This window comes from Salvia hispanica, chromosome 3 (genome assembly GCF_029641045.1).
Source record: "Salvia hispanica isolate PSC_SH4W2 chromosome 3, Shi_PSC_v1, whole genome shotgun sequence".
Classification (NCBI taxonomy): Eukaryota; Viridiplantae; Streptophyta; class Magnoliopsida; order Lamiales; family Lamiaceae; genus Salvia; species Salvia hispanica.
Window position 1 is genome coordinate 32,450,328 of NC_142694.1, and position 281,850 is coordinate 32,732,177.

At 38.1% G+C, this 281,850-nt stretch overlaps 30 protein-coding genes, 2 long non-coding RNA genes, 1 other non-coding gene and 1 pseudogene across 55 annotated transcripts in view; 20 read left to right on the forward strand and 14 right to left on the reverse strand.

Annotated features, from left to right (window-relative positions):
* The first annotated feature begins 7,919 nt into the window (after positions 1-7,919).
* LOC125214556 (kinesin-like protein KIN-7D, mitochondrial) lies at positions 7,920-17,385 on the forward strand. The gene is made up of 25 exons (XM_089068227.1): positions 7,920-8,665; positions 8,808-8,905; positions 9,237-9,326; positions 9,507-9,559; positions 10,048-10,113; positions 10,246-10,299; positions 10,534-10,593; positions 10,924-11,002; positions 11,176-11,243; positions 11,925-11,981; positions 12,146-12,250; positions 12,503-12,607; positions 12,850-12,957; positions 13,046-13,177; positions 13,320-13,502; positions 13,905-14,129; positions 14,335-14,472; positions 14,928-15,047; positions 15,160-15,210; positions 15,375-15,422; positions 15,537-15,683; positions 15,775-16,506; positions 16,599-16,728; positions 16,801-16,884; positions 17,061-17,385. Exons 1-24 carry the CDS (start codon positions 8,328-8,330, stop codon positions 16,881-16,883), a joined length of 3,270 nt encoding a protein of 1,089 aa, XP_088924353.1. The 5' UTR covers positions 7,920-8,327; the 3' UTR covers position 16,884; positions 17,061-17,385.
* A 1,384-nt stretch (positions 17,386-18,769) lies between these two features.
* On the forward strand, positions 18,770-22,397 carry LOC125208936 (protein IQ-DOMAIN 2-like). 2 transcript variants are annotated; one of them, XM_048108470.2, is made up of 6 exons: positions 18,770-18,996; positions 19,370-19,456; positions 19,569-19,874; positions 20,701-20,922; positions 21,131-21,250; positions 21,374-22,397. In XM_048108470.2, exons 2-6 carry the CDS (start codon positions 19,400-19,402, stop codon positions 22,052-22,054), a joined length of 1,386 nt encoding a protein of 461 aa, XP_047964427.1. In that variant the 5' UTR covers positions 18,770-18,996; positions 19,370-19,399; the 3' UTR covers positions 22,055-22,397. The 2 variants fall into 2 exon arrangements, with proteins under 2 accessions (XP_047964427.1, XP_047964426.1); XM_048108469.2 differs by having other exon boundaries at positions 18,770-18,969.
* Positions 22,398-22,768: 371 nt separating this feature from the next.
* Positions 22,769-25,816, forward strand: LOC125212433 (uncharacterized). Its single transcript, XM_048112605.2, has 6 exons — positions 22,769-23,027; positions 23,398-23,458; positions 24,298-24,411; positions 24,518-24,616; positions 25,128-25,253; positions 25,506-25,816. The coding sequence occupies exons 1-6, from the start codon at positions 22,911-22,913 to the stop codon at positions 25,649-25,651; spliced, it is 663 nt and encodes a 220-aa protein (XP_047968562.1). The 5' UTR covers positions 22,769-22,910; the 3' UTR covers positions 25,652-25,816.
* A 782-nt stretch (positions 25,817-26,598) lies between these two features.
* LOC125212477 (mitochondrial import inner membrane translocase subunit TIM14-1-like) lies at positions 26,599-28,859 on the forward strand. Of its 2 annotated transcripts, XM_048112660.2 has the most exons (3): positions 26,599-26,732; positions 27,419-27,597; positions 28,414-28,859. In XM_048112660.2, the coding sequence occupies exons 1-3, from the start codon at positions 26,730-26,732 to the stop codon at positions 28,571-28,573; spliced, it is 342 nt and encodes a 113-aa protein (XP_047968617.1). In that variant the 5' UTR covers positions 26,599-26,729; the 3' UTR covers positions 28,574-28,859. The 2 variants fall into 2 exon arrangements, with proteins under 2 accessions (XP_047968617.1, XP_088923611.1); XM_089067485.1 differs by lacking the exon at positions 26,599-26,732 and having other exon boundaries at positions 27,413-27,597.
* Positions 28,860-29,833: 974 nt separating this feature from the next.
* Positions 29,834-35,184, forward strand: LOC125209783 (DNA replication licensing factor MCM4-like). Its single transcript, XM_089068205.1, has 18 exons — positions 29,834-29,980; positions 30,221-30,853; positions 30,950-31,078; positions 31,180-31,261; positions 31,436-31,568; positions 31,655-31,726; positions 31,823-31,948; positions 32,030-32,143; positions 32,230-32,442; positions 32,526-32,624; positions 32,880-33,040; positions 33,291-33,387; positions 33,472-33,633; positions 33,754-33,834; positions 33,911-33,989; positions 34,234-34,370; positions 34,469-34,528; positions 34,857-35,184. Exons 1-18 carry the CDS (start codon positions 29,944-29,946, stop codon positions 34,929-34,931), a joined length of 2,490 nt encoding a protein of 829 aa, XP_088924331.1. The 5' UTR covers positions 29,834-29,943; the 3' UTR covers positions 34,932-35,184.
* A 593-nt stretch (positions 35,185-35,777) lies between these two features.
* On the reverse strand, positions 35,778-37,869 carry LOC125214555 (E3 ubiquitin-protein ligase RSL1-like). Its single transcript, XM_048115629.2, has 2 exons — positions 37,043-37,869; positions 35,778-36,112 (listed from the first exon to the last, which is right to left on the reverse strand). Exons 1-2 carry the CDS (start codon positions 37,678-37,680, stop codon positions 35,929-35,931), a joined length of 822 nt encoding a protein of 273 aa, XP_047971586.1. The 5' UTR covers positions 37,681-37,869; the 3' UTR covers positions 35,778-35,928.
* Positions 37,870-43,102: 5,233 nt separating this feature from the next.
* TRNAE-CUC (transfer RNA glutamic acid (anticodon CUC)) lies at positions 43,103-43,175 on the forward strand. Its single transcript has one exon. It is a non-coding gene; the product is annotated as a tRNA-Glu (tRNA).
* Positions 43,176-43,571: 396 nt separating this feature from the next.
* LOC125215713 (neutral ceramidase 2-like) lies at positions 43,572-48,678 on the forward strand. 5 transcript variants are annotated; one of them, XM_048117232.2, is made up of 10 exons: positions 43,572-43,819; positions 44,170-44,567; positions 44,784-44,992; positions 45,416-45,760; positions 46,009-46,273; positions 46,346-46,616; positions 46,693-46,818; positions 46,999-47,062; positions 47,323-47,492; positions 47,821-48,678. In XM_048117232.2, the coding sequence occupies exons 2-10, from the start codon at positions 44,266-44,268 to the stop codon at positions 48,367-48,369; spliced, it is 2,301 nt and encodes a 766-aa protein (XP_047973189.1). In that variant the 5' UTR covers positions 43,572-43,819; positions 44,170-44,265; the 3' UTR covers positions 48,370-48,678. The 5 variants fall into 5 exon arrangements, with proteins under 5 accessions (XP_047973189.1, XP_047973186.1, XP_047973188.1 ...); XM_048117229.2 differs by having other exon boundaries at positions 44,209-44,567; XM_048117231.2 differs by having other exon boundaries at positions 44,221-44,567.
* Positions 48,679-50,038: 1,360 nt separating this feature from the next.
* Positions 50,039-53,552, forward strand: LOC125214945 (mitochondrial uncoupling protein 2-like). 2 transcript variants are annotated; one of them, XM_048116182.2, is made up of 9 exons: positions 50,039-50,191; positions 51,279-51,497; positions 51,588-51,663; positions 51,751-51,884; positions 51,955-52,053; positions 52,150-52,254; positions 52,810-52,884; positions 52,988-53,074; positions 53,187-53,552. In XM_048116182.2, the coding sequence occupies exons 1-9, from the start codon at positions 50,120-50,122 to the stop codon at positions 53,208-53,210; spliced, it is 891 nt and encodes a 296-aa protein (XP_047972139.1). In that variant the 5' UTR covers positions 50,039-50,119; the 3' UTR covers positions 53,211-53,552. The 2 variants fall into 2 exon arrangements, with proteins under 2 accessions (XP_047972139.1, XP_047972140.1); XM_048116183.2 differs by lacking the exons at positions 52,810-52,884; positions 52,988-53,074; positions 53,187-53,552 and adding an exon at positions 52,584-52,799.
* An 11-nt stretch (positions 53,553-53,563) lies between these two features.
* On the reverse strand, positions 53,564-56,180 carry LOC125214943 (protein GRAVITROPIC IN THE LIGHT 1-like). Its single transcript, XM_048116181.1, has 4 exons — positions 56,055-56,180; positions 55,712-55,843; positions 54,712-55,376; positions 53,564-54,467 (listed from the first exon to the last, which is right to left on the reverse strand). Exons 1-4 carry the CDS (start codon positions 56,096-56,098, stop codon positions 53,665-53,667), a joined length of 1,644 nt encoding a protein of 547 aa, XP_047972138.1. The 5' UTR covers positions 56,099-56,180; the 3' UTR covers positions 53,564-53,664.
* A 2,990-nt stretch (positions 56,181-59,170) lies between these two features.
* Positions 59,171-61,017, forward strand: RPL4 (ribosomal protein L4). The gene is made up of 2 exons (XM_048117667.2): positions 59,171-60,037; positions 60,721-61,017. The coding sequence occupies exons 1-2, from the start codon at positions 59,227-59,229 to the stop codon at positions 60,762-60,764; spliced, it is 855 nt and encodes a 284-aa protein (XP_047973624.1). The 5' UTR covers positions 59,171-59,226; the 3' UTR covers positions 60,765-61,017.
* A 138-nt stretch (positions 61,018-61,155) lies between these two features.
* LOC125217130 (uncharacterized) lies at positions 61,156-65,360 on the forward strand. Its single transcript, XM_089068153.1, has 5 exons — positions 61,156-63,151; positions 63,234-64,330; positions 64,427-64,615; positions 64,839-64,998; positions 65,091-65,360. Exons 1-4 carry the CDS (start codon positions 61,960-61,962, stop codon positions 64,956-64,958), a joined length of 2,598 nt encoding a protein of 865 aa, XP_088924279.1. The 5' UTR covers positions 61,156-61,959; the 3' UTR covers positions 64,959-64,998; positions 65,091-65,360.
* Positions 65,361-65,872: 512 nt separating this feature from the next.
* Positions 65,873-70,597, forward strand: LOC125215772 (uncharacterized). Of its 2 annotated transcripts, none has more exons than XM_048117311.2 (9): positions 65,873-66,186; positions 66,817-67,021; positions 67,098-67,188; positions 67,909-68,054; positions 68,169-68,412; positions 68,481-68,585; positions 68,654-68,836; positions 68,930-69,131; positions 69,626-69,945. In XM_048117311.2, the coding sequence occupies exons 1-9, from the start codon at positions 66,036-66,038 to the stop codon at positions 69,646-69,648; spliced, it is 1,350 nt and encodes a 449-aa protein (XP_047973268.1). In that variant the 5' UTR covers positions 65,873-66,035; the 3' UTR covers positions 69,649-69,945. The 2 variants fall into 2 exon arrangements, with proteins under 2 accessions (XP_047973268.1, XP_047973267.1); XM_048117310.2 differs by lacking the exon at positions 69,626-69,945 and adding an exon at positions 69,968-70,597 and having other exon boundaries at positions 65,874-66,186.
* Positions 70,598-72,225: 1,628 nt separating this feature from the next.
* Positions 72,226-74,381, reverse strand: LOC125215397 (transcription factor DIVARICATA-like). Its single transcript, XM_048116802.2, has 2 exons — positions 73,268-74,381; positions 72,226-72,770 (listed from the first exon to the last, which is right to left on the reverse strand). Exons 1-2 carry the CDS (start codon positions 73,699-73,701, stop codon positions 72,293-72,295), a joined length of 912 nt encoding a protein of 303 aa, XP_047972759.1. The 5' UTR covers positions 73,702-74,381; the 3' UTR covers positions 72,226-72,292.
* An 18,135-nt stretch (positions 74,382-92,516) lies between these two features.
* Positions 92,517-94,865, reverse strand: LOC125211090 (uncharacterized). Its single transcript, XM_048110779.2, has 2 exons — positions 94,622-94,865; positions 92,517-93,754 (listed from the first exon to the last, which is right to left on the reverse strand). Exon 2 carries the CDS (start codon positions 93,679-93,681, stop codon positions 92,719-92,721), a length of 963 nt encoding a protein of 320 aa, XP_047966736.1. The 5' UTR covers positions 93,682-93,754; positions 94,622-94,865; the 3' UTR covers positions 92,517-92,718.
* Positions 94,866-101,339: 6,474 nt separating this feature from the next.
* Positions 101,340-104,005, forward strand: LOC125215751 (protein NRT1/ PTR FAMILY 8.1-like). The gene is made up of 4 exons (XM_048117284.2): positions 101,340-101,467; positions 102,084-102,301; positions 102,383-102,936; positions 103,202-104,005. The coding sequence occupies exons 1-4, from the start codon at positions 101,359-101,361 to the stop codon at positions 103,992-103,994; spliced, it is 1,674 nt and encodes a 557-aa protein (XP_047973241.1). The 5' UTR covers positions 101,340-101,358; the 3' UTR covers positions 103,995-104,005.
* A 202-nt stretch (positions 104,006-104,207) lies between these two features.
* On the reverse strand, positions 104,208-116,234 carry LOC125209784 (protein NRT1/ PTR FAMILY 8.2-like; annotated as a pseudogene).
* A 1,708-nt stretch (positions 116,235-117,942) lies between these two features.
* On the forward strand, positions 117,943-118,309 carry LOC125209785 (uncharacterized). Its single transcript, XM_089066538.1, has 2 exons — positions 117,943-117,946; positions 117,993-118,309. The coding sequence occupies exons 1-2, from the start codon at positions 117,943-117,945 to the stop codon at positions 118,307-118,309; spliced, it is 321 nt and encodes a 106-aa protein (XP_088922664.1).
* A 668-nt stretch (positions 118,310-118,977) lies between these two features.
* Positions 118,978-126,305, forward strand: LOC125216093 (inactive DNA gyrase subunit B3-like). Of its 4 annotated transcripts, none has more exons than XM_089067627.1 (4): positions 118,978-119,080; positions 120,601-120,659; positions 123,610-124,361; positions 125,969-126,305. In XM_089067627.1, the coding sequence occupies exons 3-4, from the start codon at positions 123,637-123,639 to the stop codon at positions 126,150-126,152; spliced, it is 909 nt and encodes a 302-aa protein (XP_088923753.1). In that variant the 5' UTR covers positions 118,978-119,080; positions 120,601-120,659; positions 123,610-123,636; the 3' UTR covers positions 126,153-126,305. The 4 variants fall into 4 exon arrangements, with proteins under 4 accessions (XP_088923753.1, XP_088923752.1, XP_047973673.2 ...); XM_089067626.1 differs by having other exon boundaries at positions 120,601-120,654; XM_048117716.2 differs by lacking the exon at positions 118,978-119,080 and having other exon boundaries at positions 120,506-120,659.
* A 783-nt stretch (positions 126,306-127,088) lies between these two features.
* LOC125210032 (protein OCTOPUS-like) lies at positions 127,089-129,171 on the reverse strand. Its single transcript, XM_048109610.2, has one exon. It carries the CDS (start codon positions 128,927-128,929, stop codon positions 127,232-127,234), a length of 1,698 nt encoding a protein of 565 aa, XP_047965567.1. The 5' UTR covers positions 128,930-129,171; the 3' UTR covers positions 127,089-127,231.
* Positions 129,172-135,329: 6,158 nt separating this feature from the next.
* LOC148930587 (uncharacterized) lies at positions 135,330-137,100 on the forward strand. The gene is made up of 2 exons (XR_016137431.1): positions 135,330-135,767; positions 135,869-137,100. It is a non-coding gene; the product is annotated as an uncharacterized LOC148930587 (long non-coding RNA).
* Positions 137,101-147,017: 9,917 nt separating this feature from the next.
* Positions 147,018-150,834, forward strand: PHT4;3 (phosphate transporter 4;3). 2 transcript variants are annotated; one of them, XM_048109131.2, is made up of 8 exons: positions 147,018-147,530; positions 148,075-148,301; positions 148,407-148,773; positions 148,996-149,040; positions 149,127-149,273; positions 149,563-149,700; positions 149,773-149,806; positions 150,361-150,834. In XM_048109131.2, the coding sequence occupies exons 1-8, from the start codon at positions 147,099-147,101 to the stop codon at positions 150,549-150,551; spliced, it is 1,581 nt and encodes a 526-aa protein (XP_047965088.1). In that variant the 5' UTR covers positions 147,018-147,098; the 3' UTR covers positions 150,552-150,834. The 2 variants fall into 2 exon arrangements, with proteins under 2 accessions (XP_047965088.1, XP_047965089.1); XM_048109132.2 differs by having other exon boundaries at positions 147,394-147,530; positions 148,059-148,301.
* A 1,738-nt stretch (positions 150,835-152,572) lies between these two features.
* Positions 152,573-161,897, forward strand: LOC125211538 (alpha-glucan phosphorylase, H isozyme-like). The gene is made up of 16 exons (XM_048111377.2): positions 152,573-152,834; positions 153,574-153,814; positions 154,135-154,314; positions 154,596-154,772; positions 154,867-154,952; positions 155,070-155,259; positions 155,340-155,432; positions 155,752-155,936; positions 156,046-156,163; positions 156,246-156,374; positions 157,056-157,274; positions 157,367-157,570; positions 157,687-157,845; positions 158,212-158,475; positions 158,874-159,064; positions 161,479-161,897. The coding sequence occupies exons 2-16, from the start codon at positions 153,596-153,598 to the stop codon at positions 161,603-161,605; spliced, it is 2,541 nt and encodes an 846-aa protein (XP_047967334.1). The 5' UTR covers positions 152,573-152,834; positions 153,574-153,595; the 3' UTR covers positions 161,606-161,897.
* LOC125211539 (uncharacterized) lies at positions 158,657-165,821 on the reverse strand. 9 transcript variants are annotated; one of them, XR_016136235.1, is made up of 7 exons: positions 165,616-165,820; positions 164,309-164,331; positions 164,137-164,217; positions 163,991-164,047; positions 163,522-163,858; positions 163,381-163,444; positions 158,657-159,104 (listed from the first exon to the last, which is right to left on the reverse strand). It is a non-coding gene; the product is annotated as an uncharacterized LOC125211539 (long non-coding RNA). The 9 variants fall into 9 exon arrangements; XR_016136236.1 differs by having other exon boundaries at positions 163,709-163,858; positions 165,616-165,819; XR_016136237.1 differs by lacking the exon at positions 158,657-159,104 and adding an exon at positions 162,654-163,187 and having other exon boundaries at positions 163,709-163,858; positions 165,616-165,819.
* Positions 165,822-166,896: 1,075 nt separating this feature from the next.
* Positions 166,897-168,923, reverse strand: MEE59 (maternal effect embryo arrest 59). The gene is made up of 4 exons (XM_048112700.2): positions 168,619-168,923; positions 168,195-168,287; positions 167,308-167,445; positions 166,897-167,204 (listed from the first exon to the last, which is right to left on the reverse strand). The coding sequence occupies exons 1-4, from the start codon at positions 168,838-168,840 to the stop codon at positions 167,163-167,165; spliced, it is 495 nt and encodes a 164-aa protein (XP_047968657.1). The 5' UTR covers positions 168,841-168,923; the 3' UTR covers positions 166,897-167,162.
* Positions 168,924-175,689: 6,766 nt separating this feature from the next.
* On the forward strand, positions 175,690-178,794 carry LOC125214736 (uncharacterized). Of its 2 annotated transcripts, XM_048115870.2 has the most exons (3): positions 175,690-175,839; positions 176,018-177,420; positions 178,199-178,794. In XM_048115870.2, the coding sequence occupies exons 2-3, from the start codon at positions 176,177-176,179 to the stop codon at positions 178,449-178,451; spliced, it is 1,497 nt and encodes a 498-aa protein (XP_047971827.1). In that variant the 5' UTR covers positions 175,690-175,839; positions 176,018-176,176; the 3' UTR covers positions 178,452-178,794. The 2 variants fall into 2 exon arrangements, with proteins under 2 accessions (XP_047971827.1, XP_088924675.1); XM_089068549.1 differs by lacking the exon at positions 175,690-175,839 and having other exon boundaries at positions 175,846-177,420.
* Positions 178,795-180,588: 1,794 nt separating this feature from the next.
* LOC125215844 (uncharacterized) lies at positions 180,589-182,827 on the reverse strand. Its single transcript, XM_048117411.2, has one exon. It carries the CDS (start codon positions 182,299-182,301, stop codon positions 180,694-180,696), a length of 1,608 nt encoding a protein of 535 aa, XP_047973368.1. The 5' UTR covers positions 182,302-182,827; the 3' UTR covers positions 180,589-180,693.
* Positions 182,828-184,134: 1,307 nt separating this feature from the next.
* Positions 184,135-185,514, reverse strand: LOC125211949 (large ribosomal subunit protein eL32z-like). The gene is made up of 4 exons (XM_048111922.2): positions 185,421-185,514; positions 185,032-185,126; positions 184,519-184,700; positions 184,135-184,407 (listed from the first exon to the last, which is right to left on the reverse strand). Exons 2-4 carry the CDS (start codon positions 185,119-185,121, stop codon positions 184,278-184,280), a joined length of 402 nt encoding a protein of 133 aa, XP_047967879.1. The 5' UTR covers positions 185,122-185,126; positions 185,421-185,514; the 3' UTR covers positions 184,135-184,277.
* Positions 185,515-187,501: 1,987 nt separating this feature from the next.
* LOC125211767 (peptidyl-prolyl cis-trans isomerase CYP20-1-like) lies at positions 187,502-191,116 on the reverse strand. The gene is made up of 7 exons (XM_048111687.2): positions 190,957-191,116; positions 190,505-190,583; positions 189,574-189,621; positions 189,466-189,489; positions 189,058-189,240; positions 188,890-188,965; positions 187,502-187,830 (listed from the first exon to the last, which is right to left on the reverse strand). Exons 1-7 carry the CDS (start codon positions 191,023-191,025, stop codon positions 187,692-187,694), a joined length of 618 nt encoding a protein of 205 aa, XP_047967644.1. The 5' UTR covers positions 191,026-191,116; the 3' UTR covers positions 187,502-187,691.
* A 521-nt stretch (positions 191,117-191,637) lies between these two features.
* Positions 191,638-196,708, reverse strand: LOC125211766 (phosphoinositide phospholipase C 4-like). Its single transcript, XM_048111686.2, has 9 exons — positions 196,090-196,708; positions 194,467-194,663; positions 193,700-193,835; positions 193,374-193,616; positions 193,043-193,272; positions 192,846-192,963; positions 192,566-192,709; positions 192,413-192,499; positions 191,638-192,266 (listed from the first exon to the last, which is right to left on the reverse strand). The coding sequence occupies exons 1-9, from the start codon at positions 196,411-196,413 to the stop codon at positions 191,967-191,969; spliced, it is 1,779 nt and encodes a 592-aa protein (XP_047967643.1). The 5' UTR covers positions 196,414-196,708; the 3' UTR covers positions 191,638-191,966.
* Positions 196,709-200,264: 3,556 nt separating this feature from the next.
* LOC125215245 (6-phosphofructo-2-kinase/fructose-2,6-bisphosphatase-like) lies at positions 200,265-209,248 on the forward strand. Its single transcript, XM_048116608.2, has 23 exons — positions 200,265-200,556; positions 200,830-200,893; positions 200,988-201,283; positions 201,772-201,978; positions 202,552-202,761; positions 202,860-202,955; positions 203,634-203,732; positions 203,822-203,851; positions 204,240-204,293; positions 204,472-204,525; positions 204,597-204,674; positions 205,151-205,242; positions 205,316-205,373; positions 205,464-205,538; positions 206,257-206,304; positions 206,694-206,791; positions 207,147-207,222; positions 207,355-207,417; positions 207,510-207,601; positions 208,212-208,280; positions 208,374-208,437; positions 208,531-208,596; positions 208,822-209,248. The coding sequence occupies exons 1-23, from the start codon at positions 200,383-200,385 to the stop codon at positions 208,894-208,896; spliced, it is 2,238 nt and encodes a 745-aa protein (XP_047972565.1). The 5' UTR covers positions 200,265-200,382; the 3' UTR covers positions 208,897-209,248.
* A 3,214-nt stretch (positions 209,249-212,462) lies between these two features.
* On the forward strand, positions 212,463-216,201 carry LOC125215068 (acyl-lipid omega-3 desaturase (cytochrome b5), endoplasmic reticulum). The gene is made up of 8 exons (XM_048116374.2): positions 212,463-212,895; positions 213,270-213,359; positions 213,689-213,755; positions 213,833-213,925; positions 214,008-214,193; positions 214,403-214,483; positions 215,203-215,340; positions 215,744-216,201. Exons 1-8 carry the CDS (start codon positions 212,552-212,554, stop codon positions 215,924-215,926), a joined length of 1,182 nt encoding a protein of 393 aa, XP_047972331.1. The 5' UTR covers positions 212,463-212,551; the 3' UTR covers positions 215,927-216,201.
* An 18,043-nt stretch (positions 216,202-234,244) lies between these two features.
* LOC148930588 (uncharacterized) lies at positions 234,245-236,242 on the reverse strand. The gene is made up of 6 exons (XM_089066539.1): positions 236,091-236,242; positions 235,606-235,726; positions 235,401-235,502; positions 234,601-234,716; positions 234,405-234,516; positions 234,245-234,322 (listed from the first exon to the last, which is right to left on the reverse strand). Exons 1-6 carry the CDS (start codon positions 236,240-236,242, stop codon positions 234,245-234,247), a joined length of 681 nt encoding a protein of 226 aa, XP_088922665.1.
* A 45,502-nt stretch (positions 236,243-281,744) lies between these two features.
* LOC125216583 (uncharacterized) overlaps positions 281,745-281,850 on the reverse strand; it is a 2,758-nt gene continuing 2,652 nt past the window's right edge. For both annotated transcript variants that reach the window (XM_048118336.2, XM_089067746.1), the window contains one exon: positions 281,745-281,850. This exon is cut by the window's right edge and continues 139 nt beyond it. The gene's annotated coding sequence lies outside the window, so the exon portion shown is untranslated.

Below are 281,850 nucleotides of genomic sequence, written 5' to 3' on the forward strand. Positions count from 1 at the left end.
TATTTGCATTTATGGTCTGTGATGTGTGCAATATACGTAGAGGTGGTTGTATTGTGTGTATGTGTGCAATGTACGTATAGTTTGAGAGAGAGAGAGAGAGGAAAGCATGCACAATCATGATGACCATATGCTTGTATTTTATCTTTATCTGACTAATTACGTCATTACTTTTATTTATCACTAAAACGGAATATGAACAGCCACTACATATTTGAAATATCAACAAATGCATCCATATCATATTTTTCTACAAAATTCGACTGAGACCTAAGTTTTATTTTTCTTCTTTGAAAAAAACTAAATATTGCTCAGGCTGTTGCATTGTGACGCCTATTATGGTGTTTGCAAAAGCACAACTTCTAAAAAAAAACTACTCCTAAGTTTTTAAATTTTAGTAAAAATACTGTCAATTACAATAAATTTTTTATGTTTTTTTTTATTTTCCAAACAATTTTTTATTTTTGAGAGAAATTATGATCATTCGAAAGCTACAGTACTTAGCATAACCTTATATTCTATACTACTTCATCCGTCCCAGTTTATGAGTGCCAGTTAGTTATGCCACGGGTTTAAGAAACTGGTAGAGTGGATAATAAATGAAGTGAATTGGTGGAAAGTGAGATGGTTTGAATTTTTGGTTTTTCAATTTTTTTGGATTTATTTTTATGTAGATAATGACATTTGAGTGTAATTTTGATGAATAATGCGTAAAATTTTATGTCCAAATATGAAAGATTCTAAATGTGACTCCTAAATTGGGACAAACTTTTATGGCAAAATGTGACTCTTAAACTGGGACGGAGGGAGTATTATCATACACTAAATACAATAGCTTTCGTGAGTACAAACTTGCAAAAATCAAATTCCAAATAAAATATTCATTGAATCTAAATTAATGAAATAATTAAGAAAATATCAGCATTACAATAAAATTAGCTATTGTTAAAAGGCTGTAAAATTAACCACCAAATTTTATTATTTTTTTTTCAATTTACACCTTTTCAAATATTGGGTAAAACAGTAGGAGTATTGTTTAACAGCAATTACCTTTAGATGACTGTAGTCACGGTGGGAGAGAGCTATGGTTGTAGTATAATGATTAATAAACGTGTGCATGATGTGAGCAGAGATCTACAAAGACTGCGGATTGCAGACTGCAAAGGGCAGAACAATCGAGCAGCAGTCCATAATGATGAGATCTAAATGCATGCTCAAAAGGATATTTTTTTAGTACATAAATAAATGTAACTCTTAATACATAGATTTATATTTTTAATGAAGAAAATACCCTTGTACATGTGATTTCTTTGGCTAAATAAAGAGTGATAATGAGTGATTTTCACTACTCGAGAACGAAAATTCTCCATCTCACAATCTTGTGATTCTTGTCACAATATCACAGATATTTTCACAATTCTAGCAACATTTACTATAAAATTAAAAATTATACATATAACATAAGGAAAACATTCTTCAAATAGAAACCTTAAAAGTGGCTAAATTCCACATTTTTATATTTCCGAAACAACAAACATGACTCGAGTTTTGCACAATTTGAAAAATGAGCATAACTCAATTCGCACTTTTTCGGGAGTACAATCTTTCGATGTTAGCATAACAATGAAACGGTGATGATTCCGGTCCTAATCCGACCTAGTCTTAGACCACAAATAGGGCCGGAATCATCCCTACTATGCTAAAATTGAAAGACCGTTGGTGATTAAATAGTTAAGTTGCAACTAATTAACTAACTAACTATATATGTTAACTGCATACTTACTAAACTACATCATCATTATCGTAGCATCTTAGTTGTGATTAATGTAGCTCTGGCGTTCAACAACGGGTAGCCGTTTTCCAATTACGATAAGCTCAGCGGGATACCCGGAGCCATCCCTTGCCGGGCTGAAGCACACCGGTAGATACTCGTCGGTTTCGCACTCAAACACCGACTCCGAAAAATGGCTCACCGCGTCTTCCTTGCCCTATATAGACATACAAGAATTCGTCACATTATTTTTTATACTATTATGATTTTGATTTTAACTTATAAGATGAACACATTATTCATATAGTACCTGGATTTCGGCGCAGACAATCTCGATTTTCTTTTGCCAATTTGGTCGGTGATGAAAACCCCAATATGTGAGGTGAACGCAGTCGTGGAATTCCCACGCAGCTCTTGAGGTGGTGAAGTTTACAAATGCGTAACCTCTGCTTTTTCTAGTCCTTTTTTTTGTCATGGTCAAAATTGTAGTAAATCAGCAACATGCATGTAACTTCAGCAAAATTGTCTGAATCATATGTTCCATGCAACATGTAAGGAAAAAAAATCTAATAAAATATGCATGTGTAAGAGTATTAATCGGAATAGTGATGTATGTACAAAAATTAGTATACTAGATAAATCAGTTTATAAATATGAGTAGTACTCCACATATTTATTGTTTTGCAATAACTTCAGAAAAAATAGTAGTAGTAACTTTTTTCATATGGAATCAGTAATATCCCCCACAAATTTAGGAAAATAGAATCTTTTCCTTGGATATTTTCTCATCTCTACATTAAATTGGAAATTATGTACAAATTTAACATGAATCTTTGAAATAATTTTTAAAACTATAAAAGGGACAATTTAACATGGAAATAATATACTAGGAGTAGTAAACTTAATATGAATATCTAAGTTAAATTGAAAACATGCATCCTTAAAATTACTTTTACTAATAAGGAAATAATAAAATTTATTTTAATATTTAAGGAAATCCAATCAAACCTAGTTTTTGAAGCTAGATTTACATACCAAAAATCAATCGGCAAGTATAGGTAATCGTAAGCGCAAGGCGAGGGAGTTTCTTGTGTCTCGTTTCTCGCGTTCTGATTTTTGCAGAAGTCATCAAGCATAGTGATCAGCTCTTTCCTTCTAGAGATAGAAAGAGAAAAGCTTATTACACAAAAATTGCAATAATTAATCAAACATTCAACTCTTAAAAACCCCAACAAATCGAAACAAATTGCATAAATTACACTAAAAAAGAATAACTAATGATATTTTAGATACCAATTTGTGTTTCTAGGTTTATGTCTTCGCTCTTGGCATCTCAATTAAAATTATAGAAACGATTTTTTTTAAGTGTTAAGCACAATTTGATGCTTATTCAACTGTAAAAAACCCCAACAAATCGAAAGAAATTGCATAAATTACACTTAAAAAGAATAGCTAATTAATGATATTTTAGATACCAATTTGTGTTTCTAGGTATATGTCTTCGTTCTTGGTATCTCAATTAAAATTATGTAAGTGCTTATTCAACTATAAAAAACCCCCAACAAATCGAAAGAAATTGCATAAAAAGAATAGCTAATTTGTGTTTCTAATTCTTGGTGTCTCGACTAAAATTATGTTAACGATTTTTTTTTTTGTTACCTGCAATTGTAAGGGATGTTCTTGATCATAACAGTAGTAGCCTCTTCATCGCGTGTTAGAGGCACGATTTGGTGCTTGCTCTCCGCATTGCGCACGTCGCGCTGCGAGAACTGCTCGCGGCGTCTCTCTCTCCTTCCCCAAGTTGATCGCGGCGGCGGAGGGGCGGGGTTGTGGGTGTAGTATGGCCGGAATTGATGCGGCGGGAGTGGGGCGGGGTAGAAGGCTTGGCTTTGAGGGGCGGCGGAGTATGTGTGGAATTGGTGTGGTGGAAGAAACGACGGGGGTTGCAGCGGCGGGAGGGATGGGGTGATTCCGGAGATACTAATCGGAATGTATTCCGGTGCCAAAGGGTTGAGGGTTTTTGAATTTTGATTTTCATGTGCCATCGCAGAGAGAGATGATCACAATGATTTGTTTTTCGGTTTTGGGATGATATATATATAGGTCCAACAAAAGGTACAAAAAGACTATATTTGCTATAGTATAAAAGATCAATTCAAGAAAATCGCAATTAAATGGTAGAAAAAGGCGATATTTGTGCAAAAACGAGTTCCAAGGAAATTGAAAAAGGAAGGGGTGCTTATATAGGCGTATGAAATCCTAATGCTAAAAGCATGGAAATATACTACTAAACGTAAATAAAATTTCATCTAGGAAGGAAATTGAAAGAGGAAGGGGTGTTTATATAGGCCTGTGAAATCCTAATACTAAAAGGAAATATACTAATAAACGTAAACAAAATTTAATCTATGAAGGAAATTGAAATATACTCGAAGTCAAATTAACTAACAAACTAAGTACTTCTGAAAAATAAATTAATGCGTACACCCTCCGTCCGCGAATAGGAGTCTCGTTTTTCCATTTTAGTCCGTCCGCGATTAAGAGTCTCAGTTCACTTTTACCACAAATAACCTTCCACTAACTCATTTCACTCACATTAAAATTAAAATTAATATATACAAGTGCTCTGTGGGACACCTATTCCACTAACTTCGCAAATTACTATCAAGAAAATAATTTTTAGTTAAATTTATACGTGTTTAATTCGTGGAGAATAGTAAGTTATAATTACTTATGGACCTTAAAAACAATCACAGGCCCGAGCAATAATTATGTACTAATTCATAATTAAAATTTCCACCAAGAAAATAAGTTTATACTCTTTATAAGAAAACTATGTCCTGAAGATATAAATTGGAGTTGGTCACAATGAACTGAGTTTTATAAAAGGAAAACAAGAATTAAAAAAGCATAATTTTAGTTAATTTATGATCTACTCCTATCTCACAACTAAAATTAAATGAACATGCCATTAAGCTTAATTAATTTTGTTGGCAACTGTAACGCACCAATTTTTGGTTGGTAATTATATCTAAGCGTGACATCAAACGTGAAGCGCCACCATAGATCAATTTTTGGTTGGTGAATATATCTAAGCGTGAATCAAACGTGAAGCGCCACCATAGATTAGTTAAATAATAGTAGTACTCCCTCCCATAATAATATATACTCTTTTCTTTAGTCCGTTATATGAGAATATATATATTTTAATTTTGAAAAGTCTTTTCTCTTTAACGAGACGAGACTCATTCTCTACTAACATTACTTTAATTACTTTTATCTCTATCTATCTCTTACTTTACCAATTTTACATTAAAATCTATGTCGATCCCAAAATGCATATTCGTTAGAGACGGAGGAAGGGGTCCTCTTCTAATGATTATAACACCATAATCCAAAACTAAGACTAAATCTACATCCTTGGATTTTAAAATGAATGGATGAGATTAAAACTCACAAATTTTAATAAATGGAGTAGTAGACAAAATATCAACAAAATGGTAATATCATCATTATGTTATCATATGATAATTTTCGTGGATGTTTTTTATAGAGTAAAGGCCAAAACTGGTCCTGAACATATGACCATTTTATGATGTTGGTCTTAAACTTTATCTTTTGGATTTTTTGGTCCTGCACATTTTAAATCGGATCACAATTGGTCCTCCGTCAATAGTTCCTTTAATTTTATAACAGTCAACGGGTTTAACCCATTTTTGACCAAATTACACTTTTAATTATGATTTTTAACACACTAATTAATTCCCTAATTCTGATTCCTCGCCGCCCTCTCCTTCTCCTTCACAAATCAGCGAACCACTCCAATTCGTTGCCCTCTCCTTCTCCTTTCCTCCACTCTCAGTGACGAAGTCGCCGCCGACTACAAATACTCCATCAGCATCGTCGTCATTGGCCTTCCTGATCAGACAACTCCTTACCCAACTTTTCTCGGCGATTTGGTCGCCATCACTCCAGCACCCGTCGTCTCCTGCTCGAAATAGGGCTGCTGTTAGGTGCCTCGCGATTCGCTGTTGCTGGTGCATCGAGACCAGCCCCAGCCCTGAGTGATAGCAGAGAGTTATGTGAGTCGAAAATCAGCAATGAGGATTCTCAATTCCATCTCGATTTCAAACCAAGTTGATGCGGGGCTGGACGGCGACTACTCCTACTCCGATCAGCAGCCTCGCAGCAGCGGGCTGGTGAAACTCCAAGAGTGCAGCGGCGGCGATGCCTGCAAGTGGCGACAATATGTCGGCAACAGCAGCAAGAGAGAGTGACGGAGGTGTGACAGATAAGGGGAGAATCGGAGGGGGGAGAGTGAAAGATGGGGTGACGGTGGCTGTCCGCAGTTGCTCTAACTGGACTCACGGCGACAAAGAAGCAGCGGCGGCGGTAATTGCATACGGTGGCGGTGAACATGATGTGAGAGAGAAGAGAGGGAGAAGATGAAATTAGGGAGTAATTAATCATATTTAAAAATTTAATTTGGTCAAAATCGGATTTAATACCGTTGACTGTTAAATATTAACGGAACTGTTAACGGAGGACCAATTGTGATCCGATTTGAAATGTGCAGAACCAAAAAATTCAAAAGATAAAGTTTATGACCAAAATCATAAAATGACCATTTGTTCAGGACCAGTTATTTTGGCCTTTATTCTTTTTTATATCAATATAGTGTATTACAAATATCAACAATATGACATTAGAATATCAACACACGGACAAGAAAATATTAACACATTTTTATTGATATTTTACCTACACTATATTGAGATTTTGCATATATTGAATTTTTTTTGCATTTATTGATAAAATCGGCTTATCAGTATATAAAAAAAATGAAATATAATTTATCAAATTTCATCACCCGAATATCGTCGAAACATATGCGATTGAGATATCGTTGGAATCCTTATAAAATTATCTTTAATTTGATATATTTTTTGCGAAAAAATAATTTAAATAGAGAGAGTTACATTAATTTAAAGTTTTGAGATGATTTTAATGAGAGGAAATTGACATTAATACCCTTTATATTTACATAATAATTTAATTTAAAATTTAATTCATGTGGTATTATTTCAACCACTAAATCTCTTAATTTAATAACTAAGATTTGATCTTAATTTATAATTACTAATTAGTTACTAATTAATCACTCTCGACTGAGAAAACTATGAAAGTACTATACCTTTACAGAAAATATAGCATTTTTTGATTAGAAAATACAAACAATATATCACGTAAAAGTGTTTGATATCTTTTGCCATGGGATAATTGGGATAAATTCCCATATTCATTGTTTGATTAGAAAATACAAATAATATATTCATTGTTTGATTACTCCATTAAAGTTGTGAAGCATATTAATTTTATTTTTCAATTAAATTCCAATAAAAAATAAAAGTACTATGGGCTTCGTATGTTCTTTCACTTCGGGCCCAATGGATTAGTACTTTCAAATGTCCCAATTTCAAAGACATTTGGAACTTAATGGGCCGGACCCTATTCAGCCAGGATGGGTATGGTAGAGATTCACGAATAAAATGAGTAGTATAGTAGTTAAGCAAATTATGTTGCAAAATTCTTGTTCATTCTATACTTTTAAACTTTAGTAAAAGTTGTGATATATGGATTTGTTTGTAATCATTTCATGATGAAATCTTTTTAGTGAAATTATTTGAGAATCAAGATATCATTCTTAACATCACCACCTAATATTGAATGAAATAATGTCGTTTATTAATATAGAAAATAATTTAGTTGAAAAATATTAATAATGTATTTGTCATAAAATATTACTTGCAAACAAATCTAACTTTCATAAATTTTTCAGTTAATTTTAACGTTAGGAGTCAAATTTGGCGAAACAAAATCAATAATTTGTCTAAAAATGAAAGAAAAGTCAAAACTCAGAATTTTTTCTAATAACATTATTGAAAGCATTTAAATTCAAATGACCTACAATAGGAAATAGATTCAAATATAAAATTCTGGCCTAACAAAATCAATATTTTATCTATAAATAAAAGAGAAGTCAAAGTCATATAGTTGTATTTTTATAAATTATAGGAGTACTTCATAATTTAAATTCAAATGATACAATATAAAATTGATACAAATACATAATTTTACCTCCCGTCGTTTTCACTCCTCGCTAGTCCACCTCTCATCTTCATCACTCATTACTCTCTCTCTCTTCATATACTCTGCAATTCTTCTTTGTCTTTAAGAAGAAGAAACAACGAGTTAATCCATCTCTCTCTTCACTCACAGACACGCATTCGTGTGTGTGAGTGAATACTGCTGAAGATTGTGTATATCACAAGGCGTTGGGGCTGGAAAAAGGAGTTACGAAATTCCAAAATTAGAGCAATCTAATTCACTTTGCTGATTCGTGCCATGTGATTTCTGACACAACATTCGTGTTGTTGAAAATTCTCCTAATCTCTGATGCCTACGTTTGCATTGCATAATCGCATTGACTAAGGCAAGCCGAGCAATTGTTTATAGTCGTATACCGTGAGTTGTTATTCAATTTGTTGTGTTTGAAGAAATGGCGGCTTCGTCTTCGAGAGGAAGGAGCAGCTCTCCGTTCGGTAATCGGAAACCGTCGACTCCTTATTCATCTACGTCGTCGTCGTCATCGATGATGAACGGTCGTTTAATGCCGCGCTCATGCTCCTCTTCGGCGACATCTTTCTACGGCGCCGGTGGCAGCGGAGGTTACGGCTCTAGATCCACGGCGTCTAATCGCAAAGGTGGCGACTATTCGCGAAGCCGCGCGCCAGTGGCTTTTCCGTCGATGGAGGAGCAGCTGATCGGTGAGCCGTTGGAGAGCGCTTCGAGATCGGGGGATAGCATTTCAGTGACAGTTAGATTTCGACCTCTGAGGTGATTTCAATTGAATGATAGATCTGATTTTGGTTGATTTTTGAACTTCTGAATTTGGGGAAAGGTCTGAGGTTAGGTTTAGGAATTTGAGGAAACTGAGCCAATTAACTTTCATTTGCATTGTTATGCTGTGTTGATGCAGTGAAAGGGAATATCAGAGAGGAGATGAGGTCGCATGGTATGCAGACGGTGAGAAAATCGTGCGGAATGAGTTTAATCCAATGACGGCATATGCATTCGGTAAAGTTCGTTTACTTTTGGTCCATCCATATTGTTTACTCCTATTATGATACTTTGGAGTTACAGATCGTCATTGCTTTCTGGATTTCGCATTCTCAATTCTGTGAACTGCAATCAGTGTAATGGCTGAGCCGTGGAAATGGCAGTATTATAATGCATAAACTCGTACTAGAATCCATTGTTATTTAGGTTTTGGAGTAAAAATGATTGACTAGTGATTGCCAGTGCACATTAGTTTTATAGTTTTGTGGGGGACAATATTATCCAACAAAATGAAATTATACTATCTAACTATGATGTTTTGCCATTTGCATATTCGTTTTCCTAACAGATAGAGTTTTTGGATCGAATACAAATACTCTGGAAGTTTACGAAGTAGCTGCTCGACCTGTAGTTAAGGCTGCAATGGACGGTGTAAATGGTATGCCAAACTCACTTACACTCCGACCTTTTCAAGCCATGCATGATTAGGTTGCTATTGAATCATGTTTTAAGCCTTGCATGCCAGCTGTTCTTGTCCCCATTGGGCAGATTACTTAACTGATTTATAGTTTATACTCTAAATTTTCTGCAAATTAGCACTGATAAAGTCCATATGCAGGAACTGTATTTGCTTATGGTGTCACCAGTAGTGGGAAGACACACACTATGCATGTAAGTTAAAATTGGTACACAAAGGAATATGGTATTCTTTTTCAGTTTTACAGAGGTTATAGTCCTTATCAAAAACATAAGCAGTGGATATATGTTGAATTTGATGTTGTGTGATTGCGCTGCACTGAAGCTTTTTGAGGCATATTTGGTTGAAATTTGAGGGTGTAGTAGACTCCTATGTGCCTTTTAGTTTGTTTTGTCGGTTCAACTGACATTAACTTATATATAATGAACACTCAAAAGTCCTTTATATAATTCATTTTGTTCCCAAGCATGAAGCATGGAATATGTTTAATTATCCATTATTTACAATATAAAGACTGTCACCGTTCTCTACCTGTTCTGCTCTGCCTGCTCTGCTTGTTCTGTTTTCTTATTGTCTTGGGGCTTCTATTGATGTTTCATTATGTTTCAATAGAAAATTATAAAAGAAATTTGGGAGTTATGAATATGATGTTTCATTATTTTTTCTCAACATTTCTTATCAGGGAGATCAAAATTCTCCAGGGATCATACCATTGGCTATAAAGGATGTCTTCAGCATAATCCAAGATGTATGTTTGCCCATAACCTTTTGTGCTTGCCCAAACAATATTATGTTTTTAGTTTTTTAATTCATTTGTTGATGCAATTAGATAATATAGTGTAAAATCAATGTATAATGGCTGATAGTAATTTCCTTTCAGACGCCAGGTCGCGAATTCCTACTCCGAGTGTCATATCTTGAAATTTACAACGAGGTTAGTATATTTTTAATGATTATCATATCATCAGTATATTTTAAGATTTTTCGTATTCATGTTCTTTGCATGTAGGTTAAATTAATACTACTTAATAAAGAAAAACCACTTCACTCATTCTCACCAGACACAGTCACATATGCCACTGCTAACTCTTGAGATTTGAATCAACAATATGTATGCAATTATTGTGGATTGTTAAAACTTCACGATACTGAATACCTTTTTCATCAGGTGATCAATGACTTACTAGATCCCACTGGCCAAAATTTGCGTGTGAGAGAAGATGCGCAGGTTTATTTCATACTAATTGTCTTTATCTCTACATTACCCTTTACTGTAGGTCAATTGGTGAATTTCATCCATGTTATATCTTCCTTTCAAAGTTTCAGGACACACAAATTGCTTTAAGTAATGGTTTTCGCCAAATATATGAGACTGCACTTTTTAATAGCTGAAACTCTTTAGTAATCCTTTACAGTACTTCTATTTGTAGGAGTTATTCTTGCATAGTAGCTGTAATCTGAAAATCCTTGAGTTTTCATTAGATTAAAACCTTTTATTTTTGTACTAACGCTTACACAGGACTGATATCATTTCATCCCACCTTTTTAATATATGCAGGGAACTTACGTTGAGGGCATAAAGGAAGAAGTTGTTTTATCCCCTGGCCACGTCCTTTCATTTATTGCTGCAGGAGAAGGTATATTGTAGTGTGCTGTGTGAATGTCGGTTCACGTGTTTGTGTGTTTATTTGCTCCTCGGGCTTTACATACATAGTGCGTCATATAGTGCAACTATTGAAATTTTATATGATTATTACATTACATCTCAATCTGATGGCAACAATTTTTTCTACGCTCATTACAATTGCAGAGCATCGACACGTTGGATCAAATAATTTCAACCTCTTTAGCAGCCGTAGCCATACTATATTCACATTGGTACATATCCTGTTCGGATTAGTTCTTTATTAAGTTCCATTATACCTGATTTCTTTAATGAAAAGATAAATGTAACTGTTTTTGTTTTTGTTTTTGTTTTCGTTTTCGTTTTCATTTTCATTCACTTCATTTTATAGCTTGGTTTAATTGTTGCATAATCAGTTACTTTGTCATCTTATTTGATCTTCTCGGGGTGAATGGGAAATCATATTCCTTATGACTTATGAGAAATTGAGCATAGGACCATAAGGGCAGTGGTGACCATTTGCATGTTGGCATTTATATTTAAATTTCAGCATAAAATAGGCTAGTCCATTTCATGGTGGTAATTGAATGAGTGTAACTGGGAAGTGATCCAATATAAATTGCAAAAATTAGGCAAATGAGTGCAGAGTGAAGCATGAATTGTTAGTGAACTGGAAACCTGAAATATCAAGTTTGATGCCTCTTAAAACTATTTAATTTCATTAATATTTCTCAACTGAATGTATTGGTAATATGCAGATTTTGTTCTGACCTTCCCTTTATACATGATCCCCCTTTACTTTGTAGGTTGTTAGTAATATAATAGCATATATTCTTCTTCAATGGTATCTATTGATGCACCGATGTCTTTGTTATTATTCTGCCTTCTGATCTTCCACCACCTAACTTTGAGTATGCTTGTTCATACTGTTCCAGATGATCGAGAGTAGTAACCATGGAGATGATTATGATGGAGTTATTTTCTCACAATTGGTGCGCACATCCTTCAATTGCATTTGAATGCTGGAAACAACCCCTCTCTTCTTGCCATACACTATATTTGATAATTTGATATTCTGTCCATAGAGGAATTTTATTACATTCAAATCCTCAGTCTTTGATGAAAATCTACCCATACTCCTACTTTTGTTATGCAGAACTTAATTGATCTTGCGGGGTCTGAAAGTTCAAAAACTGAAACAACTGGGATAAGGAGAAAGGAAGGATCGTATATCAATAAAAGTCTTCTAACTCTTGGAACTGTGAGTATCGGAACTTACTTTGCTATGTTTTCTTAAGCTGAAGGCAAATATCTGTTGGTAGTTGGTCCATTTTCCTCTACTTGTAGTTTGGTACAATTACACTTTTTCTTATTTTTATTGCCATGTCACATGCACTGGCATATAGCAAGTTATTTAAAATTGCATTGGCATACAAATTTCTTCTCTGAATTCTGATATTTGTTGCCATGTGTATTTTGTACTCTGATGATCTCAATTTTCTAAAATTTGAAGGTAATTGGAAAACTTAGTGAAGGAAAGGCATCCCATGTTCCTTATCGGGATTCAAAGCTTACACGCCTTCTACAATCCTCACTAAGTGGGCAAGGACATGTTTCGGTGAGCATGGGATAACTTTAATTTATAGCAAAAAAATTGTACTGTCTTTCAATTTTAATTATGAAATTATCATTCAATCACGTATTTGTTTCTAAAACATTTATCTAGAGATCGAGCCAACATTTATTTTGTTCTTTTATCTACTTAGTTACCTCAAGCCTCGATTTGAGTTTTAAATTTTATGACTGGACTATACTGGTTGAAATGCTTAGTTTTAAAATCATGATACTTTATATCCTCAGCTTATTTGTACGATCACTCCAGCATCAAGCAATATGGAGGAGACACATAACACCTTAAAATTTGCCAGCAGGGCAAAACGTGTTGAAATCAATGCCTCGCGTAATAGGGTGAGTCTGTAAACATGTATGTTTGTAGTTATATTCATATATTGAGTGGTCAATTGCCTTGGTATTTATTTAAATATTTCAATTTCAGATTATTGATGAAAAATCGTTGATTAAGAAGTATCAAAGAGAAATATCATCTCTCAAAGAAGAACTTGATCAACTTAAGAGGGGGATGCTTGAAGGTGTTAGCCATGAAGATATTATTGTTTTAAAGCAACAGGTATAGTTTACTCTTATTTTCAAAATGCTTAGGGTGGTGAATGCTTGCCAAATCATTACCATTGTTTCTGGAGTCTTGATCTGTTTTTGGTGGAATAGTATCAATGTTTAGCTTATTACTGCCATCTATATTCATTTTACAGTTAGAAGAAGGGCAATTTAAAATGCAGTCAAGACTAGAGGAAGAGGAAGATGCCAAGGCTGCTCTAATGAGTAGAATTCAGAGGCTAACAAAACTGATCCTCGTCTCCTCGAAAAACACGGTCCCGGGTTACATAAACGACATTCCCTCTCATCAAAGGAGTCTTTCTGCTGCTGAGGATGAAGTAAGTTGTTATTTCGCAAGGAATGTTCAAGCAAATGCACTTGCTCTTGTTTTTGCCCTTGTGGTGGTTGTCATTGCCTTGAAACTAAACTTTGTTGTTTATCAGTAAACGGATACAGTCAGATTAGCCTTTCTCTCCAAGTGATTTAGCTTTAATTGTTTACTATCTTTCTCTCAAAATTGTTCACAAAGCACTCATAAATTATGTGACTGTAACGAAACTGTTAAGATCGCTATAGAACTGGATAACCGTCATCAGAGCTTGCTTTACTAATTGCACTAAATACTAGTAATTTATTGGTTTATTTGCTCTGAATTCTACATGTGTTCTAGCCTCTAGGATGCTCCTAACAGAAACCAATTTTCAGTAACTCGTTCAACATTTTTTGTATTTCTATGGCAGAAGTTGGATACCGTGCATAATGGCTCTTTGAAACTCTACCATGAGAACCAAAAAGATTCTCCACCCTCTTGTTTAACAACCTCATCGGACGCATATATTGTGAAGCACATAAGATCATCCAGCAGATGGAATGAGGATATATCACTAGCTGGCAGTACTACATCTGAAACAACTCAAGCGGGTGAACTTATTAGTGGACTGTCTTCTATGTCAAAGCTGCATGTTGTATGTATCCAACCTTTATCCTCTAAACTATTTGCTTTTATCTCCCAATTGATTTCGTTGATCTTAAATTTGCTTTATAGTCGTGTTCTAAAGTTATCTGAAATGTTTTGTCCTTGGACCCTTGAGATCCTGGCATATGTACAATGCTTAAGTTTGAATACTCGTTTGGTTCTCCCAGCCATTTAATTATTTATTTGTGATGTAGGATGGTATGTCATCAGATGAGATGGATCTCCTTGTTGAGCAAGTTAAGATGCTTGCAGAAGAGATTGCACTCAGCACAAGTACTCTAAAGCGTCTGGTAGACCAATCTGTAAATGATCCCGATAGCTCAAAAGATCAGGTACTTCTCAATTTTCTTTTTAAAGTACCATGTGTCTATTTTAATTATTCCATGTTTTAACTTTGAAATATGTAATGCCACATTCATCCGTGTTCAACAAATAAAAACACTGTCTTGGTGAACATTAATCTAGCTCTACACAATGTCAGTATTAGTTTGTCAAATTGCTGTTACTGATAATATTAATAACAAGATGTGCAACATGAGACAGTATTAGTAGGTGAAATCTTTCCTGACTTGAAACTCATTATATATTGAATATATTATCTTGTACTACTCAAATATGGAAAGCTTACGTTTCTGACAGTTCACCACGCAAGAGGGCACTAGCCATAATGAAGTTGCAAATATGGTCCTGTATGATACTTGGAAGTGTGTTTGTTATATGCTGTATTTGCTAGAATCTGAGCGATGATTTCGAATTCTAAAAGATGTTTCTTGCATTTGATTCTCAGGTTGAAAACTTGGAGCATGAAATACAAGAAAAGAGAAAACAGATGAGAGCTTTAGAACAACGGATGGTTGAGAGAAGTGAAGCTTCTGTTGCTAATGCATCCATGATTGAAATGCAGCAGGTCATCCTTAATCATTTCAAAAAAACACTTGCTGCCCCGTTCTCTTATAGATTGAATGTGAAGTCCTCTGGTACTAGCTTGACAGTTTCTTTTCATTCTTTTCCTGTGGCAGACGGTCATGAAACTGATGACACAATGCAGTGAGAAGGGTTTTGAGCTTGAGGTGTTTCTTTATTCCTTCCCTCCTGGTTCATGCTATTTATTATCCATCCGACGACAATTTATAAAAGTTTTTTATCGTTCTTTCTTCCACTAAAGTATCTCTGATTTGCTACTTGCCTAGAGTAATAGGTGCACCTTTTGACACCTTTTAACCTTGAAATGCAGATTACGTCAGCAGATAACCGTATTCTTCAAGAACAACTGCAGAACAAGGTATATGGAGTATTTTTTATAGTAATTAATTCTACTAGTACTTGTTTTATTTGCCCTTTTGAATTTAAGTTAATATCCTGTTTTATAATGTGGATCTGCTTTTCGATCGATCAGTGTGCTGAGAACAAGGAACTGCAAGAAAAAATCCTGCTCTTAGAACACCAACTTTCTTCAGTATCTGATGACAAGAAGACACCCACGCTTGGAATGTGTGTATCTGACGAATGTGCAGACGAGTTAAGAATGAAAGTGCAATCAAAGGTTACAACTACTCATTGGCAATTTTGTTGATTTATTTACACACAGTATATCTGCTTTGGTGTTAGACTGAAACCTTTTCTGTACAAAACAGGAAATTGAAAATGAGAAACTAAAGCTAGAGCATGTTCAGACTTTAGAGGAAAATAGTGGGCTACGTGTCCAGAATCAGAAATTATCCGAGGAAGCTTCTTACGCTAAAGAACTAGCATCTGCTGCCGCAGTTGAGCTAAAGAACTTAGCTGGTGAAGTTACTAAGCTGTCTGTACAAAATGCCAAGCTGGAAAAAGAATTATTGGCTGCTCGTGAGTTAAGCTCTAGAAGCTCGGGAAATAGTGGTAACCGCAGGCTTAGTGAAATACAAAGAGCTGGCCGAAGAGGTCGGGCCTCCAGCCGACCAAATGATGTTTCTGGAATGGTTAGTGGCGACTTTGAATCGTGGAGTCTTGATTCTGATGATCTGAAGTTGGAGCTGCAAGCAAGGAAGCAACGAGAGGTGACTCTCGAGGCTGCCTTGGCTGAGAAGGAAGTTCTGGAAAATGAATACCGGAAAAAATTTGAAGAGGCACAGAAGAGAGAGGCAGCACTAGAGAGCGATCTAGCAAACATGTGGGTGCTCGTTGCTCAACTAAAGAAAGAGGGGAGTGCTCTGCAAGAACAGAAAACTAATGACAGACTGCCTGAGGACAACAATCAAATAAATGTCCCGAAAATTGGCATTGTTGAGACGGATCCAAATCCAATCCCGGAAAACAGGGAAGCTTCTGATAGTTTAATAACACACATAGATGCTCCCAAAGAAGAACCTCTCGTAGTCCGCCTGAAGGTCCATTACTGCTATCCCATGCATTTTAATGATCATCATGTTTTTGCATTGCTATTTGAAGCTCACCGCATTATCCCTGCATATTCGCGCAGGCTCGTATGCAGGAGATAAAAGAAAAGGAAATGAGGTATACCGTGAATGGTGACGCGAATTCTCACGTGTGTAAAGTTTGTTTCGAGTCACCTAGCGCGGCAATGCTTCTCCCATGCCGTCATTTTTGCTGTAAGTTTGATTGATTTATATATTTCTAATTATACAAAATACTACTCCTAACTTCATGCTTTACTACTGCAGTATGCAGGTCATGTTCCCTTGCCTGTACAGAATGTCCTATTTGCAGATCAAATATTTCTGATAGGATTTTTGCCTTTACTTAAGGTTCGATTTCTATTTATAACTCCCTCCATCCCAACTTACGAGTCTCAGTTTGACTTTACACGGGTTTTAGTGAAAGTGATTGACACTTTTAAGTTGAGAATGAGGGAGTATTATTCAACAAAGTGATAACGCTGGCTTCAAAAGTGTTCATAATTCCTGTTGATTCGTGCTTGCAGGGGCGTGATCGTCATTACCTGCTCGTTGTTTTCCTGAAAAACAGCAGGTGCCGTTCTTTCATTAGTTCAACTGTATGTATTCTACAGCTTTGTATATCACTGTGAGAGGGATAGATATGGAAAAGTGCTGGTGCCTCGCGTTTGAGATATGAGGCGCATGCATTTTGAATTTGAGTGAGATTAGTAAAATGTATAGAAATATAACAGTACATAATATTCACAGTAATTCTGTTTTATCAGTCTAATCTGTTGAATCCTCGTGTCAAAATATTAATGATCGTAGCCTTTTTGATGGGGTTTAGTTAGATGGTTACTTTCGTCTTAAGTTAATTGAGTCGTACTTATTTTAAAGATGGCCCAAATTAAATGAGTCATTTTCTTGTTAAATATCAATATTTTCAGTCTCTTTTATGCGATTCTTTCTTATATTTTTTCCTAAATTTTTTATTTTATTTTGTGATATTTTACTCTCTTTTCACTTTAATAAGCACTACTGCTACTATTTTCTTAACTTAAGGCAAAAAAAAAAAAATATATCTTTATTAACATGAGAATGGTGTATTTTCTAGGATTGAGATAAAATGGATAATATCAAAAAAAAAATGTGACTGCGAAAAATATGCCATATTTTTTTGATTAGTCCACAAAATTTGGTCGCTTTACATTTTGATGTTCATAACACTTTAGTTGGTAGAACTTCCCACTAGTAACCAATAATATTTCATCCAACTTTGTTATTATTCAACTATCTCTCTCTTTAAATTGTGTCGGTGTAGTCAGTTTTTGCAACCAAAGATATTTAATATTGTATACAACTATATGCTACTTTAAAATTGAAATCGCTACGCTACATGTTGCTAGCTTCAAAACCCCTTCACAATTATTTCTGCAATAGTGTGTATTCTTCACTTCTCTCTATATACCTTTTTTAAAAAAAATTACTAAGTGCAACTTGTGGAATATTTTATTTGATTAATTTGTTCAATATTTTAATATATGTAAATAGTACTCCTATTAATCGTCAATTGATTTTTCATGTTTCATTAATCAAAATTACAAATTTATCATTATTTGAACTGTGATTATTATGCTATAATATTACATACCTGTAAAATTTAAAGGAATCTAATAATCAATTGTAGTTAATGTTAAGCATATCACTTCGAGAAAGTTTAGAACATGTTCTCATAATTACATAATGAATAATTGCAAAGTATTTACTAAACACTTTATTAGATTGGGCTAAAATAATGATAACATGTGGCCCCAATTGGTTGGCCAAAACTATGTCATGAAAAATATCCAAGTTTGAAAATTTAAATTCTTGTATGTTGTAGACTATTAATAAAACAAACAAACTAGTACTATAACAATATAAAAACAAATAAGCTACTGCAACATAGCCCATGGGATTCCTATTCTCAACTTAGCTTTTCATCACTCTCATAATTCCAAATATAAGTATTTAATTAGTACGGTTTTGCGTTTTGTATATTCTATTATTGTGAAAAGTGGAAACCATTGAATTAGAAATATAGCCATTCAATTTCGAAAAGTCATTAGAAAAATTATTATTTTAACCTTGGGATTAATACGGTACACGGATATTTTGGTGAGCAATTAAAAAAAGAATAAAAAAAAGTGGGTGGGTCCCACAATGGATAAACAGTAATGGAGCTGTGAATTCTTATTTCGGTAACTAATTAGTTATTCTGCACTTGTTCGTTGAATTGGCAAGATCTGCTCTGTCACTCTCTCTCTCTCTCTCTCTCATCCCAAACTCCTCAAACTGAATCTAGAAATCTTTCCTTTTGCGTGTTTCAAATTTTGTGTTTGAGAAGTGGACCTGAATGGACTCAATCGTGAGGAGACTGTAGGTATCTGAGATCTGACAAGCTTCGCATTGCAGGTGATTTGATTGGAAACCGCAATTGAAGTAAGATTATTGGTTGGAAATTAACTGATGTGGATGATTTCTCTTGTTATTTGTATGTTCGATTTCTTTCGCATTTGCGTGTTCATCATGTGTTGCTTCGAATTGGCGAATTAGGTAGAAATGGAGTAAGTTGTATGTGGAGATGACAATGTATGGAATCTAGATGCTTACACTTGATAGGTGTGTTCATATTTGATTTAGGTGAAATTTGATTTTTTGCATTTTGAACATTTGGTAGTGGTTTGCATTTTCACATTTTCAGGAAGTGATTTGAAATCATGCGCATGTTGACTTTATGTTTGTGATTGTGCATAATGATGTTTAGGATTTTTGGGGAGAATTGAGTCCTGAAAATGATTTCTTTGCTTGGTAGATTTTGGGATCATTGAAGAGTGATAGGAGGATGGCGAAAGGAGGTTGGTTTTCATCAGTCAAGAAGGCTCTAGGCCTGCGTTCCAAGGTAAAGAAAGAAGCCAAGATTGGCTCGAATGATGAGATTATGGTTTGATCGTTTGCTAAAATTTGATGAGATTGTTGATGCCTCTGATTTTTGCTGTGGTTCATGATTCCAGAGATCGAGTAAATCGAAGAAGATATTAATTGTGAATGAACTGCAATCAGTTTCGGATGCACCAAATCCGGAGCCTTTTGAGGCTCCTAATTCTCATCCTCCCCCACAACCGACAGAGGTGGAGAATGAGCAGATGAAGCATGCTCACTCTGTTGCAGTTTCTGCTGCTATAGCTTCTGAAGCGGAAATAGCTTCTGAGGAGGCTACTCCAGAGGTGGTTCCACTGCCAACAGTGACTCGAGTTTCTGAAAAACACCAGCAGGAAGTTGCAGCACTCAAAATTCAGACAGCATTCCGTGGTTACCTGGTATGCTTTGCCATGTCTTTTACTTCATCGATGACTTGATAAGATAGTGATTGATTTGAACTTCAATATTTAAGGAAAGTTTATACCTATGTACTGAGGTCAAATTGAGCTGTTGATAGCCCTTTTTTTCAAGATTTAACTGTTTAGATTGCTGAAGGTGAATTCTGGGTATGATTATGCTTATTTGCTGGCTTCAATATGAATCTGGTTAGCTATGTTAATTTGTACCTGAAAATGGTTTAACTAGCTAAATTATTTATGTGATATGGTTAGATATTCCTGTGATATGCAGATATGGTAAACTGCAATGCAAATTTGGCCTGTTTTTTACTTCATCAATGACTTGATAAGATAGTGATTGATTTGAACTTCAATATTTAAGGAATGTTTCTACCTATGTACTTGAGGTCAAATTGAGTTGTTTTTTACTTCATCAATAACTTGCTAAGATAGTGATTGATTTGAACTTCAGTATTTAAAGAATGTTTCTACCTATAGTACTGAGGTCAAATTGAGTAGTTGATACTCCTTTTTTTCAAAGTTTGACTGTTTTGATTGCTGAAGGTGAGTCATGGATATGATCGTATCCGTGCTTATTTGTTTGGCTTCAATCTGAATCTGGTTAGTTCTGTTAGTTTGTAGCTGATAAATAATTTAACTAGCTAAAATGCTAAATTACTGTCTGATATGTTTATATTCGGTCGAGGCATTTCGGTGAGATGAAGATTTTAGTGATGAGGCAATAACTGTGACTTACGGATCTTTTTCATTGCCTCATCGACTGTACTTGCATAGCTCTATAACCACCAACTGTTCTTACTTTTAGGCGAGGAGGGCATTACGAGCTTTGAGAGGGTTAGTCAGACTGAAGTCACTTGTTGACGGGCCAGCAGCAGAACGCCAGACATCAAGCACTCTGAAATGTTTGCAAACTCTATCTCACTTGCAATCTCAGATCCAATCAAGAAGAACCAGAATGTTGGATGAAAGCAGGGCGATGCAGAGACAGCTCTTGCAGAGACGTGTAAAAGAGCTGGATAGCTTGAAAGTGAGTTCCTTCACTGCTGCACTTATGTCTTTGTGGAAACATAGCATATGTTGATATCTGATAGCCTGATCCTTGTAAATGTGACTAGTAGCTTAATCAGAGATCATCTAGCTTACACGAGTAATATGCGTTCTTTGATTACTTCTTCCAAATTTTCATTGAGGTTTCTGTATCCATGTGACTAAAAGTCTCTTCAATGGTGGTGCAGATGGAGGAGGAATGGGATGATAGTCCACAAACGAAAGAGGAAACTGAGGCGAGCCTGCTCCAAAAATACGAAGCAGCAATGAGACGCGAAAGAGCTCTAGCTTATTCATACACTCACCAGGTACTTCTTATACATGGCAATCTAGATATAAAAAAAAAAGATTACTAATTACCTTCATTTTAATAAAGTTGGCATCTGTGAGAAAAATCCAGCATTAACTTGAGAAAATGTCCCTTAAAATAGCAAACGTGGAAGAAATCATCAAAATTGAACAACTTATTGTTCATGGACCCAACAAATCCTCACTGGGGCTGGAGCTGGCTGGAACGATGGATGGCTGCTACTCCTCTTGATACGAAAAGCACAGCAGGGAAAGATCTCAACGGTGATCGTTCATCCATCAAAGGCTCCACCACTGCCACTGCTGCAGGAGAAATCACAAAGGCCTTCGCCCGCCATCAGCTAAACTCAGATAATCCATCTCCAGCAGCTAGTCAGAAACCATCTCATACCCACCTTCCCTCTCCGAGGGCTGTACCTTCGTTGGCTGCACGAAAACTGAGAAACGCCAGCCCAAAGGTGAGCATGATGAGCCAAGATGATGACTCGAGGAGCGTGTTCAGTGTTCAATCAGAGAGGAACAGGAGGAGGCACAGCATAGCCGGTTCAGTTAGAGACGACGAGAGCTTGGATAGCTCTCCATCCATTCCGAGTTACATGACACCAACTCGCTCCGCGAAGGCCAGGTTGAAGTCTCAAAGTCCCTCGGGGATGGAATATGGCAGCATGGTGGAGAAAGAAACAACTGCTTTTCCTAAGAAACGGCTCTCTTTTCCGCCTTCACCGGGCCGGGCTAGGCGACATTCGGGCCCTCCAAAGGTCGACACGAGCACCTTAGTGAACGATAATGCCAATGGAGGATGAGTTTAACTGATCACGTTAAGGGATGCTATGGCAATAAGGAGCTGAAATCCAGAGAAGAAATGTGGGAGGTTGTTTTCATATTTTATATATATATATTTGATTATTGATGCTGCATTGATATTAAATTGTTGTTTATTTATTGTATTTGTGGACTTGATCTAGAATCCAGTCTTCAACAAATTTATTTTGTTTTATACCATTGTTAGGTTTGTCTCGTTTGGGAGCCACAAAGGATTACAAAAAATTTAGGACTATGTGTTATTAAAAGTTTTTCTATTTAATGTATATTTGCATTGTAGTACTATGTGATATTGTATTAATGGTGGTACTGCCTTTTTCTTCATCTTCTTTATAAGTTACTTCAAATGTATGATTAATCTTAGACCTTCTAGCTGATTTGTGACGAAATATAATTTCGGCAAAATTGAAACTGAAGTGGCAATACTAAAACACCATATTTTTACAAAAAATTGTGATTCAAATATATTTTGATAGATTGACTCGTTAATTAAATTGTAATTTTGCCAACACATGCATATTCTGATTTGTAGTTTCATTTGGCTGGAATTCTAAATTGTGGACGATGAAGCGCAGTTCATTAAAAAAAAACAAGTATATAAATCATGGGATATTATTGACAAGGCAATTTTTTGTAAATTTGACTAAATTACTGATTTTATAAACCATTTTCATTTTATTTACAAATAAATGACAAATAGGCGTAAACAAGGTTTATACTTTATACTCCAAAGTGAGAAGAAGAATTCAGAAAGATGAAGCTTTGAATTCGTTTTAAAATCGGAAATGGTGAGTGCAGCTATTCGCCGCCATTAACCTTTGTTCGAAGCTAGCGACCATGGATCGATTTGCTAAGCTGTTTTACACCACAGCAATCGCCAGTTGCCCCAAATCCACGCAGCGCGGGTTTTCATTATTGCAGAAGGGAAACACACAAACAGATTTTGGACAGAAGGTACATGTACAGCTTAATTATCCTCTGTATGTGTGTGTATTTTGTTAGTTGAAGTGTTCTGAGATTGCCTTAGCTTAATCGAGGATTGGATTCGTCAATTCATGATTCGAAATGCTCTTCAATCGAGAAGTGTACTGTTTTTGCTTCTTCGGATTAATGCTCACTCTTTGGCCGAAATTTAGCTGATTTCCTTTATTGAGTGTGAAAAGGCTTTTATTTTCTCATTTCAGTGTCTGTTATACTGTAACTGGATCATTTGAATAAACTCAGCAGTTTGTGGAATTTGGAAGAATGAATTAATATATTTCTTCTTATTATTATATTATCTGTTTTTTTCCTCTTATTATATTGTTGCTCAATGAAAATGCAGCATTTATGCAGAAGGAATGCAGTGATACAGACTCGGAATTTCTCATCAGCATATAAAAGAGGTAGGTGATGTCTCCTTATTGCATTTGATCTTCTGTGTCTATAGTTCTCAATGGGGATTTAAGTTGGGTAAATGCTGAACTCTTCCTGTTGTATAATCAACAGGGCTGTAAATACACTTAACATGGATTGGTAAGCTAGAAAGAAGAGTATGTGCTAGGTAGTTTGTGTGGTGTGTGTATTTGTATATGACCGGGCGTGTGAAAATCTGGTCGGTCTGGTACGGTTGGGTAGATGGTTGGAGCTGGACGTGTTTGTATGTGTGTGGGCATGTGCATATCTGGCCGGTCTGGTGCGGTGTGGGAGATGGTTGAGGTGGGAGGTATTTGTATGCTCTTCTGAGCTCCTCATTTAAGTTTGAGTCTGTGAGACCTATTCGTATTTTCGGTCATACAAAATATGTTAGTTCATTTAGATTTCTGTATTTCAATCAATGTTATCAAATAGCGGATATGGCGCTATGGCATGACGTTCGGTGGTGGAAACGCCATAGCACCATGGCGCTGCCATAGCACCGCCATATCCACCATTTGAAAACATTGCGTGTGTTCTGTATTTTGGAATGGGGAATTATGCAAGAAACATGAAGTTAGAGTTGTATTTTATGCTTTATTAATTGTTTGAAGAGTTTTAGATGTTATATTTTTATTATTTTCTAATTATTGAATTATATATAAATATATAAGTATTATTTTATTTATTTAATTATTGACCGCCATATCCGCCATACTAATACACCATATCCCTGTGGCGGTTTTTAGGCGAAGCGCCATAAGCCGCCATACGAGATTGATAACATTGATTTCAATGTATATTCTGATACCAAATTAACTTTCTACAGTACTAGATGAGAAAACACTAGAACAGGATGCAGAAAGAAAAATCGGATGGCTATTGAAGCTATTTTTTGCTGGAACTGCAACTGTCATCGGCTACCACTTATTCCCCTACATGGGTATGTCTATTGAAAAGGATAGCAATTTCAAATGTAGTTTTTTCATCCTTTTGAATCAAGAATCAAAATTCAAGACTCAAATGTTTATGATATTGGACGTCTGTAGGAGAAAATGTGATGCAGCAGTCTGTTAAACTTTTACAAGTGAAGGATCCTTTATTCAAAAGAATGGGGGCGTCCAGACTAGCACGGTTTTCAATAGATGGTAATACTTAAACTTTCAGGCGCAATAAATACCATGTTTGATCCTTCTATGATTTGTCAAATGAATGCAAAACCTTCTGTTGTGTGAGTTACAAGATCTCGTCGGGATTGAGTTGTCATTACTTATTTCAAAATCAGTAGTTCTTCCTCTTAAATCCTGATAAGAGTATGCTCACTTGCTTCTATGAATCATATGACCCAATGTATTAGGTTTTAGCCAGCCATTTCATAAAAGAATAATAAGATAGGTACATAAGCAACCTTACAAAAGGAGACAAGTGAAAGTAGGAAAAATAGGTTACAGTAAAACAAGTAAAGCTACAATCGAAAATAAGACACCGACAAAAATGTGTGTATGCTTGACTTTTTACAGAGCTCATGTAAGCTCCAGAGTAGCATGTTCTGATTTAAGGGTGCTGATGTCTATTACAATCTGTCTGATACATGAAATAACGTTGTTGGTGATATCTTGGATGCATGCTTATTGCTTATAATGCTCTTTTCGTTACCAGATAAAAGAAGAATGAAAATAGTTGAATTAGGCGGAGCTCAGTTGCTTGTGGATATGTTAGCGGGTGCTAAAGATGACCGCACGCGAAGGCTAGCTCTGAAAGCTCTTGTTGCCATCTCAAAGTCAGGTCAGATGTACAATATTGTTTGCTTCGTTTAGTATGATCGTGTTCAGAAACGCCTGATTTTATTCGATTCCAAATTAGCCCGTTAAAATATCAGTTTCCTTCTCCTCATATACTGCACCAGAACAGTCAATTACTTCTCACAGGAGATAAACATTGTAAATTCTTAAATAAAAACATTTTTGTCGTACCAATTTTGTTGCTTCGTAAATGTCATATTGCCATCCCGTTCCTGACACTGTATAGATTCGGCAGAAGGAGCAGTGGATGCTATACATAAAGCTGGAGCGATACCTGTGATCAAGGGCACCCCGGATTCCAGCGAGTACAAGGAAGTTGAAGAATACAAGACGAATTTGCTGGCTCTTTTTGAGGATCTCAACTACGAAACTTCATCTTGAAATATGTAATGACAAGATTTTGTACTGTTTGTTAATGGCTTATGAGATTAATAACTTGGTGACAGCATTCAGATAAAGTTTATACCTTACATATAACTATGTTGTGATGATCATTGAATAATTTTGATTAATGATTGTATTTGGCTCAAATGCCTCGTTTTTCAATTTTCAGCTTACATTACTCCCTTACTTGTGTGTGTGTTTATGTATTTTTATATGTGTATGCTACATCAAATCACTAGTTAGTTGTGTGTGATTTGTATGCTATTGCTATTGATTACAATAAACAAGCTAATTTATTTTATTTTCTAGTATAATTGGCATGTAGTTGACCGGACGTTAACGTGTGCGATAAGTAAACAATGAACACAAGTATATGAAATTTGTGGTAATAAGTACTCCTTCCGTCTCACAATGATTGTCACTCTTATTATGGACACGAGTTTTAAAAAATGTAAAAAAAGTTGGTTGGAAAAGTTAGTAGAATGTGTGACTCACTTTTTATATTGATTTTATAATAAAATGTGAGTTAAGTGAGTCGATGATTGAATTTCAAAGTTGTCATTTAAGAATAATCCTTATATATGTAATTATGCACTTTGGATTTGTTATGAGTTTTAATGCAAAATTAATAAAGTAAGAGAGAGGTAGAGAGAAAAAGTAAATAAAGTATTATTAGTTGAGAATAAGTCTCATAAATAGTTCAAAATTAGAAAGTGCATATTCTTGTGGAACGAATTAAAAAAATGAAAGAGTGCATATTATTGTGAGACGGATAGAGTATATTATTTGTTCATTATGTAACAAATTATTTTTTTTATAATCAAAGATAAATGTAGGAGTATTTTTTTAAGAAAAATTTAAATTTTAAACAAAACACAGCAAAAAGAAAACCAAAAATGCTCGTTTTCTAATAAGTCACGTGCATCTCGCGTGACAATATAATTTAGGACCTCAGTAATTCGTCCATTTCCGACCTCATTCCCAATCACAATTAACGAACCCTAATTCTCTGAGAAACATTTATGAATGTTGAATTCCCATATTTTTCATCTCTGAGGCCGTGTTAAAATCAGAAATGGTGAGCGCTCCATCTTCTTATTTTGATTTGTATTCATAGATTAAAGAACGTGAAATGATGAAGTGTGGCTTTTCTTCGCAAATCTTATGCCTTTTTATCCTATTCCGCATTATTGTTTCGTTGGTTTTAGTAATTCATTTGATTTCCGCCGATAAATTTAGCTCCTAAAGTGATTGTTTAGCTGCTCTCCTTCGTTCTGAAAATTGAATAAAAATTGCGTTCGTTGTTATCATGATTGTGGATATCATTTAGCTTTTTCCTTTGCTATTATATTCATTCAAACTATAAATGTAAGCTTTCTAGTTAGTTGTGTTATTAAGAAGAGTAGCAAAAGAAAGGTAAAATATCTCATTGTAACAAAGTTTGTGATTTGAAAGCATACCACCAAGAATTCTGTTCAGGAAATTAATTATGTTCCCTCTTAAATGGATAATGTAGACACTGCTTCTATTTCCAATCTGATGTAATGTGAAACTACAATAACAACAATTTTTTTATCCAGAATTAAAAATATTTAGCATATTAGAAGTTGGCAATTTTCGCGTGTAGCAGTAGCATGATGCCACGATTGTGATTTTATTTTTTTCGATGGTTATTGTTCATAGCTTGCTGATTATTGATGTTTGTTCTGTATTCATTACCCATCCGATTGGAAACTGAATTCTGACGAGTGATGACTTATGCAGAGCACACCACTCATAGCGGGAATTGCTGTTGCGACTGCTGCTCTAGCAGGTAAATATAGTATTCAGGCATGGCAAGCATTCAAATCAAGGCCGCCGACTGCCAGAATGCGTAAATTCTACGAGGGAGGTTTCCAACCAAAAATGACTCGCAGGGAGGCATCACTTATTCTTGGAGTCAGGTAAATCTACACTTTCCTTCGTTTGATTGCGGAGTGAATATTATGTAATAGAACTTTGATGCTGTCTTTTCTCGTGCTGTTCTTTTTTTGTAGCGCAAGTAGTAATTTTGTGGATATAGTCTTGCACAGCTACATATCATAGATTCATAAGGATGTTACTCTTTTGAAACTGAATAGAATTAAGCCTATTCAAGCTTGATATGGCTACCAAGTCTTTTTGTAATAATTTATTATCCTTTCAATATGTTTTTTTTAGTATGCAAGTTCCGTGGTAAGAATTGGGCAGAATATAACCAGGTCAAAACTAGCTGATTTTTACTTTTTCGATCTTTTCTTGACTTTTTTTTCTTGAATTTGGGTCTGGCTTGTTCATTCTATGAATCAGTTTCTCTCAATTGTCTTGAGCTACTGTAAACAAGTGATCATATACGTAGTTCATTGGAGAGTGGTGAGCTCCAATAATCAGTTGAGCTAGAGCCTGCAAGTTGGTAGTGACTGAATAACTCTAATGTTGGTAGTCCTTTATTCTATTTCAGTTTTTATACCGGTTTTCTCCATTATTGACGATTCAAATATGCTATTTACATCATTTCATGATCTGGGATGACTTAGGTTGATACCGGGTACCCTGATATGCTTTTATTCTATTGATAAGCATATAGTAATTATCATGATCATGGTTGTCATCTTTTACCCAGTCAGTGTGAATACATAATTTATCATGTGAAAGTTCTCCGTCTGTTTTCTGTTTAACATATTCCTACCTGGATTCCGTGCAATATTTTACTGTGTTAACTTGCTAACTTTCTTGATTAGGGAAAGCACTCAGCCAGATAAGGTAAGGGAAGCGCACAGGAAGGTGATGGTCGCAAATCATCCCGATGCAGGCGGAAGCCATTACCTTGCTTCTAAGATCAATGAAGCTAAAGACATATTGCTTGGGAAGTCTAAGAGCGGTGGCGACTCAGCCTTTTAATCTTCACCCTGTGGCTCCGGCAAAGTTTTGACCGTACGAGTTCGTGCCTGCCCTCCAAACTTGATCATCAGCGGGAAGATGTTCCTCAATTTCATTACACAAAGAAAGATATTCTTTGAGAGCTTTGATATGCTTTGAGTAGGTACCGACTGCATTGAACCTTGTACTATGATTTATAATCTCAAATGTGTATAAGTGAAGAAAATTGCCTAGTTGCTTTCGAGGATTAAAATAAATTGTTGGACATTAATGGATTGTGCTGATTCTATAGTTGTTTTTCCTCTTATTGTGAGCTGAGTTAGAGCATGCGCAACATAGGTACGATAATATAACTTTTTCAATTTCAAGTACTTTTTTCTCAATTATCTCTTATTTTACCAATTACACAAAATATAACTTTTTCTGTATATCTACCCACAATAAAGGCATGTTTTAAACTTAATGTTATTTTATAGTACTATTATATTGTACTTTTTAATTAAAATACGAATCCATTTAAATGTGGAAATCTACACAATTAGATTCTTATTTAAAGTGGAGCAGTAAAATAGGTAAAAGAAATGAAACAAATATAAAACGAGCAAAATGATAATGTTGGTCGATATGGGCTTGAAGCCACTTCTACCACTAAGCTATATATTGTTTTTATGTATATTTATTTTAATTTTTTCTACTTAACTCATGGAGTGATTTTTTATTTTAAATAAAAAATAAAACTGCCAAACGCTAGCCACAATCATGCGACTCTTCGTCTCATTGGGCGAGACGAGCGAGTGGCACGCACGGGCAAGTGGTGGTAGGCTAAGGCCAATGGCTCGCATGCGGGGAAGGTGCCTGCAGCATCAATGGGCAACCCGCGGAAGGAGCTTTATCGTTTAAGGAATTATTTATACTTTGGTGGTGTTCCGTTTTCAAGATAAAATAATACAAGATATAATGTAGGATTGAGTTGTGAAATTATTTTAGTGATAAGAGGTTAGTTATGACTAATTATCTCATGATTATCTATCTAGGATTGAGTTGTGGGGTTGAATTTCATAAACCAAACACACTACAAATTTAATCCCGATACAATCTGCAAACCGAACACCCCGTTCGTGGAGTATTTAATTTCTGGTTAAATACTAATGGGCTGGGCTAGTGTATGGAATTACCCATTTCATAAAGATGAAGCCCTACAAAGAGCCCAAAACACTACGCCCCTTCTCACTTGGCGCCAAATGAACAGTTACCATCTACCATTTCCCGCCAATTTTGCTGCAAACAACTAGGCACTTTCCCTCTCTCCCTTCACTCACTCTCTCTCTCTCTCTCTCTCGCTCTCAGTATCTGTATCACCATAGTCGGCCCTCGTTGCCAAGCTGAAGGCCATGGCTTCCGATTCTTCTCCTGTCAACACGCGCGACGGTATGTTTTCAATCGTTAATGTTTAACCCCCCGTATTCTAGCTGCAATTTTGTTTAAATCTGTAGTGGTAAATCTGTTGAAATTTGAGATCTGTAGAGGTAAATCTGTTTAGATGTCTATATACTTTTATTCACGGCCTGTTAAGCTCAGTTTTACTAATGGCGGAGTTAGGGTTTCGCCACTGTTAATCCGTGGAATACGATTTTTCCTAAAATTGGGCGATAATTGGCCTAAGTACAGGTCAGTCGTCTCCGGATGGTTGGCCGACGAGCCCAGTCAGCAACACAGCGTCGTCTCCCGGAGACCGCCCGCGCCGGAAACGCGGCCGTCAGTCCAGCTACGCCACGCCGTCGCCGATGCCGACAGATTCACGCGCCAGAACACCCCAGGCAACTCCAACGCCCTCTAGCAACGCTAGACGCCGTGCCCGAGCTAGGAGGTCCTCGGCCACCCCGACCTCGACGGATGACGTGCCGCCTTCTTCCGATGTTGGCGAAGGGAATGAGGATGATGCTCCGGCAGTGTACGTTTGGGGTACGAATATCAGTGTGCAAGATGTTAATGCGGCGATTTTGAGGTTCTTGAGGCATTTCAGGGAAGATCCTCAGCAAATTGAGGGGAAATACATGAGAATGATTAATCATGTAATTGAAATGGAAGGTGATTCGATCGATGTTGATGCACACGATGTGTATGATTACGATAGCGACCTGTATACTAAAATGGTTAGGTATCCTCTTGAGGTGTTGGCTATATTTGATATGGTGTTGATGGATATGGTCGGGAGAATCAATCCTTTATTTGAGAAGCACATACAAGCCAGGATATTTAATCTTAAGAGTTCAATTTCAATGAGAAATCTTAACCCCTCTGGTCAGTTTTTGCATCTGTATCTTCTTTTAATGTTTTTTTCCATTCATTACCGGTGATCAATTAACATTGAGTTTATTTATTTGGTCTTCTTGTCAGATGTTGAAAAGATGATTTCCTTGAAAGGGATGATTATTCGTTGTAGCTCCGTTATACCGGAAATCAGAGAAGCCGTTTTTAGATGCTTGGTCTGTGGGTATTACTCTGACCCAGTTGTTGTTGAAAGAGGTAATTGCTTGATTAGGCCTTTCACTTTTCATACGACATGTGTGATTTCGATTCATGTAGACTTATTGGATTTTCACTTTCTAACATTTTGAATCTATCAGGAAGAATCAATGAGCCAACAGTTTGTGCGAAGCAAGAATGTCTCTCTAGGAACTCCATGACACTTGTTCACAATAGGTGCAGGTGTGTCTCAAATTTATTTGCTACTACTGATTGGTTGATTTTTTCATGACAAAATATTATTGAAATCACCAGCAGGTTAAAATGGTTGAAGCTCAACATTATCTTACTTGGATGTTTGTAATCTACTCTTCTTCCTTGCTGACCTCTTTTTTTGCTTTCATGTATCAAACAAAGATTTGCTGATAAGCAAGTAGTGAGAGTCCAAGAGACGCCAGATGACATCCCGGATGGAGGAACGCCACACACTGTGACATTGTTAATGCATGACAAGTTGGTTGATGCTGGCAAGCCCGGCGACAGAGTAGAGGTGAGGTCGCATGTAATTATGTTCTCAATGTTGATATTATATTATCTCATCATATAATCTGACATGAGGTGCTATTTTGCTTTTAGGTTACGGGAATATATAGGGCTATGAGTGTCAGAGTTGGTCAGGCACAGAGGACTGTGAAGTCAATCTTCAAGGTATGCACTTTTGTATCTCGTGTATGCTATAATTTGGAATATTGCCACTTTTGTGTATACAATGTTTCATGTTAATAACGAGTTCTTTTGTTTCAGACTTACATTGATTGTCTTCATCTAAAGACGACGGATAAGTCAAGAATGGATGTACAAGATCCAATGGAAACTGAAAACGAAGCAAGCACAGGGGACGATGATTCAACTCAGAAAGCTGAAATTAGTGTACTTTAAATAACGCCTTACTTACAATAAAGATTTAATATTTTCCTTCTCTTGAGGTTAATATTATATGGAATATTGCAGGTGGAACAATTAAAAGAACTATCAAAACAGCCTGATATATATGAGAGGTTGACTAGGTCTTTGGCACCAAACATATGGGAGTTGGATGACGTAAAGAGAGGCCTTCTTTGCCAGGTGCATTATTACAGCAACGCATAGTCTTGTGATTAATTTGATGTTTATCAATATTTGTATTTCTCATTTTGTCTGGGGCTCTTCAGCTTTTTGGAGGGAATGCATTGAAGCTGCCATCTGGTGCTAGCTTCAGAGGTGATATAAATATTCTCCTTGTCGGGGATCCTGGAACCAGTAAATCGCAGCTTCTCCAGTACATTCATAAGCTCTCTCCTCGTGGTATATACACTAGTGGGAGAGGAAGCTCTGCTGTGGGGCTAACTGCTTATGTGGCCAAGGATCCTGAGACTGGTGAAACCGTAAGTAAATTTCAAGAACTATTACCTATATTCATTAACTAACTCTGGAAGGATTGAACTTCACCTGGAATGTGATTTTGTAGGTCCTGGAGAGTGGAGCCTTGGTTCTGAGTGATAGAGGCATCTGTTGTATTGATGAATTTGACAAAATGTCTGACAATGCTAGAAGCATGTTACATGAGGTGTGAATCAAGTACACTTTTTTGATTGCGTTCATACTTAGAGAAGATAGTCTACAACAATAATAGTTCAATATGGGCCAATAGTCTGGTTTTTTATGCGTGTAGCCTTGTACAATGTTACTGATGTTGCCAACGTAACATCAATTAGACCACTGACACAATTAAGATAAGAGGTTAAAGCATATTAGGTGTAGATGATATTTACTTAAGGTAAAGTAGGAGGGTATATGAACTCACTAAAGCTTTTGCCATCAGGTGATGGAGCAGCAAACTGTTTCAATTGCAAAGGCAGGAATAATTGCTTCCCTAAACGCAAGAACTTCAGTGCTCGCTTGCGCCAACCCAATTGGTTCGCGGTATAACCCTCGCTTGTCAGTGATTGAAAATATTCACCTCCCTCCAACTTTAATGTCCAGGTAAGGGTTTAGTACATGTGATGTACAGTTGTATTTCAAGGTTACTATTTATGAAGTCCTGGAAACAAATTCCAACTATTTCAGTAGCACAAGACTCGATAATCTAGTAATTACTTTCATTTTCAGAATTCATGAGATATATGGGGATATGTGGAATGATATTAGTTTTGGTGTTATATCCGTAGATTTTGGATGATAGCTTAATATTGATACTAAAACTATCTACGCCGCACTTGGATTCGTTTTCCAGGTTTGATTTGATCTATTTAATTCTTGACAAAGCTGATGAGGAGACAGATAGACGCCTGGCGAAGCACATTGTGGCATTACACTTTGAAAATCCTAATGTTTGTACCTTCTCTCACTCTCATTTTACTGTATATCTTTCTGGAGACTCATTTATCCGACTTGGTTTTGCATTTCATTCTCAGAGCTCTCAGCTTGATGTCATTGACTTGCCAACTTTGACTGCTTACATAAACTATGCACGAAAACATATACACCCACAATTATCAGATGAAGCTACAGAGGAGTTGACAAGGGGGTATGTGGAGATGAGAAAACGAGGAAATTTCCCAGGAAGCAGCAAAAAGGTCATATACTGCATTCACTTTTTCAAGATATATAGCTAATTAGGACGTTTATTTGCTTCCTGATGTTAAGGGATATTGAGCTAGCTCGAGGATTCAATGTTTTAAATTTTATGACTACAGGTCATAACTGCAACTCCAAGGCAAATTGAAAGTTTGATACGCCTTAGTGAGGGCTTGGCCCGGATTCGTTTCTCAGAAGTGGTTGGTCAAGCTCTCTTCAGTAATTAGAACTTCAAGTGCTTGATTATTTACCAAGATTATGCACTTGAACTTGCAGGTCAATAAGTCAGATGTAATCGAGGCGTTTAGGCTTCTCGAGGTGGCAATGCAGCAATCTGCAACAGACCATTCAACAGGTAATACTTGTAGTCCCAATTTTGATTCTTCATAGTATTTCTTTCCCTCTCCCCCCATCTCACAAGGCTATTCGATCAAAGGCTGACTTGTTTTAAATGAAGAAATAAACACCAATGTAGTTGGATTCGATTCAGATTCAGATTCAGATTCAGATTCAGATTCAGATTCAGATTCAGATTCAGATTCAGATTCATTACATGTTATTTACACTAGTATTGAGGCATTAGTTGTATATGTGAACAGGAACCATCGATATGGACCTGATCACGACGGGGGTATCCGCAAGTGAAAGAATGAGGCGGGAGAATCTGGTTTCGGCCACTCGCAGCCTCATCATGGACAAGTTGACAATCGGAGGGTCATCAGCTCGCATGATGGAGGTTTGTAACATTTCACAGTTAAATCAAATACTTCTTCAAGTTACAGATGAGATCATTAGCTGGCGTTGGCTGATTTTTGTGAGAATTGTAATGCGCAGTTACTTGAAGAGTTGAAGAAGCAGAATCTTGGTGGTGGTGCTGAGGTGCATCTTAGTGATGTGAGTCTCTCTCTCTTTCTCTTTCATCTATATTACTCCTTTCGTCCCATAAAATGGACTAGTTTTGCCATTTTGGTCTATCCCTTAAAATTAAACGGTTCTGAATAAGAAAAGTTTTGAACAACTAAACACAACTAATAACGTGGACACATCACAATCACTAACACTACTTCTACGATATTTTCCCTTTCTCTCTCTTACTATTATCATTTCCGTATTAAAACCCGTTCCGTTTCAAGTTAGCTTTTTTATGGAATGGAGGGAGTAAATTCATTCATGGCTTATGTGAAAGGGAAGCAATGAACATTTTGCGTGTTTTTTTTGGCAGCTTCGAACTGCTTTGTCGACTCTTTCAGCTGAAGGCTTCCTTGCTGTTCACGGTGATTCTGTTAAGAGAATTTAGAAAGTCAGTTCACTGCTCTTATTCTTATGTAAATTCTACTCCTATTTAAGTTTTTTGCAGATTGTTAGCTTTCTTTTTAAAAATGAGTTCCTAACTGAGAGACAATGTGGTCAGTTATCACTATTCAGTGATGTTTTAGTTACAAAAAAACCCCAAGGAAGAGACCACCAAAATTAATCTCTTTATATTTGATGAGTGAATATTTTCGGTTCGACATGAATTTTAATGAATATTTGGAAAATATTGTTTGGAAGATGGTGTTTTAAGCGGATAAAGTAATCTATTATATTGTAGTTGTAAAAATATTTAATTGGGGCCTAAATTGTTTTTGTATAGAATAATGATTGCTTAGAGTACCGAGTTAGAATATGATTGATTGATTTCCCATTTAACCTCGTATTGTATCCTCGTATTATGCTGGTGTGTGTGTGTGAGAGAGAGAAGGGAGAGAAATAATATTTGGCTCTTTATTCTAATCCTCAAGTCAACATAAGATTGCAAGTCCACCCACTTCATTTTAAGGTGAAAAATCACAATTTATTCGAATCAAGAATAATTCTCCTAAGTTTTGCCCAAGCTCTTCATTGATTTTACACAATTTTTTGCTCATTACTGATATTAATTTTAATTTTTTTTTGTTTACATGTGTATTATCTGCATCATTGGGCCACCATAGTGAAGTCTTCTTTATTTAAAGTTCATTTACTCAGTTTTTAAATTATGTAGTACTCCCCAACAATTACCTAATTCTAAATAAGCATCGATGACATTAATTTAAATGCAAGTTGGAAAATTCATTGCTATAGTAAATGCTAATCACTCTCATAAAGTCAATGGAACAGGACATTCGAGTCAAGAAATATATATATTCATGTTTATATAGTGATAAAACTGATAACATCCAATGTAACTCTCATGGGTTTTGGTTAATTTCACCATATTATATCCACATTCATGGAATAAACCTGTACAAAATATCACCTTGGTAGGAAGTATATCATGTGGTAGGAGTTAACTTGCGGGTTCGGGTCTCCCACGACAAGAGGAAGAAGGCGAAGATGATGAAAATGACGAGTATGGAAACTCTGAAGCACCATTCGCAGCACAGCGAGGTCCGGTCGCAGTGACACCAGTGCTGGTGAACCTGCTTCCCACACTTGTAGCAGAAGCTAATCCCACATCTGCACCACAATAAAATCGTCACCTCTCCATCTTGTTTGCAAACCTTACAATATACCTCTACATTTACTTGGCAATCATCAATTCGAGACGAGAATTCGAGCTCAGGGGATGATTGAAGGATCACAAACAACGGTATTTTGTTTACAAGCCCACAATCTTCCTACGTTTTTCTTGAAAAAACATCAATTTTCGACTAGTTTTTGAAAATTAGGCAAGAACTCGAGCCCTAGGAATGATTGAAGCATCACAAACAATGATTGCTTCTCCATCTCGTTTACAATCCCACAGTCTACCTACGTTTTCTTGAAAAAACATCAATTTTCGACTAGTTTTTGAAAATTAGGCAAGAACTCGAGCCCTAGGAATGATTGAAGCATCACAAACAATGATCGCTTCTCCATCTTGTTTACAAGCCCGCAATCTACCTACGTTTTCTTGAAAAAACATCAATTTTCGACTAATTTTTGAAAACTAGGCAAGAACTCGAGCCCAAGGAATAACTGAAGCATCACAAACAATAATCACTTCTCCATCTCGTTTACAATCCCACAATTTACCTAAGTTTTCTTGAAAAAACATCAATTTTCGACTCAGTTTTGAATTTGATACGAGGAAAATGCAGTTGATGGAAGCACAAGTCTCCAAATTCCAAAAAAGATTAACTATCTTTAAAGAGTTCATCTCAAAATCATTGCGTGCACAACTCCTCAACAAACAACAAATTTGGAAACAAATTCACTCAAATTCGATCAAAATCCAAAACTACGCTTCATTTGATCAATCGCAATCACTCTACGCATACCTCAAAAATCGAAACTAGAATCAACGTGATCAAACAAAAATGTAAATCGAATTCTTCACAAGATCATTTCCCCCCCAAAAAAATATAGTAAAAAAAAAAAAAAAGAAGAAAAAAAAAAACAGAGTACCTGCATTTGACGATCCTGCAACCTTCCGCCAATTCGACGAAATGCCTACAGCGAGGGCACCTCCTCCACTTGTTCTGCTCCACCAGCCTCCCAAACGCCAAATCATTCCGATCCCTAGCCTCGGCGCTCTCCTCGCACCCAAACCCTGCGTGCCAAACTCGCTTGCACTCGAAGCAGAAGGTCCTCCTGCAGTTAGGGCACCGCGATTTCCGCACAATTCCGCCGCACTCGTTCACGATCAGCACGTTGCAGCTCCGGTACGGGCAGTAGCACCTCTCCTCCCCCATAATCGCCGCCTCGCACAGCGCGTCGCACCACCGCACGAACAGCTCCTTCCCCACCCACGCCGCCGGCTCCAGCGCCTCGCCGCAGCCGATCGCGGGGCAGGCGATCTCCCCCACCGCGCCGCCGTCGTCGAGCTTCGCGCGGACGTACCTGGCCGCGCAGTCGGTGCAGAAGGGGTGCGAGCACCTCCCGGCGTTGCGGAGCCTCTCCGACGCCGGCTCGATGCAGATTTCGCAGGTGAATTCGCCTTCCTCCGATTCCAATTGAGGCGGCTTTGCATGAGCATTTTGATTGTGGAGCTGTAATTCCTGCTGCTGCGAGGATTGGGGGAGCTTTTGCAGAGTGTTTCCCATTTTTGGTTAGGGTTTTAGGGTGGTGTAAGTGTAGCAACTGCTGCAGCCATGTGTGAGGAGCTCAGAGAGATGTTTAATAAGATGATGCTGGTGTCAAGTTTTCTACTCTAAGCTTAAGCTACTTTTTCTTCTGATTTTGCCTTTTTTGGCTTTTCTTTTTACAATTTCCCATGAATATTAGAGCTTGTTTGCAATTGCGTATTCTTCAGATCATTTTGTCTTTGTTGTCCAAAGGGGATTGGAAGTAGTGTATACTCCCACCGTTCTATATTTGGAGTCTTATTTTTTAGGGTTACAAATTTTTAAAAATATTAAGAAATATAAGAAAAAAGTCATTGAAATATGAGTCTCAATTTTATATACTAGTATTAGTTTTAAATAAAATGCGAGTGGAATAAGTTAGTGGAATGTGAGACCTTATTACTCTCTCCGTTCCACAAGAATATGCACTCTTTTATTTTTAGTCCGTCCAACAAGAATATGCACTTTCCAATTCTAGGAACTCTTTTTTTTCTATTAAGGTGTGACTCATTCTCCACTAATAATACTTTAATTATTTTTCTCTCTACCACTCTTACTTTTCCGATTTTGCATTAAAGTCCGTGTCGACACAAAGTGCATATTCTTTGAAAACGAAGGGAGTATTATTTATTGTAAAAGTGAATCGGGATTTCTATTTGCTGGCGGACTAAAATGAAAAAACAAGACTTCTATTCACCGACGGAAGAAGTAATATGTAGATGTATGGTTAAATCTGAATCGTCCCTTTTGTTTGGAGTCGGATTGTATATAATAATATACGATGCATTCCTTTTTGTTTGGAATTAAATTTTGTGTACTACAATGTGCGGATGCATTGTTAAATGAGAATCGCCGGTTCTGATCGGAATTGGATTGCATGTTTCGGTTTCAAATTATAAGTTATTCTTTTGGGATGGACTGAAATTGGATATTAGTTCTACCGGTCTAGTTCCGAATCAAGATTTTTTAGCAGCCGAAAATTGTTACAATCAATCGTGGTAAAAAAGTATATTGAAAATCAGGAAAATAATGCTATTATTAAACTTCAACAACTGAGAAATGGTCACATTTGTTATCGTGCGACGATATTTGTTTTTTTATGCTAAATAAATTGAAAGCATAAAGTAGAATGCATTCGAAAATGGGAAATTTAGACACTTTTATAAGCTGAAGTAGTACATTTTATTTAGCTAGTTATTCCATAAGGCTTTGCCCATTGTATTGGACAAAAAATTTGTATGCAATTTTATTGTGATATCTGGATTGCTTTTAACATGCATTCGAGGAGACTTAAACTTTTAAAGGTGGGTTGCGTTTTATTATTGAGAAAATAAAATTTGTATGCAAATTTATTTTGATATTTAGATTGTTTGTAGGATAGTAACCGACCTAGTATTAGTTAGAGAACAACCTTTTTAATAATTGTGTAGCATTTTATCATTAACATTGATGGAGAGAAATTTCCATTATTTCAATTATCTTGATGTAAAAAAAGTTAAACAAAATACTGATTCAAAGATTAAAGTTAAATGTAGTGATTCTTTCTTTTTTACCAATTGTAGGAAAATGTAATTCCCATAAACACATCTACTTTCCTAAATCAATCCAATTTCAAACTTTTATAGCTTTATTAGCTAAAATATTAATAAAGCTATGAAAAGTAGAGGAAGCATATATATTGTTTCCTGTCTTTTTCCATGAAATCTTGCGGCAGTGGTGACGTGCCCAATAAGCCATGACTACTTCTTTTTTACCCAAAGTCATTTTCTATTTACTTGTTTTTCCCTCCAACTTTAATTACCAGTATAACAATTATCTTAGGATTTTTGAAACAATAAATATCGTTTTTGTATTGTTATTTTCTACGCTTTTTTAATTTAATTATCGCATTTTAAGAGTAACTGCTAAAGCCTAAATATATCTAACCGTGGGTTGTATATTATTGATACATATGGTTTTCACCTTGTTTCTGAATTGAACATTATTTTGATTTGAACTTTTAGAGCTTTATAACGTTGATGTGAAAGATCTTCGTCTTATTTTCGAACCGAATGTTGCTTCCAGGCGCAGCAAACCACTCCCACGAAGACTGTTTTGGATTGCATCGGGACACTTTAGAATCTTAGTATAAGAAAAAAATATCAATTCGCGCGCACAATTATTATCCCATTTATTTATAAGTGTTGGGATCCTGGGGAGCTGGGATTTGGAAAATTTATCAGTACATTTGAGATCTTATAATATCTCTATTAAATTAATAGTATTATTAAATAAAGATGTAAATCAGTAGTAGTAGTAGTATCATTTATTTTCTTCTTTTCACAAAATTAGCATGTTTACATATGGCATAATAATTAGTTTGTTTGTCAATGTAGAGCTAAAGTACTTTAGTTAGTTGGAAATGATATGATTAATTTGAAATTAAGAATAATAAGTGACTAATGAAACTAGTGTAAAAGCTCAAAATAAATAAAGGATGATAAAACGTAGACTTTTCTCATGAATGAGTCAAGAATAATGGTATATTAGGAAAATAAATAGACAATCTTATCTATTCTGACCTTTTGCACATGGATATTAATTTCTTATGACTCCCAATTTGATCAATACTTAAAAAATCACATTTACCTAAAACATTCATAAACAATTAAATGTATGTATCAGAAATTAGAATTGAAATTTAATGCATACTTACTATATATTGTAGGTATAGTATTTATCAGAAAAATACGTGGCCTGTCACATCCTTTACTATGATACCATCATCCAGCCTATAATTCACTTAAGAATCTAGTGGCGTGTCTTGTTAGTCTTATTCTACGTTTTAATTTATGGAAGGTTATGACTTGTTTGTATGGAGTAATATTTATCTCCCCTTTCTAAAAGTTAATTATACTAGTATTAGAAAATAATGCATATGCTTATTTACACCCCCATTTATAAATATTATTAATATTTTTGATCGTATTAAATATAATCCGCAGACTGGGCCTCGCATCATTATTATAAGCATAGCGATATCCATATTTTTAAATCAATTAAGAATTATAAGTGAAAATATAACCAAAGGCTTAGTATGAAAAACTCCTCAATACAACGATTTATGGAACACTTACACTACCATTCACTTGATTTTGAGCGCATTCATAACACTTAAACACCAAGCACTAAAAAATTAAAATAAATATCCCATGACAAACTTTAATCGGACAATTAAGTGGTCTAGCCTAGTCTGTAATACTCCTTACTCGTTTATCAAATTAAAAAGTAAACAATGTCAATTTGATGTATGTTTAGCACTTACTTTTGTAAAATGTTGTACTACCATAGTAGGTTACATGCAAACAGCATATTCCAAAATGATATTCACTCCGTCCGTAAAATGTTGTCCATTTTTGTCATTTCGGTCTGTCCGTGAAAAGATGTACACTTTGCTATTTTTTTTTCTTTCTATTTTTGGTAAATGGACTTCACGTTCCACTAACTCTTTATACTCCCATTTTATTATAAAACTAATACTATATAAAATTGAGATCCTCATTCCACTAACTTTTTCAACTCAATTTTCTTCACATTTCTTAAAACCCATGCCAAGTTAAACTTAGATAACATTTCATGGACAGAGGGAGTATTATTTATTCAATTCTTCGGTACTTGACTAAGGAATGTTACATGCATGGTCTTACACGCTGCAACGTGAAATCACAACATATTCAACCAGGGACGGATCCAAGATTATAAATGGACGGGGTAAAATTATATGCAAGGGAAATTTAAGAATTTGAGAACGGGCAAATATAAAGAAATTTCAAAAAAAAGAAATGCAATATTGAAAAAATAGCATATGTTAAAAATATTTGAGGAGGGGCATTTGCCCCACCTTATGTTAAGGTGGATCCGTCCCTGTATTCAACCACTGCAACAATGTCCTATAACAATAGAGCACGCCAGTACGTGCTCAACTTAGTTTAGAAAATTCGAAGGCAACTATCAAGCTTCTGAATTAAAAAGGTTATGACAATAAAACCAAAATCTTTATTTTTTTCCCATCGAGACCTTCACTTTAAATATCGAGTTAAAATAAAAAATGTAATTGTAGGTAGACACGTATAGAATGGTACCAATAATTGATAAAGTTCGGTGAGAAATTGTGGTAAAGAAAGAAAGGAAAGTTGAAAGGAAAATTTCCAATGTCCATGCAATTGCAATGTGTGCAGTGAATGTTCACACAACACAAGTAGAAAATGTATGCATTTAAGGACATCCACCAAAAATCGTACTATATCAATTATTTCAGTTTAATGACCAAAGGGAGTGTTGTCTGAGTAGAATTTTAATTTGGGTTTGGATCCCCTGCTGTACTCAAAGCCATGGCAGGGGGTGCTGTTATAGAAAAGCTACTCCCTTCGTCCCGTTTTAGAAGTCCCGATTGAGTCGGACACATGTTTTAAGAAAAAAGTGTTTGAGTGTGTAATAAATAAATATTGTAGTGGATGTTGGGACCCAATTTAATTGAGTGTTCGATAAATAAATGTTGTGGTGGATGTTGAGACCCATTTTAATTGAGTGTTCGATAAATAAATGTTGTGGTGGATGTTAGGACCCACTTTTAACACTTTTTTATTAGTTGTAGTGGATATTGAGACCCAGTTTTAACACTTTGTAGGTATTTTTTATTAATATATCTCAACCGAGACTCCTAAAGCGGGACACCCAAAATTGATTAACCGCGACTCCTAAAGCGGGACGGAGGGAGTATTATTTTATGAATAAGCTTAATATTTTAACATTTTTTTATGAATAAAATATGTGTGTATTAAAACACAACATCCCTTGCTGTGACTTTTAGCACGACAGGGGATCCGGATCCGTTTTAAATTAGAGTCAAAATAGCTTACAAACACGTCTTTTCTAAACTTATAGAAAACATATTATAAGCAAACCATCTAATTTCTAATACTCGTAAAATCTTTATATCTATGTCCACATCGAAAATAAAGGTATCAAGTTACTTCACAACTCATACAAAATAATTTTAAAAAATTCAGACGAATAACACCTCACAATTAAAATAACTAGTCCAGATCTCTAAAATCGAAACATGTCAAATATAAACATAAATATGTGCTGACTTCATCAAACCGTTAATTCAGTTCACGAACTTGACCATGAATATGCCAATCACACAACTAAGTAGTTCAACTCGATAATGTTACTTTCTTAATTTTCATTCTTCCTCTTCCTTGAGCTACATTATTATCTTCCATTCCAAGCACAACCATATCATAGAATACATGCTACAAAACTTAGTAACTTCGCAAAACCTCCCTAACCATTTTGCCTAACATTTATAAGCCCACCAAAATAGTCTTAAAAATTATTTTAACACTTGTATAACAAATCCGTTGTAGTCTAGTTGGTTAGGATACTCGGCTCTCACCCGAGAGACCCGGGTTCAAGTCCCGGCAACGGAATGTTTTTTTGCCTTAATAGTTACTCCTAAATAAAACTAAATCTCTATAAAAAGTTGTTTTGCCTTCAAACTTTTTAAGTAATTAATTTTTAAAAATCTAGTATAAAAAGTTGTTGGAGTGCATATTAAATGCGATCATCATTTATCACTATTCTAAACTACAGAAAGTGCGCACTTATAATTCACTAATCGATTAGTATTTTTTTATTTGAAAATCAATCATATTTAAAAAAAAAAATCATAGTAAAAGGATGTTTGAGGGTAATTAAATGCGATCATCAGCCCCGCGCTGTAATTCAACTTAGCAAAAATGGCCACTACATTATAATACAATCCATGGAATGATCACGTGAACTGGTTGTATTAATAAAATTCAGCTCCATTACTAAAAAATAAACAATTTTGTTAATATTTTATTTGAAAATCAATAAACATAACAACCGCCGCCTCGCAACCTCCAACCACCACGCGCCACCGCCACTCCTCCACTACTGAAGCATGTGAGAACACTCATAAACTTCTTCACTTCCAAGTCAAGCCTTCCTTTTTTCTTCTCCATTTCCCATTACGGTCGCTTTCACTCAATTTCCACTTCAGCATTATTCAAGTCTCCTCGCAGCTTCGTCGCGATTGCTGATTACACATGTAAGCATTCGATCGATCCATATCTCGTCCTAATTTGGCTCGTGCTCGACGTATGACTTGGCGCATTATGCAATTGTTGTGTTGTCATTTTCTGGCTGCTAATTTCGGCGTTGTATTTGAATTTGTGAACACAATTTAGGTTTTATTAGCTAACTTGATGGAGTATAATTTTTTTTTCTAAGTATTGCGTTGCCGTTACGGTGCAGCTGAATCAATTTTCTGTTGCGGATCAATTTGTCTTTATCCCTTTTTAAGATCTTCTAGCAGTTTGATGCTTCGTTTGGATGTTTGCTGCTTAAACTCTTGTGTTATGTTGGTCACTTGCCAATGATTATATGTGTATGTAACAGCTCATAGCTAGAACTACTAAATTCACGCATTTGCTGAAGAAATATGTGCAGAAGTGATTAGGTGGTTGAAGAGAACTGGCTCAGGGTAGAGGAAAGATGGGGAGATCTGTGAGGATGATTTGGTTACCGATATTGCTATTGCTCTTGTTGGAGAGTGGGATGGCTTCCGACTACCTAATGGGGCTCGGAAGCTATGACATTACTGGACCGGCTGCTGATGTCAACATGATGGGGTATGCGAACACGGATCAGGTGACATCGGGTGTCCACTTCAGGTTGCGAGCTCGGGCCTTCATTGTTGCAGAGCCACAGGGGAAACGAGTTCTGTTTGTGAATCTAGATGCTTGTATGGCCTCACAACTGGTGACTATTAAAGTTCTTGAGAGATTGAAAGCAAGGTAGTTATTGAGCAACTTATTAGGTTTGCAGATATTTAGTCTTCATCATGCAATTGAAAGTGATGTTCTGATCATAACTCTGGAAAGCTTTCAGACCCATCTGGTTTACTTGATTTTATTTTAAACTTGTAGTTAGCAGCATCTTTGCATGATGTTATAGCGTGTAGGATTGGATTGGATTTTATATAAGAGGCGGTCGTTTTCATGCTACTGCAGGTATGGAGATCTTTACACAGAAAAGAATGTTGCCATTAGTGGCATTCACACCCACTCTGGCCCAGGAGGTTATCTCCAGTACATAGTGTACATCGTAACATCTCTTGGTTTTGTGCGCCAGTCATTTGATGCCCTTGTTGATGGCATTGAACAGACCATCATACAAGCTCATGATAATATTAGACCTGGATCAGTATATGTGAATAAAGGTAAAAAATTTCTGTCTGACCGTAGATGTTTAGTTCCATTCCACCTGAAAATGGGAAAAAAAGAATCTAATTAGCTGTAAAAGGACTTCAGTTATATGCCAATGTGTGTTATTTTGTCCACCATCTGCTGCATCGAAGTGATCTTGAAATTTATAGTTTTACTTCTGTTTTGTTAGGTTCTTTTGTTGGGCAGAAGACAAATTCATTAAGCATGGTTTATATCTTCTTTCATTTTGCTTGTTTTCCTCACTAGAAGAGTGGTGTATAGCCCTCTTCTCCGAGCTTAATGTCAATTTTCTGTGTTTGCATATGTTCCTTCTGGAAATTTTGCTCATGAGCTGTGATATGCTTAACCAGGTTGTTCTGTATTGTAGACAGCTATCTACCTCTACATCATTCTCACAAATTTATCCTCAATTACAGGGGAACTTTTAGATGCTGGTATAAATAGAAGTCCAAGTGCTTACCTTAATAATCCAGCTGCAGAACGCAATAAATATAAGTATGATGTTGATAAAGAGATGACCCTCTTGAAGTTTGTTGATAATGAATGGGGACCAGTTGGCAGCTTCAACTGGTTTGCAACCCATGGAACTTCAATGGGCCGTACAAATTCATTGATTAGTGGGGACAATAAAGGAGCTGCAGCACGATTTATGGAAGACTGGTCTGATCAGAACAACGGTGGAAGCACATCATCTGACGTATCCGAGCCTAACAGAATTCCCAGAAGAGTCTCAAACATTATTCGAATTGCTAACGACAATCGTAAGTATTCAAATATTTTTTGAGTTCCGTTATTAGCATTACATTGATATAGAATCATTTGTAAGTTATAAGTGATCTTTTGTAGAAAAAGTTTTATAGAGGTCCCAATCGTTCATTTTGAAAATCCTTCCTTCTTTGGTTTTAGGTAAAAAGGAACGTTATTGTTTATTTTACCTAATTTTATATCTAGGAAAGAATCACCAATATGAGTAGATGATTTAGTTTTTTGGTGGATTGTATTAATGCAGATCATGAATTACTAGAACTTGCTGCTTCTTTTGAGTCTTTGCCGGGCAAATCAACCACCAGGTTTTTGAGCCTTGCAAGACGCGTGCGGAGTGTTCTGAGGCATGCTGATAGGCCTAAATTTGTATCCGCATTTTGTCAGACCAACTGTGGAGATGTTAGTCCGAATGTGCTCGGTGCATTCTGTATTGACACAGGGGTACCTTGTGATTTCAACTCTAGTACATGTGGTGGAAAGAATGAGTTATGCTATGGTCGAGGACCTGGGTATGTCGACTTACATATTATACAATTATGTTGGAGTATAAATTAAAATCCTGATGTGTTCTTGCTTGTCAGGTATCCAGACGAATTTGAAAGTAATCGAATTATTGGACAAAGACAATTCAAGAAAGCAGTCGAGCTATTCAGTGCAGCATCAGAAAAGTTAAATGGGAAGATTGATTATATCCATACTTATGTTGATTTCTCTAATCTCGAAGTCACAATTCCAAAAGAAGGTGGAGGTACCACTACTGTCAAAACATGTCCTGCTGCTATGGGGTTTGCATTTGCTGCTGGTACAACTGATGGGCCAGGGGCTTTTGATTTTAAGCAAGGCGATAACCAGGTATACCGGTCGGTTTTGCTAAATGAGTTTCTGCTCTCATGTGGCACCTATTAATCTGTTTCCCCCTCTCTCTCAGGGTAATGCGTTTTGGAAACTTGTCCGCAACGTGCTCAAAACTCCTACTAAGGAACAAGTGGATTGTCAGCAGCCAAAGCCCATTTTACTGGATACTGGCGAAATGAAACAACCTTATGACTGGGCGGTCAGTAAAAGTCTTGCAATAAATTATTTTTGGTCTTTCTGATAATGGCCTTGACTCTTTGCAACCTTACTTTCTGAGTAATGTGTCAAATTTGGTATTTTTAAGTTAAAAGCTACTCTTTTGCTGCGCTTGCTTTTCACTCGTGGCCTCATATTGACCATAAGTTTATCTTGACTGCAGCCTTCAATACTTCCGGTTCAGATTCTGAGGATCGGACAGATGGTCATTCTTAGTGTGCCCGGGGGTAAGAGCTCGACTTAACCTTTTCCGTACACTGTTAGTAAATATGATTGGGTCTCACATTTCTAGTTCTTTATTCTTCTGGAATTTATAAAAGTTTCGTGTATTGCTATAATGCTCGAAATATATCTACTAGGAAGATAAGAGAGATGCGAACCGTTGCCTTTATATGGAAGTTAAATTTTATTGCTATGCTGAAGGAAAAGAAAATGTCTGCTTGCTCTATAGTTTTAAATTGTTGATTTTTTTGCTTTCGTGTACCAGAGTTCACTACAATGGCCGGAAGACGCCTTCGAGATGCTGTGAAAAAAGTTCTCATGAGCGGAAGTAGCAAAGAGTTCGGCAGCAATGTGCACGTAGTTATAGCTGGCTTGACAAATACATATTCTCAATACGTCACCACATATGAGGAGTACCAGATGCAAAGATATGAGGTGAATTGCTTTTATTTTTAATGAATTTTGAAAAGTTATGTTTTTCACATTTTTCACAAAAATATTTTATTAGCAAGACTTTGTATCTAGACTTGAGTCTGCTAGTAAACTTAAATGCAATGGTGAGAAACTGGTTCTGAAAAATACTTCATATAGAGAGACATTTCTGCACTGATATTGATATATAGTACTAATATGTAATAACTTGAATTGCAAATTCACATGAAATACTTAATACTACTATGCTTTCTCTATCTTGTATATGCTGAATTTGAAAACATAGGCATATCTCAATGTTCTAACATATGGCTCTCCTCCCGGTATTCAGGGTGCGTCGACGTTGTACGGCCCTCACACCCTCAGCGCCTACATCCAAGTATTCCAGAAGCTCGCCACGTCCCTCGTCACTGGAAAGCCAGTTGAGCCGGGCCCACAGCCCCCGGATCTGCTCGACAAGCAGATAAGCCTGCTCCCACCAGTTGTGGTGGATGCAACTCCAATCGGCAAACAGTTCGGGGACGTGAGCGCGGACGTACCCAAAAACGCAGCCTTCAAGAGAGGCGACAATGTGACGGTCACTTTCTGGTCCGCGTGCCCCAGGAACGATCTCCTGACCGAAGGGACGTTCGCGCTAGTAGAGATCCTCAGGGGGAAGGATACGTGGGAGCCTGCCTACGATGATGACGACCTCTGCCTCCGGTTCATATGGTCGAGGCCTTCGAAGCTCAGCGCTCAAAGCCACGCAACCATACAGTGGATTGTGCCGCAAACAGCTGCTGCAGGTGTCTACAGAATTAGGCATTTTGGTGCTTCGAAGAATCTGCTGGGAACGATCAAGCATTTCACGGGTACTTCTAGTGCCTTTGTGGTGGCTTGATGACCAATGTCGGATCCAAGTGGGGTTGAGGATCGCTGACCTCACAGACGAAAGCTCCATTAAATTCGGCTTTAAGAGCTCCGCCCACTGACCCGCACCCAAATCTTTCGGGGTTGGGGTTTACTTTCGTTTTTTCGTCCGCCATTAATTGTCAGCGACGGCTACTTCACCTCCTATGCCTTCCGACTCTCGCAATCACCTTCTTACTGAATCCGACCGCATTGGTTCTGTCCATTGATGATGCTTCTTTCGTTTGCCATTTTGTATCAACTATTTTATGCTAAGTAAAGAACTCTTATGTTTTTTATTTGCATAATAATGTTAAATTAAAATGGAAAAATAAGAAATAAAAATTCAGGGAAATAATAATGATGCGAAATTAACATTTGAAACTGATTAACACCCATGAGCATTATTTAATTATAATTGGAATTACTTATATCTTTTGGATATTTTTTAATTTTTAATTTTTGTTTTTGTAACGAACAACTTTTTAATATCATTATTTCAAATGCTAAGTCGTTATTTACTATACTATTTTTAAAATTTAGTGACTATAATAAAATAAAACTCATGCTGTGCAGTAAATGTACGTCGTAACATCATACTGTGAAATATATATATATATATATATATTATGGATTGTGTTAAAATTACAACATCTCTTAAAGTAACACCATACCACCATTCCTAGTCATTATTTGTACACGTGGACGAATAATAAGCTGCCATGTGGCAATCATAAAAATTGCTCAAGGGTAAATTTTCGCGGACTGCAATATTCAATACATTAGACTGCAATTTTTCTATAGATTGCAGTCTAGTGTATTGGATATTGCAGTCTAGCGTTTATATTATTGCAGTCTAGCGTGGTGTCACAGTGTCATTTTAAGAGTGTTGTCATTTTAACGCACCCATATATATATATATATATATATATATATATATATAAATAAGTAATTATCATAAGTATTTCCGAATTGATTGGGACATGACACGCACACAGTTCCAAAATTTGGTGTTATCTGTCTTCTAGTTATGTCAATTTAATTTTCACGTTACATCGAACTTAGATCAATTTTGTTAAATTACAAGAATAAATTTTAGATTACTCTCTCCACTACCAATCACGAACACTTTTATGCTAAAGTAAAAGAAAAAGGTGAAGCATACAATTTATTTTGTTGGTAAGTTAGAAAGTTCATTTAAAAAGGATATAATATTCGTCATACAGTTTTAAAGTAAAATTGTTAGTTGTGATAGTTGACCTTTAGTGGGGAGTATATTTCAGAAAATGTAACACGTGGAAAAGTAGGTGAGAAGTTAGCTCATAAATATAAATTAATAATAGTAAAAGAAAACTATTTTAATGAGTATATTGCATTATTTACTCATGTGAATAATATATAAACCTATAAATACTTTTAGAGGGGTTTGGTTTGGTAGATTAATAGACAAGAATTTAAAAATTACAGTCCAAATTATCAGTTACGATCCTTATAATATTAACAAACTATTTTAAAATTGAATTTTTCATAAATCATAGTATCGTCTTTGAACGTAAAGGGCAGAAATTATATTAGTGAAAGTAAAAGGACCTAACTGTAATAAATCCAAAATAAATGAAAAAGAGCTAATCATTTTCTCGATATTTTATATTGACAAAAATATAATTTCTCGTATCTCACTCAACACTCAACAGTATTTATCTTTGAGACGGCAAACAGCTACTGAACTATTTTGATCTCAAATGGCGGATCCGTTGCAGATCTCTTTCGCCGGAATATTCGCCTGCAGCGCTTTCGCCGCCTGTTTCGCCGAGGTATCGTCTTTCTCCGTTCATTTGAATTTTACCGTGTTTACTGCAAATGTTAATTAGGTGAAGAATTATTATCACTTCCAGTATTGCTCATTTGCGATTGCATTGGTTGTTTAGCAGCCTCTTATCACAGTGTGTGATGCTGTAATTTTTCTAGATTTAATTTTCTCAGTCTGTAGCTCGATACATGTTTTCAGCTGATGCTGTTTTCTGAGCATTTTTTTCTTTAATTTGATCGCAGTTCAGTTAGTGCACTTGGAGAATTACAAATAATTTGGATTTTAGGTTTCTGAAGTTGTATTGATGTTTGATGCTGTGCATAGTGTTTGGATACTTTTCTGTTTTTGAACTAGGTAAGGATAATAGGGCATTTAAGTTGAGATGCAGTTGTAATTTAGTTCTGAATTCAGTTTATGCCGAGATCAAATTTGTGATTATGCTCAGTAATAGTATGCCTGGTTCCTATACGATTCAATGAACTGTAATCAGTGATAAGATGGAGTTGTGCAATTTACATTGTAATGTAATGTAAAGAGTAGTTTAGTTACGGAAGAGTCAGAAACAAAATTTGTGGATCAGATTCGTATTACTTCAATTTAACATGCACCATATAGTATTTGATAAAATACATTTTTTTTTTCAAAAACTACTTTCTTTGAAAAATCAAAATCTGACTTCTTGTGACTTGCTGCTTCCCAGAGGATATTCTAAATACATTGTAGTTTTCAAATAAGCTACCTTTAATCCACAGGGTAATGCTAATCCGTACAGTTGTGAATTTTGTGTCCTATAATCAGAAAGGGATTAATTTAGTAGTTTGAATATCTAAAACTAACTGGCTATATATTGAGCTGTGTCTGAGGTGCCAAGTGGCTGGTTAATAATTGTGAGGATAATGTGTTAGGTTAGTTGACGATAATTGATATTAATTGAACAATATATCTTGCACAGAATAAGTTATTCTACAAAAGTTCTCTTCTACCTTCTGCTCCTTTTCTCACAAGTTTTTACCCATTTACTCTCAGCTCTGATGTCTAAACTTTAATTTTGAAGGGCTAGGATTGACTCTTCACCTTGTGTTCATGTGCAGATTTGTACTATTCCTTTAGATACTGCTAAAGTAAGGCTTCAGCTCCAAAAGAGAGTTCCTATAGGGGACTCAACAGCCGCACCAAAATACAAGGGCTTGTTGGGTACACTTACTACCATTGCAAAAGAAGAAGGGTTCTTTGCACTTTGGAATGGGGTGGTACCTGGTTTGCACCGGCAATTCCTTTATGGAGGCTTAAGAGTCGGACTGTATCAGCCTGTATGAATAATTAATGCTGCCTTTTTGTCATTCTTAATGCTCTAGTTATGGGTGTAATTTTAGGATCTAATAAAGGGATCCTTCTCACAGGTGAAAGCATTCATTTCTGGAACTAATTCAGCAGATATTCCCTTGTTCTATAAAGTATTAGCTGCTCTTCTTACTGGTGAATAAACGATCATTCTTTTGATGTCATTAATTCTGCGTAAATAATCTGAACCAGTAATAACAACTATTCTGTCCAAAACAAAAGGTGCCATAGCAATAATCGTGGCAAATCCTACTGACCTCGTCAAAGTTCGGCTTCAAGCTGAGGGTAAATTGCCGGTTGGAGTGGCGAGGCGTTATAGTGGTGCTTTGCAGGCATATTATTCCATAGTCAAGCAGGTTATTTTTGTTATAGTAATTAGTGAGTTCAATATGCTTACCCACTCATTGAGTGCCAGATGTTTAACAGGAAGGAGTGGGAGCTTTGTGGACAGGGCTTGGGCCAAACATTGCAAGAAATGCTGTTGTAAATGCTGCTGAATTGGCTAGTTATGATCAAGTCAAAGAGGTGAGATTCCCCCCTTTTTGTTTTCCATGGCTTTCTTGAATCCTATGCTAGACATGTCGTGTTCTACTTCTCTAATTTTTTCTATCCCATATGCAGACAATTTTGAAAATTCCAGGATTCACAGACAATGTTCTAACGCATATCTTAGCTGGTTTAGGTGCAGGATTCTTTGCTGTCTGTATTGGCTCCCCAATTGATGTGGTAACTTTTTTCACTTCAGATTATTAAATGTTTCTTGGCGAGTTACTGACTAAAGTACAATGCAGATCTAACTTGTAATTAAATCCACTGTAAGGAAAAAACAACTTTATTAGTTTCAATTTTTTTTTAAATTTTTTTTAATTTTCCTTCAAACTGCTATTCAGCTATGATCTACTAGTTGTCAAGATTCTCCGAATGCATTAAGAATCTATTTCTTGAAATCTTCCTAATTGTGGCATTCACAATAAGCACCTTCATTTCCAATCATAAGTTGGTTTCTGTTCATAGAAGTTCACTGTCTTAATTCTCTTGATTCTTTGTTGCTGAAGTCAGCTTTAGGTATTGGATGATAACAACAAGATGACCTCATACCTGCCCGTCGATGGTCCTATAGGTTCTACGTTAGATTTCGCTCAAGTAATAAAAAATTAACAATTTTTTGCTATGTTTTCATTTGGTAAACTGCGGCTGTACATTTCTTATCCAAATAGTACTATCTATGAGTAGAGGGATTGCATAAATTCCCATAAGAATTTTATGTTTTTTCTATTTCAGGTTAAATCTAGAATGATGGGAGATTCAGTCTATAAAGGCACTATCGATTGCTTCTTCAAAACATTAAAAACGGAGGTAGGGTTGGTTATCTTTGATTTTCTCCAGAGACATTAAAAACTTGGGTGACTTAACTTTTATACTGCATTTTATAACGATGGCAATGCACTCTCCTTAGCAGGGATTATTTGCCTTCTACAAGGGGTTCCTACCAAATTTCAGCCGGCTTGGGTTGTGGAATGTGATCATGTTTCTGACTCTCGAACAAGTAAGACGATACACCTCCTGCAGTGTCATCATGATCTCACAATGAGTTTAGAATGAGAGCAGATTCAGAATCTGTTTCCAAATATAAATGCCATCTTTCATCTCTTTTGCAGGTGAAAAGATTATTCTTCTATTGATAAGTTAGACTACATATTATTACCACCTATTCTTTCGTTTGTTCGGCAACGGGACAGTGAGATTCTCCCAGCTGGTACCAAAAGCACTTCTAGAAGGTTCCTTTTTTCAGTATCACAGCAAATATACATGCCAATAAAATGATGCTTTTATCATGTGGAATCGGCATTTTCATCGATGGAGAACTTTGCTGGACTTATGAAGCCAGAGAGAGCACATCTCCAGAGGTTAGAATTGTTTGTGTTAATATATTCTCCTATTTAAGATTGTAACAATAGAATATTTGTATTATTAAGATATGTTACTCATTATATTCATATTAAATATATCCCAAGATTCATGAATTACATGGTACTTAAGTCTTGATCATAATCTTGATATATATAGCAAATAGCAACACAAAATATTAGGCACAATCCGAAGCACAATACATAGCAGAATTATAGGCACCAGATATCAGATCTTAGGCACCAGATACACCCTAGCCTTGATAATTGAGCCGTTCCCGACCTTGAAACCGGGGCTCACAGGGAACCCCACGGCCATGGCCATCCCCACCTTGGATCCTCCGTTGCTACCGGAGACCCTCACCACGCTCTCCATATACTGCGAGTGGAACTCGGCTCCCCTGCTCGCCTCAAAATGGCTCGGAGGGGGGTCGAGGGAGAATGCCAGCAGATGCAACAACCAGACCCCCTTAGCCAGCCCGAGAAACTCCCCGTAAAACTGGCTCCTCGGGTGGTGTCCATCCAGCACCTGTTGCCGCTGCTCCAGATCCCCGAACAACGACTCCTCCATCTTCGGGTGCACTATAGATAGGTACTTCTTGAAGCAGAAGTTGCCGAAGCTGCACGCAGGCAAAATGCTGAGGAGCTCGACCGGGTCCATCGCCTTCATGTCTCTGTACTGGGTGAAGCAGTCCCTGCGGTGCTGGTCCGGGTGGAGCAATGAGGAGAGGCTGCCGTCCATGTAGAACGTCTCGTGGTCGAACCCTTGGAAGATCTTGCGGTTCACGTACGACTCCAGGGCGTACTTGGCGTGGCTGGCACCAGCTATGGAGTCGGTGAAGGTGGTGGTGATGGTCGGGTTGTTCATGGTGGCGTTGGTGGAAGACGCCGCCTCGATGGAACGGACTGCCGCCGCGATGTCCCAGTGTGCCGAGCGCATGAGGGAGAGGAGGAGTGATGTGAAGGCTTTGGAGGCTTCTTTTACTAAACCCATTGTTGATTCAAATAGCTCCACTGCTGGAGCAGCTCCCACTGTTGAGATGATATATATTCAGCAGATAATACATTACATTCATTTCCCTCTTCAAATCTTTGAATAATTCTTATAGGTTTAAAAATGTGGCTAATAGCAATTCTAGCTATTACAAAGTAGAAATATTTAATCACATTTTAATAGTCTGCACATTTTTATTTTTTCATGATCTCTGTAATGTATATTATGAATTTTAAAAAAAAAATATTAGTGTACATATGTTAAAATAGAATTATTTTTCACCTTGAGTGGTGCAGCTGACTCTCCTCTTAGACTTGCCCTTCCACTTGCCACGGTCGACCGACGTCGCCATTTTGAGATTCTCCCTCAGATTCTCAATCTCCGCCTGCCTCACCTTCACCTCCTTCTTCAGCTCCTCCACCGCCGCCTCGTACGGCGCCACCGCCTCCCGCAGCGCCGCCGCCCCCACTCCCCACCTCCCTCCGCCGCCTCCCACGCTCCTCCTGAACCTCTCCCTCAGCAGACCCACCCTCCGCAGCTCCGCCACCACCGCCACGTCGGCGATGCGCATCTTATCCGGATCCCAGGGGCAGTGCGCCTCCTGCAGGCTAACGTACGCCCGCTTCATCACCGACACCGCGTCGAACACCTGCCGCATCAGCATCTCCACCTCCGTTATCCTAGCCGGCGGCGGCTTCTCCCCGCCCCATTCGGAGTGCAGTTTTAGGTCGTCGCCGTCGTCCTCCTCCTTGAAATAATTCTCCTCCGCCGTGGCCGCGTTTCGGTAGCGGTCGTCGTCGCTGCCGGCGGCGGAGAGGTCGGCGGCGCGGGAGACGCCGGCGAGGGGGTGGAGGAGGCAGGAGGCGGTGACGCGCTGGATCAGATCGGAGAAATGGGAGACCTTGCTGCTCGTTCTCTTGAGGTTTTGATCGTTTCTTGAGTGATTTCTGATTTTTTTTTTTAAATAAATCATTATTAACTCATCATCAATCTGTTGTAATTATGAATTATAGTGCATGGTTTAATTAACGAGAGTTATTATTGAGTAGTGGTATTTTTTCTAAAAAAGAAAATACTGCTACTAATTAATCTAATCACGGTTTTAAATTTAATCTAATTTCGTGTCAACCCAAACTACAAAAACAGATATTCATGTTGATATGATAATTTTCTTTCAACAGGCAAATAAGTTCTCATCTTTAAAAAAAATAATAAAAAAAGCAAAAACTTTACGAGTAACCTATAAAAAAAGTGAAAATGGAAAGTAACAAATTAATATAACCTGTCATAATTGTGGGATCTTAAAGAGGTGTGTTTGGGGGGTCGATCTCTGTGGAATGGCACATAATAAACCTGCCCTTCTTCTTCCTCTTCTCTTTCTTCTTCATTCCTTCTGCACCTTGTTTTCTTGGTCCTGATCAAATTCCACCCAAACAACACTTTATAATTACTATAAAACAAAACAAGACCACAACATTTCCCATATAATATCTGCAAATATATCATGCATGCATCCTTAGACACACATAAATCTATTTGAAAAAAACTGCATAATATACACAATTTGCTTAGTGTTATTTGTGTCAATATTGATATATACGACGAATTCGTCTAAGACATATAACCTTGATTTTTCATTTCGAAATGGTCGAAGTATATCAGGGAGCATTGCTTACACACACACTCACACGCAGAGAGAGAATGGGGAGAGAGAGAGAGGGATGAAATATGCTTTAGAAACCCTAGTATTTATAGAGCCAGCAAGTGCTATGAGCTGCAAATAATTGATATTTCTATCAAAACAAGGAGTACTATATTTTAAAGAAATAATTACAATAAATAGAATTGGAATTTATTACATGTGTAATGTTATCAACTTTTTAATGGACATTTTATAAAGCTTCTTTTCTGATATTGCATGTTTCATTTCTTCTTCTTATTTTTTTCTCTATCTTTTTTCATTTTGTGTATACTTAAAAGAAGCCATTTAATCTATCTTTCGCATATTAACGTTTAGTTTGTCTCGCTCAGTTCTTTCACATTGCATGTGTTACTAGTTTTATTAGTGTCAGGAAGCATATGAACCTATAATTGTTACGTTAATGTAATAATTAAACAAAATTGCTAGGATCGTTCAAGAAAATCAATTAATTAAGTATGTGTGCATCATATATAGATATAAAAAAAAAACACACTTAATAAATACAACAGCTTTTGTTATAGGAAACAGTTTTGATTTGAAAGGAGTCTTCTCTAAAAATTGATCACACATAATTTCATTAGCATTTACATGCGTACGGACAGATAATGTTGGAAGCTAAATTAAATTGTGGTGACTTAGCCGAAGAAATTGCAGTGATTGAAGTTAAATAAGGTGGAAATTTGAGGCATGAAAAATATGGCAAGTGAAAAGATATTTTGGCTAGACATCAACCATTATTGATGCTATAATTTGGGCAATCAAGAAACATGGTGTGTGCATTCAACAGATGATGGAAGAGATAGTTAGGTTAGGCCCCCTTTTTTTTTGTTTTCTTATATTTTGGATCTCCCTCTCTCCCCCTGTATATATATGCTTTTATTATACTACTTCCGATAATAGGAGTCCATTTTTTTTCATTTCGAATCTGTTTGCAAATAGAAGTCATTTCACTTTTACATTAATGATAAATAGCTAGATCTCACATTCTATTAACTCGTTCACTCACATTTCATTATAAACATATATAAAAGTGTGACTCACGTTGCGGCTAGCTTTTACAACTCAGATTTCTTAAAATTCGTGAGATGAAAAATAGTAGTATAAGGAGACGTGATTAATATATGCTCCATTATTTACATTTGACTGAATAAGAAAGATGTCTTCAAATCCATCATTTTATATGGAACAAACTAAAAAGAATGCTACGTATTATGAATAATGCGACATATGACATGTATTTGATACACATCAGACATAACGCTCAGGGAAAAGGTAGGGAGTGAACGTTGGTCATAGGGCATAGAGAATGAGTGACTTCTACTTCTAAGCCTGAGGATGATATGAATTAACCCAAATACACCATAAAGAGATGGATTCTGAGAATATGTAGCAGGGTGAGCTTAACAAGTTTGATAGGTGATACTCATACTAACAAGGTGAATCTTATTTTATGACATGCATCTCATTACAAGGTTAAATATGTGGGAAGTTTTTGAGGTAATGTGTAAGCAAAGACAAAGCACGTTAGAAATACTTATATTAGTATGTAAGGATAATCGTCAATTTGAGAGTCAGATCGTTACACGTCTAAGTTTCTTAACAACTATGGAACTCTCTAAATAAATAATACTCCTAACAGAAAAAGGACTAGGAATAGTCCCTACAAAGGGCCGACATCCCCAAATACATAAGACGATTCAAATACGCATAATTGCATAAATCGTTTAATAGAAAACGCCAATTGAGTGAAAAAATGATGAAGACTTTTTTGTCAAAAGCGTGTGTTTGATTAGCCTAATGTTACAATTCATGCACTCAAACACAACTCACCATCTATCTAGTCCGCTCGTTTTCCTTGGCTTTGGCTTTTGGAAAGAATAACCTCCTACATGAAGGGCCTCGAGTTTGATTCAAGACGAGGTGTCACAATCACACCCGGCCCGGTCCTAGCTTTTCAAATACTATTATAAAGACAATTAAGTAAGAAAGTTCTAATAAAATTAATTAAAATAGAAATGAGTTGATTCAATATAAAATTTAGGAGCATCGTTGATACGCACAATCCATGTACCTAGAGCATCCACTATAGGGGCGGCCCCGATCGCGGCTTAGCCGCGGCGGGCTACTGCGGAGGACGCGTCCGCCCCGGAGGCGGACGAATTTGTTGGGGCGGAAGGGCATTCGCTCCGAGTGCGAATATACAAAGAATAAAAATAAAGTGAAATGTGGCTAACAAAAGTGTCCACTATTGCTGTGGAAATTTTTTTTTTTACCGTGGACAAATAAAAAGTGGCTATGACAAAAAAAAAGTGTCCTCCTACAGTGGAGGCTCTTAGTTGGGCTAACTTTTACACATTATTCTCACCTGTGTAGGATTTACTTAGTTGGGCTAGCTAGCTTTTATTACTCTAAACATCCAATTTATTAGGAGCCTTTACTATACTAGGATAACTTTTAATGTAGATTCAGCCCATTTTCATATGCTCCAATTGTTCATTTTTTCGTGTTAATAAAAGTTTATGTATCAGTCCATTTTTTACATTTAATAAGTCATTTCCTTTTTCGTATACTCCTTTCCCTTTGTCCTGTAGAAATAGGCTATTTGGTATTAACACGAATTTTAATGCATAATTGATAAAGTAAGAGAGAATACAAAAGATTATAGTTGAAATTGTGTAATGTATAGCGGGACACATAAATAGACCATTTGGTATTAACACAAGTTTTAATGCGTATCTTGATCCTATATTATGAAAGATCAGTAAATTTAATCCCAAATCTCGAATGATTAGCGATTCACATATTATGAAATTTCACATTTTCATATGCCCATTTTTTCGTGTTAATAAAACAAAAATGTAGATTCAGCCCATTTTCACATTGAATAAATCATTTCTCGTTTAATATATTGGATTAAATAACATACTAAAAGACACTATTGAAATACCTGTCTTTAAACACGACTTTACTTAAAAATGGACTGAAATCGCTGTTTTCTTCAAAATGAAATTGCAAAACCTTCGCTACTCTTCACTGAAGTTGCAGGAAAGGATAACAAGATAACATCTCTCTTCTTCTTCGCTTGTTCAACAACAATGGCGACCGCATCTCCTTCTTCAGTCTCCTTCTTCTCCTCCTCCATTTTCCTCTCCACGCCCTCCCCCTCCCCCAAAACCCTCCAATTCCCCCGCCGCCGCCCTCCCCTCGCCAAAATCCACGCCGAGCTCGCCACCGTCCCCATCCTCTCCTTCGACGGCGACCAGGTCGGCTCCGCCACGCTCAACCTCAAATCCGCCCCTCCGGAGACCGCCCGCGCCGTCGTCCACCGCGGAATCACCACCGACCTCACCAATCGCCGCCGCGGCACGGCCTCAACCCTAACCCGCGCCGAGGTCCGCGGCGGCGGCGCCAAGCCCTACCCGCAGAAGAAGACCGGCCGCGCCAGGCGCGGCTCCCAGCGGACGCCGCTCCGGCCCGGCGGAGGCGTGATTTTCGGCCCGAAGCCCAAGGACTGGTCGATTAAGATCAACCGGAAGGAGAAGAGGCTGGCGATCTCGACCGCGATCGCGAGCGCGCTCGGGAACGCGATCGTGGTGGAGGATTTCGAGGAGAAGTTCGAGAAGCCGAAGACGAAGGAGTTCATCGCGCTGATGAAGAGGCTAGGGCTCGATCCGAAGAGGAAATCGATGTTTCTGATGACGGAGGTTTCGGATAATGTGAGGCTTTCGAGTAGGAATTTGGGGACGCTGAAGATGCTGACGCCGAGAACGCTGAATCTGTTCGATGTTTTGGATGCGGAGAGCTTGGTTCTGAGCAAAGGAGCTGTGGATTTTTTGAATGAGAGGTATGGATTGGATGGAGATGGTGATGATGAAGATGAAGATGAGTTTGAAGAGGAAGATGAAGGTTAGCTCTTTCTCATTCTCTTTCCTTTAATTTTTGGAATTTTGAGTAAATGTGTGATCAGTTTTTTGCTTGTTGATTTCCTGCCTTTTTCTTTTGCTTGTTGCTTTTGTTGAGCTTGATTTTTGTGGGGAAATTTGATTATGTAGGAAAATCTAGCCTTTGGAATAATTGAGATTGATAAGAGTATAGGAGGATTGGATTATTTAGATTATTTGATTGTGTTTGAATTGATTAAGTGTGAGTACTAGTGAAATGCAAAAAAATAGGGTTCTTTTTCTATAATTATGCAAAAATGCTAAAATTGAGGAAGGTATTTTGGAAATTTTGTTGGTTTGGATGATGATTAAACAATGTCATTATTTTGTGACCACATCATTTGATTTTGTTCACTGCCATGTTTTCTTCACCCTAGAGATAAAACTCCATAGGCGACGTTTGATTTGATAAGATTGAGTCTTATGAATGTTCTTCGGTTGGGTAGATGATCCGATACTCAAAGGACTATGCCACGTAGGATTAGTCTTGGCTTATGACTCATGCTCTCACAAAATTAATCTCGGGCCAGTTCAGTTTTGGATAATCTCGAGACAAGTTCATCTCGAGCAGTTGAGATTATTTGCTTTCTCTTCAGTCACAAACATCCATAAATTGCTTCAAACTCGTCTCTGCCTTTTTGTGATCAGGAGCTGAGGCTGAGGTAGAAGGAGACACCGATTCATCGGAGTGAATCTCTCCCTCCCTCTCTCTGTTGACCGGTGCAAACGCTCTCGACTCGACTGGCAGAACCACCAGCTAGTGTATGTTAAATGGTTCAGGTTCCAACTCATGATTCAGCCTGTATTTTTTGATAGCAATACCACTGCTGCAATCTCAAATTTTATAGCCATTCTAGCTTTGTTGTTCAATTGCTTCAGATTTTGACCATTTGATGAAAATGTTGCTAGGATACCTAATGTATCTAGCCATTGTTTTCTGGTAAATTCATGTTTCTCTATCTACATTGTTTGTGTCTACTTAGTCAATTAAAGAACAAACTGCCACTTTCTGCACCAAAGTTAGAGGCAATTTTCCTTGAACACGAGCTTGTGAACATACAGAGCCGTGAAAGTAGAACGCCGACCACCTATGTTACCCGTCTTTTGTCTCCTCCATCCGAGCATTTTGGCGCAACGGATTTTCAAAAACACCACGAAGAGCTTTTCAAAATGAGACGGTTAAGTGCAACTCAATTGGTAAGACATTCAATAACATCAGAGCGAGAGATGAAGAAAATTCAAGATTTTAATAGATTTCAATTCTCAGTCGGTTGTGAAATTGAATTGCATCTTGGGATCCTAAGTATCTCACTCATGAAGAAAATTCAAGATTTTAATAGATTTCAATTCTCAGTCGGTTGTGAAATTGAATTGCATCTTGGGATCCTAAGTATCTCACTCATGTTTTACTAGTATTAACTTTTCAAATCCTCTTCAAATTCAACTTGTCAAACTGCAAGTTCAAGAAAATGAGAGTTCTTCCATACTTACATCAAACCTCTTGCAAATCTCTCTATATATTTTTTTAATGATTTAATTCATTATATTGACATAATGTCACACAACTGTAGCATTCCACATCTTTTGGTTGTGATTGCATGCTTAGAAATAGGGGGAAAACATGAGAAAGCTTAGTGAATAATTGAAGAAGCCCTCAAAAAAAGGATCAAGTAATGCTACCAACCAAAAGTAGATAACTATATTTCAGCCACATTTCTAGCTTCTCTCTCTTCCAATTTCTCATCTTTTCTCATTATGCTTTTCCACTATCCAAAAACAACACTTCGGTTCTTTCTTCCTTATTATTTTGGAGAAAGAACAAAAAAAATCTCTCTCCTTATCTCATCCAAATTCACGACATAAATTCTTGATTGAGAGACCAAAAACATGGATCCTAATGCATCCGATGTTAAACTTTGCATGTGGAAAATGATGAAAACATCAACAAACACATGCTTTAAAGTCGTCAAAGGACATCCATATGTCACATCATGTGTGTTTTTCTTGTTCCTCGTGTACTTGTGTTGCCCTCTCTTCTTCTGGATCATGATCTACTCGCTCCCGCCCGCCGTCTCCACGTGGGTGGTTCTCCACATTCGGGACGGGCGGAGATGCAAGGAGGATAGAGAGAAAGAGATCGAGCAAAAGGAGAGAGAGAGCGGCGTGAAAATGGTCCAATTTGTAGAGGAGAGAAAGGGAGAGGGAAAAGGGAAGGAGAGGCTCAAGAAGGCCTTCTCGCGCGTGCACTCTGTGAGACGGAGAAAGGCCAAGGAGATCGAGCAAGGAGTGGACCCTTACGTTCCGGTCAAGAGGAATGTTGGTGATGTGGATGCATACGAGGAGTACGGGGACGATGAGGAATATAATCTAACGGATCCCAACAAGGATTTGGTGGATAAAACGGCTCTCGTAGAAGAGAGCCCCAAAGAGATCCACGAAGTCCAAGCGGACTTCACACCTGCCAGTGCCAATGCCACTGGCACTGACATTTTGATAAGCAATACAATCTACCACGACCCCGAGGTCTTGAGGAGCCTGAGGCTCCTCAAAGACGAGGAGGATGCGCGAGAAGAGGCGGGTAAGGCCATGGACATGAACATAGCCGAGGCCGAGCGGCTCGAGAGCTTGATCGCGAGACGGCGGTCGAAGAGGGTGGTAAGCCAGCGTGTCAAGAGGTCCTTGATGAACAATGTTGCAACAATGGGGGCTCAGATGCCTCCCATTGCTATACCAAAAATTAGCTCATGGAGTAGCCCTACCCGATCCATCCACCCGTTCTCGCCCGGCCCCGGCTCCGCCCCGTCAATGCTGCAACCGACGAGGAATCCGTTCGACCTCCCGTATGATCCACTCGAGGAGAAACCTAACCTAACAGAGGACGGTTTCCAACAAGAGTTTGCATTAGGACACAACAGAGATTTTATGTTTCGTAGGCATGAGAGCTTCAGTTTAGGCACTTCTCTGCCCATGGATTTCTTTGAGGAACGCGGTGACGCGTCGTTGATTGATGAATTCGGGTTCAAACGACGACAATCGTATGTCGGATATCAATGCCCCAGGCCAGAAACTGAAGACTCAGGTAAACATATCTAGAATTCAATTTAGTGAATTCTTTTTTAGCTTCTATGTTGTAACATTTTGTGCTTGTACTTTCCATGCAGACGCGGATTTGGGTAATACAACTGAGGCAGAATCCGGACCCGAGTCTGACTCGGTTCCGGATTCTAAGCCGAATCTGGACATCCTTGAGAATGATCAGCCCTACGATGATCAGATCAAGGAAGTCATCCAAGTGCACGAGGATCCTAGCCTAGAAGATTGTGACGACGAGCCAAACACCAGGTCTAATGCGCTAGACGAGCTAAGCTTGAGCGAGGCCTCGACTGGGTCGTCCAACGAAGATGTGACGCCTGTCTGCAGAATAAACCGAGAAGCAATACTGAAATCACTCTCGATACGAAGAAACTCTGTCTCGGTCCCAAATATGGAAAACGAGCATCTACAAGAAAACAATCTGAGCTACGCCAACTCTGCCCTTGAGAATGCAAGCAGATTGAAGCAGCAATATTTCGCCGATAAGCTGCAAAGGCGCCACGGCATGACCTTCTCGATTGCCTCCGACATGCAGGTTGAGGTCTCCGAGCTCAGCTCCCCTCCGCTCACAATAGGCGAGAACATGTCCTACCAAGAGGACAATTCCTCCTGGGACGGCAATGACTCGTGGGCGGACTCGTCCCGTCTGTCCGAGGCCGAGGACAGTGAAACGAGGCCGCCCCGAGCAAATGAGGCGGCTCCACCCAGAAGCAGGAGAGCAGATGATGAGAAACCACCTGGCATCCCATCATCTGCTTCTGCATCTAGGTTGCAGGCGACAAGTCTGCACAGTAACACCACTGTGCAGACTTCCTCGCTAGAATCCAGTTCTGACGAAGAAGATCCTAGCGAGGAGCAGTCGCCTGCTGCTGCAGCAGAAGATGCTTCCGATGCAGCAGCAACCGAAATGGCTGCGAGCAATGAACCCGCCGAGGCGGGCTCTGAGACCCTGGCCGCCATGGGCTCCAACGATCATCCGACCATATCACCGAAATCCGTGCTGCAGCCAGTACCATCCGCAGTGAGTTTCGAACACGAGGATCGTGATGAGGTCCAGCCATCTGGGTCTCGCCCGGCTGACCATTCGAGCCCAAACGCACCCTCGGACTCGTGGGTGCAGTTTACCGTTGGCACAAGCTCGAGTAGAGGCGCTGAATCACCGCAGGTTAGCTAACGAATCAAACAAGAAAAGCTACATAACTAACACAAAAACATTCATTTGTATATACACTTTTTTCGACCAAAAATTCTCCATGTGCAGCAAAACGACCATAAATTAAAGCAAGTGATTGACAGTGGCGCCTCAGACAGTGAACACGCGTGGCTCGAAAGCGACTCATCGACATCGCTATCATCCGAAGTAGAATCCAGCGACATGGATTGCGTGAACGTGGAATCCAAGATTCAAGAAATCCTTGCGTTTGAGGCTGCAAATTCAAGGGCAAACAAGGTATGTAAATTTTATGTTTTACTATATATTTCTCAACAATTACTTTGATTTCAAGTCTTAACCTCCTATATAATATATACTAGGCACACGTGATAAAGAAATTTGCGGCAAAAATGAGTTTTAGATAAGAAAAGAGAAAATGCTATAAATTAATTTTTACGTTAACCTAGTCATATATACAAAAAAAAAGCTTGATCATTAATTCACACACATTCATAATTAGGGGAAGATGGTTATGGAAGATTCATCACATGAGCGCGACGACACCTCTATAAGCAGCGGGGACTATGATTCAGAGCTCGACGAACGCATGTATTTGCCCGAACGAGGTGGATTCAAGTAGCAAAAATATCATTCCCTGCTTCAATCTCCAAGTTAGAAATGTATGAACTAGCTAGTTAATTACTTGTGTTGGCTATGAAATGTTTCCTTAATTAGCTTAAACATTCACATTTTGTGTTGCAATATTTTGCAGGATAGAATATTTCGAGTGTCGAAGATGAAGATGGTTGTTTATAATTGAAGAGGTTAGGAAAAGAAGGTGGTGAACCCAAATTTTAGCTTAGAAATAGAAAATATATGCATAAGAGATAGATATATATACATTGTGAAGATCATTAGTGTGTGTTGTATAAACTTATTACAATTCGATAGCATGTAGGATATGCCAGCTTAAATTGGAGGTTCACTACTTAAATATTTATTAGATCAATTGTATTATTATTAAGAAAGGGTTTACTTTCAATTTGCTCAACAAATTAATTGTTAGCTAAGTTTTTCTCTCTCAAATTCTGACCATTTTGTATAGATTTGCCTACTCAAAATTAGAGAATATCCATGTCTTACTAATTTGATTGTTTAATAGTAATATTTGTCGTTAAATTAGAAATCATTGTTATATAATGAATCATATTACTACATTTCATATACCCTGATTTCAGAATAATCAATCCAATTAATTATTAATAAAATTGTAAGTTAGATCTAAAATTGTAAATTAGATCTAAAAATAATCATAAACTCTATTTGATGTAAAAAAATAAAAAACAATACACAAAACATGGATAGGAAGACATAGAATGAGTAACAAAAATTAGGATCAATGATCCATTTATAATTGAATGATAAAAAAATCATGAAATTTGGTAAATTCTTAGATATTTTTTTTGCTGTTATTTTGTATAATATCTTTGATCACAATCTAGCGATAATAAAATCACACCACCAAATTTGTAGTTTTGTAAATCAAGAAACAAAAAAGGGTATCTTTATATCCCTGGTGCAGGCAGGGCAGAATAGTACGATTCGGTATTGCCGTTGACATTTAAAAAACCATCTCTTTCAAATCTTCATTATCCACTTACCTCAGCTAGCTCAACTTCTTCCTTGTTGAATCCCCAAATTGAATCAGTCCGAAGCAATGAACTGCGTCTACAAAGACCCTTTAGCCCCAATCGAGGCAAGAATCAAGGACCTCCTTTCTCAGATGACTCTCCCCGAGAAAATCGCCCAAATGACTCAGATTGAGCGCTCCGTCGCCACCCCTTCCGCCATTAAAGACCTTTCCATAGGTCACTTTCAACCACCAGCTGAAAGTTTCTCTATTTATTTAGTTTTTTTTACCTGAATTTGGAGATTTTTTTTGCTTTGAATGATTCTCTGCCTTTGTGAAAATTAGGTTTTTTAGTAGATGTTGTCCATTGATTGACTCTTTATTTCTAGAATTGGTCGAAAGTTTCTGTCTTTCCTTAGTTTTTTTAACTGAATATGGAGAAATTGTTTGCTTGTGTTGGTGTAGTTTTGCTTTGGATTCTAGATGCTTTGCCTTTGTAGAAATTAGGTGTTTTAGTTAGTTTTGTCCAATGATTGATTAATTCTTGTCAACATGCTGCTTTATTTGTTGAATTTCTGTTGTTTCAGTCATATTGGATTGAATTTTCAGCTCCAAGCTGAAGGTCTTGATATAAAGTTTAGAGTTTCTGCAAAGTTATACGATACTAATAACATATTTTGTTAGGAAATTTGCGCGAGTAATCACAAACATAAATGACATAAACACATGAATTGTTTTCCCAGTTTGATGCTTAGTATCTACGTATGGGGGCAGTGTCGATTCATAGATTTCACTATGTATATGCAAAAGCAGCAAGCCTTGATCCTAGGCTTCGTACTCCAACATGCTTGTGTTTGGATTTGTGCAGGTAGCATACTGAGTGCTGGTGGGAGTGGGCCTTTTGAGAATGCCAAGACGTCAGATTGGGCGGCCATGGCAGACACTTTTCAGAAGGCTGCGCTGCAGTCGCGGCTTGGGATCCCGTTGCTGTATGGGATTGACGCCGTTCATGGCAACAACAATGTCTATGGGGCCACCATTTTCCCTCATAACATTGGCCTTGGAGCCACCAGGTTCAGTCTGTGCGCTAGCTCGAATACACAAGCAAGTTCTTGAATTTTACGTGGATCATTGTATGCCTGCTTGCAGGGATGCTGACTTGGTCCGGAGGATTGGTGCTGCAACAGCTCTTGAAGTTAGGGCTTCCGGAATTCACTACACTTTCGCCCCGTGTGTTGCTGTGAGCTTGCCTTTTGTTTCCTTGGAGGCAATTTGATATTGTTATTCAGTTAGTTCTTATCACTGTGTTTACAGATTTTAAACTGATAAAAATAGTCGATAGATTCGCAGTTATATCTCAAAGAGACATAAGTTTTTCATCGGAGAAAGGGTCTCACCTTTTGTTGGTAAAGGATAAAGGATGTGGGCCATCCCGTGTTTTGTTGTAAATAAGTTGGAAAGAAAGAGAAAATATAACGGGTAGTTTCTGCAAACAAATGGTCACATACTTGACGGATGGACGAAAATGGCATATTGAGTAGACTATTGTGGGATGGAGGGATTAGTCGACAAAATGAGCACTTGCTGGAGAGGACTAGAAAGGAAGAACGATGCCGTTGAGCATCATTAGTAGTAAACTTATCTTGAATCATTAGATATACAAAAATCTCTCATATAGCAATTCATACAAGTTTTGCACCCATTTTAGTTGAACCGAAGATCTTGTGAAGTATAGAGATGCCGAAACTTGTTTTCGTTCATCTTAGCTTACTCTGAATCAAACAGAATCATGAATGTTTTGGTGAAACTAGAGTTGATAAACTGTCAGACGACGCTAATATGTTTGTTGTGTCGTTAGTGAACTTTTGCTCGCCTCTTTTCTCATCTTTTTGCCTGCTTTATGTTGCTAGTATAAGTTATTTCCTTTCTATGTCATTGTAAATGAAGATTATGAAAACAGGTTTGTAGAGATCCTAGATGGGGAAGAGCCTACGAGAGTTTCGGAGAAGATCCTCAGATTGTTAAGATGATGACCTCGATGGTCACGGGCTTTCAAGGACAACCACCCCAAGGACACCTGAGCGGTTATCCCTTCGTTGCTGGCAGGTAGAAACAACTAGACAAATGCTCCTTTTCAAAAAAATGCTCTCTCCAGAATCTGTGTAGTTCGAAATTTCCTTTATATGGATTATTTGACTGATAAGAGCATTGAACTTGCAGAGAAAATGTTGTTGCATGTGCAAAGCATTTTGTAGGAGACGGTGGCACCAGGAACGGAGTTAACGAGGGCGATACAGTATCATCATACGACGAGCTAGAGAGAACTCACATGGCTCCTTACCTTGATTGCATTGCTCAAGGAGTATGCACTATCATGGCATCCTACTCGAGCTGGAACGGGACCAAACTACACAGTAGTCGTTTCCTTCTTACCGAAATCTTGAAAGAAAAGCTCGGATTTAAGGTATGCTTACACGGAGCTAGATAAACGACTCGACTCTCAATTCAAATGTCTGCTCTTTCTTCTTGTAGGGGTTTATCATTTCCGACTCCGAAGCTCTCGACAGGCTGTCCAGTCCTCATGGATCCAACTATCAGCAGAGCGTTCTTTCGGCCATCACTGCGGGAATCGATATGGTAACAAATCACTGCTTGTCGAACAATTTCAAGTGTGTCGGAAAACAAGATCCTTACTGTCTCAACAGGTGATGGTGCCCTTGCGGTATCAATTATTTCTGGCGGATTTGCTGCATTTGGTGGAGTCTGGGAAAATACCAATCACAAGAATCGATGATGCAGTCGTAAGAATTCTCAGAGTGAAGTTTGCGGCTGGCCTCTTCGAACACCCCCTGAGTGATTCATCGCTTTTGGGTAGAGTAAGATGTGAGGTGAGCTTTCCAAAATCTGTTATTTTGGTCATGTTTAAATTCTGTTGTCGTCTCTCTCGAAAACGAAGGCTAACTCATTTATCGTTATGTCAGCAACACAAGCAACTAGCACGTGAAGCAGTCCGCAAATCCTTAGTTCTGTTAAAGAACGGTCCAGACTCAACGAAGCCGTTTCTTCCACTGGATCGGAACGCCAAGAGAATTCTTGTTGTTGGGAAGCATGCTGACGATCTGGGATATCAATGTGGCGGGTGGACAGCGACTTGGGAGGGAAAGAGCGGCAGAATAACCACTGGTAAGTTGATCCGATCATCGTGGCACTGACAGTGAAACGTAGTTACCTACCTCTGGTGATATCCGAAGCTTATGGCATGAAATTTTGGTCAATTTGATTCCTCGACTTGTTCTTAATATCTCGAGCCCTATTAGATTGTCTGTCATTTTTTTCATTGTTTTCTAGAATTTGTGAACCACACGGTCCGTATGTAACTCTCTGGACCAAGGCAAGATTAGCATACGGACCATGTGGTTTGGCATCCTACCACACGAACCGTGTCTAATTCTCTGCTCCGAGATTCTTCTCTTGGCACGGACCATGTGGTTTGGCATCCATCCACTGCAATTTTGAATCTTGCTCTGAAGTTCGTCCTTTCTCCATTTTTCCTCAAGCCACATCCTACGGGAATAAACCAACACCAAAGTCAGTCCATAGAATAATTAAAAAGTGCATAAAGCATAGTCCAAAATATACTACAATTTGATTCACATCATATATTTCTATCATTGCAGAATATGGGACCTCGCTTTTCTAGCAAGACGCCGTTCCTTTCGTTTTCATACAGCCGTTTCCTTCCCTCAGAATATGGGACCTTGTTTCCCTACCCAGCCATCATTCATCTCTCTTTCTCTCCACGCACCTGCACGTGCATGCGTTTGTGTTTGTGTTCGTGTTTGTGTCTATTGATGCATATCTATGAAATTTCATGTCATTTCCTCATAAAAATCATGTCAAAATCCTAGAATCTAGCAAGATTATTTACCTAATGATCTGTTTCCTTTTGTTTTTTCTCACTTTGCTTGTGTTTTCAGTTAGTAAGCAATCAATTTTACTAATAAATTGGAATAAAACAGGCACTACAATTTTGGAAGCTATAAGAGAAGTTGTTGGGGCCAAAACAGAGGTCATATATGAAGAAAATCCATCTGAATCCATAAACAGGAGAGATTATTCCTTCGCTATCGTTGTCGTGGGCGAGGCCCCGTACGTGGAATCGGGTGGTGACAGTTTGGACCTCAAGATTCACTTCAACGGAGCCGAGCTAGCCAGTTCCGTCGCTGATCAAGTCCCCACGTTGGTGATCTTGATATCCGGTAGGCCTCTCGCTATAGACCCGCAGCTCTTGAACAAAGCGCACGCCCTTGTGGCCGCGTGGCTGCCCGGCAGCGAAGGGACCGGAGTCGTGGACGTCATCTTCGGGGATCACGGCTTCCAAGGAAGGCTCCCGATGACCTGGTTTAAGGACGTCGCGCAGCTCCCCATGCAAGCGGAGAGCAACTCTTACGACCCTTTGTTCCCGGTCGGGTATGGCTTGACGACGAGCGGGAGCAATGATGCGCCCGCTCGAGCGCTTTAATTTCGATTTTTACTTAATGGGACAATTGAGAAAAATTGAAACTCAATCGATTAAACTTTTGTTCTCAAATTTTATGGAACTGACCAGAATTTGACAAACTTTGTTATTTAATGACCTTATTTTGATCTTTATAATCACCAAAAAGTGTACTCACGAGAGAGAGAGAGAGAGGGGTGTGAATGCAAACGTTCCTTCATATTTAAGTTATATACTCTTTATGCATGTCTCCATGATTTATGACAAAAGATGTCAATAATGCATTTTTCTTTTGTTAATGTAAGAAAATTTTATACCAAATAACATCAAGAATAGGCCCCTACTCTACCCTACCCCCCAACCCTCACCCACCCCACAAAAAAAAAATCAAAGGGCAAAGATGGTGTTTACTTTGATTCATTATAGCAACAAGAATCAGAATATTAGCCAAGAATAGAGATAAAAACCAATTGGATAACCGAAAGTTTTAAGGTTCTAGTACTATTTATGTGGTTGGAACTGGTTAAGTAGATAATACATTGGAATAAAGTTGCTTATTTTCTTCTCCAATTGAGTAGTATTTATTTTTCTTTAGCTTTCAATTCGTTAGACATGAAAATAATGAGATAAGCTAACAGAATAGTACTAGAATAAGAGATAAGATTAGATCTCACAATAGTGGATCCAGGGTCGACCAATCTCACCGCTGGTCTCAATTATATTCGGTCTTTGGAAGTGTCACTCGCTACGTGTGTGCGGCAATTCTGGTTTAACCCTTTGGAGGTTGAGGTTCCCTTCTATTGTTGATCTTGAGATCATTTGACTTTTATTTTTCTTGTGATAATGATAATATTGCAAGAGATAGAAAGAATATAGTTGGCCATTTCATTTCATTGGAGGGACAAAGTAAAAAAGGGGATTGTTATTCTTTATAATGTTCGTTTCAGATTTTCATTGAATTATTTAGTTTTGTACTTGAATATACCATCTCAACTTGTGGCCAGTATCTTGGAATCAAATTGAAAAGTGGATTCCCCAACGTGTGTAAAAAGAGGGTAAAAAATTAATCTAATATTAACAAAAGGGTTAAAGATTGGGGCATAATTTTATATCAAGACAACAGAGATTCGAACTTGAAATTGTAACGAAAATTGAGTAAATACTAGTCCAAAAAATGTAAAGAATAGATGATCAAATATTATATAATGTGATAATCAATCTAGAATCTTATCACACAAATGGAATCATCCTCTTGAGAAAGATCAAAAGGAGTGTTTAAAAATTATTTTTTGTATGGAAAAATGAAATTCTTGGGATTCTATTGAAAAGCTTGCATTCAAGTCAAATCTAGCATTGCAAAGAAGCCTAATTTTTTGCAAAAACCCCAAAAATTGTTTGTGAATCATCCGAATTTGAAATCCTAGATCCCATCAACGCGTTCGATCTCGAGTATATACCACCACCCTCCAACGGTATAGGCTCATCTGAGCTCTATGCAAGGAAACGAAGCGTTGCTGAGATTCGAACCTGACCTGGCCTTAGCCGGATTGGCCACATAGCAAAATGGGCTAATAGAACCTTCAATAATTGGTTGATCTTTTTTAAAGTATCACATGAAGATTGTTTGCTTTCAATCTTTGGCATTTTGATATATATTTATGTAGTATAATTTTTTTTTCCATCATACTTAGCAACACTTTATACCTCAAATGCCAATTCTCAACATATTCACAAGGAAAAAAAGGGAAAATCAAGAAAAATCACAAGCAAAAGCTAAGCTTTTAGGCTAAAAATTTTAACTATGCCTTTTTCTCAACCCAACAAGATCACAAATGCATCCATCAACCTATGCATTGGGGTAGTGCAGCTCCGTCTGCATCTGAAACACCGCGTTTTGGGACCCGATAAACACATCCCGTTGCAGGTGCTGACCGTGCATCTTCTGCCCGAACGAGCCTATGCCGTAGGGCGGGGAGGCGAACACGTTCCCGTGGCAAAGTGAGCCGAACCCCACGACGGCCTCGTTGGTAGCCTGGCTCCATGGGTAGCTCGGGAGCTTCTCCGACTGCGGGGCGAGGATCGAGGGCTGCTCTGGCGAGGGCTGCTTCTTCGTCTCCGGCGAGGGCGACTGGTGGTCGTTGAGGTTCACGGTGGTGATGTCGTGAATGCTGGCCCGCCGTTTGTCCTTCCCGCCGGAGAGCTGCCGGATGAAGTATTTTTGGGCGTGGCTAGCTACTTGTGTTGGAGTTCTTGTGATCACAAAATTCCTAGATATGTTTCTCCAATCCCCTTTCCCATACTTCTTCAGCCCCATCAAGAACAATCTGTGACAGAAAATCATTCAAGAATTAGGTCATGATCTTTCAAACCAAATGAAGAACATATTCAAAGCCAACTTGCAATTAAAGATACACACACCCATAAAGCCATTCAATTCAAGAAATTGTGTCCAGCATAACATTCTCCATCAAAATGATCAAATCCAATCAATATACCATACCAAAGAAATAGAAATGAAATTTCCTGACCAAAACAATCCAAACCCAACTTGCAATTTAAATACACAAACCAAACAAAATTCACTCAATTCAAGAAACTGTGGCAAACACAACATTCTTATCAAAAGCTTCCCAATCTTCCAAAAAAAATTGATCTTGAAATGAAATTCCACCAAAATGATCAAACCCAATCACCACACCTAAAAAAATTGAATCTTGAAATGAAATTTCTTCAACCAAAACATATCCAAACCCAACAAAGATTGAAATCAACACATTGATTAATTAAGAAAGCAACACAAAAGAGGAGGAAAAAAACTCACTTATGCTCCTCCTCTGTCCAAGGCACCCCCTTCTTCCTCTCCTGCTCCGAGGGCCTCCCCAGCGGCGGCGCCTTCCTCCCTCCGGCGAAGGAGTGCTTAAACCCGTCGTAGCCATGGGCGGCGCCGCCCCAGTCGAGGGTGAAGGGAGAAGAAGTGGCGTAGCCGGGGACAGGGATGAGCCCGGCCTCAATACTGCTCACATCATCCTCCAACTCCTTGTACTGCCTAATCACGTCGCCCACGGTCTTCCCGGGCACCATCGCGGCCACCTTCTGCCACCGCTCCGGCGTGTTCTCGTCGAACAATGCGAGGGCGTTCTCGAAGAGCTTGTTCTCGGCGGCGGTCCACCTCGTGCTCCTGCTCTCGTCGAGGAGCCAGCTTGAATTGGAGAAGTAGGAGCTCGGCGATGATAAGATCTCCATGTCCCACCTCATCAAGATCGAGAGAGGGGAGAGGTGGAGAGAGGAGGTTGGGAGGTTGGGAATGGCATAAATCAGTGTTAAATCAGAGGAGGAGGGAGCATTTTTGGTGTGTGTGGAGGAATCAGAATACCCTTTTTACTCAACAGCCACCTCTCACTTAGTTAGGAATCTCAAAAAGAAACAAAAAACCCCACTTTTTTTTAAAAAAAATTGGAGATTAAATCAAGATTGGGATTTTCTTGGAGTTGAGACTTGATTAAGATCTAGAACACCCAGATGATAAAAATCAAGTCTTGGAAGTGGGAGATTGGAATTTCATTGATTTGAGGAAAGGGGTTTTTTACTAATTTGGCAACAAAGGGTTTGCTAGAAGAAGAAGATGGAGAGGAACAGTGACAGGCTGAAAAAGCTGGGTGATGGAAGCTCTTGATGAGTGAGAAGAGAAGCTCTGAGTTTTGAGAGAAGAGAGAGGGGGGAAAAAGTGCTAAAAAAGGCTTCTGCTTTCTTGCTTTTTAACTCTCTTTCTCCTCCTTGATGTGAGCAATTGAGAAAGAGATTATGACAATGGAGAGAGAGAGAGAGGGGGCTTCAAGTAATGAATCTCAATTCACCCTGCCACCAAAACATACACTACACAGACAGAGGGAGATCTGCAACTGCAAGAGAGCAAAACAACAGAGGGAAGGGGGGTGGTGGGTGGGGGGGTAGTGGAAGGTGGTGAAGTTTGATTGGAGGAAATGGTGTTTGTGGATACTGCAACTAATTAAAAAGGTATCATAATATAATGCACACTGTTTCTGTCTATTTTTATTAGGAAAAGAATAATCAAAGCTGAGAAGAACTACTTTCTTTCTTTAATTTTTTAAATTATTTTTTTATTAATAATAAATTTAGGAGGTATGGGCTGGCAGCTCATGATGGTCCATGGATGGAAGCTTGTATTCAATGGGTTACTCTTCCTGAATGGCAGTGGTCAAAATCTCATTCAACTATAATGCAAACCACTAAGTTTTAGTTGGTTCATTATTAATTTGGAGTTTGCACCGCCATACATCATGCTACATTTCTAGCCTACGTGAGTTATATATTTAACTATATATATACATGGTTGCATTAACATGAGTGTTCTTGTTAATCGGTGTTTATAAGTCAATATTATTTTGTAAAGTCGAACTAGTATATATTGAGAGAGGTAGAATTGATTGAATCAATAACTATGCTTGTATTCAGAAAATGCCAATGTTGCTTATGGGATACAATAGCAAATTTAAGTAGCGTTGGGATGGTCGATCTAGACTGTCAGTTTTTTAGTTTCAGAAAATTCCATTGAACCTATCTTTCGATCCAAATACCACTAACTCCATGTATATTATTAATATTTTTACGTGCAATCCTGTTAGACGTAAAATCAAGAAGCCAAATGATACAAATATCATTTTTTATCGTAATTGGATTGATGAATTAAGCAAGATAATTTATGTGAGTAATATAAAATAGCTTAGGCATTTGTTGTTAAAAGAATGAAATCTCATTTTTACCTACAAGAATTAAGTGAAAGTGAACATAAGTCAAGGGTGTTTTACCCCAAAGTCAGTTGATTTAGTCATCATGGATTCAAGGCTGAGGCGTTGTCATCGATCTCACAGTGTGGACATTCGCAAGGTCTATTTTATATATCGTCATTAATAAGATATATGCTATTTAACTTGTTTTTACTTAGAAGTTCATTTTATAAATTTTCGTGCTTGAGTATTTTATGCTCTCTTCGGCCATAAATAGGCAATCGTTTGAAAATAAATCTCATCTCCAAATAAATTTCCTTATTTCAAATTTTTATGATAGCAATAATTTATTCAAAGAGTAACATAGTACTAGTAAAACAAAAGTAAAAAGAATGATATGCATAGTAATTGGATAGAGACACTGATTAATTTGTCCCTTGCTCCAAGATTTTGAATGACCATTTGTCAAAAGGTGAGTGAATGCCCAACCAATCAGGTTTGCTGTAATCCTAGTCAACTAACTATTGATTAAGGTTAAGATTGACTTACCCCAATTATTTTAAGATTATAATATGATAGATAAAGTGTATATTACACTAATTTATATGTAATTTTAAATAATTAACTTTCTTAATCCATGTCAACAAGGACTTTCTTAGTACAACCCTTGTAAACCAAATGATCAATAATTTGAGTATTTTAATACTTGTAGTATTTCATATTTTAGGTCTTTTTTATATGAGAATAAGTTTGGAGTCATTATTGATGTGTGTGTAGCTTGAAGACTCAAATTGAGGAGAATCTAAATTGTCAGTTCGAATCATTCCAATTTCACAATTTTCAAATCGCTAGATTTTTAAGTTTTAAGTAAAAAAAAAAAGAGAAATTCAACTGCAAAAATTAAATATTTATAACGAATCCACAATTTATGAAATTTTATTAGTTCCTTAGTTCTCATTTTATTAATTTGCCCTTTCGTCCTCCTGGACCACTACCCCTCATTCACTACTATTGTTTCGTTTTCCTGGGTCTAATCCACACACGCGCACACTTCCTCCAACTAATTACATGTGAGACATTTTTTTTAGGCACAAACTTTTAGGAGTGAAAAAATGTATAAAGAAAAAGTAGGAGATAAAATAAAGTAAGAGAAAGAGAGAATGTTGTTTCTGCCATAATGAAGATGTCTCACTTATAGTAGGACAGCCTAGAAAAAAATACTCTCACTTGTAATGGGCGGAGCTGAGTACCTATTATGATCGGCCATATTTCTAATGTATTCAAACTTTAAAATGATATAAGTACTTTATAACTTTGGATATTAGTGCACTAATCCAATCTATATATATAACTTTGTACATTCTCGTAAATTTAGAAAGAGAATAACTTTATAAGAAATACTTAATTATAATATGATCAAATAGCATTAGTCCCAAGATTAAACGTTTGTATATGACGGCATGGACCCAGAAAACTAGCCATCAAAGTAGGGTGCAGATCAAATGTCGATTTCTCATTCGTCGAATAGTATAATTTTGGGACCATCCTCTACCTTTGATTGGTCGCTAGTTAAATATACTTCTTTTTCATAATTTCAAATAAAACTATGCTCCTATATCGATGAAAGAAGTGATATTGATAATTTATTAAATGATTGATTGTGGAAGTAATTTAAGGTTTGATCGAAAGTTCAATGTTTTACTAAATCGAGTCTTACAGCTATGTTGCTTCATTTGTAAATAGGTTGTTATTTTAGCTGTATATATCTGAAAATTTCGAATAAGTACACTCCATCCGTCTCTCTATAGTAGAAGCGTTTCTTTTCGGCACGAGATTTAAGAAGTTGTGTTAAATGAGTTAAGTAAATGAATAATCAAGTTAAAAAGGAAAAAGGTAGAGAGATGAAAAGATAATAAAGTAAGAGAGAGTAAAGTAAGAGAGAGTAAAAGTTGTTGCTTTTTGCCAAAAAAGGAAACGACTCAGCTATAGTGGGATCCAAAAAGGAATACAACTCAGCTACAGAGGGACAGAAGGAGTATAAAAGTAGATTTAATTTAACATAAATAATGAGTACATCCAAACATAAGCAGATCGGTCGTGAAGTTTGGTTGGAAAGTCGACACACAGGGTATAAAAATCTATATGATCGAACAATGGCATCTATTGAACGATATGATCATATGCAATCGCTAAGGTAACATAACTTTAAGCTTTAAATGATCTTCTGCAATAGTATTGTACAGATATCAGTTTGGACAGTTTTTAATTTTGATTTGAATGAAATTAAAGTTGCAATAGAATCACATTTGTATTGATAGAATGTACTTCCTCTGTCCGCCAATAAATGTCACAAGTTGACCTGACACGGGTTTTAAGAAGGAAGGTGGAAAAAGTTGGTTGAATGAGAGTCATACTTTTTTATATTGGTCTTATAATGGAATATGAGTGAGATGTGTTAGTGGAATGTGAGGTCAATTATCGAAAATAGTAGAGTGATAGAAAATAAAACTAATAACAAGTAATGGCGAACAGAGAGAACAGAAAACAAAAACAAAATCTCTCAACTAGACTGACACTTAAATGAAAATTTCCTCGTTTCATAGTTATCGAACACTGGCATGAATCCAAATACATTTTCTACTTTATATTTATGAGTGAACTACAAAAATAGTCCTTGGACTATGCGTTTATCTCACCAGACAATCCTGGACTTTAAAAATATCCCCAGACAACCCTGGACTAAGCGTTTATCTCGAAAATTGTCCTTTTTCACTGTTCGTGACGAAAATACCCTTTCGGGGGGTTTGAGCAATTTGGTCTTTTTACATTTTAAATCTGATATTATTTCACTGATGTACTAAATCTGATATTATTTCAAAATTATCATTCTTCTTCCCTTTTGTCATCCTTCACTTTGTTTCTTTATTTCAGTATTAGATTTAATTTTATAAAATTAAATTTTAAATTTCAATTTTTAAATATCAATAAAAAATTTTAATTATTAAAATTACTATTAAATAACATATCAATAGTTTTGATCAATATTTGATAGGATAGTGTCTAATATTTAATCAATGAGGTACGACGACACCTTAGTTTTAATCATAAATAGATCATATAACACGATTTATTCCGAAATAAATATGCATCTAATGTAAGACTAATATAATTTTCGTTTATTAATTTGAAAACAATCAAAATTAACTAGAAAATTTCAACAAAAAATCTCCTATATCAAATTTTTATTAGTATCAAATTTTTAGTCAACTTCATAATATTTTTAGTCAAATTCTCCTATATATTTTATTTCAGAATAAATCGTGTTATATGATCTATTTATGATTAAAACTATTAAATATTGATTAAAACTAAGGTGGGGGCGTACCTTATTGATTAAATATTAGACAATATCAAATATTGATTAAAACTATTAATTTGTTATTTAATAGTAATTTTAATAATTAAAATTTTTTATTGACATTTAAAAATTGAATTTAAAATTGAATTTTATAAAATTAAATCTAATATTGATTAAAGAAACAAAGTGAAGGATGACAAAAGGGAAGAAGAATGATAATTTTGAAATAATATCATATTTACTACATCACTAAAATAATATCAGATTTAAAATGTAAAAAGACCAAATTGCCCAAACCCTCCAAAACCCCCAAAAGGGTATTTTCGTCACGAAACATTGAAAAAAGACCATTTTCGAGATATTTTTAAAGTTCAGGAGTTATTGACGAGATATACACATAATCCAAATACTATTTTTGTAGTTCACTCTATATTTATTGATTGTATTCGACGCATATATTGAATGTAATTAATTACTACTCCCTAATTATGCTTCCAACATAAAATAGCTTCCCTACTAACGTGGTTAATTTCATATCCATCTGAATGATTAATTTTAAGGATCACCATCCTACTAACATTTTATTGGTCATCTAAATTATTTAAAATTTATTTAAAGTCTCCTATGTCCTATCTCCTCGGTGAAATTAAACTAAACATTATTAGTCCTCGAAGTTTTAACAAATTCTGCTCCAACAACAGTGGACCCAATCAACGCGCCTGATGCAATTGTAAGTCGACACGCTACACGGGTGCATTACACCATGACTACAGAAGATAATTTCCTTTATACTTTTCCTCTTTTTTTACCCTTTTCACATTGTTCGTTAGTGGGAAGTGGAGCGGGAGAGTAATGCGACCCATCAACGCATTACTGGCGCGTGTGGCTCAAGCTGGTATTCATTTTTCTTCATAATATTTTTAAATTTTAATACTCTTTTTGTCTTTCAAAATTACTCCTAGTTAAAAGTGGAAAAATTAATTTTGAAAAGTATTGGCCCATGGATTGAAAAGAAAATTAGTACTACTATGAAGTAATGGCAGACGATGAGAGTAGTTAGTTTTGAAGTTATTTGCAATGAAGTCAAAAATAGTCTTCCGTTGTAGCACATCACGTTCACGACTTCATTGTAACTGACTGAAATTGCGGCCGCCTTAGAGCACTCCCAATGGAGTTCCCTTATTTCTCCCTTATTTCTCCCTAACTCCTGCCACATCAGCGCCACATCAGCATCACATTTTATCCCCAGTTTTTAGCCAACCCCTACAATGGTTTCTCCCTTATTTCTCCCTTATTTCTCCCTAACTCAACATTTCATTTTTACATCATCACTAATTTAATTGTTTTATTTTTATATATAATAAAGCTAGCTTATTTAATTTATAAAGATAAATCAAATAAATAGTAATAAAGTTCGTTGTATTAAACACGGGTACACATTACAACGAAGAAAATTAAAAAAAAAAAAAGTACACGAATGGAAATAAAAAATCAAAAAAAAAATTCAAAGAAAAAAAAATTCAAGGGCGGTGGGCGCGGTTTCTATTTGCCCACAATTCTTCGATGATATCGTGTTGTAGTGCTTGATGGGCCTCCTTCTGGTGTATGTCCATGAACGCCTGGAACCGTTCATGTTCGTTGTGCGGTACACCCTGGCGGGCGGACTCGGTTGAGACACCGTGACTCGATGATGCAACACTTGGGTCGTTGGTGACGTCGAGGACGCCTTCGTGTTCATCTTCGATGATCATGTTATGCATGATGATGCACGCATACATGATATCGGCAATATCCCCCTGGTAGAAAAAGCGCGTCGGACCCTTTACCAGTGCAAATCGCGATTGGAGCACCCCAAATGCCCTCTCCACATCCTTGCGCGCAGACTCTTGCGCTCGGGCAAAATACCTTCTTCTATCTCCGAGTGGGCATCTGATCGTCTTCAGAAACACGGGCCATTGCGGATAGATGCCGTCAGCCAGGTAGTACCCCATGTTATGCACATTGCCATTGGCCGTGAATTCGATGGAGGGGCCTAATCCGTTGATCCGCTCGTTGAAAAGGGGCGAGGAATTGAGAACATTTAGGTCGTTGTTCGACCCGGCTATACCAAAATAAGCATGCCAAATCCAAAGCCGTTGGTCGGCAACGGCTTCAAGAATGATGGTGGGATGCGTACCTTTGTAGCCGGTAGTAAACTGGCCTCGCCACGCGGTTGGGCAGTTCTTCCACTGCCAGTGCATACAGTCGATGCTGCCGAGCATCCCCGGAAAGCCGTGGGTCCTCCAGTGCCAATCCAGTAGGAACTGGCAGTCAGCTGCGTCCGGCGAGCGAAGGTAGTGCTCCCCAAATATCTCTCGCACGCCCTGACAGAAATTCTTCAGGCACTCGTTGCCAGTCGTCTCGCCGCATTGCAGATACTCATCGAACATGTCGGCGGACCCTCCATATGCCAACTGCCGGATGGCAACAGTGCATTTCTGTAGGGGCGATAGTCCGGGCTTCCCTGCTGCGTCTCGCTGGAGCCGGAACTCGGGGTAACGCGCGGACAACGCATTAACAATGCGCAGGAAGAGGGAGCGGCGCATTCTGAACCGGCGACGAAATACATCTGCCGGATAACGTGGTTCCTCCGCGAAATAATCGGCGAACAGCCGATCGTGCGCACCAGTGTGGTTGCGAGGGATGTATCGGCGCCGCCGGCGGATTGGCCGTTGGGGGGGTGGCTGCTGCATTCGAGCGATCTCGCTTTGTATGCAGCGGGAGATATAGTTGTTGATTGGGTTGTTGGCGAAACCCGCTACATCCCATCCGGTGGGAGCGGGAGGTACCTCTTCTTCGGAAGAAGAATGTGATATTTCCTCGTCGGACTGAGCACGAGACGATGAATCAGAACTCATTTAATAAAGATGGAGAGAAAAAAGATTGAAAATTTGTGTGAATGAAGTTTGTGGGTGATGAATGGAGGAAGAGGATGAAATATTTATAGGGGTGGGATAAAATAGCCGTTCGGCCAAAAAAAAAAAAAAAAATTTTAAAAATCGCCGATTATCGCCGAGCGTCGCCCACAGTGGCCGGCGATCGCTCGGCGATAATCCGGCGATAAATCGCCACTCGGCGAAGCAACGGTAACATTATCGCCGAATTATCGCCGACTTCGCCACAATGGCCGGCGATAATTCGGCGATAATCGGCGATTTATCGCCGAGAATTCGCCACCTCCATTGGGAGTGCTCTTAAATCAGTTGTAGTGGTAGTGGGAAGTGCGGTTGGGTACGATACACTGATCCAACTGCTCGAGAAAAAAATGGGAATTTAGATGATGTTTTTTTCTCTAGCAATTGTAGTTTTTACATGATGAATATTTTAATTTTAATTTTTCAAAATAAATTATTATACTCCCTCCGTCTGTGAATAGGAGTCCCGTTTTGCTATTTTAGTCCGTCTGCGAGAAGAGTCCCGGTTCACTTTTACTATAAATGGTAATAGGGTCTCACCTTCCACTAACTCATTCTACTCACATTTAATTTAAAACTAATAGTATATGCAAGTGGGACCCCTATTCCTCTAACTTTTTTCCATCCACTTTTCTTAACATTTCTTAAAACCCGTGCCGCTCATGAATGAGACTCCTAATGGCGGACGGAGGGAGTAATTTTAAATTTCAAGTGATTTTACATATTTTTATTTTATTTTACCTTTATTATTTTATACTAAGTATTACTCCCTCCGTCCCGGCTAAGATGACACATTGCTTAGCCGGCACGGGGTTTTAGGAGTTATTGGTTAAAATGTTTAATTGGAGAGAGAGAATGTGAGTATAAGTATTAAAGTAGAGAGATAAAGAAAAATGAATATTTTAATAAGAGTGAGAAAAAGTGGTTGAATGTATTAATTGGAAAGAAAAAATTACCAAAAAAGGAAATGTGTCATCTTAGTTGGGACAAACTAAAAAGGAAAACGTGTCATCTTAAGCGGGACGGAGGGAGTACAAGTTTCAATAAATAATACTACATACTTCCCACCGTATTGATTGATCTCCATTGTTTGATTATTCCACTATTAGTGATTGATTTTTATTTTTAGCTAAAAATAAAACATCTATTATATCTTACCTTTACTTTAATTTTATTTTATCTTTCCTATTTTATCATCTCTTCTACTCCTTCCGTCCCATTAAATATGCAACATTTGCTTTTTGGCACGAGATTTTATGTAGTCTTGTTATGTGAGTAAATGAAGAGAGAGTAAAGTAACAGATAAGAAAAAGTAAAGAGAATATTGTTTTCATTTTTAGAAATGTTTCATTTTTAACGGGACAAACCAAAAAGGAAAACATTTCATTTTTAATTGGACGGAGGGAGTAGTATATTATTATCTCTATTTAACTCAATAAATCATTTTTAAATTATGTGTCGAAAAGAAATCAACCGCAATAGGAGTATAATTTACTCCCTTCGTCAGCCATTAGGAGTCCCGTTTATGGGCGGTACGGATTTTAAGAAATGTTAAGAAAAATGAGTGAAAAAAAGTTAATGAAATAAAGGGTCTCACTTGTATATATTAATTTTAAATTAAATGTGACAAATGAGTTAGTAAAAGGTGAGACTCTATTACTATTTATAGTAAAGGTGAATCAGTACTCATATTCACAGATAGACTAAAATAAAAAAACGAGACTCTTATTCGTAGACGGAAGGAGTAGCTAAAATTGAAATGAAGCTGATTTGAAGTGAGACTCATATAAAATTGAAATGAAGCTGATTGAAGTGAGACTCATAGATAAAGTCATGCCCTCAATTGTGGTAGTGGTTTTTAAGGCGAGTGTAGGTTATAATAATTGGGGTTAGAGCACTAATCAATAAATACAAAACGGTCCCCTACAACTGATGTGACCAACTGCCCCCACTACCCCTCCCTCTCCACCCCCCAACCAAAACAAAACATTACACTGTTATGTTTGTATTTATTGAGGGATTAATCATACCATGCTAGAACGCATATATGTGCATAAACTTTAGTTGTAGTTCTCGAGGTGGAATCTTTTTTTAAGTCTGTGATTTTATATAGTACTACTATGCTCTATAAAAAGATTCATGTATGAGTATGTAGAATTTGATTAACTGGAAGTTAAACAAATCACTACTCCACAATACTTTACTAATTCTTCAATTTTATTTAAAACAAAACTCCTACATTTCTTGTTCGCTGTAAAAACATATTTATTTCTATTTAATTAATATGTTACATTGAAAGAAATAAAATAGAAAGAGTAGTGTTTTTTACTTTTAAAATGTGTCTCTTTGTTTGAGACATCCAAAATAAATGTATCACTTTGAACGAAAAATGAAAAAAAAAGTGTTTTTTTTTCACTTTTAAAATATGTCTCTTTGCTTCTACATGACTACATTCACAAACTGCATGCAATTTATACTCTACTTGTCTACGAGAAATTTGTCATGATATTTGGTTTGCTTACAAAAATTGTCACTTTCCATTTAATGGTAGTAGAATCTATATAATTCATCTTTTACAGTATTTTTTAAATCATGACTCTTACTTCACTCATATCATACCACTTCACTCATATGCTACCAATGGGGCAAATTTTGGTAGCAAATTTTTTATGAACATAGGAAGTTTCTCCATCCTACTGTGAGTGAAGCATTTCATTTCAAACGTTATTTTGTAAAAATGTTAGTTAGAGCGGAGAAAAAGTAAAGTAAATAAGATGATAATGTAGATATGATTTTCTTTTATATTGTTCCATTTTTACTTTACTTTTTATCTACTTAAACTATATATTATCATATTCGCAAAATAACGGCAAAAAGAAAATGTCTCACTTGTAGTTCGACAGAGGGAAGGAGCGAGTAAGATTTTTTTTTATATGAAAAAAGAAGTTTATTGGTTAGCCGTAATCCCCTCTCTCCCTTATTGGCTCAATTCATGTCGGTTTATTTGCATGTATTGATAGAAAATTTAATTAAATTTGTCACAAAGTACTTGACAATAATGTAGTTTCCAGATGTAGTATTGGGTTAATTATTTTTTGACTTGACTGTCGAAAATTTCATCAAGAATATGTATATTTATTGGTCGACACCTACGTGTATATTAATTGTCGCCCATAACCAGAAAACCACCCCTCAAAGTGCTGCTGAATTATTGAACATTTGGAATAGCAGCAATTGCATGACGTGTAATTTATCCGTGCTACCCCTTGTTTTATTGTGTTGTCACGTCAATGATTAAGGCTATATTGGGTATTTTGACATAAGTCCATGTCCCATGACCCCGAAATTGGACTTATTGCATTGCATTTTGGAGCACGGTTGAATACAACTTTTAACTGCATTTTGTGTTTGGGGTAAGATTGGAGAAAGTTTTAAAGACGTTTTATGCATTTTGGTACATGATCGTGTGGATATTGGGTCGACCTGATACTGATCCAATTCGTATCAATCCTGAACCAATTTTGTTAAAGAAATGTTCAACATGAACACTAATCTGACATGCTATATTCAAACTCGAGCCCAATCCATATACGGCATGAATATGCTAGTGAAACGATCTTCGTGTTGACTTGACACGAACTCTACAATATGTGATAACGATACGAGATGAAGGCAAGGAATGAAGGTGCGCAGACTTGCGGAATAATGATGAAGGCATGGAAATGGAATGAAGGTGCCATGAGAAAATAAAAAAAATCCTAAATCTAATACAATGGTGTAATAAAAATCTGAAATAAAAATAATTAGTAGGAGTACTACTGTAATAGTAATGTTAATTATGATTGACTTATTCGAATACAATCTGAACTCAACCTAACCTGAAATTCTCATGTTCTTATTGGATATTGAATCGAATCGACAATAACACAAATACAAACATAATTAAATTTAATATTAAAATTTAATTTTATGTATAATCATTTCGCATTTTTACCCGATATCAAAAGTTGTCGGCTCTAGTATGGTGGGTGGGTGAGCACGTAGTGGAATCAAATTCTTTTCTCACAATGGATTTTGCAGACCCATAACACGAGCCCTATACCATTTTTATTTAAATTTATTGTTACTAAAAGGTTGTGTCGCCAACCCCAGGCGCCCCCCACCCCCGGCCCGACATCAGTGAGGGGAGTTAAATCACAGTACTCAGCGGCCCACTAGAGGAGATAGTTCAACCCACTGTCCCATCGGAGACCCACCTCCACAGAGGCCTCACGCTTGTGCCCGAGAGGTGGCAGTCTCCTCACGGTGGTAGTGGGATTCGCTTCTCAAAAATGTCTTACCTTAATGTCTCATTTTAATACTAAAATGTCAGTTAAATTTATGTTCGTATTATATAAAGAACATGGAAAAAAGTTATAACTTTATGGAGTACAAAAATCAACTTCATTTTAATCCCAAAAGAAGTCTTTGATGTAAAATTACATATAACGGTGATCCTTTTACAAGATGTCGCAAATATTTTAAGCAAAAGGATTAAATAAAATCTAAAGTCATAGTGTGGAAGTTCGCGATTAATTAATTCAGTTTTCTTGGATCAAATAGAAAAATATATATTACAAATAATTTTATTTATTTTCTATTAATTATTCTTATAATTTTGTTACTTATGTTTGTACTTCAATTATACGGATATGGTAATATTAAGCAATTATTGTTTCGTTGATTGTGGAAAGTTCTGTTGTGCCCATGTTTTTGAGTTATTTGTAATCTGAATCTTGATATGTTGTAATGCATTTTGTCTCTTTTAATTTTATATATAACTTAAAAGGATCAAATTCAAGAAAACAATTAAAAAATATTAGAATCTAAATATGCTTTTTTCTTTCTTTTTCTCCCCAATTATTGAGTCATTCCCATTTTAAGAAAAAATATGACTAGACAAAATTGTTGTCAATCCGAATATTACACAAGTGAATGAACTTGCACAATATGATTGAAGAAGAAGGGCGTAGCGAATGGTGAACTAGTTCACTTGTTTTTCCTCTATCGCGCATTGTCCATCCCACCACATCCATGCAACGCGGTCTTGCCAGCTCGTCTTGATGTCACGAATGGTTGTACTTGCGAGCCTGCGAGGCCTGTTGGTGATGCCCTCATGGCATATGACTTTTTTAGTCCATTACTTTATTCTTTATTTGGTAAAACATTATGCCTCGATCCTCGAAAAAAACAGCTACTAGTATATTTTAATGGGATGCTATTAATTTAATTGAAAATATCAATTAATAATAGGGTCATAACCATAACCCATAAATTTGAAAATAAGTTAAATATAATATTGCAATATATAGATGTCATATATTTATGTCCATACCATGGTGTCGGATTTGATTTCAATCAATCATTGTTGAATGCTATACCGATTCATGTGGTTCATCAATAATATTTTCTTGATGAAGGAAATTATTTTTACACTAGGTTCGCAAGTAAAGTTTTTTGTAGGTAATATATTTAAGTGTATAATATTATTTGTTCATTTATGTAAACTATTAAAAAAATAGTAGTACTATGCATATTAGCATATTGAGTAGTTATTGTTAATTCATACTCTTTACAACAAAATTAAGAATTCGCTTATCATTTTATACAAAACCAATTAAAATAAATAAGTAATACTATCATTTTATACAAAACCAATTAAAATAAATAAGTAATACTACTAAATATACCCTTTTTCGTCTTTTAACCAATCCAATTTTTATCAAGGTAACGAAAATGTTACTACTATCTTTTACGACACTTCAATAAATTTAACGGTCGATATTATTTTGAGAAGAGTAAGGTCCAAAAATAAAGATTCGTAAAATAATTTAGTTTATACTCATAGTTTATTGAAAGACGTGACGACGTATTTATTACTACTAATATATTATTTCATCTATTTTGTACATGCCAGCAGCATAAAAAAAGGGGCAGTGCATTATTTATGATTTTATTTGCCTTTTGTTTTTTCATTTTGAAAGTGAGCCTTTTCAATTATAAAATCTTCAATTTATCTTAATTTGATTTTCATCTGATTAGTAGATATCATGATTATTATCTCGTATACAAATGTAGGTATTGTCTAAAACTATAGCACTTCCTGACATAACTAATTAAGTTTGAGCAAATTTTTCACATGATAATATTTTTTTAATTCAGTTTATACTAAAATATCGAGAAAGTGGATATTCACTCCTTTTTGTCCTTATGATTGCATGAAAAATCTAATAAGTATAAAATTTCTGAATACGACACTTATTAAGAAACATGTTTTTATTTTAATTTTCCAAACAAGAGAAGTAATAGTTGGCAAAGAATCTTTAGTTGGTTAATGCAATTATTTTAAGTTCAATATTATATTATAATTAGGGCGAGTTAACCTAATTTTGAAGAATGGGTTATAAATAATTGCATGAAAGATATATAAGTGGAATGTGTGTGGTTTTAGTGTAGGGAGACAAAAAGTGATTAAGGAGTCAGCAATGTTTATGGCCAAATAGACTAACATTAGAAGAATATTAAAGTTTTAGAGATTTAATTTCAGAGTTCCTATTTCGTGGGAAAGCTATGTATTATGTGCTTTACACTTTTTTGTAGCTTTTTTAACAAAAAGATAGCATAGTTTTGTACTTAGGAGACAACTCTTTTTTCTCCTTTTTACTAAGGAAAAAATTAAAATAAAATCGAAGTATTGCTAACTCAAATTAAATCCACATCATAATTTTGATAAAACCAGCCCATCAATTTTTGTGTCCATTGCATTATGCAATTTGGATTAATAAAGGTTGATTGTTGGTAGGTGTATTTATCTTTGAGGGCTACTTTCCATACATTTAAAAATTGCCCAACAAACACACTATCCAAAATAAAATAAAGGGAAAAAATGTATATTATGGAAAAAAAATTGGTCACGTACACAACTACTCATCTATAATTAGTTTAGTAGCCTTTCTTAATTGATTCTGGAATTAAATTTAATACTTCCTCCGTTCCACAGTAATAGAGTCATTTTGCCATTTTGGTACGTTCCATAGTAATAAAGTCATTTCATTTTTTTAATAAAAGTCAATACATTTTTCCATACCTACTTTACTCTCTCTTATTTTATTCTCTCTTCATCTCTCTACCTTTTTCATTTTCCACTTAACTCTCCATTTACTTAACTCACCTTACACAATTTTTTCTTAATCTTCGTGCCGAAAATACATGCCTCCATTACTATGGAACAGAGGGAGTACTATTAACTAAGGATCAATAACAATTTTTCATTTACGTGTTATCGTGCCTTGATAATGATTGGATCTTTTGTTGTTACCGTATAGTTTCAACTCATGTGTGCATCATGTTCGTGTTTCTGCTTCTACTAAGTGTAATTAATATTAAAAACCCTAATAACTCATTTTAATTTGATTCATGAAGTTGATAATAAGATTTTGTCTAGATTAATCTTTTTAAAGGGTTCATAATAATTATCCATATATGTATTATTCTGCGTTAACAATGATTTGATCTTTTTGTTGATCTTGTGGTTTGTAATTATCATTCATGTGTGCAATGCTTCATATTTTTGCTTCTATTATGTGTATTTTCTAATAAAATACTAAACTCATTTTAACTCGAATCGGTACAAAAAATGTGAGATATTTTTTTAAATATATACCATATTATATAGTGAGTAATTATAAGTTCCTATTCAACTCAACTCAATTCAGTTCAATTCAATTTAATATTTTTCTATTTTTTCTAATGTCGCAATTGATCTCCATCTAGTGGAATAACACATTGCACATGTCCAAGCATGACCTAATTATTTTGTCCACTCTCCCAATTTTATATCATGAAATTGGAAATGGACCTTTTGCTCAAGGAATGGTAAAACTTTTTCTATTTTCACCAAACTAAATGAAAAATAGTGTTGTTGGAAATGATGTGGGGTTGTTGCCCAAAAGACAAAGAAATTAAAAAAAAGAAAAAAATGATGCCATGATTGAATAATAACTATATACTAATATTGAGGGTTAAAATAATAGTGACAAGAAAAAGGAAAGGTGTGAGGGGTTTGGTTGGCAATTTCTTTTCCATTAATGGAAAGATTCGTGTGATTTTTGTTCTCAAATTGCTAAAAGTCAAAGTGGAGGCATGTGACTATTTCCCACTCCGGAAAGCGTGTGCATCGTATTCATGTGGGCGTCACTGCAACTTGCAATTTCTCTCTCCCTCTATAAATTTTGTTGTTTTTAAAAATTTTTATTCTTTAAAATTATATTGTTTGGAATTTGGCCCCAATGAAAAGTTTTGAGTCGAAAACAGCCAAGGGCCTTTTTGATATGTCACTGTTCATGATTCTGAATTCCTCTGTGTTTTTATTTTGTTAAATAATGTAATGATGTAAGGTTGAGCTATACCGAATATTGCCTTTTCAAAATAGAATAATTATTGTAATTACTAATAATGGTTAGTTCAATGTAAATCCACTTAGTAGTTTTATGGTTTTTTCTATATATTACTAAAATTGGTGATAAATTATAGTAGAAACTTTGATTATTTAAAAAAAAATTACTCAAATCGATAATTAATTGACACTTAAATTTTAATAGACGTGCAACTTTAAACATCCAAATACTAACGTGAAATTATTGATTATAGTTAAATGGATGCTCATAAATCAAACATAGATCTACTCATCTACATCTGATTTTTGAGCACCACAGCTCTAAATAATGCACATTATTTCGTCAATATATATATCCAATCATTTTATGTCGAGTGAATTTAAATTTGTGGAAATTTTGGAAATTTATATAATTTGTATTTTTTTTACTAATAATCCTAGTGATAATAATGGGAAATTGTTTTTGAGGTGGTGTGAAAAGTTATATATCTTGATATGCATAAAAAGAAAGAGGAAATATGAGAATCTATTACTCTTTTTCTTAATGTCTTTAATATTGAAAATGGGTGGCTTTGTTTATAAATATGGAAATTATACAAGCCCACTGTAAAATGCTATTCCCATTTTTAACTCTTGAAAACTAAAAATGGCAAACCCGAATCTGTTAAAAAAATGTTAAGATTCTTTTTGGGGTGTGTGGGAATACTGATGTTATTTAATAATTCATGATTTTGTTTAACAATGTGGATAGGCTTTCAAGATTTGAGGATGCTAGAAAATCAAATATAAATACTTATAAAAAGATTTCCCAACAATTAGATTGTGAGATGAGTTTAATATTTGTAACTTCGAGATGTTCTTCAACTTTGTTGTGACAAAATGGTATCGGAAATTGTTCTTATTCAAGATGGAAGTGTTTCTTTACCTAATGTAGCAAGTTAACATTATTTTTTATGTAGAACAATTACCCATTAAAGAAAATATATCACCCAACGGGTCGTAGCGCAGTTGGCAGCTTGGAGATGTGGTGACCTTGAGGTAACAGGTTCAAACTCCACCACCCGTTGGGAGACTTTCGACCTTAATCTGCAAATTCGTCCAAGCAAGATTAGTCGGATTCCACCAAAAGTGGTGTTCAGTACACCTACGGTCAAACATACAAATCAGCAGTGAATAGTCACTGGGCTCACTGGTAGATTCCCCTAGTAATTATATATAAAAAGATATCGTGTGTGTGTGATTCCCCTAGTCTTATCTACAATATTCTCTTTTACTTAAACTTTTTCTCCACTTTAACTATTTATAATTATTTTTTCAAAAAGAGTGCGCAAGATGAAATGCCTTTATTACTATGGAACGGAAAGAGTATTAAACTATCACTTAAAGGTGAGGGACATATTTTTATGTGTAATTATGGGATAAATTGAGGGTACAAAGTTAATATTTACTAGTATTAAATAGATAAAAGGTGGTATGAGAATATAACACCTCCTAATTATAACATAATATCTTACCTAAGGTAAAAGGTATTGCCTTAAATTTTTACGATTATACCTCAAAGCAAACGCATTGCACAAGTCGAAACTATATTTAGTATTGAACTTACCCCTGTATTTATTTTATAATTATAAACAAACTATGTACTCGACAGTTTCAACTTACTATTTCGAGATCCCCACAACAATTATAAAATTATATCTTACCTAAGGTGAATTGGCATTGTCCGAAATTGTATACGGTTATACTTATACCTGAATGCAAATGCATCATATATACAAATCAAAATCTATATTTATTGAACTTACCCATATATTTTATAATTATAAATAAACTTTATACTCGACAATCTGAACATGCTATTTTGAGATGGGTAGAGTTGAACTCTTACGGCATTTTGTTCTTTGACATTTATATTTGAAAATTTATTTGCCCTGAGCACGAAAATTAAGACATTTATTGTGTGGATGGAAGCAAAGCAAACTTATTAGTATAATCTATTTTACACCTTAAATACCATACTGTTGCTTGAATAAAAATGAAAGACTTTTAATGTATTTCATGCACATGAGCAAAATAGTAAAATTTCAATTTCCAATGAAAAAGTCCAAAGACAGGTTGTTGGGAGGGTGAATTAGAAGTAAAAAACATGTAAGTACATAAAAGTTTGGGTGACATCCATTTGATCTTTAGAAAGAATTAAATAATCTGATTCAAGCTCATATATTAATAAATTATCATGGTAATGAATGGTAAGTATTTTAGTACAAAATTTATATAGTGAAATAGAGATACTCCATAGTTAAAAAATATTAGGAAATGAAACCCATCTTATTAGAGACCATTTATAATTCCGAATTTTTTTATTGACATACCCAAAACAATTCCATAAATCAGGCCCAAAATGATTTCATTAATCAGGTCCAAATACTAAACTCGACACAAGAGAATTCATTTTGTAGCCCAAAAGAAATTAGGACAATTTGTTGTGGACGATGGAGTATTATTTATTTATTTAGGAGTAGATTTTAGAGCATACTCAGTAACCAACTAAACAATGATACAAGAGATCCATGTAGATATACCATTCAAAATCAATTTCATTAACAGAGGTACAATTGAATATAGCTATTAATACATAAAACCTGCAAAGGGTAACAAAAGATCAACAGAACCTCTGCATAGTGTTCTAACTTCCTCTGCAATAATGTTCATCATCAACATTTCCTGCTCCCTTCCCACCATGGTCAGAAGAACGATCGAGGATTGCTATCTTGTGCTGTTTTAAGCCTTAAATCGCCTGAACTCGAACCATACCTCGTAGTGGTTGAAGAGCAAACTATCATGTGTATGCTTGCCTTTATATTCGAGGCCCAGATCAGTCAGCCTTTTCGTGCATTCTTCACCTCCCAGACGGGAGCAGAACTTGACGTTATGTGAGACAAAGATTCGGCCTTCTAGAGGCTTCAGCCGACCAACCAACCTCTCCAGACCAGTCCACACGAGCTTGTCGGGAATATGGAGGAAAACAGCACTGGCATATATCAAATCATACACAGTATCAGACCCAAACTTACTGAAATCCATGTCTTCGCCTCTTACAATCAGAGGGCGCTTGTACAACAAGCCTTGTGATGGAAGCTCGTAGCGTAGTGCAGCCATTAGAGAGAGCTCGTCCCTTTCTAGGCAGTGGAAATGCTCTGGAACTAAGTACCGTATAAAATGCAGGCCAACACGAAGTGTGCCACACCCGATCTCAAGAACTCTTGAATTAGGTGTTAGACGGGTCGAATCTGCAAGAAATTCAAATACATCCCTTCCACCTGCCCAAGGCTCCCCGTAGTTGCTGTGGTGTTCTTCTACAAGTAGCTCACCGGGACAAGGAAGGGCAGTATGGTTGTTAGCATCTTCTCCTTCATAGTGAGATATGCCTTTGAAGTTTAGAAGATCCTGGAGCTGCTGTTGGCGGGTACGGGGGTTTATGCCCTTGCGTAGAATGTTCTGCTGCATATGTAATCCATTGGCTTCAACCCGACTCTTCAACCAATCTATGTCCTCAGCTGAAGTTGAAACACGCTCTCCACCTATCTTGCTGCTGTAGTCCACAGTTGGGGCGGAGCAAGAGCAAGGAGCAGAGGGGGGTGAGCCGGTTGATAGCAAGAAGAATAAGAGGATTGCAAAAGCTGCAGCTGATAGAACTAAGCTGGGAATGGAAATCACCACTCCCTTTGACGGAAGCAGTGCCATCCGGCAATCAGTGAATCTGGGATTTCCCAGACCCTTATGCTTCTGACCGGAACCTTAGCTGGATTTTAAGATTCTACAAACAAACTGGGATTTAGAATACAATCTAACTAAAACGGAGCTTATCTTCTCAAAGTAATCAAATCGTTTGGTGAAATGATTGTTACATTTGAAACACTGATACCTAAATTCAAAGCATAAATACATCCAGATAAGAATATACTACGAGCAATGTTCTACAGTTTAACTATCACCTCAGTAAATTGAAGACATACAAATGGCTCAAACTCATCCAATAAATTAAGGGCATTACTTCATTATCATGATGGATTGAATCTGAAGTTGGTTCAGGATGATGGCAAGATATCAGTTAACAGAATCTTGTGCTTTTCCCTCTGCATTCGGCTGTCTCTCGATACCCTCCAACTCATACTCTTAAATAAACCACAAATTTAGAAGCTAATTCAAACTTAGCAAGCATTATCAACATCTGCAATATCTTGAAATTTGAACGTTTGATGCATAAACAGAGCGTGAAGTTTTTGTCAGATTATTAAGTGGATTAGGATCTGCTTATTCTAACACTGAAATATGATTTCAATCAACTACATTGCACCTACCTATGAAAGCAAGATAGCTACAGTCTAATCCTAATTTTGCATTTCTCATCACTTCATCGAATACTTGACAAATTGAGCTTCATTAACTACACAAAAAATGCAGCTACCAGCATCAAGCATATGATTTTCAAACACATATATCAGAAAAGCATGTAAAAACTCCTAAATTAAAATAAATCAGCCAGTTCCGAAGGGATTTCCATCCAAATTACATAAACGAAAGGTGTCCAAAGCTCTCCGATTATAAGAAATTCAGAATCAACAAACTTTCAGAAGGAACCTCAAGTACGCTGAAATCGAATAATTGAAGCAAAAAATCTTACTTCAATATCACGGATAACTGCAACGCAATGCGGAAAGCCTAAACCGATTAGCTTCCAGAATGCAGAAAAGGTTGAGATTTAGTAGAGACGGTTGCTCGATTGAGAGCGTCGGGAATCAGTCATCAATGGCGGATCTCGTCGCCGATGAATTGGAGAAGCGATAATATCAGTGGCGGTGATTTCATCTCAGATTTGCAGCCAAGGCTAGTAAAGACATTCAAAGAAAATATGGAGGGTAGTGTTGGTATTTTTGTGATAGTTTGCTCGTTTTATTTTCTTACATTTGTTATAAATATTTATATTTATTGTTCTACAATAATTATACCAATAGCCGAATAGGACTAGAGGTCACCAAACCGAACCGGCTCGGCTGAACCGGCTCGGAACTGTCACCGGCGGTTCGGAACCGTGAACCGGAACTGCGGTGACGGTTCGGAACCGGATAAGGTTCGGCGGTTCCGACGGGCCGGTTCAGGTTCTCAAGAAATGAAGAACCGTAACCGGCGGTTCGCCGGAAACTGGCGGCTTGCCGGTTCCGGCAGGCTTTTCAGGCGGCAGGCGTAGGGGTGCAGAAACCGGCGACCAAACCGGCGGTTTGGTTGGAAACCGGCCAGAAACCGCTGGTTCCGGCAGCTTTTTCAGGCGGTCAGGCGTAGGGTTGCAGAACGGGCAGAAACCGGCGACCAAACCGCCGGTTTTGTCAGAAACCGGCCAGAAACCGACGGTTCCGGCGGTAAACCGGCCGTTTTCAAAATTTTGAAATTCAAATTTTTTTTTATTTTTTTTATTTATTAAATCTGATTTTTTCTCCTATAAATACCCCATCTCCCCTTCATTTCTACTCACCCCATTCTTGTGTTAACAAGAATTTCTCTTCTCAATCTCACAATTTCTCTCATCTCTATCTTCATTCTCTCTAATTGCTCAAGTTGTTTACTCTAATATATGTGCAAATTGTTCTTATAATTTACAGTTTACTTCAATTGTCTATCATAATAATATCATCCCTCACTACTCTAGTTATACTCTCTCTTTATTTTTTAATTTGCAAAAAATGTCTTCATCTCGTCGTGGTGGTGATCGGGGCAAGAGAATTGCCCAAGACCAAGATCAAAGTGGTCGTCGGAAATCAAGGCGCCCTAGTCGTCGTGAGGTTATGGATGGGGTTTCCCGACAAACCGCTATGCGTTTGCAAGTAAGTTGTTCGAATATTAATTTTACAAATTCTTTTTAAATTCACAAGTCACAACTATATATAATATATAAATATATTCTTGTTTTTGGTACTATATATTATTTATACCGTTTGTATATAATATTTGCAGGCCGAAGAAGATCATAGGGCTGCCATGGTACTTAGCCACATGAGTGGCGGCACCGGCGGCGAATGTTATGAGTCTTATCACTCTTATAACTACGTGAATTTATCATCCGACGACGACGATGGTAATGGTGGAACTGGAGGTGGAGGATCTGAACAATATCCTCCGACGAGCGCCGGACAAGTTGGTGAAAATGATGAAGCGGTTCCTCCTCCTGAAACTCAAACCGGGCGGGATAAGACTAATAAGAAGGCGTTGAAATCGGATATTTTTGTTAAACATTATAAAAAAGTCCCGGTACTAGATCCAACCACTCAACAAGAGACCAATGAATTTGTCACATATTGTAACTATTGAGATAAATTCTACCCCTTTTTTACCGGTGGGGGCTATGGTACTCTCCATCGTCATTTAAAGGCAAAGCATCCGATCGAATATGGGACCGCCAAATCCCAAACCCAACTAAACTTCCCGTCTGGTGCGTCTGAAACAACAGGTACGCCTCTTTTTAAATATGATCATAAAGTCGCTCAAGATGCTATGGTTAGATGGGCTGCAATGAAGCATTTGCCTTTCAATTTTTTTGATGACAAAAAATATGAAGTTACTATGCAAACCGCTTTTAATGTCGGTGCTAAAAGAATACCCCCAACTTCACATCAAAGATCTAACAACAAACAATTTTTTGAGAAGCAAAGAGAAGTAACACGTTTTTTGTCCACTTTGGGTCACAAACTAAACATTTGCTCTGATGTGTGGACTGATGCTTTTCAAAGAAATTCTTATATTGGCATTACATGTCATTTTGTGGACAATAGTTGGATGTTGCACAAGCGTTTGATTGGTTTTAGACAATTTCCTACGCCACACACTGCACCGCAATTGCTGCTATAATTATTCAAGTTTTGAATGAATATAGATTGTGCAATAAGGTCTTTTCTGTTGGTTTTGATAATGCAACCGCTAACACTGCAAGTATTGCCGACTTATTTGCGGCTTGTGCCCCGGTTATAAATGGTAAGTATTTTCATCAAAGATGCATTTGTCATATTTTAAATTTATGTGTACAAGATGCTCTTTCTTTGTGGCAAAAGCATGTTGATCCTATTAGAACTACCGTAAATTTGATCCATTGGAAGCCTCAAATTGGTAAGAATTAGAAGAAATATTGTCATCAAAAGAAAATCAGGTACACAAATTTTTCTATTGATGTGTCTACTAGATGGAACTCCACATATGATTGTTTGAACTCTACTTTGGAGCATATAGATTATTTGATTGATTTTTTTAGAACTTATCCCGTTGATGATTTATATCTATCGCATGCATGTTGGGAGCAAAGCATGAGTTTGTTTAAGTTGTTCAAAGGTTTCAAAAATGCGACTGTTGAGTTATCGGGTGTTTATTATTGCACATCTGTTCGTGTTTTAGAGCATTGCATGTATATATCACTTGGTTTTAAGACGGCTATGAAAAATTCCGTTACAAATCCTGAGTTGATGTGTGTTTTATATTATATGATTGACAAATGGCTTAAGTATTTCAGTGAGATTCCAACTGTGTTTTTAAGTGCAAAGGTTTTGGATCCGAAATGGAAATTAGTCGGTACCTTGAAGATTTTAGAATTTTATTACAACAATTTGAGTTCTATTGACCTTCAACCACTTCGGTCTTTGCAATCGGACACCAATGAGGACTACAACATAAATTTGTCCGAAACATTCCAAATAAACCTCCCCAATCTCTCCTTCATCAAACATGCATTTGAGTTTGAGTTGCGAACTCTCTTTGCCGAATACGAAGCCAAGTACAACAGTACCCACCAAGTGAGACAACGACCCACCCCTCATCAACAACATAGTTTTGGGTTCTTTCAAGTTGATGACCCTGACGCACAATCCCAATTGGCCGACCTATACGGTTACACCACCAGCGGCAGTTCGTCGGCAAGGACGGTAAGTGAGTTAGATTTATATTTTGACTCACGTTTTTCTTTGAATGAAGATGAAGGTTCCGTTCCCAACCAAATCGACGTCCACGATTGGTAGGGAACACATGAGAAAGATTTTTCCATACTTGCATCAATGGCCAAAGAGATTTTTTCAATTTCGGCTTCCACTGTCGCCGTCGAGTCCGCTTTTAGTGTTGGAGGCAACATCTTGGACGATAGAAGAAGTAGACTATCTGGCCAAAAAAATATGGAAGCCACCATGTTACTTGACGATTGGTGTTCGGCTGACATTAGAGACCAAGAGCTAGATTGGAACACCCAAGTACAAACCGACCAAGACTACTACCCCGACGAAGAAGAAGAAGAACAATAACAATGAGGTGGAGTGGAAGGTCTACCGCCGATTTCCGAATAGGTAAGTAAGGTAAGAGAACTACGTGGACTTTGATTCCTTAATGTAATTGAGCATTAAGGATACGTAGGCAACCCAACTTAAATATTAAATTTAAGTTGGGCTCAAGTCATTTTCCTTTATTTCTTTATTTTTTTCAATTGTTTCAACTTTAAAATATACAAATACAATTATATAATTGTATTTGTATATACTCTAATCGGTGAAGAAGACTTCTCTATAAAACTAAATCCGGGAGACTTTTGACAATTCTACCATGATTGGTTAAATTAAACTCAACAATTAAGGTTGAATTGCTAAAGGTATCCTCAATTTAGTTATCTAGAAACATCTCCGTCGCCGACTAAGAGTATATATATATATATATACTATCTATTTACATTTATAATTTATTATTTTTTACTTCAAGTTTTTTTATTTAAATTGTTATACAAGCTAACAAACATGTATTATGTTATGTATTAAGTCTTTTGACTCTTTTGTAATTTCAATTTTCAACATTTGTATTTGTAATATCGACATATCGTTCAAATTTGTATAATTGTATCAATAAAATTCCAATTGTCCAACTCCAATGTCGACTTCTACTCTATTTGTCAATTGAATTGTCATTCTCGTTTTATTTATTTATTCGATAGTAAAAGACTACAACTACAAGGTGTAATTTGTAATTAGTACTATAAATAAATAAATTTAAAAAAAATAAAAAAAATAAAAAAATAAAACTAACTTGAACCGGCGGTCCAAACCTGAACCGGCCCGGAACCGTCTGGAAACCGCCGGTCTTGAACCGACTATGTACCGTGTATGAATCGGTTCAAGAACCGGAACCGCCGGAACCTAGGCGGGCCGGTTCAGGTTCAGCATTTTTACGAACCTGAACCGCCGATTCCGAACTGGGAACCGGCAGTTCTTGAACCGTGGTGACCTCTAAATAGGAGTATATTCTTTATAGGATTTTTTGTTCCTCTTATGGGTTAAAAATTTGAAAGAAATTCAATTGGTATTCACTAAACAGAATTGGGGTCAATAATTCTGTAAATTACTTAAAGATTAAATAGTAATTTTAAAAACTAATAACATTAATAGTAATTGTTTTGAAAAATCTTAGAGATCAAAATAAATGTATAAATAAAAACAAATGCTATCATTATACGTGCTCGGTTGTCACAACTAATTATCATATCTGGCTATGACAAATTATCACATGATTATATGAAATTGCGAGATTCAATCTTATGAACCAAATACAATATATAATTAATCTCAAGATTTAATTTTGTCAATCGAACAGTCTCGTAGATTTAATTATTCATCTATCTTGGAGCTTTATGAAAAAAAATGAGCTAAAATTGTGTTATTGTCATGTTTTAGTTAATTTATCTTACCTGCTATATCGCACATAAATGTATACATATATGTGACACTACAACCAAAAAAGCATTCACATCATATCATCTTATTTGTATGACTAGAAAATTATCAATAATCACAAAACCAAAAGAGTCAAAGTCTAATTAATTCACACCTTCGTAGTCGAATTAGTTTCGAATAAAGTGGAGATTCAGTTGAAGTGAAGTTATGATCAACTCAAGAACTGAGGTTTAATTGTTCATTTCCTTCTTATTTTTAACCATCTCTTTTTTATATTTTACTATGCAATGGAAATTTTTATGTTGTGTAAAATTGATATGAGACGTTTTTTGTTAATATGTTCAAATTGCAGGAAAAATAAATAAATGGCTCTGTATTGTGAAGATTGCTTTAAAAAATATAATAGTACTAGTAAGAGTATCCACATCCGTGCTCTTAGCTAAGAGCATGGAAGTGGGTCCGAACCTACTTTTACTACTTGTCCTTAGCTAAGAGCACTAACGCCTACATCCGTGCTCTTAACTAAGAACAAGTTCAAGGGTCCCACCATTCTATTATTCAATTTAAATAAAAATATTTTCACAATATTAAAATACATTAAAAATACCCGGAATACTATTACAAATTACAAAATAATTAAAAATTACATAATTAAAATCCTAAAAATTAAAAATTACATGATTAAAATCCTAAAAATTAAAAATTATGTAATTAAAATCCATAAAATTTCATAATGAAAAAGTATGAATGATATATAATTTGATGTGAAAAGTGGATGATGAATGTGTGTATTTATAGATGATTTTGGGATTAAAAAAAATAAAAAAATCTAAAAAAACGTCCATAAACGGCTCTATTTTTTGGAAATCCAAAAATATATATTTTTTAATTTTTGGTATTATTTCGAATTATTTCTTTTTTTTTTTTAAAAAAAAAAGAAAAATCAATTTTGGCAACGGCTAAGCCGTTGGCCAATCACATGGTGCCACGTAGGGCTGCTCAGCGGCACGAACATGCTCTTATTTAAGAGCAGCGCCGTACCGCTGGCACGGACGGACGACGTACATTGGCGGACGAGCTTGTCCTTGTCAACTACAAGGACGGACGGAAGGCGTTCCACAAACCGCTGCGGATGAGTAGTAGTTAAGATATAAAGATGTGTAAATAGTTAGGGTGTGTAGATAGTTAATTGTGAAAAAGAGTATGTTATATTTTTGGCAATACCAGTGACTGTTATTTTCTTAATTAAAGTATTTAGAAAATATTAGGACAATAAAATTAGTGTTTTGGAAAATATAATAATGAAATCTGAACATGAAAATAGAAGTAAGCAAAACAAACAAATCAAGTAGTTAAGATTTTCCTAAACCTTTTTCAGCAAAGATAAGTTTTTTTTTCTAAAATATTCATGCAATTACACTAAATTTAGAAGTTGAGCTGTATAATTTCGTTCCAGCCTTATTTTTTGCAAAAATATTTTCACATTTCTGGGTAATCTTCAAATTCCCTGTGTCATGAGTGACAAATCAAGATTCATGAGATTCTGTCTGAAAATTCAAGAACTACTCATATTTCCTCTTATGCTAATTATAACAATTCCCCAACTGTTATTAATTCTTCTTGAATTAAAAACACAAATTTGTTGTGCACAGAATAGCTTGGATCGATCTGCGGTGCCATGGCGGAGGAAGACGATAACTACACGAAAGATGGCACGGTCGACTACAAGGGTAGGCCGGCTAACCGGAAGAAAACGGGAAAATGGAGGGCCTGCCCCTTTATAGTTGGTAAGTTAGAGATGGAGATTGATATTTTGAAAATAGATTCTTCTTGATTATATAGCATTTATGAGAGAGAGAACTTGTTTGATAATCTTTCTTGATTGATTCTTCTTGATTAGCATTCATGAGAGAGAGATGATGATTTTGTTGAAACTCTCCCTTCGTTCTACTTGGTTTGCATGATAGAACTTGTTTGATAATTTTGTTATAATCTCCCTTGATTTTTAATTCTTTATGTGCCAATGAATATAAATTCAGCTAGACTCGAATTTGAGACTTTTGGCCTCAGACACTCCCTTGATTTTTCCACTCTACCGCTTGGCCAATTTGTTGGGAGAGAGAGGTGTGACAATTTTGTTGAAAATCTCCCTTGATTGATTCTTCATTTTTAGCATCTTTTGAGAGAGTGGGAGGGGGAAAGATGTATGGTAATTTTGTTAAAAATATACCTTGATTTTTAGTTTTTGCATAGAGGGTTGGCATTCATGAGAGAGGGAGAGAGAATTTGTCTCATAATTTTCTTGAAAATCTCTCTTTATTATTGGTAATTAAGCATTCATGAGAGAGAGAAGTGTGTTAATTAAATTTTGATGCAAAATGTATGATGTTATTGTTGGTGCAGGATGTGAATGTTGTGAGCGATTAGCCTACTACGGAATGAGCAGCAATCTCTTCCTCTATTTCACCAACCAACTCAATGAACACAACGCCGCCGCCTCCAAAAACCTTTCTAATTGGGCGGGAACTTGCTACGTCATGCCGTTGGTCGGGGCGTTCATAGCCGATTCGTATCTTGGCCGATACTGGACCATTGCCACCTTCTCCATCATCTACGTCATCGTAAGTCACCGCTGATAATAGTGAAATATAATACGAGATAGTCTTGCGTTTTTATTTGACCTAATCAAACATTTTTATTAGGGAATGACACTTTTGACCCTATCGGCCTCTGTCCGCGGACTGAGGCCCACGTGTCAGAAGAAAGACAAGTGCCATGCCACATGGTCGCAGACTGCGGTCTGCTTCGTGGCATTGTACTTGGTGGCACTGGGGACCGGTGGGATCAAGCCGTGTGTGTCGTCGTACGGTGCGGATCAGTTTGACGACGCCGATGAAGACGAGAAACTTCACAAGGCCTCGTTCTTCAATTGGTTCTATTTGTCGATCAATATCGGCGCGTTGACCGCGGGAACACTCCTTGTTTGGGTACAAGTGAATGTCGGTTGGGGGTTAGGGTTCGGTATTCCAACCGTGGCGATGGGAGGCGCCGTTGTGTTATTCTTCGCTGGTACTCGATTGTACCGGTACCGAAAGCCCGGCGACAGCCCCCTAACACGTATGTGCCAGGTGGTGGTGGCTGCCGTGAGGAAACGTAATGTTCCATTGCCTGATGACATATCTCTTCTCTACGAGACATCCGATGCGGACTCGGTCATAGTAGGTAGCCGTAAACTCGAGCACACCAACGAGTTACGGTACGCATTTTAACATAAATTTTCAAGTCGAATTGGATCGGACAATGTAAAAACAATTTACAGGATTCAATTTTTTTTTAAAATTTTGAATTATAGATGGTACACATCATTTTTTAGCATATTGACAATTCACACAAAATACCTCAATAATTTGATGAATTTAAAAGAAATTTTTATATGGTAAGGTATTTAGGAAACTTAGATGTCTTTTAGTGTCATCATAAATGATTGTAACATTTATAAGCAGAATTTGTCAATATTGCAGTTACTTTGACAAGGCAGCGGTGGAGATCGAATCCGATCACGTCAGAGACTCCACAAACCCATGGAGTCTCTGCACGGTGACGCAAGTCGAGGAGCTGAAGGGAATATTCCGTCTGCTCCCCGTGTGCGCCACCGGAATAATGTTCAGCACCGTGTACGGGCAGATGGGCAACCTCTTCGTCCTCCAAGCCGTCTACATGGACGCGAAGCTCACCCAGCGCTTCGCCATCCCGGAGGCCTCCCTCTCGATCTTCGACACCCTCAGCGTCATCTTCTGGGTCCCGGTCTACGACCGCCTCGTCGTCCCGGCCGCCCGGCGCCTGACCGGCTGCCCCACCGGGATCACCCAGCTCCAGCGCATCGGCGTCGGCCTCTTCGTCTCCGTCTTCGCCATGGTCGCCGCGGCCGTCCTCGAGATCTACCGCCTCCGGGAGGTGGTGCGCCACGGCCCGGGGACGATGTCGATATTCTGGCAGGTGCCGCAGTACTTCATCATCGGGTGCGCGGAGGTGTTCGCGAACATCGGGCAGATGGAGTTCTTCTACGGGCAGGCACCCGACTCCATGCGGAGCCTGTGCGCGGCGCTGTCGCTCGCCACCACCGCGCTTGGGAGCTACCTGAGCGCGGCGCTGGTGGAGGCCGTGACGGTGGCCAGCGCAAGGGGTGGGGCCCCTGGGTGGATACCGGATGACTTGAACCGTGGGAATTTGCATTATTTCTTCTTTCTCTTGGCTCTTTTGAGTGTGGTGAATTTGGTGGTGTTTGTTTTTGTTGCTAGGAGGTATACTTACTAGAAAGTAGTTGATGTAAGAGATGAAAATTGAAATTAATGTTTCGGTTTAATATTTACTTCTAATAGCTATTGATCCACGAGCATATCACAAATTATGAAGAAATTAAAATATGTAGATTAATTTTAAATGTTATATTCATCTAATTATGTCATTGTTTTGATAATTTTAATACACAGAATTGAAAGTTACTAGTTATTATTATAAATTAGTTAGCACACTAATGCACCCCTATTTTGATATACATATATGTAATTCATATCCATCCACACTTATAGAGTCTAAGGCCTATAATCAAAAGAGTTACATTTGGTAAGTGGAGCAAGCCACAGAAAGATGGATCATCTCGAGCCATCAACGACGAAGCGGCTTCTTGTACACGTACCACTTGGCGACCATAACGAAGACTAGCAGATTGAGCGCACTCAGTCCGGCCAGGAGCCAGTAGAAGTAGTGGAGGTGGCCGTAGTTGAGATTGTTCGGTATCCACCCGAGCTCCCCGTGGCGCGTGCTGATTTTGGTCACAATAGTCACCAGGAGAGTGCTCAAATAGCTACCGAGAGATATAGTTGTGAGCTGAAGGGCAGAGGACAAGCTTTTCAAAGGATTGGGTGCTTGGTCATAGAAGAACTCGAGATTTCCTACAAAGAAAAACACTTCTGCACATCCTATGATGAAATATTGAGGAACCTGCCAGAAAATCGACATGTCTATCTTCTTCACCTCGTAGTAGTTGTGCCTCTCGACATACCTTAACCTTCTGAGCTCAAGAATCCCAGCTGAGATCATGGAGAAGACGGAGATGAAGAGGCCGATCCCCATTCTTTGGAGCAGAGTGATCCCATTCTTGTGCCCGGTGAGCCTTCTGGCAGCAGGGACGATGAGCCTGTCGTATACAGGGACCCAGAAAAGCACGCTGAGGGTGTCGAAGATGCTCAGAGACGCTTCCGGGATATCAAAGCCCCTGTTCCCTATCTTTGTATGCATTGTTAGTCCTTGCAACACAAACAAAGTGCTCATTTGGGAATATACTGTGGCAAAGATGATCCCGGTCGCCCATACTGGAAGAAGTCGTATGATGGCCTTAAGCTCCTCCACTTGTGTCACTGTGCAAAGCCTCCACGAATCCAGCGAGCCATTTCTGTGGTCCGATTCCATCTTCACTGCAGCCTTGTCGAAGAATCTGTGTTTCCCAATACCAAAATGCTCAGTTTCTAAACGATTTTAGTTGCTAGCACGATTGATCAGATCTTACCGAAGATCGTTGGTGTGCTCGAGCTTGTGGCTTCCACTGATTGCAAGCTCAGCATCAGCTGTTTCATACAACCACTCCTCATCAGCAGGAACTTCAACATGATACTTCCTGAAAGATGCAACCAGTACTTGGCCGATGCGCGTGAGAGGGCTTCCCCCGGGTTTGTGATTACGGTACAGATGAGTGCCTGAGAAAAAAAAACCAACAGCTATTGCCATGGCCAGTGTGGGGAGGCCAAATCCCCATTCCCAGCCAATGTTCATTTGCACCCAAACTATGACAGAAGAACCAATCAAGGCGCCAATATTAATCGAGAAGTAGAACCAGTTGAAGTAGGAGCTTTTATGCTGCTTCTCAACCTCATGAGCATCCTCGAATTGATCTGCTCCAAAGGAAGAGACGCAGGGCTTAAGCCCACCAGTTCCGAGTGCAATCAAGTAAAGTGCGATGAAACAAACTGTAGATTGCACTGTTGTCGCGTGACAATCGTCTTTCCCATGGCATTCTGGTCTCAGGCCAGTCAGTGATGCTGAGAATGCCAACAATGCCATCCCCTGAATCAGATCAATTACTCATCACTTTCCTTTCTCCCTTATCTCTCTCTCTCTCCAAGAAACTTGTTAAAATTAAATGAAGAGTTTGTAAACAGATATTTCAAACATTGCTAACAAACAGAGACCACAGAAATCAGAATGAGTATAGTGTGATCTAACTGCTTTGAAGTTATACTTTTCACTCAGAAGATGCTAAAATCTCAATCCCCTCTGGTTTTGGCTATTCCGGAAACCTAAAAACATCGAAATAATCGTGCATCATCTTCCGGAGTAATACTAAACTGACCTGTGAAGATACTACTTATTCATCCAAGTATACTCAAATCAATGCAACTTGATATAGACATTAATCGAAATAGAATTCTAACTGATTTGAGGTTATAGGGGAACACTATGGTGACACCATAGTTAAAATAACAACCTAACACCATTCTAAGCCATCTGATCTCTTAATTAGATGGATGAGATTGAATTGTAGAATTAGAGTACGAATTGCTTGCCTGTCAACATAATATTGCTTGCATGGGTATTTTTGTCATTTTTACATAAAAGAAACTGATATGGGATTTGAAAATCGCGGTTATTTTGCACTTGAATTTACAATTTCTCTCCCACTACGCGATAACTCACTTCTGTCTTTCTCTCTCCCCTAGTCTCTAATTAATCGATTCTCTCTCAATCTTGAAACCCTAGGGAGAAATCTCCAATTAAACATCGCTCTTCTAGCAGTTCTCTCAGTCACCCGTTCTCTATTCGAGTTTCGACGCTTTCACGGAAGGAGTGTCGCTGCTGACCAATTTCCAGCTTTTCTCTCTCATTTTTTCTCATCCGTTCATGTCAAGGCTATCCACGTCGTCTGTTATTGATGTCTATACGAATCAGTAGTTGCTTCTAATGGTAAGGTAATTGCTATGTGTGCATTTTTGGGATTTGGTATTGACGTGTGTCAATTGCTAGTGGTTTCGGTAATTGCTGCTAAGATTCGGCAATTTAATGATTCATTATTTATACGTTTCACTATCATATGGTCTCTTTCGCTTGGTATGTCTGTTAATTGTTCAATACAATTAATTAGATTGATAAAATTGCTTGTTCAATATTTTAGAATTGCTTGTCCAGTGTGTAAGAATTGCTTGATAAACGTATTACTTTCCAGTATGTTAGAATTTCTTGATAAACGTATTGCTTGTTCAATATTTTAGAATTGCTTGTCCAGTGTGTTAGAATTGCTTGATAAACGTATTACTTGTCCAGTATGTTAGAATTTCTTGATAAACGTATTGCTTGTTCAGTGAATTATTATTGCTTGATAAGCATTGATAATTGTTTGTTCAGTATTTTAGAATTGCTTGTCCAGTGTGTTAGAATTGTTTGATAAACGTATTGCTTGTTTAGTATATTAAAATTACTTGATAAACGTATTGCTTGTTCAGTGTGTTATAATTGCTTGTCCAGTGTCCCGGTGGAATTACTTGATAAACATATTGCTTGTTCAGTGTGGTATAATTGCTTGTTCAAAGTGTTGGAATTGCTTATTCAAGTTTGTTCTAATTGCTTGTTCAATTTGTCAGAATTTCTTGTTCAAGCTTATTGTTGCTTCTTTAGTATTCGCTTTAATTACTAATTAATGGTTGGGAATGTGCTTGTTAATGCATAATAAGTGTAGTGGTTTTTATCGTGCAACACATGACACAATTAAAGAAAAGACCTGATGATGACGTAATGAGAACGGCAACAAACCAATTTGAAGAGGCGCAAAAGAAAGGACCCATTGATGTTGAAAAGATGGTTGCAGAATACCCTAGACCTTGAATAGTGAATGATATTTTTTTAGGAGAATGAGCGTCACTGTATTTTGTTTAATTTTTTTTTGAGTAAACTAACTCTTGATAGGCAATGACTTATGGATTGTTAGGTAATTGCTAAATGTTGATTGTTGGGTAATTGATGTGTATTAAATTTTTTGATTTGGTATGTATTTGATGGTTGGATAATTGATGTATATGCAATTTTATGAATCGTTATTTCCTTCTAATGGTTTGGTAATTGATGTGTATTCATTTTTTCAATTTAGTATTTCTATGTATGCAATTTTTTTTCTTCAGCTTATGCGTTAATTACTTGACGAGGGTGTGGTGAATTGCTTGATTGAACATTATGGATTGCTTTATCCACACTTGGGCAAAAATAAGTAATGAATGCTTCACCGCTTGACTAGTTGCTTGTCTACATAATACAGGTTGCTTGCATGGAATCTCATTCCAAAAACTAAAATTAATTGCTTGACTAGTGAGTAATAAATGCTTATGTTGTCCAATTTGTGTACTTGCTCATTGCTTCATTGCATTTGATTAATTGCTTGTCCACATAATACAGATTGCTTGCCTTGAATCTATTTCTAAAGAAAAATCAATTTCAAATATTATCCAAAATCAATCACAAACGATTTGCAATATGGTAAAAAAAAACATATAACCAAGTACAAATTGCCATGAAATATGTGATACATAAATATTCTAAGAGCACTACTATTGCATAAGGAAACAATGAATATGAAAGCAGTTAAAACAATGTAACCAAGCAATCTGGTACCAAAAATCAATATTTATATATGATAACAAAGAAATTCCCTAAAAATGTAACACAAACTGTGATATACGATTCCTAAATCAGAGGCAAGCAATAAAACAATTGTAAACAAGCAATCTTGCTATTATTCTCCATCCACCCACTTGCCATTCCTGGAGTCGTGGTGGCCCAATTCCCGACAGTTTCTACACCTATGCAATGGTTTGTTTTTCAACTTAATAGCATTCTATTTTGGAGAGACCAAACGGTTGGAAATTTCGTGTGTCGCAACCAGAAGCACAAGCATAAGCATCCGGTTTTTGAATTTCTGAGCAACGAATGGTTTGAGATTGTCGTGGCAATCAGACACACATGCAACTATATAGCATAAGAAGTAAATAACAATTGATTAATTATGAAACGAAAAGGGCATCATGACTGAAAACACAAATACGGGATGACTGTTACAATAAGCAAAATATATTACATACACAAACAACTAGGCAAATATTACTAAGCAATCAGCAATACGAAGTAATGGTTGACTATTACATCACAGCAAGCACACCACACCTCGACATGTGTTCATAACATTTCAAACCGTCTATTATCACCAGACAATCAAGAATACATAGCCATGCAATCTAAGATCTACTTTTATTAGTAAAATGGGCATGAAATATACATGAAGGAAAAACACCGCTAAGCAATTGCAGAACTACAACAAAGCAATATAACAAATGGTTGCAAGCAATTTGAGATAATCACGGACCAAATGACATACATTATAGTGGTAATATGGTAGGGACGTGAAATCCAATCACATAAACAAAGCAATGTAGCAAACGTATACAAGCAATCTGATAAGCAAAATCGATAATGTAAATTAACCAAAACAAACATGAAATATACATGAAGGAAAAACAATGCTAAGCAATTTCAAAACTACAAAAAAAGCAATGTAACAAATGGTTGCAAGCAATCTGAGATAATCACGGACCAAACGACATATATTATTGTGGTAATATGGTAGGGACGTGAAATCCAGGCACATAAGCAAGCTATGTAGCAAATGTATACAAGCAATCCGATAAGCAAAATTTATAATGTTGATTAACCAAAGCAAGCATGAAAATATGCAGTCATTGGATATGAATTTCAACTCCATGAGTTTCAATTGCACATGAATTTCAATTGCAAATTCCGAAAATTAAAGTAGCGAATGAAAACAATTGTTGATCGAATTTAATCAGGGAAACAAACAGAACCAAATTCTCGAAATTGGGGAGGTGAATATCATATTGAAACGATCAGGTTGAATCGCAAAATATATTAACAAAACTCCAGTTCAAATTTTGGGATTAAAGATGAACATAATCAAGTTGAAGAATTTCTTACTTTTTTGGAAAATCAGAGAAATCCATCGACATCAGAACGCTAATTCTCCATTAATTGAATGAATTGAAGATTGAATGAATAGTTGGATACGTAGAGCGTCAATAATTGAAATCAGCGCAGCCAGAATCTGCTTCAAATTATCGTGAATATGTTCCAAAATTGAAGAAAGAGAGAAGCATAAATCACGCGATTTACGCTGGGAGAGAAACCGATGGAATTGTGTTTCCATCTCTGCCCTTCAGCGTTAATTCCTGATTTTTTTTATAAATAAAAACCTACCACATGTCAATCTAAGAATTGCATCTCAACCAAAATCTAACGGTTCAGATTGGTGGTACAGTGTCACCCAAAATAGCGTTGTATTTTAGCATTTCCCTGAGGTTATATTCTCACTAAGATGATGCTAAATTCCCAATTTCCCTCTCATCGAAATAATCACACATAATCTTCATGAGCCAATACAAAATTGGCCAGTAAAGTCTGAATTCATCATGTTACATGAATATTACCATCTCAATTAGTACTACTTATTAATCAAAGTATACGCAATTTGTTGGAAAGAAATCATGTCATTAATGTGATTTATTCTAATTGATCATTCTCCGTAAATAGAATAGGATCTTCTTGATTGTATTACCATATGTAATTTAGTCCCTTGCCTATAAAAGGCTGCAGCTACTGTAACTATGATTCAAGAAATAAAATTACAGCAATTGATCCCCCAATTCGATTCTTCATGGCGTCAGAGCAGGAGAAATTCTGGTTCAGAAAACTTTCATCATAGCCTGTTTCATACCCAATTCTCGGCCAAGAAACTAAAACCAAACACAGAAACCAATCCCTATCCTTATACACAGATATGTCAGATTCAGAGGAGGAGAAAATAACAACCGAATTATCCAGATTAAGAACAACCAGGAATGTCACCGTGGCATTCAACTGAACGGGAAAAACTACCCACTGTGGTCACGCCTGATGAAGGTCGCGATATGGAGTAGAAGGGGATACTCTCATATCACCGACGAACCACCCGAACCAGATAGCAAGGGATACCGCGAGTGGGAGGAGACAGACCTCGTGGTTTTCTCATGGATCGTCGACAATATCGAAACTGATATTCTCGCCGATTTTGCCCATCACCAGACGTCCAAGGCACTTTGGGACAACTTACAAATCACCTTTGAAAGCAAGGCGGATCCGTACCTCATATACAACCTGGAAGACAAGGTAATTTCAATTAGACAAGGGGATATGGATCTCGAAACTTATTACCGTCGAATCCACGGTTTGTGGGTGAGCGTCGACAGAACCCAGAAATCGCCGGTGACGTGCTGCGATAAAGGAGTCAGGCAGTTCCGGCAATTCTCAAGTGAGAAACGGTTGATCAAATTCCTCACCGGATTAAACGGGGAATTCGATGGGATCCGGCGGGACATACTCAAACTGGAACCATACCCCTCAGTCGAAGAAGCCTACGGGTATGTGAAGAGGGAGGCGGCTCGACGGAAGATCATGCCACCGGCATCCTCTTCACTCACCGGAGACTCCTCTGGCGCGGGAAGCGCCGATGCATCATCGGGGGAGATGGGTTACGAATTTGGGGCGCAAAGAGACCGATCGAATAATCGGAATGGACCGCGACCGCCACCAGCCGGAGGAGCCACACACCAAACCGGAGTTAAACCTGACAAGAGCAAGCTATGGTGCTCCCACTGTGGGAAGAATAAACACACAAGGGAGAATTGTTTCCTACGGGTGGGATACCCGGAATGGTGGGACGAGAGGCAGAGGGCACGAGCTCAGGCGAAATTCGCCGCCGCCAACATCGCAGAAACAGGGCAACGACAGAATGCCCAAATCACACAGCGAGAAGGAGCAATCGGTGAAGGAAACAAACTGAACAACACCGAAATCAACCCTGGTGGTGGCGGCGGCAGCAACGGCGGCGGCGGAGGCGGTGGAATCCGAGTCGGAAACTTTGTGGAGAGAGCCGGAGCAGGGGAGGCGCCGAAATGGGAAGGCGGCGGTTTCAATGGAGGTAAAGGGTTTGGTTATTTACCAAACCCTAATAAACTTCTTAATTTGCAATTAAACCCCCCGTTTTTGCATAAATTCTGTCTGAAACCCCACCTTAAATATAAGCCCCCTGATTGTTTTAAATGTGATAAGTTGCCCACAAATATTGGTAATTCCGAATTGGCCCCCGAAATTGATAGAATTGATACCCAGAATCGTTTTGCACCTCTGATGAATGTTTCCGCTGCGTTTAATGTGCAAAAAGGTGATAGAATGAATAGGAAAGGTTGGATTTTTGATTGTGGGGCCACAGATACTATGACTCCTGAAAGAACTGATTTTATTGACTTTGGTGAAATTACTAAGACTTTTATTCGAACTGCGAATGGGGAACTGATTACAGTAGCAGGGACTGGAACTATAGAGATTTCTCCAAATCTTCGATTATCAAATTGCTTATTTGTTCCAAGTTTATCTCAGAGATTGATGTCAGTAAGTCATGTGACAAGAGAGTTGAACTGTACACTCCTAATGCACCCGAGTTTTTGCATCTTACAGGATATTCGGACGAGGAAGATCGTTGGGCGTGGCACTGAGAACCAGGGACTCTACTACGTGGATGGGGTAGCTCAACATGGTAGTGCGATGCTGGCTCACGGATCCACGAAAGAAGAGGCTTGGCTGTGGCACAGAAGACTAGGACATCCTTCCCCTGGTTATTTTAAGCTTTTGTTTCCCGATTTTGCACTTCCTAAAAAATTTTCTTGTGAGACATGTGTTTTGGCCAAAAGCCACAGACAATCGTTTAAACCTTCAGATACTCGTTTGAAATTTATGTTTGATCTAGTGCATGCTGATGTTTGGGGTCCTGCACCTGTTATTGGGGGAAATGGTTATAAATATTTTGTTACCTTTATTGATGATTGCACTAGGATGACTTGGATTTATTTTTTAAAACACAAATCTGAAGTAACCGAAAAATTTATCCTCTTCTTCCATATGATTCGAACCCAGTTCCAAACCACCATAAAAATCCTTCGGTCAGATAATGGGAGGGAATTTGTCAACAACACCATGTCTGAATTTTTTAGAAAAAAAGGTCTTGTTCACCAAACCTCATGTGCTTATACACCGGAACAAAATTGGGTGGCGGAACGGAAAAACAGAACCATCTTAGAAGTGACCCGTGCCCTTATGATTGAGTCTAAAGTCCCAACTTTCCTTTGGCCTGAAGCTATAGCAACCTCGGTCTACCTTATCAACAGATTACCCACAAAAATCCTAAACAAAAAAACTCCCCTCGATATTCTCTCCACCCAAGCCAAAATACCTGAATCGCTTAGCATGACACCAAAAGTTTTTGGGTGTACAGTCTATGTCCACATTCCTAAACATGAGAGAACCAAATTCTCTCCTTGTGCAACCAAATGTGTTTTTGTTGGGTATGGGATAAACCAGAAAGGGTACAGGTGCTTTGATCCATCCACTAACAAAATTGTCACTACCATAAATTGCAATTTTTTGGAAACCGAATTCTTTTACCCTCACCACCTTAGCAGTCAGGGGGAGCAAAATCTTAATAATAATTATGGGGACTGTCTAAGTTGGTTTGTGCTACCTCCAAGTCCTTTGATTGAGGATCAAACAGAGTCAGTTGTCACTACCGCCGAGCAAACCTCCCCACAAGAGCCTCCTCAACCATTGCCTTCCGATCTTTCTCCACCAATATCCGAGGTAAACCCTGAATCTAGAACTAAGAATATCAGTTCAGTCGTTACTAACAGTGCAGAGGGTGAGGATAACACTGTGGATAGTGACACTGGGAAATATATTCTTCCATATAGAAGTACTCGAGGCATTCCCCCAAAAAGATATTCTCCCGAGAAGATTGGTGCAAAGAGCAGATATGGAGTGGCAAACTTTGTACAGGGAAATCTGACCAAGATGGCACGAGCATTTGAAGCTGCGTTGTATGAGGAAGAGGAAATTCCACAAACTGCAGAAGAGGCAATGAAATATAAGCATTGGAGAGAAGCTATGTTCACTGAAATGAGAGCATTAATGAAGAATAATACATGAGTGAAAGAAAAGCTACCAGAAGGAGTCAAAGCCGTTGGATGTAGATGGGTATTTACAATCAAACGAAGACCAGATGGTTCGATTGAAAGATACAAGGCACAACTCGTGGCAAAAGGGTATACTCAGACATATGGAGTTGACTATGCAGAGACCTTTTCGCCAGTAGCTAAGATCAATACAGTGAGAGTTCTCTTCTCCATTGCGGCAAACAGAGATTGGCCCCTCCACCAGTTTGATGTAACAAACGCGTTTCTACACGGTGAGCTGCCAAAGCCGGTATTCATGGTTCCTCCCCCTGGATTCACTGAAGAGTTTCAATCCGGGGAAGTATGTCAACTCAAGAAGACATTGTATGGATTGAAGCAATCTCCGAGGGCCTGGTTTGGTAGATTCACTGAAGTGATGAAGAAGTATGATTACAGACAGAGTAATTCGGACCATACATTGTTCATCAAGAAGAAGAATGGGAAGATCACATGTCTTATCATTTATGTCGATGACATGATCATCACAGGGGATGATAAAGAAGAAATAGGCGAACTAAGGAAGAACTTGTTCAAAGAGTTTGAAATGAAGGATCTTGGCCATCTCAAATATTTCTTGGGGATTGAAGTTCTGAGATCGGATCAGGGAATCTTCATCAACCAAAGAAAGTATATTCTTGATCTTCTAGCTGAAATTGGGATGATAGATTGCAAGCCAGCAGACACTCCGATGATACAGAATCATGGACTGCAGATACTCGAAGGAGCAAAACTCACCGATAGGGGGAGATATCAGAGACTAGTAGGGAAGCTTATCTATCTCTCCCATACTAGACCAGATATAGCATATGTTGTGGGAGTAGTTAGTCAGTTTATGCACTCACCTCAGGAAGACCATTGGGAAGCTGCACTGAGGATCGTTCGGTACTTAAAGGGAACTGCCGAACATGGAGTATTGTTTAAAAAACATGGGCATTTGGAGATTAATGGTTTTACTGATGCAGATTGGGCAGGAAACCCAAATGACAGAAAATCAACTGCAGGGTACTTCACTTTTGTTGGAGGCAATCTTGTCACTTGGAGAAGCAAGAAACAAAAGGTGGTTGCACTCTCAAGTGCTGAAGCGGAATTTCGAGGAATTAGGAGTGGTCTCACTGAGATACTATGGCTAAAAAGGCTCATGACAGAACTCGATCTTGATGTATCCAAGTATTGTAAACTTTTTTGTGACAATAAGGCTGCTATCAGCATCTCCGAGAACCCAGTCCAACATGACAGAACTAAACATGTGGAGATAGATAGGCACTTCATCAAGGAGAAAATTGAAGCGAAGATTGTTGAGTTGCCGTTTGTTAAGTCGGAAGATTAGCTGGCAGATATTCTGACCAAAGCAGTGAACTCGAAGTCATTCAGAGAAGTATTGGGCAAGTTAAGTATTGGGAATCTCGTTACTTAACTTGAGGGGGAGTGTTGGAAAGAAATCATGTCATTAATGTGATTTATTCTAATTGATCATTCTCCGTAAATAGAATAGGATCTCCTTGATTGTATTACCATATGTAATTTAGTCCCTTGCCTATAAAAGGCTGTAGCTACTGTAACTATGATTCAAGAAATAAAATTACAGCAATTGATCCCCCAATTCGATTCTTCACAATTCAATGCACCTCGATTCAGACATAAATTGAAACAGGAAAACTTACAATGACATAAATGATAGAGAACCTTGCTATTGTGTGATATCTTCCAAGAAATGCAAGGCTCCGAAGAATGGCATGATGTTGCACGTGCCCATCCAATTGGAGGCATTGTTGGAAGCAGTGGTGTTGGGTTGGTTGAGACGCTCCTTGAAATAAACCACCAGATTCGAGCTCACCCCATAGAATGCCAACCGTTCACAGAATTCGTTCCCTTTCAAACAAACACAAGCATAGAATTGGTGAAAATAACAATATGATCACGGATCATTTTATCTATAGGGCACGTAATTCCTAAATACTACAACCACCGTAGATTGTTATTCAGGTATTCAATGGGGATCACCTACTCCATCTCCTACATACACACAACATGATTGATGGACCCACCATCATTTATCATGTGTGTGTGCTAGGAGTACAAAATATTTTATATATCTTGTATTAATATAAAATAAAAACTACTAGTATAAAATATTTTGTATGAATTATGTAATTATTCCACGCATATCACAAACAAGCATGAGAATTGAAGATTACAGAGGGAAATCGGCTCAATTTCACAGACACAACAAAGAATATTAGGGCGCGGTATGAGGGCAGGCTTTCCATGTTCCCGTCTCTCTCCTGTTGGCTGGATTATTGTTGTAATCAACCGTCCCATCTTTGGTATACAAATCATCTTCCGCCATAGCAACTTGTTCACTCACTCACTTCCGCATGCAGAGTCTCTGATTAATTATATATATATCTGATTAAAAAAATAAGCACTGCAAAAGCCGAGCCACAAAAACAAGCACAGCAAAAGCAACAGATAGCTGGTTTGTTCACTAGAAATTAAGACAAGTTGATTGTTCGTCGAAATGACTAAGAGAGTAATCTACAAGTCGAAATTCAGGGAAGTTGCCGCGGATTTCTTCATTCCTAAATTTAGATTGCTATTTGAGGATATTTACAATTAAACTAAATAACCTTTTTTTTAGATGGTAGACCCTACGCTCCACAAAATATTTACAATATTACATTTCTTTTTCTACCACTATACACAAGCCAAAGTGATCTATATATAAATCGCAGACGGAGGGAGTATTTAATATTCCCTGTCAAAACTTGATACATTTTGCTATTTTTTAACGTCCATCATTTAGAAACACATTTATTATTTTTCATTTATATTAATGAACATCATACTTCACTATTTTTTAAATCCTCATATTCTATTACTAGTAATTATAAAACTGTAAAGTAGAACGCATAATCTACTCACTCTTTTCATCCATTTTTCGCAAATTAAATAATTTCATAAAATAGTCAAAAATGCGAAATTCTTTATTCCTAAATTTCTGCATTCCCATTTTTATCATTTTTTGTCCACTTCTTAGTCATTTCATCAAACTAGTCAAATTTCCTGCCTAAACTTCTTTGTTCCCTCATTTGTGTTTATTGACCACTTCCTCTCTTCTGCATTCCAACTTCTAGTATTATTTTTGTCCACTTTCTCTTAGTCATTTCATCAAACAAGTCAAATTCTCTGCCTATAGTATTTTAACAGACCTTTTCTCACTCGTCATTCGAGTTTACTTCATCGTGCATTTAAAGTAGACAAGGTTTCAGCTGCTTCTTGTTTGGCTTTTATATTGTAATTCCAGCGATTATATTTTGCCATCTGCTGCTGTAAAAATTGTCGATGAATTTGTTGAGTTGTTGTTGGTCCCTATTTACTCCCAATTGTCACATTTTCCCGGTCCTCATTAATTATCTCATTTTACTTTTACTATATTCGGTAAGTTGACCCATAGTCCATTAACTCATTTTATTCACAATTACTCCTTTTGTCTCTCGCTAAAAGAGGCATTTCATTTCAACACGAAAAATAAGTAATAAAATAGCATTTTATTATTAGTTAAGCACGAAAAATAATAATAATAATAATAATAATAATAATAATAATAATAATAATAATAATAATAATAATAATAATAATAATAATAATAATAATAATAATAATAATAATAATATAGTGTTTTAGTAGGAGCATTAGTTAAGTGAAGAAAAATAAAGTAGATTTGCGCGTACGTTTGTCATACTTTCATTTTGTCTTACATAAAGAATTCCAGCGTCAAATATATGAGTATATGAGTAGACTTGCATGTAAAACGTGTTTCTAGAGCGGGTTGGATATATCCTCAACTTTCATTTTCTCTTCAAAAACCCAAAACTTTGATTTATAATTCATTTGAAATAATTTTGCATTTGAAATACTATGAATTATGAGTTTGGCTTGGTAGATCAACTTAAAAATTCCATCCTCGCTTAAATTACAATCAACCTAAGAGACTGGCGAGCTTACTCATCGTGTTGATGTCAATTTATATTAAGCCAATTTTTTTCGCAATGATTATGGGTTTTAAGTGAACAAACACAAAACAACAGTAGTAACTTTATTGTAGGCAAAGCTCTAATCAGCACCTACGTGAGGTTTCTGAACGAGACGTCACTGTCCGGGTGTTGGACGCTCAAGCCGATTCCCAATGAGGAGAAGGAGCTAGCCCACCTCTACGAGCGCCACGACTTCCCTTACCCGGGCGACACGGAGGCGGTGGAGGAGTTCATTGCGAAGGGTGGGATGATCGGGACCAGCATCGGGCCGAAAGAGATCATCGAGACGGATAGAGATTCGTACAATTTCCAGAAGGATTTGCAGGACAAGAAGCTGGATCAAGAGGCTATGAAGCTGTGGGTTAGGATGAGGAGAATGAGGTTGTGAATGAGCTCTAAAAGAGAAGAGATTTGATGTTTGAATGAGTGCAGCTGGTTTTGAAGCTCTCTACCAAAAGTAGTCATGTTTTTTTTATTTTGATTCTTTCTTTAAATTTTTTCTACATCTAGTCATGGTAAGTTTCTCTATCAAATAAAGTAAATCTAATTTTTTTTACAAATAATACTTCAATCATGGGTTTCACAATTTCTTTGTTATTTTTACCAATTTTATAGTGAAAACTTTCATTTATTATTAGAACTATTTTTAGTGAACGAAGATAATATAGTATAGAGATCAATTAAGGTTTAAAATATGAGAATGGGTGTGGAAATAATCATGTGTTGAAGTGTAGATGTCATATGGTGATTTTTAGTTTGTAAATTAACTCATGATATATATGGAATTTAATTTGTCAAAAGAAGATAAATAAGGATAAAGTTGTCAATACAAGTTAGAAGCAAAATATTAGGAATGGATATGGCCTGAAATTTCTTCTAAAGATTCATCCTTATATACAGAGATTAATAGTTAAGATTATTAATTAATAAATAATAGGCCCATAAAGCCCAATGCATATCATATCACATGTTTCTAGGGCTCTATATGCTCTCCACCCACCTATATATATGCCTTAATTCTTCAAAATCAGATCCAATCACAATTCTCATTAAAATCACATCACAATTTTCTCCCCCCAAAAAAGATTGAGATGGGAATTCATGGCCTTTCCACAATATAAGGTTTTGTGATGCATATTCTTTAACCACTCTTGACAAGGTAATGCTCCTTTTTAGTTTTCAACAATTTTGCATTTATAGATCATTCTACAAAATATGTTTATGATTTCCTCTATGTAGTAAATTAAATTTATCAAACTTTATGTATATTATATTTAAAGCCATAAAAATTGGTCACGCCTAACAGTCTAGCAGGCGTAACTGTTAGGCGTGCTCGGTCACCCAAAAATAGGGCTAACTAGATTAGAAAAAAAAAAATTATACAAATTAGAATCGAGACGCCATAAATCTAATGTACCAATTGGGCCTCGCCAATAAGCATGGGCTAGGTCAGGGCCTAAAACCATCTATAAAGCTCACTCAACCGACTGAGTTTCTAGCTAAAATTTACATGTAACCGACTCATTCGTATAAATAATGTACAAATTATAAATTTTAAAGACATATTTCTGATTTTTGTACTTACAAATTATAAAACTCTTACTATTCAATTAAAGTTTGGGTGCAAGAACTCATTTCGCGGATAAGAGAAAATAAAGTAAAAGATGGAAAAAAAAAAGAATACATGTGATTTTAACTTAGTTGGGATAGGAAAATAATTATTAATATATTTTTCTTTCTTATTTTATTAGTTTTTCCACTTTAATATAGTAATAGTATTACCTCTCTATTTGAAAAATAGAAACTTTTGAAATGATATTGATTTTAATATATAATTGGTTTAATAAAAGTGAGGAAAGAAAAAAAAAATACTCCCTCCGTTCTAATATAAATGCGTCATATTCTTTTTTGGAGTCACACTATAAGTGAGTCGTTTCCTTTTTTAATAAAAAATTCTCTCTTACTTTATTCTTTACATACTTTATTCTCTTTTACTTCTCTACTTTTCTCTATCTCATTTTACTCTCTCTACTTTAACTATTTAAATATTAGTTCCCTAAATTTGTGCCCAAAAAGAAGTGTTTCGCATATTTTAGAACAGAGGGAATAGATGTAGTATTAATGGATTGCAGGCTCCACTTCCTAAAATAGAATACAGAGATAATATATTTTAATAGGAGTATTTGTGTGGGAAAAAAATAATATTCTCTCCGTCTCCAAAAAGTATGAACTTTGGGTCCGACACGGTTTTAAATAAATAAGGAAAAAAGAAGAGAGAGAGAGAAAGGATAGTGGAAATAATGTTAATGGAGAGTGTAGTCCACATTATTATAATTTTATAAGTGTTAATGGTGATGATAATGATATAAGTTGTAAATAAAATAATGTGTAAGTGTAGTATATTATTTGAATTTTTAAAAATTAGAATATTTATAGGACGAACAGAAAAAGAAATACTCCATTCATCCCAACTAAATTGAATCATATTTTTTTTTGGGATGTCCAACAAAATGTCACTTCCTTTTTTAACGGAAGAATAGTTATTAAATACACAAATTGCCTCTTGTATGTCAATTGCAAAAAGTAGTTCATATCTTGGAAAAGACACGCACCATTGAAATTCCCAAATCAAATTTCAAACTTTAAGTAACTTGGTTCCCTCGTATTTATATTTACCAGCGTTTTTCTCGGCATACAGTTGAAGAATAGATTGCGGTGCTTGCGTAATTTCCGGTAAGGTAATTTTTGTTGTTATAGAATTTGTAAATTTCGAATCTTTCCATATATTTGTGTTTTATTTGATTCTTGAAGAGTTTTCTCGGTGAATTTAAATCTTTATTTTTTTGCCCTTTTCTAAGTGTTGATGCTATGGTTTCTTTGGTTGGTTATTGGCTTTGGCTTATCCATTTTTTTGTTGATCTTCCTCAATTTGCTTGTTGTGAGAACGTGAGAACCAATTTCCAAGAAAATTTTCTCATCGGTCATGAGTATTTGGCTTGAGGTTTAGATGAGATAGCTATTGGTGATTTTGATCCTCGACTTTGTTTGCGAGTTGATGAATTTCAACTTAATTGGTAAGACATTTCCCATTCATCTAACAGGTTGGGTCCAAAAGGTTGGGGTTTGAATCACCACGGAGGTAAATGGGGAATCGTCATCGATCCTCTTTAAAAGAAAAACATACTCCCCCGTCCCAAAAATTAGCCCCTTTTCTATATTTGGTCAGTTTTTCTAACGTGTCTCATTCTCCACTAACAATATTCCAATTTCCTTTTTTTTTTAACCTCTCTCATACTTTATCAATTTCACGTTAAAGTCGTGTTGGTCCCCAATTTTCTATTTTTATGGGATAGAGGGAGTAGTTGTTAGCAGTACTTTGGTTGTTTAGGAAACCTTACTTTAATAGGATATAGGATATGTTCTATAGGTTCGTATCTCTGTATCCTTTATTTCTAAGGAGATTGGAAGCCAAGTCTGGTGGATGAGCCCTGGCTACTTGACATGAGCGTGATTAACCACACTCACTGGCTCGCTTAATGAGTCACTAGTGCATTAGAGACATGGACGAACATAGTAAAGTGTGGAGAGGGGACTTAACCCCTACCAGTTTTCTTCTTTTCTTTTCTTCTACATTATAATTTGTGGATGTGTTCAAAATTTATATTCAGCCCTTATCAAATCTATTCCTAGATAATTATAAAAACAATGGAGCCTCAACCAACATTTTCTGTGCCCATCACTGAAAAAGGGGATTATTCTCAGTTCACCATATTGAACCAGGGTGGTCTTGTAGTCTAATAGACAATAATGTACTACTAGATCCAATTGGTGTGGGTTCAAGATGATATGTGTAAGTTTTCGAGCAAGATGAACACAAGTTTCTATTCGGTAGTCTAGCAAGTCGTGATGCATAACAAAATACAAATGTTACCTAGGTTCGAGATTGGATTGGATTTCAAACCATGAAAAGGTCTCATTAGCTTTTGTGTTTTAGATGTACAAGTTCAATGTGTATCATCGCCAGTATATGAGCATTTATTAAGAAGGCCGAAAAAAGCGAACAAGTCAACCTAGAAATTCCTAGTCATTCCTAGTCACCAAATGAATGGAGAAATATATGTTGTAAAGAGCCCAAGTTTAGAGCAACCAAATTGTAGAAATTTCATATGTTTATATATTCTCATTTGCACAAGGTATTTTTTCTTTCTTCTTATAAAGTTAGGGAGGTGTAAGAAAATGATCAAGGTCGGGGCTATAGCTCACATTGTTCGTGTTGTAAATTCTTAAAATTCCAAAACAAAATTATTCATCCGTCTCACTCAAGATGTCCACCTTTTCTTTTTAATTTGTCCCACTTAAGATCGTTCACTTTCTATATTTGGAAATAAATCCCTCTTACATCTCACCTCATTAAAATATTCAATTACCTTTTTCTCTCTACTTGTTTCACCTAACAACTCTTCTTCCTAAAATCTCATGTCACTCAAGAATGTGAACATCTTGAGTGGGACGGAGGAAAGAAGATGATTAGAAGTCTTGATTTTGGTGACGAGGATTTAGCATTATATTTGCAAGAATCTTTAATCATATTATTAGATGATTGTAAATCTTGATTGAGATCTCAACAATATACGTCCCATTTAAAGTGACATGTTTTCCTTTCTGGGATTCTCACACAAAGTGACACAATTCTGAAAATTGAATAAAGCACAAAGTTAAAGTGACATGTTTTCCTTTCTGGGATTCTCGCACAAAGTGACACAATTCTGAAAATTGAAATATCACTTTGTGCTTTATTCTCTCTCCACTCAACAACACTAAACTGACTATGGTTGTTCCATTTTACCAAGATCAACAACATTGATTGATTTTAAGTTGCTTTCTGGGGAAGTTTCTACCTAATCCCGACCTATTAGTTCTTTGGAGAGGAAACGTATTGTCAACCAAGCATTGTTTAATTGTTATAGCAGATAATTTTTTAGGTAGGGCATTTTTGACATAATTGATACTCACTCTGTTCGCGAATAGGAGTCCCGTTTTTTCGTTTCGCTCTATCTGCGAATAAGAATCCCGGTTCACTGTTACTATAAATGATACTCCGTCCGTTCCATAGTAGTGGAGTCATTTTGTCATTTTGGTACGTTCTATACTAGTAGAGTCATTTTTCTTTTTAGTAAAAGTCAACGCATTTCTTCTCACTTACTTTATTCTCTCTACATCTCTCTACCCTTTTCCATTTTCTACTTTATTCTTCATTTACTTAACTCACTAGCACATTTTTTCTTAAATCGCCTGCCGCAAAGAAACGCCTCCTCTACCGCAGAACGGAGGGAGAATATTGACCAATTAACTCATTTCACTCACATTTTAGTTAAAACTAACATATATAATGAGACCTATATTCCATTAACTTTTTTACACTCATTTTTCTTAATATTTCTTAAAACTCGTGATAGATAGAAATGAGACTCCTATTCACGAACGGGGGGAGTAGTTGACATGTTTGTTGTGCTTTTAGTTGCCAACTTTTATACCAACATGCCATTTCTTGGCTATCAAATCTAAGCTTAGGCTTCAATCTTGTATCTTGAAGCAACTATCTTAATGAACTTGCTCCTTGACAATATGTGCATAAATTTATTTTTCGTGGTTGGAATAAGTAACTTAATTTAATGTTGCACCATCTAGCATCTTGAAGAGAAGATTGCCCCACTTATGAAGTTGTCGAAGACCCCAAATAATCAAAGGATTCATAGAAAACAACCAATAGATTGGATTTCCTTCATCACTGATGATCATGCTAAGTTAGCGATTCCGGTTGGACCTCGTTTCCAGGTAGACATTACACCTTGGAATCCCTTGTCTTCCAAGATTCGCCTAACAATTGGTGACACTGTGTCTGACGATGAAATTAAGTGGTTAGGAACTCAAATGTGGCCACTAAAAGGAAGAAGCCAAATTACGCCGCAAAATATGGTCGGAAGAGGCAGACCGCAAAATTGTATGTGTGTGTTCCCAGGGTCAATAGATTGCGTTAGACAACATGTGTCAGCCAAAAGGATCCAATTAAAGGACGAACTTGGTCCCGCATTTTGGAAATGGAGGTTTGATGTCATGGGAGATGATGTCTCCAAGGTATGGAATAAGGAGGAACAGAGGAAATTTGATGATGTTGTCAAAATGAACATTACATCAAGCGACACAAGCTTCGTGAAGGTCGCCTCACAATGTTTTTCGCGCCATAGCAAAGGAAGCATCATTAGCTACTATTTGAATGTGTACATCCCAAGGCGAATAAGTGCTCAAACAAGGTCAGGTTGCAATTATGTTGACACGGATGATGACAATGATGATAATGACGACGACGACGCGATGATGGCAATTAAGAGGTTACGTACGGACTTCACTTATAGCACCTGTAAGCGCTTGGCATCATATCGGTGAGTTCTTTTGCTTCTTAGTTTACATGCACATAGGATAGTCGGAGCTTATCATGCACTCTTTTTCCTTATTACTTTGTAACTTAGTTTTTTTTGTTGTAACTATAAATTTTATTCATAACAATTGTTACTATTATACATAACGATTACTCTCTTCGTTCACAAACAATGCGTCATTTTATATTTGCATTGTGTTCTAATAAATATTTGGTAGATGTTTTTTGTTGGATAAATGGCCCTATCATATTGGATTAGTTTGACATAGAAAATACCCTTTCTGTTTCATTCAAGATGTTCATATTTTGTTTTAAGTTTGTCCTAACCAACCAAGATGTTAGCTTTGCTATATTTGAAATATAAATTTTCTCTACTTCCTCAAAATATTTAAATATCATTTCTTCTCTATCTTATTTCACTGAATGATTCATCTAAAATTAGGCCATTCAATGAAGTGGTCATCTTGAATGAGATCGAGGTGATAAAGTTGAATTATAAAGATAGAATGTCCTCTTAGAGCGTCCACTATAGGGGAGCCGCGGCCCCCTATTACGAACGCCAACAAATTCCGCGGCGGGGGAAAGGTGCCCAGCAGAGAGCCACGTCGGCGGCTCGGCCGCGGCGCTTGGGCAGTGGCCGCGGCTCCCCTATTATAGCGGCCGAGAGCCACGGCCCGAGCCAAGGTTCGATTTTGTTTTTTTTTTTATTTTTTCAGTTTTTGTGCTAATTTTGGAGAAGGTGAAGTGTAGAGAGAAATATGGAGAAGATGAAGTGTAGAGAGAGAGGACGGCAGTTTTAAAAAAAAATAAAGGGGACGGTGGTTTTCAAACCCAATAAATTATCATTAATTTAGGAAACAAATCATCTCTAAAACTAAATCCCAATTAAATTTGGTCAACTTTTTAATTAAGGATTGTGATTTTAATTCACACCAAAATAATTAAAATTCAAATTTCAATAAATATATTTACTTGTAATTGTCAACTTTTTTTTAATTAATTTATGTTTTTTTTAATTATTATAGTTTGATAATTTTTATTTCACTTAAATTAAAATATATAAAAAATGAAAAAAATAATTAATTTGGTGGCTTGGACTTGTCCACTATTGTGTGAACAAGTATTTTTGGTGGTCCGGCCAAGTTTTGTGGCTTGACCCAAGACCACGGGCTCTACTATTGTGGACACTTTTATATCTCTTTTATCCATGAAAATAGAGGCATGAGTTTTAATAATTTGGGTTGACCGGTTGAGTGGAGAATGGTCCCACATATTTTGTAGTGTTTATGAATGGATGAGTGTACGAAAATGGAAAGGTAGACGTATGACAAAATGATTATTATTATTTTTTACATGCGAAAAAAAGGAAATGCAGGTATACTTAATGGTTATTGTTCTTAATCCCTTTATTCCACTCTAAGTGAAGCATTTCCTGTTTAGCATGTGAGTTTATGTGGTTTTGTTTTATGAGTTGAGTATAGAGAGAATAAAGTAGAAATGATAATGTTTTCATTTTAGGAAAAGTGTCAGAGAGAGGCTCGGAATCAAGTCAGACTTAGCTCCATACTTTTGTTGTAAAATGAATAATAGTTTTGACATCCTTGTTTTCAGGGTAAATCCGTGCTGCTCAAAAGCAGATTGTGCAGGTGGAAGAATTGACAACACAACACCATTTTTGCCTATCGGACAATCCTCATCGTTTACCGGAAATGGGACCAGACAACACGGTGCAGTTTGGTCGAGGAGGCACATAATGCTTGCATTAACTATCTATTTACAAATTAATACCACATAATCCGAACCTTCTTAGCAATTTAAGCAACAATATGATACGATAACGATGTAAATGATATACTTCGTCTGTCCCAACTCCCAACTAAGATGACGCAATTCTCTTTTTAATTTGTCTCAACCAACAACCAAGATGACACATTTCCATTTTTGATAACTTTGTCTCTCAAATTCATACACCCAACTATTTTTACTCTCTTCATTTAAATATTCATCTCATTCTCTCTACATTTAATGCTTACACTCATTCTTTATCTCTCCAATTAACAAACAACTCTTAAAATCTCTTGCCGACTAAGAAATTTATCATCTTAGCTGGGACGGAGAGAGTAGTAGATTATGCACCATTTCCATATCTCTACTATAGTTATGATCTTGCTTATCCGGCTAAACCCACAACAAGCATCTGCTCAGATCCAACTTCTCAGAGCTAACAAAAGATTCAAATAAACAAGGGCAACAACGATACAAACCTATACTTTCGTGTTAATAAATGAGTATTGCAAACAGTTTATCGGCCCGTATTACATACTCCATCTGTTCCATAGTAATAGAGTCATTTCATTTTGCGCACTCATTTTGGAAAAATAATTAAAGTGGAGAAAAAGTAAGAGAGAGAATATTATAGATAAGACTCTTCTCTACATTATCCTCTCTCTTACATTACTTTCTCTTCACTTTAACTATTTAAGCATAAACGGTATCCAAAGCTTCTCCTAGCTAACAAAATATTCAAATAAACAAGGGCAGCAGAGACAAACCAGGCAAGAAAACAAAGAAACCCGTACTTTCGTGTTAATATGATGCATAAACGAGAAAGTAGAACTTCATATAGCGTATCAAGCTAAACCCACAACGGGCATATGCAGTTCAGATCCCACAACTCCTCCTAGCTAATAATAGATTCAAATAAACAAGGGCGGCAGAGATAAACCAGGCAAGAAAACGAAGAAACTTATACTTTCGTGTTAATAAAAGAGCACTGCAAACAGTTTGACAGTATTACATACTTTGGTGCACAAACGGAATGTAAAACTCACGAATTAATAACAACGATGCTGAGAATAATTTGGCTACCTCAAGTCAGTTCAACCGCAAGAGATTCCCAGCAATGGAGTGTGAGTTCTGGAATTTGAACTTCCCCGACTTGCTATTCCTCATGCTCCGCAATGGTGTCATGTAGAATGGTGTAACACCGTTGTCAAGATCAACAGACGGGAACTTCGTGCTCCTGTTTCTTTCCAGCTTGAAATCCCCCTTCTCACTGAGTGTGAATCCAACTGCATTGTCGACACTCCTCCTCCTTGCATAATATGACCCGGGGGCATCACATGACTTTCTCGAAGCTGCAACACTACTGCTTCGTGCGAGCTTCCAATCACCAACATCTCTAAGAACCTCACTAGCCTCCTCTGCTTGCTTCTCACGAGCAGCATCCGTGGAAGGGTCTGCTGCCACATTCTCGTGATTCCTGTTTCTGAAGCCGAGCACAGTGCAAACTTTACGCCACCTAACGGATTTCTTCGCCGACACATTCATGTTACCAGCACCTTCACCACCACCACCACTTCTAGATACGGATCCAAGCTTTTCTAGCTCATCATCTCTACCCGAACTCAAATGCCAATCTTTCAACTCCTTCTCCGTGATCACCAACTTTACGTTTGCAGGGGACGAAACCCCATGATCCTCCGAACGTATCCCTTTCTTTCCGAAGCTCCTAACAGAGCTAGACCGATCAAAGCTACTGAGCCTCGAGGAATCTGAATTCGAGTGGCCAGAACCCGAAGCTCCAGAGCTACTCTCGTCCTCTATAATCGAATGCATCAGCCCATCAACCGACAATCTGTGATTCTCAAACCTGCCAGCATTCCCCAAGATTCCATTCTCAACAACAGAGAACATTGGAGTGAGCCTCGGGATTGTTCTTGCTATCATATACCCATCCCACGAAGCTCTCGGCTCCTCAAACGAAATCCGACCACCATCAACCGAAAACCTCGGCTCTATGTCACATGATCTTCTTCTCCCCGCAATCTCACTGTGATTTTCCCCCAATTTTTGCCCATCACCAAACTGCTTACTCTCTCCATCATTGCCAGCAACAACACCATTGTTTTTATCCTCCTTTATCTTGCTATTCCTTTGCCTCCACTTCCGAAGTTTCTTACTGAAAACCGATGCTGCTCCAAAGATATTCCCAGCAATATCTCTCAAATCCTTACTTTTCTTACTCTTATTCCCGAATTCGAGATCTATATACTCTTTCATCGACTTAAATTCCCCTTCTTCACCATCCCCATCACTATCAGCACAACCGGCATTCAAACCCCCAAATCCATCATCAGAAACCCTAATCCGATCCTGATTTTTCTTCTCCAGCTCGATCACAGTGTAAGTGACCCTCGAGAGCCCTACATTCTTCGATTCAACCTTCGCCTCACTCTCCGATCCGCTCTTCAGATCGTCCACATCGAACAGATTAGCCAGCGAGCCCCCAGCGGAAAGCGCGTCGCACGAATTGCGCCTCCGCTCGCTGAGGCCGCCGGAGGAGGCTTCGCATCCGGAAGTAGAAACCACTGACCTGCTGCGGCGGAGCTCAGGCGAGGTTGAAATGGGGACGGCGGCGTCGAGGCCGGAGAGGCGCTCGCGGAGGCAGGATGCGCAGATTCCGCCGGTGATTGGATCGTCGGGGTGGCGGTAGCAGGGGGAGAGGCGTCGGGTGGCTCGTGCGGCGGCGCGGGCTCGGATCCGAGATCGGGAATCGGGTCGGATTGTCATTGGATGAGAAAAGGGATTGACTGCATTCGCAGATGCAATGGCAGCTGTGTGCGTGTGAATGTGAGTGTGTGGAAGGATTAGAGTAGGAATATAGGCCTGAGGATGACTCAAGTCTGAGTGTTTCACTGTCTGCTGCTCAGATTCGATGAGAGAGAAAGAGAGAGGGCTAGAGAGAGAGAGTATCCTAGGAAAAGAGAAGATGGTGACAAGTCTAAGACAAGAACCCTCGAAAACAACGAAGTGAGGGCAATACTCTTCCCTCCAATTATAGTGACTATTATTTTGACATTTTTTTAAGTAGTATGAGATGATGTTTAATTAGAGAGTAGGAGTACTTAAGAGTATTACCAATCGGGGACTACTATCCTTAGATCATCTGCAATCGAGGCTAGCGGGCCGGCTAGTTGATTCGCGGGTGCTGGCCGGTCCGCTAGCCTACCGTTGTAGCCGGCGAGCGGCAAATCGGCGAGCCAATCGGCTAGCCCACGCCGATTCGCGGGCGCTAGCCGATTCGCTAGCCGGTCCGCTGGCCGCCATTGCAGGCTCTCGATTGGCTAGCGTATTTTTTTACTTTTTATTTTTAAAATTTTCAAACCTCTCTATATATACTGATATTTGCACGTCGTTTTCATTCGCACCACTTGTTTTAACGAGTTTCTCTCTCTCTTAATTTTTGTACAAGAGCAATATCGCAAAAATGAGTGATGCGGGTGGCAGCGCGTGGGTGGTAGTGGTGGGGGTGCTGAGGAGTTCAACCGGCGATTTAACGAAGAGTTGGCGGCCTATACGTCCCGCGAGATAAATCGGCTGATACAAAGGGCCTTGCAGCCGCAGCAGCCGGCGGTACCTCGACCCATTGTCCAGCGTTGAAGTGTGGTTGATCGGGATCACGTCGCTGCACATCAGCGGCTATATGAAGACTAATTCGCCGCGGAGCCGCGGTTTGGGGCCAACCTCAAGGCACATGTCGACATGCGCCAAGTGGATGCTCATATTCGACTCCAAAAGGATTTAATTAAAGAGTGGTGGGCGCGAAAGACTGCACGGCAATAGATTTTTTTATGTATTTTTTTTAATTATGTAATTTTTTTAGGATGTACTTTTTTTTTAATTTAAATAAAATGGTTGTATTGTCCCCGTATTTGTGTCGTAAAATTTAATTCCGTATTTGCGGGAATGTAAAATCTATTTGTTTTTTATAATTTTATTTATTATGGCTAGTCCTAGTGCTAGTCTAGTTTCTTGTCCACTATTGTGCAGTTGGGTGTCCTAGTAATGTGGCATACAGTTTCTAGTCCTGATGATGTGACAGGAGGTGTCCAGTTTCTATTCATCTTCATTTTCCTTATGTCATGTTAACATTTTACCCTTCAACCCAAATACATTGTGTAGCCTTTATAAATATGCCCTATAAAGCAGTTCATCCCTATTCTTCATGTCAGCATTCATTTTATTTCTTTTTATTCTTATGTTTATCAATTAAAGTAAAATATAAAATAAATTGAATGCAAGAACAAAACGTACTTAGTTTTTTAAAAAGAGTGAATTACATAAACGGTACCTGATCTTTCACTTTCGCACATAAATGGTACCTGATCTTTATTTTATATCGTTTTTGGTACCTATTAATCACATTTTTGGTACCTGGTGTAATTTTCATCCCAAAATACCCCCTAAACAAATTCATTTTTCCATTTATGTCATAAAGGGTATTTTGGGTATTGACAAAACTAGTACCAAAAGTGATATTATGATACATTCTCTCATTCTTCTCACTATTTATAGTACTATTATGATTAATCAATATCAATATTAATATTATTATTTTGATGTTATAAATTAATAATTAATTTATTTTTTTAATATATATTTAATCATAATTATAGTTATAAATATATTTAATTATTATAATAATATTACTATTATAATAGTAAAAACTAGTAATAATTAATAAATAATAATTATTATTTTATATTAAATTAATAACTAATCAATATAGTCTTAGTCAAAATTTAAAATTGTGAATTGTATTCATAATGATAAAGAGTTGAATATTTTTAGTTAGGTGTTTTAACCCTAAAATGAGTATAAATAATTTAATTAAAATATTCAATTAATTTAATTATTTTAAATAATTAATTTAATTAGGTGTTTTGTTATTGATTTATATTATGAATGCAATTAGATATATGTATAAAACACTAAAAAGAAAGAAGAAAAAGAGGAAACATAAACGAAGGGAAAAAGAAAGAAGAAAGGAAGATAAAATACTAAAAAAAAGAAGAAAAAGAAGAAAAAAGAAAGAAGAATAAACTAAAGAAAAAAAAAGGAAAAACAATTACATATTTGGTTCTATTTGATTGAAATTTTCAAAAATATCCTCCATAACAAAAAAATCACATATTTAGTACCTAGGGCTATTTTTGTCATGAGGTACCAAAGACGATATAAAATAAAGATCGGGTACCATTTATGTGCGAAAGTGAAATATCAGGTACCGTTTATGTAGTTCACTCTTTTAAAAAAAAGGGTACGACAAAAAGAAAACATTGGTTCTGAAGGCAGAGTTGTCTCGTTCGTAGATCGTGATCCGTTCTCAACCTTCTCTTGGTCTGTTTGAGGAGTTGCATGAGCTGGGATTTCGAGCTCTCGCCCTCTGCCAATGTGAGCATCTTGATAGTGTCGAACATCAGTCTGTGCAACAACGTCGTAGCAGCCATAGTGAGGGCCCCGTCTTCGGCCCAAGGCAAAACGGCTTGTGTCCCGGTCGCATTGGCCTTCACCTTCCGCTTGACCACTTTAACTCCAGTCGGACAGCTCACAATCTGCTCACTCTCCTCCACAAGAGAGATCAAGTCGGTTGGATCACCTTTGCCGTCGTTGCCGCTGTAGCTGCGCAAATGTTGAGCCTCATCCTCTTCGACACATTCGGGTAACCTCGCTTTGAATTTGGGGATAACCTTTCTGACTGTTGCCGCTGCCCAACATCCTCTGAATGTTTTGGTAGATACCTGAAATTTAGCAATTCACTTCTTCATCTGTTCCCAGTGCTTGTGGAGTTGGTCATAGTTGTGGGACTTCACCAAATCAAACTTCACTCTCGCATACCTCTCTGCGATATGCCCCCAAAACCTCGTTGTCTTATGGTTGTTGGAGAAGACTAGGTCCTCGGAGACATCGACACAACACCTCGTCAAAGCCATTGACTTATTAGGGGTGTAGTTCTGCCTCTTCGTGATGAAAATCTCCAAAATTAGCCCAAGACTTATTCTTGTAAAAGCAACAACACAATTAAAAACTAGTACAAACTAAAAACACTACAACAATAACATAAAAACACATTACATTGAAACTTAAATAAATATTACACTAAAAAGGATATGTGTTCCATCCCACAAAAAGATAGAACAAAAATAGAATGGACGAGGGGTATCGAAATGGAAGAAATTGAGGAGTGAACAAATGACCTCTTGAAAATCGAAGGACCTCCACCAAAAAGATGATGGCAACCCTTGGCAACTTTCATCCAAGTAATCATTTATATCGACTCACTCGCTAGCTACACGACACTAGGGTATACTTTCGTTCAAGCTCCGCCACTAGAGGTATACTCTTTCGAGCTCCGCCCCTAGGGTATAGTGTATACTCTCACCCAAGCTCCGCCACTAGCTACATGGTGCTAGTTGTGAATTTATCAAGTGGCTAACCCCGGGCTAACCACAAAATAACCATAGCCCGGCCATGGTTTTTCCAAACATTCATCTCACCCAACATGGGGAGGGACTCTCACAAAGGAGATACTCTTTTTCTAAACTCAGTCTAATCTCTAATCTATTACAAAATATACAAAATGCCCTATTTATAGATGTGGTAGATTGGGAGATGAAAAGTCACTCAAACTAGGGTTGGAATATGAAAAGGCACTCGAAATAATTCAAAATCCCGCCTTTTGAATTCTTCTCGGACACAAATCGCCCGGTCGGGTGTTTTCATGCAACAAAACCATCCGCCCGCGTGAACTTTCTGGAGCATCCTTTGCTTGACTGCGCGACTTTTGTAAAACGACCATAACTTCTTCATCCAAGCTCCGATTGAGTCGTGCAAGATACCCACGCGAAGCTATTTCGATGGGAAAGACAATGGTGGTCTTTGAAGAGCATTTTGACATCATATGGATATGCGAATCGTTGCTCAAATCTGACCCCAGTTGCGGCTTGGCTCATTATTACCCCTTCATCTCACTTTCCATGGTTTAGCTCTACCCGGATTCGCATCACTTCGTCTTCCCCTTAGGCGCGGAATCAGACGTCTTGGCCCCTTTGGCCTTCCCACCTTCCCCCTCCCCTTTTTCCTCGGCGAGGGTGTGAGATTCTCCTTGGGAGGCAATGGTTCCATGTCTGAGAGTTCGTATTCACCGGTGCTAAAGATTAGATCAACCTCAACTTTAGTCTCTAGAACGATGTTGGAACGCTTGAACATTGGGCACCAAGCATCGATAAACTTCATCGTCGTAGTGCGGGTCAACCCCTTCATGACATTGGATCCTCTTTTATCTAGAGGTTATTAATACTTTGTATTGAGATTTTTACTGTATTACATTATGTAATCCAAAATTATAAAGAAACATATTAATGGAAGATATTGCTTTCTCTTCCGATATATTTAATTTATATCAATTTTTCTACTATGTCTTTAATCAATATAATTACATCAATTGTTATTCGAATTATCATATTTATAAATTATACTTGGAGTAGTAAAAACTTTGACATACTATCTCTTTCTTTTATCTCTAACGAACCAATAAAACTACAGAATCAAATTCGATGTAATGTGCATATTTGTTAATCATAATAAAATTTATGACGTATTTTATTGTTATTACGTACTACTAGTATTAATGATTACTTACATGAGAGGTATATTGTCACGACCGTAGCTGATTAAGGATAATCTAGCTCGGGGTACCGTGACTAGGGGGGGGGGGGGGGGGATAAAAGAAGAGGGGGAAAGAAGTGGGGGAAATGAGAAGAATAAAAGCCAAACGATACTTTAATATTCAAGATGAAATGAAGGAAACAGTACTTAACACAAGATACGCACGATCATGCAGACTCGAGCGGTTGTTCGTACATATTCAAATTAACGAGGTCTTTAAACAAAATAGAATATATCAGAGTCTTAGATAAAAGAAACGTTGCCTTTAAAAAGGCACCGCGGAAGCAAAAGAACTCGGTTCCATGTATGGTGACATGAACCTCCGAGAGTTTATTCTTGGTGGATCAACAGCACTCACTTCACCCCGCCACCGCTCAACCTGCACATTTAGAAATACATGCAGGGCTGAGTACAAAAAGTACTCAGTGAACACATTGCCGAAATATACACATATACATTTGAAAAATTATTGTCAAGCCATTATCACAGTAACACTCGGGATTTTATTTAAAAGATCCGAGCTTACTAAAAATATTCACATTGGGCCCTTTTCCTGTACTTAGCCATATCTGATCATCTTGTGCCGTAGAGATGGTGTTCTCTCACGGTCACATCAACATTTTTGTGCCGGGAAGGTGGCCACCTTCCTCGGTCACCAGACCTGCCCTCTGGCCATAGGTCTCCTGTGTACACTAGTCCAAGTAGGGACACCACCCTCACTTGGACCCGAATTCGATTCACAAATCACTTGGCCTCACGCCAAAGTAAACAACAGATAGGCATCATACAAAACATTTATGGCAAGACAACATCATTTGAAATGAGCGACGAACATAAGTTCGAGTTTTTAAAATTATTTGAAAATGACTTTATCTTTATCCACATTAGTATGTAGGATAGAAAAGTTCACCTCGTACGCTTTCCAAGATTTTTAGAATTTTAAGCCTTGCTTCTCGGTGTTATACTCCCCGCGAGTTCTCCCTTTATGAGAAAGAAAAAATACAAGTCGACTATTCTTAGCTTCAAAAGATGTAGAAATTTTTGATGATGCAAATAAAACTATGTTTTTCCTTAGTCTTGAGTTCCCAAATAATTTGAATTCATGTTAGATCCCTAAGAATTTGCCCAAAGATTATAGCAAACTTGACTATGTTATTGGATGAACTATAACAAAATAATTTTAATCCAATACTGTAAAATTCCTTCCAGTAGGCATGAGTTTTCGAAATTTGGCCTAGATCTCTTTAATTTGTTTATGGCCCATAGTAAAAGTGATAACTAAATTTTTATAAAATAAATGCAATTCTTCCAATTATTATCACAGTCCAAACATAATAACTAAGGAAGATTTGGGCTCAATTTGTTTTATCATATTATTTCCTAGGCCCAACAATTAAATGGTTAGTCTAAATAAATAACAAAAGAATCCATAATTATAATCATTTCGTCTCTCTCTCCTCATTTGACTAGCCCTAGATCTCAATTGAGAGTCTCTTCTCCTTCCTCTCACTACCGCCGCCGTCGTCCTCCCTCCGGCGCCACCGTCCGCCGCCGTCGCCGGCAGCCTTCTCCCTCTCTCTCTCTCCTCCCTTCTCTCCTCTCTTCTCTCCCTCTCGGTCTACTCCACACCGCCGCCGTCGCCGCAGCGAGAACGGCGACGCATCGCCACCACCGTGCGCTGCCACAACCGCCACCGTCGTCAGATCTCTCCCTCTCGTCCCGGTCAGCCGCCGCCGCCGTCTTCCCCTCCAAATGCGTTGCTGCCGCCGTGCATGCACAAGCGGCGGCTCCGGAATCTCCTCCACGCCGTTACTACATCGTCGGGCAGCCTCCCCACACTCTGCTACGACTGAAGCCCTTCTCCCACAACACCACAACCACCATCTAATTTCCCAAATCGGTATGAACTCCAACCCATGGTTTTTTTTTGTTTTTTTTTTTTTTCTATATTTTTTTCTTTATTAGCTTAGGAATAAAGTTCTTGTTGTTTCATACATGTAGATGAGCAGAAGCTAAAATTTTGGAGGTTGATTTGGGCGTATGGGACTGTTTTTGTCGACGGCGGAGTGCCGAAGTTGCTGCCGGGAATCGGGCAGATTCATCTTCTAAGATAAGTCTCACTAAAATGCCTTATGTTAGTTCTCCTATTTCACTAGTTTGGAAAAGAAAAAAAAAATGTTGGTTTCAGCATGCTACTTGTAAGTCTTGATGAGTCTTGGAGAAATTGTGATGTTATTGGGAGTTCTTAGCGAAGTATGTGGTATGGTGTGCCTAGCATGTGTGTTCCTATGTTTCATCTCTAGTGTAAATGGATGTGTATGCATAAGAAAGTGAAAGGGTTTGAAGTTACCTTGTGTGAAGAAAAACAGAGATATGGTGGGACCTTGGTCTTTGTGGAGCCTTGATCTTGTGGAACTTGTGTGAGAAAAGAAAAGTGGAATTGTGGGACCCTTGGTCTTGTGAAACTGCACTTCTTTGGAATTTTACTTCGGATGTGTGTGGTGAAAATTTGTTGAAAGTGATGGGGTGAAAGTGAGAGGTCAAGGCATGCATATATATATGCCTTAATTTGGCAAGTGGTCTGTGGCAAATTAAATGCTCCATGTCCAACTCAATCTATGATGATCTTACAAAAATATATTTTGGATACTCCTTGTAGTAATATTTGTGAGAAGCTTTGTTGGCATTCAATGCCAGTCTGATATCGCCTGAGCATCTACTGAGGAAAATGATTTCCTTCATTTAATGTTTGCAGTACTTGATTCTTTTGTTGGTCTTCCTCTCTAAATCCTACGGCTAATAGAGAGGTGAAATACTGTGCATGTTTCTCTTTTCCTCATCACATTTACTCACTTGCTTGGAGTAAATCCTTATCAAGGATTCGGACATGACATGGAATTTAAATATGGTGAATACTAAACTTATTTTAATATATGGACTTGACAGTGGTATCAAAAGTAGTTCATAATTCAACTTATTATATATTATGTATTAATGTGTCCCCTTCTTTCATGTAGGCAAACTCATAGCGTGACCATTTGTGGCTCTGGTCAACGAACCAAACCAACTTGGTTTTTGAAGCATGGCGTTCAACAGCTGTCCGAGACTTACACGTTTTTCTTCTTCCAGCTTATAATAAATTATATTTAGATAATTCGTAACGTTAGACTTCATCAACTTTCTGCGTGTGTACCGGACATTACAACTTTTATTTGGATTAGTATATTTACATATATTATTCTCACGTGTGCCTTGGCTCGATCTCCAAACAGCCCAACGGTTGATTATTTATTACGAAGAGGGATATTCGTTTATATCACAGCTATTCTAATGTATAATTAACTATAACGAGGCTAAATTTTAATAATATTAATATCATAAAGCTTCGGGTCGTTACATATATCGATTTTAGAGCATCTTCAATGGCGGACGTCGCAGTAGGACGTCGCCGACGTCCGACCAGACGTCCGCCGTAGTGGCGACGAAGGGCGGACACGCCCGTCGGATGGGCTCGCCCGTCACCCCACGTCCGACCGGACGTCCGCCACTGTGGCGACAGTTGGACGTCCCGGTCGGACGTCCGGTTTTTAAATTTTTTTATTTTATTTTTAAAAAAAAAACTCTATAAATAGGGCTCGTTGAACTTCATCTCATTCACACCACTTGTGTTGACAAGTTTCTCTCTCTAAACTCTATTTTCAAGTATATCTAGAATGACGAGTGGTCGTTGGGGTGGTAGTGGCGGAGGCGCTAGTGATAGTGATAATGATAATGAATTGGATCTCGCTGTGGAAGAGACGATTGATCGATTGCTCCGGCAGAGGCGGCAGCGGCGGCAGCAGGGGGCGGCAGCGGTACCTTGGTCGATCCATCGCCGACGTCATGTATCCCGGGACCATATTGCTGCACATATTCGGTTGTATGAGGACTACTTTGCTCCGCAGCCGCATTTTGGGTATGTCTTATTCCGGCGACGTTATAGGATGCATTGTCCGCTGTTTATGCATATCGTGGGTGCTTTAGAGAGAAGATACGAGTTTTTCAGGATCAGGGAGGATGCGGCTGGCAAACCCGGACACACGCCCTTACAGATGTGCACTGCCGCAATCAGGCAACTGGCGTACGGAGGCCCGGCCGACATGTTCGACGAGTACCTCCACATTGGCGAGTCTTCAGCCGTCGAGTGTTTGCAGAATTTTTGCGCGGGCGTTAGAGCGATATTCGGGGATCAGTATCTTCGGCGTCCGAGCCCCGAAGACTGCCAGCGGTTGATAAATATGCACGAGTCGGTGCACGAGTTTCCTGGGATGTTGGGCAGCATAGATTGTATGCATTGGGAGTGGAGGAATTGCCCCGTCGCCTGGAAGGGGATACACACTTCCGGCTTCAAAACCAAGCATCTCACGATGATCGTTGAAGCTGTAGCTGACTACCGGCTGTGGATATGGCATGCTTATTTTGGAGTCGCCGGGTCGAACAACGACCTCAACGTCCTCCAGTCGTCGCCCCTGTTCAACGATCAGTGAAATGGCATTGGTCCCGCCATCAGTTTCGTCGCCAACGGCAACCAGCACAATATGGGATACTATTTGGCGGATGGGATATACCCAAACTGGCCCGTCTTTGTGAAGACGATCAAGCATGCGATCGGTCCAAAGAAGTCCTACTTTGCGAGCTGTCAGGAGGGAACGCGCAAGGATGTTGAGCGCGCAATTGGTGTGCTCTAGAGTCGATGGGGGATGGTGAAGGGTCCGGCACGACAGTGGTATATTCCCAACATCGGCGACATCATGTACGCATGTATCATTTTGCACAACATGATTGTCGAAAGTGAAGGGGATGAACTGACTCAGTGGACCAACGAAGATGATACGGGTGCCGGTTACTGATTTGTTCATCTCTCACCCCATTAAGCTTCACCGTGTTACTAGTCTCAATAAACTTAGTAAGATGCTTGTTGGGATCTTCATTGGCCTTCCCCACAAAAGCATTAGCCTCAGCCATATTAAGCAATCCTGGCTTGAGCTCAAAATGATTGGCATCGATCCCATCGTTGCCAATTGGTGGGTTCTCTACCTCTCTGTAAGCGTACATGTTTTGCACTGGCACTGTGGCTTGTTGTTCCTCTTTTTCTTTCAGTTGTTTCACCACATCTGCAAGTTGTAATTGGAGGTGTTGGACTACCAGATCTGGATGTGGTGCATTGTTCTCTTCATTGTCTGCCATTGTTATTTCAACAGGAGTAGGCGGTTCTCTCTTAAGAGGCGAAAGTGCCCTTGGTTGAGCCTTCTCTGAGCGTTTCTCCTTCGGTTGGATGCTTCGATCTCAGGATCAAATAACTCTAATGGTTGCCCCTTAGAGCGAGTGAGCATACAACCTGAAAAGAAAAATACAAAAGTGAGAATAACTCAAAAAGAAAAGAAAAAAAAATAAAGCAAGTAAAATCTAGATTAGTAATCTTAATTTTTATCACGATATTAGGCTATAGTAACACAAAATTGTCCCCGGCAACGGCGCCAAAAACTTGACTCAACTTATTTTTAACACAAGTATACCCGCAAGTGTACGGGGCTAATGTAGCAAATAGTAAGCAAAGAGTATCGTATCCACAGAGACAATCAGTGTCAACCTAATTACCACGAACCAACCTCAACTACTATCTAGATGAATCGGAGAGTTTGAGTTTTCTAAATCTACTTAAAAGCAAGGTAAAAACAATTAAAAACAAATAGAGAACTAAAGCAAATAAGAGAAAACGGATGTAGATCAAGGATGAGAAGGGTAGAATCCTACGGGATCGATAACAACTATCCTATGCTCAACTAACTTCCTAACTATGCCAACAAAGGGTCTCAAGGGTTATTAAGCTATCACTAAGGTAAAACTATATCTTTTCTCAAAGCATATAATTTGTAGATTGCTACCTAGAACCGAAGTCTCCTTCCTAGAACTAAGGCAACAACTCCTAATAGCTCCTAAGATACTTAGCTTCATTCAAAGGCTCAAATCTCACGATTATATTGGCAAAGACGTCAATTTCTTCTCTTTCAAATTAAACTACTCACTTCTCAGTTCTTGTAGTAAAATCCACATGCATTTATAAGGTGACCAGTCAAATAAATGTATAAGCACAGAAGAAATCAAAATAACCACATGAGCCAAGGCATAGAAAAAGGAAATCAATTAAACATAAGAATCATTGTATCTCCCCCCGTAGAACTCTACGAAGGATTTAGCTACTCATGTTCAACACAAAAGTCAAAGAAATATTCAAAAACATTGTTTGAACAAGAATAAAACTAAAGGTAGAAACTCCTAGAATTGGATTGGGCGGATTGGAGGCCTCGTCTTCAATCTTGCGATGAATACTCGTCCTCTGCTCGTTCTTCTCTTCTTCCTAGGTGAAAAAGTGGTATTTTTGGGGTAGGAGGTGTGTAAGTTGTGTTTGGAGGCGTTTCCTAGGCATATATATACCTAGGGTTGACTTTAGGCCCGAAATAAGCTGTCCGACGAAGCTGGCGGGTCGCCAGGTTGGGTGTGCGTCGAAGCTAGCGAGTCGCCAGCTGCTTACGGCGTTTTTTTCGTGTTTTGCTGGCGGGTCGCCAGGTTCGTTTGCATGCGAACCTGGCGGGTCGCCAGCTATGTCACTGTTCTACGCAGTCTTGGTAAAACAGCCATAACTTCTTCTACCGAACTCCGATTGAGACGTTTAAGATGTCCACGCGAAGCTCTTTCGAAGACGAAGAGAATCGTATGCATTACATGCGAATCGGACTTCAAAATCTCCAGAAAAGCTGTCTCGAACATTGAGCAGCTGCACATCCACATATTTTGTACATTTTTCTACACATTCTCCACAAAATGGTCAAAATACCAACATAATAGAGAAGTAACTATAACCATGTCTCAAAGTACACAATATATGATCAAAACCAAGTAAAACTATCCTCTAAAATCATGTAAAATCCAAGTGAATCAACTCCCCCAAACTTAAACAATTGCAAGTCCTCGAGCAATGAAGAAAAATAACTAGAAGAAACTTGGATTCAAAAGAGTTTTAGACATCATCATCGTCTCAAATAATACGGAATAAAGGAGCATATCACAATACAAATTCCATCAAGTTAAGCCGTCGAATGCACTTTTACTACTAACTCGTATATCACCTTGAATTCATGCTCCACTCGGGATGTATATATGTGTGTATATTCACCTCACTCAAAGTATATAAGATATCAAGTAACATTCAAATCAATCAAAAATGCATGGTTTACCATAGGCTTGCTCAATATCTAACCTCTCCTCTACTTCGTGTGACAATAAATTTGGAGTCCGAAAGGTCTTTTATTTAGGTTATAATGTAGGCTCTTTGGTAAGGTGGGATAATATTTGGCTAAAGTGACTAAATTCCCAAAAAGATGTGAAATTCCAAGACATTGCACAATCCACTTTCAACTTCAACCATTCACCAAAACACTTCTCAATAATAACTAGACTTTGTCTAATTCCCAACGATCTCAACTTATTGTCTATATACTATATATATATATATATATATATATAGATTTTTTTTTTCTTTTCCAATTTGTTTTCTTTTCTTCTTCTTTTTTTTTTCTCTAAGTACAACCAATTTCCAACTTGATAAGCTAAACAACTAAACTCTCCAAATTCTTTTCTTTTCTCTTTTTTTTTTCTCTTTTCTCTTTCAACAACTAAACTCTCCAAATTCTTCTTTTCACAACTCAACAATTGTAGAGTCTAGGATTCTCAACCCACTTGATTAGCTTGACAAAAGAAAAGGCAATAGGCTCAAACTTGGCTATCAAGGGTATTATTATATAATAAGGTTAGTGTCTAGGTAAAAATGAGGCTAACAACAATGGCCTAACATCTTCCCCTATCTCTAAGGTCACTATGTAGACTCAAGAAGACAAGGAGCAAGTTCTAGAAACACATACACAATTGATGATAAATCACACATGAAAGAATTAAAAGCTCAAGTCTCACTGGGCAAATAGCACGAATCAAGGCAAACAAGCAATTCGTTACTTATGCATCCTATTACTCAAACTCTCAAGTCAATGGTCAAGTGATAGCTCAAAGTGGAAGGTTCTTTTATCATAGACGACTAGTCTTAACCCAATTTACTACCAAATTTTTTCAATTCAATTTCAAAACCCAACCAATCAAAGTAAGCATTCAAAGAGTTCTAACAAAATAATTATATCATAAAACAAAATAAAGCAACAAAAGCAATAAGATACGTACCTCGTTAGTGTCCCTATCCACCATATCATCCCCCCAAACTTATTCAAAGCTAAGCAAAGAATAAGTTTGAAAAGTTGGTGGAGAAGGGAGACATACATGGTAAGCAAGCAACAAAAAACACACCAAAAACAAAATGAAACGATAAAATTAAAAGTTACCTACTAGGGGTTACCTCCCCTACAATGCCTTTGGTTATCGTCGTTGGCTCGACGTCCTCCATGAGCTGCATCATGTCACGCCATAAATGGTGGTGTTAGATTTTCTATCAATCTTGGAAGCATATGATCTAGCCAATCTCTTCTTCCACCAAGTAGTTTTCAAAGCTCTATCACAAATTTTGGTTTCCACTTTGGGTGAATTTGCAGCTTTTGTTTTCTTCTCCTTCACTTTAGAATTTGGTGCAGTCTCTTCTTTAGAAAGTGATCCACCACATGAACCAAACATCCACCGTGGCAATGAAAAATCCCCCAAAGTAGACTCAATTGCTTGTGTCTTTTGGACCTCTACAACATGCACAGCTTTGCACTCCATCTTCATAACAAGTTCCTCATCTTCACGACTCTTCATAGCATTATAGATAGACAAAATGTGTTTTTTGTTTCCCATACGAAGAGTGAGCTCTCCCTTTGCTATATCTATCAATGCTTTTCCCGTTGCTAGGAATGGACGCCCTAGGATAAGCGGCACATTCATGTCTTCCTCCATATCCAACACTACAAAATCGACAGGAAATATGAAGTCATGTACCTTCACCAGAACATCCTCAACAATTCCTTTAGGATAGGTGACTGATCTATCTGCCATCTGCAGTGTGATTGTAGTCGGCTTGAGAGTGCCGATCTTCATCTTTCTGAAAAATGATAATGGCATCAAATTTATGCTCGCCCCCAGATCACATAGTGTCTTTGTCTGTCTGTCATTTCCAATGACGCGTGAGATATTGAAACTCCTAGGATCTTTAAGCTTGGCATGTAACTTCTTTTGAATTATCGCACTACAGTTTTCAGATATGTTCACCGTCTCATAATCAATCCACTTCTTCTTCTTGGAGAGCACATCTTTTAGGAACTTTGCATACGTGGGCATATCTTGCAGAGCTTGCACCAATGGTATATTAATGTGCACCTTCCTAAAAATATCGAGAAATTTGAGAATTTCTCATCCAACTTCTTCTTCTTCACCGCAAATGGGAAGGGAACTCTAACTGTCATAGGAATGGGGGGAAAGGGCAGCTTTTCTGGCACTGCGTCTTTCTTGGTCTGAATTTCCACCTTATTCTTTCCCTTGGAATTCTCTTATGCTCTGACATCTTCTTCTTGAGTACTCTTCTTTTCCTCTACAGACATTGAAGGACTTTCATAGCTTTTACCACCTCTCAAGTGTATGGCCTTGCAGTCCTTGGGATTGTTTACTGTTTGTGCTGGAAATTGCCCTGGCTGATGTTGGACACCTACAGCTTGAGAAATTTGACTAATCTGAGTATCAATGCTCTTCATATGCACATTCAAACTTTGCACGTCGTTTTCAACCTTCCCCAACCTTTGTACTTGTCAGTTTTCTCCATGTATTTGGTAGTCTGAATCATGAATGCTCCAAGATATCTTCTGTAGTAGGCTTTTTCTGCTGTTCTACCAACCCATTAGACACTGTGAATCTTGGCGGTGATTGCAGAGCATTGTTTGGATTCCCATATGAGAGATTGGGATGCACTTTGTTACCATAGTTGTTATAGTTACCACCACCTTGGTTGGGGCGATAGTTGTTAAAGTTCATGTTATTCCCTCCTTGGTGCACATAGTTGACACCTTCAACTCCTCCTTGCAGTTCTGGTCCAAGTTGTCTTATCTCCATGATCCCTAATTGAGTGGTCAAAAGATCTAGCTGCTTTGACATTCTGTCTATCCTATCATCTTCTGTAGCAGAGGCCACCCTGTATGACTTGTTTCTTTCATTATTCCATCCTTCATCAGTGGAAGCTACTCTCTCAATCACTTGCATGGCATCATTCTCTCCTAATTGAAGGAGTGCTCCTCCTGCGCTCCAATTCAGTTCACGCATTGCATCTGTAGTACACCCCCTGTAAAAAGTTATGACTTGATGTCCCGGACTTAGACCATGCTTTGGGCATCTCTTCAACAGTGTCTTAAATCTGGCCCATGCTTCTCGGATTATCTCATGAGGCTTCATCTGGAATTGAATTATCTCTGCTTGCCTCTTTAGAACTTCACTGGGTGAGAAATACTTCTCCAAAAATAAGTCTACCATGGCATCCCACGTTTTAACAGATCCTGACCCCATGCTGTCGTACCAGTCTCTAGCATCATCTCTCAAGGAAAATGGGAATAGCCTTAGTCTGATTTGTTCATCTCTCACCCCATTAAGCTTCACCGTGTTATTGATCTGAATAAACTTAGTAAGATGCTTGTTGGGATCTTCATTGGCCTTCCCCACAAAAGCATTAGCCTCAGCCATATTAAGCAATCCTGGCTTGAGCTCAAAATGATTGGCATCGATCTCATCGTTGCCAATTGGTGGGTTCTCTACCTCTCTGTAAGCGTACATGTTTTGCACTGGCACTGTGGCTTGTTGTTCCTCTTTTTCTTTCAGTTGTTTCACCACATCTGCAAGTTGTAATTGGAGTTGTTGGACTACCAGATCTGGATGTGGTGCATTGTTCTCTTCATTGTCTGCCATTGTTATTTCAACAGGAGTAGGCGGTTCTCTCTTAAGAGGCGAAAGTGCCCTTGGTTGAGCCTTCTCTGAGCGTTTCTCCTTCGGTTGGATGCTTCGATCTCAGGATCAAATAACTCTAATGGTTGCCCCTTAGAGCGAGTGAGCATACAACCTGAAAAGAAAAATACAAAAGTGAGAATAACTCAAAAAGAAAAGAAAAAAAAATAAAGCAAGTAAAATCTAGATTAGTAATCTTAATTTTTATCACGATATTAGGCTATAGTAACACAAAATTGTCCCCGGCAACGGCGCCAAAAACTTGACTCAACTTATTTTTAACACAAGTATACCCGCAAGTGTACGGGGCTAATGTAGCAAATAGTAAGCAAAGAGTATCGTATCCACAGAGACAATCAGTGTCAACCTAATTACCACGAACCAACCTCAACTACTATCTAGATGAATCGGAGAGTTTGAGTTTTCTAAATCTACTTAAAAGCAAGGTAAAAACAATTAAAAACAAATAGAGAACTAAAGCAAATAAGAGAAAACGGATGTAGATCAAGGATGAGAAGGGTAGAATCCTACGGGATCGATAACAACTATCCTATGCTCAACTAACTTCCTAACTATGCCAACAAAGGGTCTCAAGGGTTATTAAGCTATCACTAAGGTAAAACTATATCTTTTCTCAAAGCATATAATTTGTAGATTGCTACCTAGAACCGAAGTCTCCTTCCTAGAACTAAGGCAACAACTCCTAATAGCTCCTAAGATACTTAGCTTCATTCAAAGGCTCAAATCTCACGATTATATTGGCAAAGACGTCAATTTCTTCTCTTTCAAATTAAACTACTCACTTCTCAGTTCTTGTAGTAAAATCCACATGCATTTATAAGGTGACCAGTCAAATAAATGTATAAGCACAGAAGAAATCAAAATAACCACATGAGCCAAGGCATAGAAAAAGGAAATCAATTAAACATAAGAATCATTGTATCTCCCCCCGTAGAACTCTACGAAGGATTTAGCTACTCATGTTCAACACAAAAGTCAAAGAAATATTCAAAAACATTGTTTGAACAAGAATAAAACTAAAGGTAGAAACTCCTAGAATTGGATTGGGCGGATTGGAGGCCTCGTCTTCAATCTTGCGATGAATACTCGTCCTCTGCTCGTTCTTCTCTTCTTCCTAGGTGAAAAAGTGGTATTTTTGGGGTAGGAGGCGTGTAAGTTGTGTTTGGAGGCGTTTCCTAGGCATATATATACCTAGGGTTGACTTTAGGCCCGAAATAAGCTGTCCGACGAAGCTGGCGGGTCGCCAGGTTGGGTGTGCGTCGAAGCTAGCGAGTCGCCAGCTGCTTACGGCGTTTTTTTCGTGTTTTGCTGGCGGGTCGCCAGGTTCGTTTGCATGCGAACCTGGCGGGTCGCCAGCTATGTCACTGTTCTACGCAGTCTTGGTAAAACGGCCATAACTTCTTCTACCGAACTCCGATTGAGACGTTTAAGATGTCCACGCGAAGCTCTTTCGAAGACGAAGAGAATCGTATGCATTACATGCGAATCGGACTTCAAAATCTCCAGAAAAGCTGTCTCGAACATTGAGCAGCTGCACATCCACATATTTTGTACATTTTTCTACACATTCTCCACAAAATGGTCAAAATACCAACATAATAGAGAAGTAACTATAACCATGTCTCAAAGTACACAATATATGATTAAAACCAAGTAAAACTATCCTCTAAAATCATGTAAAATCCAAGTGAATCAGTACCTCATGGAGAGGTTGAGCGGTTGCGCTCATTTGCCGACATGCGGCAAAGAGATGCCCATATTCGACTTCAGGAGGATATCATCGAAGAGGTTTGGACGCGGAGGGGTGGACATTGATGTGGTTGCTTTTTTTTATCTACTATGTAATTTTTTTTTCTTTTATGATGTATGTTTTTTTTAATGAAATATTCACATTTCCCCGTTCGTATTCGTGTCGAATTTTAATTTCGTAAATTTTAATTTTAATTGTGACTTTAATTTTATTGCGGGAAGTTATAGTGGAAAGTCCTAGTGTAATGGGAAGTCCTAGTAATGACGTGGCATGAAGTTCTTGTGGGAATTACTAGTGGGAGGGGCGCCATTGAAGACGCTCTTAGTATTTTGTAATAGAGTAAAAAAATAATTATAAAAGTTAACTAAATTGGCGCTTGACAGTGAACTCCAATAATTCTCAGCTCCTGAATCCAATCCTTCCACTTCCGTACATATTTTCTCTCTCTACCAGCCGCCAACAATGGATACCCATTCTCTCTCTACACTCAACCCGCGCCTCTGCTCGAGCTCAATTGCTCGCCGCCGGAAACCTAACCACCGCAGTACACCCTGCTACATCGGATTTTCTTCGGCAATCACGCCAACGCAACGCCTCGCGCCGCCCTCATTCAATGCTTCAGCCGGCGGAGCAGCTCTCTGGCGACTCAAAACCGGTGGTTTGGAGCTGAATCGATTGAGATCGTCTTCGAATGACGGTCAATTTCTCGTTGGTTTGGATGGAACGCCGGAACCGAGTTTTGTGGAGTTCATCACTTCGGAGAGGGTGAAGGTAGTGGCCATGCTTGCGCTCGCTCTGGCGCTCTGCAACGCCGATCGCGTCGTGATGTCGGTGGCTATAGTTCCGCTTTCTCAGTCGCGCGGTTGGGGACCGTCTTTCGCCGGTGTTGTTCAGGTTGTCGATGTGATTTAACTCTCATTTGCTTCTGAATTGATTTCACCTGTTGCTTTCACTGCATTAGTGAACGTGTTAGTAAATTTCAGTTGTAGTTGCTTCTGAATTGATCTATAGTGTTGATATTACTGCCTTAGTGAACGTTTTAGTTGATTTCAACTCTAGTTGCCTCTGAATTGATTTATACTGTTGATATTTCTGCCTGAGTGAACATGTTACTTACAGATTTATGTGGAGACCTGCATTGTGGTGTTGAGCGTTATTGGTAGTTTCAGCAGGTGTTTTTGTTGTGTGTTTATTGATGAGATTTCAATGAGTAATATGTGTTTTACTGGATAAGTAGTTTAGAAAAAGCTTTCACTGCATACAACTGCACAGATGGCTGTGTGTGAGTCGGATATTTCAGTGTTTTAACTGCCACCTGATTGTTCTGCAAATAGATATACTCCAGGAGTTTACATTTTTGACATAAAATAATTTTGTACTACCATTTTTTCAGTCATTTTCTGAATCTGGTTCATTTGATAGTTACTGATTATGGCAGTCATCCTTTCTATGGGGATATCTCATATCACCTATAGCCGGAGGGACTCTGGTGGATCGTTATGGTGGTAAGGTGGTCATGGCTTGGGGGGTAGCTTTGTGGTCTCTGGCTACCTTCCTTACTCCTTGGGCAGCAGAATCATCTTTATTGGCTCTACTTGCAACACGGATGCTGCTTGGTATTGCAGAAGGTGTAGCCCTTCCTTGCATGAATAATATGATAGCAAGGTACCTAGCAATTAAGCTCGCAAGTTTGATTGCCTTATTCTAGTTTAGTGTCTGTTGAAATTTGGAAATCTAAAACAGAACTTGTCTGTTTGAAATTATTTTCAGATGGTTTCCTCAAACTGAAAGGTCAAGGGCTGTGGGACTTGCAATGGCAGGATTTCAGCTTGGAAGTGCTATTGGGCTCACGCTTTCACCAATTCTCATGTCACAGGCAGGCATATATGGTCCATTTGTGATATTTGGACTGTTCGGATTTCTCTGGCTTTTAGTTTGGGTATCAGCAACCTCAAGCTCTCCTGACCGAAGTCGTCAAATATCTAAGTTTGAACTAAGATACATACAGAGCACGTCATCAGTACCCTCTATATCAAAAAGCGGAGCTGAAGCAAGTAAAGGCATTCCTCCTTTCAGACGTTTGCTCTCTAAGCTACCCACTTGGTCACTAATTGTTGCAAATGCTATGCATAGCTGGGTAATGTATTCTTCCTCTAGAACTTTGTCCACATATGTGACTGTCTTTTTCCTAGAGTCGGATCTATTATTTGATTCCCTAAATTATTTACCATGAAATTCAGATATAAATTGAAGTCATTGTTGGCTTCTTTCGTTTGACACATAATACAACTGTTATGCCAAATGCCTTGAAATGTTACCCATCATGAAGTTTTATTATGTTCTATCCTTCCGTGTGTAGGGATTTTTTGTTATACTTTCATGGATGCCAATCTACTTCAAGACGGTACGTCATGGAATCAATTTTGAAATTTACAGTTGTTGTTCTTTATGCTTATGGAAGATAAATAACAGGGGTTCTGATTATTGTAGATATATCATGTTGACCTCAGACATGCTGCATGGTTTAGTGCTATTCCATGGAGCATGATGGCTCTCACAGGCTACCTTGCTGGTGTTTTATCAGATATGATGATTCAACGAGGCATTAGTGTCACTTTGACTCGCAAAATTATGCAGGTATATATTTCTCTTTCCATCATTCCCTAGCCAAAATGCCCCCCACCCTATCCCCTTCAAAAGAAGATAAATAGAAGAAAGAATTAGAACAAGTCCAGTTTCACAATATGGTAACTAACACCAGAACCAAACTTGATGTTTTTTCTTCTTCTCCTTTTACTTTTCCTTCTCCCTTTCCCTTCTTTTTGCCATTTTGTTTAGCATAAGTCTCCCTCATCTATAATCTATTAGTGTGATATACTCCGTAATTACTAATTTTCCCTTTTTATGCTCTTGTGCCTCTTGCCAGTCAATTGGGTTTTTTGGTCCTGCCTTGGCTCTCGTTTGGTTAACAATGGCAAGAAGTCCATTCATAGCATCTGCTTGGCTAACTGTAGCTGTTGGGCTCAAAGCATTTAGTCACTGTGGATTCCTTGTTAACCTTCAGGTTCACATATTCTCTGCATTTCATTTCTTATGTTTCCAAATACTTGGCTAATCATTTTTCTTGTGTCAACAGGAAATTGCCCCACAATATTCTGGTGTCCTGCATGGTAAGTTTTCTTTTGTTTCTCTGCAAAACAATTAAACGATATCTTCCTATGATCACAGAGTCATCAGATAAAAATTTATAGAAGTTGAGAACATCAATAATCCATTTAATTATAGATAATGTCACCCAACTCACCAGTCACCACTATAATAATTGGAAAACACCAAAATCAAATCCACTGTGAAGGCTGATTCTATTTCACCTGGCTACTTTATCCTTGTGAAGTAGGCCTAATGAGATCATATTCCAGAACAATGACTTTGCTATCAGTAGTATTTTAGCTGTGACTGTGAGTTTACATCTTATTTTCTGCACATTGACCTAGATGGTTATATAAGGACAATGACAGTGTAATGAAGAGGCCATAACTATATTAAATTATATGTTTGATAGGCCATCCTTGGGGGTGAAATATCATATTTAACATATGAAGTCCTAGTTTGCATGCTAGGAAATAAATAAATCATTCATTTGCCCCACACATAAAACACATTACTTGTTTGCTAATAAGTTTATAGTAGTATGATTTTAACATCCATCTATATTCCGGTATAGGTATGTCTAACACAGGTGGAACCCTTGCTGCTATAATCGGAACAGTTGGTGCTGGGTTTTTTGTGGAATTAGTCGGCTCCTTCAGAGGATTTTTACTCCTCACATCATTCCTGTATTTCTCTGCAGCAGTATTCTACAATGTCTTCTCTACTGGAGAAAGGGTCAATTTTGATGATGAAACTTCTGCTTAGCTCTTGTCAGATTTTACAAGTTCTGCTTGTTTAGCCATCTAGTTTAAGAGGACTACGTGTGATCCGGGTTCCGGAAGGCCTATACGGTCAATGAATACATTTGACTGTAGTTAGAGTATCGTTCATATTTTGTGTACAAACAGACTGATGAGCACCTGCGGAGATGAGATAGGATTGTAAATAACTGTAAATTTGGCTATTTTTGCATGGAAAAAAGGTCAGTTGATTCATGTATAACCAAATTTGACTAGACTTGTATCAAAATTCCATATTTTTGGTTGAAGTTGTATGGATGGTTTCTGCTTCTGCACTACTGTTTTGTACCATCAAATGTGGATGTTCGATTCTTCGTTGCTGCTGTTTTCAGGAGACCCTCGAAGACGAGACAGGATTATAATAACAGTAGATTTGGCTATTTTGCCATGGGAAAAAGGTCAGTAAATTTACCTATTTTGTACCATCAAATATGGAGGTTCGACTCTTTGTTGCTGGCTTGCTGCTATTTCAGTTCAATTTTTTCAGCAAAATATATCCACCAATATTTTGTGTTTTACTGTACTTGCTAACTTTATTATTCAAGTTTGGTACACTTAGGATATGTTCGGTTTCCAAGATTATAATGGTCCCATGTTACCCGAGATTAGTTTTGTCGTAGAGGGATATTAAGACTTTTAGGACAACACTATTTTTACGTGGCATTGTGTTGAGACTAATTATTTGCTATTAGATACAACAATATATCAGAGACTAAATTTTGTCTGATACATTAAATTGATTACCTCTAATTTGCACAATACTTGTGAGGATTTTCTTCTAATGCTAATGTTATTATAAAGTTTATGTAGTACTACTAATTTGACGCAAACCTAAACACGTTAGTTTGTCTATTATTTATCTGAATTGAATTAGACGAATAGGTCGTTCCGGCTTAATACACATACCTGTGTCGCTATAATATTATGCTACATTTGGCTTGCTTTTTAGCTTATAGTATTTACTTGAGCGCACATAGTTTCTAGTGGGGGATGTGATTTTTTGTATTTTACTTGTACTAGTACTAGATGCTACTAATATTTTGCGATTTACTCCCTCCGTCCCCGATTAAGAGTCACACTTTGACCGGACATGGGTTTTAAAAAATGTAAAGAAAAGTTGGTTGAAAATGTTAGTGGATTGTGAAACCCACTTTTTTATATTGGTTTTATAATAAAATGTGAGTAAAGTGAGTTAGTAGATTGTGGGACCTACTCACCATTTATGATAAAAATGAAGTGTGACTCTTAATTGGGGACGAAGGGAGTACTTCTGAAGGGAAGACTTTCGATTCATTTACCATCTTAAGCAATAAATTAGTACTCCTACTACAATTTATAATGTTGCATTGAAGGGTAAGGTAGATATGTCAATTTAGCAAAAATCAATTAATAGGAGCAATATTTTTACATTATTATCTCTTATTTTATCCATTTAATTTATAAAATACTAGTACTACTAATTTTTAAATTTCATGTCAAAAAATATCTCAATTAATATGACATGGTGATTTTGACAATTGTATTTGTAATAAAAAAAAAATTAATAAAGAGAGTGAAGCCTAGTCTAAGAGCAATGCATCAATCTCAAAGCTCACATCAAAATGCGGGACAAATCTCGTGACAATGCGCGCGCTTTTGCCATCTCACTCCACCGCCACTCCACACGTGTCGAGCCATTAACTACCAATCATAAAAAAAATTATTGTTTGACATTCACGAATCATAAAATGAAAACCAAAATAAATTTTCAAGCTTTTTTTATATGGAGTATTTAATTTGAGTTGAAAAAATCTGCTAAAATACTTCAGTTGTTCACCAAATAATAAAACAATAGTTTAAATAATTAGTTTCAAGTATATATTGTGAGAGGATTAAAGACTCAATTGAAAAGAGGTTGACGATTAGTGGACTGATTAAGTCAGGTCTTAGAAACGTACAAGCTCGTTATGCTTTAGGTACTACTAATATAAATCCAATTGCGATATTTCATCGGAGGTGGCGTCGTCTTCTTCCTCCTCACTGATATTTATAACCTTCGGAATCCCACTCTCCACCAAATCACTCATGACCACAAACCAGAGCTGCCGTTACACACACTTTCTCTTTTTTGCCTTTCTGTCACTTTCTCTCTCTAAAATATCTCCCTCGCATAATTCTCTTATTCCACTCGTTAAATAGCTCGAATTTGAGGCGTTTAGTTTCAATTGCATTATCATCGCGATCCTTTCAGATTCGGAGCGAGCATCTGGTAATCTGCTTTCCTTTTTCTGCTTTTTATGTGATTTGAGAGTTGCTTTGTCATATTCAGCTAGATCGCCTGCTTTTTTTATTTAAGTTTTTGGCAGTTCCTTCAACTAAATCGCAATATGCTGTTTCTTCCTATGGAATTGTCGTTTCCTTTTTTTTCACAACTTGTGAGTTTGAATTTGTGTTGTGTATTGGAAGCGAGCTGGAAAAGTAGTATGGTTTGCGAGTATCACCGACGTGAAATGTTTCGGTGAATTTTTGATGTTTTGCTGTTTCTACCTATGGAATTGTCGTTTCATTTTTTCACGACTTGTCACTTTGGATTTGTGTTGTTTGCGAGTATCACTGAGTGCAATGTTTCGGTGAATTTTTCTGTTTTGCTGTTTCTTTCTACCTATGGTCGTTTCGTTTTCAATTTTTATTTATATTGTTTGCGAGTATCACCTACGTGTAATGATTCGGAGAATTTTTTCTGTTTTGCTGTTTCGTTATACCTATGGAATTGCCGTTTCTTTTTTCTCAACTTGTGGCTTCAATCAGGGAAAGGATCCCCTACTGTGGTTATGTGTTGTTTGCGAGTATCACCGACGTGCAATGTTTCCATGAATTTCTGCTGTTTCTGTCGTGATAGTGAATTGATTTCATGAAAATCACGTGAAGAACCTTTCTGATGGAAGAAACATATGATACAGCATCCGTTTGTTGAATGCATCTATTCATTGCTTTCACCTGTTTTGTAGAGGCTAGTGAGACCTAGCAGGCATGGCAGATACAGTGAAGGCGAATGGTAGTGTGACTGATAGGGTTAAGATTTTGGAGAAGATTCCACCGGTTGCGAATCCGCAGGCCACAGAGCCGGCTGAAATTGCGTCTAATATCAAATATCATGCTCACTACAGCCCTCACTTTTCTCCCTACAAGTTTGAGCCGGAGCAAGCATTCTATGCTACGGCGGAAAGTGTTCGTGATCAGCTGATCAAGGTAGTATTTCAGTCTTGAGTGGTTGTTCCAGGAGTTCAGGGTTCAAATTCTTTAAATACCTCAGAAAGTAACAAATTAATCAGTATTTCATGCCAGTCTAAAGTTTCATTGATAATTTATTGAAGAGGAGGAAAAGAATTATATGAGCTTTACCATCTAGTTTCACATACGCAAGAGATTCTTAAAACCATAACCTCCGTTGAAATTTCTAGGAATCGATTGAATTTATATTAATGCATATCTTTTATTCTAGAGTATGATTTCAGATGTCATATTACATTTAAATATAAACTGATTCCTTTGTTTGTACAATATTACAGCAATGGAACGACACATATAGCCATTATCACAAAGTCAACCCTAAGCAAACATACTATCTATCCATGGAATATCTCCAAGGTCGAGCTTTGACAAATGCAGTTGGAAACCTAGATGTGCAAGATGCATATGCTAATGCTTTGAAGCAACTCGGTTATGCACTTGAGGAGATAACAGAACAGGTAAGTTGGTGAAATTACTCATTTGCATGCAAAAGATATTGTCATAGCTATATGGCCATTCAGCAAGATTTTCAGAAGAGTAATCTGGCATGGTGGTGTGCTCTTTATACTTGATTCTCCTGATTCAGCTCAATTATGATTATTATGCAGTTTGTCAGCATAGAGGCAGGATTTTAGGTTTCATTTTGTTGAATGTTTCTGTTGTAAGCATTTATTCTGAATATTCTTTTCTCATTTGCTTTCCAATATGTGTTGAGGCTGGTTTTAATTGAATGCAATAGGAAAAGGATGCTGCACTTGGTAATGGTGGTCTAGGAAGGCTTGCTTCTTGCTTCCTTGACTCAATGGCTACTTTGAGCTTACCTGCTTGGGGATATGGTTTGAGGTACAGATATGGTCTATTCAAGCAACTGATGACCAAAACAGGCCAAGAGGAAATCGCTGAAGATTGGTTGGAGGTCTGCTGACACCTACATCCTAATTTTGTTAATGCTAGATTAGCTCATTCTTTTGGATAATCGTAATCTTTCATTTCCTGATTAACTAATGCAGAAGTTCAGTCCTTGGGAAATTCCTAGACATGATGTAGTCTTCCCTATAAGATTTTTCGGTCAAGTTGAGGTCAATCCTAATGGCTCGTAAGTGCGACTGTCAAATGCTCCTTATTTTACCATTATACAATTAGTTTGTGGACATAATGAACCTTAGTTTCTTCACGAATTCCTATTCATGTGATCTTTCTGAAAACATTTTAGACGAAAATGGATCGGTGGAGAGGTCATACAAGCTGTTGCATATGATGTACCAATTCCCGGCTATAAAACAAAGAACACTAACAGCCTTCGTCTCTGGGAAGCCAAAGCTAGGGCTGAGGACTTCAATTTATTTGAGTTCAATGATGGAAAATATGAATCTGCAGCATTGCTTCATTCAAGGGCTCAGCAGGTAAAGAGAGAGCAGTTCATCTTTTTAATTTATAAAATGAAGTCCCTCTGTATACTCATGCAAGATGCATATTCATCCAGATATGTGCTGTTCTGTATCCTGGAGATGCTACTGAAGATGGCAAACTTTTACGACTGAAGCAGCAGTATTTCCTGTGTAGTGCATCACTTCAGGTTTTGGGGGCATCTTTACCCAGCTTTCATTATTTTCATTGCATATATGAATTCATGTCATTTTATTTGAGTAAATATTTATTTATGTTTTGGATTTTACTTCAAAAAATTGACTACCAAGTATGTGAGCCAGTTTCGCATTTGTATGTAGATCCTTTTAATCAAGAAGTTTTTTAAATATTGTTGAGCAGGCACTATTTCATACTAGTAGTTAAGAGTGCCTTACATTCAGTAGTGACAAATTCCCTTGAAAATAATTTCTGGCTTATACTCACCAAGTAGTTGATCTTCTCATTTAATTGCGGTATCAATAATCCAGGACATCATTACTAGATTTAAGGAGAGATTAGGCGGAAAAGATAATATCCAGTGGTCTGAGTTCCCTTCTAAGGTCGCTGTACAACTGAATGACACACATCCAACTCTTTCAATACCGGAGCTGATGCGTCTTTTGATGGATGATGAGGGACTTGGATGGGACGAAGCTTGGGATATAACCAACAGGTGCTTCTTGCTTGGTTGAACTTATTGTTGTATCTTAATATTAAAATTATGTTATTTCCTTCCAATGTGGTGATGTGACTTGTAGATATAACATTGTGTATTCTTCCAGGACAATAGCTTATACAAATCATACAGTTCTGCCGGAGGCTCTGGAGAAATGGTCACAGGCTGTCATGTGGAAGCTTCTTCCACGCCATATGGAAATTATTGAAGAAATCGATAAGAGGGTAATTTATAGTTTAAACCAAATCCTTTTTTGTAACTATGCATCAATCAACTTGAATTTAGTGTTTCACCTTATTTTTGCAGTTCATCAAACTGATTCAGTCAACAAAACCTGAGCTTGAGGGAAAAATTTCTGATCTGCGTGTATTGGATAGCAACCCACAAAAACCAGTTGTGCGAATGGCTAACTTGTGCGTTGTGTCGGCTCATACGGTAAGAGTTTGACTCTGCTCATTCATGTATAAAGCGGGATTCAGTTTGGTAAAGCTGCTTACTTGAGAAACTTGAGTTTATTTCTTTCGTAGTACATTATGGCCTTATAAATCCTTTTCAGGAAGATAACTGTTCTGCTAAACAAGATGAGCTATGCCAACTAAAATGGGTAAATTGGATGTTACAAATATCTTTCTAAGTTTATTTCCTTCAAAAGTTACCATTTAAGATGATATCTGTTCTGCTAAACAAGAGAGACAATCCCAATTAAAGCGGGTTAATTGGATGTAACAAATAGCTTTCTTAGAAATAGCAACTAAATTCAATTTTATGCTGGTTTTATTATCTATTCTACGTGTGTTGTCATATACATATATTGAAAAGGACCTGGATTATGTAAAACAGAATCCTCAGGGAAGTTATATTTACGATATATCACGTCACACCCACAAAATTCATTCTCAGACAACATCATTTTGGCTGGTGCGCTGGAATATTATAAGACTGGATAAGATTCACGATTATGTTAAATCATCAACGCATGAGCACGGCGCTTTTCAGTTATACGTTGATGATTTTTATTATGTATCAATCCTGCATAAAGATGCTTAGACTCTGCGACTTCTTATCATGAGCATAAAATGGTTAGGAACTGAGTCATTGTCCTCTCTCTTCTTGCAGGTGAATGGAGTTGCACAGCTGCATAGTGACATCTTAAAGGCTGAGTTGTTCTCTGATTATGTCAAAGTATGGCCTACCAAATTTCAGAACAAAACCAATGGTATAACTCCCCGCCGATGGCTCAAATTTTGCAACCCGGAGCTTAGTAGTATCATCACCAAATGGTTAAAAACCGATCAATGGGTTAATAATCTCGACCTATTGGTGAATCTACGGCAAGTATGTATTATGATATTCCCATTCAATCATCATAATTTAGATGGATTCTTTCTTGCTGGATCAGCCATTGCACTGACTGTGTTTTTCCAAAGTTTGCCGACAGTTCAGAACTCCAAGCTGAGTGGGAATCAGCTAAATTGGCAAGCAAACAACGGTTGGCAAATTATGTACTTCAGGTCACTGGTGTTAGCATTGACCCGAATTCACTTTTTGATATCCAAATCAAACGGATCCATGAGTACAAAAGGCAGCTGTTAAACATTTTGGGTGCTGTTTATAGGTACAAGAAATTGAAGGTGAGGCGAACTTTTGCTACTATGAAAACTCTTCTTCGATACTAACTTATAAATTATTCAATCCAGGTAGTAATTTTCTGTTGATAGTAGTCTTTAAATAAGTTTCTCTGACGCAGGAGATGAGCCCAGAAGAACGTGAAAAGACAACACCTCGTACCATCATGATCGGAGGAAAAGCTTTTGCAACATATACAAATGCTAAAAGAATTGTTAAGCTAGTAAGCGATGTTGGGGCTGTTGTGAACACTGATCCAGAAGTCAATGCCTTTTTAAAGGTATGCCCCCTCCTATATCTCTAATTCCTCTAAAACTGAAGTGTGATTGCTTCGTATGTAGTATTCTAGTATGCATCCAAATGTCTTACTCCCTCCGTCCACAAACACTAGTCTTGTATTTTTTTTAATTTTGGATCATTCATACAAATTAATCACCTTCATTTTTTGGTCAATTTCTCTCTGATGAGGTGGACCACGTTCTCCTTTAACAATACCTCAAACACTTTACTTTCTATATCTCTACTCTACTTTATTAATATGCAATATTGAACATGCATGTGTTAGTATTCCTGCTGACGGCTTATTATATGCATCGTCATTTCTTTCACCCTCTTGCTTTCTTATCAAAATTTTCCATCATCTCAGGTTGTTTTTGTGCCCAATTACAATGTCTCTGTGGCTGAGGTGCTTATTCCAGGAAGTGAACTATCACAGCATATAAGTACAGCTGGTATGGAGGCAAGTGGCACGAGTAACATGAAATTCGCTCTCAATGGATGCCTCATTATCGGAACCCTAGACGGAGCTAATGTTGAGATCAGAGAAGAGATCGGTCAAAATAATTTCTTTCTCTTTGGTGCCACAGCTGATGAAGTTCCCCGGTTGCGTAAAGAAAGAGAGCAAGGACTGGTAAATAAATGCTCGTGTCCACTCTACTAAATTTTACATGTTCTATCCAGTCTATAAAATGCAACTCTACATAGCTGGTTTGATTAACATATCGAAACCTTTGGCTTCTTTCATTGATCGGAGAACTAGAACTAGTATGCTTAGGTGAAAGAATAAATTAATTGCAACTGACTAAAAAAAATGCTTGAAATGGTTAGAATAGATTCAGTAAATACGTTATTTTTATCCACTGATGTCTATTGATCATGGAACCATATAACATGTCTCCAGAAATAGTATATCAGCTGTTAGTTTTACTTTTCTACATCTTCAGGAATTCCAGAAATGATGTTTCGTTTCTCTCACCGTGTAGTTTTCGTTTCTCTCACCGTGTAGTTTTCGTTTCCCTTACTGTGTAGTTTAAGCCAGATCCACGATTTGAAGAGGCCAAACAGTTCATAAAATCTGGAGCATTTGGAAGCTACGATTATAGTCCACTGCTCGACTCACTCGAGGGTAACTCTGGCTTTGGCCGTGGCGACTATTTCCTTGTCGGTTATGACTTCCCCAGCTACATGGACGCCCAGGCAAGGGTGGATGAAGCTTACAAGTAAGTTGCTGAAACTCTTCCCAGTTATAATACTAATATTCTGCAATGTGCGAAAAATTCATGTTTGTCATTTAATTGAATCAGGAAATGAATGAAAATTCCTTCGTAATCTGTCTATTGAAGCTACTAAAATAATTAGAACAGTAATCGTAGGCCACCAAAGAAAGGAATTTTTATTTTATTTTTTTGATTAAAATTTGCAATGCATATTTTTTTTTCTGAAAAGATTGTGAGTGTGTAATTACGGAATTACCTATAGTTGCAACGTAAATGGGGTTGGGAATTGGTTTTTCTATTGGCTACGCACTTATAAAAATTGATCATACGGGAGTGTGGATTTAGAATTCCTTAATCTTTTCTCTCAAGCATGCTGTATCACAGTTCACACTACTCTGGACCATTTTCTCCATGTTCTTATGTTTCTCATTTTCCGAACTACACTAGCATTTTTGTGGCAGAGCTACATGGCGGGGTGGTTGGGGTGGGGGCATAGTCCCAATTTCCAAAACAATTTTGAATTTTTCCATGGCTATTTTAAAATAATCTTACATTAAAATTATAAGTAATTTTTACAAATAATTATTAGTATTACTTAAATTTAAGAATCAAAAATTTGTTCTGTACCGGAGTTTTAATCTTATGTCTAATTCATTTTATCTATTTTTGTTATTCCTCTTTCTTTTAGATTAATATCTGTGTTTTAGTCTTATGTCTAATTTGCTTTAATCTTATGTTTGCTATACTAATATGCGGAATTTATAATGATAATGTAATTTCTAGAGATTTGTTAACTTTTGTATAAGTTAGAGTTTAATTGTTGTTTTGATTTAATTTCAGAAAAGTCCTTGTTGAAAAAGCTGTGAATGTCTTTTTAGGTCCCAAATATAAAATGCTCTGTAATTGAACATAGTATATTCGGTCGATTCGGTTAATAACATAACTAAATGCTTGAAAAAGATTACCGAAACCAATATTAAAATAAGGTTGGTTAACCAGTTAATGTTAATCAATCAGCCGATTAACTTATCAGTTTGTCGGTTAACCCATAGAACCGAATTCAATGTAGTCCACCATATGAAATCCTCATCATCTCTGTATAACTTTCATGTACAATGCATAATTGTATGTGTTTGCCTAAGTTGATTGATTAACTTTAGGAAAGGGGATGATTAACTAAAAATGCATAATTTAATCTAGAAGTATAGGAAAATAAATGTTCTTGGGGATTATTCAATTCTTTATAACTAACTGTTCTAAATAATGAAATGATGAATCAAAAATCCTAGATTCAAATATTTTATCTTAAAATGCTATAGTTAAGCATAGAAAATAGTAGCAACTATTATTCAATTAAGAATTTAGATTAATAAAATTACAAAATTGAATTTATCAGTTAAATTGTTCAATTATGGATTTAATCTCATAACCAGTGCTAATACCAATATCGAACCATGTTAATCAGTTATTAGGACATTTTTTGTTTTGAATCAATAATTAATAATTTTATCCCCGTATTTAGGGCATGTTTATTTGCCATTTTTCTTTTCTAGGAAAGTAATCTAATTTCTTAATTTAAAAATTTTGTTATTTTTTGTATTCAAATTGGAAAAGTAAGTAGAATTCTTAAAATAGGAAAGTATTCCTACAACTTTTCAAGATTCTGATTTCTAGTTTTTTTTTTTCTAGGTATTTTTTCCTAGTTTTTAGGACTCTTATATATTCAGGTATTATTTTAATTTATATTAGGAATAATACTTAATTATATAAATAATTAATAATTTATTAAATAGTTTATAGTATAGTTATTTAAATTTTGAATCATATAAAATAATAATAATAATAATAATAATAATAATAATTACTTATTATTGGTATTATTTTATTATAAATTCATAACTGATCAAGAAAGCCTTAATTAAAATTTTAAATTATGAATTTATTCAGTTATAATATTAATAGATAATTATGATATAATAACTATTTTTATTATTATATCAATAATATGATGTTAATAACTTATTAAGAAAATCTTAACCTAATTATTTAATATATGCATCATAATTATTATCATTATCTCTTAAAATTATTAATTATATTATTAAAATTTTATTAGTACTATACTTTTTTGTTTGTCAAATCAAATAGTATAAAATTTAATATCGTGATATTTTTTCAAACATGGAAAAGTAAATTACTAGGAGTCATATATTTAAAATTCATTTTCCTAGGAATTATTTTTCATGTCTAACTTTACTTTATGTGAAATAAACATGTCTTTAATCTTAATTGCTTGACTATGTGTTTGTTTGGACATGGCATCCTAGCTGCTTTGATTATATGTTTGCTTGCCACACAACTCCAACAAATGCCCAGTAACATTCTTGCTCAAAATTTCCAATTTCTTTCTGTTTCAGGGACAGAAAGAAATGGACAAAGATGTCGATACTTAGCACCGCAGGAAGTGGTAAGTTTAGCAGCGACCGAACCATTGGCCAGTATGCAAAGGAGATATGGAAGATAGACGAGTGTCGGTTGCCTTGAGCACAAAAGCGTTCCAAACATACACATCCCAAGCTCTACTTGCAACATGACTAGTTATACTTGCACACAAGAAATCAGTTCTGAGAGTCATAGTATTACTAGTTTTCTTAAAGTCATATTTATTGTTGCTTTCATTCTGCCTTTGGTACTTTCTCACAGGCACTTATAAGCTCCGTGTAATAATATGAATTCATTCCAGTCAAGTTCGTAAGCTTGATTATGAACCTAATGTTCAATTAATTAGTCTGGAGAAAACATGATTAATTAAATAAATAAATTTTTATTTTGCTAATTTAATCAATATTACAATATCTTAGATTTCTGCAAAAAATAAATATATATTGGGCATAAATGTATATCCTATTCACATTTTATCTGTGGAAACCACTACTTGATACTCCCTCCGTCCCACTTAAAATGCAACATTTGGGAACCGGCACAGGATTTTATGTAGTGTTGTTTTGTGAGTTAATGAAGAGAGAATAAAGTAAAAGAGATGAAAAAGTAGAGATAGAGTTGTTTCTATTTTAGGAAACGTTTCATTTTTAATGGGACAATCAAAAAAGGAAAACGTTTCATTTTTAATGGGACAGAGGGAGTACTAATTTCAGCTTAAAATCCTCTCTCGGGTTTAGTTTTGTTGCAATCCATAAAATCAAATGAGTTAATTTTCGTATTATATTTAACCTATAAAATCAAACGGCCCTATAGGTTTATTATTGAATATGGAGTATTTGTTAATTTTCTTGTTATATTTAACCTATAAAATCGGTCGTCCCTATAGGTTTATTATTGAATATATTACAACCTATAATTGTTTATCAATTTTATTTCTTACAATTCAACCTCAATCATTCTTATCAATTTTTTTTATCAAAATTTGATTGTTTTTTTTATCAATTTCGATTATCAAAATTCCACTCAAACAGTGGAATCATAACATATTAGTAGCAAGTATATTTTATTTTGTATAAATAATATCAAAATGAATAATAAATTGCTATACATTGATTAAAACAGAATAAAATTGGTTAATTTAACACTCAGATAAAATCATAAATTAGCTACAATTACTCTCATTATGCTAAAATCAACAAATTTTGAAGTTCAGAATATAATTGATACTAGTAGTGAACTCGATTGACTCTATTTAGATATATATTGCCGATGTGGTGTTCTATTTAGATATAAACTCGAAGAGGATAACCAACATACTAGGCGTAAAAAGTAATACTATGACTATCACATCTTCAAACAATCAAGTGGAAAGGCAACATAAAATCCCAGATAATAGCTAATCAGTAAATACAGTTTAAGCCCAGTAAATATTAGCAACATAATAGCGAGCATGGACACCCTAATGGCCTAATCCAATCAACCTAAATAACACAAAACCCTTCTACGACAAGAGAGCTACCACCACCTAGGACTAACGGATCTAGACAACACAGATGGGGAGGAAGAAGATGCATTGGGACTCCTAGTATGGATTCTCGACGAACGAGAAGGCAAGATGCTTCTAGAGTAGCTCCTAGGATTCGAGGCATCCCTCCTTATGCAAGGCAAGAAGCTGCTACAGCTCCTATTCTTATCAGACAAATAACAAGGCAAATGGCTTCTAAAATAAGACAAGTAGCTAGGGGAACAACAACACTCTACGTGAATAAAAATAATGCTTAGTACTTCCATTTCCACATACGTATTAGAACGACAACGCACAACATGAAAAAAAACAAATGCCAGATAAACACTTTAACAATGACAGATCATCTCACCTTGAACTGTTTTCAGCCTGAGATACTTTCCCGGAGTAGGTGTCTGTCCCCTCCATCGTCTAGCCTGAAAGAAAACATAACCCACAATCAGTTTCCAGTCAATGCACCAGACACTACTCTGTAAATCATGACATAGTTAACCCTCTGAATTTGCTGATGTATTTGATTTGATTTGTTAGTTTTGGTGAAGAGCTGTTACACACAGCTACCCTGTTGCCAAAGAAACTTCAACAATCCAATACAATAGTGAAAGCTTCAGCTACAACATGAATAAGACAGCATACAGATAGAAAATAAACAAACAAGAAATTGCTGAAAAAATTCCTACCTTCTCCACAGATATAACCCTGCCATCAAGGACAGATCGGTCCAAGTATTTGATTCAGCGTTCCGCCTCCTTAAGAGAGGACATAGTCACGAATCCAAACCCATGCGATTCCCTTGTATGTGTTTCGACAACAAGGTGAACTCCTTCGACCTGAATACCAAAGTTACAGCACAAAGCATAAGCAGAACGCGCCAATAACCAACACATTTCAAGGAAAACTCCGAGCACTACTGTTAACAAAGAAAACATAGGACTCATCGACACAAAGATCTCCAAGTTTACCTTTCCTTCACATACAGATTATTTCCTGGATTCTCAGCATCACTGGAATCATAGCTCCTGAACATGAATTACAGTCAGAATTAAGATGTCCAAAAGAGAAATCCTCAATAAATTTACACAATCGAGCCATCGAGGTACTAGACTACCTTGACCTACTCCTTGACAGAGTCAGGGACGTTGAGACAGACCTACTGTTGCGCTTATAGTAAGGTGAAGGGAATCTGTAACTGCATAAAATGTGGAGTACCAAAAAATGGTTTGAACAAATTCCATGTGAAATCACCAATTGCAAGCGTGAAATTAGCATCTAGCAAACACCTTGTTCTCCTCGAGTACGACATCTGCATTCACACGCATCAAATAGAAATCATCAGATGATTGAGAATCGAAGACAAAACAGTTACAGTAAGACCTGCTGTAACAGGTATAAGTTCAAGGGAATGATCATGTGAATAGTAAGAGAATAGATTCAAAACTTTATATGATTCAACCTTGAACCTATTTAAATGTAGAGGATAACATCGGAAAAATTTACAAAATTAACTCAGACACACAATACAGAAGATAGGTTTCAGCGATTTAAAGAGGAAAGACGAAGCTACAAGCTGAAAAAACAACATTATAAAGTGGTTATTGCGATTTTAATCGGATTCCAATCGTAAACTAATCACCAAATTTTCGATTATCCTACAACCACTGGGAGCATACCTTAAAACTGAATACAGAAAAGTAGAGAAAACTCTAATGAATGGTAGATAAATACATGGAAAAATAAAAATAAAATAAGAGAACAACATTGCAGCAAATTAAATGTGTGCATTCCTCCTAAAACAAATACTGTAAATCTGTTGCGCAAAAAACAGAAACCACGCTTGTAAAATGGATACAGAAAAGCACAGAATGAAGGCTGGATTAATCATAAATCCACCGAAAATAAAAATAAAATATATATACTACTCAAAACACGAAAACTACATTGCAGCTAAGTTAATAATTGGAGTATTTGAATTCCTCCTAAAACAAACAGTTCCAAACATGTGATGATCGAATAGAAGCGCAAAAAACAGAAAGCACGCAGTAAAATTGATACAGAGAAGCACAGGAAACTCTGAATGAAGGAAGGACAAATCCACCGGAAAAATAAATATAGAACATATACGAAATAGGAAAACAACATCGCAACTAATTTATTAATCGGAATTCGGAAAGTTTAAATTCCTCCTAAAACAAATAAATCCACACATCTAATGATAGAAAGAAAGCATAGCGTAGAATGGATGCAGAAAACTCTGGATGAAGGATCGTTGAAATCATCGAAATATAAAAACAAAAATATACTCCTTAGAATAGGAAAACAGCATTTCAGCTAATTTAACAATCGGAAACTTTGAATATAATAAAATGATCGATCAAAAGCGCAAATAATTTCAAAAACATAAAGCGATTGGATACCGAAAACTCTAGATGAAGGATCATCAAATTCATCGAAATGTAAAATCGAAATATACTTAGAATAGGAAAACAGTATTTCAGCTAATTTAACAATCGGAGACTTTGAATTTAATAGATCCGCACATGTGCTGATCGAAAAAAAGCGCAAAAATATCGGTGAATATCTAACTGACCTTGACGAGCGACGGCGTAAAGAACAGACGGCGGAATTGGATCTCTCTCTCTCTCTCTCTCTCTCTCTCTACTCTCCTCGCCAACCTCTCTCAGTTTCTAATTTTGATGAAAATTGCGTGAGGTGTATCTCTAATTTTGTTTAACCATTTTATATGAAAATTGCGTGAACTAAAGTTGAATAGTTAATGGATTGGTCTTGAATGTTGATGATAGGCTTTAAATTTTTGTGTAAAGTCTATTCTATGAAAAGCTAAATGAATAGGAAACATAAGTAGTGCAAAATAAATGTTGTACTCATTTGTGAAAAGTACGCCTAAAAAGTTATTAGTCCACTTTATCTCTATAATGTGAGTTCTCCTATAAAAGCGACGATTAGTATCTGTGAGAATGCCTTTGGTCACATGCATTCTCATTTGAAAAGCGATAATATATGTAATGTAAGAATGTACTTATTTACCCTTATACTATGTGTTTTCATCTAAAAAACGATGACTAGTATTCATGAGAATCCACTTGTTTACTTACCTTTATTCCATGAATTAACGACTACAAGGAAGGCATCGACATGCCTACATGATGTCGTGGGGGGCTCATGGATAGTTAACCATTTTGAAAATTTCTAAGTATAGTAGTAGTAATTTTATGGTAAAATTATTTATTAAGCTATCAAGTACGGAGTATTATTTATTTTATTAAATTTGATAATCAGGACTTTGTTTTTATGTCAAAGATTTAATTAGTTCAATAATTAATTTTCAATCTTTGTTACTTTTTTAGATTAATATCAAGAAAATATACTAAAAATATTTTATACTCAGAAATTTTTATATGGTGATTATTTTATTTTAAAAATTCGTACTAATAAAGTTATAAAATGTGTTCTTGAACATCAGCACAAATAGGGATGTGATCAGATCAATAAATGAAATTCTGTCAAAAATCAAAGCAAATCTCAGCCTTTGGATTTTGTGATATAACCGTTAGATTAATGTCATGTGCCATCTAATAATATAGATAATGTAGGGTAATAATGTAGCTTGGCTAATAATGTAACGCGCTTTAGTCCAATAATGTAGATTTTGTATTCTAATAATTTAGTTTGGCTGATAATGTAACGCTTTTAATATAATAATGTAGCTCGGATATTATTATCACAATCATCCAATCTAAGGATCCAATGACTGGGATTTGCTTTGATTTTTGTCAGGATTTCACTTATTGGCCATAGTGCACCCCCACGGATATAGGCCTTTTTAGCCCTGATATGCCACGGTGAAAGATGAAATAAATATTGCTCCAGATTATTTAACACATAAATGGCGTAATAACACACAAATTGCTCAGCCAACTAAGTAACTGCAACACATTTCCTAACTGACTTCAGAAATGGAATATATTAATATTACAAGGGCAAGAATCTAAGCCAACAAATACACACATCACTCAAAGCCAAATCACTGTAATCCATCAAAACACTCCTTCAACTTGAATCCATGATTCAAACTCCAAACACATCCAACACCGAATGCAATGATCAAACCACAAATCAGCAGTCACTCCTACTGGGCTTATCACTTGTGAAATCCACCTAAAAGAGGCAGTCATGTTGGTGATCAAGAAAATGAGTACTGGAAACGTGCACACGAGCTACACAAAGATGAATCGAGAATGGAGATCGTATGATGTGTTACCTCAGTTGAAGGAGATGGAATCCAGTCATTAGTAGCAGGGTTCCCCTTGCTCGAGGCGTGGCATTCTGTTGTGGTTTCACCTGCTATGCTGAAGTCCTTCTCGTTTGTGTTCTCCATTTTTATGAACCCTGTTCCAGTCTGCCAAAATACCAATAATTCAAAATGGACCAAAGTAAGAGAGGGAATTTGCTGAAATTCTTGGTTTTACTATATTCATTTTTAGTTTCTTGACTAAAATGTTTGTTCATAGTAAATATACAATGTGAACCCTGTTCCAGTCTGTCAAAATGCCAAGAATTCGATATGGACTAACATAAGAGATGGATTATTTGCTGAAATTCTTGATTTTACTATCTTCGTGTCTAGTTTCTTCATCAAATGTGTGTTCATAGTAAATAGACATTGTGATTGTGTTGAGGGATATGCAGATGAATTTTTTTTTTCTTTTCAACACTTCAACAATTTCATAACTCAAGAACCAACAATTGACCAGTTGTTTTACATGATAATTAATCAGTCCACTTGGATTTTCAATATGTCATAAAACCAAGACCTCGAAATGGACCAAAGTAAGAGATAGATGATTTGCTGAACTTCTTGATTTTCCGATATTCATTTTTAGTGTCTTTATCAAATGTGTGTTTATAGTAAATAGACATTGTGGTTGTATTGAGATATGCAGATGAATAATTGTTTTTTTTTGTTTCTTCACACTCATTTACAATTTCATACCTCAAAAGCAACAATTCACCAGTTTTTTAACAGGATATTAGTATCTACTATCGATATAGCTAAAATCAAAATGCACTAGGATATCTAACACCCATAATCAAGGTACGTAGCACTAAATTTTGATTGAATTGAAGTGTGACGGAGTTGATTTTTACCGTGTGATGCTGCTTGTCAACGCAGTTGAGGTCCTTGTAATACTCAGTTTCTGTAAATTCTTCATCAGGTTTGCCTCCAGAGTAAACCAATTTCTGCAATACGTGTAGAAATCATGTCCCAAAATCAGTATTCCGAATCAATCGACCTATAAATTTGCTCGATAAGATAACTATGAATTAAACTTGCAAAAGCACCATAACTAACAAAATTCAGAACAGAGTGTCCACAATTTAACAAAACGTCACATACAGTGAAATTCACCGAGTGACGTTAAATTCAGTGAGTTTTGGCGGATATATCGTAACAGAAACTCAGATCGAGAAGCAGCAAACTCTAATTGTCGATCAAACTTGAGAAATCCTTCCATCACAGAACTCACATTCCAATTTCTAAATCTGCAGCACATCGAAATTCAAAACTAACCTCAGTATCCTTCTCGAGCTGCTGGAACTGAGCGTGCTCGGCAATAACTCCGTCGTCGGATGAGAGAGCGTCGGTGTAAACGGCGGAGTGGTCGCTCCGCTGAGGCTTGGTGTGGCGCTTCGGCGCCGCCTCGTCGAAGCGCTCGCGAACAGCCGCCTCGACCTTCGCCGCCTCCTCTCCGCTCAAATGGACGTCGCTGCGGTTCGGCCTCACGTACTCCATTTTCTCACTCCGGATTTGAGCTGATATGATCGGTGAAATGTGAAATGTGTGCTTTAGAAGAAGAAGATATTTTATGAGAAGTATTATTGGCGAGTGAGATATTTTCTGCAATTTTGTACGGTTAGTTAGTTTTATATATTTATTTTTTTAGTTTCCGAATTTATGAGTCTGACACGACATTGGCAGGTGAGATATTTGTAAATTTTATTCATGAGTTATGATAACAAATTCATTGGTTAATAAATAAGTTTCCGATTAACAAATCACGAGTTCATGTCCTCATAGGTATATGCGCAAATAAAATTCATACGGGTAATCATGAAGAGAATTTTGCTCATGCCTATAGTTTTCTTAGAGGAGTTCATACTTTAGAATCCCCTCCACAGGGCTTGGTATTTGGATGTGCACGATAGACTTGATATTTCTTATGCTCGCTAATTTTTCCTTATAATCAGGCGGTGGTCTGCCTTCTCTCACCAAAAAAAAAATCATATTGATAATCTTTTAGTGAGAAATACTTTGTAATTAACTAGTTTATGTTATGCATGATAGTTTTTCCGATTAAATAAGGACTCGACGGTGAAACTTCAAAAGACATTCTACGAGTCGTACAAGGCACAAAAGTAGGAGATCATTAGATTAAAAAAGGCTTTGGAACTGGAGACAAAAGATACCTTAGATGTGGGCTTGGGCTGCACAGTGCGGTAGAGTTAGGGCGAAACAATACGAGCTTGAATTGTGATCATAATGGAGAAATGGTTGTGGGTTCTCCGTGTGTTATGTTTGATATAGTTCATAGTATTTACACTTTTGATCTGGATTTACCTCTTTTTATAATTGGTTTATTGTTTAGTTTTTATTGTTGGGCCTTTTAGATATTCTAGCAGGCAGCAGCCCATCCCAAGGGATGGCAGCAACAACATTATACATATCAATCCCCTTAGCTTTGATCACGAAACATAGAACTAGACAAAAAAAAGCTACAATAGAAGCATTTTTTCAAACTATTTTATAATTCTCTTTCAATTGAAGTATTTTCTGTCAAACTATTTTATAGTTCTCTTTCAATTGAAGTATTTTTGTGGATTTTAGTATACGTACACAGGAGCGAACACAGGTTAAGCTCTTCCCAAAAAATATTTTCCTTTCATCCCATAACTAAAATCTTTTGAAATTTTCAAAAAATTGTCTTTAGCCCTTATTATATCAAGGTTATTGAAGAACAAATCACGTTAGATTAATGTGGGGCTGAAGCTGCTGAATTGAATCTGAGAATTCAAATTTGCAGACATGAATTGAGAAATAAATGGCTGTTAAAGCTGTTTTGAGGATGATGATGACCCACCAGATCCTAAAATAGTAAAATATATCATATGTATATATTTGGATTAATAATGCTAACCTTTGAAAGCAGCGTCGAGTGCGATTGACCGTTGATTTCAATATGGAGTACTAGTATAAAAATTATTAAGTGCAGCGTCTTTATAGAATGAAGTGAACACAACTCTTGCTATAAAGACACTGGAATCGTAGCAACTTCAAAGGCCAAATTTACTTAGTATAGTTTTCTAGCCTTCATGGACCGACATTAGAGTCAATCAAGACCCAACCGAAGCCTATAAATCAACGATTGGTATCATCGCACCAATGGCAATGGCATTACTAATGGCCATAATGAGATTTTGTTTTGTACAAAATGTATGAAGTAGGACCAATGTTTTAAAAACCGGACTGGCGAGCGAATCGGCGAGACTACTGGTTCACGGTTCAACTGGTCCAACCGGTCGAACCATCGGTCGAACCGTTTTACTGTAGCATTTATATATATATGAGTATATAATTAAATACATATTTATTATAAAACACTTGGTTTCAAAACATGTAAATAAACAAGCATTAATGCAATATATAATTTAATTTTAAATAATATAGAGATATATAAGTATAGATAAAGCATATATATACCAATTCTTAACGAGTAATACAAATAATGTAAACATACATATTCATATGTTTATTATACTATGTATTAATTTTCATGTTATGAACACTTCTCCCATTATATATTCTTGTTATTTATTTTCAATCTAAGCATTAGTAATTAAAACTTTATTTGAAAGTTCATTAAGATTTATTAATTTTAGTTATGATATAAAATATGTATATAGTTTTTAATTATAAATATACAATTAGTATATAGTTAATAATTGATATAATATGAAGTAGTACATATTAACAAAACAAACTACATCCCACATTGAAAAAGTAAAGGTAAATGATTGTAAAAGATGACTATAAAATAAGCTTTTCATCCCACATTGAAAAATGAAAGAACAATCTTGTGGAATACTTCTATAAAAGAAAGACACAAGTGATTTTTTAAGCTAGTTTTTATAAATTCATAGGCCCACTACAAGTATGGGTTAATATGAAATGAAAGTTTAGTGTAAATTTTTTTTAAATTGATTTTTAATTCATTTTTAAAAATCAAAAAATTTGGTAACCGGTTCCCGGTTTCCGGTCCAACTGGCCGGTTCATCCGGTCCAAAACGGTTCAATGCTCCACTGGTTTTATATGGTGAATCAGACCGAAGAGGTCACTGGTTCGCGGCCGAACCGGTCCAAACCGGTTTTTAAAACACTGAGTAGGACCGTGTTTGGTGTTGCTATCAATCTAAGGCAACAGGAGATAACCATAAACAGGGCAGCCGTTATCATGTCGACGAGGGAGGGCCCACATCATCTCCAATTATGGGCTGCATTCTTCGCTTTCATTTTGGGCCGTTAAATCCAGCAACTACAACAATCATAAAATAAATACTAAAATTTAATAACATATCACTAAATAAAACTTTTAGCCATAACCGTTGATCGAAGTGTATATTGCACAAATTCAGTTCATGTGAAACAATTTGCAGATCATGGCAGCGAAACTTTATTGAAAAATAGTGTAATAAATTATGCTAATATAGCAATGGTGAGATGTGAACTTAAGTCATTTCCCCTTGTAAATTATTGTTTTGCGAATACCCATCTCATTTTAATTCAATTCGATTTTAAAGAAATTTACAAAAATAAATAAAAAAAAGTGAGAGTCATTCTTTTATACTCCATATTATTATTAAAATAAAAATTTAAGTTAAACGTTTGAATTAGACTCTCTAAATACTCCTTGTTTAAGTCCATTTACTTGACTATTTAAGATGCTCATTGTTAGAATTTATTTGTCTATATTTACACGTGACATCAATTCAATTCACTTGCAAATTTGCAATAAGAGTAAATATATTGCATGAAACTTTAATCAAATAAAATTTTCAGATAGTAGGGAGATGAATGGACGTACGATATTTATTCTTCTATAACTATCATGTCATATGTGTAAATATGTGTGCATTACTATTGGCAAAATACATTGTTTCATCCTAAATGGTCCAACATTTCCGTCGTTTACCGAATTATATTTGAATTTATTTGAGAAGAAGTTTTACTGCTAACAGTACTACCATAATTTAAAATGCAACCCCATTGCATTTGTGATTTTCTTTTTGGATACAACAAATATTTTGTGAATCTACTAAATATTTAATGTACCCATACTGGAGATTAGCTAGGACCCATGAGTATTATATACACAATTTTATAAACTTGCAATATCTCAAAAGATATAATTATTTTCCAAAAAAAAAAACTACTTAACATTTATTAACTCGAAAAAGTATCTTAGACTATCTTCAATCTTTTAAGCTTAAACTACAACCCCACGCCTAGCTAACATATTAATTGGCTAACATATTAGTTGGTGATATTTGTAATTATGCATAATCATAATGAATAATGATTGCAATAGAGACTAATAGCTAGTATTAACTTTCTATTCCTAAAAAAAAAATCACTTGATAATTTCTATTCCTAAAAAAAAAATCACTTTCAAATTATCAAGTATGTCACGTTGAAAGCGTAGTTATATATTTAAAGAAATAAAATAAATTATCACATTTTTAATGTCATGTCACAATGATGATTGTCATTATAAAAGAGTAGCTACTAGATAATTAGCTGTGGCCTGTGAGTATGGGAAATAATTGGTTAAGTAGATTTTGTTGAGGGAAAAGTTGCAACCAATGGACATTGAAGTAGAGACAAGAAAGGGAATATTTTCATAAAATAATCATTTCTTTATCTAACTCCATCTTTCACCGATATGAAGGCCATTTCATTTGCTGCCATTGCTTTATAAATAATCATATCTTTATTTCTCAAGTTCTGATCCATAAAATCATTTTAGATATTTTATTAATGTACACCCAGATCCAGAATTTATTTTAATAATCTTAAATAAGATATATTCCAGATATTCAAATATCAAGGTTTCCATGAAAAAATCTATCATCATTTGATTCGACATATATCGCTTATTAAAGTTTGCAAGTTGAAACTATACACTTATTTTAACTTCAATTTAATACGAAAAAGTTGCAGTATAGTACTCCCTCCGTCCCATAAAAATTGAGATAAAACTTTTGGGCACGGAGATTAATAATTTATATTAAATAAATAGGAGAGATGAAAAAAGTAGGAAAGATAAGAGAGAGGTAAAGTAAATGATGGAATAAAATAAGAGTAATTAGATGTTTTGTCTTTTCTTAAAAAAGGAAATGACTCAATTTTGTTGGGACGAACTAAAAAGGAATACGACTCAACTTTTATAGGACGGAGGGAGTACTATATGATTGTTTGTAACATAAATTATGCCAATGATAAAACCACAACGTTGGCTTTCAATACTTATTCATACTTCAATTACTTATCATCGTGTATTCGTTGTTTCACTACAATTTTTATTAATCAATCAAACTTAATTAATTAAATCAGTATTTGTGATTAAGTTATTAAGTCAAATAAAAATATATTATACCGTAAAGTATGATTCTTAATTAATTTTTAAAATTATAATTGCTAAATAAATCATGAATTGAGAACAAAAAAAGAGTATTAAAAACAATAACACTAAATAATGCATAAAAATAATACTCAATATGTAAAGATGATCATAAGAATTTTAGAAAATTATAGTATTACTAGTTTTTCATAATTTTTATTATATAAAAACCAGATAAATACATTATTTTAAAATATGATTAATTTATATTTAAAAACAAATTGATACCACCCGTCAGTATTAATATTATCTACTAATTATTAATAACTGAAAAAGACAAATTGAAACGAATGCACCAGTTGTAAGTTGTAACCAACTGTGACCAAAGAGGGTTAAAAAAGAACGGAGGAGAATTTGCCGTTCGAACAGCCAATCATATTTACATAATTCAACTTTGGAAAGTGATTTTAGTAAAATTGATTGTGACTGAAATACTACACAATAGCTGAAATTTAAAATTTATGACATTTTATACTACTCCGTATGTTTCTTTTTTCTTTTTTGTCCAATAAAGCTACTGAGAAGTGAGATCAATAGTCCTTTCGAAATTATTAGGTATTCCTCGGTCAAATACTTAATTAGCATCATGTGATAAGAGCTTAATTTATTAAAAGTTGCTTTTCTAATTTTCCTATAACAAACGTTTTACTATAAAACTAATTAAGAGGAAGATAATTTTTTTTAGTAAAACACGTTTAACTTTAGCTTTGATAAATCCTAACAAAAATATCTCAATGGATGTTTCTTCCCAAATTATAAAATGGCCTAAACAATTAAGTATTACTCCCTCCGTTCCCCGATTAAGAATCACATTTTTCCATTTCGATCCGTCCCCAATTAAGAGTCACACTTTATTTTTACCATAAATGGTGGGTAGGTCTCACATTCCACTAATTCACTTCACTCACATTTTATTATAAAACCAATATAAAAAAATGGGTCTCACATTCCACTAATTTTTTTAACCAACTTTTCTTTACATTTCTTAAAACTCGTGTTCGGTCAAAGTGTGACTCTTAATCGGGGACGAATGAAGCAGTTATTAACAACCAACGGCACTAAAGTTACTTGATAATAAATTGATATATTTTCGTTTTAAAGTACTCCTATATGATTGTTTGTAACTAGAGTGGTTTATGTGCCTCTGTTTATTTTCCATAGTTGAAAACTTACGTCAAAGAAGGAAAATGTGCGAAACAGTTCATGATCCTATCTTCTATAGTCTCTTATTGTATCTCATGTTGAATTTATCATAGAAGACTTTAAATACTTTATGATAAATGCTTGTTATAATAAGAACTTTAATTGACATCTAATTAACCATTAATTAGACTGTGAATCGATCCATACTTCTATCATTAATATGGTTAATTATACCTAAATGTTTAACTTTTGAACTCTCACATTAAATTCTGAACTGAAGTTAGTTAAAGATCAGATATTTTCTTATTATACTAGAATATTGTTATATGAATAAATATATAAATATAAATGTTCCATTTTTTTAACTAATACTACTAATAATGTTCACGTTACCAACTTTGTTAATCAGATTATTTAAATCAATTAAACGTGGCAAATAAATTGAAACGGAAAAACAGAGTATTTTATTAAAAAAAAGTTAAAAATTCCTTTTTTCTCTTTTCTTACTACTTTAATTCTGGGCATATGAGTATAGTAACTAAAATGAAACATTAAATTTTGCGAGTTTGAAATTGAAGATGCAATACAAGAAATATAAATGTATTTTGCAGATATTACAATTGTGCAGAAGATATTTAATTATTTTCTCTCAAATAAACTAGAGGAAAAATCAGACGTACGGACCCACCCGTGTCTTAAATCAATAGTATTTGTACAAAAATACGGTCAGATTCTTTGTGAACGTTCGTACTTACAGTCTCTCTCTAGCTGTCTTGGACTGTTCTCCCCCAAGATTTTTCTTAGCATGTTTTTAGTGTTTGTTTTTCCATTTATTTGGGTGCTGTATTTAAAGGCCTTCGCTCCCATTCTCTTCATTCTTGATAAGCAAAGCGACGCCGCTCGTCCTATTTCCGGTGACTTTTTCTCCCTCTTCAAAGCTTTACTAAATTGGTTTATGCGATTCATCTCGAAATGTGTAGCCTTGATCCGTTTTGAGTGGCTGAAAATGAAATGATTATAAGAAATTGGAATGATTGCTTTTGATTCATTTCGACTTCAATTTGATTGTTTTCTCTCCTTTCCATTTTGTAGGGATTTGTGTTTGAGCTGAAATTTGGGGATTGACGGATTCTGCCCTTTTTCCTGATTCGAATCAACGAGATTTTTTTTTCGGTTATCTTTTTGTGGAAAAGGGATTGATTTGATTCTTCCTTTTTCCCTCTCGATTCCTCGTTTGATTTCAATTGAATTATGGTATTGAAAGTAGCTCCGGCAGCTTCACTACGGTGGTCGCAGCCGTCGCTCCCCCAATCGCCGCCGTCTTGCTCCCAGACACTGGCCTCCGCCATCCCCTCCCCGTCGTCGTCGCGGCGGCGGAGCTTCTCCAGCGGCGACGGATCGCTCCTCCGCCGATTCGTCGAAAAATCCGGCCTATTCCTCGACGCAAACCGCTCCCGATCGCGCGGCGGCAATAAGAGAGCCCGAAAAGCCCTAACCGCCAGTTTAAATTCATTCTCCGACGAAGAATTCTCGAAGCAAATTGAGGAGCTAGCGCTGAGATTCCAGCTCAACGACGACGATAATGCCAGCACCAGTTCGAAAATTGATGAATTCGAGTCTAGATTCGACAATGCTGGTGCGGATGAGAGGGGGCTCGCGGGGGCTGGGGGCTCGGCTTGTTGCTCGATAAAGAAGGCGTTTTCGTCTATGGTGTTTATCATCCGAGAGCTCCATAGCTACACTTTACAAATGAGGTCTTTCTTACACTACGAGGATATGCAGGGGATTGTGGCCAAGGTGCAGAGGGAAATGCATGCGTCGTTCGTGTGGCTGTTTCAGAAGGTTTTCTCGACTACCCCGACGTTGATGGTGTACGTGATGATACTCCTCGCGAACTACAGCGTTTTCTCAATGTCGAGTAATGCAGCAATAGCCTCTACACCGCCACCGATGTGTGTTTCCACCACGGAGGAGGTGTCATCAGTTTCCGTGGTGGAGGAGAAGGGACAGAAATTCGATGCATCTATTGTAAAGACACTGAAGCTGTCTTCCTCGACTGGGAAGGCAGCTTCGGTTGGAGGGGGCAGCGGGGGTGGGGGTGGGAAGTTCCCGCCTGTTGCTAGTGGGACCGAGGGAGATGGGAGGTTTGATGAGTCGAATTATTATGGCACCGTGGCACCTGATGGTAGCGCATCTTCGTTTGTGAATCCGTCTAGGACTAGTGGGGAGGAGTCTGTCTCGAGCGTGGAGGAGGAAGCAACGTTGTGGGATTCGCTTGTGGAGGAGGCTTCCAAGATGGGGAACGAGGATTTGGACCAGGAAACGAAGAAAGGATTCGTTTCTCCCGTTGATGCGAGGATTGAAGCGGATGATGATTCGGAATATTTGAGAATTGAGTTACTTTACCAAACAGAATTGGCTCAAGAGCCTAGCAATCCCCTTTTGCTAGCAAATTATGCCCAGTTTCTCTACCTCGTTGTTCGGGATCTTGACAGGTATGTATCAAACCTTTTAACCTTTTGTTTGGATTCAGTTTCTTGTTTTTTACTGTATGATGAACAGAGTTTGATTAGGTTTTGATTTGGGATATTATTCTTGGAGCCCTGTAGTAATCTTGACCATGTTGTTCTTGGCTGATTCAAGAATTAGGTTGTTGTTGGGTGCAAGTTGTGTGATTTTTGTGGGGAAGTTGTTGTCTGAATTCGGGTTGAGATTATCGTGGTGATAGCAAGTTGTGTGGTGCAGTTTGTATGTCTTTCTTGAGTGAAAAAAGATGATAAAACATCTCATCTTGGAGTTTTAGAGCCCACCAAATGAAAATATCACCAAAATTTGGCAATTTATTTCTAGGCTGTACTTTGTTGTCTTGACTTTGGAGTGTTGAAAAATCTAAGGGGGGGGCTATAGTCTTGATCCCGACAGCAGTAGACGCAGCCAAACAAGTGTGGTCACCGGTGGCCGGCCCTCTGCTAGGAACCTTACATTTTTGCCATTGATACTGTAATAGTCCTAATTTTGTTTGGAAAATTATCAAGAATCTGGAAAATTATGTTTGCTTTTAACATTTTGCCACTAATTCATTAAATATTTGTGTAGATGGTCAAGATTTTGAAACTCTAGCATTCATATTCCATCATTTTGCAAAAAATTCAAGAATCTTGAAAATATGTTGTGACCATACATTTTTCAAGAATCTAGAAAACATGTTCTTACTTCATTACTAAGAAAATGGCTGGTTTTCGTGTTTGATCTGACAATGTTTGGTTGAAATAGGGCGGAGGACTACTTCAAGAGAGCCACGGAGGTGGAGCCAAAGGACGCGGAGGCACTGAGCAAATACGCTAACTTCCTGTGGGTGGCGAGGAACGACCTGTGGGCAGCAGAGGAGACCTACTTGGAAGCCATTGATGCGGAGCCGAGCAACTCATACTACGCAGCTAACTATGCCCATTTCTTATGGAACACGGGCGGTGAAGACACGTGCTTCCCTCTGAGCTCTCCCGATGCAGAATCAGATGGTCTGTAAAAGTCTTCAACAATGGTGTGATCAAGAAAATCAATCATTTATTGTGGTAATTATCCAGTGAGAGAGGTGAAAGAGGGGTTTCCTTCTCCATGAGCTAGGTTTTTCTTTTTCTTTTTCTTTTTTTTGGGTTTTTAATATTATATATATGTGTATATATATAATATTGCTATCATAGGTGGGGGCTCATTTTATTTTGTTTTTGTTTTTTTCCTTTGTTTTGATTTTGGTGGGGTGCAAAGAGAGATGCTCTTTGTTTTTGATCTTGTACTCCACTTACACAAATGCGATTGGCATAATTGTAATTAAACTTCTTGTTAATAATTAAGTGCCATTTTTCCGGTTATGACATGATTGTGTTTTGCTCGAATTATAGTACTATGTACTAAAATACTAATGAACAAGTATATTTATAATAGAGTAAAGGCTAAAAGTGGTCCCCAACATATGTCCGTTTTATCAATTTGGTTCTTAACATTATCTTTTTGATTATTTAGTCTCTCACAAATGAACCCCGTCCTGAATCGGTCCTCCAATTGACGGAACCGTCAATAATAGGCGGTCAACGTCATTTCCGCCGCCAACCTCAGCTTTGGCAACCTTCTAGCAGCCTGCACTCTCCCCGTCTTCAACCTCAGCTTCGGCAACACCTTCAACCTCCCCCCCTTCGCCCCCAACTACTCCGCCCCCCTCAACTACACCTGCTCCAACGCCGTCTTCTGATTCTCCGCCTCCGCCAACGGCACCCAATCCGACCGCATCGCCACCGTCTGGCTCACTGGCGCCGAGCTCTTCCGCACCAGCACCCCCCAGTCCACCCCCGACGGCGTCTCCTGGTCCTTCAACAAGGACGTCACCCGCTTCTCCGCCCTCCTCCGCCGCCCCAAACTCACCCTCTCCGTCATGCTAGACAGCTAGAGAACACTGTTGATGATTTCTACACCGGCGCATTCAACGTCAACATCACCTTCCTCTTCTACAACGTCTGAAATTCCCAATCAAAAACCGCCACTCGCTCAATTCGATCCCTAGAAAAATCATAAAACGCAATCACCGGTGGCGGTCAGCCGCGCTCAAGAGCAACGGATTGAACATCACGCGCGGCCATGGCATCTACCGCGAGGTCCTCGTCACTCTCGACGGAAACGTTATGCGGTCGGATTGGGTGCCGTTGGCAGAGGCGGAGAATCAGAAGGCGGTGTTGGAGCAGGTGTAGTTGAGGGGGGCGGAGTAGTTGGCGACGAAGGGGGGGAGGTTGAAGGTGTTGCCGAAGCTGAGGTTGAAGAGGGGGAGAGTGAAGGCTGCTAGAAGGTTGCCGAAGCTGAGGTTGGCGGCGGAAATGACGTTGACCGCCTATTATTGACGGTTCCGTCAATTGGAGGACCGATTCAAGTCAAAGTTCATTTGTGAGGGACCAAATAATCAAAAAGATAATGTTAAGGACTAAATTGATAAAGCGGTCATATGTTGGGGACCACTTTTGACCTTTACTCTTTATAATACTACAGTTTTATTACTTCCTCCGTCCCACAAAGCCTCATTTCACTTTTTATCGTTTATGGTAGTAGACTCTATATTCCACTAACTTATTCCTACTCACATTTTATTATAAAACTAATATATAAAATTAGGACTCACATTCCACTAACTTTTTCAACTCATTTTTCATTTCATTTCTTAAAATCCGTGCTCGATCAAAGTGGGACAATCTTTGTGCGAAGGAGAGAGTATATTTTAAAATAATTACTTTATATAATCACAAACACAAATTACTAAACTTCTCTCAAAATTGAAAATAACTAAAGCTATAATGGGTGCACCATTTTTTTGTAAAATTACGCGTGTCTATGAATTATAATGAATCAATGGTTAATGGATGGATTTGCATGTGCATATGCGTAATGTAAGATAGACTAGTATAGTCATGTTCAATTGGGTTTTTATTGGGCAAAAGTGACTTATCAATTATCATAAAGTTCTAATCATGAAATTATGTAAAGTTAGGCCTATTATTGGAATTTTATGGTTGTTCTTTTATTGTGACTTGTTACTAAGATGAAGGGAATTCAAATACATTAGTCAAGACACTTAAATAGCTATAATTTTGTAAGTAGATCACATATTGACTCGTAAATTAGAGTTGTAAGTCGTAACTGGGTAATTTTTGAAAATTTCTTGGGCAATAAAACTGCACAATATCTGGATAAATTACCTATATTGTCAGTAATCATCCAACATGCTGAAGTTAATTCTTAAAAATTTCCTTGGGCATAACATTCTTCATCAATTTGATAAGAAAATCATCTTCGTTTTGTCCTTGCACTCGATCAATTAGCATTGCAAACGTCGCATGATCGGCTGAGAACTCTCGTTGGTGCATATCTTTTAGGAATGGTATTGCGTTGTTGAGTTCATCTTTCTTCAGCAAACTTTGAACAATGACATTGTATGTCACACTATCGGGTGGGCAACAGCATTTCTCCATCTCCACGAGCAAAGGCTTTACCACATCCACAGATATTACTTGAATAAGCAAATCAATAATCATCGTGTATATCTGAATATTAGGTTGCAAGCCTTTGGAAGGAAGTTGATCGAAAATATCTCTTGCTACATCATGCTTTCCGTTTTTGCATAATCCATTTATCATAACACCATATGTCAGTATATCAGGATTAACTCCTTTCACTTCAATTGTGTGTAGAAATGAAAGAGCTTCATCGATCTTCCCGTTTCTGCACAACCCATCCAACAAAGTATTATAAGTACATATGTCAGGGCTTACTCGTCGAGCTTCCATATCATTGAAAAGCTTCCAGCCTTCAGCAAATCTGTCTTTACTAATGAAGCCATGTATCATAGTGTTATAAGTACATGTGCTATGAACTAATTCCATACGAGGAATGTCGAGAAAAAGAACCCAGGCTTCATCCAATCTTCCTCTCTTGCAGTATCCATTGATTAAGCTATTATAAGTTACAATGGTGGGGTTAAGATTTCTGTCAACCATAGAATCAAGTACTTCTTTTGCCTTATCTATTTCACCTCTCAGACAAAATCCATCTATCAACGCATTATATGTGACGACATCAGGGCAAATATTATGTTGGATCATAACCTCCAACAAATCTTTTGCCTCTTCCACTTTTCCTTCCTTGCAATATGTATCCATTAATGTGGTGAGAGTTACAACATCGAAAGGCACATTAGAACCGACCATTTGATTCAACAATCCAACGACATCCTTCATCCTATCAACATCGCACAACCCTTGAATCATTGAATTATACGTGATCACATCAGGTGAAATACCCTTGTCAATCATCTTCGAGAAAAGATGGAAAGCATCATCCACCCTTCCGGTCTTGCATAATCCATCAATCAAAGCGTTATAAGCCTTAACATCAGGCTTCCACCGAGTCCTTTCTAACCCGTGAAACAAATCATGGGCCGGAAAGATCTGTCCAGCTTTGCAAAGTCCTTCAATCACAGTGAGAATCATAACATCATGGGGCTCACATAGTCTCGAATCCAGTACCTTCTTGAATAATTTCGCGGCGTCAGCAACCTTTTCATCTAAAAATAGCCCTTTAATGAGAGTGCTGAATGTCGTTCCATTCGGCTCATAACCCTTCTTCAAGAAGAAACCCATCGTAGCGAATCCCAAATCTACACGTTTCAGACGACAATAGCAATTGATTGCAATATTCCTCGTGTAGTCATTAACCGGAGTACCCATTTGACACATTTCATCGAACACATGGAGGGCAAAAGAATACTTATTCATCTTAGCCGTTACACTCAACAATTTGTTGTACACGGAAACAGAAGGCTGGGGATGCATTCTCACCATTTTGTGGAACAAGTTAACAGCATCATTCAATCCGTGAACACAGCTCAAATCTATTCTACGCAGCTTAGGGGGGAAAGGTTTTTCATCTTCGTCATTAAAGTTGTGGAAAATCGAAAAAGAATGAGAGAGTGTTGGAACGAAATTACCGAGTTTAGGAAAAGATTTAGTCGCAATTCGTCTTATACTAATCAAATTGATTGCAGTACTTCTTCAGCTCATCTTCATCGACGAGAAAGAGTAGGGAGGATGTCGTCTACTGGAGATTGGTTGAGGTGGAATTCAAATTTATTATTATTTTTAATTAATATTAATATATTGGTATAGTTTTGATTGCTGCATAACCTTTACCTCCCTATATGTGTTTTGATTTTAGATCTTGGAGAAAAATCAAAAGTTCGTGTAGTTGCATTCTAATTTTAAAGTTTTGAGAAAAAAAATCCAAAAAAATCAGAAAAACTCAAAGTTAATGTTTTTACAGCCAAATAATCCTAGTATAAAATATTTGGGAGGAAATATTTTGACACTAATTGAGTTTTACTAAAATTATTTTCGTATACGAGTATTTGTTTGAAAATGGAGTATAGAGATATGGAGTAGTATAATTGTGAGAGCATGAAAAAAACAAACTTAAATAATTGAGGGAGTATGTTTTTATATTTTTGTTAATAAAAATGTTTTTCTTTAGTTTAGATAATAAAATTGCGGTATAATAGAGAGGAAAATAATTTGTGGTTGGCTCTACAATTTCATGATTTGTGGCCATATTTAAGGAGTGAAACTATTAGATTTACCCATACTGTACTTTTCAGTTGTGATATTTTAAGGGAGAATATTAGAGTTTCACTAATATAATTCCTTTTAATATTTTTTTAATTATACAATATAAATTATTTTTTAAATATATGTTCCCAACTTGGTTGAAGAGCTTAAAACTTAATCATATTACGTGTAGTATAAGAATAAAGATAATATAATCCATAAAATTGAAAAATAACATAATCATAATAATGGAGTACTTCATTTGTCCCACTATGATTTGCACATTTTCCTTTTTGGAATAATTCACAACATATAACAACATTTCTTAAAATTAGAACACCACGCTCTCTATTTTTTTTTATTATTATCCTCTATTCATTTAACTCACAAAGCAATACTTACTACATACAATCTCGTGCAGAAAAAGACGCTTCACTAAAGACGGGACATAGGGGTATGAAATAAATGTTGAATTTTTAGATTGTTGATTGTAATTTATTTTAACATCATTTGATTTGAACAATGAATTATTTAAGACTAACACATCAAGATTCAAAACTTGTGTATATATAAACATAGGCGTCGAAATAAAAGTATTCTTTTATATACCCATTTGATTTTGAAGTAAGAATCATATATTGGTATACTCTTTCATTTTGTCTGGCATCAAAATGAAGGATTAGTATTCTTTTTTAAACAAAAATCATCCTCTTTCAATATCTCATCGCTCATAAACGTTTGAATTTTGAATTTGTACTAGTATTTATCAACGTGACAAGAATAACATATTGGTATATTCTCTTCTAAACAAACTCATCCCTTCCAATAACCCATCCTTAATTTATTCTCCATTTAACTCAAAAGACTACTCCACTTTATATTATAATACTCGCAGCCAAAAGAAATTTCTTAATTCACTTGGAAAGGAGAAGAAGTAATAGATAACAAGCCATCTAATACAACATCCTCAAAAAAGAACACATAAATATAGCTAATTAATTCGATTCTCACAAGACCTTAAAAGGGATTGCATTTGAAGACAATAAAAAGATGAAGTGCATGTTTAAATGACGATGAAAGCTCAACATGTCTTGATTGCATAACTCAAAAACCCAGACAAAATTTCAAATCTCCAGTCAATAATCTGAATACTGAAACATTCCAACAGAAGAAGAAAAAAGTAACAAAAAGTATAATAGGGAGAGCTTTGCAACAGCTTACTCGTCTTCCTGGCTGCGGAGCCTAGCAAGTTTGTTGGTCACGACCACATCCAACTGAGCTGCCCGCTCAACGATTTCCTTTCTTTTCCTGGTCGAGACATTGTGTGCTATCTCAGCACAATACTTCCTGTGGCAACAAATGGACCAAAACAGTGTGTTTGTTATAACTCAGTGCTGCACTGGAAATCAAAACTAAAAAGTAAATGCAATACTAAAAGATTCACAGAACTGTCCAAACCTGTTGTGCATCATGAGAATTTCGAGCTCCTTAACGTTGTGAACAAGGAATTTCTTAAACCCGTTGGGTAGGTAATGACGGGTCTTCTTGTCTGATCCATAGCCGATATTTGGCATCAAGGTGACTCCCTTGAACTTTCTCCTGACACGGGAGTCGATACCCTTGGGCCTGCGCCAGTTGGTCTATCACATGAAAAACAAAGCTTATTAGCACCACAATGGACTAAATTTAGCATATCATATGAACAAAAGTAACTGAAACTAAACCTAGCTCAAAACATCTGCTATCACCTAAGCTAAACCAAAGAGACAAAAATTGAGAAATAGACTCATAAAAAATCTCTTAACCCCATGTATATATGTAGTATTACTCGATCCCAGTTATCATGAAGCATTGTAAAAAGCCCTAAAATTAAACGATAGCATCTAATAAGTTGAAACTACTCTACTTCTTCGGTCATATTCATTTGGTATTACAAAATCTACAAATAGGAATCAAGGAATTGAAGTATACCTTGAGACAGGCATATCTGTCGCTGTGATGCCTCTTAAACTGGGTGACACGCTTCTTCACAACCTTTTTGTTCAACAAAGGCACAGCCATGGCTTCTGCAAACACACAAGTAATAGTATTAAGAAGCGAGCACATCAAAACAAATGCTGCTGCATATTCCCCAAATTTCCAGATTCGCACAGCAAATTTCAATCAACCAAACATATTGAATGTATAAATCATTTTCTAGTATTAATCAAGTTTCTGTTATGCAGCTACGCAGACACCAAAAACGCATTTTGGTGTGAGATTAAGCCTCCGAATGCATCACAAATCCTTAATTTTTTGCGATTTTCACGAACGTAAACATTTCTCAAAACAGCAATTTAGGGTTTGTTCGAAATTCTTACCTGGAGAGGCAAAGTGGCCGAGGGAAAAGATGAGACGGAGGCTGATTTGAGCAGAAGGGGAAAATGGAGTCGGAATATTTAACCTAAATGAATTATTAAAGTAATGGGCTTTTGAAAAACTACTTAATTGGCCCAATTACTTAATCGAAGAGTTTATATGATTATTTCCTTAATTTCTTTATAAAACTAATTGAACAAATTCGATTAATGTGATATCGACTGTTTAATTTATTAAATTTTGTTATTTAATTAAATTACTTATTATCTTATAAATTAATAAATTTAATTGGCTTCATTTCAATAAAATTACATGATATAATACTCCTAGAAAAGTTAATAAAACACTAAATAAAATAACAGCAAATATATAAGCTCAATATAAAAAATAAAACATACATAAATCCTAGAAAAAATAACATTGACAATGAAAAACATACATAAATCCTAAAAAAAAGAAGCTCAATATAAAAAATAAAACAAAAGATAATTAATTAAATTATAGCAACAAATTCAAACTAATCTAATGTATTCCGGTAAATCGAAACCAGAACCTCCAAAATCACTAAATACACAAAATATGTTTAGCAACGTCGCCATTTGATTGATCTTATTGTTGAGTTCGTTTAGTGTTTACATAAAATACGTCTTTTTTTTTTATTAAAAAGACATGATTTTCGGGATCAGAGCTCAAGCTCTTTTTTTCGTTCATTTGAATTCGCAGCTCACCTTCTTCTGTTCCAAAAACAGAGTCATATGAGTCTAGAGGTCACCAAACCGAACCGGCCCGGCTGAACCGGCCCGGAACCGTGAATCGGAACCGCGGTGACGGTTCGGAACCGGATAAGGTTTGGCGGTTCCGACGGGCCGGTTCAGGTTCTCAAGAAATGAAGAACCGTAACCGGCGGTTTGCCGGTTCCGGCTGGCTTTTTTTTTTTTTCCAATTGTTTCAACTTTAAAATATACAAATACAATTATATAATTGTATTTGTATATACTCTGATCGGTGAAGAAGACTTCTCTATAAGACTAAATCCGAGAGACTTTTGACAATTCTACCATGATTGTTGATAGTTAAATTAAACATAACAATTAAGGTTGAATTGCTAAAGGTATCCTCAATTTAGTTATCTAGAAACATCTCCTTCGCCAACTAAGAGTATATATATATATATTATCTATTTACATTTATAATTTATTATTTTTTACTTCAAATTTTTTTATTTAAATTGTTATACAAGCTAACAAGCATGTATTATGTTATGTATCAAGTCTTTTGACTCTTTTGTAATTTCAATTTTCAACATTTGTATTTGTGATATCGACATCTCGTTCAAATTTGTATAATTGTACCAATAAAATTCCAATTGTCCAACTCCAATGTCGACTTCTACTCTATTTGTCAATTGTCATTATCGTTTTATTTATTTATTCGATAGTAAAAGACTACAACTACAAGGTGTAATTTGTAATTAGTACTATAAATGAATAAAAAAATAAAAAAATAAAGAACTTGAACCGGCGGTCCAAACCGGAACTGGCCCGGAACCGTCTGGAAACCGCCGGTCTTGAACCGGCGTTGAACCGTGTCTGAACCGGTTCAAGAACCGGAACCGCCGGAACCTAGGCGGGCTGGTTCAGGTTCGGCATTTTTTCGAACCTGAACCGCCGGTTCCGAACCGGGAACCGACGGTTCTTGAACCGTGGTGACCTCTACATATGAGGTTTGCTTCTTTTTTTTTTTTGTCCTCTCTAGTTGTTCGTTTTGTTTTATAGAGCAACAAGCCATCTTACTCCGATTGGCCTCGATGATGAAGAACCAACAACAACATGCTCACCATGACGACTCATAGAAAGTGAAGACAGAGTTGGCAAGGCTATATAGAGTAGTATATGCATTATTCTATGAATCAAAAGACTGAATTACAGGTGATGATTGTCTAGAGTCCTTGGCTCCTTGCACAATTTTGAAATTTTTCAAAATTTTTAATCATTTCCAAAACATGAAAAAAAGTAATGCATGATATCGGGCATAATAAAACATTAATCCCTAATAATTAAAAAAATCAGTTGGCCTATAAAAATTCCTAATAATAGTTCGGTCCATTAAACAATATTGTGTGCATTGGGCTAGCGGCAAAGTAGTAGCCAACTCAAGCCAAATGTTTCAAGTTCCGAGTTCCGAGTCTACCGTGACACGATCTTTAACTTAAAGTCGCAAACACCAAAAAGACATTAATATAAGTGAGTGGCAAATATGTATAAGAAGGGTGGTCACATTGGGAGTTCACCACTATCTACAATCACAACTTTGCTTTTGGGTGTGCCGCTCTGATTGCCTTCAGCTTCAATCTTATACACCACATCCATTCCCGACAGCACCTTTCCAAATACGACATGGCGGCCATCCAACCTGTTGATCGAATCAAGACTTTCAGGCATGGCAAGAAGTGTGCTAACGTAACGAAGATTTGCAGGAATTGAAACTATTGTTCCCATAATGTAACGGGTATACGTTGTTTTCAGTACTGAAATACTCATGTTGGCAATCGGAAATCCAGGTGGGAATTGTACCCTAATAAAAGCAATCGTCACTCTGCAGATTTCCGATTGCTAATGTAACTTTTCAATTCCAGAACTGTGGACTGATCTTAGATTTGAAAACTCAAGTTATTGGGTACTGATATAACATCACTGAAAGAATGAGATGTTTCTGAAAAAACACAGATTATTTTGGGCTAGAAAGTTATGTTTACCCCAGTGTTGTTAGGGTCGTGGGGCGCTCTGGGTCGATGAGGTGGGAATCTGGGTCGCGGGCCGATGAAGCGTCGGGGCGAGCGCCCCACGAATCGGGGCGCTAGAATAGGCGAATTATATTATATATATATATATATATTTGTGAATCTGTGATACATTCCTACCTGCACAGTTCTAAAGATAAGCTTATAGGAAAAATATAGTAGAAAAATTTTAAATAGCATAAGTCCAAAACACAAACTCAATAATTGTTCCAAAACAAGTTGCAAAATATGAAGTATAACTCGTGGTTGGAACTTGGAAAGGCAGAGGCTGAAAGTAAGTATTTGGTTTGTGATTTTTGCTGAAGAAGAAAGAAGAGAGCGGCGATTTTTGCTCAAGAAAAGGTATGTAGGTATTCCTTAAATAAGCAAGAGAATGAGAAGTTACCGTTTTTTTGAGTTATTTAAGGAAGAAGATAAAGAGTCGCATAAATTTGATTTATTTAAGGAAGAAGATGAATAGTCACTTAAATGTAAACCCTAAACGACCCGCTCGCCCCGGCCGACCCGTTCGCCCCGACTCGCCCCGGCGCCCCAACCTCGACTCACGGATTTCGTTCGGCTCCACCGAATCGGGGGCGAGTTTCTCTCGGCTTGATCGCCCCGCGCCCCGAGCGCGGTCCGGGCAAATATTTGATAACACTAGTTTACCCTACTGGATATGAATAGCTTACCAGCTGGTTGTAACAGTAGTGATGAAGAACTGGGAACCATTAGTGTCAGAGCCAGCGTTTGCCATCGAGAGGAGTCCTGTAAAGTACGCAGATGATGAAGTTATGGAGATAATGATGAGTTCAACTTTCATCATCAATTATATCAGCGAAATAGTAGCAGGTATATACCAGGTCCTGTGTGTTTGATCTTGAAGTTTTCATCAGCGAATTTCTCCCCGTAGATTGATTCCCCACCTCTTCCATCGCCTAGAGTAAAGTCACCTCCTTGAAGCATGAAGCTGGGTATAATCCTGTGGAATGCACTTCCCTTGTAATGCAGAGGCTTCCCGTGTTTTCCAACCCCTTTCTCACCTGAATTTACAGAAAGTATTGAGCAACTCTTTTCGAAAATGGCTTAAAGATAGAAGTTCTTTAAGATAACTAGAGCATAATAAATAGGAGTAACTCCTATGCATAAGATACTATGCGAATTATGAAGCTATTCAACCAAAAAAGCAAATCAACCGGGGCTTTAATGATCATCCAGTTGAGACATCGGCATGGTAGAAACAAGAAAAAGAAGAATAAGTGTTGTACCTGTGCACAGAGCTCTAAAATTTTCTGCATGAGAAACACAACGAAAAGTCAGTTATATAAGTACTGAAGATAGCTCAGGATGCATTAATCCCAGAAAGCTAATCATACCTGCCGTCTTCGGAACAGTTTTCCCAAAGAGACCCATAGTGATGCGTCCTAAGAATATGCATCCGTATTAGTCAAGGCAACGGTAAAAGTGAAAACACAAACATTACATATATGGGTGTCTGTATCAGAATCAAACTAATCCTACTTGATATCTACTAGCATACATCATGCATGGGTGGTGCAGTGATGAATTGACTTATAGGGCAGTTGGCAGTTTGGTGCAAATGAAAATGAATGAATATGATGAATGAGTGAGGACATGATGAGTGTTGGTAATATGGGAGAATGATCCCCATCAACGAGTAAGAAACTTTCTTACATTCCCATTCCCATTCTTACAAACTAAAATTGTTTTCTACCGTAGTTTCTGTATCGCAATCACAGACAGACTTCACTACCAACCTGGAACAAAATCCTAAATACAGCCAAACTCACTCATTCCCTACTCTTCTACCACTCCCGTAAATCAGATTATTAACCAATACTTCCAACTTCCTAAGCACTTGTCTTCCTAAGCTATATCTTTTCTTTTCTGAATCATAGCACTGCCCTATTCTTACTTTCTAGGTTGTCTCCCTAAACAATGTTCTCCATTTTATATCCTCGTCAGTGCAAAGGCAATAGATGCAAAAATAACTGTAGAGCAATGCGAATCACTTCAACTGCTCTTGATACATTCCCTAGTTTATTCTGCCTGGTTAATCAAAGTAGTAGTACATAATATAGCACAATCACACAGTGCACATCTAGCACGATGTTTTACAAAACTATTATGTGAAGCGGTTCTGCACAAAATAGATTTGAACCTCAAGTGCACATTACCATAGAACTAGAGCAAACCAGTACACGATGGCTTGCAGAAAATACAAGACGAAACTCTACTTCACAAACTAGATCTAATATGCATAAATATTATAAAACTAGAGCATACCAGCTGGTTTTCCATCAATCTCAACATCAAAGTAAACCTTATGAGTCACTTCTTTCAAATTTTCCTTCGATTTCTTCGCCTGCAGGAGAAAGCAATAACAATGCCCATTAAACGCAGCAAAGTAACATAACGATATCGAAGAAGACACTACCACCGATATCTCATTAACACAATATCTACGGAACTCAAGATCTCCAACTGCAAGATCAGTAATGATATACACACTGATTTCAAAGAACAAAAGTTTTCCCCCAAATTCAAATTCATGCTCATAGCAGTCAAAATAGAAGGATTCTACATAAAATCAGCCGGCGACTGGTATCGAAATGAAGAATTAAAGTAACAAAAGCAAAGGATTTCACTAGGAATCAAACTGAAATGCAAATCATTTACTACTACAAAAGACAAAACAAGAGCGAAAGGGGAAAAAAAGAAATAGATTGAAGAATAACCTGTGTAAAAGCGAAGCTGAGACAGATTAGCAGAGTGAAGAGGAGATATAATCTCTGATTTGTCGCCATTTCTGTTCCGATCGAGGATTTGCTCAGCTTCAGTCACCGAGCAGAGAAGTGAGAACTGATGATTAAATGTAGTAGTAGGTCGGCAATGGCGTAACTACACGTTCTATATTCGCGTCATATGATGGGATTTCTGCCAATGGCGTAACAACACGTGTGCTTATTCTTGTGTAACCTCAAATTTGTTTTTTTCTTTAATTGTTAAATTTGGAGAAGATAAATTTAATTATTTTTGGCTGAATGAAAATTTTGATTATTTTAAAAAAAATTGCTATTTACATAATTGGCGCATTTGTGAAATTTGATAATTTTAAATATATAAATAATGTATGATATTAATAACATTAATTGGCGAATTCTGCTCTTAATCAGAAAAAATATTTATTTAATTAATTTCTTTATTGTAATTACTTTTTATATTATATACTATAATAATGAATATTCCGATGAAAAGGCCATCCATGTGGATAGTCTATGTTGATTTAGTATGAAGTAACTTTATTAAACATGCTTAAATAATGTAACTTTTTCAATCTAATTTCGAATAATTCGAACTTATTTATTACTCCCAACCCAATAAAATCAAAGTCAACACACAAACATAAAACCACACTATTTGCTTGCAACTACATTTAGATTATAAGCCAATATGATGTTGCTTTAAAAATTAAATTAAATAAAAACTGGATATCACTTTATTCTCACTCAAAACACTCCAACTGCAGGCCTCCTTACAAACAGAAGTAAAACTACAAAACAGTAGCTCTGACACTCGCCAACGGAGGCAGATTCCACCGTTAACTTCCTCCATGAAACTCTTGAAACTGGGGGCACGGTGGGCCCTCCTCAACGACGGGGTTCGTCCCATTGTTTTCTTATACCGAGATAATGAAGCCTGCTAGAACAAATGAACATGACTCCTAAGGTGGTCTGCATCTTGATAATCATGAGATGTCGAACCGCATCAGAAGGCGGACGGATTTCAGCTTCTCGCGCTCGCCTCTCCGGTCACAGAGAGGCACGGACCGTATGCCGGGCCTGAGCTCTGCGACCGGAAGACAGGTTTGGCCGGCAAAGTCATCCTTCTCGGACATATCATACTCATGCACTTCGATTCTTAGCAGAGCTAGCTCAGGAACAGTGAGAGGGAATGTGAATTCCTCTTCCCAAACAGGGCTCCAGTTGTCCTCTATCGTCTTCGTCTTCTTCATCATCTCATCAGCCGGTGCACCGGCTATGCCAACCTGTGTCGTATGGAAATTCAGTATTTTTGAAAAATCAAGATCTAATGCCCGAATGTTGGCATTCATGTTTTATAGTACAAAACTTTTCCAGGATGGAGATGATAAAGCAGCGAAACAATCCAATAGATCGGGACTAGTTGGCTTACCCTCACATAGAAGTCGGGTGGCGAATATGAATCAAAGTGAGTTTGTTTAAAGTCCAAATGCCAGCCATCCCCCATGTATACTTTCACCTGTTACGAAGCATTGTTAGATGAGAATAGTGGAAAGAAGCACACGGTACATGAGTCGAGGCATGCCTTTAAGGTTTTCTTGACGGGGGCCTTCGCTTTAGGATCAAAAACCTCGTTAGCGTTCATCAATATATCAGGTTTTTTCACAAAACCACAGCCTCCATTGGCCCTGAACATTCCTTGCATCAACCAAAGTGATCTTCCATATCCCTGCACAGCAATTAGTAGAACGTGAAGCAGCAAATACGACCATTTCTTGAACTTGTGATAACGTTTCATAGATCCATTTCTGATTATGATCCAGACATCAAGGTGTAGAAGTTTCAAGATAAAGTTGTGGTCGAACCTGCATATTAAATGCAATCATTTGAGCTCCATGCAACCAACCAACTTGAGGCTTGTAATTCGACGAGTTGAATCTAGTTCCCTTAGGATAGACTCTCAGAATATTCCTCTGTGTAAACCTAATGTAAGAAACATTAAGACTATGAACACAAATCTACCACTGTTAGGGCGTAGCGTCACAGTTAGATAGGTAAACACCTGACAATGTCTGTCCCATAAGATTCAGCAGCCTTTTCGAGAGCTTGCTCACTAACACTTAAGCGCCTCACTTTATCAGCCTCTACTTTTAGTGATTCCTTCATCCCTCCTCTTGGTTTCCCAGCGTGGATAGCTATAAGGCGTTTATATTCAGGTGCTTCACGAAATCCAGGATCACAATCGTCGTCATCCTCATTGTTAGGATTCAGGTCTGTCATTCCATTGTCCATCTGCATTGAAGATATATTTATAAATTATTCCACGCGTAAGTACAGTTTTTCAATTGTAAAGAATAAAACAAGGAAATGAAAAACAACAGTTTCCTACCTACCTTATCTTCTTCTTCTTCTTCTTGTTCGGCCGTGAGGCACGAAGGCTCGCTTCCCCACACATCATCCTCAGAATCTTTTCTCCTAAGTGATTCACCACCCTTAAGGTTCTGAGCTTCAAGGTACTCCTTAGGAGGTTTTGTGGAAATAATAATGCGATGTTTCAACTCTTCTGGTGACGGAAATTCTTTTAAGCAGTCTGACTCTGGGCAGAAAAGCATTTTTCCAAATACTTGGGAGAGCATCTAAGGAGAATCACATAGAACACTTAAAGATATCCTTGAGTGAATGTACATAAATTAAAAAAATTCCAATGTTCGTTATTTACCTGAGCAACTTTAGCTTGCAGGTCACGCGTAAGGTGATCCTCCAATGTTATTATGACAGGGTAGGGAGAAGCAGAAAAGGCATGCTCTTTTATCGACTTTAGACACTTTAAGAGGTCCACAGGTGCTGTCACGGTTCTATATTGACAATAGAGTAACCAATCAGCAGAACATAAAGGATATACCGATACAGTTAAAAGTAGGCACTCAAGTGGACAGCAAGATGCTTGTTTTCTCCTAGCTCATATTACATAGCTCGTCTACAGTTATTGATCCCGTATCATGTTTCAACCTTTTTATTGGTGCAATGGTGCTGGAAGTATACTAACGGGTTATTGAGTCCTATATGGTGCAACTCATTCTCTTTCCTATTCTATACTGACATGTTCATTCGCCTAAAACATATTGATCAACAGAAACACTCTCAAACTCGACTTGTTGATCATCAAAAACTCAAGGTCAGATAAACTCGTGATTTACTTATTAAAGCTTGCAGTTCTTCTTTAACTAGTCATGCTCAAACACAATTTTAAGCATAATTCAAGAAAAGTGAATATGGGTTTTTGATTTAATATGAACCCTGACCTCATTTTGGTGATAAAACTACAAAATGGATGCCTTTACCCTTCCTTAGTTTCGTTTTGTTTAGTTTTATCCTGTTCTTTTGCATATGTTGCACTGCTCTAGATTAATGAACTAATCAATTTAACAAGAAATCAACAGGAATGATACTAAAAGACCAGACGAGCAGAGCCTTGAGAAACTATACCTTCCATGAAGAACATGCACGTCATCCTTTGAAGAGTTTGGCCATATATCGAGCTCTATCACCCTCACTCCCTTCTGCAGCGCCTTTATAACAGGCACGTCACTGCAGTCACTTGTGAGCTGGTTCCCAGTGAGGTAAGAGTTATGACCGGTGAATATGAAAAAGTGAGACAGCGGAGCTGTCATGTCTTGGTGCACCTGCAGCCCAAAAATCGACTTTTAATTGTGAAATGCACACAAAATAAACTTAGGGAATAACTCAGAACACCTGCATCTAAAGCACTACAGATTAGAGTGGTTCGAAGCATTATGGAACAAGTAGCAAAAAACAAAAGAAACAGCCTAACTATTCAACTATTCATAGCTGCAGGAGAGGCCCCCATTCATGCTCATCACATGTCCAAACATGTATTACACATAACTACAAAACATAATAGTGAAAGCCACAGCAGATGCATCAGTCAAGAAAAGGAGACAAATTTGCTAAATCATATCAACAGCTATCCCCTCAAGCATCAAATTAAATCCATAATTCACGAAACTATTTCGGTCTCGAGATCCAAAACCTTGTTGTTTATGCATCAAAAGACAATAATTTTGATAAATGATCTCCATTAAGCAGATCATCTCAGTGTTACCAAGAATATGGATCAAAATTAAAAATGCAGCCGTTTTTGCCAAAATCTACTATAAACATTGAGATCAATCATTGAACTTTTCTGTTTTAAAATTTCAACAAAATACACACACATACATATATATGAAACAAGTAGCACGAAATCAAAAGAAACAGCCTAAGAATTCAACTATTCATATCTGCAGCAGAGGCCCTCGTGCTCATCACATGTCCAAACATGTACTATACATAACTACAAAACATAATAGTGCAAGCCACATTAGATACATCTGTCAAGAAAAAGGAGACAAAATTGCTAAATCATATCAACAATTATCGTCGCAAGCATCAAAATAAATCCATAATTCAGTAAATCCACAAAACTATTTCGGTCTCAAGATCCAAAACCTTGTTGTTTATGCATCAAAAGACAATATTTTGATAAACGATCTCCATTAGGCCGATTATCTCAATGTTACCATGGATATGAATTAAAATTAGCAGATCATCACATGTCCAAACATGTGTATTACACATAACTACAATACATAATAGTGAAAGCCACATTAGATACATCTGTCAAGAAAAAGGAGACAAATTTGCTAAATCATATCAACAGCTATTCCTCTCAAGCATCAAATTAAATCCACGAAACTATTTCGGTCTCAATATCCAAATCCTTGTTGTTTATGCATCAAATAACAATAATTTTAAGCAATGATCTCGATTAGGAAGATTATCTCAAGGTTACCACGAATATGAATCAAAATTAAAAACACAGCCGTTTTTGCCAAAATCAACTGTAAAAAATGAGATTGATTATTCAACTATTCTGTTTTAAATTCCAACAAAATACAAAATACACACATACATACGTACACTCAAATCACACACTGGCAGCAGGTTTCCAACTTCTAATCAATGTTTCTAACTAATTAGCCACAAAAACAATGAAAATCAAACAACTAGATCGGAAAAAATCAAATCAAATCAAATCAAACCGAATACCTTGCTGTTCATCGGGGGATTGAGGTCGGCGGAGAAGAGGTAGTGGTGGAAGTCCTCGAGCGTGAGCGCGTGGCGCGTGAACTTCGCAATGTGGTGGCGCTTCTGGAGGATCTGCTGCACGATGTTCTCCGCCGCCGCGGCGGTGGCGTCGTCGCCCTCCGCCTCGCCCTGGACCTCCACCAGGAACCTCCGCAGCTGCTCCACCGACATCTGAGCCCCGCCGTCGGCGTACTTCAGGAACGCCTCCTTGACGTCCGCCGGCGGCTCCGCCTCCGTCACGCGGAACTTCCGCGTGAAGCACATACACACTCTGTAACTCCCCATTCTCCCTCTCTCTCTCTCTAGATTCGGTAGATGGAGAGGAAGACTACAATTTGTTGGAGCTGCTCTGTTCAGCGTCAATGGTTGACTAAGACAATAATTATACTGCGCTGTCGCGTTTCACATCTGTCGCCTTTACTTTAATCATCGAGGCTCATCACTGTCTCCACTTCATTAAATTAGTATGAAAGGGAAGCTTTAATCATTGTTTAACGCCATTTTGTGTCAACAAATTCAGCAGAGAAGAGGGATTCCGCCATGAAATGGGAAAATGAAAAGCTTGGAACTCGACCGTTTTTCAGTTCCTTTTTTTTTTTTTTTTTGCGCTTATTATTAAAAAAAATTGTGAATAAGAGTCCGTTTTTTAATTTCCAAAATAGCAATAATAGAAGTATTAAAATTAAATTTAAATTTGAATAAAATAATAATTCAAAATTAATTCATATGCTCATTATGTCATGGTAAAATTTATACTCCCGCTAGTAAAAGTTATAATTAAACAGTTTAGAAAGCAAAAATGTCTACGAAAGGTAAATAGGCAAAATAATGAAGAAAACAAAAATCGCAAATAAAAATAAATGTACAGTATAGGCTATAGCATTTTTGCCCAAATAAACGAGGTATATAAATTAAAGCTGATGTCTCCTTTGCCCAAAGAACGCCAAACCATTTAGTTAGTGCATGTTCAAAATAAATTGATAAACGTTACATTAACTAAAATTCCAAAAAATAAAAATTATGGGTATTGGTGCCTAGAGCATTTCCAACGGCGGACGTCGGGGTAGGACGTCACGAGTGTCCGCCGCTGTGAACGAAATGGTAGGACACGCCCGTCCCATTTGTCCGTCGGATGGGCTCGGACATCCGCCCGACGTCCGACCGGACGGACGTCCAATTAAATTTGTTATTTTTTTATTTAAAAAAAAAAAATTATAAATACGGCTCGTTGAACTTCATTTCATTCACACCGCTTGTGTAGACAAGTTTCTCTCTCTAAACTCTATTTTCAAGTATATCTAAAATGGCTAATGGTCGTGCAGGTGGTAGTGGCGGGGGCGCTAGTGATAGTGATAGTGATGGTGATAATGAACTGGATCTCGCTGTGGAAGGGGCAATTGATCAATTGCTACGGCGGCGGCGGCAGGCGGCGGTACCTCGGCCCATCCATCGCCGACGTCATGTACCCCGGGACCACATTGATGCACATCTTCGGTTGTATCAGGACTACTTCGCTCCGCAGCCGTGTTTTGGGATGCCTTATTCCGGCGATGTTTTAGGATGCATCGCCCGCTGTTTATGCATATCGTGAGTGCTTTAGGGAGAAGATATGAGTATTTCAGGATCAGAGAAGATGCGGCTGGCAAACCCGGACACACGCCCTTACAGAAGTGCACTGCCGCAATCAAGCAACTGGCGTACGGAGGCCCAGCCGACATGTTTGACGAGTACCTCCACATTGGCAAGTCGTCAGCCGTCGAGTGTCTGCAGAATTTTTGCGCGGGCGTTAGAGCGATATTCGGGGATCGCTATCTTCGGACTGCTGATAAATATGCACGGGTAGGTGCACGGGTTCCCTGGGATGTTGGGCAGCATAGATTGTATGCATTGGGAGTGGAAGAACTGCCCCGCCGCCTGGAAAGGGATCCACACTTCCGGCTTCAAAGCCAAGCATCCCACGATGATCCTTGAATTGTAGCTGACTACCGACTGTGGATATGGCATACTTATTTTGGAGTCGCCGGGTCGAACAACGACCTCAACGTCCTCCAATCGTCGCCCCTGTTCAACGACCAGTGCAATGTCATTGGTCCCGCCATCAGTTTCGTCGCCAACGGCAACCAGCACAATATGGGATACTATTTGGCGGATGGGATATACCCAAACTGGCCCGTCTTTGTGAAGACGATCATGCATGCGATCGGACCAAAGAAGTCCTACTTTGCGAGCCGTCAGGAGGCAGCGCGCAAGGATGTTGAGCAGACATTTGGTGTGCTCCAGAGTCGATGGACGATGAAGGGTCCTTCACGGATGTGGTATATTCCTAACATCGGCGACATCATGTACGCATGTATCATTTTGCACAACATAATTGTCGAAAGTGAAGGTGACGAACTGACCCAGTGGACCAACGAAAGATGATACGGGTGTCGGTCCAAGCCACGGCGTGGCCAGCGCGAATGTGAACATGGGGGTACCTCATGGAAAGGTTGAGTGGTTACGCGCATTTGCCGACATGCGGCAAAGAGATGCTCATATTCGACTTCAAAAGGATATCATTGAAGAGGTTTGGACGCGGAGGGGTGAACGTTGATGTGGTTGCTTTTTTTTTATTGACTATGTAATTTTTTTTTTTCCGAATAATGTATGTTTTTTTAATGAAATATTCGCGTTTCCCCGTTCGTATTCGTGTCGAAATTTTAATTCCATAAATTGAATAATTGTGAATTTAATTTTATTGCGGGAAGTCCTAGTGGAAAGTCTTAGTGCAGGGGAAATCCTAGTGATGTGGCAATAGAATGGGAAGTTCTAGTGATAACGTGGCAGAAAGTTATTGTGGGAAGTACTAGTGAAAGTCCTAGTGGGAAGGGCGCCACCGGAGATGCTCTAATATCACGAAACTTTCCAAAAGTTTATTTTTTCACATGAACTTTAAACTTGACACATAATAACATGAAGCTATATAGTTGTGCATTTTTAGGGGCTGTGATCATATCTATCTGCATTATAGGGGCTGTGAAATCACATAACTATCATTTTTCATGGATAACCATATATGGTAAGTAAAATGTAGTCGAATTTTGTTGCCGGTGATAAAAATACAACTATATAAGTTTATGATATTATATGTCGTGTTCAAAGTTCGTGTGAAAAAACAAACTTTTGGAAAGTTTCTTTATAAAAAAATTAAAATAAAGACAAACTTTAATGATGGAAGTTTTGAGCTTGTTCTTAGCATATAAAACTATAAAATGTCTTCGCCTTACGACCATCGTGCATTATTGCAACATCAATAGTTCATATCATCCAAGTCCATCGGGGCACTACTAGTAGAAATCATCATCCACGACCAATGTGTTAGCAATGCGAAACAACAATGATACATGATGAAACTACGCTTGAACATTTGTGGACCCCATCAAGGCTCACCGACAAGATAATCATGCACTAGTTGTGTATTTGCTTTTTCACGTTCTCAGTGAACGTACGGCCTTGGTCATTAAATACTTCCACCAACCCTTTATAAAGCAATCATTTGTTGTATCCTCGTTTGAACCATTGATATTGCAAATTTGCAATCATCGTGGGGACCCGTTGAATTATAGAAAAAATTTAATGGGGAAATCATAAAAGTTGTGCATGTGAAGATATTATGTTGTATTTATAGATAAAAATAATATACTTATTCCGTCCATGAAAAAAATCATGTTCTTTCATTATATTCTTTGTCGTCCATCAAAATTAATCCTTAATACTCCACTTCAACCATTTTTTTTATATATATCTCATAATTTATCAACCGGGAGCTATGCAACGCAGATTGCTATAAGTGAACAACACTGACAGAACCGCCCCACTATGCTATAGGCCATACTACGAAGCCCACAATGTGTCGGTTATGAGCACCAACACGAGCAGTTCGACCCCTACCACTTAGTTGCAGTGAAGATGCCCTAAGCGCCCCGCAACGCATGCCTCTGCATCATATCAAAACGAGACAGGGCATCCACATTTACAAATAACATACAAATAAATAAATAAAAAATTGAAGTAGATAATGACATGGAAAACCCAAAATATTTTAAAAATGACAAAATTAATATTTAAGGATGGAATTGAATCTAAAGAATATTTCCCTCCCTTTACGAATTCTATTCCATTCCATTCTTATCGCCATTTTCACCCACTTCATCGCTCTTCGCAGCTCACTCTCTCTCCATCCAAATGCTTTGCACCTATTCACTCCTTTAGAATATGGGCACCGCTGCATCCACGAACGCCGACACTAGCTCCCATGGCTCCGAAGACCACGCCGGCGGCCAGCTCTACGTCTCTCTCAAAATGGAGAACTACAGGCTCAAAGGAGAGCTTGTGCCCCATGTCTACGGTTCCGCCCCTCTCGTCGGCTCCTGGGATTCATCCAAAGCTGTGAGAGTTTTTCTATCAATTTCTGTTTATTTTAACCAATTGCAACTTCGCACTTGTTCGCGTTTTTGCGATCGTGATTGCAGTCATGGTTCGCATTGTTGTAGTACCTCTTTTTCACTTACTGATTGGCTTATGGATTTTTGAATCTGTCTCTGATTGATTGTGGATATTATCATCGATTCTGTGTATTTGTTGAACTCCGAGTAAATAGGGTTGCAATTGGTGCTTCTATCAGCTATTACTGGTTATATCTGATTGCACTGTATTCTACAGCTGTCTATGGAGAGGGAATCGACTTTCATGTGGGAATTAAGCTTTGTTGTACCACCTAATCACGGTAATTTTGCTTCTAATATGTGTATGCAATATGTTACGTCTCCATTTTTTGTGTATCAGAATTTTGAAGTCTGATGATTTTTGTATGGTAATAGAGACACTGGATTTTAAGTTTTTGTTGAAGCCAAAGCATGGTAATGTGCCTTGTGTTGTGGAGGAGGGTCCAAATAGGCAATTGATAGGAGGTACGTTGCAAGGGGATCAGGACTCGGCTATGTTTAAGTTGTCTGGAGATGAGATTCTCGAGTATAAAGTATTCATTAAAGCGGATAGGGTTTCACCATTCGATCTTGCTGCAAGTTGGAGGGCGTATCAGGAGAACTTCCAGCGATCTACTGTTCGTGGAATACCAGACGTCAGTATAGCTTCTGCTACTGAAGCTGCTAATGAGGTAGGTATAGAACGTCTCGTACTAATGAGAGCACTCTCAAGTTTTAGTTTGGTAATGCCGTAATGCTGTATTGACGTTCTGAAATTGTATTGTTTCTAACTGATCATATATTATTCTATACTACTTGTGTCCTGTTTTCCTCCCTATATGCCCGGGGTCCCCTATCACATAAACTGTCTGAATAATTCAAATATACTAGGAATGGACTTATGGAAATGTAGGTCTAGCCCTAACGTATTGAAGCCAAACAGATGCCCGACAATGTGCAACTTTCCTTTCTATTTTCCCTTTATCATTTTTTTCATAAGGGATCTTCGCTGACTAGGAAGCTTTTTGAAGCATCATATATGTTGCTTCTCTGATTTATACACATACCACAATTAGGCAACATGTTCCCCACTCCCTTCTGTGGCTTTTATAGCTTTCTATACTTGACATGTTATGCATGAGTAAGCATCACTTCATTCATCGGGCACTTTTTGATACAGATTGGATCCCAAGCAAGTTTGGAGCTCGATATTGAGCACTATGTTGTTCCGGCTCCATCATCTGCAAATTCAGGTCCTGTTTATGCAGCAAATATGACTGAAACTCCTAGATCACTTGCTCGTACAGGAGTGTTTTCTAGGAATGACAGCTCTCTTGGTTCATCACATTCTCAAAAAGACCTCGGTGCCTCAGTTGACCGACCTGGTGTATGGTGTTAATTTGTTCCTCCCTTTTGTCCATTCATGAGTTGCGTGTCATACTGTCATTCTAATGCGATAATGATAGAATTTCGTCTAGTGTACCTCAGGCAACTCAACACATAATAACCAACTCTTAAACCTCATTTTACATAGTGCTTTTCATGCATAATAAATTCATATTCATTGTTATCTTCCTACTATGGTGGTAGGCATCTACATACTTATAAAGTGTAAGATTATACTTTTGATAGCTGAAACTTTGCAATTGCAATTTGTTATCAGATTTTGACTTGTGTTTATGAGTGTGAATGTACCAAACTACCAATCAAATCAAATGTTATTCTTTTGCCAAGGTAAAAATCAAAGTCCACCCTCCCAATTTAGTTGCTGAAGTAAATGACTGAAGTTTTCTGCTTTTGACATGACAAGAGAACTTAAAACAAATACATACCTGATTTATCTGCACACCCTTTCATGGCATTGAGGACAAATTCCTTGATATTAACAGCTTGCTTTTCATGTATTTACAACTTTTGTACAGTATTCCTTCTTATGTTGACTCTGTTTATTTTCTATCAGGGGATGGAAGTCATTGTCCCAGAAACAGCAAAATTGTCTTTAGGATCTGGCTTGGTTGAGTCAAAGTCTGTTGGAACTTTTTCTAACATGCAGAAACAGGAAGGACACAGAGGACTCTTTGTGGATAGGGGGGTAGGATCCCCTAGGCTAATGAAATCATCAAGTTCATCAGCTTTTGCTGTTGATGTCAAACTTGGTTCAGAGTCTAAGGTTTGTGAGAAATCTATGATACTTGGTTTAACATTTCTGACAATGTATATCTTCCATCGTGCAAAGTAGCTTCTGAGACATCAATTATGTTTTTCTAGAACTCTATGCCAGCTGCTGCAGGAGCTGTTGCAGCAGGAGCTGTAGCGGATCAGATGCTTGGGCCCAAGGAGGATAGGCATTTGGCAATCGTCCTGGTACATCCTAGTATTCTAGCTAACACTTCATAGAAGTCATTTTACCTCTTCAGGGCTAGGTAGAGCTTTTTGTGAAGATTGTTTAGTTTGCAGTTAAGTGTGCCCATCCCCCATCTCCATTTAGTTTACCCATTTAAGTAATAGAAAAATCAGGAGTTAACAATTTGTTGGATAGAGTCGGCATATGTTTTCCTTTCCATTTTGTTCTTGAAGTTTTATCCGTCTGAAAATTAAGTTCTAAGCAATTCTGTGTCAACATTTCATATATTATGTGTTTTCTTTTGATGTCCACTTGCTTGTATGGTACATATGCATGTAAATATGTGGTGCAACTTGCACATACGATTTCAGCAATGTATCTTAAACAACATTTAGCACAACATAATTCAAATTGAAACATTTATTTCTCTGCATTTTCTCCGATTCTGCATATGGAGGCTTGGGGAACTTAGTTTCTTCAGAGAGCTAATATCTAAACTTTCAAATGAATATGAAAACTTTTATTTTAGATATTAATATTTTATCCTACAGATGAATATTACAGTTGTTCATTTGACACACAAGATCCTTTCAACAATGCCCAAGATACAAGGAACATCGTCTTGTATTCCATTTTAAGATTTTTTGATTGGAATTTGGATATTCAACTTTCATGCTTCAAATCGAGCTTTTTTACAGGTTGGGTTGCCTGCACGGGGTAAAACTTTCACAGCAGCAAAACTTACTCGATATCTTCGCTGGTTAGGACATGATACCAAACACTTTAATGTTGGGAAGGTCATTGATTCTCTATATTTGATTTCTCATTCGTTATTTTCCTGCTATTATTCGAGAGTAAGGGACATTGTTGTGTATTCTGTTTGCAGTATAGAAGGCTCAAGCATGGAGTTAACAAGGTACTGTCAGTTGTCCACGTCTCGTCTTCCGCTTTTTTGTTTGCTTGTCTCATGAAGCACAGAGGTGTCAGTTCTATTTCTAGTGGCCAATCTGGATTCCCAATTTGTCAACATGTAGCCTCTATTATCAAGAAGATTGAGGGAATTTTCCTCTTTTTTTGTGTGGAGAGTATTAGGAATAGACATGCTATTTATTTAACTTTGACACAATGTTACTTTCTTTCAGCAAGTTACGTCCAGTATATGTATGATATCACCAAGTTCAAGGGATAGCGTTGGGCAAATATGCCTCCACTATAATGAACCACTTATTCACAACATATTGAACCTTTTACACTCAAGCATCCTTAATTATGATACTTATTTAACTCTCATTGATATGATGCAGACAGCTGATTTTTTCAGCGGCGACAATCCAGAAGGCATAGAGGCACGCAATGAGGTATTCTTAATTGGAAGCATTTCTTTCAAATCTGATTTTTTCTGTGAATGATTCCAATAATAAGAAGGTGCAGGTTTTATTCAGAACTTTTATTGTTAATGTTTTTCTTATATAAAAACTTATAATCTGTATTGACCTTTTTCCTTGGGCATAGTTCTAATTCATGACATGCTACTAGGTAGCAGCTCTTGCAATGGAGGATATGATATCGTGGATGCAAGAGGGTGGCCAGGTAGGTACATTTCACTTTACCAGCATAACATTTATTGGATCCATTGGTAATGCATTTTTAATTATGCTTAGGTTGGGATATTTGATGCTACGAACAGCACCAGGAAAAGACGGAATATGCTTATGAAAATGGCTGAAGGAGAATGCAAGGTGGAGTACTGGATTTTTGTTGCTTTACTGCTATTGGATCAGCATATTGTCTATTCTAAGTAATTTTCAACTGATTCTGTTCATCTGTTGTATGGTATAAAGTGGTTTTACCAGTAATGTGTTAGCATGCGTAAAAGATGGTTACTTAAAGAGTTTTCTTTTAGTGTTAATTAGAGGCCTAGAGAACCTGAATAACTTCAAATGAGAGTTGTGCCTACCCATTGAGAATGTCTGTTCATTAACAACATTTTGGTCCAAATTAGTAGTAACATTTTTTGGTTTCTATTGTGTACTCAATTTTTGTTGTCAATTAACTTAAAGTGCTGCTTATTCTGAGTATGTCAATAAATTAATTAACTCAAATTGCTGCATTCACCTTAAATGTGCATTTCTGTAGTGCCAAGTCATCATAATGTAGTGCGACTTGGGTAAATCTTTTTCACTAGATATTTCATCATGATGTTTTTTACCGACAGATTATCTTTCTGGAGACATTATGCAACGATAGGAATATAATTGAGAGGAATATACGTCTCAAAGTTCAACAGAGCGCAGACTATGCAGAAGAGTACGATGCAAGATGGTTTCCTTGTCATTTATGCACCACATATATTCTCACAGTGATTGGTGGTATATTTCAGGCCAGATTTTGAAGCAGGTTATCAGGATTTCAAGGTCCGACTGGAAAATTACGAAAAGGTAGATCCTGGGACATAGCTTTTGATATCACTGGCAATGTGTTATGTGGAGAAAAATAATGATATATGAACAGTTTTTCTTTTTGTTCAGGTCTATGAGCCAGTTGAAGAAGGGTCTTATATAAAAATGATAGACATGGTCTCTGGAAATGGTGGACAAATACAAGTAAATCCCCTCAATGTTCTTGCTTTTTTTATCTATTTTTTGTAGAGCATTAGCTATCTACTTATATGAGCAAGAGTGCTATGCCAGTGTGTGAATGCTTCTACAGAATCTAAATTCCTTGAGTAGATGAAAAGTAATGGGAAAAGTGATATTTATATCTATACATTTAGACAATGCTTTGATTAATTAAATCCAGCGAAGGCAATGTTATAATCTGCTTTCCCTCACCTTGGCATATGGTGCTGCTGCCACTATATGATGGTATGAGTTAGAAACACAATCTTGGATCTTTTTGAAGAAAATGTCCGCAGCATCTAAAATCATTACAGAACTTTCAAAGCTGTCATGTTGAAATGCAACCATAGATTGGTTGCTTATAAGGCTGAACAAGGGGTCATTATTGATTGTGCTAAGCATATACTGTGTGTTATAAATCTATGAAGGTCTTGCAAATAGCAATTTATCGAGATACGGGGCTGCTTCTTTTGCTTAAATTAATACACTTTGAACACCATTGTCTTTCACGGATATAGTATCTATAGTTGGAGAAAAGGGGCATCAATGCCATTTCCTGTTTTGTGAGTCTCTTTCATATCATCCCATGGTTGTTATGGCATTTTACCAAAGCGCAAATGGTCCTTACCTTTCTTTACCAATTTACTTTAGACTGAGATACTGATATAATCATCTAATAAATATTTGTGTTTTGTTGAAACAGGTGAACAACATTAGTGGGTACCTTCCAGGGCGGATAGTATTCTTCCTGGTATGTTGTAAAACATCTTTTATAAGGAATCGCTAGAGTTTTCTGCAAAGAAATTGTGAAGATACGTTTTACCCACAACAGATGAGAGAATTGAAAGCGGCCTACTTGATTCCAAATTGAATTTCGATTAATTTGAATTTTTGCCTCCAAAAATATGCCGATTAATTATTTTTTTAAAATGTTACATAATTTTGGATACATGCACTGGGAGGTGTGTTTTAGTCATCACCAAAATTACAATGTGTGCATGTTACTCCCTCCGCTCCCCATGTCCTCCCACTTTTTTAACGAAGTCAACAATTTCTTAAAACCCACACTGAATGGGGCAGCTAATGGGGACATAAAGGATTACTTGAGATATGACTGATGGTGTTGCGTATCATTTGCAGGTGAATACACATCTGACTCCCCGTCCAATTTTGCTTACCAGGCATGGAGAGAGCCGATACAATGTCAGAGGTCGAATTGGCGGTGACAGTGCCATAAGGTTCTCTGAATTTTGGAATATGAATACAGTTTCTACTTTGTTTAAACTCTTTCCAAATCCTCTTTAAATATAATTTGGTCTCTTGGAAAAATTCAAACGAGAGAATAATGTTGCCTTTTTCCTGCAACCATGTTTTGTTGAGCGAAGTCAATTCCATCGAAATATTAGAAGTTAACATTTCTTCAAGTACTCAGGCTTTGCACTAGCATACAAATGAAATATTTTCCATTCTTAGGAAAGCCAGTAATGTACTTTCTAACTTGTTTCAGTTCTAATTACTGTTTCTGTTTATCAGCATAAGGGTAATTTGATCTGGTTTCATTTGGTAACTTTGGTGCTAGTTTTCCTTGTGCAGTGATTCTGGCGAGCTTTATGCTAAGAAGCTTGCAAATTTTGTCGAGAGGCGCCTGAAAAATGAAAAGGCTGCTTCCGTAAGATTCTCCAATTTCATAAATTTTGGGATATCGGCTTCCAGTCTCTATTCCTCAATTTTAACTCAACCTGGTTACTGGAATATTATGAGGAAGACATATCATTATAATTTTTGTTTCTACTGTGATCAGATATGGACTAGCACGTTACAGAGAACAATTCTGACAGCAGGTCCGATTGGAGGATTTCCCAAGGTTATGATTGACGCCATTCTTCACTGCACTTTCTGTTGTCGGTGTCTTTGACTGACATCTAATATTACTCATTTAATTATGTTATCTTGTAGATACAATGGCGTGCACTTGACGAAATTAATTCTGGTGTATGCGATGGGATGACATATGAAGAAATTAAGAAAAATATGCCAGAAGAATATGAGTATGCTTCATTTCTTTTGTGTTACGTTCTTCCATCTCCATATTTTGTTTTGTCCTGAAAGCAGTACAAGTGAATATATAACATGTGTGTACAAGGTGACCTGTCCATTTGATGATATTACGTGAACCTGTCCGTTTTCTCACCTTGTCCTTTTGATGATAAGTAACAACCACTTTGTATAATAGATTTGAGAATTTTAGCAATTGTTGCTAGTCATATGGTCCATGTAAAACCACACAATTAATCATGATTTAAGTACATAATGCTCGGTCTGTATGTAACATTAAATTATAATAGCATTGAAGCCTTAGCCTGCTTGTGTTATACTAGCGAGCTTCGTGGAGTTCAGAGTTCAGACCGAGAAGAGGATAAAAGTATTTTTGAAATGTTATTCAAAACGGTTTTTGCAGACTTGAATTCCACAGAGCTTATTCCTAGAAACAAGTTAGGTGAATTTGAATGTCCCATTCCCTCTCTCGTGAACCTAACTTCATCTCATTCGTTTCCTAATTTCTTTTATATAGGTGTTCTTGTTTACACACCTTTCCCCTTTCCTCTCATTGTCATTGATTAACATCTTCTGAAATTAATGTCATCCTAAAAACTGCAGATCGCGTAAAAAGGACAAGTTAAGGTACAGATATCCTCGTGGAGAATCTTATCTTGACGTTATACAACGGTCCGTCATATGCAGTTCAAATGTGCCTTTCCCTTTGGGTCAAATTCATACTTCATAACGCCTAACACGTTCATTTGTATCTTCTCTTTTCAGGCTGGAGCCTGTAATTATTGAGCTCGAACGACAAAGAGCTCCCGTTGTGGTCATATCCCACCAGGTTATACATCTATCACACTCCTATAATTTAGTTTTTCCCCACGAAAACACAGAATATGCTTGAGATGCCAATTGACTTCTTCCGGATTTTCAGGCAGTTTTGAGGGCTTTGTATGCTTATTTTGCTGATAGGCCATTGAAAGAGATTCCCCATATCGAGGTAACACATTCACAGCTATGCACAATTTCCACGTCTTGCACTACTTCACGAATTTCAAACTTTGATATTCTATCTTTGAAATATATTCGGATATTTGGTCTGTTTTAAGACGACATTTACACCATTGGAAGAGGCTGCAAAACTATATAAAACAGAATTACAGAAGCTGAGCTGCATCTTTTCTGAAAATTAAACGTGGCTTATCTTTTCTTTCACAATACACAGATGCCGCTTCACACAATAATAGAGATACAGATGGGAGTTACCGGTGTCCAAGAGAAACGATACAAGCTCATGTGAGGGCTCGCGAAACTCGACACCATTGCATAGTAAGCTCCCATTACTTACCTACTAATGTCCCTCGCTGTATAAAACTGATACAAAGGAGACAAATAATGTTAGGTCAGGTGAAAATTACTCACCATGAACAGAAATTTATGGCTAACTGTCACCTCATTGTTTGAAATTCGTTCTTGATCCGAATGGGTCGAAAATAATGGCCCGTCACCTGCTGCTTTTCGTCTGGTGTCTCCGATTGTTTGTTCACTGAGTCTTCTGACTTGAGCTATGATCCTCACAGATCTATGATCTCTATGTTGGGCATAAATGGTACTGACACATTTATTTTTAACTAAACTTTGAATATTTTGAATGTGGTTTTTGTTCTTGGCTGTTTATGATGCATTTAAACCTGTTTGGTAGTGAATCTTTGATCCAAAGGGGTCAAAAATAATAACCAACTAAATGAAAATTACTACTAATATAGTAATAGTATTTACACATTTAAAGGGATAAATACATTTTCTTATTTTCTAATATAGAGATGGGTGGTGGGTTCGACTAACAATTTGAATCCAATTTGAATGGGCCTACTTGAATCCAATGGGTATAGCACCTGATCATTTTTCTGTAGATTCTTAAAACCAATGTTTTAAAAATCAGACCAGCAAGAGAACCGATGAGGCTATCAATTCACGGTTCGATCAAGAGGACCGGTTGAATCACTGCTTAGGTCAGCTATATCAAACATGTACTAGTATAATTTAAATATATTGCACAAAAAATATAGTAGTACATGAATAACAAAAAGCACGTTATAGAACATGAGTTATAAATCTTAATAATATGAAACGTCGATAAATTACAAGTTTGCAAATAAATTTAAAAATAAATCCACAGTTAAACAGATCATGATAACCTTCCTATGTAACTAACTTAAATCCAAGATAATACTCGATAGCAAATTAGTCGTATAACTGAATTATGTTGGCAACAACGATTATGTAGTCTAATCGGCGTGGCTTGGGTAGAATAATAAAAACGATTTCAATAAAATAAAAATAATTGGTAAATAATTATGTACGGTATCTTTAATCATTAAAATTACCTAAAAAATTTAATGAAACCGACAACCACCTATTTTATCGGTGCGCCATGCGTAGTAATAAAACCTTGCATGGAGGCCACGCAAATATATGCATGCATTATCAATATAAGAATGTCGGACACATAGATCTCAGAAGAAATACTCATTTAGTGTAAATGTATAATCTCAAAATAATATTAATCTCGATAATACTTCACTCCTTGCTCATATTATAAATGTGATTTCCGAAATAATACTTTAATATTCTTTTAAATAAAAATGTAGATTTATCTTGTTTTATCGAAACTACTTACAAAATGTCACAGAACAAACCCATTTGCATATGCATGGGTTCCATATAAATGTAATTAAATAGATTCTCATTATTATATATGTATATATATTTATTTAAACATGTATGTTTGGTTTTGTTTTAGCTTACGGCATATAAATTAACCAATTATTAAATACAATATATCTATGAAGCTAGGTTTGCCGCACAAAGTTATTCTAATAAATATTCATAAAATTAACAAAAACAATTAAAAATTCTAGCTCATGCATATCTTCTCCCATCAATCCTAGTAGTAGTATTTATTTTTCTATTTTAATAATTTATAAAAACGAAAGCTAAAAAATCTAATATTTTTTATATTGTTTTTTAGAATTGTCTACCAAGTACATATTGCAATAAACATTATGGTTGGTGTGTAACATTTTCTATAGTTGATGTTATATATAGCTATTTAAGAAATCTAATGCAACGGTTGATTAGCATTAGACGAAGATATATATACCATGCTAGCTTTTTAGTGTAATTGCATTTTTAATTGTGAATACATGGCAGCTGTAATTAATATACTCCGTATTTGTTTGGCCATTTTCTCTTGTCTTAACCTTTGGATTTTCATATGTTTGGAAATTTATGATTATACATCGAATCTGGTATATGAATTGATTGAATTGTTGGCATACAACTTTTTTGGTCGAGTAAATATACATGCAACATCAAATTTTCTTGTCAGCTATTGTTTGTATTTTTTTAAGGGAATGATCCATCAATATATCAAATAAGAAGAATCCAACAAATTAATAATCTTCAATAATTAAGTTAAGAATCCAGTTATCTAAATAGTTGCAATTAAATGAGTTCATTTTCCAAAAATTGCGCCTAAATATGGATCAAGAAGTATAAAACGCAGCAATTAATTAATCTTCATCATACTATTTTTTTTTTCCATCATACTATTTAAATTTCCCAACATGACAAATTCTCAATTTGAATAAAAGTATGTAATCAATAGTTGGAGTTGTCTACACTTCGGATCAGTTCACTTTCCAAGATTATATCTCATAATAAATACTCCCACCGTTCCCGATTAGGAATCACACTTTGACCGGACACGAGTTTTAAAAAATGTAAAGAAAAATTAGTTGAAAAAGTTAGTGGAATGTGAAACCCACTTTTTTATATTGGTTTTATAATAAAATGTGAGTGAAGTGAGTTAGTGAAATGTGGGACCTACTTACCATTTATAGTAAAAATAAAATGTGACTCTTAATTGGGGACGGACCAAAATGAAAAAAGTGTGACTCTTCATCGGGGACGGAGGGAGTAATAAATATGTAAGTTTATAAGATTGAATCTTATAACTTAGTCCTATATGAATAATCATATAATGATAAATTATAGCAATTAAACGGTACTTTCATTTTCTAAACAGGTATATTTATCTCTTCTTCACCCAAAAAAACAAAAAATAAAAAATAAATAGAATAGAATAGTCAATTTTTTTTAAACGGTACCTTCATTATTTAAAGATGTGTATTTATCTCTTTTCCAAAAGAAAATTTAAAAATAGAAGAGACTAAATTTTTTTGGAAAACTCATAAATTTAATAATAAAAACCAGACTACTTTTCATATATTCTTCAACCATATAAAATTAATGATTAAGAATTCAAAGTCTAAAACTATTCTATATAATTACATATGAACTTATTTCGCTCCATATTAATTCACTTCAGAATGAGCATAGCATTTTTTTAGATAAAGATAATCTATTTCAAAAAACCAAAACACTTACTATATATATCTATCTTATAATTTCTTCAATTTTTTTTTCTTCACATAATATAAACAACAACACATAAATTATTGCACAATATAAAAAAGTCATCATAGCTAGCAAAAGTGAATACTCCATTATTTAATTTCTTCAAATAAATTCTTATAACTTCAAACTCAATTCCATAAAACTGCAATTATAGTCGAATTTAAGAGACCACTTGACCAACTCATATAGTACATCCTAGTACTCCAAAAGAGACCCTAATATATATATGAGCTTGGATCTAATTAAGAAATCCTTGTTAAAAATTACTAAAAATCAATAATCAGTCACAATTAAAAATAAAAAAACAATAAGAAAGAATATAAAAAATAGGATCTGACCTTAACCCTAAAATGAGGTCACTCCAGTCACACACACCAACACGTATATGCGCACACTCTCTCTCTCTCTATATATATTCCCACTCACGCCTATTCCATTCCTTCAAACTGAAAACCAGCTCCTCGTCCCCAAAAATGGCCGTTTCTTCCGGTGCCCGTCTCTCCGAGAGTGGCGCTGAAGGAGGAGAGCCCTACGCCGGCCAATGCGAGCACCTCGAAGGAATCGGAAAGCGCGCCGCCGACAAATTCGACCCCGCCGCGCCGCCGCCGTTCAAGATCGCCGACATCCGCGCCGCGATCCCGCCGCATTGCTGGGTGAAGGACCCCCTCCGCTCCCTCAGCTACGTCGCCTGGGATCTCATCGCCGTCGCCGCGCTCCTCGCCGCCGCCGCCTACTTCGACAGCTGGATCTTCTGGCCGATCTACTGGGCGGCCCAGGGCACCATGTTTTGGGCCTTGTTCGTCCTCGGCCACGATTGGTAATTTCATTTCCTGTTTTTTTTTTTTTTTTTTTTCGATTAAATCGAATCACATTTTACTTTATTCAGTTATAAATTAAATCTCACTAATACAGTCATTTCTCATTTGCTATTTAATTGATTTATTTATATCTCATTTTATAAAAATCTTTTCTTTATTTATTAATATACGTATCAATGTCAATTTCTACAATTAATGAGAAGTAGAAAGAGTACTATAATTGGTGTTGAAGCTACATTGACAAATTGAACAATAATTTTGTAGGTAGCTCCTATAATTGTAGTATATGTATGGATGCATTTTATTTTGTTTAGTTTATTGTGGTATAAACTTTGTATTGGTATTCAATTTAGTGCATGCTGATTCATTGCAGTGGGCACGGGAGTTTTTCAGACAGCACCACGCTAAATAACGTGGTGGGACACATACTACATTCTTCAATTCTTGTACCTTATCATGGATGGTTAGTATTTCGACTTAAAAACTTTTTATTTATGTTTTTGCATCATCTACCTCCGTTCACAAATAATAGTCTTGTATGTTTTTTTAGCCCGGTCATAAAAATCATAGCTTGTTTCCATTTATTCTGTATCGATCTTTAAGATGAGACATTTTTCTTCGCAATGCTACAATTACTTTTGTTAAAAATTGATCTCGATTCTCGATCGGTTTATAAACATATTCTTATTCGGTCATTCTTAGTAAAACTTGTGCTGATAAAGGATGACAATATTATATTTTGTCACAAATGTCACACAAATATGGCTAATATAGATCTGTATTTTTACTTAGGCGAATTAGCCATCGAACACACCACCAGAATCATGGTCACGTGGAGAAGGACGAGTCATGGGTGCCGGTAAACATTTTTTTCTACAAAAACATCTTGAATCTTTTATCATAGAGATTGATTAATAAGTTAATTTATTAATGCAGCTGCCTGAGAATTTATACAAGCAGCTAGATTTCTCAACTAAATTCTTGAGATACAAAATCCCATTCCCCATGTTTGCCTACCCTCTCTACTTGGTATGGTTCTCTCTCTCATCAAATTTAAGTAATTGAAATTTCCAACATGGATATTAAATTAAGTTTATTTATTTAATTTCAGTGGTATAGAAGTCCTGGAAAAACTGGATCTCATTTCAACCCAGATAGCAGTTTGTTCAAACCCAATGAGAGAGATTTGGTCATCACTTCCACCGTTTGTTGGGCTGCAATGGTTGCTTTTCTCCTTTATGCTTCCACCATTGTTGGCCCAACCATGTTGTTCAAGCTCTACGGCGTGCCTTATTTGGTAAGACACTGTCACACTACTATGAAATCGAGAGTATTGCTATTTCGAATCGAGTCCAAATGAGACACAATACGAAATAGAGAATATTGTTATACTCCTATCAAATAAATCATAGGGATAATAGCTATTCATGGAATTATCAAATTTTGTAATTTAAATAACTATCATCTTAGAATAAAATTCTGAAGTCATGGGTTCGAATCTTGTAGATATTCGTTGTGTGGTTGGACACGGTGACATATTTGCATCACCATGGTTACGACAAGAAGCTGCCATGGTACCGCAGCAAGGTATTATTTTAATTCAGTATTGTTTCTATTTTTGTTTAAGTTCTGTCACTAGCATATGTTTCCCAATTTTAATGCCACATTAACTAACACAAATATCTACATTGAAATCGACTATATTAGTATTTGTTTAGCTGAAAATCTCACCTACCCATCCAGTGTATTTTAATATATGTTCACAAAAGATGTATTTTACTTTTGTCCTAGATCTATCTCTTTTATTATTATGATTCATAAATTTTAAACATTAATTCAAAAATCGTCACATATACTTAAATTAGGTATTTTTTCTAATTCTTGTTTTAATTTGGTAACATCTCCTTGTTATAATTGGGAAAATATTCTGAACTATTAGTTCAAAATATTGCGATCGTTCAATTTCCACTATTGCTATGACTAGAGATTATGTTCCTTACTTTTTGTTGTTTGGTTGCCATTTTTTCTCGAAAACTGAATCAATGACACTGTATCTTGACTTAGTGTTAAGATCATCTTAGCCAATTTATTTCGGCTTATCTCATACCGTATCTCATTATTATAATGTCTAGTGAGTCGAATGACCGTGGTCCAGTCAAGAGTGACGATGTCTACTCAAAATATCTTGAATTAGAATCTCACCAACCTTTTCTAAATCAGAGATTTCCAGTCATGTGCTCCGACACAAGTCATGTGCTATGAAAGTAGTAGTTATTAATGGTTCCTTTTTTGTCTTGTAATAACAGGAATGGAGTTATTTAAGAGGAGGATTGACAACAGTAGATCAAGACTATGGAATATTCAACAAAATTCACCATGATATTGGCACCCATGTTATACACCACCTCTTCCCTCAGATCCCACACTACCATTTAGTGGAAGCGGTGAGATCTCTATTCATAATTAAATTTATTTAATTAGTCCCTAATCACGTGATCATCTTAGCATAACAACAACATTAAATCTTATATATTCTTGCACTAGAAATATTATGCTATATATCTATGTTTAGATTTTTTAACTTAGTAGTACTATCATTTGAAACTGACTATTATTTTTATAAATGACATAAAAATCTTAGTATGATTTGTTCTTTATTCACATTTTGGAAATTAGTGAGAAAATGGACAAATCATTCTTTGATTTTTGTGCAACTTTGTAACATCAATGACTTAATGATATATAAAAACATAAGTTATGTAGCATTACATTCCAATACCTGAAAATTCAAATTTTTTTAAACATGTTTTTTACCGATGAAATGATATACGAGAGTGGTGTTCACAGACGAGGGAGGCGAAGAGGGTGCTCGGAAATTACTACAGAGAGCCCAGAAAATCTGGACCAGTTCCATTTCACTTGATTCCCACATTGTTGAAAAGTCTAAGCAGAGATCATTATGTCAGTGATAATGGAGACATAGTTTACTATCAAACTGATAGTCAGCTATTTTCGTCAAAAGAGATTTAGTGATGGGTTCTAAAATAATCAAATTGTATTAGATTTATTTCATGGTAGCTTTTTGGGGCCACATTGTTTTAATTAGAGAAATGATTGTGTGCCTCAAGAAGAATTTTAAATAATTGTATCGAGTTTTTCAGAATGCAATTTTGCTCCCCCTTGTTTTTTGTTTTATGATTATGTAATATCCCTTTAAATAAAGTTTTTAGGTGATTGTGTGCCAGTTTTGTGGACTTTTGAAGATTACTTGTATTATTTAAAAAGAAAAGAAGAGGTTTGGTATATTTTGTTTGTTTCGTTCCTGCCTTTCTATTGTTTTGATGGTATTGTTGCATGAATTCGTGGTCTTAGGTTTAAATATTTATACCTTGAGCTCCATAAATCAATGATACCTATTCACTATTTTTTAGGGATATTGACCTCTAATATCATGAAACTTTTAAAAAGTTGGGTTTTTCATAAACTTCAAAATTGACAAATAATATCATGAACTTTACCCCGAGTTTGTTATTTTCCACCAATGAAAAAATTCTGGCCAATAATATTATGATACAGATTTTTTTTTCGTAATTGCTCGACCAAAACTTTGAGAGTTTCAAGATTTTCAATATTTGAGAATAGTTTTTCTTGAAGCACAACCTCTAAATTTGTTCTTCAATCTATTAATATAGCTGAAATTTTTTCACTAGTGGGAAATAACAAACTCGAGGTAAAGTTCATGATTATTTGCCAATTTCAAAGTTCATAGGAAAAACCCAACCTTTTGAAAATTCCATTATATTAGATGCCAATACCCCTTTCAAAATTAAGAGATTAAAATATAAATCACAATTCATGTCAATAAAACAAAAGGTTTTAAGCATTTTAGATTTTGCTTTAAATGTGTTGTACAACTTAATAAATAGTCCGCCGGCTTTGCAATTATTGTGGCAATAACTCAAAAATTACGATTAATAATTTGTGATTTATGTGACAACTACAAGATGTAGTTGCATCCTAGCAAGAATAATAGAATATGATATGTTGTGGTGATGATAATTTACATGAACAAAATAAATCATGAACCCACTAATTACTTTTAGATAATCCAACAATAATCGAGAGATATGATTGTATTTATGAGTTACTACTATTTAAATTCTTTGGTGAGATATGAAGCTACGAATATTTGACAATAGCCACAAATATAGCCACTTAAGCATCGATCTTTTTTCCTTTTCTTTTAGATTTCATAACCAGGGTCCATAGTCATGTCATGTGACACAACTCTCGTATTGATATTATTATTATTATTATTTCCATTTTCATAAAATGCGTTTGTAAATCCTGCCGTTCGATTATGTAAAATTCTGGCTCCGACCCTATTGTCGTACAACTTGATTGAGAGTGGCTAAGATTTCGCTGGCACACGGTCCCGTTTCCTATCCATCATAACGAGTGGGTGAACTGTGGAGTAACATTTAGTTATGTATTATTCAGATATATTAGTATTTGTATCAAAATGATTTTTATGGTTGTCCTACGATATAATTATTTCTTGTGGTTCTAACGTGATTTGTATAAAAAGAGAGGGCCCGTGATATTCTTGTGAAAGGTATTTGTCCTCCACGCCATTTGCAAAGTTTGAAATGTCATATATACCCTCAATAAAATACTCCTTCCGTCTCTAAAAATTTGTCACTTTTCATTTTTTCCATTTTTGGTGGTTGATTTCATATTCTACTAACTCATTCTATTACATTTCTTAAAATCCGTGCCTGGTCAAATGGTGCCAAATTTTAAGCGACGAAGGGAGTATTAAAATACACCCTTCTACGGGTGGCAAAATGGGTAGCGGGTAATGAGTTATTCCCATTTCGACCTGCTACCCGACGGTAGCGGGAAACGGGCGGGATCGGGTAGTGTGTTTTAGAGTTTTGCGGGTACGGGTATACCCGCTACCCGCGCGGGTATACCCGTTAGTCCCGATAATACCCGATATTATTAGTATTAGCTATATACAATCTTTTAATACTTTATGAAATCTAAAAGTTCTAAGAGTTTTTCAAAAATGTTTTTATATTTCAATAAACACACATTTAAAAACTCACCAGAACTAGTTATAGAGTGCTCCCTCACTTTTATTTTCAATCTATTCAAAGCATACAATCAAAATTGATACAATAAATTTTGGTTTGCATTTAGTTTTGAATTTGGAATTTAGAAATGTGCAAATTATATATTAAAATATACAAATATGAGTACATATATACTGCGATCATATTTTGATATTTTCAGTAAGTGAGAGACTAGAAATCATCATATTTGTGCATAGTTGATAGTTGGAATTTTTGCATGAAGATTGAAGAACAAATTAAAAAACAAAAATTTGAAGTCATAGTGCGACAACAATCTCAAAATTCATTACTATTAAAAAAAACTCAAAGCATAAATATTACTCCTTCCGTCCCGGATAATTCGTCTCAGTTTTCCATTTTGGTCCGTCCCACATAATTTGTCTCATTTCACTTTTACCATTTTTGGTAGTGGATCTCATATTCCACTAACTCATTTCTACTCACATTTTAATATGAAACTAATATATAAAGATAGGACCCACATTCCACTAACTTTTTCAACCTTTTTTTCATTACAATTCTTAAAACCCGTGCCCGGTCAAAGTGACCCGAATTATCCGGGACGGATGGAGTAATTGGTTTCATGAACTCAACTTTTGGTTTGAAGAACTTTTTGCATGATTGAAGGGGGTCATACTCAACATCCGGGTTTCGGATTGGGTACGGGTACCCGCAATGTCGGGTACGGGATACCCGGGGCAGGTATTGGGACAACAAATTTGGCAGAAATCGGGTACGGGTACCCGATTTGTCGGGTGCGGGTACCCGCGGGTAACCCGTTTCGCCACCCCTACTCCCTTCGTCCTATTGGTAAAGTAAGAGAGATGTAGAGAGAAAAAGTAATTAAAGTATTGTTAGTGGAGAATCAGTCTCCTCCCCAGAGAAAATACTTTTTAAAATAGGAAAATGCATATTTTTGTGGGACAACTAAAAAAGAAAGAATGCATATTATCGGATGGAGTAGTAGTTATAATTGTGATTTTTGAAACGTTACTATAAATTCATAATGTCACAATTTGATGGCACAAACTCTACTAGTGAGGCATGTTATGTCAACTTGCGATGACGAAAGTAATATGCGAGTCAGGTATCAAGAAATCATGCGTAATGATTATGCATAAAGATCTGGAAACTATTTTTTTTTTGGTTTGGCTGCTGCCACGCATTTTTTGGGTTGAGGAAATTAAACTAGGTTTGGAAATGAACTCTGCTATGCTAACAGCTAGATCTAGGCAGAAATGAATATTGCATGAAAACTACGACTAGACAATCACTAGATCTAAAGACTCGTAACTAATTTACCTAGACCAGGGAATTTAAAATGCAAGTGGGACCCAAAGCTGAAAAAGTAAATACGGACGAAAAGAAAAGCTGCAGAATAACTAACTAAAGCATCAACTGAAAAAAATGACTTCATCTTCTCCGATGGACTCGCAAGAACACTCGGTAAATTTAATTGGACGCGATTCGGAAACAAACAATCAGATTCAAAACAGGCAGGTGACATACGAAAAGATAACAGAAAAATCTACGCCACTAGACGAAGCCAAACAGAAACAGAGCATAACACTTGAAATTCATGCACAAATCTATCTCCCCTGCTCAGATCCAAAACTCGAATGCTAAATCCACTCCGGATCCAAGCATCCGACACAAAACTCCAACCAAAAACAGCTCCATAACAACAGATTTGGATTCTCCACAGATCAACAACAACAAATACAGATCAACAATCAAACTCCCAGATCAAACACTATGTCGACAGAGAAAATAGCTCAACATAAATCAACTCCAAAACAGCGGAAATGAAACCAACAGAAATGCATAGGAAATTAAGCAACATCAATAGCAGATTCGACTCCCGAAAGTGAAGTTCGAAACAAGAAACAACAAACTGAAATTAAAATGATTGTATCTTCGCCCTCACGCGGACGGTGTTACGTCGGAACTACTGAACTAAAAAACGACCCCTTTAACCACCCCGAATTCCCATTTCCAAGTGTGTGTGTGAGTGCTAAGAGTGAGCAAAAAACAAAAAACGTCCTCAATTTCGTGCTGCATACTCCTCCATTTATAGGCGTTGAGGTGGGGCCCAGCGAGGTATAGATAGACCTTGTTGTCCTCAGCTATTAACTCCCTTCCTCTAGCCTTCTTTTCCTTCAGTTTTGATCAATTTCTGCTCTGTTCCTCGCTAGACTGTTTCCTCCAGTATCTCCTGGATCTAGCGCTTTATCACACACCTGGCTTAATCAAACATGTTAGACCCAGCAGAAATGTGATGCTTTTCACTATATAACCAATGCATGAAATTAGCCTTATCAAACTGCTCACACTTAAACCATACTTGTCCTCAAGTATAAAGACAAGAGAAAAGAATAAGGCGAATTTCAAAGCATGGTTATCCCTTGACCGACTCTACAGACACTAAACAGACTCCTAGACCTAGACAAAACTGGCACAATTTTTAGACACTAAAATGAAAACACATAAACACATAAAACGAAAACACATAAACACATATGCATGAACTGGCTTCAACTTTTAGGCAACCGTCCCCACAAGATTAAGGTCAATCCAACAGGCATGCACTCCTCCAAATAGGCCCTTTCCCTTCCTCTACCTAGCCAATCTGTCAGTTCGTCAAGATGGCCTTTTACTTCCCCAATTGTTGGATTCACTCGATCACTCATTCCTCACCAGGGATGTTAGGACCAACTCTCTCTTAAGTCATCGCCATACCACTGAAGCGTCAGGTTATGAGAATTTCCTCCTTCTAACTTCCCCCCCTTTTTTTTTTCTTTCCTGGACATCGTCCAGCTTATACCTCCTTAATTTCCTGGACTTCGTCCAGCTTATACCTCCTTAATTTCCTGGACTTCGTCCAGCTTATACCTCCTTAATTATACTTCTTGATTTTACTTCTTGATTTCCCTCCTCTGGACTTCGTCCAGCTTATCCCTCCAGATTATCATTTATTTTATTATCTCCTCCCTAAATTCTTCTCCTTCAGCATTCAGTGGCAGCCCATTTACATGTGTTAGCTCGAAGTTATTAAAGGCTTATAACTCGCTTTTAAAGTAGGGCTTCACAACTGAGTAAGTAAAGGCGTTCTCTATCGTTCTCGCTTCACTCAGATTGGCTCGGCTTGTTAAAGAAAAAGGCTTCTAAGTTGGAATACCTCCTATTTTCAATTACTCTCACTAAGGGAATCCTGCCATATTATATTCACCGGTTCATGTGACTCAAACAACTAGACCTAACGACTCCTATATCAAAATTGCATTGACTCCTCTCCCCCTCCCACTTCACTCAAGCTTGGCCTCAAGCCGTCGTCGTGAAGGGGAAATAGAGAGATCAATGCAAATCAAGCAGACAAAACTTCTCACACTTAGCCCGAGCATCGGGCTAAGTGGGAGAAGATAAAACAACACAGAAAAAACAAAACAACTTCTCACACTTAGACCGAGCATCGGGCTAAGTGGGAGAAAAGAAAACAGAACAGAAAACAGACAAACAAAATGTAAAAGGAAAAAAGTAAATGTTACTTGGTCATGGGGTGGTGTTCACTTCTGGGGCTGGCTCCCTCGGGAGCCAGAATGTGGTGGGATTCCGGGGCGGGTCATTTTCACCTTCTTCTTTGCTGGCTGATCCAGCTCTTCCTCTGCTTGTCCTGTCTGGGTGGGTACCGACTTCATCACTTGGGGCTTTGATTTGGGTGGGACTGGAACTTGCTTGGGAACGGTCGGAGTGGTCATCTGCTGGAGTGACTTGACGGAGGGACTGCTCTGGATGGGCTTCTTGACCTCACTGCTTGACCCAGGAGTTGCCTTCGTCTGGGTCAAGGGGAGTGTTTGCTGCATCCACTTCAACATCCTCATGGAGAGCTCCACTGCCTCCGCCACTCGTTCACTTTGTTTGGCGCATTTCACGGCCAAATCCTCCACATTGTCCCTCAGGACCTTCGCTTCCTCCCGATTCCCGTTCAATTCCTTCCTGATCCCGCCGAGGTCCTTTACCATCTCCTTCCTCAGCAACTGCATCTCCTTTCTCACTTCCTGGACTTCCTTCCGTAGCTCCTCAATCTCTTCACTGGGCATGGTCTCCTCGGCTTCCTCAGGCTCTGCAGTCCCCTTATCTCCTAATGAGTAGAAAAGGGTCTCGGCACCTCGAGTTTGTAACAACCCCTTGTTGAAAAAATAATCAACACTGAAAACCTCCGGGGGGTCGCACATAACTATCAGAGGAGCGGATTTGGCGATTTTCACATCAATATTCCGTTGGAGGTAGGCGCCGAGAAGGTGGCATGTGTACATATGGCGCGCAGGGTTGCTTGTCATTTGGTGGCAAGCCTGAGCCAGCCAATATCCGAGGTGCACCTTTATGCCCTTTGCCATGCACCATGTGAAGTATAGATCGGTGGTTGTAAGAGCGGCATTTGCTGTTCCCATCAAATTGTAGCTTATGAAGGTCTGAGCAAAACGGAGGATGCGGTTTTCGATGTGGGATGCCTTGGAATAACTGGATTTGAACGCTCCAGCCTTGGGGTGGGTGATCAGGTCCCATGCCGTTTGCACCTTAAAGCCCGACGTGTTTTTGGGTGCGCCGATCATCCTCTCATTCCATTCTCCTTCATCGTCCTCTGCCTGTGTGAACAATCCCATTCGCAGTGACCACTCCCGGATGCTCATCTCATACTCTTCATTGAAAAGCCGGAACGTTATGGAGTCAGCCTCCAGATCAGTAGTATTTTTCAAACGAAAAGTGGAGAAAAACTCACTTGCCAGATCCACCGACACCCTTTCTTGGCTGTGTCACAGTAGCCACTCGAATCCTATCGAGGAGATGCAGGCGCGGAACTCCTTGTCACACGCGATCATCTTAAGCTCCCTCGAGCTATACTGCTTCCCGGATTTGGTCATCTTCCCGGTACCATACCTTTCCTTGTACACCGCGGCCCTTTTTTGATCGTCAAACTGTCTCATCGCTTCCAGTAGTTTCTTCGTCAGCCAGACTTCCGGACGTCCAGGAATAGGTACTCCTTCAGCGTCTTCTGATTCATAGTCGGATTCAGGGGCAGGCTCGTCTTGTTCCTCGGTTGAGGGAACGTCAGCCTCTGAGGAAAGGGTATCCTCAACCTCCTTGACAGAGGGAGCTTTCCTAGACCGTGTAGACATAGTTGCCGCGCCCTTCCCTTTTCTTGTCTTTTCTTTCGCCAGGCGACGCTCTTCCGCTTCCGTCCCTTGCCCAGGGGACTCATTTTTCCCCGTATCGACTAAGTCGTCTACTTCATCAAGTAGACTTCTCCTGGCCCGTCTCCTTTCTGTCCTCCTGTCCTCTTGGGGTTCGTCTGCATCCTGGTCGTCTACCAGGTCCACAATCAACTTCATTCCTGCATCCACGTCCTCTGGTACTTCAGCCATCTGCAGATCTGCGTCTGCAAAAAGTTTTTCAGGGGTTTCCCCCTCACCATCCACCATCGGGGTTGTCCCCTCAATATAAGCGGGGTCCTCCCCCCTGACATCACTCGGGGTTGCCCCCTCTTCCATGGCTTCAGAGGTTGAGACTCTGAATTCAGCCGGACTAGCCACAGCAAGGGTTCCCCCCTCCACACCGTCATCACCCTCAGATTTAGGGTTTCCGTCACCATGCAACTCTGTTTCATCCACCTTCCCGCCGTTCGTTGGTCCACCCTCTTCGTCGCCCGCCTCCTGCGAAGCGGTCTCTGCATTTTGTGGTTCAGAGTTCGGCTCTCTCGCTTCTTCTTGAGGCAATTCTTCTTGAAAACTTGAGGGTTCGGCCGCCGAATCCTCTGGAATCGACGTTGGTGTAGTGGCCGCCGCGGATGTCATCAAATTAGCAGAAAAGAGGGCATATACTTCTTTTGCCTTCTCGACGCTCCCCAATTTTTGCGTCAATTCGGCTAACAAAGTTGGGTCGTACTCCGCTTGCTGCGAACTTCCGGTGGGCTTGGCTGATTCCATCGCTGTAGATCTGAAATTAGACAAGAATTTGGTCGATTTTGGGTTAGGGTTTGTATTTTTTTAGAGAGAGAGAGAATGACAGTAGAGAGAAGGGAGAGCAAATTCAGGTTGAGTATGTGGAGAGAGAAACGACGGTTCGCCCCCTTTAACTGAAAAGGTGATGCGGTTGCAGACGTGACGTCAGTACCCGTACACCTTCCATAAATATCGGTGATTTGAATTTCAAATTATTATTTTCCCTCCTTGATCTTTTCCTTCATGCTTTCCTTCCCTCATTGATTTCCCTGACCGTGACCCTACACTAAGAAAAGAATGAAGACGCCAAACTCCTTGGTCAAGATTAGAGTACAAGATATAGATTCCCCTTGGAGTCTGGTGCTTCGAAAATGTTTTTGGGAGATTAAAATTTTTACCTTGTTTGGATTTTCTTAAGGTTTCTGAAAGCAATTAAACTATTTACAAATTATCTTTGAGTATTCTCGAAATCCCCTGGTTCAGTATGTAAAAACATAAACATTTTCCTTGACCCAGGAGTTTATCGAGAATACTTCCTTGCCTGACTAGGCGACAACCGAGAGTGCACGTAGTGGCATTTCCTCCACCACGCACAACTCAGAATTATCCCTATAGACTTTCAATCTATGACCATTAACAAGAAAAGGAACAGAGTTAGAGGCACTTCCCTGGATTTCCACTGCTCCGTTTGCGCGGAGGCTAACGATGGTATATGGGCCAATCCACTTAGACTTCAACTTTCCTGGCATCAGCTTGAGCCGGGATTGGAAAAGGAGCACCTTCTGTCCAACATGGAGTTCCTTGACCCGGAGATTCCTATCATGCCATAGCTTCGTCCTTTCTTTGTACCACATGGCAGACTCATACGACTCCAGCCTCATTTCCTCCAGTTCTTGTAACTGTAATTTCCTTTCTTCTTCGCAAGCCATAAGCTTCATGTTCAACTCTTTTACTGCCCAGTACGCCTTGTGCTCAATACCCACGGGCAAGTGGCACATCTTGCCAAACACAAGCCTATAAGGCGACATTCCAATAGGTGTCTTAAAGGCATTCCTGTAAGCCCATAGTGCGTCACCGAGCCTCTTACTCCAGTCCTTCCTTGACGGGTTGACCGTTTTCTCCAATATCGCCTTGATCTCGCGATTAGATATCTCCGCTTGACCGTTAGACTGAGGGTGGTACGGGGTGGATATTCTATGGTGAACACCGTATTTCTTCATCAGAGCCTCGATGGTGCGATTACAGAAATGCGTCCCTTGATCCGAAACGATTGCTCTAGGAACTCCATATCTGTTGAAAATATTGGTCTGCAGAAATTTTGCCACTTCTTTTGATTCACATGTCGTTGTGGCCTTGGCTTCTATCCACTTAGACACATAATCTACTGCAACCAATATGTAAGTATTCCCACAAGATGACGGAAATGGTCCCATGAAGTCCATTCCCCATACATCAAAAACTTCACAAACAACCACCGGGACCTGAGGCATCTCATCCCTCCTAGAAATTCCCCCCGTCTGTTGGCATCTCTCGCAGCACTGGCAAAATTCAAAAGCATCTTTATTCAATGTTGGCCAGTAAAAACCACTATCCAGGACCTTCCTTGATGTCTTCCTTGGTCCGAAATGACCTCCACATGCCAAAGTATGGCAATGAATTAGCACGTCCTTTTGTTCCCATTCGGGAATGCAGCGCCTAATCACTTGGTCTGAACACATTTTCCACAGGTACGGATCATCCCAAAAATAGTATTTGGCTTCGCTTTTAAGCTTCATCCTCTGGGCTCGGGAAGCTTCTTCTGAGCTTGGCATTTCTCCCGTGACCAAATAATTTGCTAGATCGGCGAACCATGGTTCTGCGTTAAGTGTGCGCTTTCCTTTATCAGATTCTCCAAGACCGGTTAATGCCAACACAGCTTCCCAGCTTATCGGTCTAGGGAGTTCATCCAGACAGTTCAAATGCTCTTCGGGGAAAGCATCAGGGATAGCCTCTTCTGTTTCCCCTTGATGAATTCTACTCAAGTGATCGGCCACTTTGTTCTCCGTTCCTCTTTTGTCCCTTACTTCCCAATCAAACTCCTGCAGAAGCAATACCCATCGGATCAACCTTGGTTTCGACTCCTTCTTAGCCAGTGAGTACTTTATTGCTGCATGATCCGTGAAAACAATAACCCTTGACCCAAGTAGATAGGGTCGGAATTTTTCAAATGAGTACACGACAGCCAACATTTCCTTCTCCGTGGTATCGTAATTTTTTTGAGCTTGATTCAGCGTTTCGGACGCGTAGAAGATCACATAACTTTTCCCGTCTATCTTCTGCCCTAGGACGGCTCCCACAGCGAAATCGCTCGCGTCGCACATTATCTCAAAAGGGTAATTCCAGTCTGGCGCCCTGATAATTGGTGCGGTCACGAGTCTATCCTTGAGCAACTGAAATGCCTTTTTGCATTCTTCATCAAACACGAACTCCACATCGTTGTGCAACAAATGAGTGAGTGGTTGCGCAATTTTTGCGAAGTCCTTGATAAACCTCCTATAGAAACCTGCGTGACCCAGGAATCCTCTAATTTCTTTTTGACTTGTGGGGTAAGGTAGCTTTGAAATCACTTCCACCTTTGCCTTGTCTACTTGAATTCCTCTATCAGAAACTACATGACCTAGGACAATGCCCTCAGTCACCATGAAGTGACACTTTTCGAAATTCAAAACCAGGTGCTTCTCTTGGCATCTTTGCAGCACTAGGTCAAGGCTGGCCAAACAAGTATCAAACGAGTCTCCGTATACGGTGAAGTCATCCATGAATATCTCGATACATACCTCCAGCAGATCCGAAAAAATACTCATCATACAACGCTGGAACGTTCCCGGTGCATTGCATAGACCAAATGGCATCCTTCGGTAGGCATAAGTGCCAAAAGGGCATGTGAATGTGGTCTTTTCCTGATCCTCTGGGTTGACGTAAATCTGGAAATAACCGCTGTATCCGTCAAGGAAACAGAAAAACTGTTTGCCAGCCAACCTCTCTAGCATCTGGTCAATAAATGGTAAAGGAAAATGATCCTTTTTGGTGGCCTCATTCAGTTTCCTGTAGTCAATGCACATCCTCCATCCAGTCACCAGTCGAGTAGGCACCAACTCGTTTTTGTCATTTTCTACCACTTGTATTCCTGATTTCTTAGGTACCATGTGAACCGGACTGACCCACTCGCTATCAGGGATGGAGTATATGATTCCCAGGGACAATAGTTTCAAAACTTCCTTGAGTACCTCCTCCCTCATATTCGGATTCAGCTTCCTTTGTGGATCACGTCGAGCCTTTGCCCCTTCCTCTAATCTGATGTGGTGCATTCAAAGATCGGGGCTGATGCCAACTAGGTCCGAAAGTGTCCATCCTATGGCCTTCTTGTTCCTCCTAATTACGTCCAGCAACGTACTCTCTTGTTCCTCAGTCAAGCGGCTGTTGATTATCACTGGACAATTTTCCCCTTCCTCTAGGTACGCATATTTGAGATTCTCAGGTAAGGTTTTCAACTCTTTCTTTGGTGTGACGGCTTCCTGAGGCAGGGGGTTTTTCTCCATACTTCTTGTCGCTATTCCCTCTAGACTTGTTCCTTCGTCTGGGCTCTTCCCTTGAACTGACCCTGCTGATTGGAATGACAGTGGTTGTTGGCAGAATGTCATGATCGCTTCATTGATTTGGTCGTCCGTCATGTTCCGAGTAAAAAAGGTTTCACACCATCCTGTCACCTCCTTCTCCACAGCCTGGCTTAGCTCAGAATTGTTAATCTGTTCCTGCATTAACTCAGTCTCAAGATATTCCTGGACCAGGGGGTTAATCACATCCACAGCATGCAAATTCTCAACATCGAGTGGTTTTCTCATCGCTTCATCAATGCTGAAGGTGTACTTCTCCCCATGATAGTCTAGGCATATTGTTCCATCAAACACATCAATAATAGTCTTTGCGGTGCGAAGGAAAGGTCTTCCCAACAGCACCCCGCTAGACTCAGCAGATTCATTATCACTCATTTTTATCACATGAAAATCAGCCGGGTACAGGAAATCATGCACTCTAACTATGAAATTTTCCAACACTCCCTCAGGAGAGATGCATGTTCTATCGGCTAACTGAATCACCACCTTCGTGTTTACCATGCTCACTCCCACCAATTTTTTATATATTGAAAGAGGTAAAACATTTATCGATGCACCTAGATCACACATGGCATGCTCAATTTTAATATCACCTAGAGAAATAGGGAGAGTGAACATACCTGGGTCTGTGCATTTTGATGGCATCCTTCTTTTCTGTATCACCGCGGACACACTTTCTCCTATGACAATCTTCCCATCAGGTTTGGTTTTCCCAGCTATGAACTCTTTGATGAACTTGTTGAAAGTGGGTATCTTCAGAGCTTGTAAAAAGGGCAGGTTAATCTCCAGCTTGCTAAATATTTCCACAAAATCCTCTGGATCATCCTTCTTTTTCTTGGCTTCCCCTCGGTATGGAAATGGCTTTGGTCGCTTCACTGCATTTGTGGAACTCCCTGCGGGGGTCTCACCAACCTCCCCGCTGCCTTCTTTACTCTTTAATTCAGGTTCTGGATCAAGGAAAAATGGGTCACTTGGTCGAGGTAGAGATCCCCCTAAATCTCCCTCCTGGAGATCATCCTGAACAAGGACTTCTCTGGGTCTAGGGTTATCCCCTTGAGACTCTCGGCTTTCTTTTCCTTTGATCACCTGTGAAGGTATCTTTTCATCACTCTCCAGCGTCGGTCCTTCATAGCCTCGTCCGGATCTCAAAGTGATTTGACTAATGTTTGCTCGGTCTGGTGGCTTGACCGTGGCAGGCAGTCTTCCTTCATTTCCCCGCATTTCATTCAACGATGTGGCTAACTGTGACATCTGCTTTGCCAGCATGTCCACGGCAGACTTCTGCTCCTTTTGAGCATCCTGAATTTTGTGCACCACGTCATTGTTAGCCTGCATGTTATTCTGCATGTGTTGCTGAGAGCTGACCAGGTCATGCACCATGTCATCTAGATTCCTCTGAGGCCTGTAATTTGTTTGATTTGAACTGGAACCTTGATTCTGACTTGTTCCAACAATCTGGTTCTGGCGATAGTTTCCCTGACTTCCCTGATTGTTGTTGAACAGATTTGCTGGACCTTGGTGATTTTGTTGGAAATTTTGATTGTTCCCCGAAGTATTCCTTTGATGTGGTGGCACATAGGAATTCCCTTGGTTATTCTGGTTCCTGCTCCAGTTATGCTGATCCCCTTGATTACGGTAGCTCCAGTTATTCGGCCCTTCTTGATTCTTCCCTGACCCGTTAGAATTATGCTGCGGTCCTTCCTGATTCCGGTTGGGCCAATTCTGCTGGTTCTCCGCTGGACCTGGGTATTGCAATTGCAGTTGTTGGTTTCCTTCAGCCCTCCTAAAACAAGGGTTATCCCTCCATGGTGCATCCTTAATCTTCCACTGGTTCCAGCTTGTATTTTGATTGTTTTGGTTCCAATTCCCCATCGCATTTGCTTGAGCTTGAAACTCTCCATCGGGTGATGGGCTGCTATAGCATTGGATTTGATGTTCCTCCTGACCAGGGGTATTCTTCCTTTCAATGGCATTTAGCAGTGCCTTCTCCAATCGATCAATCCTATCTCTAACCCCTTCTCCTTCTTGTTCCTTAACTGCATTCGCTGAACTTCTCCTCATGATGGCACGCGGATTGTCATACGCTTTCTTCGCGTCAATTAATCTTCCCAGAATTTCGCGCGCTTCACTTGCCCTGTTCTTGGTAAAATTCCCCCCGCTCGAGGAATTCATTAAGTCCTTGGATTCAGGATTTGCTCCTTCATAGAACAAATAAAATGTTTCAGCCTCCATCATTCTATGATTAGGACAAGCATCAAGCAGTCCCTTAAACCGAGACCAATATTGGCTTAAAGACTCATCGTAGTCCTGCTTGCATTCTTGAATCTCCTTTTTGAGAGCATTTGTTTTGTTGGACGGGAAAAAATAGTCCAGGAATTCCAGTTTGAAATCCCTCCACGTGGTGATTGAGTCAGGCGGAAGCCTCAGCAACCATGTGTTGGCCTCTCCCTTTAAGGCAAATGGAATCGCACGCAAGCGGTAGTCCTCCTCAGTAGTTTCGTTGGGCCTCTTCTGGATGCTGCATAGCTTGCTAAACTCGTTCAAAAATTCGTAAGGACACTCGTTTCTCCGCCCTGAGAATGTAGGTAAAACGCCAAGCACATTTGTTTTAATCTCAATAGACCGCTGGCGCTGATTCGACACTATGGCATGGGCTGGCTCTCCATCCAGATGTGCAGTGAGTGAACCAATTTCTGGGTCTGTGTCCACTACGTTTGCCATTACAGATTCCTCTTCCGAATGTTCAGTTTCTGATGACGACTGTGGATCCTCCTTCCCCGATGAATTCCACTCTTCTTCGCTTCCTGATTCAAACGGAAACGGATCTACTGTTGACAACCCTGATCTGGTAGTAACGGTTGATGTTGATTCCTTGACTTGCCACCTCAATTGGACGTTCCTTGACCAAGACGGGTTGCTCCAGATTCCTGACCGTGAGCTTTTGCTCATAAACTGTGAACAAAAAGAAACACAAAAATTAAAACTATATACACCAAATCTCTAAACATAAAAAAAAACTACGCCATCCATCCCCGGCAACGGCGCCATTTGAAGCGTGCAGTGTGTTTGTTTGCTTTGTCTCTTCCTAGTGCTTGTAAAATTATCAAGCCTCCTAGATCCAGCGAATCGACTAGATCGCAGGGTCTAGGAACTCGCGGAACTGGAGAATTTCGGTCGTTGGATATACAGAACACTCCTTCAAAACCCTCAACCACGAATACTAAAATTTAGCACAGGGAAGTAGGGATCAATCCCACAGAGATGGATGCGTAATGATTATGCATAGAGATCTGGAAACTATTTTTTTTTTGGTTTGGCTGCTGCCACGCATTTTTTGGGTTGAGGAAATTAAACTAGGTTTGGAAATGAACTCTGCTATGCTAACAGCTAGATCTAGGCAGAAATGAATATTGCATGAAAACTACGACTAGACAATCACTAGATCTAAAGACTCGTAACTAATTTACCTAGACCAGAGAATTTAAAATGCAAGTGGGACCCAAAGCTGAAAAAGTAAATACGGACGAAAAGAAAAGCTGCAGAATAACTAACTAAAGCATCAACTGAAAAAAATGACTTCATCTTCTCCGATGGACTCGCAAGAACACTCGGTAAATTTAATTGGACGCGATTCGGAAACAAACAATCAGATTCAAAACAGGCAGGTGACATACAAAAAGATAACAGAAAAATCTACGCCACTAGACGAAGCCAAACAGAAACAGAGCATAACACTTGAAATTCATGCACAAATCTATCTCCCCTGCTCAGATCCAAAACTCGGATGCTAAATCCACTCCGGATCCAAGCATCCGACACAAAACTCCAACCAAAAACAGCTCCATAACAACAGATTTGGATTCTCCACAGATCAACAACAACAAATACAGATCAACAATCAAACTCCCAGATCAAACACTATGTCGACAGAGAAAATAGCTCAACATAAATCAACTCCAAAACAGCGGAAATGAAACCAACAGAAATGCATAGGAAATTAAGCAACATCAACAGCAGATTCGACTCCCGAAAGTGAAGTTCGAAACAAGAAACAACAAACTGAAATTAAAATGATTGTATCTTCGCCCTCACGCGGACGGTGTTACGTCGGAACTACTGAACTCAAAAACGACCCCCTTAACCACCCCAAATTCCCATTTCCAAGTGTGTGTGTGAGTGCTAAGAGTGAGCAAAAAACAAAAAACGTCCTCAATTTCGTGCTGCATACTCCTCCATTTATAGGCGTTGAGGTGGGGCCCAGCGAGGTATAGATAGACCTTGTTGCCCTCAGCTATTAACTCCCTTCCTCTAGCCTTCTTTTCCTTCAGTTTTGATCAATTTCTGCTCTGTTCCTCGCTAGACTGTTTCCTCCAGTATCTCCTGGATCTAGCGCTTTATCACACACCTGGCTTAATCAAACATGTTAGACCCAGCAGAAATGTGATGCTTTTCACTATATAACCAATGCATGAAATTAGCCTTATCAAAAGCCCACCCCACCAAAAAATTATTCAAATCCTCTTTTTGCTTTTTTGCTTAACACTACACAATTTTTTTCCAACTTGATTTCAAATCCAAGACCTCTTATCATTAGTTTGTCCAAGATTTTGTGAATTTCTCATTTGGCCCGATCCATTAGATGAGGCCAACTACACTTTCTCCATCGTGTTCGTCTCATTCACCGTGTACGGGGAGAGTTGCATTGCCGGATTTGTTTGTTAACTAATCCCACAACGCACTCCCCTCGTGCTCTTTCGATAATTTTTTAGCGGATGAGAGAGAAAGCACGAGGCAAACCAGTGTCCCGAGCTCTACTCTACGAGTAGAGAGTAGTGGCTCGACTCATGGGACTGGACCCCATCCCGTGACTCCATGAGTCGAGCCCGTTGGAGAAAGACAGCCCATTGAGAGCTCCAAGACTACAAATTCTACACATCCTAAGCCAATGATCTTTGCAAAACAACCATGGGTGATTAAATTTGAAATTTCTAACTGAAAATATGTCGGTATTAGGAGGGATGTAATCAATTGCTAACTAATTACCAATCCCAAATTGAGATCAATTTTCAACCATTAGATTAGAAGATCTTGTGGTTAATATAATGCCAAGTGTAATATATTTTAAATTTAAATAATTATTAATTAAATTAAAAGGGTATTAATGTCAAATCCTATATGTAGTAATTATAACTAACTACTTTCTCTCTCCTCAAAATCATCTCAAATCTTTAAATTTACGTAACTCTCTCAATTTAAAATATTTTTTCGCAAAAAATATATCAAATTAAAGATAATTTAATAAGGATTCCAATGAGATCTCAATTGCATATGTTCCGACGATGTTCGGATGATAAAATTTGATAAATTATATTTCAATTTTCGTACATGATGATAAACAACTATTTTCAACAAATGCAACAAAAAATCTCAATATATTGTAGGCAAAATCTCAATATTATGTATGTCCAATCTCAATAAAAATGTGTTGATATTTTCTTGTCCTTGTGTTGATATTCTAATGTCATATTGTTGATATTTGTAATACACAATGTTGATATAAAAAAACACTCACGAAAATTATCATATGATAACATAATGACGATATTACCCTTTTGTTGATATTTTGTCTACTATTTATTGAGATTTTGTGAGCTTTAATCTCATCCACTCATTTTAAAATCCAAGGGTGGAGATTTAGTCTTAATTTTGGATTAGGGTGCTAAAAGCATTAGAATAGGACCCGGTATTAGCAAATTAAAATTGAGCCTAATTCTCCTCTAGAAATATAAGATTGATTTGTTGTTAATAGTATTTTTTATTTCATTGACAAGTAGGCCCATATACATCCTTTGGGCCCAAAAGTAGATGCATATATATCGGACCAGGTCGTTTAAAGATATATTTTTCTAATAATAATTGGGCTTTTAGAGCAAATATATGAAAGTCGGGCCCTTTGTTAGGCGGCCACAAAATAATCGATTTATTAGAGTACAGGGATTCTATTATATAAGTAGCTCATTATTTTTATCATTATAGTCATTCAATTTAGACTAAAGTACAAATTTAATACCATATATTTTCTCTAAAAATATTTGTGATCCTACGCATCAAGTATATACCTTTTGGTCTCAACTCTCAAACAATATATTTTTTGTCCAATATTAACATTTTCGTTAACTTTAATGGTCAAATGTGTTTTGACCAAATTAGTTACTTAGTTATGAATCTAATTAAAACTCTCCACTCTAATAGATAATTTTAGAGAATAGTCTGAGCAATTATATGGAGTGTTTGCTCCCGAAGGCCTAGGAGAAAAATATAGCATCAAACAGGCCCGACCCAATAAATGTTATGGGCTGCAGAATTCAGGCCCAAAAGATGTATATGGGCTTAGCTTCAATGGCAAAATTGAGACTCAAAAGGAGAAATTGGAATCAATCCACTCGATCTTTTGGAACTTTTAGAAGAGCCTCAACAAATTATATCCATCATTGTTTCAACTCATCGAAGTAGAGATAAGTGCCGTAGAGACATGCAACCTGTGCAACTCTTAACGCAATTCTAAGCATTTTCTTTCGAAGTGGGACGTTCATAAGCTGCTCCACCTCTGACATTCAAAACCATGAAGCTATGCCAAGACTATACATTCGAAATTTCAACGTACAAAAGGCCAGAGAATTTGAAATGACAAAATAATTTGCAAATGGCACAGAATCTTTACCTCAACATGTTGTTTCCAGTTGTTTTGGATTCCTGGTACGTGACCCTCCCCCACAACAGCAACGACGGACTTATGCTGACGTGCGACTTCTAGTAATTTGAAGGACATATATCTGTACAACGTCAATTGAGAATGAACAAACCAACAATCAAACATGCTACTATATTACAACGATATGAGGAATTAAAAAACAAACTGGTCCCGCTCATGGATATCAATTTTTGAACCAACGGGATCTTGCTTGGTCATCTCACAAATTAATCGTTTCATCGTGTCATCATCAACCTTTCCAGCCTTTTTAGCGTCGTCCAACTACATAAAGCAAAAGTGAGCCTTTTAACTTTTCGAAAGTAACATCACCTCTACAAGATAATACTCGTCCCCAAAAATAGCCCATTTCAGTCCGTCCTTACCACTTTTTGATTTTAAAAACTTTTTCATCACACTATACTACTCCCTCCGTTCCTTCATAGTTTAGTCATTTTTCCATTTCGGGAAGTTCCCTTATAGTTGAGTCATTTCTATATATAGTAACTTTTTCCTCTTTCTTACTTTACTCTCTTATACTTTATTCTCTCTACTTTATTCACTTTTTACTTTATTCTCTCCATTTTTTTTTCTCTTTCTTGCTTTTTTATCTATTTATTTAACACACCCAACATTCATTTCTTAAACTCCATGCCGAAAAGTTCCGCCTCAACTATGAGGGAACGGAGGAAGTACTAATGAAGTGAGTCTTACTATTTACTTACCATACTTAACTAAGTACTTTTCTCTTTTTCTCTCACACTTTATAAGTTTCGCATTATAACTCGTGTCTTTCAATACTTTACTCATTCCATCCCCAAAAAATAGTTTCCTTTTACCATTTTAGTTCGTCCCACAAAATTAGTCCTCTTTCTATTTTTGAAAACATTTTCACCACACATTACACAACTAATAAGGTTGGTCCCTAGTTTTAGGCGACGGAGGGAGCATAGGGTAAATAAAGAATACCTTCTCGGTGAGGTTTTCTGGCAATATAAAGTATGGTGGTCTTGTAAGTTTCAGGAAGAGATGCAAAAGAGACGTGGCGGCCCAATATCTCAAAGTTGTAATCTATCACCAAAAGAATAAAACTAGAAACTAAGAAGTGATGCGCGGATGATTTTCTAGCCATAAGCAGTGGAAAGGGATAAACAAAAGAAGAGAAATAGCTCACCTCTTCAGGTCTATCACCAAGTATGACCTTGGCACCATATTTTGATGCCTCGATATATGCCGTACGATAAAGTAAGAAAGACAATAATGTAGATAAGACTCTTCTCCATATTATTCTCTCTCTTAATTTTCCATTTCTCCTCTTTAACTATTTTTTATCATTTTTACAAAAATAGAGCAGAAAAGTCAATGGGACTGCTAAAGCGGGACGGAGGGAGTATTTCTTAAAACTTGTGCCGAACTGGGACTCCTAAAGTATGACGGAGGGAGTATCATTTAGACTGCGCATTCTTCTAGGCCTTGAGATGATGTAGGTGACTCTGGTTCTTCAATTTCACGTGCATCTTCTTGCTGATCACGTACAATTCCTGGCGTGCTTTCATTTTTCTTATCCTCCCAGCTCCATGTTTGATCTTCTTCGAACACCACATCGCGACTTATGATCGCCTTCTTCGTGAGTGGGTTATACAACTTATAACCCATTACTCGATCACCTTATCCCAGAAGATACACTTTTTACCTTTATCATCAAGCTTGATTCGTCGAGCTTCAGGAATTTTGGCATAAGCAATGCACCCAAAAACTCTCAGGTGCGCAATATTGGGCTTGAACGAACTCCATGCTTCTTCAGGTGTCATGTTGCGAACACTTTTGGTTGGACATCAATTCAAGAGTGATAAGTCGTATTCTGAGCCTTGGTTACTGGTCAGTATGTCGTGAAATGCATGTATTATCTGCAAGCAAAACAGTTGCTCAAGTGTGCAGGATTAAAGGATCCAAGTCAGTAGGAGACGATTCAGGTGACGCAAGTTAAAAGGGCGCTAGAAGGGTGCAATACTGACCAGGATGCATGTCTGAGAAAAGGCTCGAGATGGAGAAGAAGGATAGCTGGGATGATCATTAACAAGGGCATAAAAGTCAAAAACTTGAAGGAAGTCTACCCTAAAAGCAAGGGCAAGCCTCCCTATAAAAGAAGCCACTTGGAGAGAGAGAAGAATTCGCTCTTAGAGTTCGGCCTTTGGTTCTCGGTTCTCAAACACACTTAGTAGAATTCTCTCTAGAAGATCAGTCCTTCAGCATTGTCCAACCTCTCGTTCCTCGCCACAGCTATGGTCACTTGACGTCCAAGAGTTTGCCAGAGAAGTCATCGATCCACCGTTCCAGCCAGTTGCCGTAGTAGTATAGCAGTATCATCTCCCGGAGTGGCCAAACAATCGTTATTTTGATTTCTAGTTTAATCTTTACTTGTTTTCGTCGTTGGTTTTGTTGCAAACACTCATCGCTGTTGCCTTTTGAAGTACTTTGTGAAGTTCCAACGTTTTAATTATGAAGTTTCTATTTCGTATGTCGCTTTGGTTCGAGTTTGCTTCATGCTGCTTAGGAAAGTTAGATCTAGTTTTTGCTTTTAATTTCTAAGTGTTTTCTTATCTGGAGTTGTCGATCGGAAGTTGTAGTTATGTTTAGTCAAATTTTCGTGCATGAGTTTCTGTTCTGCGCCGTGATCACCACCTTGCATGTCAGTCAGTAGAAGTAAAATTGCAGTTTCATCGTTTATTTTAAGTTTGAGTATTTTAATCAATGGATCTTGAGTTTGAGGTTATGAATCTGAAGTTCAGTTATGATGTTTGTGTTTATCTGATTTTTGTTAATGCTTGGTGAAGAAGAAAACGTAAAAATCAACTTTAGTTTGGACCACTTTACTTTTAAGTTACTTTTGCTTTTGTTCCCTACTTTTCAGTTGTACTGTCCAGACCTGTCAGAGAGCCACCCAGCCACCAGATATGCCTTGTAGTCTAAATTTCCTCTTTTAGTAACTGTCTACTTTTCATATGCCTCTGAGACACCTTGTCCCCTATTTTCACGAACACCATCACATGCCTGTTATTTTCACGCCTACTAGTCAGTAGAGTACCACCTTTATTTCTTGCCTAGGTAAAATCTCAACCCATGCGTGGTAGCTCACCAAAAAACACCCAGGAAAGTCACCGCAGTTATCTAAACGCGTCCATCCTTGTGGGATTTGACCCTTACCTCCACTATACTAATCAGTAGAAGTGGGTTGAGGAAACTTGTTTGAAGCCAGGTCCCGGTTATCGTACCAACGACTCAGCTGGGTCGGGAATCTCTTCCTGATCAGTTGGATACACTCCAAATAACATACGAAAACCGAATACAAAGAACAGACCAGGAGGCACTTTCAAAGAGATACACTGTTGTTGCGACAGCTTCAGCCAGAATTCTCGAGGTAAGCCTTTCCCTTTCATCATACTCCTCGCCATATCAAGAATTGTTCGATACTTTCTTTTAGCAACACCATTCGGTTGAGGAGTATATGGAGGAGTGATAAGGCTAATTTCATGCATCGGTAATGTACGAAAAAGGTTATAAATTGCTGGGTCTAACACGTTTTCTAAGCCAGGTGTGTGAAGAAAATCGCTAGATCAAGGAAGTAATGAAGGAGATGGTCTAGCGAAAGAAGAAGCGAAGTGAGCAGGAGTTACAAGGGGAATTGGCGTGACAAAGGAGTCAAAAGCTAAGGGCATTAAAGTCTTATCCATACCTCGCTGGGCCCCACTCAAACGCCTATAAATAGAAGAGCATGCAACGCAGGGATTATCACTCTTTTTTTTCACTCTTCTTAGCTCACACACTTTACACACACTTGGGAATGGATCTGGGGTAGTCGGGAACGGAAGGTTACTTTCTTAGAAATTTCGTGGTTGGCAACACCGTCCGAGTGAGGGCGAAGATACAATTACTTTTAATTTCAGTTGTTTTGCTTGTTTTCACCATCGAACTTCACTTTTGGGAGTCTACCTTGATGTTGATGATGCTTATTTGTCTTTCCGTTTGTTGATCTGCGTTTAGCAGTTAAATTTCAATTCAATTTGCATAGATCTCTCTGCTGTTAGTTTATTTCTTTTAATGTTATGTCGATCTCTGTTTATTTTGATGTTGTGGTGTTTGATATGGAATTTGGTGACAGATCTGTGGTTATTTGAGTATTCGGAGTTCCTTGTTTAAATCTGACGAGATGAAGTGTTTCTGTTGGTTGGAGTTTGTGTCGGACGCTTGGATCCGGAGTGGATTTAGCGTCTGAGGTTGGATTCGACGTGTGGAAGGATAGTTGTTAGATGGATTTTGTTTTCTCCTTGTTTTCTGTTTGCTTCGTCTAGAGTATGCAGATCCGTTAGGTTCTTTGTTGTTTATGCATTAATTTGATTTAAAGGTCAGTTGCTCTGTTTTAAATTTCGCTCATGTTGAATTTCTCGAGAAGTTTTACGCAATTTGGTTGTAGAAGACGATGTCGCTGTTAGTTAGTACGAGAGTTAGTTATTCTGCCAACTTTTCATTCGTACCTCGCTCTTTCAGACATGGTCCCCACAGTAGGTTTATTTCCTAGGTCTAGTAGTGCAGTGGTTTTCTTAGATCAAGTGTCGGACAGTTAAATTTCCTTTACTACGCTCTTTCATGATTTTGCCTAGGTCTAGCTGTTAGCTTAAGAATTTTAAAGGTTCCCAAGTCAAGTTAATTTTAATTTTTCCTCAACCCAAGAAAATGCGTGGCAGCAGCCAACACCAAAAACACACCCAAATCCTTGAACATGAGTATTACGCATCCTTCTCTGTGGGATCGATCCCTACTTCCCTATACTAGGTTTAGTAAAGTGGTTAAGGGTTTTTGAAAAAAGTACTTTGTGTGTCCGACGACCGGGATTCCTCACGTTCAACGAGTTCCTAGACCACGTGATCTAGTGGATTTGCTGGATCTAGGGAACCTGTTATTCTCTATTTTTGAATATATGCACACACAACAAGAGGGCTTTTCAAATGGCGCCGTTGCCGGGGATGGATGGCGTTTGTTGTTATTCTCATTTAAGGATTTGGAAATAAAATTTTGATTTCTGTTATTTTCTTTCTCCCTGACAGTTTATGAAAGCAGGCTTCCAATCTGGAAGTTGGGCAAGCTCGTCTGGATCAGGGAGTGGCCAATACAATTGGCGAGTCAAGGAATCTACATCTACCATCACCACCAGATCAGGCTCGAGGACGGAAGATCCATTTCCGTTCGAGTCAGAAAGTGAAAGGGAGTGGAATTCATCGACAGAGGAGAACCCAAGGACATCAACCGAACCAGAGCATTCCGAGACCGAGGAGGAGAAGGACCCAGATATGGCTCATCTACTAGACCCCGATCCGGAAATAGGGTCGCTCACCGCACATCTTGACGGTGAACCCGCTCATGCCATAGTCTCGAACCAACGGCGGAGGTCGATCGATATCAAGACCAATGTACTTGGAGTTCTACCTACTTTCTCTGGGCGAAGGAATGAATGCCCCTATGAATTTTTGAACGAGTTTAGCATTCAAAAGCGACCCAACGAGGCAACCGAGGAGGACTACCGTCTTCGAGCAATTCCGTTTGCTCTCAAGGGGGAGGCGAACACTTGGCTGCTAAGGCTTCCACCGGACTCGATCAACACGTGGAAGGATTTCAAACTGGAATTTCTGGACTACTTTTTTCCATCCAACAAGACGAATGCCTTGAAGAAGGAGATTCAGGAGTGCAAACAAGAATACGATGAGTCTCTGAGTTCTTATTGGTCCCGTTTCAAGGGGCTGCTGGATGCTTGTCCAAACCATAGGATGATAGAAGCAGAGACGTACTATTTGTTCTACGAAGGTGCAAACCCTGAATAAAAAGACTTCATGAACTCCTCGAGCGGGGGAAACTTTACTAAGCATAAGGCAAGTGAAGCTCGGAAAACCTTGGGGAGGCTGATCGAGGCAAAGAAAGCCTATGATAACCCGCGAAGCATATTGAGGAGAGGATCAGCTAATGCAGTGATGGATCAAGGAGACAAGAAGGTGGAAGATAGGATCGATAAACTGGAAAAGGCCCTGCTAAATGCAATTGAGAAATACAACCCGCATGCTCCAGTGGAAATTGAGAAATCCCCAGGTCAAGAGGAAAGCAACCATACTACGGTCAGCCCTGCGAAGGGGAGTGTCAAGCTCAAGCAAATTCAATGGGGAGTTGGAATCCCGATGGAAGTTGGAATCAAGGGAGACAGATGGACAATGCATGGAGGACTCACCCAAACTTTAGATGGACTGACCATGATCAAAGCCAGCCACATCCTTTTCAACTCACGAATTTTGCACACCCTCCGGAGAGGCAGTCCAACTGGCCAGGGAAAGGTCAAGAAGGACAATTACAGCTGGGGTATAGGAATCAGGACCAAGCTAATTGGGGAAACAAGAATCAGAACAACCCAGGAAGCTCCTATGTGCCACCTCATCAGAGAAACAATCAAGGAAACTACCAGAACTCCCAACTGAATCATCAAGGGAATCAAGGGTCTGGTGGCCAGTACAATAACCATCAGGGAAATCAAAGGTCGAATAACCAATACAACAATCATCAAGGCAACTATCGACAGAACCAAGGCCAAGGACAAAATTCTGGTCAATTCCACTTCAGACCACATCGGAGTTTGGATGACATGGTCCATGATCTGGTAAATTCACAGAAGTTTATGCAAGGTAACATACACTCCAACAATGACATGGTGCACAAGTTACAAGATGCTCAGTCTGAACATAAAGCCGCCATGGAATGATGGAAAAACAACTTTCCCAGATCGCAGTTTCATTGAATGAGATGCGAGGGAATGAAGGCAAACTTCCTGCTACCGTCAAACCGCCAGACCGAGCAAACATTAGTCAAATCACTTTGAGATCTGGGCGGGGTTACGAAGGGCCGACGTTGGAAACTGATGAAGAAGTGCCTATGCAAGCTAAAGAAGGGAAACCGAGTCCGAAAAAGCAAGAGGAAGGCGTTGGACCGAGGGAGAATATTGCTCAGAGAGACCTCCAAAAGGAAGATCTAGGGGGATCTCTACCTCGATCAAGGGACTTCCTAGACCCCGAACCTGAGGAAGTAAGTAAGGAAGGGAATAAAGCAGTTGATGAAACCCAGGCTGGGACTTCCACAAATGCAGTAAAGCGAGCAAAACCATTTCCATATCGTGGGGAGACGAAGAAGAAAAAGGATGATACAGAGGATCTCATGGAGATTTTCAGCAAGTTGGAAATCAACCTGCCATTCTTGCAAGCCTTGAAAATGCCCGCCTTCAGTACGTTCATCAAGGAGTTTATTGCAGGAAAGACCAAGCCAGATGGGAAGATTGTGATTGGAGAAACTGTGTCTGCTGTGATACAAAAAAGAAGGATGCCCTTGAAATGCACCGACCCAGGTATGTTCACATTACCCATCTCCTTAGGGGATATCAAAGTTGAGCATTCCATGTGTGATTTAGGGGCGTCCATAAATGTTTTGCCACTTTCGATCTATAAGAAGTTAACTGGGGTAAGAATGGTTGCTACCAAGGTAGTGATCCAGCTAGCAGATAGAACTTGTATTTGCCCTGAAGGAGTGTTGGAAAATGTTATAGTCAAAGTGCATGATTTTCTATATCCTGCTGATTTCTATGTGATCAAGATGAATGATAATGAGTCTGCTGAGTCTAGTGGGGTACTTTTAGGAAGGCCATTTTTGCGTACTGCCAAGACCATTATCGATGTTTTTGATGGAACAATTTGCTTGGACTATAATGGGGAAAAATATACCTTTAGCATAGATTAGGGGATGAAAAGGCCTTTAGATGTTGAGAATCTCTACGCTATTGATGTTATTAACCCTTTAGTCCAAGAATATCTTGAGACAGAATTGATACAGGAACAAATCGATAACTCGGAGTTGAGCCATTCGATTGACAAAGAAGTTGTGGGATGGTGTGCAGTGATGAACACAACAGAATTGACAGATGAAGAGCTCACAGAGGCCATTATGGAATTCTGCAGAAGCCCGGAATCAGCTAGATCTAAGGGATCAGCTTATGTGGCCAGTTTGGAAACATCTCCTGGGTCTGGGAAAGAGACCTTACCAGAAATTGCAGACAAAAATCCCTTGCCCCAGGAGATGAATGGAACGAAAAAAGAGCTGAAGACACTTCCACTAGGCCTCAAGTACGCTTACTTAGAGGAGGATGAGACATTTCCAGTAATAGTCAACAGCAACTTGACCAAGGAGCAAGAGAAGGAGTTGTTGGAGTTCATCAAAAGAAACAAAAAGGCAATAGGATGGACTCTCTCAGATTGGTGGGAATAAGTCCTGATCTTTGTATGCACCACATTCGTTTAGAGGAAAGTGCAAAGGCTCACCGAGATGCACAACGGAAGCTGAACCCGAACATGCGAGAGGAGGTCCTAAAGGAGGTATTGAAGTTGCTTGCTCTAGGAATCATCTACTCCATTCCTAACAGTGAGTGGGTTAGCCCTGTCCATATGGTGCCGAAGAAGTCTGGGATACAGGTTGTTAAGAATGAAAAGAATGAATTGGTACCCACCAGATTAGTGACAGGATGGAGGATGTGCATCGACTACAGGAAGTTGAACGAAGCCACGAAGAAGGATCATTTTCCTTTACCTTTCATTGATCAGATGCTGGAAAGATTGGCAGGCAAACAGTATTTTTGTTTCCTTGATGGATACAGTGGCTATTTCCAAATCTACGTTAATCCAGAGGATCAAGGAAAGACCACATTCACGTGCCCTTTTGGTACGTATGCATACCGAAGGATGCCATTTGGATTGTGTAATGCACCGGGAACTTTCCAACGGTGTATGATGAGCATTTTCTCGGATCTGTTGGAAGTATGCATTGAGATATTCATGGATGATTTCACTGTATATGGGAACTCATTTGATACTTGTTTAGCCAGCCTTGATCTAGTGTTGCAGAGATGCCAGGAGAAGCATTTAGTGTTGAACTTCGAGAAGTGCCACTTCATGGTGACTGAAGGCATTGTCCTGGGTCACGTGGTTTCCAAGAGGGGTATTCAGGTAGATAAGGCAAAGGTGGATGTGATATCAAAATTACCATACGCTACGAATCAAAATGAGGTAAGAGGTTTTCTAGGCCATGAAGGGTTCTATAGGAGGTTCATCAAGGATTTTGCAAAAATCGCGCAACCACTCACCCGGTTGTTACATAATGATGTGGAGTTCGTCTTTGACGAAGGGTGCGAAAGGGCGTTCCAGTTGCTTAAAGAAAGGTTAATATCGGCACCAATTATCAGAGCACCAGACTGGAGCCATCCTTTCGAAATAATGTGTGATGCGAGCGATTTCGCTGTGGGAGCTGTCCTAGGACAGAAAATTGATGGAAAAAGTTATGTGATCTTCTATGCTTCCAAGACGCTTAATCAGGCTCAGAAAAATTATGACACCACAGAGAAGGAAATGTTGGCTGACGTATACGCATTTGAAAAATTCCGACCCTATCTCCTTGGGTCGAGGGTTATAGTCTTTACGGATCACGCGGCGATTAAGTACTTGCTGGCTAAGAAAGAGTCTAAGCCAAGGTTAATCCGTTGGGTGTTACTCTTGCAGGAGTTTAATTGGGAAGTGAGAGACAAGAAGGGAACGGAAAATAGAGTGGCTGATCACTTGAGCAGAATACATCAAGGGGAAACAGAAGAGGCCATACCCGATACCTTCCCCGAGGAGCACTTATACCTTCTGGAGGAATTTCCTAGACCACTTAACTGGGAAGCAATTTTAACTTTAACCGGTCTAGGGGAATCGGATAAGGGGAAGCGCACACTGAATGCAAAACCATGGTTCGCTGACTTAGTCAACTACTTGGTCACGGGAGAGATGCCAAGTTCAGACGAGATTTCCCGAGCCTAGAGGATGAAGATTAGAAGTGAAGCTAAATATTACTTTTGGGACGATCCTTACTTATGGAAGATGTGCTCAGATCAAGTGATTAGACGCTGCATTCCCGAATGAGAACAAAGAGATGTGTTAATTCATTGCCACACGTTGGCATGTGGAGGCCATTTTGGAGCAAGGAAGACAGCGAGGAAAGTCTTAGACAGCGGTTTTTATTGGCCGACGCTGAACAGGGATGCTTTTGAATTTTGCAAATGTTGCGAGAGATGCCAGCAGATGGGGGGGATTGCAAGAAGAGACGAGATGCCTCAGGTCCTAGTGATAGTATGCGAAATTTTCGATGTATGGGGAATGGACTTTATGGGACCGTTCCCATCGTCTTGTGGGAATACATATATACTGGTTGCAGTAGACTATGTGTCTAAGTGGATAGAAGCTAAGGCCACCATAACATGTGAATCGAAGGAGGTGGCGAAATTTTTGAAGGCCAATATTTTCAACCGGTATGGAGTTCCTCGGGCCATTATCTCAGACCAAGGAACTCATTTCTGTAATCGCACCATCGAGGCTTTGATGAAGAAATATGGGGTTCGCCATAGAGTGTCGACTCCTTACCATCCTCAGTCTAATGGCCAGGCAGAGATTTCCAATCGCGAGATCAAGGCAATATTGGAGAAAACCGTTAATCCGTCAAGGAAGGACTGGAGCAAGAGACTCGGGGGCGCATTGTGGGCTTACAGAACTGCTTTCAAAACGCCTATTGGAATGTCACCTTACAAACTTGTGTTCAGCAAGATGTGTCACTTACCTGTTGGTATTGAACACAAGGCGTATTGGGCAGTGAAAGAAATGAACATGAAGCCGATAGCTTGTGAAGAAGAGAGGAAGTTACAATTGCAAGAGTTGGAGGAACTTCGGCTGGAGTCGTTTGAGTCTGCCATGTGGTACAAAGAAAGAACGAAGTTATGGCATGATAAAAACCTCCGGGTCAAGGAACTTCATGTGGGACAGAAGGTGCTCCTTTTTCAGTCTCGGCTCAAGCTAATGCCAGGGAAACTGAAGTCTAAGTGGATCGGCCCGTACACCATCGTTGGCATCCGAGCAAATGGAGCAGTGGAGATCCAGGGAAGTGCTCCAAACTCTGTTCCTTTCCTTGCAAAAGGTCATAGAGTGAAAGTCTATAGGGATAATTCTGAGTTGTGTGTTGTGAACGAGACTCCACTACATACACTCACTATTATCGCCTAAACAGACGGGGGGGGGGGGGGGGAGGGGGGAATTTCCGATGAATTCCTGGGTCAAGGAGTAAGTTAACAATTTTGAAAATTCAAACTGAACTAGGGAATCTCGTAAATACAACAAGGATGTAAATAGTTTAATTGCTTTTTTTTAGAAAATCCAAAAAAATATTTTCGAAGCACCAGACTCCAAGGGGAACCGATATTTTATGCTCTAACCTCGACCTAGGGGTCTGGAACCTTCATTTTCTTTGTTTTGTAGGACATGGTCGAGGGAATTAGCTAGAGGAGAATCTGAGGGAAGGAGTCAAGGGAAGTCTGGAGGAAGGAGTCAAGGAGGGAAAAGATATTTCGAATTTCAAATTCTGGCCGATAATTATGGGAGACGTACGGTTGCTTAGATCACGCCTGCAACCGCACCATCTTTTCACCAGAAAAGCAACCGTCGTCCTTCTCTCTCCAGTTATTCCTAATTAGACGGAAAAAATTTATTTGCTCTCCCTTCTCTCTAATTTCATTTTCTCTCTCTAAAAACAAACGAAACCCTAACCAAAATTTGCCCAGTTTCTTTTCAATTTTTCAGATCTACACCGATGGATTCTACCAAAGGCACTGTGTATGACCCAACCTTGTTGGCCGAGTTGACGCAGAAGGTGGGAAGTATAGAGAAAGCAAAGGAGGTGTATGCCCTATTCGCCGCCAGTCTAATGCCGTCTGCGCCAACCGCACCATCACTGACAATTCCGGCAGATTCGGCTGCGAAATCGGCGAATCTCCCTGAAGAAGGGTCGCGAGTCTCTACATCACCGCATGCAGAAACCACTTCACAAAGAGCGGAGGAAAAGGGGGCATTACACAAACAGTCGGAGGATGGTGAACCGACTCACGACAAGACCATGGTGGAGACAGAAGGGAAAGAAACTGAGAGCCCTAATCTTGAGGGTAGGGAAGTGTGTGAGGGGGAAACCCCTATTTCTGTTGAAGTTCGTGAGGGGGAAACCCCTGTGTTTGAGAAGACTGCTGAGGGGAAAACCCCTGTGTTTAAAAAGACTACTGAGGGGGAAACCCCTACTTTGGAGAGAATCGCTGAGGGGGAAACCCCTATTCTGGAGACGGGGATGGGACCCCGGTTGATTTCAGGGGTGCAACCCCTGAGTTCGTGGAGGAGGGGGCAACCCCAGGAGATGTCAGGGGGGAGAACCCCATTTATACCGAGGGGGCAACCCCAATGTTGGTTGGAGAGGGGGAAACCCCAGAAAGCTTTTGGCGGAGTCAGATCTACATTCAACTGAAGTACCGGAGCCCGAAGAAGGGCTGAAACTGATCGTGGACCTGGTTGATGAATAGGAAGAAAGTGAGCCCAAGGTTGATGAGAGGGCAGAAAGGAGGCGCACCAGGAGGAGCCTCCTCGATGAAGTCGATGACTTAGTGCCTGACGCAATAGAGGCAGAGGAGCGCTTGGCCAAGGAAAAGGCAAGAAAAGGGAAGGTACCAGCGACCTCATCCACCCGGTCTAGGAAAGCTCCCTCCGTCCAGGAGGTCGAGGAGACTCTTTCCCCTGTAACCGAGGAACCCTCTGTCGAGGAGCACGACGAGCCCATTCCTGAGCCAAGCTATAACTCTGAGGAGGCTGAAGAAGAGCCGATTCTAGGACGCCCGGTAACTTGGCTGACTAAAAGTTTGCTAGAGGAGATGAGGCAATTCGATGATCAAAAGAGGATTGCGGTATACAAGGAGAGGTGTAGCGCCGGGAAGATGGCTAAGTCAGGAAAGCAGTACAGCTTAAGGGAGCTCAAAATGATCGCATGTGACAAAGAATTCCGCGCCTGTATCCGAGCGATAGGGTTCGAGTGGCTGTTGCAGCACAGCCAGGAGAGGGTACCAGTGGATTTAGCAAGGGAGTTCTTCTCCACTTTTCGTTTGAAGAATACCACTGACCTGGACGCGGATTCTATCACATTCAGACTTTTCAATCAGGAGTATGAGTTGAGCATTAGGGAGTGGTCTTTGCGGATGGGGTTGTTTACCCAGGCAGAAGATGAAGAGGAGGCGTGGAATGACAGGATGGTCGGGATGCCAAAGAACACGCTTGGTTTCAAAGTACAGACAGCATGGGAACTGGTCACGCACCCTAAATCAGGGGCGTTTAAATCCAGCTACTCCAAGGCCTCCCACATCGAAGACCGGTGAAGCTACGTCGGGATGTGACAGTACAAGTGTGGTGTGTGTGCAGTGTTGCGATATTCAAATAAGGCAGGTTCCCCAGATCCAGCAAGTCCACTAGATCACTTGGTCTAGGAACTCGTAGGTTGTGCGGAATCCCGGTCGTCGGAAACACAAGTACTTCCCCGCTTCAAAAACCCTCAACCACTTTACTAAACCTAGTATAGGGAAGTAGGGATTGATCCCACAGAGAAGGATGCGTAAGACTCGTAATCAAGGATTTGGGAGTATTTTTGGTGTTGGCTGCTGCCACGCATTTTCTTGGGTTGAGGAAAATTAAAATTAACTTGACTTGGGAATATTAGAAAGAAACTTAACCTAACAGCTAGACCTAGGAGATAAATCTACGGTGGGACCACATCTAAGAAACAAAACAGAGTACGACTGGAAAGTGGCAGAATAACTAACTCTCGTACTAACTGACAGTGACATCGTCTTCTACAACCAAATTCGCATAAAAACTTCTGGAGAAAACACATACGCAAATAAAAAACAGGGCTACTAACTTGGAATCAAATCTATGCATAAATAACGAAGAACTTAACAGATCTGCATACCTAGACGAAGGGAAATAGAAAACAAAGGAAATAAAACAAGTCTATCCACTACTGTTTCTTTCACACGCCAAAACCAACTTCAGACGCTAAATCCACTCCGGATCCAAGCGTCCGACACGGACTCCAAATAGAAGAAATTCTCCATCACGTCAGATTTACAAATTTAAGTTCCGAACACTCAATCAACCACAGATCTGTCACCCAATTCCACATCAAACACCTCAATAACGAAATAAGCAGAGATCGACATAGCAATTTAAGAACTACGCTAACAGTAGAGAGATCTAAGCAAAAGTAACTTGAAATTAAACAGCTAAACTCAGATCCATGAGCGATAAGCAGTTAAACATCATCAACATCAAAGTCGACTCCCAAAAGTGAAGTTCGACGGTGGAAACTAGCAAAAACAGCTGAAATTAAAACAATTGTATCTTCGCCCTCACTAGGACGGTGTTACCAAACTCGAGATCTTAAGAAAGTACCCCCCCTATCACGATTATCCCCCGAATGTTTCCCAAGTGTGTGTGTAAATGTATGAGCTAAGAAGAGTGAAAAAAACTCTTTATTACGCTGCATGCTCCTCTCTATTTATAAGCGCTTTAGTGGGTCCAGCGAGGTATTGATAATGACTTTGTTGCCCTCAGCTGTAGACTCCCCCGTCACGACAATTTTCCTTGTAAATCCTGCTCATTTCGTCCTTTTCTCTCGCTAGACCATCTCCTTCATTACTTCCTTGATTTAGCGATTTTCTTCACACACCTGGCTTAGGAAACGTGTTAGACCCAGCAATTTATAACATTTTTTTGCACATTACCGATGCATGAAATTAGCCTTATCAAACTGCTCACACTTAAACCATACTTGTCCTCAAGTATAAAGACAAGAAAAGAAAAAGAATAAGGCAAATTTCAAGCGAGGTTATCTCTTGACCGACTCCTAAACCTAGACTCAAGAAAAACTAAGAAATATAAGAAAATCACACAAACACGCAAAACACATATATACATGAGCTAGTTTCAATTTTAGGCATCTGTCCCCACAAGATTAAGGTCATTCCAATAGTTTGCACTCCTCCAAATAGGCCTTGTCCCTTCCTTTACCTAGCCAATCTGTCAGTTTGTCAAGATAGCTCTCTACTTACCCAATTGTTAGGTTCACTCGATCACTCATTCCTCACCAGGGATGTTAGGATCGATTCTCTCTTAAGTTAATGCTACACCACTGAAGCGTTGGGTTATGAGAGTTTTCTCCTTTCTGGGTCAGGCTATCATTATTCCTGTTTTAGACCATTCCCCCCTCTGGACTTCGTCCAGCTTATTCCTCCTCTTTTTTTTTCTTCTCTCTTCCCTTTTTTTTTTTCAACATCTGGACTTTGTCCAGCTTATTCCTCCATTTTTTTCTCTGGACTTCGTCCAGCTTATACCTTCATAACCCAATTTCCCCTTTTTTTTTTCTTTCTCCTTCATAGCTCTTCTTCCCTAAGCATTCAGTGGTGGCCCTTAAACATTTGTTAGCTCAAAGTTATCTGAGGTTTATAACTCACTATATAATAGGGCTTCACAACTAAGTAAGTAGAGGCATTCTCCGTCATTCTTGCTTCATTCAAATTAACTAGGCTCATTTAAGGAAAAAGCTTCTAAGTTGAAATGCCTCCTATCTTCAATTACTTTCACTAAGGGAATCATGTCGTATTAAATCCACTGGCTCATGTGACAAAACTTAAAACTAACAAACTCTTAACATGTAATACGGGTAATGCATTGACTCCTCTCCCCCTCCCACTTCACTCAAGCTTGTCCCTAAGCCATCGTCGTGAAGGGGGGAACAGAGAGATCAATGCAAAACTAAAATCATAAAACTTCTCACACTTAGACCAAGCAATGGGCTAAGTGGGAGAAAGACACAGAAAAACATAGAAAAACAAATAAAACAACAGAAAACACGAACTTCTCACACTTAGACCACGCAGTGGGCTAAGTGGGAGAAGATATAGCAAATGTTAAACACATAAATAACAGGTAGACAATAAAAAAAACGAAAAGAATGAAAAATAAAAGTTACTTGGTCAAGAGATGTTTGATCATTTCTGGGGCTGGCTCCCTCGGGAGCCAGACTGGGGTGGGACTCCGGGGCGGGTTACTTTCACCTTCTTCCTAGCTGGCTGCTCCAGCTCTTCTTCCTTCTGCTCTGGGATTTCCGGTATTGACTTTCTCACGATCAATTTTGATTTTGGTGGGGCTGGAATTTGCACGGGAATGGTCGGGGAGATCATCTGAAGCGACTGCTGTGGTCGCTTGACGGAGGGACTGCTATGGGTGGGCTGCCTGACTTCACTGCTGGACCCAGGAGTTGTCCTCAACTGGGTCAAGGGGAGCATCTGCTGCATCCACTTCAATATTTTCATTGAAAGCTCCACCGCTTCCGTCATCCTATCATTCTGTTTGGCACATTTCACTGCCAAATCAGCAATATTTCCCCTCAGGGTCTGCACTGCCTCCCGATTCCCCATCAATTCGTTCCTTATCCCACCGAGTTCCTTCATCATATCCTTCCGCATTATCCGCATCTCCTTTTTCATGTCCTGGACTTCCTTCCGCAGCTCCTCGATCTCTTCACTTGGTATGACCTCTTCTGTTTCCTCCGGCTCCGCCTTCACCTTGTCTCCTAAAGAATAGAAGAGAGTTTTGGTGCCTTGAGTCTGCAGCAACCCCTTGTTGAAGAAATAATCAACACTGAACACCTCTGGGGGGTCGCACATGACTACAAGTGGAGCAGCCTTGGCAATTCTCATTTCTATATTCCTCTGGAGGTAAGCGCCGATGAGGTGGCAGGTGTACATATGACGTCCTGGGTTGCTCGTCATCTAGTGGCACGCCTGCGCCATCCAATTTCCGAGGTGCACCTTAACATCCTCTGCCATGCACCAAGTGAAGTAGAGATCGGTAGTAGTGAGGGCTGAATTCGCACTGCCCATCAAATTGTAACTGATAAATGTTTGAGCAAAACGGAGGATCCGATCTTCGATGTGGGAGGCCTTGGAGTAGCTGGATTTGAACGCCCCTGATTTAGAGTGCGTGACCAGTTCCCATGCTGTCTGGACTTTGAACCCAGGTGTGTTCTTTGGCATCCCCACCATCCCGTCGTTCCAAGCCCCCTCTTCATCTTCTTCCTTAGTGAACAACCCCATCCGTAGGGACCACTCCCTAATGCTCAACTCGTGTTCCTGATTGAAGAGTCTGAATGTGATGGAATCCGCGTCCAGGTCTGAGGTATTCTTCAAACGAAAAGTGGAGAAAAACTTCCTTGCCAGATCCACTGGTACTCTCTCTTGGCTGTGCTGCAACAGCCACTCAAACCCTATTGCCTGGATATAGGCGCGAAATTCTTTGTCACATGCAATCATCTTGAGCTCCCTCTTGCTATACTGTTTTCCCGACTTGGCCATTTTTCCTGCGCTGCATCGTTCCTTGTACACCGCGATTCTTTTCTGGTCGTCAAACTGTCTCATTTCCTCCAGCAAGCTCTTGGTCAGCCAAATCACGGGGCGTCCGCGAATTGGCTCTTCCTCAACCTCCTCAGAGTTATAGCTTGGCTCAGGGATGGGCTCCTCGTGCTCGTCGACAAGGGTTTCCTCGGTCTCAGGGGAAAGGGGTTCCTCGACCTCCTGGATGGAGGGAGCTTTCCTTGACCGGGTAGATGCAGTCGCCGGCGCCTTTCCTTTTCTTGCTCTCTCCTTGGCCAAGCGCGCCTCTGTCTCTGTCGCTTCAGGTATGAAGTCATCAACTTCGTCAAGGAGGCTTCTCCTGGTGCGCCTCCTTTCGGCCCTTTCATCAATCTTGGGCTCACTTGTTTCCTGGTCATCAACCAGGTCCACGATCAATTTCAGCCCTTCCTCGGGCTTCGGTACCTCCGTCGAATGTAGATCCAACTCCGCCAACAGCTTTTCTGGGGTTTCCCCCTCTCCAATCAACATTGGGGTTGCCCCCTCGATATAGATGGGGTTCTCCCCCCTGACATCTCCTGGAATAGGGGTTTCCCCCTCAGCGATTCTCTCCAAAGTAGGGGTTTCCCCCTCAGTAGTTGTTTCAAACATAGGGGTCTCCCCCTCAGCAGCCTTCTCAAACACAGGGGTCTCCCCCTCAGCAATATCAACAGAAACTGGGGTTTCCCCTTCACGAACTTCAAACACAATAGGGGCTTCCCCCTCATATATTTCAACAGCAATAGGGGTTTCCCCCTCAAGAATTTCATCAGCAATAGGGATTTCCCCCTCATACATTTCCCTACCCTCAAGATTAGGGTTCTCCGGTACCTTACCTTCTGTCTCCTTCAAGGTCTCGTCATGCGTCTGTTCACCGTCTTCCGATTGCCTGTGTAAAGCCTCCTCTTTCTCCGCTACTTGCGATCTTGTTTCAGAGAGACTTGCCAGTGTCGCGGCCAAATCCGCCGGAATTGGCAGTGACGGTACAGTCGGCGCAGACGACATCAGATTGGCGGCGAATAGGGCGTACACCTCCTTCGCTTTCTCTATGCTTCCCACCTTCTGTGTCAATTCGGCCAACAAAGTGGGGTCATACTCAGTTCCCTTGGTCGAATCCATCGGTTTAGATCTGAAAAAGAAAACGAAAAGAACTGGGCGATTTTGTTGTTAGGGTTTCGTCCGTCTTTTAGAGAGAGAAGTGAATGAAGAAAGAAGGAAGAACAAACTCAATTTTTTTGTCTAATGAGGAATGATGGAGAGAGAAGGACGACGGTTGCCTTTTATGGTGAAAAGATGGTGCGGTTGCAGGCGTGATGTAAGCAACCGTACATCTCCCATAATTATCGGCCAGAATTTGAAATTCAAAATATCCTTTCCCTCCTTGACTCCTTCCTTCAGGGTCTCTCCTGGCGAATCCCCTCGACCATGCCCTACAAAATAAAATTTGAAGATTCCAGACCCCTGGGTCTAGGTTAGGACATACAATACGAGTTCCCCTAGGAGTCTGGTGCTTCGAAATTATATACACATAAATACACATTTTGTTTTTCATTTTGTTTGTTTTTTTTTTTTTTTTTTTAGAGAATGATTAAACTATTTACATGTTGTATTTCCGAGATTCCCTGGGTCAGCTGTGAATTTCCAAAATTATCAACTTACCCCTTGACCCAGGAATTCATCGGAAATTACCCTCGTCCTTTTAGGCAATAATAGGGAGTGTGTGTAGTGGAATCTCGTCCACAACACACAACTCGGAATTATCCCTATAGACTTTCACTCTATGACCGTTTACAAGGAAAGGAACAGAGTTTGGAGCACTTCCCTGGATCTCTACTGCTCCATTTGCTCGGATGCCAACGATGGTGTATGGGCCAATCCATTTAGACTTCAGTTTCCCTGGCATGAGCTTAAGCCGAGACTGAAAAAGGAGCACTTTCTGTCCCACATGAAGTTCCGTGACCCGAAGGTTTTTATCGTGCCATAACTTCGTTCTTTCTTTGTACCACATGGCAGATTCAAACGACTCCAGCCGAAGTTCCTCCAACTCTTGCAATTGCAACTTCCTCTCTTCTTCGCATGCTATCGGCTTCATGTTCATTTCCTTCACTGCCCAGTACGCCTTGTGTTCAATTCCTACAGGCAAGTGACACATCTTACCAAACACAAGTCTGTAGGGTGACATTCCAATAGGTGTTTTAAAAGCAGTTCTGTAGGCCCACAATGCGTCCCCGAGTCTTTTGCTCCAGTCTTTCCTTGACGAATTAACTGTTTTCTCCAATATCGCCTTGATCTCGCGATTATAAATCTCTGCCTGGCCATTAGACTGAGGATGGTAAGGAGTTGACACTCGATGGTGTACATCATATTTCTTCATCAAAGCCTCGATGGTCCGATTATAGAAATGTGTTCCTTGGTCTGAGATGATGGCTCTAGGAACTCCGTATCTGTTGAAAATGTTATCCTTGAGAAATTTCGCCACCTCCTTTGATTCGCAAGTTGTGGTGGCCTTGGCTTCTATCCACTTAGATACATAATCCACTGCAACCAATATGTAGGTATTCCCACATGATGACGGAAATGGTCCCATAAAGTCCATTCCCCATACATCAAAAATTTCGTACACGATCACTGGGATCAGAGGTATCTCATCTCTCCTTGAAATTCCCCCTGTCTGTTGGCATCTCTCACAACACTGGCAGAATTCGAAAGCATCCTTATTCAATGTTGGCCAATAAAATCCGCTGTCTAGAACCTTCCTCGCTGTTTTCCTTGGCCCAAAGTGGCCTCCACATGCTAACGCGTGGCAATGATTTAATACATCCCTTTGTTCCCATTCGGGAATGCAGCGCCTAATCACTTGATCTGAGCACATTTTCCACAGGTAAGGATCATCCCAAAAATAAAATTTGGATTCGCTTCTAATCTTCATCCTCTGGGCCCGGGAAACTTCTTCTGAAACCGGCATCTCTCCCGTGACCAAGTAATTGGCTAGATCAGCAAACCATGGTTCTGCATTCAGCGTGCGCTTCCCTTTATCTGATTCCCCTAGACCGGTCAGAGCCAAAACTGCTTCCCAGTCAGGTGGTCTAGGAAATTTCTCCAAAAGGTACAAATGTTCCTCGGGAAAGGCATCGAGTATAGCCTCTTCTGTTTCTCCTTGGAAGATTCTGCTCAAATGATCTGCTACCCTATTCTCCGTTCCTCTTTTATCTCGTACTTCCCAATCGAATTCTTGTAGAAGTAACACCCAACGGATTAACCTTGGCTTCGACTCCTTCTTAGCCAGTAAGTATTTTATTGCTGCGTGATCCGTGAAGACTATAACCCTTGACCCAAGAAGGTAGGGTCGGAATTTTTCAAAGGCATACACGATGGCTAACATTTCTTTCTCCGTGGTGTCATAATTCTTCTGAGCTTGATTTAGTGTTTTGGAAGCATAGAAGATCACATAGCTTTTTCCATCAATTTTTTGTCCTAAGACAGCTCCCACAGCGAAATCGCTCGCATCACACATTATCTCGAAAGGATGGTTCCAGTCTGGTGCCCTGATTATTGGTGCTGATACTAACCTGTCCTTAAGCAGCTGGAACGCCCTCTCACATCCTTCGTCAAAGACGAATTCAACATCATTTTGTAACAACCGAGTGAGTGGTTGCGCGATTTTTGCAAAATCCCTTATGAACCTCCTATAGAACCCTGCATGGCCTAGGAAACCTCTCACCTCTTTTTGATTCGTAGGGTATGGTAATTTTGATATCACATCCACCTTCGCCTTGTCTACCTGGATACCCCTCTCAGAAACCACGTGACCTAGGACAATGCCTTCAGTCACCATGAAGTGGCACTTCTTGAAGTTCAACACTAAATGCTTTTCCTGACATCTCTGCAACACTAGATCTAGGCTGGCTAAACAAGCATCAAATGAGTTCCCATAGACGGTGAAATCGTCCATGAATATCTCAATGCATACTTCCAACAGATCCGAAAAAATGCTCATCATACATCGTTGAAAAGTCCCCGGTGCATTACACAATCCAAACGGCATTCTTCGGTATGCATATGTACCAAAAGGGCACGTAAAAGTGGTCTTCTCTTGATCCTCCGGATTAACGTAGATTTGGAAATATCCGCTGTATCCGTCAAGGAAACAAAAATACTGTTTGCCTGCCAATCTTTCCAGCATCTGATCAATGAAAGGCAAAGGAAAATGATCCTTCTTTGTGGCTTCATTCAACTTCCTGTAGTCGATGCACACCCTCCACCCTGTCACTAATCTGGTGGGTACCAATTCATTCTTCTCATTTTTGACGACTTGTATCCCAGACTTCTTTGGCACCATATGGACAGGACTGACCCACTCACTGTCAGGAATGGAGTAAATGATTCCTAGAGCAAGCAACTTCAATACCTCCTTCAAGACTTCCTCTCGCATGTTTGGGTTCAGCTTCCGTTGTGCATCTCGATGAGCCTTTGCACTTTCTTCCAGACGGATGTGGTGCATGCAAAGATCTGGACTTATTTCCACCAAATCTGAGAGAGTCCATCCTATTGCCTTCTTGTTCCTTTTAATGACCTCTAACAACTCCTTCTCCTGTTCCTTGGTCAAGTTGCTGTTGACTATTACTGAAAATGTCTCGTCCTTCTCCAAGTAAGCGTACTTAAGGCCTGGTGGGAGTGTTTTCAGCTCTTTTTTCGTTCCATTTGTCTCCTGGGGCAAGGGATTTTTTTCTGAATTTTCTGGTGAAGTCTCTTTCCCTAACCCAGGAGATTTTTCCAAACTGGCCACATAAGCCGATCCCTTGGACCTAGCTGATTCCGAGTTCCTGCAGAATTCCATTATGGCCTCCATGAGCTCTTCATCTGTCAATTCCTCTGTGTTCACTGCTGCACACCATCCCACAACTTCTTTGTCAATCGAATGGCTCAACTCCGAGTTATCAATCTGTTCCTGTATCAATTCTGTCTCAAGATATTCTTGGACTAAAGGGTTAATAACATCAATAGCATAGATATTCTCAACATCCAACGGTCTTTTCATCTCCTCATCTATGCTAAAGGTGTATTTTTTCCCATTATAGTCCAAGCAAATTGTTCCGTCAAACACATCGATAATGGTCTTAGCCGTACGCAAAAATGGCCTCCCCAAAAGTACCCCACTGGACTCAGCAGACTCATTATCATTCATCTTGATCACGTAAAAATCAGCAGGATATAGAAACTTATGCACTTTGACTATAATATTTTCCAACACTCCTTCAGGGCAAATGCAAGTTCTATCTGCTAGCTGGATTACTACTTTGGTATCAACCATTCTTACCCCAGTTAACCTTTTATAGATTGAAAGAGGCAAAACATTTATTGACGCCCCTAGATCACACATGGCATGCTCAACCTTGATATCCCCTAAAGAAATAGGTAATGTAAACATACCTGGGTCCGTGCATTTTGAGGGCATCCTTCTTTTTTGTATCACAGCAGACACAGTTTCTCCAATCACAATATTCCCATCTAGTTTGGTTTTCCCTGCAATAAACTCCTTGATGAACTTACTGAAGGTGGGCATTTTCAAGGCTTGCAAGAATGGCAAGTTGATTTTCAACTTGCTGAAAATCTCCATGAGATCCTCTGTATCATCCTTTTTCTTCTTCGCCTCCCCACGATATGGAAATGGTTTTGCTCGCTTTACTGCATTTGTGGACGTCCCAGCCTGGGTTTCATCAACTCCCTTGTTTCCTTCCTTACTTACTTCCTCAGGTTCGGGGTCTAGGAAGAACGGGTCCCTTGGTCGAGGTAGAGATCCCCCTAAATCTTCCTTCTGGGGGTCTCTCTGAACAATGATCCCCCTTGGTTCAGCACCTCCTTCTTGCTTTTTCTGACTCTGTTTCCCTTCTTTGGCTTGCATAGGCGCTTCCTCATCAGCTCCCAACGTTGGCCCTTCATAACCCCGCCCAGATCTCAAAGTAATTTGACTAATATTTGCCCGATCTGGCGGTTTGACGGTAGCAGGAAGTTTACCTTCATTCCCTCGCATCTCGTTCAGAGATACTGCGATCTGGGAAAGTTGTTTTGCCATCATGTCCATGGCGGCTTTTTGCTCTGACTGAGCATCTTGTAACTTGTGCACCATGTCATTGTTGGAATGTAGGTTACCCTGCATGAACTGCTGTGAATTTACCAAATCATGGACCATATCATCCAAACTCCGTTGTGGTCTAAAGTTGAATTGACCAAAATTTTGTCCTTGACCTTGGTTCTGTCGAAAATTTCCTTGATGATTGTTGTATTGGTTACTCGACCCTTGATTGTTGTACTGGCCACCAGACCCTTGATTGTTGTACTGGCCACCAGACCCTTGATTCCCTTGATGGTTCTGTTGGGAATTCTGAAAATTGCCTTGGTTATTCCTTTGGTGAGGTGGCACATAGGAGTTTCCTGGGTTGTTTTGATTTTTGTTTCCCCAATTAGCTTGATCCTGATTCCTGTATCCCAGCTGCAATTGTCCTTCTTGTCCCTTCCCTGGCCAATTGGACTGCCTCTCCGGAGGGTGTGCAAAATTCGTGAACTGCAAGGGAGGTGGCTGCCTTTGATCATGGTCAGTCCATCTGAAGTTTGGGTGAGTCCTCCATGGAGCGTCCCCCTGTCTCCCTTGATTCCAACTTCCATCGGGATTCCAACTTCCCATCGAACTTGCTTGAGCGTGGCACTCTCCTTCGTAGGGTTGGCTGTAGTATGGTTGCAGTTGCCTTTCCTCTTGACCAAGGGATTTCTCATTTTCCACTGGGGCATGCGGATTGCATTTCTCGATCGCACTTAGCAAGGCCTTTTCCAGTTTATCGATCCTATCTTCCACCTTCTTGTCTTCTTGATCCATCACTGCATTAGCTGATCCTCTCCTCAATATGCTTCGCGGGTTATCATAGGCCTTCTTTGCCTCAATCAATCTCCCCAGCGTTTCCCTGGCTTCACTTGCTTTGTTCTTAGTAAAATTTCCCCCGCTCGAGGAGTTCATCAAGTCCTTTGATTCAGGGACTCATCGTATTCTTGTTTGCACTCCTGAATCTCCTTCTTCAAGGCATTTGTCTTATTAGATGGAAAAAAGTAATCCAAAAATTCCAGTTTAAAATCCTTCCACGTGTTGATCGAGTCCGGTGGAAGCCTCAGCAGCCAAGTGTTCGCCTCCCCTTTGAGAGCAAACGGAATTGCTCGAAGACGGTAGTCCTCTTCTGTTGCCTCGTTGGGTCGCTTTTGAATACTGCATAGTTTACTGAACTCGTTCAGAAATTCATAAGGGCATTCATTCCTACTCCCAGAGAAAGTAGGTAGAACTCCAAGCACATTTTTTTTGATGTCGATCGACCTCCGTCGTGGATTCGAAACTATAGCATGAGCGGGTTCACCGTCAAGATGTGCGGTGAGCGACCCTATTTCCGGATCGGGGTCTAGAAGATGAGCCATATCTGGGTCCTTCTCCTCCTCGGTCTCGGATTGCTTTGGTTCTGTTGATGTCCCTGGATTCTCCTCTGTCGATGAATTCCACTCCTTTTCACTTTCTGACTCGAACGGGAATGGATCTTCCGTTCTCAATCCTGATCTAGTAGTGATGGTAAATGTAGATTGCTTGATTCGCCACTCGTACTGGCCACTCCCTGCTCCAGATGAACTTGCCCAACTTCCAGATTGGAAGCCCGCTTTCATAAACTGTCAGGGAGAAAGAAAATAACAAAAATTAGAATATTTACACCAAATCCTTAATAACAGCAAACGCCATCCATCCCCGGCAACGGCGCCACTTGAAGCTACGTCGGGATGTGACAGTACAAGTGTGGTGTGTGTGCAGTGTTGCGATATTCAAATAAGGCAGGTTCCCCAGATCCAGCAAGTCCACTAGATCACTTGGTCTAGGAACTCGTAGGTTGTGCGGAATCCCGGTCGTCGGACACACAAGTACTTCCCCGCTTCAAAAACCCTCAACCACTTTACTAAACCTAGTATAGGGAAGTAGGGATCGATCCCACAGAGAAGGATGCGTAAGACTCGTAATCAAGGATTTGGGAGTATTTTTGGTGTTGGCTACTGCCACGCATTTTCTTGGGTTGAGGAAAATTAAAATTAACTTGACTTGGGAATATTAGAAAGAAACTTAACCTAACAGCTAGACCTAGGAGATAAATCTACGGTGGGACCACATTTAAGAAACAAAACAGAGTACGACTGGAAAGTGGCAGAATAACTAACTCTCGTACTAACTGACAGTGACATCGTCTTCTACAACCAAATTCGCATAAAAACTTCTGGAGAAAACACATACGCAAATGAAAAACAGGGCTACTAACTTGGAATCAAATCTATGCATAAATAACGAAGAACTTAACAGATCTGCATACCTAGACGAAGGGAAATAGAAAACAAAGGAAATAAAACAAGTCTATCCACTACTGTTTCTTTCACACGCCAAAACCAACTTCAGACGCTAAATCCACTCCGGATCCAAGCGTCCGACACGGACTCCAAACAGAAGAAATTCTCCATCACGTCAGATTTACAAATTTAAGCTCCGAACACTCAATCAACCACAGATCTGTCACCACTGAATGCTTAGGGAGAAGAGCTGTGAAGGAGAAAAAATTGGGAATTGGGTTATGAAGGTATAAGCTGGACGAAGTCCAGGAAAATGCGTTATAAGCTGGACGAAGTCCAGAAGAAGGGAGAAGTGGAGGAATAAGCTGGACAAAGTCCAGAGAAAAAAAAACATATAAAAAAATAATATATATAAAAAATAAAAATAAAAAGGAGGAATAAGCTGGACGAAGTCCAGGGGGGAATGGTCTAAAAACAGGAATGATAATAGCCTGACCCAGGAAGGAGGAACTCTCATAACCCGACGCTTCAGTGGTGTAGCATTAACTTTAGAGAGAATCGATCCTAACATCCCTGTGAGGAATGAGCGATCGAGTGAACCCAACAATCGGGTAAGTGGAGGCCATCTTGACAAGCTGACAGATTGGCTAGGTAAAGGAAGGGAAAGGGCCTATTTGGAGGAGTGCAACCTATTGAATTGACCTTAATCTTGTGGGGACAGATGCCTAAAATTGAAGCTAGCTCATGCATATGTGTTTAAGTGTTTGTATGTTTTCTTAGTTTTTTCTTCTTCTTATATATATTTTCTTAGTTTTTCTTGTCTAGGTCTAGGAGTCGGTCAAGAGATAACCGTGCATTGAAATTCGCCTTATTCTCTTTCTTTTCTTGTCTTTATACTTGAGGACAAGTATGGTTTAAGTGTGACCAGTTTGATAAGGCTAAGTTCATGCATCGGTAATGTACGAAAAAGGTTATAAATTGCTGGGTCTAACACGTTTTCTAAGCCAGGTGTGTGAAGAAAATCGCTAGATCAAGGAAGTACTGAAGGAGATGGTCTAGCGAAAGAAGAAGCGAAGTGAGCAGGATTTACAAGGGGAATTGGCGTGACAAAGGAGTCAAAAGCTGAGGGCATTAAAGTCTTATCTATACCTCGCTGGGCCCCACTCAAACGCCTATAAATAGAAGAGCATGCAACGCAGGGATTATCACTCTTTTTTTTCACTCTTCTTAGCTCACACATTTTACACACACTTGGGAATGGATCTGGGGTAGTCGGGAATGGAAGGTTACTTTCTTAGAAATTTCGTGGTTGGCAACACCGTCCGAGTGAGGGCGAAGATACAATTACTTTTAATTTCAGTTGTTTTGCTTGTTTTCACCGTCGAACTTCACTTTTGGGAGTCGACCTTGATGTTGATGATGCTTATTTGTCTCTCCGTTTGTTGATTTGCATCTAGCAGTTAAATTTCAAGTCAATTTGCATAGATCTCTTTGCTGTAAGTTTATTTCTTCAAATGTTATGTCGATCTCTGTTTATTTTGATGTTGTGGTGTTTGATATGGAATTTGGTGACAGATCTGTGGTTATTTGAGTATTCGGAGTTCCTTGTTTAAATCTGACGAGATGAAGTGTTTCTGTTGGTTGGAGTTTGTGTCGGACGCTTGGATCCGGAGTGGATTTAGCGTCTGAGGTTGGATTCGACGTGTGGAAGGATAGTTGTTAGATGGATTTTGTTTTCTCCTTGTTTTCTGTTTGCTTCGTCTAGAGTATGCAGATCCGTTAGGTTCTTTGTTGTTTATGCATTAATTTGATTTAAAGGTCAGTTGCTCTGTTTTAAATTTCGCTCATGTTGAATTTCTCGAGAAGTTTTACGCAATTTGGTTGTAGAAGACGATGTCGCTGTTAGTTAGTACGAGAGTTAGTTATTCTGCCAACTTTTCATTCGTACCTCGCTTTTTCAGACATGGTCCCCACAGTAGGTTTATTTCCTAGGTCTAGTAGTGCAGTGGTTTTCTTAGATCAAGTGTCGGACAGTTAAATTTCCTTTACTACGCTCTTTCATGATTTTGCCTAGGTCTAGCTGTTAGCTTACGAATTTTAAAGGTTCCCAAGTCAAGTTAATTTTAATTTTTCCTCAACCCAAGAAAATGCGTGGCAGCAGCCAACACCAAAAACACACCCAAATCCTTGAACATGAGTATTACGCATCCTTCTCTGTGGGATCGATCCCTACTTCCCCATACTAGGTTTAGTAAAGTGGTTGAGGGTTTTTGAAAAAAGTACTTTGTGTGTCCGACGACCGGGATTCCTCGCGTTCAACGAGTTCCTAGACCACGTGATCTAGTGGATTTGCTGGATCTAGGGAACCTGTTATTCTCTATTTTTGAATACACGCACACACAACAAGAGGGCTTTTCAAGGAGTAAGCTGGTGAATGATTCCATGCTCCTTGCAAAAATTTTCGAATAGATCGGATGTGAACTCGCCACCTTGGTCGGATCTGAAAACTTTAATATAGTGTCCACTATGTCTTTCAACAAGAATTATGAACTCTTTGAAAAATATCAATCACCTCAGATTTCCTTTTCAAGAAATATACCCAAGTCTTTCTGGAATAATCATCGATGAAAGTTAAAAAATACTGATTACCTCCGGTAGAAACAAGCTTCAGAGGACCGCAGACGTCTGTATGAACGATCTCTAACGGGCGTGATGCTCTCCATCTCATTTCTTTAGAGAAACATCCTTTGCAAAACTCTTCAGGATGATCAAGATGCGGCCAACCTTTCACCATATTCTTTGTGGACAGAAGCTTCATACTACCAAAATTTAGATGTCCAAGACGCAAATGTCATAACCACGATTCATCTTTAACAATAGCATTCATGCACTTCAACGTATCATGTTTCGTATTCAATGCAAATAATCTATTTTTGGACATCTTCATGATACGCCCGAATTTTGCACTGTTTTAAGGCCATTATTTGGTCCGTTTTTGTTATCAAAATCACTCTACATGTCCATTATTTGCATATTCTATACATTTTGGTATTTTGACGTGTTTTGTGAGAAATGTGCATATTTGAGCCGAAAAGGGGAGTAAAAACGCATAGTCTGGAAATCTGGAGTCAGACGGCGACCAGCGACCGCCGCGAAGTTGTACGGCGACCGCCGGCACCCGGCGGTCAGAGCTATGTGGCGGCCCGCCTCGGAAATTTACGCTAGGAGAAGAGTCTCGCCCGACGACCGCCGGAGGACATGTGGCGGTCCGCCACCGAAGGGTCAGAGTCTCTGGACTCCAACGCGGCGACCGCCGGCCAAGGTGCGGCGGCCCGCCGGAGAAAGGCGGCGAAAATTCTTATTCCTTCTGTAAATTCTTATTCCTTCTGTAATGATTGATTGCATATTATATTATGTGGTTTCAATTGCGGTGATACACAATCGAATTCATTCGGTTTGTTTCAATTCAATGATTGATTTGCGAGAACGTCGCAAGCTGGGCAGCGGGCTGTTGTGACAGCAGCTGCGGAACGGTGCGCATCATGTCCCAGCAGCAGCGAGCAGCGCCGGTGTGCGACGCCAGAGGTCCAGCGGAGCAACGTTGACGAGCAACGTCGAGAGCGTCGGGCTGGGCTGTTCTGTACAGCAGCGCCGATGGCTGCAGGAAGGCGCGAGACAGCAAATTTCCGGCGGCAACAGCCTTTCGAGTGGGAGCCCTTCTTGGGCAGTTTCCGGGCTCAGAGGAAGCTGTTGCCGGAGCCGCTGTGAAGGCGACGTCGCAGCAGTGACGACGCAGCAACGACAGCGGCGCCTGCAAGGGACGGGCTGCCGGAAACAAGGCAGCGGCCGTGGACTCAGTGGGAGTCAAGCCGAGCCATGCCAGGTTCGGTCAAGTGACTTCGCCTTCCAAAATAATTAGGGTTCCTAACCCTTGGAATTAATTTTTGAAAGAATTCAAGATTAATTTGGAAATAAGATTTGAATATATCTTGTGGATTTTATATATTATATAAGATCTGATTTTATATTAAATCATGGATTAATTATAGATTTTATCCTTATTTTATGGATTTTTGTAGGGATTTAATTCCTAGACGAGGATCCTAGTTAAATTTGGATAATGAGAATCTAACATTTATTTATATCCTATGGATTAATGTGGATTTATCCCTAGACAAATCCTAATTGGATATAGATAATGATAATATTATTTTATTCTTATCCTATGAGTTTATATGAATTATATTCATAGATAAATTCTAGATGGATTTGGATAGTGATAATATAATATTTTATTTTTATCTTATAGATTTATTGGATTTGTTCCTAGATAAATCTTGGATGAATTTGAATAATTGTAATATAATATTATTTAATTCTATGGATTTATATGGATTTACTCCAAGTTAAATCCTAGATGGATTAGGATTAATATTAATATTGATTTATTTTATCCTATGGATTTGAATAGATTTAATTCTATTAAGACAAATCTTAGATGGATTAAAATAAGCATTAATCCAAGTTATCCTTATCTTTTGGATTTATATCCTAGATAGATTAGGATATTGATAATATATAAGAAAATCCTTATTTAATTAGATAAATTTATTTGTCTAAGAAATCCTAAATAATGTTTGATATATTCTGGATGTCTATTCTAAATAGAATTAAGAATTGTATAAATCTTGGTTGATAGGATTTTATTTTTATCTTATGGATTCTGATGGGATTGTTTCTATCTAATAATATCCTAGTGCGATTTAAATAATGATAATTCTAGATCAACGTTATCTTGAACTGAAGGATTTGATTTTATCGAAATAAAATCTAGAATAATCCTAAATGGATTTAGATAGTTAACACTATCTTGATAAATCCTAAATGAATTTGGATAATTATTATCCAAGATAAAACTTAATTGTTTAATTGATTCTCCCTTGACTAGATTAAATAATTTTCGATAATTATCATGTGTATTTAAATGCCATGCATTAAATGGATTTATCTGTTTATTTGGTGTTTATCTATTTTAAGTGGATTATCTGCTTTATCTGCTTATGTGATAATTATGCAAAAACCATATAAAAATATCTAAGTGATGATTACAACAAGTGCGTTGTATATGGTCTCCATCGATTGGACTGCCAAATTTTGTGAAGCTGGTTTTCTAATATTATCGCCACCTACAAAGTAGGGACAATAATTCTACGAAAACAGTAAGTTCATAAGGGCGGACTTCTCACATAATAAATAGAATGAACTAGAAAGTGGTTCCCAATATTATTGCCACCTGCAAAGTGGGGACAATAATCCTAAGGAACTGCGAGTTTCAGGGTTCAATCAGAATTTATGAGTTAGTTTGGTTTTGTTATCAGCACATGAACATTGTTATGGGAGTGTATTGTAGAAATAAAATACTGTAATGCTAAATCTGATGGTCGTGCTTAGGCAGCATTAGGCGTGTTGACCTCCAAAGGAGGAAGATATTGATGCGTCGGTGTTGTGACCAGTAAAATTGTCAAAATTTTAATGCGTATTAACCTCCAAAGGAGGATACAATTTATTAATTTTGCTGTTGTAAGATACATAATTGTTTTGTGGTTATTTGTGATTATGTATTGAGCATGAGTATGTGATAATAAGTTTCTTTGCCAAATCTTCATTATGTCATTTAATATTTGTCTGCGATCCTTAAAGAAAAGTAAACTCGAATGCCTATATTATGTAGACCGGAAACGAAAATGGATAAGTTTCTCATCGCTGAAAACCTTAAGTTTATACTCAATGATTCATGTCCTCCATTTCCTCGACATAAGTCCACGAAGAATGTTCGAGAATGCATTATGCATGTACTTGACAAGCTCTTTGAGGAATAAGGTCAAGCTATTTTCCTTTAAGTAGCTCGACAAGTCTTGGTAAATGACGATGAAAGATGGATATCAATAGAATCTGTCAAGATGATTCGATTGGAATATCCTAAAGTGACAGAATGTTTTGAGGATCTTTTGATCACTTAAATAGTTTCTGACACAAGTCATCGCCTAAAGTAACAAGAAATGACTATAAGAAGGTTTAACTGAAAAGTAGAAAATCTTCAGAATAATAGTCGTTGTGTTACTATTAGAGGAAAGTAACATGATAGATGACGAATTCATAAAGGCTGCATTTTTCTTAAGTCCTAGTTCATTTGAACAAAAGACTAGATATGGAAATGGGAGAGCCTGGATTGTCATCAAAGTTTGTTTAAAGCGAGAAAAGATGCTTTGTGAGTTGGATTGACCTATTTTATAGAAGGACAATGACTTACATGACAATGCAACTTCTAAATAAGAGATCTTGATCCAGTTAGGTTTTTGTTGCAGTGGGAGCTATTAATGCTCAACTATTGTTTTATGGTTGATGCTTAAGGCATCATAGTATTAAAATAATATAATTGCGACAAGGTTGAGTATTCAACAACACATCAACTTCTTAATCATTGAATGATAAAGTATTTATTGCTCTTAGTCTTAAGGCCAAGGAAATACTTAGAAATTGTTCGAACTGATCTAGACTATCAAGATTTTAACATTTCGTTAAATAGCTTGACAGTTGAGAAAGTCTGTTTAATGCACTATGAGTTAGAATCATTTGATTTTTCAAGAGATTCAGAATACTTATAGAAGTGCAACATAGAAAGACTAGCAAGTCTTAATGGTTTACACCATAAGGAGACGAGCAAAGGGTTATGATCAGTAGTGGGAGTCTAATCTCCATTAACAAATCCAAGCATTCATCTAATGAATGGGATAGTTATGTAAAAAGGAATCAAAGTCTTTCTAAGACAAGTTTGATTAAGTGATGAGTTGTACTCATTAAAATCTTATCATTGATGGGATAAACATTAAAGAAACTACCAACATCAGTACTTTCTACAAAACACGAGTTGTGGACTAGAGCGACTCTAGTCTAGCACATCTCAAGGTGTCATGTTGTTCCAACACATGTTGGAAAAGTGTCCAAGAAATTGGAGTTGAGTATTGACGCATGTTTTAAGGTTTTTCCCAAATGATGTAAGGTTATAAGTTCTGTAATCTTCAAAGATATAATTCTTGCATGAAGATCAAGAGATGAACTACAAGCCTAACAGCGTGATAACTCTCAAAATAAAGAGAGAGATATCGGATTTTCCACATTACCAAGAAGTCATACCATTAGAAACTTTTGCACTAATAAAATCAACTTCAGTACCTAAGATTGTAAGAATCATATCGTAGTGGGAGCGTTCCACTGGAACACAACAAGTTCATGGGTCTAAGAGTGTCGTAAGACTCAGTCTTAGATCAACTTGAACATAATCCCTTTAACTACAATGTAGTATTGGTTAATTTGGATAATCATCCTTGAAAAGGTGATAGATTCCATATTGCAATCTAAGATAGACAACATGTTTTACAAGACTTGCAATACCACCTACAGGCTGTGTCAGTCAGTGGGAGCAAGTATCCTTGCAAGTGTAAATATGGATCTCAAATGGCTAGACAATGACAATGGGTTATGCCCAAAGAGAATTATCTTCTCGCTATCGTTGTGCCAGGATTTATTCGATCCTATTGTCTATTAGAACTTACATAGATTAGAATGTATGTATTATGATTGTTAAGACAGCCTTCTATAAATAGAAGTCTTGAGGAAATCATCTACTAGAACATTCTAATGGTTATGTAATTAAGGACAAGAAACGCATGATTGGAAGCTTATATAGACCTTCTTGGTCTTAGGCAAGCATCTAAATCAGAGTATATGTGTTTTATCAAAATTGTCAAATATTTGGTATTTGACTTGTGTCCTTAACAGTGCTATAAGCACAAGGAAGTTGAAAGTGCATTACATATGGTATTATTGGTACTCTACGATGATGAAATCTACAAAAAGTTACAACCAACTAAGATTGGCATCTAGCGTAGGAAACTGGCTGTCTACCCAATTTAAGATAAATGATTTAAGAGAAACTAATTACATTCTTAGCATCTAAGTCCTTTTAAGATGCTAGAAAGAATGTTGAGATTCTCTTAGGAATCCTATATCTACACATTGCTTGGAACATTTAAGCATTAGAAATTCCATGAAAAGGTTTATACCTCTCAAGATGGAATTTTCTTGTCTCTAGTTAAGTGTCGTTTGACGCTTAGTGAGATCAAGAATTATGAGACTAGTTTCGGAGATAGTTGTCTCATGTATGCTATAATGTGTACTAAGTTTGATATTAGTTGTGCTTATGCACAGCAAGTATATATCATATTAACCATGGCAAAGGATTTTGATTGAGGTAATGAATATACCCTAGCGCTTGAGAAAGACTAGTAACTATATTCTAGTTTACCAGTCATTCATGCAATGTCCTTGGAGTTACACTGTCTTAGTTTTATGACTAATCAGTGATCGAGTAAGTCATCCTCTGAATATGTGTTTACCTTAGGAATATCTTCCTAATAGCTTTAATCATAAGTTTGAGTATGCCTATGAGTATTATTTTTTTATTACTCTAGTGAAGGCTAACTCAAGGGACACACGAGTTTATTAAGCTAAGCAATCACATATGGGGATGAAATTAATTAAAGATCAAGTACGCAGCAAAGACATTATGGTGAAAAGGATATTATCAGAGAACAACCAAGCAGATTTTTCTTTCACTTAGTGAAATGAATGGTAGTTCGATATATCTAGAATCAATACCTGCTTTGTGTATAAGTGGGAGAGTTTTTGGCAGTGGGTATACTCGAAAGCATGTTTTGAGTATAAGTGGGAGATTGTTAGGTTTGGTATACTGAAAAGCATGTTTCGAGCAAGTTTCGCGCAAATAGAATCTTGCTTGTATACGTAAAACTCTACAATCCACTTTTAACCCGATTCAGTATTATTCGAGCAGTTCCGCACGAATAGAATCACTATTATTATGACATTGTGTTTGCTTGTGCATTTAGAAGATGTTTTATAAACATTTGAATGTATAAGAAGCAAACAAAGTCTAAGTCTTTTGCTTAGTAGACTTGTTGTGGGCGTCGTCCACTTTAAGGTAACACAGTCGGTTCTATGCAATGCTTTTCAAAAGAAAAAGAAGAATTTCACAACCCAGATAGGCTTAGACTACCTATCGTGAAAGGTTGCAATGTCAGTCCGATTATTTCTAAGCCTTACTGAAATAAGATGACATTGGTGTGGTATAGCACTGAACGGATCTAACAGCAAGACGTGTCTTTAGGCTATCTACTGAAAGACTAGGTCTTGATAAAATATTATTTCTTAATCTACATATGTTAGTATTGAGCATACGGTATTGATTATGCACTACTTTGACTTATCAAATGGTGCGGGTTTTTCGCAACCCAATGATCCTGATATATTGGGTAGTGGTGATTAATATCTAGCGGTGCTAGGATTGCTATTATGTTGAATCGTGCACGAGGAGAGTCTCGTTTGATAATGTCCTCAAGAGGAGCTCGAACAAAGTTTTATTATTCGGAAAACTGGCCAGTTGGAGTTTTATTACTCTATGAATAATAAATAAATGTTTCTTGCTAAGTCCACTCTTGGAATTAATAAGATATTAATTAATTAAGTCCATAGCAGACATTGATTAATTAATGGACATTTATATCTTAAGCGCGGGAAATAAATAATAAAAGTGGAAACCCGGATTACTTGTAATTTCGGATTTGGATGGGGAGAGTTCAATATTACTTCTGTAGTGGCTGCTCGTAATATTCCAATATAAGCTTGTATTAAATTGTGGGTTCAATTTAATTAGTAAAAAGCTAATTGGGCGAGCCCATATCCAAAACCTTCCATAGATCCCTGTCTGGGCCCAAAAGGAACTTAATATAAATAGGAGAATAAAGGAGACAAAATACACACAATTTTCATTCTCAAAATTTTCGAAAATTTCGAACACCCCAGCTGAAGGAGATTTCGATTTCTACACCTTTTCCCAAAAGGATTTCTTCTGTCTTCATTATTCGAGTCCTAGTATTTTGATAAGATCAGCCCACCCTGATATTGAGATACAGTTCGGGAACCAGAGAGAAGATCTGTGGTCTAGTATTGAAGATCATCACGTGGAGAAGGCGCGAGCAATCGTCGATTCTTTGGAGAATCAAATCGGTAACTCTAAAACGTAGAATTCATGTTTTAGGATTTACTTTCTATAAGCATGAATTATTTGCGTTCTAGCATGCAATTATCTGTTTAACATGTGAATTGATTAATCGCAAAATCGGTCAAATAGATCCATGTCTGATTTATTTGTTTGTACAAGTCTTCCGCTGTGCAAGGGGCACCAAACCCCATCAGAGCTGACATTGAAGTTGAACGATGAAAGCATCACATTTAACATCTACGGTGCACTGAAATTCCATGGAAAGGAGGGGGCAGAAGGCTATCAAGAATGCAGTGTCATACAAATCGTTACCGACTGTGTGGGAGAAGTAGAAGTCACTTATCATCAAACCCAGGATCCTCTTGAATCTTGTCTCATAAACTCATTTACTCCTAATGTTGATTTATCATCTTGTGATGCAAGTGTTTGTGCAGTGGTGACAGAATTGGAAGCGCTACCGGAGAGAATTCCTCAAAAGGGAAATGCATTTTTGCCATTGCGTACCCTCGAAGAAGAGGAAGAAAGAAGGCAGGCAGTGGGAAAACCACGGGGACCACCAAAGGTGGAGCTAAAGCCGCTCCCCGAACATCTCAGGTATGCATTCTTAGGGCCAGGTAACATTTTTCCAGTTGTGGTGTCCGCTGCATTGAATGAAGAGGAGTGTGAAAAGCTTTTGTGTGTGTTAAATAAGTATAGGTCTGCCATAGGATGGTCTATTAGTGATTTAAGGGGGATTAGCCCGACCACATGCATGCATAGAATTTTACTTGAGGAAGGGCATAAACCTCGTGTGCAAAACCAACGTAGACTTAATCCTATCATGCAAGATGTAGTACGAAAAGAGGTAATAAAGTTACTAGATGCAGGAATTATCTATGCAATATCTGATAGTGAATGGGTAAGTCCTACGCAGGTAGTAGCTAAGAAAGGGGGGATGACTGTAGTGCCTGGCCAGAATGGAGAAATGATAGCCACTAGAGTAGCTACAGGATGGAGAGTATGCATTGATTATAGGATGTTAAATGCAGCCACTAGGAAAGATCACTTCCCTTTACCTTTTATTGGTCAAATGCTTGATAGATTAGGGGGATATGATTATTACTGTTTTCTTGATGGTTATTCTGGTTATAATCAAATTGCTATTGCTCCCGAGGATCAACATAAGTCTGCCTTTACATGTCCTTATGGTATTTTTGCGTATAGAAAAATGTCTTTTGGGCTATGTAATGCTCCCGCTACTTTTCAGAGATGTATGATGGCTATATTTCATGATTTAATTGAGAAAGTAATGGAGGTTTTTATGGATGATTTTTCGGTATTTGGCAAATCCTATGATCACTGTCTTGAAAATTTGGCTAAGGTTTTGCAGAGATGTGTGGAAACTAACCTAGTTCTCAATTGGGAAAAATGCCACTTTATGGTGAAAGAAGGTATAGTTCTAGGACATAAAGTGTCCTCTGCAGGTATAGAAGTCGACAGGGCAAAAATTGCAGCCATTGAAAAGCTCCCGCCTCCGTGCAATGAGAAGGGAGTAAGAAGTTTTCAAGGACATGCTGGCTTCTACCGGAGATTCATCAAGGATTTTTCAAAAATCTCTAAACCTCTTTGTAAATTGCTTGAGAAAGATGTGAAATTTGATTTTACTTCTGATTGCTTGCAGGCTTTTGAGACCTTGAAGAAAGCTCTAGTGAGCGCTCCCATTCTCATTACCCCAGATTGGAGTCAACCATTCGAGATTATGTGTGATGCAAGTGATGTTGCAGTTGGCTCAGCTTTGGGACAAAAGAGGAACAAGATTTTTAGAGTCATTTATTATGCTAGTAGAACTTTAGATTCTGCTCAAGCTAATTATACGACTACCGAAAGGGAGATGCTCGCTATCGTGTATTCTTTTGATAAATTTAGAGCTTATCTTGTGGGGGCTAAAACTATTGTTTATACTGACCATGCAGCTATAAGGCATCTGTTCGCAAAGAAAGAAGCAAAACCCAGGCTCATTCGATGGATTTTGTTACTTCAGGAATTCGATGTTGAGATAAGAGACAGAAAAGGGTGTGAAAATGTTGTGGCCGATCATCTGTCGCGGTTGGAACATCCGGTGGAAGGAGAAGACTTATCACTTGAAATCAACGAGGATTTTCCCGATGAACATCTGTTTTTCACTCAAGCCACTTTCCCATGGTACGCTGATATTGTCAATTATTTGGCAGCCAAGGTACATCCTCCTGATCTCACTCCTTATCAGAAGAAGAAATTTTATAGAGATGTACGATCTTATTTTTGGGATGAGCCCTACTTGTTTAAAAGATGTGCAGATACTATACTTAGGAGGTGTGTACCTCAAGAGGATTGGGCGGCCATTGTTGAGAAGTATCATTCATCCCCTACTGGAGGACATTTTGGTGTGCAAAGGACCGCAATAAAGATTTTGCAAAGCGGTTTCTATTGGCCCACCATATTCCGCGACTCTGCTAGTTTTGTTCTTCAATGTAATGAATGTCAGCGCACGGGGGGAATCACTAAGAAGAAGGAGATGCCTATGAATACCATTATTGAGGTGGAATTGTTTGATGTATGGGGGATAGATTTTATGGGACCATTCCCAAAATCAGGAGAGTACCAATATATCTTACTTGCAGTAGAATATGTTTCTAGATGGGTGGAAGCAATTCCAACCAGAACTAACGATTCTAAAGTGGTTACTGCTTTTGTTAGAAAGAATATTTTTTGCAGGTTTGGTACTCCTCGTGCCCTCATTAGTGATGGAGGATCTCACTTCAACAATAGATGGTTAGACAACGTGTTGGACAAATATGGAGTCAAGCATAGGGTCACTTCTCCATACCATCCGCAGGCGAATGGACAAACGGAATTAGCAAACAGAGAGATCAAGTCGGTTCTTCAAAAGACGGTGAGTGTGAACAGAAAAGATTGGGCACTTCGGTTGGAAGATGCGTTATGGGCTTACCGCACTGCCTACAAGGGTCCCATAGGTATGTCTCCTTATCAACTTGTGTTTGGAAAGTCATGCCATTTGCCTCTTGAGTTGGAATACAGGTCGTATTGGGCAATCAAGAAGTTGAATCAAGATTTTCAAAAGGCCGGTGAGGAAAGACGTCTTTTTCTTAACGAGATGGACGAATTTCGAATGGAGGCTTATGATAGTTCATCCATCTACAAGGAGCGAATGAAGGCTTATCATGATAGGATGATCAGTCCAAGAGAGCTCACCTTGGGGGATGTGGTTTTGTTGCATAACTCGAGACTATCTTTATTTCCCGGGAAGTTGACGTCCAAGTGGACTGGTCCATACATAATCAAGAAAATCTATGATAGTGGAACAGTTGAGTTACTAGCCCCGGATGGACAGTTGTTTCAAGCAAATGGTCACCGTGTTAAGAAGTATTACAGTGCAGACAAAGTGTTAGATGAAGAGGTTGGTCTCGAAGAGCCACCCAAGGAGTGAAAAAGGGGGGTAAAAGTCAAGCTAATGACTCTAAAGGAGCGCTTGTTGGGAGGCAACCCAACAATTTTTGCTTTAATTTTAAGTATTTTTGGTTTTGGTTTAATTTTGTGCTTTGCAAAAATTTTCGCAGATTCTGACCTCTCCGTGGCGACCGCCGCAAGCTCTGCGGCGGTCCGCCACCTGAACGCTGGAAAGCATCTTTGACGTGCGGCGACCGCCGAACAGCTGCGGCGGACCGCCACCTGGGCACAATTTTCCAGCTCGATTTTTCGAAATTCTTCGAATTTTCGCCCCGCTCAACCTCTACGCGAAATTTTTCAGGGTACGTTTTTTTTTCAGTAGTATACTCACGTCCCTACCGACTCTACAAACTTATTTTACACTTTGTTGTAAATAAGTTTGGGGGGATGAAGTGGTGGACCGTGAGTTTAGGGTTTTCTTTTTGTTGTTAGTTTGTTTTTGCTTTAATTTTCCAAAAACCCGTAGGAGATTTTTGTGTTCTAAAAATATTTTCTTGAATCCATGTCATGAACATAACATGAAGAACTTAGACACACGCATGCTTAGGGACACATTAGACCGAGTTGCCAATGATATTATATTCCATCTATGTTTAAGTGTGGCTTAACGTTTTGATATGATGGTTGGGTGAAAAGGTGCATAATTAGTGAATTGCTTGTTCGCCTTGAATCGTGCTTTTACCTTGTGAGATTTGAGCCTTAAATTCTTTCTTGTGTGATTTATCTGTATGCATGTATATGTTTCTAGAACTTGCTCCTAGTCTGCCTAAGTTTACATAGTGTTTAAGTTGATTTAGGAGGATGTTAGGCCGTCTTTTCTTAGCTACTTTTATATCCAAAATTTTCGACCCTCTCAAATTTTTCCTTTGGAGCCAATTTTGAGCCTTTGAGCCTTTTCTTTGGAAGCCAAAATAAATGGGGGGACAATTCCTTGGGTTAGTATAGTTTTTGTTATCTTCTTTTGTAAAGGAATTGGAGAGATAAGGAGGAAAGTATAAAAAGTAGTGTGCTTAATATTAAGAAAGTACAAGTTGTGAAATTGAGAAAAATTCCAAATATGTGCTTGATCTTAGGAAAAAAAAAGAAAGGATGTGTAAAAAAAAAAAAAAAATGTGTGAAAGGTTGTGAAAAGAAAATAAAATCAAAGGATTGAAAGTAAATTGAAGGAGAAAAATAAAGTGTTAGAAGTGCCTTAAGTTTTAGAAAAGTGGAGTCATCTTAACTCTACTTGGGATATTTTTATATTTGAGTCACTTTTTAGCCAAATATTCCTCACCTACCAAAGAGCCTACGTTACAACCGAAAAGAAAGACCTTTCGGACTTTTGATGCTTAATCACATTGAGTAGAGGAGGGATTAGACTTTGAGCAAGCCTATGGTAAACTTTGCATGATGCATGATTTGAGTGATTTACACTTTACCTTTATACACTTTGAGAGTGAGAGAAAGAACACTTCCCATCTTTGGAAGTTTGCCACATGTGAGTGCTTGAATTCAAGGTGTTCCACGAGTTAGTAATGAAAGTGCACTATTAAGCCTTGCTTGATTTGATTGTGTTAATCCATGCTTAATCTATTCTTTCATCTTTTGAGGCAATTATGACGTCTAGTCCTTGTGCATTCCGTGCGTCTATTCTTGTGTCTTTAGTGTTTTGTTCGAGGACAAACAAAAATGTAAGTTTGGGGAGTTGATACGCCCGGATTTTGCACTGTTTTAAGGCCATTATTTGGTCCGTTTTTGTTATCAAAATCACTCTACATGTCCATTATTTGCATATTCTATACATTTTGGTATTTTGACGTGTTTTGTGAGAAATGTGCATATTTGAGCCGAAAAGGGGAGTAAAAACGCATAGTCTGGAAATCTGGAGTCAGACGGCGACCAGCGACCGCCGCGAAGTTGTACGGCGACCGCCGGCGCCCGGCGGTCAGAACTATGTGGCGGCCCGCCTCGGAAATTTACGCTAGGAGAAGAGTCTCGCCCGGCGACCGCCGGAGGACATGTGGCGGTCCGCCACCGAAGGGTCAGAGTCTCTGGACTCCAACGCGGCGACCGCCGGCCAAGGTGCGGCGGCCCGCCGGAGAAAGGCGGCGAATCCGACCAGCCCTAGATTTGCTCCAAGATTTACCAAACTTTAAAGATCTTTTCCTTCTATGATGAGGAATAATCTTCCCCTATAAATAGGACCTCAAGCTTCATCAAAAGGAGTTTTTCACACAACAAGAACACATTCATAGAGAAAGAGAGTGACTACTTGCAACATTCATAGAGATCAAAAGCTAGAGTACTTCAATTGTGCAAGGAGTTGGAGAAGGATTTCAAGAACATCAAGAACGACAAGGATTCAACCTACGGGTTTTATTTGCTTTAGTTTTATGTTCAAATTGTTTTCCCTTCAATCTATGTTTTTAGTTTATTCAGTCATGTGTAACTAAACTCATAGGATTCTAGGGATGTGTTAGTAGCAACTTTGGTTATACAATTCCGTTTTCTATTTAATATCCGTTTTGTTTTTACTTTGTTTCTTCCCTAAGTTAATCATGATGCTTCATAATTGAGTGACACAATTATGTATGATTCAATACAACTTGCTTCATAACTGTGACAGAGTTCTAGCGAGTTAGATCCACTTAGTAGACACTACAGTTAGCTTCCTTTAAAACGGCACTGTTAATTGAGAGTGAGGACTTTTCAAGGGTCTTAGGAGCTTTTTGGAGTTACGTGTTAGGATTGACAACCCTAATGTTAGTAATCAACGTTTGTATCGCATGAGCATAAGCTAGGTGACTCGTCCTTTCAAAGTATTAACTGTGCTAGGGTATTGTAGTTTGGAATTTGTATAACCATAAAAGCGAAAGCACATCCCTGGAATTCCGCTTATCTCTATACTTTTCTCTCTGTGATTTGCTTGCATTTAGTTGTTTACTGTTTTTAATATTTACTGTTTTCAAAAGTTTCCAAAAATTCTTGTTTCTCCAGATAGTAATTGAGTTCTAGTAGAAGATAGACACTTTGTGTACATCTTCCCCGTGTTCGATACCCGGTACTAACCTTTTGCTATACTATATCTACTCTGTATACTTGCAGGTATTTATAGTGCAAATAAAAAGTGCATCACTTCACACCGGCGACCAAATTACCACTAGCATCATTGATAGCAAGATAAGAATTCTTTATACTAACATCAAACCCCTTCTCCAACAATTGACCAAGGCTCAAAATATTACTTTTCATGGCAGGAACATAATAGACGTCATATATAAAACCATGATTTCCATTCTTCAGCTTAATCAAGATATTACCTTTTCCTTGCACCGCAACTTTTGAGGAATCTCCAAATATAACATCCCCATAAGATGTCTCCTTCAGCTCCACGAAGAGTTCCTTGTTCCCACACATGTGGTTACTAGCTCCAGTATCCAAGTACCATGTGCTGCACTGATCACCCTCAACTCCTTTATGACTAAAAAAAGAGGTTGAAATTACCTACTCATCATCATCTCCACCTTCGGCATAATTGACTTGTTGATTGGTCCTGGTATTTCCGGCTATTGGATACACATAACTGTAATGCCCAAGTTCGTGAAAGGTATAACACTCAACATTTGATTTATCAAACGCTGGTTGATTGTAGGTTTGAGAATAACCGCCACTGTATTGTCCTCTTCCTTGTCCTCGTTGTCCATAAAAATTTTGACCTCTGCTTCGATAGGTGGAATTTTGATGTCCTCCATTGTTTTGATAATTTTGGCCTCGTCCTCCTTGATTTTGGTAATTCTGTCCACTTCCTCCTTCATACTGGTAATTCTGGCCGCGTCCTCCTCGCGCCACGATAGCCTCGACCTCGGCATCGGCCTCGGTTGTATCCACCACGCGATGTCCTGGGCTTAGACTTATTATCTTCTTGGATTAACATCTTCGCTTGTAGCATATGCTCAAGTGATGTAGTTGCCTTTTTCTTCATGCGTTGCTTGTGGACTTCCAAGCTGCTCTGCAGTTAGTCGATTGCCATGGTGTTGAGATCTTTTGATTCTTCGATAGCTGCAAGACATGCTCAAACTTTGATGTTAAAGGACGAAGAATTTTCTCAATAACACGAACGTCATCGATGTTCTCCCCTTGTCTTTTCATTTGATTTACAATAACTAATGTTCTTGTGAAGTAGTGTGAAATGCACTCCGTTTCAGACATGGCCAAACTTTCGAACTCGCCACGTAGGATCTGCAGTCGAACTCGTATCGCCTTATCAGCGCCGGTGAAAGTATTCTTCAGAATCTCCCAGGCTTGACGTGGTGGCTGCACTTACTTTCTCGAACGTGGTTTCATAAATACCTTGATAGATATTGAACAATGCCTTCTTGTCTCATTTCCTTGCATTTTTGAGTGCGTTCTTGTTCGTCAGGGCATCTTCAGCTTCTTGGGAGGCAGGTTCGGTGTAGTCGTCTTGAGCAATATCCCACAACTCTTGTGATTGCAACAAGACTCGCATCTGAATACTCCAATTTCCATAATTGCGTTTCTCTAATTTGGGAATTTGGGGTTGAACCATGTTCAACGTTGCCGCCATAGGTAGGATCGAGTGGCTCTGGATACCAGATTTGTTGGATATTTGACACAAAACAAAGTAGCACTCAACAAGAATGAAATATGGAAGATAAGTATTTATAGACTTCTCCCAAAAGAATTATAAAATACACAACAAAAGTGCTTCTGCGTGTACTTTCTCTCTCTATCTAACTATGAGCTACGGCTCTTTTAACTCTCTCAATTCTTTTTCTTATGATTGATATGATTACATTGAACTTCTACTACCCCTATTTATAGAGATTCAAATATAATAAAATAGTGCTAGCTACTATACACATCTTCACTACGGGGCTTCATTAGCTTAATTAGGAATACATCAAATGTAATCCAACAGTTCCACCGCCTAATAGATGTTAACGAGGTAGATAGGTTGTGGCATCCTCGTGACCATGAAGTATTCCAAAGATTACACTACTATGATAAGGTGCTGATGCAGCACCTTCATCACCATTCCTTAGATGTGAAGAAGTTGAGTTAATAATTTCAACATTGCAGCAAGAGTTGCACAGGTTGCTGGTATCTATGGCACTTATCTCTGCATCAAGAAGATGGTATAAGTTTAGGCCATCAATTATAATTCTGGAATTTAAACTCTACATCATTTGGGCCCGAATTCTGCAGCCCATAACATTTATCGGGTTGGGCGGGCCATCGTAGCAAATATATGAAAACTCGGACCAATTTTTAGAGGGACCATAAATTAATCGATTAGAGTAGAGGGTTTTATTATATTCTTAGCTCATTATTTTTATTTTTATTTTTATTTTTATTATCTATTTATTTATTGACTTATACTCATTCTATTTATTAAATTGTCCTAGTAACACCATTATCTGAGATCATCATTGGACGATAATTTTTTTATTTCAAAAAAGAAGAAAATCTGGTAGGTAGTACTAGTATTTAGTTACCGTGTCTCAACTAAATTGAGTTGTATTCTTTTATATAAAGTTAATTTATTATTTTTCTGATAAAAAATTAAATATCTAATCACTACTCCCTCCGTTCCAACTTAATTGTCACTCTTGGAGGGGCGTGGGCAACAAGTTTTAAAAAATGTAAAAAAAAAGGTTAGTTGGAAAAATTAGTAAAATGTGGGATTCACTTTTTTTATATTGGTTTTATAATAAAATGTGAGTGAAGTGATTTATTGGAAAGTGAGACCTACTTACCATTTATGGTGAAAAAAAAAAGAGTGCATATTATCATCGAACGAAGATAGTAGTAGTTATTATAAAAAAATGTCATTTTTGAAACGTTACTATAAATTCATAATGTCATAATTTTTAACGTGTTAAAAAAAAGAAGATTTTCAATATACTTCTGATTTCTGGAAACACATTTTGATGGCACAAACTCTACTAGTGAGGCATGTGATGTCAACTTGCGCTGATGGAAGTAATATGTGAGTCATGTATCAACAAATCATGTTCATGGCATAATGAAGGAAAATTTTCCATTAAAATTTAAAAAGATGAACATTAAAAACATTCTCAATTCCATGTAAAAGTAGAGATTCAAACTCATATTACTGGTGAAATTGAAAGATGATAGAGATAAAAGGAAAAAAGTTATAGCCTCCAAAATTGAACAATTTTATGGACCCTATACTCCTCAACTATACATCTCATCTTTCCCCACAAAAGCCAAGAAACTATACATATTCTCTTACAAAAAATCTGCAAACACTAGGTAGACATTGGACCAAGTCAAGAATCAAGAATACAAATTGGCCACCAAAAGTAGCAATGGGAGACAGTGGTGACGCATAGAGAAGCAACGAGGGACTTAAGCCCCTATCAAGCTAAATTATTGTTTGTGTATATGACTTCGTCGAATTTTCACTATTTTGTAAGATTTGTGGTGCAAAAGCCATTATTATCTCAACAAAACAAATGAAATTTATTTTTAGAGATCTCAAAATTTGAAATTTAAAATATTTATAGTCATTACCAAAACAAATTAATTATCCAACCCAAATTGGAGAGGGACTAGACGTGGGAAGCACCACACTTTTTCTTTCTCCATCAACTTGGCTACTAATATTCCACCCAATTCAAACTCAAAAGCCAACCCCACCAAAAAATAATTCAAATCCTCTTTTTGCTTTTTTTTCCATGACACTACACTACTTTTTTCCATCTTGATTTCACATTCAAGACCTCTTATCATTAGTTTGTCCAAGATTTTGTGAATTTCTCATTTGGCCCGATCCATTAGATGAGGCCAACTACACTTTAGCCATCGTGTTCGTCTCATCCACCGTGTATGGGGAGAGTTGCATTGCCGGATTTGTTTGTTAACTAATCCCACAACGCACTCTCCCCTTGTGCTCTTTTGATAATTTTTTTAGCGGATGAGAGAGAAAGCACGAGGCAAACCAGTGTCCCGAGCTCTACTCCATGAGTAGTGGCTCGACTCCTGGGACTGGACCCCATCCCGTGACTCCATGAGTCGAGCCCATTGGAGAAAGACAGCCCCATTGAGAGCTCCAATACTACAAATTCTACACATCCTAAGCGAATGATCCTTGCAAAAGGACCATGAGTGATTTAATATGTAATCACTAATTGAAAATGTGTCGATATTAGCAAATTAAAATTGAGCCTAATTCTCCTCTAGAAATATAAGAATGATAGGTTTTACTAATTGTATAAATTGTTGTTAATAGTATTATTATTTCAATGGCAAGTAGGCCCATATACATCATTTGGGCCCAAAAGTAGATGCATATATATCGGACCAGGCCGTTTAAAGTTATACTTTTCTAATAATAATTGGGCTTTGAGAGCAAATATATGAAAGTCGGGCCCTTTGTTAGGTGGCCACAAAATAATCGATTTATTAGAGTACAGGGATTCTATTATATAAGTAGCTCATTATTTTTATCATTATAGTCATTCAATTTAGGCTAAAGTACAAATTTAATCCCATATATTTTCTCTAAAAATATTTTTGATCCTTGTATTACCTTTTGGTCTCAAAAAATATATTTTTGGTCCAATATTAACATTTTCGTTAACTTTAACGGTCAAATGTGTTTTGACCAAAATTAGTTACTTAATTATGAATCTAATTAAAACTCTCCACTCTAATCGATAGTTTTAGAGAATAGTCTGAGCAATTATATGGAGTATTTGCTCCGGAAGGCCCAATTAAAAATGAAGAGAAAAATAGAGCATCAAACAGGCCCGACCCAGTAAAGGTTATGGGCTGCAGAATTCGGGCCCAAATTACATACCTGGGCTTAGCTTAAGTAATAAAATTGAAACACTCAAACGAAACAAATAAAAATATAAAGAGTTTCTATTTCTAGAAAATGGACGACGAAGCAGTAAAAATATAACCCTTATAACATTTGCTTGTTTATAATAATTTCTTCATCTTTTAATTATAAAAAATTGTATCCATCCTTGTTTCAACTCATCGAACTAGAG

Excerpts from the sequence above, each read along its gene's own strand:
- LOC125214556 (XM_089068227.1), top strand. The coding sequence starts at position 8,328 with ATGGCGGCTTCGTCTTCGAGAGGAAGGAGCAGCTCTCCGTTCGGTAAT. Across the intron at positions 11,982-12,145 it reads GAGTTATTTTCTCACAATTG|AACTTAATTGATCTTGCGGG; the intron begins GTGCGCACATCC and ends TTTGTTATGCAG. Across the intron at positions 14,130-14,334 it reads CTATGTCAAAGCTGCATGTT|GATGGTATGTCATCAGATGA; the intron begins GTATGTATCCAA and ends TTTGTGATGTAG.
- LOC125208936 (XM_048108470.2), top strand. The coding sequence starts at position 19,400 with ATGGCGAAAGGAGGTTGGTTTTCATCAGTCAAGAAGGCTCTAGGCCTG. Across the intron at positions 19,457-19,568 it reads CTCTAGGCCTGCGTTCCAAG|AGATCGAGTAAATCGAAGAA; the intron begins GTAAAGAAAGAA and ends TCATGATTCCAG. Across the intron at positions 19,875-20,700 it reads CAGCATTCCGTGGTTACCTG|GCGAGGAGGGCATTACGAGC; the intron begins GTATGCTTTGCC and ends TCTTACTTTTAG.
- LOC125212433 (XM_048112605.2), top strand. The coding sequence starts at position 22,911 with ATGGATCGATTTGCTAAGCTGTTTTACACCACAGCAATCGCCAGTTGC. Across the intron at positions 23,028-23,397 it reads AAACAGATTTTGGACAGAAG|CATTTATGCAGAAGGAATGC; the intron begins GTACATGTACAG and ends ATGAAAATGCAG. Across the intron at positions 25,254-25,505 it reads TGTTGCCATCTCAAAGTCAG|AAGGAGCAGTGGATGCTATA; the intron begins GTCAGATGTACA and ends TAGATTCGGCAG.
- LOC125212477 (XM_089067485.1), top strand. The coding sequence starts at position 27,413 with ATGCAGAGCACACCACTCATAGCGGGAATTGCTGTTGCGACTGCTGCT. Across the intron at positions 27,598-28,413 it reads TCACTTATTCTTGGAGTCAG|GGAAAGCACTCAGCCAGATA; the intron begins GTAAATCTACAC and ends TTTCTTGATTAG.
- LOC125209783 (XM_089068205.1), top strand. The coding sequence starts at position 29,944 with ATGGCTTCCGATTCTTCTCCTGTCAACACGCGCGACG. Across the intron at positions 31,079-31,179 it reads CCCAGTTGTTGTTGAAAGAG|GAAGAATCAATGAGCCAACA; the intron begins GTAATTGCTTGA and ends TGAATCTATCAG. Across the intron at positions 33,835-33,910 it reads GGATTCGTTTCTCAGAAGTG|GTCAATAAGTCAGATGTAAT; the intron begins GTTGGTCAAGCT and ends TTGAACTTGCAG.
- LOC125214555 (XM_048115629.2), bottom strand. The coding sequence starts at position 37,680 with ATGGGAAACACTCTGCAAAAGCTCCCCCAATCCTCGCAGCAGCAGGAA. Across the intron at positions 36,113-37,042 it reads TGCAGGATCGTCAAATGCAG|ATGTGGGATTAGCTTCTGCT; the intron begins GTACTCTGTTTT and ends ATTGTGGTGCAG.
- LOC125215713 (XM_048117232.2), top strand. The coding sequence starts at position 44,266 with ATGGGGAGATCTGTGAGGATGATTTGGTTACCGATATTGCTATTGCTC. Across the intron at positions 44,993-45,415 it reads ATCAGTATATGTGAATAAAG|GGGAACTTTTAGATGCTGGT; the intron begins GTAAAAAATTTC and ends CCTCAATTACAG. Across the intron at positions 46,274-46,345 it reads TGCTATGGTCGAGGACCTGG|GTATCCAGACGAATTTGAAA; the intron begins GTATGTCGACTT and ends CTTGCTTGTCAG.
- LOC125214945 (XM_048116182.2), top strand. The coding sequence starts at position 50,120 with ATGGCGGATCCGTTGCAGATCTCTTTCGCCGGAATATTCGCCTGCAGC. Across the intron at positions 51,885-51,954 it reads ATTATTCCATAGTCAAGCAG|GAAGGAGTGGGAGCTTTGTG; the intron begins GTTATTTTTGTT and ends GATGTTTAACAG. Across the intron at positions 52,054-52,149 it reads GTTATGATCAAGTCAAAGAG|ACAATTTTGAAAATTCCAGG; the intron begins GTGAGATTCCCC and ends TCCCATATGCAG.
- LOC125214943 (XM_048116181.1), bottom strand. The coding sequence starts at position 56,098 with ATGCTCCCTGATATACTTCGACCATTTCGAAATGAAAAATCAAG. Across the intron at positions 55,844-56,054 it reads TTTCGAAATGAAAAATCAAG|GACCAAGAAAACAAGGTGCA; the intron begins GTTATATGTCTT and ends GAATTTGATCAG. Across the intron at positions 55,377-55,711 it reads AGATCCCACAATTATGACAG|AAATCACTCAAGAAACGATC; the intron begins GTTATATTAATT and ends AAAAAAAATCAG.
- RPL4 (XM_048117667.2), top strand. The coding sequence starts at position 59,227 with ATGGCGACCGCATCTCCTTCTTCAGTCTCCTTCTTCTCCTCCTCCATT. Across the intron at positions 60,038-60,720 it reads GTTTGAAGAGGAAGATGAAG|GAGCTGAGGCTGAGGTAGAA; the intron begins GTTAGCTCTTTC and ends TTTTGTGATCAG.
- LOC125217130 (XM_089068153.1), top strand. The coding sequence starts at position 61,960 with ATGGATCCTAATGCATCCGATGTTAAACTTTGCATGTGGAAAATGATG. Across the intron at positions 64,331-64,426 it reads GAGGCGCTGAATCACCGCAG|CAAAACGACCATAAATTAAA; the intron begins GTTAGCTAACGA and ends CTCCATGTGCAG. Across the intron at positions 64,616-64,838 it reads CAAATTCAAGGGCAAACAAG|GGGAAGATGGTTATGGAAGA; the intron begins GTATGTAAATTT and ends ATTCATAATTAG.
- LOC125215772 (XM_048117310.2), top strand. The coding sequence starts at position 66,036 with ATGAACTGCGTCTACAAAGACCCTTTAGCCCCAATCGAGGCAAGAATC. Across the intron at positions 68,055-68,168 it reads TATCCCTTCGTTGCTGGCAG|AGAAAATGTTGTTGCATGTG; the intron begins GTAGAAACAACT and ends TTGAACTTGCAG. Across the intron at positions 68,837-68,929 it reads TGGGTAGAGTAAGATGTGAG|CAACACAAGCAACTAGCACG; the intron begins GTGAGCTTTCCA and ends TCGTTATGTCAG.
- LOC125215397 (XM_048116802.2), bottom strand. The coding sequence starts at position 73,701 with ATGAGGTGGGACATGGAGATCTTATCATCGCCGAGCTCCTACTTCTCC. Across the intron at positions 72,771-73,267 it reads TGGACAGAGGAGGAGCATAA|ATTGTTCTTGATGGGGCTGA; the intron begins GTGAGTTTTTTT and ends TTTCTGTCACAG.
- LOC125211090 (XM_048110779.2), bottom strand. The coding sequence starts at position 93,681 with ATGGCACTGCTTCCGTCAAAGGGAGTGGTGATTTCCATTCCCAGCTTA.
- LOC125215751 (XM_048117284.2), top strand. The coding sequence starts at position 101,359 with ATGGCGGAGGAAGACGATAACTACACGAAAGATGGCACGGTCGACTAC. Across the intron at positions 101,468-102,083 it reads GGCCTGCCCCTTTATAGTTG|GATGTGAATGTTGTGAGCGA; the intron begins GTAAGTTAGAGA and ends TTGTTGGTGCAG. Across the intron at positions 102,937-103,201 it reads GAGCACACCAACGAGTTACG|TTACTTTGACAAGGCAGCGG; the intron begins GTACGCATTTTA and ends TCAATATTGCAG.
- LOC125216093 (XM_089067627.1), top strand. The coding sequence starts at position 123,637 with ATGAAGTTGTCGAAGACCCCAAATAATCAAAGGATTCATAGAAAACAA. Across the intron at positions 124,362-125,968 it reads AAGCGCTTGGCATCATATCG|GGTAAATCCGTGCTGCTCAA; the intron begins GTGAGTTCTTTT and ends CCTTGTTTTCAG.
- LOC125210032 (XM_048109610.2), bottom strand. The coding sequence starts at position 128,929 with ATGACAATCCGACCCGATTCCCGATCTCGGATCCGAGCCCGCGCCGCC.
- LOC125211538 (XM_048111377.2), top strand. The coding sequence starts at position 153,596 with ATGGCAGATACAGTGAAGGCGAATGGTAGTGTGACTGATAGGGTTAAG. Across the intron at positions 156,164-156,245 it reads TTGAAGAAATCGATAAGAGG|TTCATCAAACTGATTCAGTC; the intron begins GTAATTTATAGT and ends TTATTTTTGCAG. Across the intron at positions 157,275-157,366 it reads TATTGGTGAATCTACGGCAA|TTTGCCGACAGTTCAGAACT; the intron begins GTATGTATTATG and ends GTTTTTCCAAAG.
- MEE59 (XM_048112700.2), bottom strand. The coding sequence starts at position 168,840 with ATGGAGTACGTGAGGCCGAACCGCAGCGACGTCCATTTGAGCGGAGAG. Across the intron at positions 168,288-168,618 it reads AGCTCGAGAAGGATACTGAG|AAATTGGTTTACTCTGGAGG; the intron begins GTTAGTTTTGAA and ends CACGTATTGCAG. Across the intron at positions 167,205-167,307 it reads TTCCATCTCCTTCAACTGAG|GTGGATTTCACAAGTGATAA; the intron begins GTAACACATCAT and ends TGCCTCTTTTAG.
- LOC125214736 (XM_048115870.2), top strand. The coding sequence starts at position 176,177 with ATGGTATTGAAAGTAGCTCCGGCAGCTTCACTACGGTGGTCGCAGCCG. Across the intron at positions 177,421-178,198 it reads GTTGTTCGGGATCTTGACAG|GGCGGAGGACTACTTCAAGA; the intron begins GTATGTATCAAA and ends TGGTTGAAATAG.
- LOC125215844 (XM_048117411.2), bottom strand. The coding sequence starts at position 182,301 with ATGGTGAGAATGCATCCCCAGCCTTCTGTTTCCGTGTACAACAAATTG.
- LOC125211949 (XM_048111922.2), bottom strand. The coding sequence starts at position 185,121 with ATGGCTGTGCCTTTGTTGAACAAAAAGGTTGTGAAGAAGCGTGTCACC. Across the intron at positions 184,701-185,031 it reads ACAGATATGCCTGTCTCAAG|ACCAACTGGCGCAGGCCCAA; the intron begins GTATACTTCAAT and ends TTCATGTGATAG. Across the intron at positions 184,408-184,518 it reads ATTCTCATGATGCACAACAG|GAAGTATTGTGCTGAGATAG; the intron begins GTTTGGACAGTT and ends TTGTTGCCACAG.
- LOC125211767 (XM_048111687.2), bottom strand. The coding sequence starts at position 191,025 with ATGGCGACAAATCAGAGATTATATCTCCTCTTCACTCTGCTAATCTGT. Across the intron at positions 189,622-190,504 it reads GATTGATGGAAAACCAGCTG|GACGCATCACTATGGGTCTC; the intron begins GTATGCTCTAGT and ends GCATATTCTTAG. Across the intron at positions 189,490-189,573 it reads AACTGTTCCGAAGACGGCAG|AAAATTTTAGAGCTCTGTGC; the intron begins GTATGATTAGCT and ends TTTCTCATGCAG.
- LOC125211766 (XM_048111686.2), bottom strand. The coding sequence starts at position 196,413 with ATGGGGAGTTACAGAGTGTGTATGTGCTTCACGCGGAAGTTCCGCGTG. Across the intron at positions 193,836-194,466 it reads GTGCATGTTCTTCATGGAAG|AACCGTGACAGCACCTGTGG; the intron begins GTATAGTTTCTC and ends TTGTCAATATAG. Across the intron at positions 192,500-192,565 it reads CCGTCAAGAAAACCTTAAAG|GTGAAAGTATACATGGGGGA; the intron begins GCATGCCTCGAC and ends GCTTCGTAACAG.
- LOC125215245 (XM_048116608.2), top strand. The coding sequence starts at position 200,383 with ATGGGCACCGCTGCATCCACGAACGCCGACACTAGCTCCCATGGCTCC. Across the intron at positions 201,979-202,551 it reads CCTCAGTTGACCGACCTGGT|GGGATGGAAGTCATTGTCCC; the intron begins GTATGGTGTTAA and ends ATTTTCTATCAG. Across the intron at positions 202,956-203,633 it reads GGCATTTGGCAATCGTCCTG|GTTGGGTTGCCTGCACGGGG; the intron begins GTACATCCTAGT and ends GCTTTTTTACAG.
- LOC125215068 (XM_048116374.2), top strand. The coding sequence starts at position 212,552 with ATGGCCGTTTCTTCCGGTGCCCGTCTCTCCGAGAGTGGCGCTGAAGGA. Across the intron at positions 213,756-213,832 it reads AGGACGAGTCATGGGTGCCG|CTGCCTGAGAATTTATACAA; the intron begins GTAAACATTTTT and ends TTATTAATGCAG. Across the intron at positions 214,484-215,202 it reads TGCCATGGTACCGCAGCAAG|GAATGGAGTTATTTAAGAGG; the intron begins GTATTATTTTAA and ends TTGTAATAACAG.
- LOC148930588 (XM_089066539.1), bottom strand. The coding sequence starts at position 236,242 with ATGACACCTGAAGAAGCATGGAGTTCGTTCAAGCCCAATATTGCGCAC. Across the intron at positions 234,717-235,400 it reads CAGAAAACCTCACCGAGAAG|TTGGACGACGCTAAAAAGGC; the intron begins GTATTCTTTATT and ends TGCTTTATGTAG. Across the intron at positions 234,323-234,404 it reads ACTGGAAACAACATGTTGAG|TCTTGGCATAGCTTCATGGT; the intron begins GTAAAGATTCTG and ends TCGAATGTATAG.